The sequence below is a fragment of the Gambusia affinis genome, linkage group LG16 (assembly GCF_019740435.1).
Source record: "Gambusia affinis linkage group LG16, SWU_Gaff_1.0, whole genome shotgun sequence".
NCBI lineage: Eukaryota > Metazoa > Chordata > Actinopteri > Cyprinodontiformes > Poeciliidae > Gambusia > Gambusia affinis.
The window spans coordinates 6,153,259-6,424,836 of record NC_057883.1 but is presented as its reverse complement, the minus strand read 5'-3'; the positions used below and the strand labels follow the sequence as shown (position 1 = coordinate 6,424,836).

Here is a 271,578-nt window from a genome sequence, read left to right as displayed (position 1 = left end):
ATAGATAGATAGATCGATCGATCGATCGATCGATCGATCGATCCTCTGAGCATTTGGGGCTTAGAATGTAAAGTCTTGTCGCCCCCTAGTGGTAGATCGGTCAGCCTTCGCGTTTGAAAGCAGAAGGAATGAAGTTTTAATGAAGTCTTAATTTTGCCTGGGGAATGTTTTATTGGTATTTTTACAGTGACTTACAAAACAGGACTGTTTACAAAAATTAAAGAACTGTAGACTGACTTGAGCATACCGGTTCTTTTTCTGAAATACTGTGAATTTTATGCCATATTTAATGGGGCAAATACCTTGGGTTCAAGATCTTTTGTTTGGAAAATTTCAGACTGGCTTTTGTGTTCTGTTTTTTTATTTTATTTTCTTTTTTAACTGATCAGTTGTAATTGTAATCAACATTGTTAGTTTAATTTATTAAGTAACTCACATGTCTTTTCTTACCATGCAGCTCTTATTATAAGCAGAATATTTTATTTTCTCTCTAAAGTTTTTGAGTTGCATACATTTTTTTCCAGATAATATATGGGTTGATTTTTTTAAAAACTCAAACTCAAACTTTGCATATGCATTTTTTGTACACTAGATGGCACCATCTACCAACGTTGTGTTATCCTCCAGTCTGCCGACATGTCCTGAATTAAATCTCTCGGCTCTCTATCAACACCGGGGACAATGTAACCAACATACGGAGACATATTCACAATAAATGTGCCTTTCAAACTTAAAATGCTGTGGTGTTTAGATTATTTAGTTAATTCATATTTAGCTTTTAGCTCCCATCTACAGTTTATTTTCCCACACCAAGTGGCACTCATGAGTGGAAAATCCAAGGCTTATAGTTCTATGTCTGCTTTCTGCAGATAAGGAGTGCTGAATTTCTTCTATAGGCCATATGGAAATGGGTCACTCGAGGCACATTATCTGTCAAAAAAGAGGAACAGCGAGGCCACGAACATATATTCGCAGTTAATAAGGGCTTCTTTTTTCTTTTCTTTTTTTTGTTTTTACAAGTGAGGTTGCCTTTACATTTTCGTGCAACCATGCATATGTGAACAGAGTTCCCAGAGAAACTCTGGGGCAGACAAAATAAGGCGTATCAATAATGTACAAGTAAAAGGATCCTCGCCGAGAGTGAGTCTACTTCAGACTGTCATATTTTCACACAACAAAACAAGAAGAGTTGCTTTTGTGTACGATGTAAGAAAAAGGGCTGGGACTAGTAGTTTTGCTTGACTCCGGAATGCGGGTCTGTAGTATCTGCTCCCATCTACAGAATACCTGAAGTTAGCAGATATGGCATGGTTGTCACAGGATATAAATTTACAAGGTTTCTGGATTAGGCACAGTCCATACAATTTTTGCCACAATGCTAGGTTAATGGTAACCTGCTTCATTTGTACAAAGCCAGTTTTGAAGTTTTTGGGGTTATTGTCTAGTTGGAAGACCTCGCTGTGTCCAAATGTAAACTGTTAGGCTATTAGTTTGAGTTGATTTTGAAGGTAGTTGTCCAAGAACAGTATGGACAACTGAAGCTGAAGCTCTCACTGCATAAAGTTTTCACAGCGCCACACCTTTTCCACAGCCCTATTCCAAATTGTATTAAATTGATATCTTTTCTCAAAGTTCAACACACATTAGACAATGAGGAAATTGTTGGGTTTTTTTTCTTTAAGCGTTTTGCAAGTTTATAAGGAAATAGGAAACCAAAAAATTACATTTCCAATTCCAAATAACTCAATATCTGTCCTTACATACCATGGAGCATTAGCCAAAGCTAGTCTGCTTGGGCTTCTGTGTCTTTGGTTGCTCACCTAAGTCAATGTTAAGCAAGCTTAATTGTTGCTTATATGGAAATCAGATTTTGTCTTTTCCTTGCCTTTTGATATTCTCTTTAATGTCTTTTTTTTGTTGCTGTCATTTGTCTTCTGCTTCTACTTAAACTACAGAAACTACCTTTGTGTATCAATCTTCAACCCTAATGACTGAAAGTCCTTACACAGGAATCCTGGGTCCAAGTCCCGGCACCTCGGTCATTTCCCTTCCCTCTTTGGCCTACTGCCTGTCTACCTACATATGAATCGAAAATATTAGTAAAAATAAAACAGTTTTTTTATTTTTTTTTAAGAAGAACTGCATTTGGGGAAAGCATGGTGTGGAAAACTAGCCAGCAGGATGGCAACGTAGTTATTTTTGTTGCACGGACATAGAAAAATAAATGGCTGTGCAATAAACAATTCAATAACATCTTTCTTTCTTACTTATATGTCCAAGCACTGAATCCACTTGCTTTTCATTTTTGATTGCACTGCATTGCATCAGGAAGAAATTACTAAAGAGGGAAGTCTTTCACCCCAATGTTTTCTACTTTTGAAATCCCCGCAGAATAAGGGCACCAACAAAGGAAGCATGATCATAATGAACCAGCTGACCATGACTTCAACCCGAGTTTTACCCCCTTTTGTTCAACCGGACAAAAACACAGTCAAGACATTGTGCAAAAGTGCATCACTTGAGTTCAAAGTAAATTGTAGGTGAAGGAATGAGCACAGTGCGATGAGGCAGTGGCTCTCAAAGTGGGGTAAAACAGAGGCTCCTAAGAGGGATACTAGAGGAAAGTGTTAAAGAGATTGAGGCTGTCTTAATGTCTTTACTGACTCAAAAGTAAACCACTACTTGGTGTGTGTGGGTACATCCGTGCACCCAAGCTTCTGGGATGATTCTGATTTGGCTAACTGACCATGATTCTTGGTAGAACTGGTAGAACTTATTTGAATTGGTTGTTGCCATTAGCCTGTTTTCTTTTTTTCCCCATTCTAAACCCAGTTGGGATTATTGTCCTGTTAAAGCAGCATTATTATGTAAAATGAACTCTTTTGAGCTTCACATCATATTATAGTGTTATTCCCTCATCAAAAACATACCTGGAGTGTTGCTTTGATTCTTTCATGCATGTTTGAGAAATCCTTTAATCTCCCGTGGCAACCATTCACATGCATAAAACACCTGGGTGGAACTAGGAGGATGACTCATCTTTGGAGCCGCAGTTTCCAATCTTATCTTTGACCTTACAAAGCATCCGTCCACCGCAACTCCCCGACTCAGCTCCTTCAGACTAGCCAGCAGCAATTAGCAAACACCTGGTGGAACTGCTGAGCTCATTATGCAAGCGACTTCACAGTGCAACTTTGGTGAAAACATTGTTAAAGGGCTAATAGAGGAGCCATGTTCCTGAAGAGCGAGAATTTCTTAAAGAAACAGAGACTCAATTTTAGTGAGTAAAATTACAAAGTCAAATTTCTTCTAAGTCATGTTTGGCAGCATTTTTCTAATAACTGAAGGTAACATAGTTACTTGATTGTGTTATAAAATGACACTTTGTGCCTGAAAAATACATAATACTGCCCCTCTAATTATCAATAGTAAAATAGTAAGATAATGTGAATTTATTTTCTATTTTTCTGGCTATATGCTGTTTCCAGTAAGAAAGACATGGTCTTTCTTGGATATTTCATAACATTTCCAGCCAAAATAAGGTTGAGCTTATTGCAGTACTTTGCCTCCAGCTGTTAAAGATCTCTCAGTGGTCTAAGCTCTAATCAACCAATAATTATGTGCAAGACTTGCCTGATGGATGTGTAAGTCTCATGTTGAAAAAGCGGCATTTTAATGAAGAAGGCTCATAGTATATTGCACCTCTGCTCTCTCTTGTGGTGTTTATGAGGTTTGAGAGATTATTAGTTTCACAGCTTCTGGCCTCTTGTTTTTAGTAGGTCAACCACTCAGCGCCTCTTGCTTGTCCAGCGAAGAGTCATAGACTTTGTGTGTCACGCTGATCTGTTTAATATCCTGAAGGTATCATTAAATGAGCTCCGCAGCAGAGGTGTTTATTAGGCAGCCCACACACACAATGCCACACGCCATCATAGCGAGGCAGAAACAGGAGTATGGATTGCATGCCTGGGTATGTGAGGCGGTATGACCTTCGGCGGGAGAACTCAGGGTGGCTGTGGGTTCGTGACTCGGTGTGAAAAACAGGGTTTCGTGTGAACAGCGGCAGGTTAAGTTTGGCTCTTTTGCTGATCCCTCACACAGCGACGGCTGGCCCTGACACTTCCTATGAGCCTGGCTTTATTTGATCCTGTCCCAGTGGCACTCTTCATTGGACGAGACGGTGTCGCGTCACATCATTTGTCTGACAAGCAGGCAAGCAGGGCACCTGCCTCATCAATATTTATACCACCCCATGGGAAAGGGAAAGGCAAGGGGAAAGGCAAAGGGAAGGGGTTGGGGGGGCAATTTAAAACATTGTGTATGCATCAGTTGGACAAAGCCAAGGCTGTGTGTGGGTCTTTCCTGTGCTTAAATATTTGAACACATTTTTGTGAGCAGCAGACTAAATACTGTAGCAGTGCTTTTACAGTTCACATGCTAGCATAGCTCCATGTAAGTTTTATTGTGGGGCCAAAGCATCCACTAGTTAGCATATAGCATCACTGCATAAAAGTGGTCAAATGTGAAATACCACGAATGAAAAGTAAAATTAATTATTCAGCTTGGTAGATGTTTTTTTTATACAGTTAAAGCAAAGAAAGGGGCAAGACAACATAGTGTAACTGTTTTTTTTTTTGTTTTTTTTTTGGTTGATGCAGTGGTCAGATGCTGCCAGCAGGGGGAGTGTTGATCAGATCAGCATACGCTGTCATGTCGTCATACGCTTAGCACGAACTGACGGCTATATCTATCAGACAACTATACACTGTCATCATTACCATGTGATTTTATTTAATCGGCAACATAGAATCATGACGTAGATCGTCATACACTTTGCTATTAACAGCTGTATGACATCCTGACTTAGCGGTTAAGTAGGTTAATGAGTTTTACATGGGCGCGTGCTGCTGCAGCTAGACCCTGCTTTAAATACACTTTGAAACAACGACAATGCATGTATATCTATCTAGTTATCATTGAAAACAATTTATTGACTTATTTTCGTCACAACTTGTCGCGTGAGCTGAACTGACAGCTCCACCAACGATTGGACTTCTTAATGCGCATGCGCAAGCATGGTACGCACTGCATGTATGCTATTCTGACAGGGTATGATAATCTGATAGAACACCGGCTCTTACATTAAAATATTCATTCTTCAGGTATGAGTATATATAAACATACCTGTGGGTTGTAAATTAGTTTATTAACTTTAAGAAAGCTTTTGAGTTTTTTTCTGACGCTCCGAATGTTATCAAACTATAGCTCCATTGTTAGCGCTGTTGTTAGCTACCATGCTGCTGTTTCAAGTTTGATATTATTGTGTTTGTAAGCTAACTTACATAATGATATACGCTGGAGCAGAAGCACAGTGTCCGACTCTTTTATTAAAATATCCCCTTTCTTCAGAGCATTTACTATCACACATTTCGCATATGTGGAAATAATATGTGAAAATGTTAACCTCGTGGCTTTCTACCATCAAGCGTTCCAAATCCACACTTGATTTTCACAAGTAAAATTTATGTTTTTTTTTAAATGATCAATTTCCACTGGTGCACTTTCTAGTTTTTTTTTTCTTTTTCTAATTTAACCTTTTCATTTCATCATTGTCTGTTTCACCTGGTTTTGATTCTATTTTCTCCTGATTTTGTTCAACCACTTGAGCTGGCAATATGTTGATCAGCAAAGCTTCTTTTACTCTACTGCTTACTCGAGGCAGTGTAGTGTAGCATGTGTTAAAAGATTGTTATTCAATGAGGCCTTGGTCTGAATATTTGAAATGAAAAATTGCGGATCCATCTCTGATGTAAAATGTCAAACTTTAAAAGAGAGGTAAATATTGGCTCTACCACCAGGTGCAGAAAACCCTGCACTTTTACTTGACAGCTGAAGTGAACTTTTCTAAAGGTCAGAAGTCTATTCTCAGATAAATACGCAGCCATCCAAAAACATTCGGACCTATTTAAAAATTTTCTGAGCTGCAGTGAATTTTATTGAGGTTTGGTTTGAGACACACACACACACACAAAGTGGTGCATAACTATGAAGAAAAAGACTCATGGTTTTCTCATGTATTTTTTAAATAAATATGAAAATCACCCACACAGCATGAAGCAACTTTATTTACTAATTAGGTGACTTCTCAAGGCAGTTAGTTTTATTTAAGGGTGTCAAGGTGAATTGGGGTCGAATATAACAGACATGTTTTTTATATTTTTATTTGTTAAACCTTTGAAACCATGTATCCTCACTCAAAAAATCTGAGGATACCACAGGATCAGTAAAATGAATTCACAACAGTCTGTTGAGTTTTTCTGTGCACCATGTCTCCCAATAAGTCAACAAACATTTTCTTTTATGGTTAATGAGCTGGTAGATATTTAATCAGGTATTTATTTGTTTTGTTTTTACAGAAAGTTAATTGGTGGGCAATTTGAAAAATGCTGTTCTAAAATAAAAAATAAATACTGAAGTAAACAGTATACAAAATCTATATTTTACTGAGGACCATTTCTTGAGTAATCTTATGTTTGGTTTAAAAGAAAAAAAAAACAAACATGGAGGTAATGAAATCTTCAATAAAACAATTATGAGCGATGTTAGCCTCAACTCGGAGAGCTACACATGTTCATCATGAAACAGACAACAAAAAGCATAAAAAGTTTTAATTCACCCCATTTTGACAAGTATAATTCAAATGATTGCCAACAGTAAATACAGTGTAATGATCTGAAAATAGCTTGGTTACTAATGGTAACAGAAGCACTTCTCTTATTATATAGCACAGATAGACTTTCAGAATCTAAATATTTAAGAAACTGAGAAAAACCAGAAAGTCTTACAGCTATAGTCTTCTGTCTACTGTAATACTGTAACACATATAGATACAATCTGAATACCAAAATATGATACACAATTCATACATTCACAAAACAAATATACATAAAATAACTTATAGTCATACCTAGCTCTGACATAAGACGTATTATTATAAAAGATACAAATTTTTCACTTGATTTACATGTATTTCAAGACCATAGAAATGTGTCGAACGTATAAAAGACAAAGTTTTAATGAAAATGTGGCACTTGAAGTTGTCCTCTGCTACATTCATGATACAGTCTTGTGGGACATATAAATAAATATACATTTTTCAAAAGAAATAAATAAATTAAAAAGTTCACTTAAGCAATAGTTTGACCTTTCGAGTTAATTGTACATGACGAAATATGCCTTTGTGCACGCTAAAGGAAGAATAACATCCACTAGCTAGCTTAGCATCTTTTAGCTCAGCATAAAACTAGACGGACCTTGCTCAAAGGTTACAAAAAATCCACATACTTTTTCTAATGTTTTCTAATTAAAACATCCAAGTGTTAAAAATGTTAGTTTGTGCCTAGTCATATTTAGATCAAACAAATTTAATATCAGACAGTCATGGACAGAGCAAAACCAAAAAGGAGTTTAATTTTCTTTATTAAAGATAAAAGTCCATCTAAACACACCTGGCCTGATGTGAAAAAAAGAAGGATTCCTCACATCATGAAGTAGCTAGTATTAACCACATTTCCAGCATCAGATTCTTTAGCAAAATACAAGGATTACTGCCAAACCGTTAGACTCAAGAAATCACCATAGAACTTGATTGAAGTACGCTGAAAGACTTCAGTATTCTAAACACTGATGGCGTAATCTTAAAACTTCAAGAACAGGTGGGAAATCAACGTCAATGACACCTAGCAGTTTGGAAAAGGCTACAAAGCAATTTATAAGACATTGGGAGCCCAGACAAAGAAAATGAAAGGCATTATCCACAAATGGACAAAACGGGACATTATTGAATCTCCCCAGGACTGGGTTCAAGAACAGACAGGTCACAAAAGAGCCAAGAAGAAGAAGTTGAGATCAGTTTTGATGGGACAGAGCCTAAGCAAAATCGGCATCCAGGGCAGAGTTCTAAGACCAGAACCAATATGACCACATGGCCCTGTCTCATGTTTCCCAAACAACCTCCCAGTGATCCCCAAGAAGACATATGGGAAATTATTCTGTCGACTGTTGAGACAGCAGTGGAGCTTTGCGGAAAGTGTCCCATTACATCCGGAGCAAAGCTGACATGTCATTACAGAAAAACGACATGATACCAGCAGTGAAACACGGTGGTGGCAGTGTAACGCTCTGGGCCTGCTCTGCTGGTTCAAGACCTGGTTTTAGGATTTCTCAGCACTGTACATTCATTTTCAACATTCACAACTGACAACAACAACAACCAACCTTTCTTGCAGCTGTCATAGCTGTTGTGTTCTGCTGAGACATTGTGTGTTTTTGCCCTTTTCTATCAACCAAAGTAGACATTTGTGGACACTATGACACAAATGTCAGGCAATATGTTTTCCCATCTTTTAAATATAGCCTACTGTAAGGAAATGTGGTTTTATGACTTCATTATTTAATATCTTCCCACAACAGGTCAGCCACAGTTGTTGGATTAATCAGGGACAAAATCTGACATAATTCAATGGAATCATCTGGTCCAAATAGTGATCAGAAATGATATACATAAAACTAGAATAGAATTTAGAATCTTTAGAAAATAATGTTATTAAATTATACGTGACCATTTTATAACTATTCATCATAAAAATAATTAGGAAAAAAAACTGAACTGATACGCAACAACTGGAGTAAGGGAATAAAATAACAATATCTGGGTGCAAAATGAAAGTATGAGTTGTTGAAACTAAACCACTGTTAATAATTAAAGGGAGATTTTATAAACAAATCCCTGCTCACAAGTGAGAGAAAGTGCATTTTGGTAATGAAGTCAGAAAAGCTTGAGGAAAATGTTTTGTAGGAACAAAAGTTCTGAAATGGGAGTTGATTGGAGCCACAAACTGCGGCCATTTTGGTGAAGAAACTTTTATACTTCTGGTTTTATGCTAAGCTAGTGTAGAACTTGTGTAGCCTGGCTGCACTGTTCTTCAGCTTAAACTTCTACGAGCAGCTTTTTCTTCACCTCATCTAATTCTACAATAACATAAACGAGACAATCTAAAACCCAACAGCTGCTTATATCCTCCTCTTATCTGATGAGAGACAGCAGTTACAATGTGTAAACACAAGACACATTTTCCTTAGCACACTGTCAAAATGAATAGTCTTATACTGAAACTATAGTTAGATTGGTTAAAAATCTGTTTTCAAATAAATAAATGTACATGTATGCACTGGCAATCTTATTCAATTGTCAAGTAAAGGCAGAATCTACTTAAATGTAAAATATTACGTCAGAAATATACAGCGTGTTTGCAAGATCTTTCACTACTGCATACGGCGTATTTAATTCTTATAAAATTTAGGAACTTAAGTAAAAGCTATCGAGTGAAAACGACCACAGAGTGACTTTTACCTTGTATATTATCACATACAGCGCATGTTGATGTAAACTTGAACATGTAGCAGAACTCTTAAAACTGCAGTATGTAACTTTCCTAAAAAATATTTTTGACATATTTGTTGAAACTGACACTATGTCGTGACAGTATTGTTTGAGAAATAACCCGTGGGGGAAAAAAAGGATCAAGCTCCTCTGCGTTCTCCCAGTGCTATCTAGAAACAACCCATCAGAGCCAGGAAGAGGGTCTTAACGTTGTCAATCACCCCTTTGTGTAGCGCTGCTCATTCTCCCATTGATCTCCCCCTTCTTGCTTTCTGCTATGCTACACCGACCACAGTCTGTCCTGAATGCTCAAGCTAGTTAGTATGGCGACTGATGACTGCGATAAACGGTTCTTCTGTAAAGGTGAGTTGTTTCTCCACCATTAGCACATTTAGCAGCGTGTACACAACGATGAATGACAGCGTTAAGACCCTCCTCCTGGCTCTGATTAGTTGTTTTTGATTGGGAGTGGTGCATTTCTTCAGACGACAATAGTAGCTCATGGAGGAGTCGGAGGAGATCGATTTTTTCACAAATTGTCTCAAACCATTATGGTCCAAACATGGTGACAGTTTTAACAAATATGTAAAAAGATAATTTTTTTAATTAAAGTTACATACTGCATCTTTAACGTTTAGGGCATCAAATCACAGAGTCGAAGCACTCTGCTTGTAGTCTCCAAGAATGACAGAGGCATACGTCACATTTGGAAGTGTGCACAAGACGGACTCAGACACTGGAGAGTTGGGAAATGGGCTTACTGGGGTACCAGAGCAATCGCGGAAAGGGGACGGAGGCATTAGGGCGACGGAGTCCTCCATTGCTAATTTGACCTCAATCATGTCCTCCTCGTCCTCGTCTTCGTCGTGAGCCTGGGTGTTGTTATACATGTAGCCCTGTAGGAGGCCGAACTGCTCGCTCTCCATTTCTTCCTCCTCCTCGAAAGGGGAGACGGGCTCCTCATCAAATGGGTCAAGATGGACAGGCAGGATGGGTTCCTGCTGGATGAGGTGAGCCTGGTGATACACCGGCATGCCTGAAACAGCCGGAGGCAGGCACACATCGTCAACGAGCTCATGGGTGTCACTCCTGAATTTGTTCAGAACAATCTCCTCCTGCAGGCGGTCCGTGACGCAGTGTTGAGGGATAACGCTATTTTGCTGGAGACGCTCCAGGGAATAGAGCTCCACGTCCCCGGCCGCCTCTTTTGTCATGTCACAGGCTGGCATCTGTCCGTGGGCCATCATTGGGGGAGTGGCGGGGGAGCTGTAAGTGAGCGGGTCGTTTTCGTCCTCCTCAGCCACATTGTACAACGTCTTAGTGCTGAGGTCTGAGAACTCCCCGGCAGTGTTTTGGTAGGTATTAGTTAAGGGTTTGATGACAGCCATCTGATTGGAACCTGCTTCCTGTCTCTTCACATGCACTGACAGTCTGTGCCACATATGATCCCCTTTGGGAGGATGTCTTGCACCTGGTTCAGACCATGACACAGACTTTCCATTAGAACTATGAACAAAATAAAGATGGCTGTTACTGCGCAGGAACCCGCAAAGGTGTAGAAGAAAAGACAGGTTCAAGTTCATGTCAGAAAATCATGCTAGTTTGAAACTAACTGTGTTTTTTATATATATGTTCTAGTTTATTTTCAGCCTATAGGTGGTATTTCAGGGTATCTTCAGGTTTAATAGAGAGTTTAAATTAGCACACAAAAGTCTCATATTTTTAGTCTGAAGCTTACATGCATTCAAGATTGGCATGAATGTCAAGTAATGTTCAGTAATACACTTCAATCTTTCTTTTTCCTGAGTAGACTACCCATAAAATAAGCAATTTCAGTATTTTTAAAAACAAAACTTCACTGCACTTGATTGATTGTGAATTTTTCCCTAATTGACAGAGGCTCGATTTTAACTACACACTTGTAACACTATTTGGTTAAATGTCTCCTGGTAAGTTGCACCTTAACAACTTAAACAAGCTTCCAGATCAATTCTAGTAGAATATTTGACCACTTGTCTTGGAAGAAATTGCAGAATTCACTTAAATGTGTTGGTACAACGGTCAAGCATGGTGACGGCAGCATCATGTAATGGATCTGTTTTGCTGCCAGTGACAGTGATGCATTGCAAATAGAAGTGGGAATAATGAAGGTTTATCAGTACCGCCAAATTAGTAGCTAAAATTTGTAAAGGAGTGGGTGTTCACACAACACAAACAGGCCAAACACACAACTATAAATTGGCCAGTTATTGTATATATTTGAGCCAGTATGGAAGTCAAGAATACATACACGTTGTGCTACCAATTCTAGTAAAGACAAACAAAAAAAGTCAATCGTGAAAAAAGTTTGCCATTGAATGAATGACTAAAAGTTTTAAATGAACAGACATTTATGCCAGTGGTTAATGCATGCAAACTTCTGACCCGAGATGTATTTTCTGGTCTGGTCTTTAGTTCAATGAGTCCTGTAGAAACCCTTTTTATTATTATTTTTTTAATCCCTCAGCACATAGGGATGCTTGTTTTAAATTCGCCAACAGATCAAAGGATGACACGTCTGTGTGAATTAAGTGATGGCCTATATTTGCCACACTTTACAACAGGTGCCTCTCTGGCAGTAAATACAGCTAGATGTCAAGCTCCCTCAGAGAGGGAGTTCCAGTAAAACGAGCATCCCTGAGGTGCCTCGGGAGCAGGACTCAGACTCAATTAATGAACTCACCTGCCGTTCCCGGCGTTCTTCTTCCTCTTGAACATGTTGAGGAGGCTGTTGCTTCGGCAGGCGATCTTGCCGTCGCCGACGTGCATGCGCACGGCGTCGGACGTGGTGAACGCGCTGCGTACGTTCCGCTCTGGCTTCGCGATAATGATGTACATCTTTGGCGTGAACATGCACCCCAAAGCCACGGTCACGCTGAGGCTCACGGAGAACGACGTGGTGATGATCTTGTAGTTGCTGCCGAAGTAGATTGGCACAAAGGCGAGCCAGATGATGCACGTGGTGTACATGGTGAAGGCGATGTACTTGGCTTCGTTGAAATTGGCGGGAACATTGCGGGTCTTGAAGGCATAGTAGGTGCAGCTCATGATGAGCAAACCATTGTAGCCCAGTGGCGCCACAACGCCGAGGTTGCTGGTGTTGCAGATCAGAAACACTTCTCTGATGCTGGGATAGGATTTGATCGGTTCGGGAGGCTCCATGATGATAAGCGTAACTTCCAACGTCAACTGAAGACTGATAAGTATCGAGGCGATGACCACCTGAGCCCACGCGCTCATAAACCTTGGCTTCCTGGTGCAGATCTTCTTCTTGCTGCCCGCCAGGATGCGAGCGATGCGATTGGTTTTGGTCACGAGTGCAGAGTAGCACATGGCGGCCGAGAGTCCGACGAGAAGTCTCTGAAGGTAGCAGGACACCACTGTGGGTCGGGCTATGAGGGTGAAAGGGCACAGGTATCCAAGGAAGATCCCAGCCAGGATAATGTAGCAGAGCTCGCGGCTGGATGACTTCACCACAGGCGTGTCACGGTACAGGACGAAGATGAAAGCAACGAATGACGTAACCAGGATGCCCACGCAGGAGAAGACAACCTGGATGATGGATTCTGGATTGCTCCACTCCAGGTAGTGCAGGGGAATTGGTTCGCAACCTGCCGGGAGAATAAAAGCTATTTTTCATCGTGTCACAGAATCACAAACCTCACAGTGGTTGGTCGAGTTGACCAGCAACATTGTGGGGATTTTATGTGACAGACCAACATGACATTTTATTGATCAGTAATGGATTATGATGTGTTGTTGCACGGTTACTGTTTATTTTTGAGGTTATACCGGAAGAAATCTTGGAACGCTTTTTGGGAGGGAGGGGGCTGTTGTCAGAGGACGAGAGAGTTGGCTGGTATTTCTTTGAGAACCGCCCTGTTATGTTTGACCTAAATAAACCAGTGTTAGTCGCAAAACCTCTCTCTGGTGCTCGGGGATAATAACGGAATATTACAATATTTGTTTTTTCAAATGAAATGAATTAATTTAAAGGAAATAGAGCTTTCTAAGAAGGCATCAGAGGTTTGCTAAAGAACATTACCATCACAAAGACCAAAGAAGACAGCAGATAGGTCAGGAAAAAGGAACGTTTAGGCAAAAATCACAGCAAAGTTATGCAAGAAAGCACAATTCCAAACTTTGAACATCTCAAAGGATGCTGTTTAATCCTTTATTGAAAAAGGAAAAGCCAGAATGAAAACCTTTTAAGAAACTAACCCTAATTTGAGAGGCCAGCAAAAAAAAAAGCATTTATGAGAGGAGCAACAAGAAGTCCATGATAACTTAGAGGGAGTTGCACAGATCGACAGCTCAAGTGGGAGAAACTGTTCACATCTGGCCATTGTGGAAGAAGAGTGGCCTACCTATAAGGCTTGCTACATAATCTATAGGGCCAAGATGAAATGTGTGTAAAAATGGTGCTCAAACCAGGCCAAAATCAAACTTTTTAGCCAACATGCAAAATAGTATGTGTGGTGGAAAACTAAGACTACGCTTAGTTTACAGAACGGTGGTGGCTTTATGATGTAGGAATGATTTTTATTCAGCAGAAACAAGATGGAAGTCCTATTAGAGACTGCAAAAGACTAAAGATTAGGGAGAAGTATGTTGATGGACAACAGCATTAACATACAGCAAGAGCCCGAATAGCAATCAAATTATATTAATGAGCTAGACTGGATTTAGGTCAAACCTAAATCCAACTTAGAATCGGTAGCAAGACCTTAAAGTTGCTTGAGCTATCTTGCAAAGAATAATGGGTCATTTCAGCCTCTTGATATACAAAAGTTTTGACTTTTGCACATCAAAAGAGCTAAAGGCAAATGCACAACAAACTTAGTTCTCTTTGTAAGAAATTTCTTTTTTTACAGCATTTAAGCACTTAAAACAACTACTTCGTGTGGTCAAATCATAAAATCCCTATCAATACATGGATAGGGATTATATCCATATATATAATGGATCTTAGCCATTATATATAGACCTGACAAAATATGATTATATTAGATTGGCCATCAACTCAAAGGTGAATAAATAATTTTGAAATAAAAAGCCCTTCAGACTTCAGGCTACTTTACATGACTGCATGTACAAGAAATGATGACCATCTTAGCCGGAGAAAATACAGTAATTTCTAAAGTAGGTTTTTAGCTCAACTATAAATAAACGCCTTTCAACTGAGCCATGGCCAGGCTGGGCTGCAGCCAGGCTAGAGGGGGCCGAAGAAGCAGGACAAAGTATGTAGCTGCACATTTCAGACATCAGTTTGAAATGTGCAGCTACATACTGCACATGTAGCTGCACATGTCACCTATATTTTTTTCCATTCGTAGAGTACAAGGGGAATGTGGAATTTTTATATTTTCTAACACTTTTGAACTACACATAGACAGTGAAGGGGTGATCCGTTTCTGTTGGTGTCATCAACACTGTTATGCTGTTGCTAATAAAAATGCAGAAGCTTGCGTGTGATTAATGTGTTAAGAAGATGCCTTTTGTTTGGAAAGGCGTATAAGGCCTTGCTAAAGTGGGCCAGAAGAGTGGTAAGTGGAATAGGGCTGCTGTCGGTTGAAATGGTGAAGATGATGAATGTGCTCTCAGGTGTCATGGGAAGGCAATGAAAATAGGACAGAACAGGTTTGGGATGCAGAAAACTCTTAGCAGGACAAACTGTACAGGGTGCAGTAGTTCTGGCAGGAGAAGTAAGAGCTTGGGGGAACTTTTTGGTTTTGTAAGTCAAGCGATTGTCGCTGCTTGGAAGCATAATGCCAAAGGAATAGATACTCTGGAAACTAAAGTAACCCCAGTTTAAGTCAGCATGAACGCAAACAAACCAAACATAATAACCCTTTTCTAATCAGACAAAACATTTTGTTCAGGTGTAGCAGTTGGGTCCTCCATAAAAAGAAGAAAAATCTGATTGTTCTTGCGCATCTTAATCAATTTTTCTTTGTCTGAGGGTGACAGCTTGGGTCAGATGGTGGACAATCATATCAAACACATCAAATCTGGTTGTGGAGTGTTACCCAGGAAAACATTAAGCTCTGGAATTGCCCAGACTAAAACTAGGTTGTAAATGTGACTATACTTAAAATTTACCAATTACTACAAAGATGAGTGGTTGAATATCCAACTAGAATTACTTCAGAACCTTGATGAGATATATTTCTCTGAAACATGCATGATTCCTCCAGATATTGGTGGTGTATGTATTTATTTGAGCTAATATGCTGTATGTTGATTCTATGTAGAGAGGAAATGCACAGTGAATTTAAAACTGTGCTCCCAATTTGCAATTGAAGATCATTGAGTAATTGGCCCTTCACAAGAAAGAAAAAAAAGACTGAGTGGTTGAAATCAAATGTAACAAAATGTGTATGACATTCATGCAGATAATCAATGTATCAAACCGTCTGACTGGAACTCCACACAGTCTTACTTATTCATTATCTGGTGATTTGGTACAATTCTGATGATAGACTTTTAGATCCTCTATCGTCTCGTCTTCAAAACTGACATAACTTTACAGCAGCTGTGAAAACGAGGAGGGGACGAACAAACGTACCCTCCAGTTCTTCGTCAGGCCACCAGCCCAGCTCACAGGCCTTGCATGTGAACTCATCCTGCACATACTCATTGTCCTTGCAGGCAGTGCATATCCAGCAGCAGCTCACCTCCCCCTTTCTTATCACCTATCCACAGGAAACAAAAAAATTAAACTGCTTATCTAAAAATACCATTGTGTGACTCTCTGCTGCCCAGAACAAAAGGAAAGCCAGTAAATATTTAATATTTCTTTAAAACATAGAAGGTTTAAAGAAAGAAAAGTTATAAGTAACAAATTGGTAGTGGAACAATTATTTTTGAAATTTTTTACTAAAAAATAACTTACTACAGTTGTGAGTAAGAACTGAATTATTTATAGAAAACAAAAAATGTCTCAACTGGAATTGCAATGCTTGTAACAATAATTTGTTTTGTTGATTAATAAGATGTTTATGAAGATCTACATTAATTGTTAGGCTGCTAGCTAACTACCTCACTGGATAGTTAGCTAGCAACTGTAACTATTTAGATAGTTAGCTAACTATCAAGTTAGCTATCTAGCTAGTTAGCTAGCTGTCTAGCTAACTATTAAGGTAGCTGGTTAGCTAGTTAGCAAGCTATCAACAAACACTGTACAGTTAAATAGACAATTAAAGAGTATGAATAAAGTCTCTTATCACTTGTGGGATATAGACTTTCTCAGATTAAAGATGTCAGCCACCAGTGAAGTCTAATCACAGCGTGTAAAAGATTAGTCCTGAACCTTGATTTCTCCTTTGGAGCAGGGCTCGCTGCAGACGGAGCGGACCATGTCACTGCTGTTGATCTGGATCATTTCGTCGTCGAGGCTCAGCATGCCCTCGTGCCACGAGCCAATGTTGATGTAGTCATAAACACCAGGCTCCACACGCTGGAAGTTCATAATCTCATACCTGAGTGAGGATGGGCGGGAGAAAAATGACAACAAGGTAATCTAAATAATTTGTAGGTAAAAAAAGACTCCTTAACAGACTCCTTTTCAAGTCAGTTTTTCCCATGTTTTGTTGTTCAAATTAGTGATATTTCTTTCTCTTTTTTTTTACCTTAAAGGTGATTACTTTCCTTCCCAATAGATTTCTTGTTCATAAGTACCTGACTTCATCAAGCAATTTTTTTAATATAAGGACAAATACAATACGAGTAAATACAACAAGCAATTTTAAATTCATAATTTATTGAGGGACAAAAAGATATTCAGAACAACCGTGGCACATCTATTTCAAAAACAATTAACCACTTCCTGAATCCAATAACTTGACTTTCCAGCCTTGACGGCAAGTGTCAGTAAAAACTGGTAGTAAGTCTTTTACATTGCTTTGGATGAATGTTAGCCCACTCCTCTTTATAGATTTGTTTTCATTGAGCCACATTGGAGGGTTTTCAAGCATGGACAGTTTTTTTTTTTTTTTTTTTAAGACAATGCCTATGAGATTTCGATTGTATATTAACCACAATTGTGGCAAAAGACCATGCTTTCAACCATACATATAAAGTAGCTTACCTTCCAGGAGAGTCTCCATTCTCATCAAACCATATGTCCTCCCCGGACACTCCTGTGAAGGACGTCTTGAGTAGAAACTCCAGCAAATGGCTTCCATCGATGGGTTTCATGTCATCACACAGTCCCACATGGCCGGGACAGAGGTCAGAATGCATGTCATGCAGACCGTGTGCCATGGCGTAGATGGCATTGATGACAAAGCCCATCTTGCTGTCTTGAACATAGTTGTCTTCAAGACTTTCGTAACCTGCCCATAAAGGAGACAACAGTAAGGAGTCTCCTACAAGACAAGTGTATTCATTTTTTAAAAGGGAAAAGCCGTACAGTGCCTGGTTAATGCAAGCAGTAGCATGTTTTATGTCATCTCTCAGGGTCGGATGTACCCAACAGGTTGCCTGGCAGGATGCAAGGTATTACAAAGGAGTGATAGGGTGCACACAGATGCAGAAAATGTCTCTGACTTCAAGCTGCTGGAAACGCGCTCGTTTTTTTGTTTTGTTTTTTTTTTGTCCTCTGTGGGAGACTGCTTTTAAGGAACTGGAAGTCTCAGAAAATGGCTTCAAAGAAACCTTGTTACCATGGCAAAACTATTCATTCTTGGAGTCATGAGTCAGGATTCAATTAGAAATGGTCCGACTCTCTTAAAAACCTGCACCACATCGACTCTGTATTCTGCTTGACCACGGTTAATAGCCCGAAGTCACACGGGTTTTTCTTTTATTTAGCTTCCTAATTTCATGTCTCACTGCAGGGATTAACAAATACTTAAAAAATGGGTAACATCAGAGTATGTGATTTTTCAAACACACCCTATCAGTTCAATGTAATGCAAGCTGGAGAAAGCGGTTTTTTTAATTAAGCATTTCACATTGTACTTAAACCTCTCTTGCGGCAATCTTTTTGTGTTAATTGCTGTGTTCAATATTTTGCATCTTCTCGCTGAAAATCCCTGAAGTCTGATTTTTTTTGTTTGGTTTTGTTTTGTTTCTTGCAATGCAAGCTAAAGCAACTAATAATGATGCATTACACTGCAGTCTTAACCTTCACTATCAGTACAAGATAGCATTATCCTGTACATGCACATGCCTTGGAAAAGTGTCTGTACTCCTTAAACCCTTACTTATGTAACACTTGCTGTGTTTTACTGAGACTTTACCTGACACGATAAAATATAAGAAGAGCACAGCTGTGAAGTGGAAGGGAGACCGTGTGCCATGGCGTAGATGGCATTGATGACAAAGCCCATCTTGCTGCCTTGAACATAGTTGTCTTCAAGACTTTTGTAACCATTTAAATGAAAAAATGGTTTTAAAATATTTTTGCAAATAAAAATCTAAACAGTTCAACACACACACTCGTTGTTTCGAGAACACCATCAGGAAAAGCTACATACGTCTGCTCTCGGCTTCCACACATGGCTGCTAATTGTGGTGCGTAATATAAATTATGTCAAAACCAACAAAAATATTGGGGGGTTTTTATCTGTTTTTTAAAAAAAAACAACCCTTTTTATTATTGAACTGCTATATCTTAACAGTATTTAAATGTAGTTTTGAATGTGTATGTGATTTTAGTGGCACACCAAAATCAGCCAAAAGATGGATGGGTTCAGGCGTTCATGTTGCAGACCTAAGCACCAGTGTGAAGGCTGGCAAGGTTTATCCTAAAGCAAGAATTATTAGTGTTTCGCCTAAGTATGACTGAATTTCTTTCCAGTCTTTCTGTCCAGTCCTCCTTTGTGCGAGAGTGATTGCACTGTCCTTCACCTTGAACTATGCTGTTAAAGAAACAGCTTTCTCTGGGCTTTGTGTAAACAAAGAAAAATCTGTAAGGGTTGTTTTATGTTTGTGATATGGCTTCCTACAAGCACTCCCAAAAAAAGAAAGAAAATGTTTTCTATTGCTTGCTTGCATATCCAGTGCATATTCCAATCCTGTGTGAGCAAAATGATGATGATGATGATGATGATGGAGAAGCTGGTATCTGAGTGTAGGAGTTTCTGTTGTTGCTAAAGTTCAACAGCTATTTCACTCTTTCTTAACAATATATGTGATCATCTGTAGTCTAAAATATGAAAAACCAGAGAATGATCAGGGTTAATCTCTATTAACTGAACTTCTGTGATTCATGAGGCATCATATTTGTAAATGTACAAAAGAAAAAAAGAAGAAGATTATTTTAGATTGAGACTAGCATCAACGCATCAATTTCATAGATTCCTTAAAACACATTTTTGGATTTGTTAAAATAAAAAACAGGGGGTGGAAATAAAATGTTGGCTGATTTCCAGGAGAACAGTTCATTAAACATATCTCACAATTGGACTTAAATTTTCCAAAGACAAATATGACTTTATTGTTTTCTGCTGCTGGTTTTCTTCTCCCTCGTCTCCTGTTATATGGCACCTCGATTACTTTGTTGAGAAATCATGCAATACTTTCTGGGGGGGAATAACAGATTTCACCCGCTCTAAGCAGCAGCAGGTGACGGTATTTCTTTATTAGCATCTCCTCCTAGATCAGGGGTGTCAAACTGCAGTCCTCGAGGGCCGCTGTCCTGCAACTTTTAGATGTGCCTCCGCTGCACCACACCTGAATAGTATAATTAGGTCATTAGCAAGGCTTTGGAGAACTGGTCTACACAAGGAGGAGGTAATTAAGCCATTTCATTCCAGTGTTTTGTACCTGTGGCACATCTAAAAACTGCAGGACAGCGGCCCTTGAGGACTGGAGCTTGACACCCCTGTCCTAGATGATGCGCATGTTGCAATAACGATTTCAAAACAACTGCTGGGAAAGCTGCCTGTGCAAACAAACACATGAACAGTAACTACAGTCGGGTTAGCAGCTGGGTGAGCATCCGAAGGGAGCGACTGGTGATGACCTACTTTAGCAGCTCCTTGTCTTTGACGCTCGCTGCACTCATCAGTCATGATGCGGCGATGCTATGATGTCTGCATGCAAGCAGAGGGGCCTACTGCTGCACGTCGGGATTATTCGGCTGCATGACAGCGGGACTTTGTCTGCGTACTATATGAATAGAACAGCAAGGTTTGTGTGCTCACATGCAAATTCAGCAAGATTCAGCCAGTTATTGGGCTGTTTTATGCGACTGCCTTAAAGCATGGAGGGAGGGCGAGAGAGCACAAACGAAACCAATTATTGGGCTCTCGGAACACCAAACCAAACATCCCAATAGCTTCATATAGAAGAGGTCCACTGAGATTAATTGCATCATTAATGTGTTTCAATTTTAATGTCAGTCAACCTCTAGGTATATTTGTGAGGTGAGCAGCGTTATGTTTCCATTCAGAAAAAAATTAAATAAAATAAAATTAAAAAAAATCACTCACCATCTTGGAGTTCTAAACCAAAATAAATTAATAAATAAGAAATAAAAACAATAAAAATGACTAAACAGCAAATGGGAACTACTTTCCACATTAAAGACAAAAATAAGTATTTTTTTAATGCAATTTTTAATGCGTTGTTTTTTTCTTAAATTAAAACATGACAGCTCATGGGAGCAAACAAAAGCTTCAGGTTTGTGCATCAGACCAAAGATATTAGAAGGAAAAAAAAATATGTATGAATGCTGCAAAAAACTTTTTTTTTTTTTAACAAAAAGTGCAACATAAATCCACAAAAGTAGAGCCAGAGGTGTCAACTGAAAAGAAAAATAGGTGTTGCATGCACCAATTTATATTTACGTTTATCAGTTTCTTTAAGTGTCGTTTATATCAAGAGAGAGAATCTTTTTCTTTTTTCTTCAACAAAACCCTCATATTGTTTGATTCAAAACGTAAATATATATACAAGCTTTTTGTTGGAAAAAAAACAACCTTATGAATAAATAAAAAGAGCTGTGTCATAAAAAAAACATTTAGAAACATGCTTGTCGAGCATCATTTCAAGAAAACAAGAAAAGAAAAGCTAATACATTAGCAGTGTTCCTTTAATAATGAAAAGCACTTCATTTACCTAGATCATCATCCTCTGTGAAAGCCAAGTAACACACAAATGAACAATATGAAAAAATGAACAGGATTCACTGGTGGAGAATTTTGCCCTCAGGCAGTCTAATTCATATTTAAAGAGGTTGTTCCACTTCATGGGGCCTTTTGGCTCCTGCTTGCCGGCATTGGACACGTCACAATATTTCAAAGTTACAAACAGACACTTTCTCTGCTAAAAAATAAACATGCTACCTGAGCAGTTGCGGGCATAGTTCAGGTTCTCCTGCGGGTGTCCGGGAAGGCGGCACTGAAAGCGATGCTGCCAGAACTCCGGGAACCACGGGTTGCGCGTATTCGTGCTGAGCTTGAGCTTCAGGAAGTAATTGTCGAACGAGGAGACCTCTTCGGAGTGTAGCTTCACGGTGATGCCGCCAACAGCCTCGTGCTCGTATCCCTCCACCACCTCCACACGGTCCGCCCAGCCGTCACTGCAGGAAACGGCACAATTAACCAGATTAACTAATCTGAAGAAACGTTTCTGCCGCCGCCATGTTTTACCGTTGGGATTGGAAGGTCCGTAATGAGAGCGATAGCGTTTTGAAGGCACGTGCATACATGCTAGGTGGTGCTAGCAGCGGCGGTAGTGGGCGACATTCCTGGGCGCCATTTTGTCAATGAGATACTTAAATACTTTAGAAATTAAAAAGTAATTAATTTAGGTGTTCACTTTGCAAATGCTGGTTAACACCAAAACTTTAGCAATTTTCTTTTTCAGTATTAAATTTTTTTTACTCACATAAGACAAAATATTGGAAATATATTGGGGCAACACCCAGTCTTGTTAGAATGTACTTTATTAAATGACACACAATGTAAAGTTGTTCCATTAAAACACAGACTATTCCCTCGCTGACTACAACCCTAAAATGAGTGTGGGGGGAAAAAAAGGAAAACCTACAAAAAAAAATAAATGAAAGCCAGTGATAAATTCAGAGTTCTCTCAAATATTATCCTGTGTTTCCACAACTCCATTTTCCAGATTCCGAAGGGTGTGCGGTTCTCGCTGTACTTGCCGAGAAAAGACAAGAAAAGCCTCAGAGTTCACTGACACAGTCACAAGTCCAGTGAGAATTCACAGATTAGGAGCGTAGCGGTGCAGTCTGCCCCCAAGAGATTCAAACTCTCACCCAGCTCACACACTCCGAGTTTCAAGAGGGAAATCTGTGTCTGCACTGGTTATGATCTCTATTTACTGCATGTGTCGCTTATTATGGTTAACAATCTGTCTGCAAAGAACTCACCTTCATCTTCTGCAATAAATTAAAAACATGTTAAAGAAAAGGCATGTAAATGGAATATAGAGATGGAGCACAATCTGCATGAAAGTCCTTTAGATGGAAGTGTTGGCGTCTCTTCAGGTTTTCTTAATGGTAACTTTTATGTGCCTTGCATTAGGTTTGATTAGTTTCTTCTGTAATGGAGGGAACAGCAGCTCCAGTTAATGAGAAACCTAATTTTCCATGGGACAGTAATTGGGAGAACCCCGACTGGCACCTTGGCTGACTCTGCCACCGTGTGCGTTATTAGTTTTGCTCCCTAGCAGTGGTTACATAAGCCTAATCCAGGGGTCACCAACCTTTTTGAGACTGGGAGCTACGTCACGGGTACAGAATAACACGAAAGGCTACTTGTTTGATACAGACATACATTTTCTTGGCTCAGACTTTACAATAAGAGTATATATACATATATATATGATACATGCTGCCTGATCATATTAATGTTAGGGTCTACTCACAATAGTTATCAGTAATAATTTACCATGGCAGATATGGTTAATTACTATTATGTGATCAGAAATTCTTAGTTCAGAGTTTTAAATTTGATTCCTTTTATGAGCTTTTCTGTGTGATTCTAAATTGCCCCCAATTGACTGAGAGTTTGGATTATTGCAGCAGCTGTACACACTGTGAGAGTTTCCTTTAAATAAAATAAAGAAAAGTTACTGTATTTTTTATTATCCAATCCTCTTTACTATTAACAAAATTGTGGAGAGAAGAAAAAGTTCTTTTGTGCCAAAACATCTTGTGTGTAGCGTACATGAGTGTGAGTCTTATTGGTCAGTTTGCTTTTTCTGTAAGCCAAAAATGAAGAGTGGAGTTTGAACCTCCCATAGTTCTAAGATCCCACCTGAGCTTTTTACAGTGCGCGGTTCTGGCGGGTCGCCGGTTTATTAGCTTTTTTTTGTGGTTTCGCAAACTTAAAAGCTGACGGGTCACCTGTTGGCTGACACCAGCAGATGTCGGAAAAAAAAAGTCAGACAGATTGGAAGGTACAAAACTATCACTGCACCTGACCTGTAATAGCACAACCACCTCTCCAACGCGCATCATGTATGCGTCGCACAAAAGCCTCACAAACCTAAACCACTAATGCAGCGCACCTTTTTTTCAATTTTTTCTTTATTTTTACACAAACGATGCTAAATTATAAAGACATGGAAGCGAAGACTACCCATGGGATCCAAACCCCTCTTAGAACTACCGGAGGTTCAAACTCCTGTCGTTCATTTTCAGCTTACAGAAAAAGCGCCAACCCGCCAAATAAACAAAAGCAAACTGACCAATAAGATTTAATCTTTGGTGTGACCTTTGACCCCCACAGACTCAGACGTGCGCTATGTACAAGATGTTTTGACACATAAGATCTTTTTTCTCTCCACAATTTTGTTAATTGTAAAGAGGGTTCGATAATAAACATTTCAGAAATTATTATTTTCTTTTTTTACTTCAAGGAAAATCTTAAGGTAGGCAGAGTGGGAGCAGCCGTACAGCTGCAGGCGCTGCTGCCCTCCGATAAAATCCTGCAGGCGTCTGCGCAGTTCTGAACTTTAATCATAGAAAAGAGTTTTAGGCATAAAGCAATTTATTTTAAACATTTTTTGTAATTTACTTTAAAAAAAAAAATCTAAATATAAACAAATGTTATTAATTCAATGTAAAAACATCAAATTAAATAATTTCTTTGGCAGTGCTCCCTAATGACTATGGCTATTTTTAGAACTTGCTCCATGGGCGACTGATAAGGTTCCCTCGGGCGACTGGGTGCCCACGGGCACCGTGTTGGTGACCCCTGGGCTAATCTCTATGTTTTTCGTAGGAATAAGCAATAAGACCCTCAGCACTTGCTGGGAACAACCAACACAGATTTTTCAGTTTCTTCCTTGACAAAACTGAGGAAGCAGCAACCCATAGCGTAAGGTAAATATGCATGCTAGCCAGGCTTCTGCTAAATACCGTGCCTATCCTGAATGTTTTCACTTTTTGTCACAGTACAACCACAAACTTGATGTGTTTTGTTGGGATTTCATGTGATGGAACAACACAAAGTAGCATGTAACTAAAAAGTAGAGGGAAAGTCTGAATGGTTTACACATTTTTCACTGATAATCTGCAACTTTCAGCTGTTTGGGGGTTACACCTCTAACAGGTTTTCACGTCTAGACACTGAAATGGCCTTGGTCAGATTAGCAAGAGAGTTTCTATGCACAAATATTTCAGTATCAAATTGTGACAGACTTTTGATTGGATTTAGGTTTGATTCTATGTCATTCTAAAGGATGATTTCATCTAAACCAAAGCTTTAGCATTGCTAAAAGCTTTCCTATTGTCCCAAGTCTTTTGTTGCCTCTTACAAGTCTTCTAGTTGCCTTGAAAAAATATAAATCTTATATTATGTGCTTGATCTATCGCATAAATCCAAATTAAATAGATAGCAGGGAGTGGTTGTAGTGCGCTACAATGTGAAAAAGTTTGAGGTGCCGTAATCAGTAGTAAATCTGGGTCATAGCATGCCGTTTCCGACTTAAAACGTAATCTTTGGACAAATTGCTGTTTATCCGCAGGACAAAAATAGCCCACCTCAAACCCGCATTTGGGTTGTGGGAGCCAGTTGCACTTTTGGCTTGGCTGACACTTCAAGAATGAGCTGACAAAGGCTGTGTGCTACGACGGTCCAACAGTACCTGGCCATCTGCTTCACAGCATCACGCCACCCCCAGGTCGACACCCCCAGTGCCAAAAACCTACAGCTCTGATGTCCATACGAGTTCATACACTTGCACATCATTTAGCTTCACATGGCAAAACTGAAACTATTCACCTAAAGATGATTTTAAACTAATTCTGCATGAGAGGAGGAAATTATTTTAAGGTAGATTTGAAGCCTAAATGAGTACATAGTTCATCGAATGGGGGCATCGCTTCTGAGATGATTAAAAGAGTCATTTGTTGATTGGGAGGTGTGAGAACAGCCGTCTCTGTCTTCCTCCACACAGCAGAACAGAAGATGGATGGCCGATGACCAGCACCTCCAGGCCGCTCAGTTGGCCCGCTGCACAGGCGCCTGCGTGTGTTCATTTACTGCAATGCTCTAAAAAACATTTTCCATTTTAGAAGTCTCCTTGACCCAGAAAGCACTCTGTCACGCACACGCAGGCTGCTTTTCTGCACCCTTCCCACCAGCCATGGAAGGCACGAAGCATGAGAGAAAGCGCTTTTTACTTGATCATGTGGGTTTCAGAAACATTCTGGTGACATTTTAATGCCCGAATAAGAGAAACACACCACCGGTGAAACATCTATAACGAATGAAAGAGATTTAACTTTAATTACGGCCTCAATTCTGCTGCTATCTGGACCAGCGACGAACCACGACTCCACAATGGGATCATTTCTGCCGTATTAGCTTTGATGTTCCTTACTGCACACTCCCCAGATTATGCTGGAGGTGCTGTCCCATATTAGCCCATCCTGCCGGAGATCTGACAGGGAGCGGGAAAGCTTGCAGCGTGGATGCATTATTCATCAGCGAGCTTGATTCAAAGCGCCTTCTGCCTTCAGAGGAACTTTTAGGGAAGATTGAGAACATTTGAGTTTCCTGTGAATTTTGTGTAATAACTGATTCAGGCTGAGAACATCTACACGCCAAAATATAGTTTCTAAACAAGTGACAAGGATGAGTGATATTCTTTTTTTTTTTCTTAAGTTATGAGGAAAGCCATTTGATGAACAGAAATTAACATTTAATCTTAATAAAAGTTGCAAAGGTTTTGTGTGATACTTTAAAGTATTAAATTAGGGTTTATGTAATAGAGAAACATGACTACTTGAGAAGTGTTATCAGTTGTTTCTAGTTTATTATTATTTATGTATTTTTTAATAATATAGGTTTCATGCTTTTCACGCTTTTTCAAGGTAAGTTTTTAAACTTTGCCAGTTTAAACCACACTTTGGAGATAAAAAAATAATGTAAAAGATCTTTAAAAGACCATTTCAATTGACTATTATACTATTTTATTTATTGTCATTAAGAATATTTTGTGATAGTATCCTTCTTTCTACTGCAGGGACACGGGTAACTAAAATATAACACAATTATACATTTTGAAATCCCAAGTTTAAAATAGCTGGTCAGGCATGCCAACCATCCACTGAGCTTCAGTTAAACTGTAAATAATAATTGACAACATTTCAGTCTCAAGGTGTGCATTGATAAAAAAAAAAATTCTAATTAACACCCTGCTGTAATCACATAGGAAGGTGATGCAACAAAGTACTGATTTGGGGCTTTGAATTCCAACCAAAATACAACCCCCCCCAAAAAAGTTTTTTTAAATGCTGAGGTTTGTGGTGACAAAAATGTGAAAAAGCAGGAAATGCGTTCAGATGGCGCTGTAATTGAAATGGAACTGGAAGATGTAAATCTATCTGCAAAAAACGGTCAATAATTGTCACATAAATACCACAAAATAAAAAAAGAATTACATCTTAATATGGCATCGGCTGTTTTTTATAAAGATATCAAAAGTTTATGGATAATTAACGATAATAACAGAATTACCTGCGTATTTTATACGGAACAAAAACATGCTTTGACAGAGACCTGAAGTGCAGTTTATAGTCCTACTTGGTACCATCAATAAGGAGCTAATCTGAGTTTTACAGCCTATTTTTACAGAACAGCTGAGGATAAAAGCAACTTTAGCTTGTTCGCTTCTGCCCTAAAGAAAAAAAAAAAAAAAAAAACAACACATGAAGCTGGAAGCCCCTTGGGAAGACATTCCCTAACGAACCTGCCAATTAGGAGGAACTCTCCCGCCACTCCGAGGCGCCTCATAGCCATGAGCAGCCCGCGGACTGTCATGCCTTCACAGAAGCAGACAACAACTCTGGCTTTGGGAAGACGCTCCCGCAGCTTCCTGAGCAGCCGGTCGAAGTGCTTCTCGCCGGCGTTGCTGTAGATCTTGTCAGAATGAGCGATGCAGAGCCCTTCCTGCGAGGCGAGCTCTTTGAACGCTTCCATCCCGCTCTCGCCGTAGTTACCTGAGGAAGACGAGAGAAGCCGTCAGCCGAGGCTCATTCGCAGGGGAACAGATGCGATCAGTAGGCTGTCATTCGTAACTTTTCTTGACGGCGTGGTTTTTCAGATTCACTGAAGTGTCACTGAACATGAATTTCTTGTCTTGTTTTTTGTTTTTGTTTTTTGGCACAGAAGAGAACATGGGTTGTAAAGAATCCAGAGGATGCTGTAACAGAAGTTAAAGACTTGCATCTTGTTTTCACTTGCCTGCTCCGCTCTTAAAAACCAATCAGTTGTGGCAAAACACATCAAATAGCGCTTCATGCTTACTGCAGGTTTTGATCTGTTTGCCAAACAGATTTTAATCACCTCAAAGAAAGTCTATTGTGTTTTAACAGGAATATCATCTCCTCTTTCTACATTTATCATATGTTTGTCATGAAAAAAATGAAGCAGGTCTAAAATTTTACTTCAAATCATGTTAGGGATTTTGAGATTCTTGCAATTGCCATACAGCGTTTTTACATATTTTGTGACTTTTAAATTTGCAAATTTCAATGTGCCTTATTTGGGATGTATTTAGCTCCATCTATTTTAGAAATACCTCTGTCCTGCTTCTCTGTTCCTGTTGAAGAAATAAATCCCCTCATGATAATGCCTGAACCACCATTTCTAACCATGACAGTGCTCTCACGGTAGACATAAAAGTTTGGTCTCATCTGACCGAAGTATCTTCTTCCACATGCTTTCCAGGTCACTCGCATGTCTTGAGAAAACGTTTAGATTTGACTTCTTATGGCTTTCGCTCAACAGTGTCTTTCTTAGTCATTCGATTTGTGACAAGAAGTTCACTTCAGATTCCTCCACCTGAGTCGTGGATCCTTATTGCTCCTCCAGACTTACAGAACCTCCTGACTATTGATTAGAGATGTGAATCTTTCAGTACCAACCAATTCCAATTCGTTTCGGAAACAATCGGTCTGCAGATTTTGTATAAATACGTGACTGGCAAGAGGAAAAGGCAGTGGGGGGGATTACATTTCTGTGTCAAATTCCATCAGTTTATATTTAAATAAAATAGGTTTGTGCATAAGCTTAAATAAAAAAATATTACAGAATAGTTAAAAATATATACAGAGGGCGAGACAGCCTTTTACAGTCTAACGCAATATGCAGTGTAGTTGCAAAGACGTAAAATTTAAATGCATCTTAAAATCGATTTAGCATTTTTATTCAATTCAGAATTAGAAATTGCAGTTCTCTATAGAACTGATTTTTTTTCTGCACCTCTACTTCTCATCCCCTTGCTGACTTACAGGAATGCCTGTATGATTAGGAGAAAAACACAACAACTTTGTGTTGGTTTGTCACATAAAATGCCAACAAATCACACTGAGGTTTTGGTTTTAACATGACAAAATGTTCAATAGGGGTATAAATACTTTAAAAAGTATTACAAGACACAGCTTCAACTCAATATGTATATTTGTTCCTGTATAGGTGAGTACATTGTAACCTTTAATTTAATTGCTTGATTACAGTAATGCGAAAGTTGGAAAATGTGTTTCACGTATATGTTATTTTTGTGTCATTCAAATGTAGCACTTGGTATTGTGAACAGAAATGTTACAAATGCAAATTACACTTCTTAATAAAGAATTTAACGGCTTTTATAAAGAAACCCAGAATCAATTAGGGAAAGAGGCCTGATTTGACCTTCATAGACCTCAGATGATCAGTACTCCGGATAAGCCAGGAAACTCACAAAACTGAATGCCTAATGAGCCACAGATCATAATCGTGGCTAGAATAGCTATTTGTCCAAAAGCTGGATGCTTTGCCTAATTGAGTGACACGACACATTGTGGGACGACCAACAGTTTCACCTTTTGAAAAATGTACCAATACTTGGATGCACTGTTTGCATTGTGTCTCATTCAGTTTCCTGTGCCAGGAACAGGTGAGAGGGGGAGTAGGCCTCGAACAGTGCATCAGTCAATCCCAGGGGTCACAACAACACCTGCAGCGACTTGCCAAAGTATCCATACCTCATAAACATTTGAGCATTTTGTTACAATTTTACAACAAGCTGCCATTTACATCATTTAAACTTGATGTGACGGGCCAACACAAAACACTGAGTAAATATGAAGTGCCAGAAACGTTTTACAGATTTAACTAATAAAATGTGTGCATTTGCTTTCTGTTCCCTTTATTCTTTAAGCACTGAAAATAGAGAATCAAGGAATCCATAGTAACATTAGAGCTTCTCAGAAGAAGTAAAAAAAGTGAACATTTGGAATCACCCTTGATCAAAACCAGACTTTTCAGCATGTCTCCAAAATGCTGCGTGTGTTGGAAACAGACTGTAAGTCACCCTGAACACACCATCAGCATGGTGGAACATGGTAGCAGCTGCAATATACCGTGGGAATTATTCATCAGAAGGAACAGGGAAGCTGGTCAAAGTTCATGGACAAAGTTCACTGTCTAGCAGGTTCCCAAAACATATAACCGTAATTACACTGTTCGTGTGTCAGAATGGCCAAATCAAAGAACAATAGTAACAACAATGGAAGATTATTCTACAAAGTAATAGTCCAGGTGGACTGAACATGAAATCTGTCCAAAAAACTTTACTTGCACTTCCGCATTAAATGTTAATTATCACATGAAAGCCCAATAAGACACAATATGTTTTTTGTTTTGTTCATCAGAGTATCAAGAGAAAACCCAGCTGGTTTGATTCTTGACCCAGTGGATCAGATTTTTTTTGTCCAAAAGATTGCATTACCAAATATTTAAGTAAGTTTACAGTCACTCCAAAACTACAAAAAACAAGAAGGAAAGCATTCATTGAAATCATAAAAGGAATTTAAAATATATGATCAACATATTAACTAACTGGTTCTATTACCAGGGACAAGCTAATCGTAAGCAATAATGGAAAAGGAAAGTGTCTGTGCTGCCCTTTGTCTTTCTTCCTTTAAAATAAGTTACTGAAGAAACGTCACAAGCAACCTTAAAACAACAAAGCCGTCTTCTACAAAGCCACCATACTGTACACGTATGCTAGTGATTTTATGAATCATCAAGAAACAACTATAGTGACGGATCCCGCTCGGCTTGTTCTGAGAGACAGTTATGAAACTCTCTGTGATCCTCTCGTCTTAGACTTTCTTTAGAAAGTCTAAGACTTCTCTGGTTTCTTGAAGACAATATGTTCTTTCGATGAAAGTAGAAGAAGTTGATTTATTAAAGAGGCATTGTTTGAATTCCACAAATAAACTTTATGCCATGTGGGGGTCGTCTCTGCTACTCAGAGATTTTGTTCATGTCAAGACAGACATACACATTGTACTGTTTAGCTCATTATTGGTTAACGATTTTGAAAATCATGCATCATTTCCCTTGCATGTCCCACTTCTTTGCTACTTTGTTAATCATTTTTGGATGTAACGTGACAAAATGCCATTAGGTTCCAATAAAAATATCACTTAACATCTAGAAAGAAGGATGATGTCTTACCCTCTGTGTGTACTGCTGACACATAGGTCCAATTGTACTGTTTGACAATGTCCAACAGGGCTCTGGCTTGTAGTGTGTCCGAGGGTACAACTCTGAGGAAGTACTTGAACAACGTCTTATCACTGAGGTCAATGCTTGTTGCAGAATAGGCAATCTGTGGGATGTTGAACAGCTGCAGAAGGTTCTGGACTTGAATTGCAACTGAGCTTGAGCCAGGACCGATGACTCCTGCGATGGGCTTCTTGGTAGGAGGCGGCTGGCTAGAGGGTGACCCTTCAATGCACCACTTGGAGCCCTCCGTATCGTCTCGGATGGAGATGAGAGAGTCCCGTATGAACTCAATGCTCTGCTCCAGGGCCACAGAGGAATGCCAGCAGGAGTCCCTGATTTCACAGCCAAGGGTGATGTTGGGTAGCAGGTTGGGGTCCGAGTTTATTCGATCCAGGGTGTGGAACATGGCCTCCACTCTCTGGATGCCATACTGCTCACGGACTTCTCCGCATTTCCTGTCAGCAACCTTCTCTGCTGACGGCTGGTGGTGTACGGAAAACAGGGCGCCTATTATTACATCCCCATCCATTCGTGCCACCAGGCGGGAGGCAGAGCTTGGGACAACTGACCTCTCATACTTGCCTTTGGACAAGACAAATGCCTCAAAGAGTAAAATGGGCATGTACAAAATGCTTATTACAGTCAGGTAAATCATGCTTGTTATTGTACAACAAGTGATGGGTGTACAATCATCTCCTTTCGGCCATAGTAGAGGTCCATTAATCCCGTACGGATTGAATGGGAACTTCACAGGACCGTCTTCAGTGCTTTTAACCTGCAATTGATACAAAGACACTTACGCTACTTTTTATACAATGTCTGTTGGAGACATTGGAGTGGTCAAGATGACATTAAGTTTCCTGCCACAGGGAAATCTTTTCAATTTCAGCACCTTGGACAGCTGCCTCTGCTGTGTGAGGAAATCAGTTGTTCTAATCCCTTTTCAACTTTTACCGAAAAGCATCACATTCAAAGGCAATATCTAATTGCGACATCTGCTATCAACAGGACAATAGTTGACTGCACTACACTACAGCTTGCATTCACATGCATATTGATCTGAGATAGCTGCATATTTAAGCTGTGTTAGGAAGCCTATTGTCGTGTAGCAAAGTGAGATTATTTACCTGCGACAGGCAGCTCCGGGTATGCGGGCTCTGTGTCTCCTGTGATGCAGCCAGACTGAACCCCAGCTTCTCCTTACCAAGTGGGACTGACTCCCTCTCTCTCTCTCTATTTTCTATCTGCACTGATGCCCCCTTCTTCTCCTCTTCCTCACTGCATCTTAAAAGCGGGTCATAGTCGCTGCAGTGTCCCTGATTTGAGTGCAGAGTTTGTAAACGTGGGGCGGGACAGTGACGCATTTACAAATCAGATTTTGGGGGCGAAGTATATTGGGACTGACGTGGAAAGAAAATGTATCCGGGGAACAGAAATGTCAACTTTTAAGGCTAACAGGACAGCGCAAACACATTACGATATAGGAAGACACGCCAAATAATAATTAACTCTATAGGAACTAATCAAACTTCATGTACAGAAAACGCTCCTGTTTCGTTTGGTCACTGACAGATGTGATGCACGTGCAGTTTACCGCTGCAGCTGAAAAAAGGGGCTGCTCTCTTGTGACACCATGTGGTAATTATGCGGTATGACAACCTTTATTTCAAATACAAGTTTAAAATCAGTTTAAATCATTATCCCAATTAATAATATAAGTATTAATAATATATAATATGTGCAATATGATCTAAACAAGTTCAGTTTCACTTCATCCGAACAGAATCCAAATTTACGGACAAGAATATTTGCCTGAGCGTATAACATTCGAACCTGACGGTAAATGTCCTCATCATCAGACAGACAATCTGTCAACACATGACCAAGATATTTCACTTCAATTGAGACTTTTAATAAAGTCCCCGACAGTTTGAAATTTGGAAATAGTCTATTTTTGTCCTCCTTAGTGCGACAGATCAAGATGGTGCTTTTTGAAGGATTGAACTTAACATCATGTAGCTCACCATATGCTGAACAGACATTAAGCAGCTCCTGAAGACCAGCTGAACTAGTCCTAATGAATAAGTCAACGGTTATACGAATTATATGATGAAACATAAATATTTATTTGACAATATAATAATGTACATACTTGTACCTTTGTACCCACAATACACATAGGTATCAGAACCAGAAAAAAAAAAAAAAAAGGTTTTTAATTGAATAACATGAAAAAATTATATTTGAGATTTTGGTATTTTTTATGACTATCTTCAAAACGCATGTATTTGCTAAATTTTACCTAAACTGTATGAAAGTAAACATCTAGTTTTTTGTTTGTTTGTTTGTTTTTTTATTATTTATTTTCAGTATGACTTTAACGCAGACTCTGGAAATTCTACGTCCTCAGACGGAAACAAAACAACAACAACAACAACAACAACAACAACAACAACAACAACAACAACAACAATAATAATAATAATAATAATAATAATAATAATAATAATAATAATAATAATAATAATAATAATAAAGACTTCACTGCAATTGATCAGAAAATATATTGTGAGGGGCTTTATTTTCCAAAAACTGTTTTTTCTCCCTCCAACGTCACTTCCTGTATTGAAAAATGGCGGACATGAACGTCTCTGTGGATAATTGAACTGTGTTTTTGATGCTTTTTCTGCTGGTTAAGAGGAGCTTCTACATCATGAAGCGACTTTTGTTACAGTCGTAGTCAGCGGAGCAGCTTGGGGAAGGCTAAGAAAGTAAATGTTGTTTTTAATATAATTTGCTGGTATATGTCAAACGATAAATCCACAACGTTAGGTGAAAGTGATCTCTTTGTAGCGTTGCTTATATTAGCGGCAAGGATTCCGTATTTCAAATCCTGAAAAGGTGCCCCGTGCAGGTGGATAAACAAGCTAGTTGCTGGTTAGCAGTAGGTTTTAACCTAAAATTAGAAGCGGTGTTAATTTACGTCTGTGTTTCACCTGATGCAATGGAGCCGAGCTCATTACATAGGTTTTGTAATGATACAATTGTTCTTAACTTTTTTTTTCTTTTTTTTTTAACAAATGCTCTTAACTGACAACTTAAAGTAGTAAAATGACGAGCGCACCATAGTTAAAAGTGTTGCTATTAACCCTTTAGAAAAGCTTCTACTAGACGCAGCAAAATACAAAAGTTGCACTTGCATAAAGCATAAGAGACATCGTTGTGCAACGTCTTTTAATCGTGTTCAAGGAAATCTAAAATATGAAGAAACATTTACAGATTAAGACTCAATTCCAGCTTCTTGACTCTCACTTTCTAGCTCGTTTTTAATTTAGGTAATATTCCACTGAGAAATGGGACACTAGTTTTTAATCTTTTATTCTAATTTGATGTATGCTCCTTTTATACCTATAAATAAACAGAATAAATGTTTGTATTGCCCCATAATGACACTTTATCTTGCTTTGTTTAATTATGTGGCTCCTATTTTTGATGTGGTACAATGTAATAAGTAATTTCTTGTTAATTTTGGTTTCTGTTAAGGTTTTTACAATGAGCAGTCGAAGGAAGAGGGCCCCTCCTGTGAGGGTGGATGAAGAATCAAAGAGGAGACTGGAATGGAACATGCTGGAGGACCGGAAGAACGAAGCCGTCCAGGAAGAAGACCAGACTCCGTCCTCCTCTTCCTGTCTGTCAGGTACCGCCTGCACCTCCTTTCTCTCCGCCATAGAAGACATCACCGAGGAGGACGCCTGCGCTCGTTCGGTTCAGTTGCCAGATGAACTTCCCAGCACGTCCCTGGACAGCAGCGGCGCCGCCTCCGCCTCTCTGGCGCTCTCCGTGGTGCCGGCATTAAAGCTGGGCCATGTCTGGAAGGCTCTTATCGGGGAGTTCAGCATCAGGCCGGCTTGGCTGCCGTCTGACTACGAGCAGAGATCTTTTCTGGCGTACCGGACGGGCAAGCAGCTCTACCTCAGTTACAGCAGCTGTGATGAGAGCCCGGGGCCGCAGTGGAGCCCTGAGGAGGACGGCTGTGCCGTGGAGTGCAGCCTCGGCAGGATCCCATTCGAGGACCTCGACTGGCTGCAGAAGAGGAGGGTGGTGCAACTCTGCCACCAGACCAAGGAGCAGGAAGTTAAGGTGCAAGTTAGGATATCGTTTAAGCTTTTCCACATTTTGTCACGTCACAACAGCGAACTTTGTTTGGATTATATTTGAGAGATAAACACAAATTGGAGCATAACTGTGAAGTTCAAAACTTGCGCTCTATAACTTATTGCAACAGGCTTATGTGCACCTACATACAATTAATTAATTAATTGCATAATAAATTAAAATAAGCTTCATCATTTCCATTTTGATAATGAATATTTTTTTGACAGTCAGTTCTTTTCACAGAGACTTCATGATCCATTTTATTTACGGTTTGGGATGGTTGTGCTTTTTATTTCCATGCTATGTATTGATTTTGGTTGTTGTGTTTTTGTTTTGCAATATTTAAACATCTTCAGGTTCCAGTCTTAAATGTTCTTTACAAAATGAAATGACACCATTTTGCCATTGTCTATATATTACTGGAAAATGGTCTCAAAACAACAATGTTATTATTTATCACGATAACTACTGGGACAATTTATCGTCCAGAAAAATGTGTTATTGTGACAGGCCTACTTATTGTAAACATAATGATACAATGGCAGAGGATTTGTGGTTGTAATATTAGGAAGACATACGTTTGCAATTAACCACAGGCATATTCCCAAAATTAGATAACAAACACCGATGGGGCTCGTCTGTCAAATTAAGCGCAATTTTGAAAATAACAACCTTTAAGCAATCACTAAGCATACATTTAATTAATCCCGTATTTCTGCTTTAAATGTGTGTGTTTTGAATGGTTTGATCTCATATTCTAGTCTTAAATGTTGTGTTTCTTTGAGCTGTGAGCAGAAAATCATTATAATTATCAGAAATGGAGGCTTGAAGTTCTCCGTCCGTGTGAAATTTATTTGTATGATGTGTTTCACTTACTGAATTTAGTTACTGAAATTGAAAAAAAAAAACAACGAAATTTTTAATTTATTGAACATGACTGTATGGGTTATAGTCCGTACACAGTAATGTAAATAAGCCGATATAATTAGTGATTAAGTACAAATTTGTCTCTTGGATGTGTTTGAGCTAATTTAGGACATAATAATATTGTTTCCCTCATGCTACATGAAAGCTGAGTGTTCTCTTTGTGCGACAGGTAGGAATTTACCTGCTGGAAACGGGGCTGGGGAAGCCAGAGTTCCTCAGCGAGGGAAACGCTCGGCTAAAGAAAGCGACTCAGATAATGCAGAAGCTGATGGAATATTTCTACGATTTCATCATTCCTGGTACGTGTTTGGGCCCAGTTTGTAACATTAGCCACTAAATAAACCCTATGCTCCTTCAGAGCCGTCTCTTAACCGTTTCTTCTTCTCTTTATTATGATGCAGAAGTGGTAGAGAACGAGGAGGAGGAGTGCGACACTGATCTGGAGAGGCAGAACGTGGAGGAACTCTACGATTACGTGAGGCACCAGCACCAGAAGGAGAACCAGGATGTAACATACGACGTCCAGCACAAGGTTCTGATTCCCGTCCTCAGGCCCTATCAGAGCCAGGCCGTCAACTGGATGCTGAGGAGAGAGAAGTATAACATTAGTACACCTAAAGGTACGTATGATGGTGATGATGGTGAAAGGTATGCATGTCCATTTCAGGGAAACTTGGGAATTCAAACAGTGTTTCTAGACCTCGAGTGTTTGTAGAAAAACCAGAGATGATGCTAGCGTTATATAGAGAAGATTGTGATGCATTTTCTGCTTTTGTCTGTAGAACACTCCCTGCATTTCCTGTGGCGAGAGGTTGTGACTTTATGTGGCAAGAAGTTGTTCTATAATCCCTTTACTGGCTGGTAAGAAGAACCACTTTTTCTGAAACACGTGTAATCAATAATAAGAACAATAACAAATCTATTTATATTCCTCGTCTTAGGTTGTATTCTAGGGCTTTCCCTTTGAGCATTTTTTTTTTTTGTCATAGTGCTACGGCTGTTACTTTATTAGGAAAAACAAGCCAGCAGACAATGAAAATCCGCTGAAGTTGCTCTGCCATTTTTCCAGCCTTAACCAGAAAAACTGGAGACTTCCCTTAGAAATAAAATAAAGTGCGTGCACTAGTTTTTGGATAAATGTAACACCACCCACCAGTAGGTGGCGCTATAGCTCAACACAAATCTTTTAGTTTGGATATCTTATGGCGCTAGAGGAGGGTTTTACTCCTCGATGGAGCCGTCTTGGGTTTCACTTTCAAATCTGTTCCCACAAAATAAAAATAGAACATTGAATGCATAAAATCGTTGGTTCCCAAAAAGACTTTTGTCACATCTTTGCAAGGAAATTTCAAAATGCTCCAAGCCTGACTGGTCCAGAAATGTGCATATCTTGCCAAGAAACAAAGCCGAATACTGTAGGTAGGACAATTTTGGAAAAATCAACAAGATGGGTGTTTTTACAGCTCCTACCTAATTCGACTTTGAATTCAGGCCAAATCAAAAAAGGAATTATTGAAATAAAAGCCAGTTGTTTTAAAGATATTGCATCAGTGCGTTCAGTTTTATTTGTTTTGGGGGGTTTTTTCCCATCCTGAAGCACATGTTTAGTTTTATCTCTGTTTCCTGTTATTTTAGCTTAATTCGAGAATTCCCGCTGGCCGGAATCGAGTGGCCTGGTGGGATCCTGGCCGATGAGATGGGGCTCGGGAAAACGGTGGAGGTTTTGGCACTTATTCTCTTCCATACTCGTCAGAATCTGGAGCAGGAAGCCCTCACGTTGCCTGTGGTGTGAATTCCTTGCACAGTATCATCTTTTTGAACTCGACGTTTGAAAACTGCAACATTTTTATAGCTTGTTGCCTTCTGCTCACTGCAGGGAACATCTGTGAATTACTTTGTTCCTCCTCGTCCGTTGGAAGTGAAAGCTACACGCTGCAAGCCTGAAGCTCAGCCAAAAATAAAAACGTCCCACCCAGGTGCGACACCCACATCTGTCCCTTGACACATCTGTATGTTCAAAGTTGATTTTGCATTTATTTGAAAGAGTTTTTTGTTTTGTTTTTTTCTGCAGCTGTACGTGTGATGTTGCTAAATGCAATAAAGGAGATGCGGACCGGCAAAGGAGCCTCGGTCAACGCTGTGTTCACCTACATCCGGGCTACTTACGGCTACGACCTCCTGAAGAACCGCAATCACATCAAGAAGACGCTCGCGAAGCTGATAAACGAAGGATGTGTCGACCGCGTAAAGGGCCGGGGTCTGGCGGGTTCTTTCAAGTTGGGGAAGAACTACAAAGAAACAAAGAAAATCTTGTCCGCAGCGTCCAAATTGGTAAGAATACGCAACTGCCGTGTCAAAATTTGGTGCTGTGATTAATCAGCCACTTTGATTTTTCTTCTTGACCGACTTTTGTCTTTGTTAGATCTTCAGACCAGCAGAGAGCACGCCAAGGAAGACGTTTCAGAGGCGCGCGAAGGAGAAAGCGGAGGCGGCTCTCCAGAACTCCCTCTCAGACGATCAAACAGATCTGAGCCCCGCATTGGACCGGCGTGACACAGAGGGGAAAGAACAAAAGCAATGGGAGGAAAATGCGAACAAGAGAGCAGACCTGGAAGATGGTGTGACGTCGATGGGTTCCACCGCGGTATCTTTACAGCTTTCTCGGGGTAAACTTGAATCGGCCACACAGGAGATTCCCAGAGCAGACAGAGGAGAAGAAGCCTCTGGGACAGATTCGCAGGATGAGACGGAAACTCCCACCAGAGCGTCCGTAGTCCCGTTCAACACCGCCGATTACCGCTTCGAGTGCATCTGTGGAGAGCTGGGCATCATCGACTACAAGCCGCGTGTGCAGTGTATGAACTGTCAGCTGTGGCAGCACGCAGAATGTGTGAACTATAAGGAGGAGAGCCTCACAACAACGCCCTTCTACTGCCCTCACTGCCTGGTGGCTATGAAACCAGTGTCCACTGGTGCCACGCTCATCATTTCTCCCAGCTCCATCTGCCACCAATGGGTGGAGGAGATCAACCGCCACATCAGATCCTCCTCCCTGCGCGTGCTGGTGACAGACATTTATCTAAAATTTTTTCAAAGCAGTTAAATAGATTTGCAATCAATTACCTAATCAATTGATTGGTGATTAATTGATTAGTCGTCAGTTATTCTGATGATTAATTGATTAATCGGATAAAAATACGGGCACATTCTACATTTCATGCATTTCTAATGGAAATACATTAAAAGATGGATAGAAACATTCAATAATTTTTTTAAATTAAGAAAATATTTTATTTATTTTATTTTTTTGCCTAAATTGCATTAAAAAAAGCATTTTTTTAGTGAATTTGAACCTGGTGAAGTTAAACTACGACACCTGAGGAGTTTTGGGTAAAACAGACAACGGCATTTTTGGACTTAAATACAAAATTGATAAATATTTTGTACAGTTTTGATATGTACATTTGCTTTTTCTTTCAGCAAATGACAATTTTTTGAGTCTATACACTCCAGTTAATCAATTATGAAATTATTTAAAGATTATTTCAATAATTGATTCATTGCGATTCGATTAATTGTTTCAGCTCTATTTAGTTTTAAAGCCCTCTATGTCTTTCTATGTGTTGGGGATAGTTGTCATTCTATCTTATTAAACTCCCCCTTACATCTGTTTTCTCACATTTTATTTAATTTTTTTACAACTCCCGTTCTCCTCTAAAATAACTCTGTGTGTGTGTCCGTCTCTCAGGTGTATCAGGGCGTGAAGAAACACGGGTTTATCCAGCCTCGGATGCTCGCCGAGCAGGACGTGGTCATCACCACCTACGACGTTCTTCGCTCTGAGCTCAACTACGTCGACATCCCCCACAGCAACAGCAAGGACGGCCGACGCTTCCGCAACCAGAAGCGCTACATGGCGGTCCCCAGCCCTCTGGTGGCCGTGGAGTGGTGGCGCATCTGTCTGGACGAGGCCCAGATGGTCGAGTGTCCCACTGCCAAGGTGAGTCGAGGTCGCAATCTCTTGAGCTCGTTTTGTGTTTTGTTATTCACAATCGTGTCGATGTATGTGTGCTACTTTTCTGGCCGCCAGGCTGCAGAAATGGCTCTGCGCCTCGCCTCCGTCAACCGTTGGTGCGTCAGCGGCACTCCCGTCCAACGAGGCCTTGAAGGTAAAGTTGCAGATGGAAAACCGTCAATCTGAGTCCGTTAAATCTGTCCGCTCCCTGCTGAACTCGTCACGTTTTGTAGATCTGTACGGCCTGACGCTGTTTCTTGGAGTGGATCCATACTGGGTGAAATACTGGTGGGAGCAGCTGCTTTATCGCCCCTATCGCCGTGGAAACACAGAACCTCTGTACAATGTGATTGCTCAGATATTGTGGCGGTCGGCTAAAAAGGACGTCATCGATCAGGTAGGACTTTTAGGAGCTCCACGCCGACTTTTCAGACAACTTCACAGCAGCTAAATGGATCATTTATTCTTCCCTCTTCAGATTCAGATCCCCCCTCAGACAGAGGAGGTGCACTGGCTTCACTTTTCTCCTGTTGAGGGCCATTTCTACCATCGCCAGCACGAGGTCTGCTCCCAGGACGCTCTGGTCAAACTCAGGAAAATCTCTGACTGGAGCCTGAAACTGGGCAGCCTGGACCGGCGCACCGTCAACACCATTCTGTACCCGCTGCTGAGGCTGCGCCAGGCCTGCTGCCATCCGCAGGCCGTGAGGGGGGAGTTCCTGCCTCTGCAGAAAAGGTTTTCTATTAGCACCTGCTAATCACTAAGTAGAGTAAACCAGAAAGCTAATAGGACGCATTAGTGTTTATTTTAAGCTCACCAAGTCTGAGTAAGCGAGATTTAAGCGTATTTCTCGTCTTTCAGCACCATGACAATGGAGGAGCTCCTCAAGTCCTTGCAGAAGAAATGTCGAGTGGAGTGCGAAGAAGCTCACAGACAGCTGGTGTGCGCACTCAACGGCTTGGCTGGAATTCACATCATCCGAGGTATAAAACGCCCGCCCGCTTTGCTCCCGTTTCCCATGGGAAGAAGTTCAAAACAAAGCACGAGGCGTGATCTCATCTTTGCTGCTTTTTGTACTGATATGTGAGGTTATTCCTATAGTTTCATCTCATCACGAGTCACGCAGGACAACTGATTCTTTTGTCACCTGCAGGCGAGTTTGTAGAGGCTGCAGAGATGTATAGAGAAGTTCTGCGCTCATCAGAGGAGCACAAAGGCCGGCTGAAAACTGATTCGTTACAGGTGTGTGGGATCAATGTTGTTTATTTATCTTCTTCCTCAACACTACATTGACGTTTGTAGTTGTAGGTTGGCAAACGTGGAAAAAGTTCAAGGGTTATAAATGTAGGAAGTCGTGCCCTTCTCCAGTTTTGCCCAAATATAAGAGTTTGATATTATTCTTTCACCATTAATGGAAACCAGCGACTTCATGCCACTCACAACCTAATGGAGCTGCTCAATGCAAAGCATCGTGGGATTCCTCCAACACTCAGAGACGACCGACTCGGTGAAGAGGTACGCAGCGCAGATTTGTTACAGAACCAAGTGCAATGTTTTAGATATAAACGTCGTTGGAGGTCTGTTCCTGATTTGTTTCCTTTTAAAATATTTGTTCGTCTGCAGGCTGAGCAGCTGCGGCAGCATTACATGACCAAGTACGACTCGGAGGTGGGCGACGCCCATCAGGCCCTGCAGCCAGTGCTGCAGAACATCAAAGAGCTGAAGCGCAAAGTGAGAAATGGCACATGTTCTTTCAAAAACATTCAATGAGCAATGTTTGTTGTTGTCAAATTTATTATTTTTACACTACAGAAATAGATGAACTGCTCAAGAATCCAATGCTGTGATTAAAATAATTACCTCACTATTTTCTGAGATAATACTAAAAGCTTATTCAGATAATCTTCCAATCACAGATTTATCTCTTAATCTCCAGGTGAACTTAAACTCCCCCTGGTGGTTGGAAGTCATCCAGATGTCAACCCGCTGTTCCACCGATGAAGATCTGGTGTCCCGTGTGAAGAATGAGCTAACTTCCAGCTACAAGCAGCAGGCCAACAAACTCTCCATGGCAGACAAGTAAAACGCCTCTCCTTCGCTTCTTTCGTTAGCATTCACGCTAATAACAACACACTAAAAACATGCTGGGTTCCCTGCAGGTTCCGTGACGCTTGCGGTCTGCAGTTCCTTCTCACCACACAAATGCAAGATCTAATGAAGTCACAAAAGACTGTCCGGGACGCAGTGAAGAGTCTTGAAGGCCCGGCTTCTAAGGAAGTGATTGAAGAGGCCACAGTTTGCCATCTTAGGCCAATGCGACTGCCACTCAATAAGTAAGTTACCGGTACCAGTACTCGAGACCATCATCGCGTTATTCATGAAACTCTACAATATGTACAATATGTAGTTCTATGAACACACCCTTTTAAAGTTTTAATAAACAACATGCATTTTACATATTTGTAAAAACTGTGACTGTGTCATGACAGCAGAGCATGAGAGAAGATAATATGTGGAGAAAAAAATTATCTCCTCCATGTGGTTCTACTGCCTTTTTGAGAAATGCACCGCTTGGCCAGAAACAACCGATCAGGAGAGTCAGTTATGCTTGGATATGTGCTGCTCACACCTTCCACCCTTGCTCTCTGCTAGCCTAGAGGTAGCTCTCCTCACAGCTAACTCCTCTCAAAATGCTAAGACACGAAAAGACCACCAATGAAGGCGGATATGCGATTTTGTATAAGAACGTGCCATTAGCACAATTAGCAGCAGGTACACGAGCTTGATTGACAGTGTCAAGACCCTCCTCCTGGCTCTGATTGGTTGTTTTTGACCAAGCTGTGTATTTCTGCAGATGGCAGTGGGACCGCAGGGGAGCTCGATATATGTCTTGTTTGTTTTTCACAGATCATCTTATACTTTCAGGACATATTGACTGTTTTAACAAATATATTTTTTTAAAAACGTTGTTTATAAAAGTTACATAAATCAGCTTTAAAGTCATGAACTATAACTCATCTCTTTCTATGTCGCAGCTGCGTGTTTTGTAAAGCTGACGAGCTCTTCACTGATTATGAATCCAAGTTGTTTGCTCACACGTAAGTAAGCAGGCGTCCTAGAGTTTTCCAACTCGTATTGAAATTGAACACCTGAAGTGATGGAAACAAAATCCGTCATCAGAGTGAAAGGCCAGACGGCCATCTTCGAAGAGATGATCGAGGACGAGGAAGGCCTGGTGGACGACCGCCTCCCCACCACCAGTCGCGGTCTGTGGGCGGCGAGTGAGACGGAGCGCACTCTGAAAGCCATCCTGTCGTTCGCCAAAGCTAAGCGCATGGATCTGGAGCTGGTGGAGGAGGGCAACGTGTTCATGGAGCTGTTTGAGAACTGGAAGAAGGAGTATAAGGTAAGCAGGCTTCTCTTGTATTATTTGTCTGTCACTTGTATTTCTACACCTACCAGAATGTTATACAGTTGCACTTATGCAAGTTAGAAAGAAGATTCCTTTGGTTTTATTCCAGGTGTTGCACGAGTACTGGATGGTGCTGCGCAATCACGTGTCGGCCATTGACGAGTTGGGCATGGCGACTGAACGGCTGCGTGTTCGTCTGCCTGACGAGCCGAAGCCCAAACTGCTGCACATTATAGAACCGCATGAAGTAAGTAAACGGTAGTGATATAATCCGTAACTAATCAGATGTAGGACTGTACGATATGACTGAGAAACATATCACAATATAATAGTTTCATATCAGTCAATATCGATAATTATTGATTAGTTTTTTGTTTTAAATATTTGGAATACTGCCAATCTAGTCCCATGACCTTTCCTATTTTATCCACAGTTTTTTACTCTGTCACTATTTTATTTTTAAACAGTTATGATAACAAATATTGCTGGACGATAAATTGCCTCAGAAGTGATTGCAGTAAACAATAATGGTGTCTTACACAATTTTTAAGTTATATAATGATATGGATGTATGTGGGTATTTTTATTTAACTAGGAAAAATAACTAATTGAGCTGAAACATTTCTTGAGGCACGAAGACGAAACCTGAAACTGCTGCTGCTCATGTTACTCCACAGGCTGTTGCTAGGTAACCAAAGAGCGAGCGAGTTAGTTGATGCGACTCACCTTGGTTAGCTAGTCTTGAGAGGTTGAGCAGATAAAGTCTTTTCTCTGCCTAAATCACCCAGAATTCTGTGCGGTTTTGAATTCAGTGAAATTATTAAATATTCTATCAGACATATTATCTATTGATATTGATCACGTGTCGCATAGTTTTTGATTTATTGTCCCTAATGTAGGGCTGGACAATAAATGTTTGTCTAGTTTCAACCCTTGTGCTCACTGACTTTAACTACAAAACATTTTCACTGACAGAAAAGCAACAACAGCGACAGACTATTTTTTTTTTTTTGCCCTCTGCTCTCCATTGTTTTGCTGTCAGGTGGAGCAGAACAGGGTCAAGCTCCTGAACGACCAAGCCGTGGCCAAGTCTCAACTCCAAAAGAAGCTTGGACAGTTTCTGTATCTAACCAATCTGGAAAAGGTACGTTCATAATCGCTAGCAGCATTTCGTGGTATCGTTTGGAATAATTAGGAAATATTTAATGTAGTCTGACTCCATGTTGCTTGAATTTTGTATCGAAGTCACAGGACAAGTCATCTGGAGAGCTGAACCCAGAGCCGTGCCCCATCTGTGCTCGTCCTCTGGGGCAGGAAGTGAGTGTTGATGGTAGATTTAAAGATGGCAGGTTTTTATATTGAAAGAACAGGCCTCAACTTTTAAGCAATATTCCCATAAATGTCAACTTAAAACAATTTTTTTGGATTCTTATTGCTAGGCTTGTCACAATAAGCAATAGATTATGATAAATTTGAATGATAAATTAAGATGAGTTCAATAATTTCCATTTGTATGAGTTAGCGTTTTTCTCTTTTAATACCAAAAATTGGACAAAAGTCTTCAGTCTGGTGCTTCGGCCTCAACCGGCCGTAGTTTTATTTACAGAGACTTCATGATTCATTTTATTTGCTGTTTCTTTTCTTTATTTTGAATATTTAAAATGTCTTGCATTTCCCGTGTTAAATGTTCATAAGAATTTAAAGTTTATTGATCTTTCACAATGCGTTCTGGCATTATCATACTATGACCATTATATCACATGAAAATGGTCTCAAAACAACACAATTATCATTTATCGCAATAACTTCTGGGATAATTTATTGTCCGGTAAACTGTGTTCTTGTGCCAGGCCTACTTATTGCTTTTGTTTTTGAATTTTTTTATAACACCTAACATTTGACATTTAATCAAATTTACCATAATGTCACTGCTATTATGCTGCTCTCGGGGAGCATCACGTCAAAAATCACCTCAATCATGTTTCAAACTGTGAACTACTTACTTTCCGCCGTTATTTCCTCCTTATAGTGGGCCGTGTTGACTTGCGGCCACTGCTTCTGTAACGAGTGCATTGCCATCATTGTGGAGCAGTACAGCGTGGGCTCAAGGCGGCGAGCCATCAAGTGTGCCATTTGTAGACAGACCACTTCCCACTCGGAAATCTCCTACGTGTTCACTACCCAGTCGTCCAGCCACGACCAGGACATACCAGTGAAGGTTGATCGACAATTGCATTTTAAACATGTTAGGTTTTGGACTTTTTGCTAACAGTTGTAATCGTTTTGTGCAGGGAAGCCACTCTACCAAAGTGGAGGCGGTTGTGAGAACGCTAAAGCAGATCCAGATGAACGATCCCGGAGCCAAATGTCTCGTCTTTTCAACGGTAAATGAAGCGTTTCTGTTACGGAGGACTGTGGTTTGTCGCGATGTTGAGCTTGGATGTGATCTGGATTGTTTCCTTGTGTCCTGTGAACAGTGGCAGAGTGTCCTGGACATCATCGCCAAGGCCTTGTTGGACAACGCCCTGGAGTTTTCACAAATCAATGGAATTCATAAGTTCCAGGTTTGACTTTAAACATTTCACAGGAATCATGGCAAACCATCTACATCTCTTTGTGATTAGTTTGACTTTTTTTTTTTTCTTGTGTGTTTTCAGGAGAATCTTAGTTCTTTCAAATACGATGAAAAGATCAATATTCTCCTCCTCCCACTCCACACTGGCTCCAATGGGCTGAATATCATCGAAGCAACACACGTGTTGCTGGTGGAACCAATCCTCAACCCAGCTCACGAACTCCAGGCTATAGGGAGGGTGCACCGGATTGGCCAAACAAAGTAAGCGACAGGAAGCCGCACATCAAGAAAGAAATCTAACTTGAGTTCCTTCAAGTAAAGGTGCAATGAGGGGCAATTTTTACATTTTCTTATACAAGCTCAAATTATCACTTTATGACAATTGCAATTGACAACCTTACATCAAGCACACATACAGAACTTTCCAGTGATGTCTTCTGCATATTTAACTTTAAGCTTTTAGTTTAACCTTCATCAGTACTCTGCAAAAATACGCTTCCCCTGTAAATGTTTTTACGATCTGTGTTGCTACGACCGCAAACGTCAGTGTATTTTATAGGGGTTTTTATCTGATGTGTCAGACGAAAGGAGTACATCGTTGTGGACGACTTTGGGTGAATGAAGCGTGTTTAATTCTCTCTTTGGCCTATCATAAACAGCCCAGATAAAACACATGGAAGTTTGTGGTTGGCACATGACAAAATGTGGGAAAATGTAACATTCGTGTTCTCTGTCCAAAAGGCCGACATTTGTACACAGATTCCTGATCAAATCCACTATTGAGGAGCGAATGCAAGCGATGCTGAAGACGGCAGAAAAGAGGTGGTTTTAGCTTCAAAACGTCATTATTGGTATATGTACTACTAATTTAAATACTAACAGAAAGCGTTTTGCTTTAATTGTAGTCACACCAGCACAGCCATGAAGCATTCGGAGGCTGCCGTTCTGACGGTCGCTGACCTGGCCGACCTGTTTACGGAGGACACTGAACCTCTGGAGTGAATCCGAACTGACTCTGTACCCAGTGGTTATGGAAGTACCAGGATTTTGCACATTCCTTTTTATATGTATATATTTATGTATATGTAAGCAACTTACGAAATGCATTTCCAAGAATATATTGTTGTTTTTTTTAATCAAACCACTGGCAACATGCAACGTGTTTGCAAAAAAAACATATTTAACGCCACATTTTAAATGTAAGTCAGTTCTCGTTCTAACAGACTCCGCTGTTTATATTCACTCTTGGTTGTAACGTTTGACTGGACTGTACAGCATCATGCGCTACTCTGAATCTCACTGTACGGCCACAATAAAAGCTCATTCAGGTGAAGCTACCACAAGCGCTAAATAAAAGTGTGTCAGTGAAACAATGTTGGGCTTTTATTTACTTCATTAAAGAAAGAATAAACAGGAAACCACTCGTCTATACTCTTACAAATGTCTGCTAAAACAATGAGAGGGAGACGAACCAAATTGTAAAGCATGTCTCATTTACAAAATAAAAAAGCACACAAGATTTGTTGTGTTTGAAATAGAAATAACTTATAAAATCTAACAAAGGTGAAGAGCATTTCTGCCTCACTTCATCTTTTTTTTTTTTCTTCTTAATTCCCATTTTCTGAACAGGCTTAATGTTCAAAATGATTTAATACATATTGGTGTTCAGTAGCGGGATTTTACAGCTTGTCTAACCACACACATGCAAACTGGTCAGTGAATTGCCCCTTGACCTATAATGAGTCTCTTTTGTCCTTACCAACTGGGATTCCCGCACCAGTAAAATGTTTTAAAGTGTCCAAACAAAAGACGGACAGAACAAAGTGTAGCCCTTTCGCCACATGCTCCCCGTGGTAAGGAACACTTGTAAGGTGTTTACTAAGACGACATGGCCGTAGTAGGCGGTGTCATCCGCGTTACCTTGGACTCGCCTCGGTCAACCCTATTCACGTGTGGAATCTCATTGTTGTCTGAAGCGTCATTCAAAGTGGTGTTTTAAAGCCAGAGACGGGGATGGTGGGGCGGGAGGTGGTCCCAGTTCATTTAGAGCTGGGTTTTATGGGTTGGACAAGGAGAGAGGCGCTACATCTTCTGGTGACAGTGAGATTTAGGCAAAGATTCAATCGGCAGCAGAGTGGCAGAGCAGAGGGAAGCTAGAGGGAGAGGATTTGGAAGATGGTGTCTAGCGGTGTGGTTTTTACCTGGTTGCTCTTCGCTCTGACGGCGGCGGTGTCAGCAGTTCACCTGGAGCCCATGGAGGAGGGTCAGTGCACACTTTACAAACCGCAATTGTGATTCAGTATCAAAAATCAGGCAGGATGCTCTTTTACTGTTTGTTTTCTTCACTTCTAAGTTGTAGTTACTTGTACAATGTCAATACGAGTAATGTACCTATTACATGTTGAAGGAAAATCTGAGTCAATTGGAAGAGTAGTCATCCTACAATCAGAAAGTTGTGGGTTTGATTCCATTTTTGTCTTGTTACATATTGTGAGTTAACCCCAAGTTGCCATTATGGAGCTTTTTAGTTTGTTGACAACTTTTAAAGACAAATTCACAGTTCTGTAAAAGGAAAGTTGTTTTTCTTTGCCTAGTCATCTAAAACAAAAACAAAACAAAATAGAAGAGGCTTGATCTCACTAAATATAAAATCAATTGAAACCAACTTTCCCTTATGTCACATTTTTGAACAGCTTAACTTCACTTCTTACACCCAGTCAAGAACTCACTCAAGTACCTGTCTGACAATATGAAGTAGGTGTGATCTAAATTCAACGGATGGGAAACAAAGTCGCTGATGTTTATTGATCTGAAAAGGTTGACGAAGCCGTTTCTAGGGGTTGGCTTTCACTGGACTGACGAGACAAAGTGCAACCTTTTGAAGGGTGTTTCAGACGAATATCACACTGATAATGAAACATTGTGGTGGCAATGTGACAATCTGGACCTGCTTTGCTGATTGAAGGATATATTCTGCTCTCCTATAGCGAGAATCCCTAATGAGAATGTTTGGTCCTCTGTGACCTTCAAGTCAAACAAATTTCTGTTATGTACTAGGATAAAGATTCAAAGCACATCAGGTCCACTTCTGACTGAATGCCTCAAATTGAACTTAAAGGACTGCTCAGGGTCAGGACTTCAATCTTGTTGAAATACCGTGGCGTGACCTTGCTTTCTCTAAAGGGATTATTTTTTTGTCCCCTTGTTTGAAAACCCCCTTCCCCACCATTTTTCAAACACCAGAGCTCAATGAAACAGTGTTTTGTACCAATGACCACATGGACGTCATTATTCCAAGTGCTTTCTTCCTCAACAAGGTGCCTCCAGTTGATGTAAGGAAAACCGCCCCAACATTTTCTCTTCAAGTGCGACCATAGCAAAAAACGTGAACTTGTCTTTCAGGTCGATGATTTGCACCTAAATGATCCAGAATGCAGAGGAGAGGAAATCGGGGACAACTTCGTTTTTAGCATCAGGACGAATCTCTCAGACTGCGGGACCATAATGGTAGGACACTAAAGCTGAACCTAAATGCTAGAGAAGTTTTCTTGTTTTTGTGCATTTTGAAGCACTCATCTAATTAATCAAACATTGCACGTGAGCTCAGACATTTAGAACAGGTCCTTACAAATGAGAGGGGATTTAACTTTAACTGCTATGGAGACAAACAGCACTTGGTATCAGCATAATGGGCGACATAAAACTGCCACTGTAATAAATTTTCTATTTTACGATGGCTACCTTTGTTCTGGCCTTAGTTCCCAGCCAATTAGTGTCATTTTGGCACCAACTCGTGTTACTAACGTCTTTTTTAACAAAGGTGACTTTTGAGTTGTAGAAAAATAAATCAAGGAAAAAGAAATAGGGAGTGGCTGTTTTTCATCAGGAATTATGGGTAATAGTGATGGGTCCGGCAACATCGACGCGTCGGCTCATGTGTGAAGCCCATAACAAATATAAACTTTGAAGTTTATGACTGTAATGTGGCAACATGTGAAAAGGTTCAAAGAGTATGAATAATTTTGCAAGTGCCTGTGTTTTGTGGTAGATTATTATGTGTAATATTGTGGGATACCTGTTTTCCTCAGCACACTTTACGCCTGAGGAAAACGTCTCAACTAATTACTCCTGTTAACTCTCTGTTTCTGGATCTCTTTATAGGTCTTCGATGACACACACATCATGTTCATCAACACCATACACAATAACTATTCAGACATCATCACAAGAAACTACATAAACATCACGTTCGTGTGCCGCTACCCCATAAACTACATGGTCCAACAACCCAACAGCCAAAACGTGATCCGAGTGGACGTCCGGTAGGTGGCTTGTGTTTCCTTCTTTTTATTTATTCCCCTGACATCTGATTTAACAATAAAACTCGTGTTTGCTTGAGCTTCTCAGAAGCATCACCCTGAACACTGAGGACGGGAATTTCTCAGTGTCAATGCTGCTGTACAAAGACGAAGCCTTTGAGGACACGTGGACAACTGTGCCATCCCTGACCCTGGATGAAAACATCTTTGCCAAAGTTTTTATGGTATCTCTGCAGATAAAGATTGTAGAAAACCCTACAATAAAAGCGTTTCTTTATGCACCCTATAAGCACATTTCTTTAGTGGGGGACGGGGTACGAGGCTGAATGAAGACCTATATTTATCCTCAAATCTCCATAACTTACCGTTAGAGAATTACAGCAAGGAGTGACATTTTGGAGACATCCAATCTGTATGAAAACCTTTAGAGGCTATCTCCATGTCAACTGGTTGTTCCTGTCCTTCTGTCAGAAATAAAAAATGGACTTCGCTTTCGTCATCTTGAAATTCAACTGAAACCCCGCGTTTCAAACACTCCTCCGTTTTGCATTAAACAAAGGATAATTATGCGTAAATGTGCCGCTTTACATCTGTGCTGCTGTGGGTCTGTCTCTCCTCCAAAGACCCTTGGAACACACTGAACAATATCAAAAAGTGAACAAAGACGGCAAATATTCCCTCTTTACTTGCTCCAAACTTGTGAAATGTAATACAGAAACAGTATGGGCTGCTCTGTTGGGGTTTATACATTGAGTAAATGTAGTGTGACAATGAATATGACCGGCAATGTCTGAATTGTACTTTTACTCAATGGTACTAAGTTTTATAACCCAACGACACCAGGACAACTTCTACTATTGGGAAAACTAGTTCTTTAGAAGTCAGAAAAGCAATTTGAGAGATGGCAACGATTACCTCCGTTAATAGTTTGCTTAACAGATCCCTCATTGGGAAGGGATGTCCTGGACCATTTTAGAAAACTGAGATGAAACTGTTTCAAATATACTTAGTGTTAACAGCTATTTTTGGATTAGTTGTACGCTGCCTTAGTTGCCCAATGTTAAGAAATACGGCCCTGTGGGTTGATGTCCCAAGTTATCCTGGAAATCTAACACTTCAGGCGTGACTAGACGGTCATGTGGGAGCTTCTGCACATCTTCTCCTGGCTGTCACAACCCCTCGGATCAGCTGTTGTTTACACACTGTGAATCAGCAATTCATAGCACGTCGTGAAAGTGGTTTTGGCTTGCATTCAGAATGACTTGACTGCTGCTTGACATTCAGATTTTTATTTTTATTTTTTTTTCTTTTAAAGATACCGGCTCACTTGATGCTCCGTTTGGAGAGATGCTGGGCCACACCCACCAGCGATCCATACGGCAACATTCAGTACACCTTCATCAGAGACAGGTGTGTCACTGTGGTAACGCCCAAGACCTTTTCAACAGGTTCATTTTGACTGCCTGTCTTTCTATTTGCAAGAGAGAGCTTGTTTGTGGTGCGCTCTATTTCAGTGTTATTGCTCCACGTTTGCGACGAGCTCTAAGCGCGGAGCGCTGTTGAAATCTGAAATAAGAGAATTTGTTGCCTAGGGAGTGGGTCAGACAACAAATCTCAGAGCCAGGTCATGTGACTCCGGTCTTAGAGGCCACATGCATTTCAGTTCAACAGCTGTGCATGCCCTTGACAACCAGGGCAGTGCTTGGTACTGTTAGTGACAGCAGGACTGTAAAATGCACAATGATTTCACAAGGCCAGGGAAAGGAGGAAAACACTGCTAGCTTAGATGAGCTTAAAGGAGTAGTTCAGAATTTTTAGGGTGAGTTTCTGTGAAATGGTTATAGCAGCTAATAACTTCTCATAAGTAGCTAACTCTCTTGGCATCTTCACTTACTCTAAGTCTAAGTTCGCATTAGCTGGACCTGGAAGCTGAAGCTAACAGCTAGCCTGAGAGACGCAAGGCTAAAGCAGAGGTTTTTTTTGTGTGTTTTAAAACAACTTTAAGTTGTAAAATCTCATAGTTGATGTGAATGCCAGTTTCTGAGTCTGTAAACCGCTGTCATATTAAGAAGCTGAAAATTATTTATGTTGGAAATGTAAATTACATTGGTAGAGGCAGGCCGTCACCAAATCCTTTCCTAGGTTAATATATCCTGAAAAAAGAACATTAAAAGTGTTTAAGATAGAAAAGGAAAGATGTGCAAATAAACATTTTTAAAAAATAACTCACATAAACGACTTTATTTTTCCTCACTGATTCCTCATTTAATTATTTCAGTACTTGTTTCACATAGGAAGATCACTGGTGATGCATCGCCTCCTACTCCTATTTACCTTCTAAATAATCATAAACCTCTGTATAAATAATCTCCCAAATATCCCAGTAATCTCATAAAACAGGAACGCTTTTAAGAATTAGCTTCAGCCTCAGTGATGAGCTAATCTGGATACATACAGAATGAAGACACCAAGAGAGTCAGGAAAGACATCAAACATGCTTTTAAAGAGCTGCACTCATACATTTTGAGCCATCAAGTTTAGGTTCAAAGATGTTTCTAAACGGACAGCTCACTGCTATCTCATTGTTTTTCACCTTCCTAGTTGTCCAGTGTTGGCCAACAAACAGACTCTCAGTGTCCTGAAGAACGGCGAAGGTCCAGAGGCCATGTTCAGGATACAGATGTTTAAGTTTGTCGGCAGCTCTTACGCTTACATCTTCCTGCACTGCAATGTCCAGATCTGCCACAGCAGCCTGAGTGTGTGTAAGCCTGTGAGTGAGACCACCTTACACACACACACACACACACACGCACACGCACACGCACACACACACACACACACACACACACACACAGCTCAAAGTGATAGCCAGACACCAGTTCAGACAAGCAGTCAGCAAACCTTGACTTATTTTTACTGGTATGAACTGAGACTTACACAGTCCTTATTTCAACTGAATTACAAGTCTACATCGTTACAACCAGACATTTACTCCCCCCTCCTAAGTTTTTAAGATTAAATCTAAAGTAAACTTTTCCATTTTCCTACAACCTGTAAAATATCATTTTATGCAACATTTCAAGTAATCCTTTCCAAGTTGCGTTTTAGTTCACGTTAGTACAGGACTTGTTTCCCTTTGATAGGGTTGATGTGCCCATTCGACTGTGATTGTCTGCCTCTGCGTTTGCTACACAGAACTGTACCACCGAAGACGGACAGATGAGGACGCGGAGAGACGCCCCACTGTCCCACACCGTGTCCTATGGCCCAATCAGACGACTGCTCACCGCCAGTGAAAAACCCAATCTAAGTGCGTCACTTTCCAATCCCTGCAACTTGCACAAGTTAAAAAAGTTTATTTAAAGGACAATTCAACCTTTCTCTGTAGATCCCAGCAGTTTCCCTCCGGTGGAGACTCTTGTCCTGGGAGGTTTGCTGGTCGTCTTGCTGCTCATCACTGGGGTGTTCGGGAGGCTGTGGCTTCGCTCCAGGCGTTTCTACCCACCACAGGAGGCACAGCTCACCCTATCTAACATTCACCACATCTCAGAGGTGGCTTCATGAAGTGAAGCTTTTATAGCACTGACAAATGGACATAAACCTCACATATACAGATGTGATTGCAACAACGCTTTCTTGTTCATATTTTATTATTCTTATTATTATTTTAAAGAAATGACTAAGTCATCAATCATTTTTTTAACATCTCTTTCAGAGTGTTATATTGCAGATTTAATAATAAAACAACTAATGTGGGCTTTATTTTAAAACTTTAAGTAATAACTATATCATTGCTTTCTTTTTTTCTAAAATTGTCTAAAGTTACATCACAGTTATTTCAGATGTATGTTGTAAAATTGCACTTAGGGTATTTCCCTACGCTATTTCAGTACCTTAGCCATAGAGCTGTGTCCAATGTATGGCAAGCCATTTATTATATTGAAGTACAAATCAATTTTTTGTTCTTTTTTTTCCTAACATAAGCATGAACATTTTAGCTTTCTAGAGTTCAGTTTGTCTGGTGCACAATCTTAAATTCTGATATCTCAGTTGACATTCTTTATAGTGATTACTAAGGGTAAAATCAGATTTTTGTCTATATTTTTGACCACATTACTTATCAAAGTGGAGTCAATATTATCTGTCAGCATGTAATTTCATCTGGTGTGTATGTTTTGGCTATTATAATGGTATTTGGGATGTAAAGGTTAGCTTTAAGCTTTGATAGATCTAGAGTAGGGATCTTCAAATCCAGAACTTGAGGGCCAGTGTCCTGCAACTTTTACAAGTTTATTTGCTTTTAAACACACAATTTTTCACTCTATAAACACCCCAACCAGCACCAGTGGTGGCACCAGTTTGAGAAACATGAAGCAAAGCCATATTTTTTAACCTTGGAAATATTAAGGTCACAAAGGAGTGGGGATCTTTTCAGGAACCTTTCATTAGAAGTTAGGCAGATGAATGTTGAACCGTTGTGAAGAGACAGTCGACAAATAAAGATTTCTTATTAGGCTGTATATAGCTAAGTTGAAATCTATTATTTAGCAGATAATGCTAATTTTTTTGTATCTTCATTTTCAGCTTGGACAAGCAAGAATGTTAATTTGACTCAGATTGTTTTATTTAGCTAAGAAGAAAAAAAAAAAGCGTGGTGTGATTTTATATGGCAACGACCTGCCATACATCGCCCATAAACCTAAATGTGACAGGTCACTTTACGTGATGAGGTAGCGCTGCGACGTTCCATACCAGGATCAACACTCGGACAGAACCAAAGGACCCACATCAACTAAACCAGCTGCGGACAATTCACAAGATTTGAAGTTGTTAACTACTTTAAGTTGTTTGTATGTAGGTATACTTTCCGGCTCTTTGAAATTAAGGAACCAAATTTAAAATTTACAATATTAGCATAAATAAGACTTCAGGGACTTCAGTAACCCAGGTAGGTTGTTTCCAGAAGCTACCGGCGAGCTAACAACTGAGAGTATAGAGTTGTACACGCTAATGCTAACAGGCTATTTGTGTTGTTCTTTTGTTAGCTTGAAAAGTTTTTTTTTCTGTCTGTTCGGCTGTTACTTGTTTAGTGATAAAAACTGGTTTATCTAAATCTTATTATTTTAGTGAAGTCACAGGAGGAAGAAATATAAGTAGGCAGAAGGAATTACACTGGCTGCTGCGTTGTTTACGTTTAGCTGAATGCTAACCTGCCAGCTGTTCTTGCGCAACTCTGCTGTCAGCTGCGGCGAAGATTTCAACAATAATTATTAGGCTTTAAACTTTTCATTTTAGACCAGCAGCGTTGCTGCGGGTGTTTAAATTGTTGTCTGGAGATACAACGCAGTTCACATCCATAACCCGTCCTGATAAGCAGTAAACTCATAAGCCATCAACTGGCTGTGTTGGTTAGGGAAAAGTCTGTGCAAGTTTTCTGGATACCAGAGATCTTGAACAAAAGCTTAGTTTTAGCTCTGAAAGTAACATTTCAGGTTTCACAAAACCTAAAAAAATCCTGTTGTGAAATGTTCCTCATCAGACAAAATATTTAATTATTTACTAGTGTAGTTATTATTATTATTAGTAGTAGTAGTAGGAGGAGGAGGAGGACTAGTTTGTTGGTCTTGTGTGTGAAGTGGAAGTGAAATATTTTTATAATTCTTAATGAAAAATTATTTGAAAAGTGTAAAATGCATTTGTATCGAGTGGTGAAATGTGAAGCAAATTATGACGCAAAATATGCAATCAGAGCTACAATACAGATCACAAAATCTGTGTTTTAGAGTGGCTCAGTTAAAATCTGGTGTTTTAAATTCCTTTAAAAAAATACCTGAGCTTGTTTAGTATAAAGAGGATTAGGCAAAATATTTAGTTGCTCGATGTGCAAAAGGTCTTTCTGAGAAAGGTTAATTGGTATTGCATATTTTCTATGCATGTGGGTAATGGCTGTAGTTATAAAGCAACCTTTTTCATGATTGATGTTGATTACACTTTTTGCCTTTGTTGTTCAGTTTCTCTATTTCAGGGTACAGTATGTTCCTTTTTGAGATTTTCTAACCTAAATCAAAACTAATTTTATTTGTATAGCACATTTCAGCAGCAAGGCATTTCGAAGTGCCTTACATCAAATCAAACACAAAAACACAATGCAACATAGAATCAACAATAAAAACAGAACATCAAGTCAGATTCCGTCAATAAATTTGCAACTGATTCCTTTTCAAATACAACTCTAAACAAGTGGGTTTTTAGTTGAGATTTAAAGGAACAACCTACAACATGGCAGGTTCTGTTTAAGTGATTAAAAATAATTATAAGAAGAAGAATATTACGGGTCTGGCAGTAATCAGGTATGGATATAACCAGTAAGCTGTAAATCTGCTGAATCAAAGCTGCTATGATTTAACATGGGGGGGAATTGCTTTTTATTTTTTAATTCACTCTGTTTATCTTCATCTAATTTTTATGTATATTTTCTATAACCTACAACATTTAAGTGGGACAGAAATAACAAACAGAATTCATCTGTAATGGTGCAAACAATGTTTCACATCACTGTATGAACACCAGACTTTTCAAGTTTCTATTTGAAAAAAAAGAAGAAAAAATACAGTCATACTCACTAAACTAGCATAAGCATTCCAGTGAACCTGGTTTTGTCAAATTAAAAATATATTAAACTTTTAATTAGGCCCACATTTCTATGTTAAAATGTCTTTTTTTATTGGTCTGATATAATGTTCTAATTTTAAAAGTCATGTTTTCAGCAGCTCTGTGCTGAAAATCATTAAAGGCTCAAAAACATCAGTCTGTCTGTAATTAATCTTCAGTAATGTGTTTCACTCAGTGAATTGAGTTACTAAAGTAAATAAAGTTTTCAATAATATTGAATACATCTGTATGACGGTGCATAATTTTTCGAACTTCAACGAATGAATATTTTAGTAATTGATTAATCTATTGTTTATTCTGGCGATTAATCAGATAAAATAAATTGCCACATTCTGTAGATTTTTATTAAACTACTTAAGCATTTTCAATGCAATACTAGAAATTCATTTAAAAGGTTGAAATAAATTTAAAAAAAAATTTAAATAAGGAAATAAACATTTTATTTCCTATGATAATTGTAGTATAAAAAGTATAAGTAGTATAAAATAGTATAAAAATAAACGTTTTATTTCCTTAAATGCAATAGTTTATTGTATTGAATTGGGTGAATATAAACAAGAATCCACTTGAGGAGTTGTGGGTAAAACATATTTACAAACAACGGTGTTTTTATCTTAGAAGCAAAACATATACATATAATTTCCAGTTTTGGCTTAATTACAGCTTTGAATATGTTGTTTTTTGTCAGCAAATGGCCTTTTTCTGAGTCTGTATTCTCCAGATAATGATTAATTGATGACTAAATTAGCTGAATATTTCAAAAATTGATTAATCTAATTAATCATTTCAGTCCTAATAGTTTTTCCTCCACTTAATCAATACGTGTAAAAATCCTAGCACATTTGAGTTTGTTGTCTTGTGACACAATGTGAAAAAGTTTAAGAATAAACATTAAAGGTTTTTTTAATACTTTGTCTTTGTGTACAGGGTTCAGCTTTTGAACACACTCACCCGCTGCAGGCAGGAACACCTTTAAAATGGAGAACCTGCATCCGCACTGCCTTAAATGCATCAACAGAAGGTGCATGGCCAAACCAGAGCCGGGTGTCTCCTGCGATCTGGTTGGCTGTCGTCTCGTCTGCGGGGCCGTTTTTCACTCCTGCAAGCTGGACGAACATCGTCTCCTGTGTCCCTACGAAAGACAGCCTTGCCTAAACAGCGGCTTTGGCTGCCCCTTCACTGTCAAGAGAATCAAGATGGCGCAGCATCTGGAGACATGCCCTGCCAGCATAGTTTGTTGCACAATGGAGTGGAACCGGTGGCCTGTGAGCTACACCGATCACAAGTCCTACGAGAACCTGAGCAAAGACTTTGACGAGGTGGAGCAGCTGGACATGGCCTTAGCTCTTCAGGATCAGAGGATGCTATTGGAGTCGCTGAAAGTTACGACCAATGTGTCAAAGAACGGAGAAAAGGGAGCAGGCTATGGTGATGAAATGGCGTCTGTGTTGGGCAGTGAAACGGTAGAAATGGAGGAAGAACCTTACAACAACTTGTACAGAACTTCAGGGGAGGCAACCAGGAGCTTAGCTGCTGCGCTGGACATCCTCACTAATTCCAACAGCATTGGCAAAATCATCGAAAATATAAATGGAGATAAGAATGGATTGATCCATAACGGAGAAAATGGGGAAAGCGGTCTCCTTGCTGAAGGCGGGAGGAACGTAGAAATGCTTGATAGTGACAGTGATCCAGAGTGTGAGCTGGGGGCTGTGGGTGGAGTCGATTGCGCCGTAGAAACAGATAGAGATGACGATGCTGCTAACTGGTCTGAAGAAAGGAACTTTGTGGAATTGCATTTTGAGGGAAAAGATGTCGTCATCGACGAACCAAATCAAAATGGTGACCTCGTCTGGCCTCGCATCCCTCAGGACTACATACCCCTCGTAGCACCAGAGCTGCCCGCGCCCCAGCTGGTCCCGCTCACGCCGCCATTCCTGGTGTCGGATCAAGTGAGAAGGAGCCTCTGCAGGTATCGGTGTTGGAAGCAGAACTTAGAAGTGCTCAGCATGTTTACATATAACGTCCCCCAGGCCCTAATCAACCCTTACTTGTTTCGAGCAAAAATGGAGGACAAAGCGGTGGACACGTCTGACCTGGAGGTAGAGGAGGACCCGATGGGGCTCCACGGCATTGACCTCATCACTGCAGCGTTGCTGTTTTGCCTCGGGGATTCCCCGGGAGGCCGGGGGATCTCCGACAGCAGGTTTGTCGACGGCTACCACATTGACTTTGGCACTCAGACATTCTCCTTCCCTTCCGCCATCCTCGCCACGAACACCATGGTGGGTGACATCGCCTCGGCCTCAGCCTGCGACCACGCCAGTCCGCAGCTCTCCAACCCCAGCCCCTTCCACACGCTGCGGCTGGAACTGGTGCTCGAATGCGTCGCGCGGTACCAAACTAAACAGCGCTCCATGTTCACGTTCGTGTGCGGGCAGCTCTTCCGACGCGACGAGTTTTCGTCTCACTTCAAGAACGTCCACGGGGACATCCACGCCGGACTGAACGGCTGGATGGAGCAGCGTTGCCCCTTGGCGTACTACGGCTGCACTTACTCCCAGAGGCGCTTCTGTCCATCCGTGCAGGGCTTTCGGATCATCCACGACAGACACCTGGGGTCCTTTGGGGTGCAGCCCGGATTGCCTTTGAAAACCGGAGACGGCCACTCAAGAAAGCCCCCCCACATCGACGCTCAGTACGATCAGTTTAGCAGTCTTCCTTTTGAGGTGTTGCAGCACATAGCGAGCTTTCTCGACAGTTTCAGTCTGTGCCAGCTGTCCAGAGTGTCTCGCACCATGAGGAACGTGTGCGCCAGTCTGCTTCAGAAGCGTGGCATGGTCGTCCTGCTGTGGGAGAAGAAGCGGCGTGACGACGGGTCTCCCTCGTGGCAGATAACGCACAAGGTTAGAACATTCAGGTGCTATGTTGTATGGTCATTCATTTGTCAAAGTCATAATTGGAGCAAATGTGAGTTTTTCTCACCATGGTTGAAGTCACATGCTGTTCTCGTGTTCTGCCAGGTGTGGCGCTTCAGCACGGCCTTCGGTACGGTGAACGAGTGGAAGTTCGCCGACATCGCCAGCATGGCTGACCACCTGAAGAAGTGCAAGTTCAACACGATCGCCCGCCGGGAGGAAGCCATCCCTCTGCCGTGCATGTGCTTCACCAGGGAGCTCACGAAAGAGGGAAGATGCTTACGATCGGTCCTCAAACCAGTAGCATGAACACTGACATTTTTTTGACACCTTTTTAAAAAAAAAAAATTTTTTTAGCTGACCAAGAGAACTTTGATCTACTTGTATTTTCTTCAGCGTTTACAGACATTTACTTTCTTCACGCTTTGAAACTGCAACTCCAGTTGGAACGGTGTCAATTTCAGGTTATTCTTTGTTTCACTTTAATTTACGATGTCAGCAAGGTGTTGGGGTTCAGCTGAGGTCGCATTGAAATTCAAACGATTTTCTCTATAGCAACTCAAATGGTTCCACTAAAACTTATATCAGCCCGGTTTTAAATTGGAATGAGGTTTTTACTGAAATATAACGTTGCAATAATCAATATCTATTATGATTTACCTAAACTTTCCCCACTACTTTCTTTCTATTTCATCATCAGAAGGATCTTGATCAGGGAAAGGCGACGAATAGTGAAAGTTCACCTTGGCAAAATATACAAGATTATTCCTATTTTTGGATCAAAACAAATACCTACAACCTATATACATGTTTTGCTAAACCCTACTTTTCTATATAATGAATATTTTTTTTAATTTAATGACTTAAAATCGAATACTACTTAATGTCTGACAGATTTATTCTTAGTGAGACGTTATCACTAAGCCAGTTTAAACTTTTTTTCACAGCTTTATTAGAAAATATTGATACTGACCAAACACCTGAGCAGGAGTCGGTTGTTTCTGTTTTCAGCTCACCAGCGTTGGCGTGTCGACTTCGGCGTGCGTTTTGTCTTCATTTCTACTTTTCATTTCTGAGTACTTATGACAAAACACTATTCTCCAGTCTGTTTGGCCAAACTTTACCAGCAGATTTTTTTATTTTTGATTTTTTTTTCATGAGTTCTTTGCTCCAAAAATCTAAATGGAGCAATGAGATGAATATGAATGTACTTGGTGAAAACATAAGTGACATAGAACCCTGCTGGTCAGGTTTTAGGAAGCGTAACAGACGATTTTGAACATCGCTACTTCTTTTCATCTTTCATTTTGATGTGTTGAATGTGTTTGCCATTACCTGCCAGGTGGGTAAAAATGGATGGCGTCTCAGGGTTTTAGGATGCGTTTGTCGTGATGTCGGTTGTGAGACAACAATCACAGCGCGCAGTATGACGAGCACAGTTTGTAGTGCATCAATAGAGAAATCTAAGATTTTATGAGTGGGTTTTTTTGTTGTTGTTGTTGTTTTCTCATTGTGGAGTTTATTTCATTAGCATAAACATGTCTTGAAACACCGTGTGTTTTGTTTCTATTTGAAAGAAAATGCTTGAATCTTTTTTTAATAAAAGGTAGCGGAAAATGTCAGCTACTTTAGGTTTTAGCTGCCAGTTTTCAGTTTTGTTTTTCTTTCCCCCCTCTTTATGTATATATATATATTTTAGAAGTTGCTGTAAACTCATAGCTTTATTTTTTATCCACTTGTGCTATCCTACTTTTTTTTGGTACTTAATTCTTTTTCCTTTTTTTTATAAAAAAAGAAGCCTGCCACAGTTGGGTGTAGATGTGAATTATTGATTTGCACATGAATGCATGTACTGTAAACTCCTAAAGGTGACCGGTTTGTTTTTGCTTGACATTTTACTGTCACTCTGCATGCGGGTTTGAAACATGTATTGATCAGTTCAGTTGCAGATTGATTTTTTTTTTTCCCCCACAAATATTTTTAGGCATCTGGGTTACTTTTTTCATTTTCTTTTAACTTGAACCACCAGGTACTTAAGCTATACTTCATCACATGTGCCCAGTGTTCAAATTTAAACAGACGTATGTATACTAAAGGAACTGGTCATTCATCGGTCCATAAGTTCATGATCCCAGGAAGAGGGACTAGAGAAGAAAATTTATCTGCTGATTATTTTCTAAATAACCATTTTTGTGTCTGCAGTGTGTTGACAGTATTTTAAGTTTATGTTCACTCCAGTTTTTTTCTTCTTGCACCAAAGTGTCAGTTTGTTTGTAGGTAATAAAGAAATCTGCCAGTTTTATGCATTTATTTGTATTTATTTATGTTCATACAGGTTTAACACAATTTTTACCTGAAAACTGCCATGTTTACACAGAGCTTTTTTATTATTATTTTAAATTTCCTGGTCTAAAGTAAGATGGATCAATCAGTTCATATATTGTTTGTTTTTCTTTGCATTAGCAAATAAGCACTCAGTGTTTGCTGTTCACACTAAAAAAATTTTTCTAGAAATGTATAGTAATAGTTTATGAATAGTTTAAAATATGACATTTCTTTTCTTGTTCTTTTTTTGCTAAAAGGGTTTAATTTTTTTTAAAATGGATTCCATGTTAAGAAGTTAGTTTCTCGGAACCTTATTCATAATCTTTGTAACAGAACCACAAACTTCTGTTATTTAATTTGACAGAGAGACCGACCTGTAGGAGCACATTTCAACGACTATTTCATCTCGTATATTTTATATAGTTTATTTTTACCGTGCCGTGGGACTTTTCTGTCAAGTCAAACGTTTGCGTTGCATACAGGTATTTTCATGACCTTCTGTGACTTGAGGCTACTGCTAACTAACTGCTAGCATACCGTTGCTAGCTAGCTAGCGTTGTGCGTCTAGATAAAAGCGTTATTTCATAGCCACTTGCTGGACGACAGTGTTTTTGCCACTGGTTTGCTTTTGTTGCCAACCCTTACGATGCTGTGCAAGAAAGCTTGGGACTACAACTATATAAAATATAGAATGTTTCTGTCATGTACAAAAACGTTCATTAAATTTTGTTCATGATGGCCTTAAAATGTATTTGAGATGGTGAAACCTGCAGAACCCCTGCATACAGCTAGATGGCACCAAATTCACACAACTTATTTCTAACTGAAGATGTTTAATGAGTCCTGGGGTCTTGTAGTTTTGATACCGTTTTGTCTGTGTGTTCAGGCCGGACAGCATTATAAAAATAGTTAGGTTAAAATTGACAAGTGATTTAATGATGTTCCAAGATTACTAATATAAAATTTGTCCTTAACTTTCAAGCCTATATGAGAAGCCCTTATTCATCTTATGTAAACATTTTAAAGGAATTTCTTGAGTTTCCCACCGTCCTACATGTACAGGCAATAAGCCCACACATAACTCTCAAACAGCCGCACTTCCCATCAAACCTGTAACCCACAAGGGTTTAGCCCATCGAATCTAATCTCCTACACCTAAACCTTCTCTGCCATGCTGATGTCTGCAGCCAACAACAACAAAACAAACACGAGCTGTCATGTGTTTGTAAAGTCTTGGTGCAACGCCAATAACAGTGCTGGTCATTCTGCCTGTAAGCCCCCACTCCACCCCAGCCCCTACACGCAGACATGTAAACCACAGCGATGCTGCTGATGGAGGAAGTGCAATCATTGCAGACTCATTTCAACACTGAGCGGCGACGTTGCAGTTTGAAAACGTCCACGACAACCACGGCCATCTGACTCACCTTCACGTTACCAGCTGACAATTGGCACCTCCTGTGGGAGATGGGGTGTCGCACATTTTCACAAGGCCAGAAGGCCTGCTGCACGAACGGAGAGCCTTCTGATCCGCTCTACATTCTATTGTTGTCGTTGCTCAGCCTTAGCAAACACGTACACATTGATTCAGGTCATGAGAAAAGCTGATGTATTACGTGACTGGCTTCTGTTGCGTACTGTTGACTTATGATAACTCCGTTTCATCTGAAACTGCAGGAGCTCTCAGTCGAGTGAGGCAACAATAGGCCTGCAGGTGAATTAGGTTGGCCAGGCTATAGTTTCGTAAAGCATGTAAACAAATCTTCCCTTAATTAGAGGCCTTAATGTATTTCTAAAGACCTGTTGAACAACAAGCAGCTGCAGCAGGAACCAGGACCACTTTTATTTCCAGTTTCATGGTCGTGCCGTCAAAACCACTCAAAGGCATTTAATCTCACTTTAAAAAATAAAATCACATTTAAATATTTTACACTGCAAAAATGATAAAGCTGAGAGTCTAAACACAAAGTTCAAAGTATTGTATTTCGGATTTGTGTCTTTAACGCAGGTCAGAGAGCGCTGCTTAAAATATAATCAAAGTAACAATCAGGAAATGTAACATCCAAATTACACTGTCTAAGTTTTGCATACAAATGTGTGGTTTGAAGTGACTCTTCCTTCTTCTTAACACTGTAAAAAAACAAACAAGCTGTGATGTCAAAGTACTGATGTTGGACATCGCGGCTGCAGTGCAACACTTTAAATTAAATAAACACAGACACAAGATTCTACAGGATCCTGGGGCAGCAGCTGATTCAGGGCCCCGTAATCTTAAAGCTCACTTAAAACTAGACACAAATTTGAAGACTTTGCTTATGCCTGGGGTCAGCTCTGTAGATACAAATAAAGGAATTGTTTTGCTAAAGAAGTCTCATTTGCAGCAAGGGAAGCAGCAGCAGAAAAGCTTCTTGCACGGATTGTTTTTCTGGTATTTCACAGCCTTCTTGATCTGAACCGTAGCCTGGGCGACGTAGTCCTGAGTCGCGCTAACGTTGGCCTCTATGCTGTCCAGCATGGTGCCCTGCTCCTCCACCAGCAGCGCCAGCTGAAAGAAGAGTTCGTGGATGTCCCTGATGCGGCTCTCCAGCTCCAGCAGCTCCTTGTGCCTGTTCTCTATCTCGTTCAGAGCCGACCTAGCAGTCCTGCCCTCCTGGAGGAGATTATCCGTGAAGATGTTGCACTTCCCCGTCTCGATCATCTCGTCTATCTGCTCCCTGCTCACCTCCTTGCCCATGATCTCCGCTTGCCTCTGGATGCGGTTTTTGCAGTTCTCCCTCTGGGTCATTTCAGCATCGTTGAACTCGGATATGGCTTCGTGGAAGGCGCTGGTCAGGGACACGTACTGCGAGCGCACCATGCGAGCCACGGCCGACGTGGGGCCGTGCTCTTCTTCCAGCTCTTTGCTCAGCTTCCCCATCTTCTCCAGCCGGGCGTAGATGGCCTCCCCCCGTGCCTTGATGTCCCTACCGAGCGCGTTGGTGTCCCGCTTTATGCTGCTAAACCTCCTCACCGACGTGAGGAAGCGCGTGTTCTGCTTCCCCAAACGCTTCACGTCCAACTTGAGGAGCAGCATCTCCTTCCTCATCGCCTGGGCGTCTTTGTAGATGCTGTCCATCACGTCTTCGCCCTGGAAGAGGACGGCGTGCTGCTCCAGCAGCTCCTCGTCCTCGTTGCTGTGGATACCATTAGGGCCACTCTCCTCTGCGGAGGCAGAGGGGAAACTCTGCAGCTCGCACAGTCGGTCTTTCATTTTACCTGCGGGGGGGGGAGCAAGAAGCTTAGCCAACCTGTTTAGGGAAATAACATTTTGCATTGTAAAACCGAAGCTACTGTAATACCAGAGGTCTGTTGAGCGAATGTCTACCAGAAGAGGGACAACAGAAGTTGTTTTTTCTTCTTCTCTTGTGAATTATCTGATCTGCATCAAAGCCTTCCTAAACACAAACTGGGCCACAGTTGTTAAATGTAGGTCACTAAAGTGGCATGCAGTCACCGTTTCTATAGCTGCAGGCAGCAGAACTTCCCTCTCAAAACAGTAGACAGGTTCGGCTTTCATTTTTGGGCAGGTAGAGTAAATGTAAGGTACCGATAGCCTTTGCTCCCTCTTAGCAACAGTTTCAGCCAGCTGCCTTTGTAGTTTCATAACATAGTTATGAAAGAGCTTGAAAACAGGAAGAGTGAAGATAAATTTGTGTGTAAGATCAACGAGAAAAGAGAACTTGTGAAGGAGGCGGAAAAGTTAATTGAAAACCTCAAGAAGATTCTGGTAAACTAAATAGAGTCGTTTGACTTGAGGAAGAAATTCACTTCTGGTGGCACCAAGTTACAGTCAACCAGCTGAAGATCGAAAAGACGAAAACAACCAACCAACCAATCAATCAATCAAGTTTATTTGTACAGCACATTTCAGACACACAGCCGTTCAAAGTGCTTTACATCGCATTCTATAAAGGTCACACTCTAAAAACAAATTTTGGAGGTTGTTAACTATTAGACATTAAATCTATTTACATTTCAACTAATTACTGTAAATGTACCTTCCAATAAAAGCTGCATTCTAACAACACTTTTTTTTTTAGTTACAAAAACATTTTTATTAAGAATGAACTGAGGATCTTGACTGAGCTAACCACAAGCTAGCTATTACTGTTTGTCTCCAGCAGTGAACAGAAATGCTGATATAAAAAAAATTTAGGATTGTACCTCCCACCCTCTAGGTAGCTTAGCGGTAGCGCTAGTGCTAAAGTCCAACCTATATAGAAGGAATCTGGATGCTAGTCTGTTAAATGTAAGATATTGAAGGTATTTCTACTTTAATTAAGTGCATAAATATGCACTTAATTACGGTTCTTTGCAAGTTGCAAGAAATGATATATATTTTTAGGAACATTAGCCACTTCATTGGAATGTAACTGAAGTTAGTTACAACAGTTAGCCACATTTATTGAGCACACAAGAGAAGGGTGAGGTTTGTATTTTTGTATGAACTGTACTATAAATAAATTTCATTAAGAGTTTTTCAAGATTTGTCTTGACTTTAACTTCATGTCTTTAGCTAATTAAACCTATTTGCATAGTTAAATCATGGCTAAACATTTCAATATGAGTGGAACCCATAAATCAATTTTCTTTAAAAATCAAATATTCCTTAACTTTTCACCTTGTGACCCACAAAAGTAGGTATCAGAAACATAGCTGTTGGTTGAGTGTACGAGTTCTTCAGTTTACTCAGTAGCCTGTAATAAAGGTGCCAGCATCACTAGTTGACCTCAGCCTTGGAGACCATTGCTACAGCTGCATTAGTTTTCACATCCTGCATCATTTCATTGGTTTAAACAGAACCTTGTAATTTGTCGACATATCGAGTATTTCTACGCCTATAATCTCACAAGAAATCTTAAGATAAACTGACCTATATTTTTCAAATACTTCTGTGAAACTTTGAGGCTATTCTGAACAAACTCTATTTTTAGAAAACTATATATTAAAAAAAAACTTCAGATGTTCTTATTCAGGTTTTCTAGGAAGGAAACCCGTGAGTTACTTCCTCAGATGTGATGATGCGCAGATATTCTTAGCCGCTCGTCTCTGACTAAGTTAGGCTTGTACAGTAAATCCGCTATTAACATGTATTACTGATAAATAAGCGATTAAAACTTGTATTTTACAGTCAAAAAGTTACAACTCGAAACCAGAACACGTTTTTTGTTTTGTTTTGTTGTTTTTTTAGTCAGAGTGATGGAGAAAAACTGACAGAGACAACCTGACTCACCCCATCGCTCAGTGAACGTATAGATAGTAAATAATAGAAGTACATTACAGAAAATACAGTTTAAAAGATTGCACATACCTTGAAGCGTTACCCTGCAAGCGGTCCTACGAAATTAAACTCACAGAAGCGCAAGGAGCGAGCAGTGAAAGACTCATTTCCTCTTTTTGACTGATGTGAATTTCAACATGCAGCGTGTTAAGTGAACCGAGTGAGGAGGTCTGATAAACACTGCAGCGCCGTGAGCCAACGCGGAAGATCACGCCTTAAGCGCTTCATCTGAAACTCCTCATCACCGCCGCTGGGTGCAGGAAGAAGATCCAGCAATCATTTGGGAGGTGCAGCACCACACACTGTGACATGCTGCGGTTATTTACAGAAAGACATTAAACAAACGTCAAAAAGTCTTTTTTCTTTTTAAAAATCCATTTAATCGATACCCGCTTGTCTTGTCAGGCCCTGGACAGGTCACCAGCCAATCACAGGGCAACACAGAGATACATACTTACATAAAAGGGTCATTTAGAGCAACCTGTTATTAACGTGGGAGTCAAGTAGTTGAACTCTGGGATGAACCTGGCGTCAACCCAGTCATGCACAGGCTACACCTGTGCAACTAGGATTTATAATAAACGTTCAAAATATGAGCTTGAAATGAATGATTTGTTACATTTTAAACTTTTATAGCTTCCCCCGTCCCCATCCCCATAATTAATGAAAATACTTAACCACAATAGACATACACTTAGAATATGTGTATGAGTGCCAAATGGTTTGTCAATTAAATGGATAAAGGGACAAACTGGCATTAAAATGGCGTGGAAAGGAGGCACAGATTGGCAAATACCATCATAACATGTTTACTATGTGAAAGATACAAAACATCAGTCTCTTCTTGTCACTTCAACCTTTCATCCTCGTTTTAGTTTCAGTTGTTTGCACCAGTCTGACACGGAGTCATGTTTCACACCAACAAGGCATCAGTGGGAGACGTTTTCTGCAAATTGAGGCATAAAAGTGATTATCTCTAATCTGTTGCTAGGAGGAAATGTGCTGCCGTGACTCCAATAAATAATCAGGAAGTCACTCAGAGTTATTTTGGTTCTGGTAGAGCTCGTAATCGCTCATATTTCATAAGAGTCAACTGGCCCAAACGGGGATCAGAGGCAAGATTAACATAACATAAGTATTCATAAGATTAAATACACATCTGAAATAAAATTGACGCATTTGTTTCACATTAGTCTGAATTTTATGCATCATTTTATGTATGTATTTGTACATGAAAGGTATTTAATCTGTACATAATAAGGTATTTAAATGTAATGCTAAACAGGGTTAAGCAGAAACAGAAATGACAGGAATTAAAGCAGATTTCTTGTATCGTTTTTTTTTTTATTGACCTTCAGTCAGTGTTTTTCATTGCATCATACTTCATATCTTTGCATAAAAATATTAGTGTCAAAGCCATGGAAATTGAAAGCAGCACAAAATTAATGTTAGCTCAATTAGAACAAAGTGTTCCACATAAAAACAAGTAGAAATATTTCCTCCACAGATTCTGAGAATTTACAGAAAGCTCTTCTTTGTCTTTCAGTCATAAACACGTCTTTACATTCAAAGGCTTATATTCCTTCAGTATTTATTAATTTTGCCTTTTTGATTTTGTCCCATTCATACCGAGCTGTGCTTATTGAGGCAGGTTTACAAATGCAACAGTGGTCACTACTATTTAACAATACTTGGATGATTGGAGTTACAACATTTAATTTTCATTTGGGATAAACTAAGTATTTTTTTAATGTAATTGAGTTGATTTGAATACTATTATCAGCTTCAAACAGGACCTTCATAAGGTCTTTAGCTTCTTTTTTCTCCAGAGGTTTACAGTATATTCAAATTTTTTTAGCAAAACATCTTCATCTCTTTGACTTGTCAACCATCTGGTTCCTGAGTAACAACTGCACATTCCCTTGCTTCATATATGTGTTTAAATAGATAAATATTGTAGCACAAAATTTGATTCACTTTAAACATGAGAAGCTTACAAAGCATAGACAGTGGCAACTACAAAATAGTTTCAACAGCATGAATTTTGAAGAGGTTGGTAAAACGTCTCTTATTATTTATAAGAGACGTTTTGCGTTGTGGGTACAGATTTTCAGTATAGTTTATTGGTGTCTGACACAGCAGTTTGCTCTTATACCTCCTGTCTTGTAGGTTTTTGGATATGCTGCTTATCTTTTCCGGTGGTGTAAAATAAGCACCGTCATAACCAGATCCGTTATTTCCTTGTCACAAATCAAGACGTTTTGTTGTAACACGGAAAACAGCCACAAAACATCTTCTTGAAGGGGTTGTTTTTATCCGATGCGAGGGCTCTGTCCAGCTGGAACGTGCCCTCCTGGACGGTCACCTCGGCGTTCTGGACGTTCCTCTCGATGTTCTCCACCCCGACCCCCTGCTCCTCCACCAGCACGGCCACGTCCAAGAAGAGCTCCTGGATCCCCTGGATCCTCCTCTCCAGCTCCTGCAGCTCCCGCTGTCTGCTCTCGATACTCACCAGGGCCGAGCGGGCGGTCTGGCCCCCCACCTGGATGCTGAACAAGCGCGGCTCCTCTCCCTCCATCATCTCCTCGAGCTCCGTCTCGCTGACCTCCCTCCCCACCACCTCCATTTGCCGCTGGATGTGGCGCTTGCAGGCCTCGCTGTGGCTCATCTCGGCCTCGTTGTAGCTGAACATGACCTCCCGCAGCGCGGTGCTCAGGTAGCGGTACTGGGTTCGAGCGACGCGGGCCGCGGGGTCAGAGGAGCCCCGCTGGTCCTCCAGCTGACCCCGGAGGTCGTTCATCCCGTGCAGCTGCTGCAACACAGATTCCCCTCTGCGCTTGATGTCCATCCCGATTGCGTTGGAGTCTCGCTTTGTGACATCGGGAAATGAAGTCCTGTTTAACGTCTGGAAGTTCACTTCCTTTAGCTCGCCAATGTCGTTCTGGATCTGCTGGATCTCCAGACGGATCCGCTGGGCCTGCTGCAGGATCCCATCCAGATCCGGGTTGGAGTCTTCGTGTTCTGAGCGGCCGTTCAGGTCCACTGCGCTGAAACCTTCAGGATCAGTCTGGGCCTCCTGCAGGTGTCCCAGTCGGTCTCTCATGTCTAAAAAGAACAACAGGAAGGAGGTTAGATCCATTCATTTGTTTAACAGTGACACATTAAGCACAACTGTGCTTCCTACAGAGGCTAAGAAAACCTTCCATACCCCGCCTAAACACTTCCATATCTGCCATGTTACAACCACAAACTTGAACGTGTTTCATTGAGATACTATGTGAAATAAAAGAAAATCTATACATTTCACAAAACAATATACAAATCTGAAAAGAGTGCCTTGAATTTGGGTTCAGTCCTCCCTCACTCAACACCTCTCCAATCTGTCCATTGTCTTCTCTATAATAGTTAAGGTTGGTGTCCTGTAACTTTAGGTGTGGTCCTGGTGCATAATGGCTGAATCGAAGGATGAATCATCTCCTCAACATGTCATCAAGTTCTACAGGACTTCATCCATCTACCCACCACCTCTGTCCCTGTCAAAGAAATGCTCCTGGTTCTGCTCTACTCTTCATTACCAGGACCAAACATGGAGAAGCTGTATTCAGTGTTTATGCTCCTTAAATCTGGAACAAACTTACACAAAACTGCAAAGCAGTCAAAATACCAAGTTTCTTTGAGTCCATGCTAAAAACCTACCTTTTTACAGCTGCCTCTGATTGGTAGTAACTGGAACGATGATCAATATATTTGATGTATATTTGCTTGATGATTTTGGTGACAATAAACTTTCCATTTGACAAAGGTCAGATGGAAAGTTCAATGCTTGTTTTATACTTGGTGACTGTATTGCGTCTTAAGCAGTTTGAATGTTGCTGAAATGTTCAATACAAACAAACCTGACCTGACCTGACCTAACATGATACTGCCACCACCGTGTTTCACTGTGGGAATGGCGTGTAAGATTAAATATGAAACAATGACAGTTACATCTTGGTTTCATTTGACCTTCTTTTAAATATTTTCTCTGTCCCCCAAACTGCTTTATAAAATACTTCGGTTAAGACTTCTTATGAGTTTTATTTATCTATTTTATTGAAAGTCTGCCAAAATGACTAAATGTGTAGAGTGTTTAACCATTACGTCTCCTGTTGCCTGTTGACTGATAGCTCCTTCTCTGGATAATTTTATTTTAGGGTGTCAGATTAAAGGCATACCGAGCTTCTCAGATTTTATTTAAAAATTATAACATGAAAAAAAATTGTGGTTGGATTGTGACAAACTCTGAAAATGTCAAAATATTATCTCTTTTATTTGGTGTGTAACTTCGGCCCTGCAAGATCAACTAAAACCCTCTTTTAGCCGATAAATGAGGCTAAAACTCAGTGTGAAACTGCTAACAAAACAGAAAGTAGGTTCTTAAGGCACTTTTCTCTGTTTTTGACGGAGGCCATGCTGATAGGAGTGGTACGTGTGAGCTGAATAATTTACACGCTACAACTTTAAGTCAGTTCTGTGGGGGCAAAAAATGAAATTCAACAGGGAGTTGAAGAGAGCAGTTCTGAAAGTAAAACTTTGCTGTCAGAAAGTTACACTTTTGAAATGCATGTTTCTTCATTTTCAACCCCAAGTTCTCTAAAAGACTCTCAAGTATGTGAGCGTAATCTTTAACCAGAACATACAAGATATTTACCAACAACAACAAAACAAAGACTAAAAATAAAATACTGCCTGCCCTTACGGGATATTTGAGAGGAAGTTAAAGTACAAACATAAACTTTTCACAGTTTTAGTTTTAGGGTAGATGTTCTAGAGAAATTATAAATAAAGGCAAAAGCATTGAAGTGGACTAAACAGATTGCAGATCAACTTAGTGAACCTTCTACATCTGCTGCTGCTGGTTGTAGAAGTTTAAAACAATCCTATATTCACAAATCCTCCAACGTTTCCACAGTCTATCACATTACCATCAGCAACGCTAATACATTTCCTGGAAATGTTTTAAAGTGATACACCAGCACAACACAACGTACAACTATAGAAGAAGAAAAATTATTTTTACAAATAGGAACCTGAAAAGTGTGGAGTGCTTTTGTACACAGACACAGTTAATGACTCCGTATTGTTTAACAGCGACCATTTTGCCATCAGACAGACCGGCTTTTCTGTCGGTACTGAAAAACTGCATCCCCACACCATGATGCTGCCACCACCACGTTTCACTGAAGGGACAGTGGGATCAGCGTTAGTTTCCTTCCGCACAAAGTTTTGTATGGAGGCCCAAAAGAAAACCTCAATTTTAAACTGTTTTTCTTAATTTCTCTCTCCCTGAGTGGGTTATGGGAAATTGCAAACATGACTTCCTGTGGCGTTTTAACAAACATGTGTGGCTTTTTTCTTCCTACTCTTAACCAAAAAGGCTGCACTCAATAATAAACGAACATAAATAACAGACAACTGGATTTTTTTATCCCTTCACGTTGGTTGAAAGAAGCATCCATTGGCTGTTTTTGAGCTGAACGTGTGAAGGCTTCCGGGGTGCGGCCTCACTAAGACGTGACCTTTCTCCCATCGCCTTTTTAAAGCCGACATTCTCTGCGTCTCCAGCAATCAGGTCATCTCAGATGGAGATCCAGCGGGACACTTCTCAAAACTCACCAAACACGTTCCAGCAAAGAAAAAAAACGACAGATTAAGAATAACCGAGCTTGTCTGATATAACCGCTCAAACTTTGAATTGAATTATTTATAGTGGAACTCAAGTGAAGTCTGTTTTGTTGTCTTTACAGAACAAAAAAGCAAGTTTTTCTTATTTTATTCCTCAGAAGGACTCCAGTACTCCTGATCTGAGGCCTTTAAAATCATTTATACATTAGAAGAAATCACTATGACAGAATTTTTTCATCCCTTACTTGCACCGGTGTGATTTTTCTGTAGAGGCCTCGCAGCTCGTTTCTTTGCGACCCCCTAATTAATCCTGATCATGTAGAGACAGGTGAAAGGTCCGGCGAGCGCGGCGATGGCTCAGGCAGCTCGAGATGACTTCAGGTAAATGTTAACCCTCATCACTCGCGCACCTTAGAAACCAAACTTTCTGCATTCCTGCGGCATCACATGGAAACGGAGTACAAAGCGGAGACCGGCCTCTCGAGGATTTTATCAGAAGGAGAAGCTGGTGTTGATCGCCCGCATTCCTCTGATCGGCTGAAAGTGCGTGAACTTTAACAGAAAATCAATTTCTGTTCAGTTTTCCTCGGAGGTTAAAACAGAACCGGTTCCTGGACTCTAGAAACAAAAATCTTAGAAAGTATTTTTGGTGTAGTTTCTATGACAAACCTGTCTGCAAGCAATAGGAGATTGCTTTAAGAAAGCCACCCCTTAATATTGATGAAAAACTACTAGCTACAAGTGAAGTAGTCTGCCAGGGGAACAAGATATTGGCCTCATATTATAAGTTAAAAATGTCAGCGATGTTGGTAAGGTTTTCTGTTTCATGCAGTGTAGGAATAGAAAACAGGAAGTGTTTTAGATATGCTATCTCCACAAAGGGTGTGACTTACATGTTCAGACGTGATAAGACATAAGAGAGATTTGTTCTTCTAACATTGAGGTTTCTGTGGAAAAGGCTTCTGGTTTAATAAAACAAAACCCTGTCCAGGAGAGCTGCGCAAAAACAAAAAGCTGAAAACTAGAGCAAGGTTTTAGTGGGTGTGTGGGATGCAGTGTGATACAGATATTTCCAAAGAAAAACCTTTATTTTTTTATTTATTTATTTATTTTTGGATCCGCATGATTAGCAATTTCCACAGCCCTCTGTGATTCTGAGTCACGCTCGGCTTGCGTAGCAAAGGGGACTTTTGTTGCGGAGTCACTCGGCAGCTGCTGCTCACACACACTACAGTTGTTGTTCCTATAAAGAGACGAGCAGCATGAATGAAAACCGCCGCCGCCGCTGCCTGAGGATTCCCCTAGAAACCACAGCAAAAGCAGCGAGTCTTTCTGTAGTGTCTCCCACTCACCTGGTCCTGAGAGAGCGCCTCCAAAAAGTATCCACCTGACTATCTACCTCCCACCCCCCTCCTCCTCCCTTATTAATTGAAATCTGAAAAGTGCGTCTTTTAGGGGGGAGGAGGCGCAGCAGGCATTGTGTTCCTTGGAGGCGGGCTCACCCTTTCATACTTTGAAAACCTCTGTTCTAGAGAAAACAGGCTATAACCACTAGATGGTGACAAAAGCCATTTGTTTTGCCTCTAAGGAGGCAATAGAGAGACGTTCAGATTTTATTATAGCTGACTATTTTTACTGTTTTATTTCCTAAATTTTTCAGATTGAAACCACACAAATTGGTAGCTATAGTTCAGAGCTTCTAGAAACAAATAAACATTTTGTATACAATAAATCAAAGAAACTTAATTTAACTCAATAAGTTGTATTTTTAAACTGATGTCAAGTGTATTATTTCTAATCGTGCATTTTAAATACACCTTACACCCACATGTCATGTCCAAAGGAGGCATGTATTATAATTTTCTACCAAGCAAGTGAAGTTAGATTTATGCCTGATAGATTTTAACTCAGGTCAGCAAACATTACAAGCGAAAAAGTCTAAATTGTGTTTCCAGCCCTCAGTCAGCTGGTTCAGATTTTTTTCCTAAATCAATAAACGTCTTTAGGCTTTGCTGATCGCCAGTCATGATGTTCGCATGTGAACAGCCAAACTAAAAGATAAAACACCCCCCCCACTGACACACACACGCACGCGCACGCCCACACACACACACGCACACACGCACTCCTGCGGCCTCGTTCTCTTTCATTAGACGTTTACATTGGACAAACTCTGGGAAACGGCTTTCTGCAAGCAAACCAAAAATACATCCTGAACTGAAGGATGGAAATCTCCAGGATTCAAAGCCAAGTAAAAGTGAAATCTAATTGTGACCTGTGCTGCCCATTAGTCTTCTGAGACCAGGTTTCCATTACCTCCTGCCAGACTGATCTCCTGCTGGAGGAAAGTGAGTTTGATCTTCTTTTCACACAGAAGATGCGATTGCTTAATCCGAGATCTGGAACAGGGGTCAGACAAGGAACCTTGCTGGCGTCTCAAAATCTAACTTTGCATATTTACACAACTTGCGACTTTGCAAATAATATTTAATGTAATTTCGTTGCCCTTTTTCCTCACCGGCTTTTACAGCGCAGCCAAGATAATCTCAAAAACTCCGGCTGACAGTCACGGTTTCTGATCTAATTTCACGTCCACCTCAGGAAAAAATCGCGACAGGGCCTTGGAGGGGACTCGGCCAACCGGATCGGAACCGCACTCTCCCGGGTTGGATCGGGCACCTCCGAAGACGACCAGGTAACACGGGAGCGCATGCACGCACGTGCACGCTCACGCGGTGGGAGCAGCTCGGACCCCCCGCGTTTTAATTGGATTACGTCTCATCAGGCCTCAGCGGTCAGGCCGCCGCTCTGAATGGAGAAAACATCAGCCGTTTCCAGTTAACCGGAGTTGTGACTCTAATTATTCAACTTATTAACTCCGTCCTGAGGTTCACATAACAGCATCAGCGTCTTGGAGCATCTGATCAAATTAACATGAATGCCTGTCATGGGTTTGGAGATGCTCCCTTCTGATTTCCCAAGCTCGCACTTTGCTGCGCTTTGGAGATATTTCTATATACAGTCAGTCTTGTTTTAGAGGCGGCCTGTTTTACTTTTTGGTACATCTGCTTGACAAACTGCATCCTGGTATCATTTAAGTGAATTTTAACAATAACGGTGTTATTGTTAAAATGCAAAAACAAAACAAAACTGTCTTAATGTGATAATTTAAACATATCTAGCAACAAAGTCACATAAAACCAAGTAGTTAAATTTCTAGGAACTCCATTGCTTTCAATCAAATTAACTCCTCATAAATAAATAGCAGAAATACCAAGAATCAAATCTAATCTGATTAACAGAAGACAGGCATATATAATAGAATATTCCTAAACTAATCTGGTTGTATCCAATCCTTTTTTGATGGCGATGGTAAAACATTTAAAAAGCATGGGGGCTGTGGTGTTGTGTAGACATTAAGTTTATGGAAAAGTTGAGTGTCCTTGGTCGTCATCTCAGTTATGTAAGTTTGGCCCCACAAAAGCATAAACTGCTCGTTTCATTCATTTTTTATTTTTTAAATTTTTTTTTGGCCCAAGAGAACAAAAGATAAATAAAATCCTTTTTAAAAACAACAGAAAGAGATTCAAGGAAGTAATGGAACATACAAAAGCCTGGATGATTGTAAGGATGTCAGGGTTGGTTATAAAAGAGTCTTTCACCAGAGACAAACACATAAATGAAGTTAAATATTTATTACCCAGTACTTTGTTCGGTATAAATTTGATTAGAATCGTTTCTTGGTTTAGACTTGAGTATTTTAGGACCTTTTTCCCTAAATTATTGAATGTAGAAAGTTACACAATAAGTTAGGAGAGATGAGTTTTGCATACGTCCGATTTAAATGCTGGCATAAATATTCAAACCCACCGTTTGTGTGTGTGTGTTTTTTTTGTGTGTGTGTTTGTTGCTGTTTTGCTTTTTTTTTTAATGTTAAACTGAAATGTTTGTATATCTTGTTTGGATTTGCTGTCAGAGTTGAAATCAGCGCTTATTCATGTGTAGGAACAATCCAGTCAGTTCTGAGCCAGAACCGAGTGACCCACCAATCGGACTCAGTTTGAGCTATTTTGCAGAAGAACGGACAAAAAAAAATTTAAAAAATCTACAAAAATCTGTTTCTATATATGCAAAAGTGGTTATAAAAACAGTCCAAATCACTTGCTGGAGCAAAATAACTTTCTAGTAAATATTGTCTCACATAATATGCATACTGTACTTTTCGAAATCTACAGTTTTAAGCATTTTTTAAAAAAAACACAACATTTCCAAATTAATGGTTTTTGTTGGTTTATCAAGTGTAATCCCATGAAATTTGTGGTTGAAGCCTAATAAATGTTTTTGAAAAAAAAGTTCAAGAGGTGTGAATTTTGCAAGGCGCGCACACACCCACACACACACACACACCCACACACACACACATCTTGCTTTATAACTGATTTATTAACCCATCAGTCCACAGAACCTCAGTGTCTGCCTGATAAGTCTCACCAGAGGAAGACCAAAGTCTTTTTCTGCCAGCCTGTCTGCAACCTGATTAATCTTTAAAGGATATACGGAAAACATGTAGCTTATTGCTTGGCTCGCAGATTAGATCAGGCAGTAAATTGCAGCGTAAAACTGCATCAAATTGCATCAATCTAACCTAGAGGCCACCTGTTTGGTTTTTAATGTTTGTGTATGTAATCACTGAAAGCAAACTTTGTAGATTCCAGAAGAACTTCAATTGAATAATTCTAATTTTAAAAAACAACATTCGGTAACAGAGAACAAATGCGTTTGAAACCTTGCTGAAGTAAATCAGAGGGTCAGGCTCTTCCATCAAAGTTCCAGAAACACGTCGGCCTGTTTTGGTTTTGCTCGTTCTGCATCTCGCCCGCATGCTCCATCACAAACTCTGAATCGCATTATTTCTCGTTGGCTGAACAGTTTGGCCAGTCAGTTGATTTCCATTTGTCTGAGAAATTTGTTCCAATCTTGAACATCTTTGACATTTTCCATCTTCTAAAATGATTCTGCTGACATTACAGTTTCATAACTTAGCCAGTCAATAAGTCAGAACATGCTTGTTAGTCAGATTAACAGTACATTTTGAAAACCTTCAACAGGGGATCACTCATACTTTTCATTTTGTATTAAATATGTATTTTTATTATTGGTTTGATCTAATAATCTAATGTGACATCCATGTCTTGTTTTCATTAACTGTAAGTAGGAAATCATCATAACTAACACAAACGAAGGCTTTAAAACTCCACTTTGTGTATAATTAATCGACACAACATGTTTCATTTTGCAAATTGAGTTACTGAAATAAATGAACTTTTCAATGATATTCTAAGTTATGAGATCTGACATTGGACTCCCTATTACAAGCTGAATTATTTCGGTATGAAAATAACACATGACACCTCCTGATGTCCTGTGCATGAAGCTTCTAATGCTCTCTGAAATCCAATCAACCAAGTCGCCCGAAGAGTCACAACTGGACAAGAGCAGTGAAAATCAATCGTGTTCGTTCCATAATAATCGCAGCGACTTCCCGGATGGAGCAACATCCTCTCGTTCCTCCTATACAGAGCTTGAAGTCGTGCGCTGAGCCGACATGACATGTGCTTTGGGTCTTTGATAAGTGTAGAAAACTATATTATAAAGACTGTAAAAACTTTACAGTACAAAGTGTACCAGGTCACGGCCAAGTCAGCGTCCATAGTGATCAGAGGCACCGTAACATTTTGAAAAATGAAATACAAGTACGGTTTGTTCAGCTCTTTGGGGGAAAGTCTTGAACCAAACGTTAAAGTGTAAAAAAAGAAAAAAAAAACAATAACTAATATTAATATTACAGTGGTGGATGGACGGTTTTACTATGTGTGAGTGAGTGAACAAAGCAGGATCCGTAAAAGTTTAGTGTGGTCAGAATCCTTATTCAACACAACTCAGTTGGGACGACATCTTCTCATCCCACATCAGTGTCTAACCTCATAAATGTGCTTTTAGGAAGAGAGGTCAAATATTCTCATAATGACGGCCCTAAACACATGTTAAAGCTGGACAGGTTGGGCTAACATCCTCATAAACTGTATTCATTTAGAACCGAATGTCACTCAAGGTCACATATGTGTGATGGTCGCATAGTTTAGGCCGTGTAGTTTGCGTGTATACAACTTTTTATTCCTTTTTTTTAAAGGTAAGCGCTTTGGGAGTGCTGTAATTTTTCTTCTCTAGGACAAAGCAAGTTTCGGTGTGTAGCTGGAATAATTGTCCTGTTGCAACAAGTTTTCCCATTTGACCCAAACTGACTCATTAGATGAACTGAAATGGGTCAGAAAGTTCAACAACAACCACCACCACCACGGTTCAGCCCAGAATAGCCTGAAAACTGCTGGGACATCAGGATCTCTGTCCAAACTGAGCTGTCTGCTCATATGATCAAAACGCTCAAACTCAACTGGAAATGTGCCGTGTAGCACTTAAACCAGCCAAAACAGAAAAGACTTAAAAAAATTCTTAGGAAGAATACAGAGGATTCTTCAGTTTCTCTTTGAATCGACGGCTGCGTGCTTCAAATTTAATTCATTTTTCACATCATAGTTCCCCAACAAACACACCACTCCATTCCCCTCATGACGGATCACTTTGACCTTTCAGTCAGACACGTTGACCTGTTGAGACCATGGGCCTGGTGCGCTTTCACACCATGCAGCTGGCGTTGCAGAACCAAAGAGGTTTCATCCGGTTACACTTGTGTTCACTGTATTATTTCTCTGTGGCCGTCGTGGATCAGGGGTGTAACATCGGTGGGTTGGCTTCAACCCCCCTATTATACGTAAATAAGAGAACAAAAGTCTGATCAGAAGAGGCTTTGGTTCTCCAACAGTCTCGAGGATAAACATCGTGGAATCGGCTACGGTTCAGGACGGGAGGTGGGTGTGTTTTTGGTGTGAAACATTTGCGTGCAGAACAAAAGCAGAAGACCTTGTGAAGACGCTGAATGACGCACCTAAGAGAGTCTTTTTGTGCAGCGGATGTAAATATCTGGTTTCAACTGTGTCTTTGAGAAGGAGGCGGCTAAAATAAAATCAACTTGCCAGGTTTTTGCAGTGCTTAAGGTTCACCATGACATATTTCATAAACAGGTTTTAGTCTGGGAGAAAAAAAAAGAAGAAAGTATGAAATAGCAACATGAAAAGAAGAATGTTGTTTTGTGCTGATTTACTTTAAGTTCACGCTGTTTCACATTAATTCTCAAAACTGATACATTCTCACAACACTTACCCAGTATTTTTTTGCAGAGTTTAAGACTTAATTTGATCCAATTAAGAGTGAATAGGTATACATTTCTAAACCAATTACACAGCACAAAATGATCTCGGAATAACTTCTGATTTATTACGGGCTCTGAAATAAGTTGGTGCATGTTTGCTGTTTGCCTTCTGGAAGCGATCTGTGGGGAATGCACAATGGCTTCGTTTCATGCTTCCAGCTCGGACATCTCCTCAGTCATCTGAGTCTAGGAGCTTGTTTGATGCATTCGGAGGCGTGCCGAGCCGAGCCGAACAGAGCCGAGCCGGGTCAGGCTTGGCTCCTTATATCTTCATGTGATCTCGAAGGGAGGTGTTTTAACTCGGTGAGGAGGAGAGGGGGGGGAAATAGTTTGTCAAGATCCATCCCAGCAGCAGTTAGGAGCCGACCTTCTCCTCCACGGAGTTGCCGGCTCGTTGGGATATTTTCTCGTCCGTTGCGCGGCTCCCTCCGTCCGGAAAGTGACGAGCTGCAGATCCGATTATGGGAGACGCTCAGTCTGCGCCACGGGAGGCCAAAAGCGATGCAGCAGCAGCGGAGGAGGAGGAAGAGGAGGAGAGCGGGGAAGTGAAGGATGTGGAAACCGGACAGGACATCGACGACAAGGTATAGCGTCATGCTTTCTCCCCGCATCGATAAGTTCTGCTGGGTACATGCGTTCGTGTTAGGACCTAGACGCAGGGAATTCACCTGTTATGAACTGCGCGGAGTTTCTTTCTTTTCACGCAGAATGGGGCTGGTGTGTGTAAAAAGCAGAGGAAGATGCTGAGGCCGGGGGGTTTTCTGCTGGCAGGACAGCACAGATGCTGCTGCAGAAAAGAAGGGAGGGAACAAAAAGCTCTTTCAAATTGAGAGAATTAGTTGCACTGTAACACTGAGGTGTGTAGAATTTTATTTTTTTTTGCCGGATTGCCAAAAACGAGCCCACTTTTGCTCGAGTTTCAGAGGACGGACTTTCATCTGCATTGCTTTTCGTTATGATGCGGTAGTTTTGGATTTCCTGACTGGGGTGGGTCGGTGGGACAAAACTCTTAGAAGAACAAAAGTAAAAGCCCGAGGGAGGGATAAAATTCCCTCTCTGCTGCACTCAGCAGAAAGCAACATCGATTATTTACGTGCACCATCATTACCTGGTCAAGATGGGCAGGAAGTCCAACATGATGCACTGCTGCTCTGAGAGAGTGAGGTGAGGCATGGACACCCGACACGTGATCGCGTCATGTATAGCAAAAGTCTGAATGTCAACAAGAACAGTCAATCCACAAGCCTGGTTTATATAAAGCAGTAGAAATGCCATCAGAACCCAACGGAGCTCACTTTTGGAGTCTACAGTCACACAGGGAACAAGTGGAAGATGGAGGTCTGGCCAGAGAGGAGACTAAAAATGATCCTTTTTAGCCCAGATGCTAACAGCCCTGTGGCTGGCGGACCTCCATCACCTCTAGACCACCTGGAACACCACATCTCAACCATAAGATGTGGCTCTGATAGTAAGAACGGCCTAGTCAAAGGGTTTACACACTTTAAACCAAAGAGCTATTTTTTCCCTCAGTCCAGCACCACAAAACCTGCTTAGAGCCATTAAGATTACACCAATTTAAAAAAAAAAGATAACTTTAAATTTGTAATAAATATTTACAACAGCAAATTTGTTGTGATTTTGAAAGAACCGTTACCTTATTTCTATTTTTAAATTTTAAAATTAAGAAATAAACTTTTTTAAAAGAGGACGAATACCTGGGATTGATGGAATGTTAATATTTGTGGATTAAAAAAAAGAAAAAAAAAGATGGCACATAATTTCCAACCTAATGACATGAAAAAAAACATCTACAAAATATTACAGGTGCTTTTCGTGTCGTTCTGATGTGGAAAATTAATGCATAAAAAAAAAACTATAAAACATGTAAAACTTGTATTTGTTATCGTATTTAAGAATGATTGGTTCTTTATCAGTTTAATCAAAGTTATTAGGAGTAACTAAAATAATTTCCAAAGGAAAACTTGTAGATCCAGAGACACATTTTGCAAATCCCTGGCCTAGTCAAAGTAAGGACAATTGGGAATCTGTGGCAGAGCTTGGAAACTTATTTACAGATGCTCTCTATTGTACCTGACTATAGTGGAGGACTACATCTAAAAAAGGGAAAAAAAACATGCTAATCTAAGTGTTCTGCACGACGCCTTCAACTTTATTTACTTTTACAACTTTTATAAATAAGATGCAACAATGATTGGAAAAGATGTCCGTCATTTCTCTTGGTAAAAGCATTAATCAAACCATTAGTTGGTCATGGCAGCTCATACTGAGTCCAGTTTCTCCTGCTGAAAGGAAGTTGTTCCTTTCCAACATCAGCAAAAGCTTATTCAGGAGGAATTGCTGCAACGCCAGTGACACAATGTAATCAATGACTTTTTAACAATCAGCCTTATTAAAGTCATTTAACTGCACTATATCATAACTAGGATCAAATTGGTATCTGTATGTATCATTGGATCAATCCTGGCACAGGTGTCAAACTCCAGTCCTCGAGGGTCATTGTCCTGCGGGTTTTAGATGTGCCACAGGTACCAAACACTGGAATGAAATGTCTTAATCACCTCCTCCTTGTGTAGATCAGTTCTCCAGAACCTTAATGACCTCATTATTCTATTCAGGTGGTGCAGCAGAGGAACATCTAAAAGCTGCAGGACAATGGAGTTTGACAGCCCTGAATCCTGGAATATACTTCTGTATATACATTTGGTCTTTTCATGTGCTGTGAATTGGCGCTGAAATTTCATAGCCTAAAACATTGTTAATGAAATTTTTTTTTTTTTTTTGCTTTGTTTTCTGAACTGTCCAAAACATACATTGAGAGACAAACAAGCTCCAAATTAATGAAAGCAAAAGAAAATCTGCCGAACCGTCAACCACAGGTCAGGTGCTCGCTTGTTGTTGACGTTGAGTGTCTGTCGCCATGGAAAAGAAAGCTCTAATCACGTTGTGGCATTTGATCTTTTGGCATCTTGTAATTCTCTCAGCGGTTTTGCCCTGCATTTCCTTAATCGTCCTCGAGGATTACTTGGAAGACCTGTTTTGACATCAGCAAACAGTGAGAAACATCGGCTCTGGAAGATTGGCCAAATATGTTAGGACGTCTACATCTATCAACTCGCTGACAGCGAAGTTTATCCTGATTTATTAAGGGAATGACCTCACTCTAGTTCAGGGGTCTCAAACTCGCGGCCCGCGGGCCAACTGCGGCCCTCGGGACGATAGTTTGTGGCCCCCACCTTAATATGAAAGTTTAATGTTAGTGTGGCCCGCGAGTTTGATATGATTGGCACTTTTCAGTGTTGTGTGCGGAGCTGAACTAACTTACCAATCACAGTGCTTCAAATGGAGCTCATTGACCCGCAGTGCCACTCTGAACTCAAAGCCAAGTTCAGGGAGGTGAGTGGAAAAGCAGACAAGCTTGGGCAATTTTTGAGAGAATTGCCACCCAGCTTCCCTGAGTTTTCCCGAATGTTCAAGCGGACCATGTGTCTTTTTGGGAGCACATACTTGTGCGAAAAGCTCTTCTCTACCTTGAACTTCAATAAGTCCAAGTACAGGTCCAGACTTACTGACGAGCATCTTCAAGCTCTACTTAGGGTCTCAAATGCCTCCTCCCTTAAGCCAAATGTGGCTCGGCTATGCGAGAGGAAGCGCTGCCAGACCTCTAGCAGTAAGAAGTAGGCAGAAGAAACAGTTTATAAACTGTTATATTCATAACAGTTTATGTTCAATGTTCCATTCATGTTCAGAAAGTTAAAGGTTAAAGAACTGTTAATACAGCCATTTGAATCTGAATTAGAATAATTACATTTATCTAGTCTTCTATAGCTGCTGTGTTATTATTATTTTTATTTTATTTATTTATTACTGATTTTTTTTTCTTATGAATTGTTAATTTATTTATTTTTTTATCTTATTTTGTTTAAAAAATAAAAATAAAGACATTTGATAACATTGGAATGTTTTTGTAAGAGCTTTTCTTGTGGAAAACCCGATGCGGCCCAGCCTCACCCAGACTCTACCTCCATCGGCCCCCAGGGAAATTGAGTTTGAGACCCCTGCTCTAGTTGGACATGTGTTGCTCATTCTCTAAACCCTGCTCAGACCTGCTGCACTAATCTGTCTCAGGGTCTTGAGATTTAGGCTTTTAGGATTGTTAACAGAAAGGTCACAGTCGCCACCATCCAACACTAACCGGATTGTATCGATTGTTCAGAAAACACGACTTAAGACGAAAGAAATACCTGGGATTCACAAAGGGAAAGTTATTGTTTTCACCCTATGATCAAAATGTTTGTGACGTAAATGGAGAATAATTGAAGCTGACTGCGGATTGACTGTTTGCTGAATTTTATGTTAAAACTGCCTCCACCATGATGCAGATGAGACCGCTTGTTGACTTGCACAAAGAAGGTCCTGGGTTTGAATCCCAGCCTGGAGTTCACCCGTACCATCTTCCTCCAAGTCCAAAACCGTTGCTGTTAGGTTAACCGGTTACTCCAGGGTGAGTGTGTGAATGGTTGTTTTGCCCTGTGATGCCTCTTGCCCAATAACAGCTGGAGATGGACAACAGTACTCCAACAACCCTCTAGGGAAAAGTGCGAATGGACAGTTGGTGGATTTTATAATCTACTACTAATCATATAATTTTGTGCTTTGCTTCAGGTTCTCAGAAACAACGGACAGATCTCTGATATCAACAGAAAAGCAGAGCTGAATGGTCACTGTGAGGATGAGATTGGCATTGAAGGTGAGGAATCCTAATTTAAATACACATCAGGCCGCATATTTACATACACCGACTTCAAATCAGACTAAGTCTTTTGAATTTTTGGGTCACTCAGGATTACATAAACTATTTCTGTTTGCTAAATGTCAGAATAACAATTATTTTTTTCCTCCCATTTTCTCTAGATTCAGGTATTTACATAGAGTTTCTTAATACGTGGCAGAACAGTTTGTTGTAATTGTTGCCCAATTCTCCCGTCTCCTGGTGTGTCTGAGTCATCTTGCCTGTATACACCTTTCAAGGATCTGCTTAAAGAAATCTTTAGGGGATCACTCCAAATCACAGACTTTCTACTTTTCACGTCACTTTGTAAATATTTTCGTGGTATGATTAGGGTCATTGTCCATTACGATTTTTTAAACTTACTTACTGAGTCTTGAGTGGTTGCATCAATGTTTCCACATAATGTTATTTTCTTTAAAATACAATATATTTTGAAAAGCATACCAACCCTTCTAAAGCAAAACACCCCCACGACATTATTCTTGATATTTTGGCTGATTTCATTTCATTTTTAATTAGATAAGATTTATTTGTCTTTGTCATCAACAGATTACAACGAGATTGAGATTTGCTTGACTCGAGTTAAAGTGCAGGTTATGTATATATACATAATATACAATATACATATAGATACATAAAAAGATAAAGAAATAAATAGTACAAAATGATAAATAAATAGACATCTGAAGTTCTTATGCCTTTGAATTTAGCGCCATGATTGTATGGTATGCAAGAAATAAGTGTTTGAAGTGTGAAAACACACAATGAGATTTACCTCCAATTCACCTACAGAAAGTAGCTGATCATCACATGTGCTTACAGTTAACAGGTTACAATTAGAGACAAATATATGAATTTAGGAGACATTTCCTCTGGTCTCTTGAAATTATGATTGAAGTGTTTAGTCATAATGACCACCGTTACATTTGGAAGAAAAAGAGGTGATAAATACACCATCCCAACCACGAGGTACGAGCAGGAGCGCTGCCAGGAATCTTGGGCCCCATGACAAAAAGTTTTAATTGGGGCGTGCTGTGGTGGCGCAGGGGGTCAGCACGCCCCACGTTTGGAGGCCTTAGTCCTCGACACGGACGTCGCGGGTTCGACTCCCGGTCCCGACGACCTTTGCCGCATGTCTTCCCCCCTCTCCTCGCCCGCTTTCCTGTCTGCCTACTGTCACAAAAATACGAGCCACTAGCGCCACAAAAACTCTTCGGAGAAAAAAATGGAAAAAAGAAAATGTTAATCCCTCTCTCTTATCTCTCTATACTTTGAAAACCTAACTTTATTATTTTTCATAGCAGCACAGTAACCGCCGCCGTCGTTCTTGTCTTGTACTGTCTGTTGCTGAACACCGTCACCGTCAAGCGCTCCAAGCAGGAACGGACCATTTCATGCAGATCCAGGGGGGTTCAGGGCAAATATGTGCTTTTGGTCTGGGAGGGGTAACATTTGATTTTTACTGCTAAAACAATTTTAGAAAACACAATATAATTAATTTTGTAATTGACAGGGACCCATTTTTTTAAAATTTCTATGAACAAGAAAAACAACCAAACACCCCCCCAAAAAAAAACCAATTATGGAGGGCCCCCTGTTGGTCAGGGGCCCTAGAAATTGGCATAACTTTTTCCCCCCTATACAGCGCCCCTAGGTAAACGGGTGGACCTCACAAAAATGATGACAATATGAGGACAGGATATGGTGGAAATATCAAAGCAACATCTTCAGACATTAGCCACGTAATCAAAGCTTGGGCACAAATTAGTTTTCCAAATGGACAATGATTAAACATACTGCCAAATTAGTAACAAAAGACAACAAAGTCAATGTTTTGGAGTGGTCAAGTGCTAAGATACCATCATCCAAATAGCTTCACTTACATTATTTAAAGAAAGTCTGTTATTTTTCTAACATGTAGCAAATAAATATAATTTTACAAAAAGGAAAGTGTGATTTAACATTAGTTAGTGAAGAAAATTTATGGAGTTTCAAAAATATTCAAAATCTGAAATTTGTCTCAGCAGAAAACTGACTGGTGTATAATTTTCTTCTATCCTGGTTCAGCTGCCATTTGTCCAGACATAAGAGTTTCAGAGCCACCAAAAGAAGAAGAGACACCTTTAGAAAATGAGGACATTAATCTGGAGAAAGTGACTGAAGAAACTGGAGATGAACAGGTTGGACACGATGATCTGATCGAAATGGATGCCAAGCAGAATGACATCAATGAAAGTTTCAGGAAGTTTTTCAGCAACATTGGCCTGAAACTGACAGTAAAGAGAGGCTCCACTGACAGAAGTCCAGTGCCAGTAGACGTGACGGAGGAGGAGCCGCACAAACCAGAAGATGTTAAGGCTGAACAGCCAACGAATGAAATAACTGAGGAGGCTCAAGAAAGCACAGATCTCAACACGGCAGAGGAGGCTGTGGATTCAACAGTGTGCCAGACGCTGACAGATGTTACACCTAATGATTTTCAGGAAAAAGAAGACGAGAAAACAACAGGAACCAAAGAGGAAAATACATCCCATGATGAGGGAACATCTTCACCTCTCAGCGAGGATGTTACATCGCAAGAGGACCCACGTCCAGCATCCCCAACTGGGCTTGACGAAAATGCAAGTCCATTTAAAAAGTTTTTTACAACTGGAATCTTTTCCGGTCTGCGAAAGAAAAAGAAGCTTGAAGATGATGAAGTAGGACAGAAAGAAGAGGAAAAGGCGATCCAGGAGCCATGTGAACACCACCATGAGGAAGACGTTGCTCCAAGTGAGAAAGAGCTGCATGAAGAGAAAACTGAAGAGGAAAAGCCAATCACCAAATCAGCTACAGCACCATCTATTGTCGTAAATGAAATCACCAACTCTCAGGAAATTGTTCAAGAAAGTCCCCTGAAAAGGCTTTTGTCAGGCTCTAGTTTCAAGAAACGCGGCAAAAAGCAAAAGGGCAGAAAATCCAGTGACACAAAGCTCTCCGACTCTGGAGAACATGTTTCAGATCAGCTTCTGTCGTCAGCAGAGTCTGCAGACAGCAAGAAAGAGGAAACTCCTGCAGAGGTGGTGAGTGGGGAGGATGGGGCTTGGTTTTCATTCAAAAAGCTTGTAACTCCCCAACGGAGGAAGAAGTCATCTGTGGACCATGAAGAGGGGCCAATTCCAGGTTCCAAAGATGGACCGAAATCAGCTGAAGCAGAGCAAATATCAGATCACAGCACAGAGGAAGGGAAAAGGAGAAAAGATTCGTCTGTGTCATGGGAAGCTGTGTTGTGTGGATCTGGAAGAAGAAGAAGCCGGAAAACATCAGACTCTGAGGATGATATGCCTCAAAATAGTGAAGGTACTAAGCAAAATGGTGGCTCTAAAGAACCACTGATTGGAACGTCCAACGAGATGCAGGAGATTCTGGCGTCATCCCCAAAACAGACAGGAAGTCCTCCTGAGGAAGACGAAAGCTCAACATGGAGGTCGTTTAAAAAACTTGTCACTCCCAAAAAGAAAGTGAAGGAGGAAGAGGAAAGCACCATCGAAGCTGGCCTAGATGATTCTGCCTTTTCCATAAAGAAACTCCTGTCAGGAAGAAAAACAAGAAAGTCTGTTGATGTTTCTGCTGAGGAGGTCAGTAAAGAGGTGGCAAGTATCGATGATGAGGACTCCGAGACACCTGCTGTGGTTCCACTGTCTGAATTTGATTTACCTGAAACAGAACCAATGGCAGAAAAAGAAAGTAATATAGCAAAAGATGCAGATGGTAAGCCTCAAATGGAAACCATTGAGGTCAAAGAGGAAGTCCAGATACAGGACACTGCGCCCACTGAGCCAAAAGACATCCCAAGTCATGAAGGAGCTTTAGAAAAAGAGGCTTCATCAGCCGCAACTACAAATGAAGAACCAGACGAGCTCACAGACTCAAGCAATCATCAACAGCTCAGTGATATCCCAGAGGAAGGGATCATAACAGAGACCACCCCAGCCTCAGTGGCGGAGGAGGCAGCAAAAGATGAAACAATAGCAGAGGACCTGCTGGAGATCACATCTGAAGCCATAACCGCTCCGGAGCCAGCAGACGTTACCTTGGGAGATGACACGGAGATGGTGTCCGCAGTTTCCCAGTTATCAGAGTCTTCAAAAACATCTGGTAACACAACACCTGTCCCAGCAGAGTACACCATCATGAACACAGAGTCCCTCCTGCAGCAGGTGTCTGAGACTATCACCGCAAGCCCGAAGGCAGTTCCAGTGTGTTTGGAGGAACAGAGTCCTGAAAGAGCTGTTTGTTCAGTATCACATCAAATACTTGAATCGTCTGTATTAGACCAGCCCAAATTGCTGGAAGTACACAGAGGATCAGAAGCAACAAGCATAAAGACAGGCCTCAATGCTGAAGGAATTGATGTAGTGAATGAAGTCGCAGCAACAATCTTAGCTGAGAGCATCTCTCACCTTAGTGAGGCCATTTCTACAGAAATGGCTCCAGAAGTTCCTAAAGAGGAGCTTGACACTGCTGAGCCAGCTACAGATGACGTCTGTGAGGTAAATGTTTCAGAATTACAAAACGACATAAAAGATTTGGAAATTACACCAGAGAGGCAGCATGTAGTTGAAGGTGCAGGGGATGTAGTAGAAGCAGTGTCAATAGAGAGTTTACCTGAAGGAGAAGAAGTTACAGCGACTGAAGAACTTATTACTGGTCAAATTGAAAATAACAGAACAAAAACAGACTCCAAAGAAGAATTAGTGGTAACATCAGTAGATGACAAAGAGGAAGTAGGTGAGAAGGAGGAAGATCAAACTGTGACAGAAGAGGACACTGAAACCACAAAGCAAGCTCAAAATGAGGTTAAACCTCCTGATGCAGTGGATGAGCTGGAAGAACAGGCAAGACAAGAAAAAGCTGAGGTGGCCAAAGAAGAGTATGATATTCACTCACCTGAAGAAAGGTCCCCAGAGACAATTCAATTAACCGAAACACCCTCACAGGATCTTAGTGAAGAAACCAAAGACAACAAAGAACCTCCAGTAGTGAAAGTTAAAACTGAACAAAGTGCTGTAACAGAAGTTGTAAAAGCTTCTGCAACAGAGTTGGTAGAGGATCTGGTCCAAACACTCAACACAGATGTATCAGTTTCAGAAAATATTTTCATAGCTGAAATAGACACCGATGAGTCGAAACCAGTAGAGTCACTACCTAAAGTGACAGAAGAGACAGAAAAGAAAGAGCCACAAAATGATCAGTCTGAGGTTACAGTAGAATTAGAAAGTGTTCAAGCACCAATGTTAGAGTCACAGGAAGATGCAGCAAAATCCCTTAATAAGGAAGCACCAGTGGCAGATGATATGGCAACTGAAAGAGATGCAGAAGAATCCAAGCAGGTAGAGTCTCTGATTGATGTAACTGAGGAGGTGGAGAGGAACGAGACAGAAACGGCAGCTGCACAAACTGATAGCCCCAAAGCTACAGAAGTATTAGAAAGTGCACAAGCTCCAACAACAGAGTCTGAGGAAGAAGCTGTCCAGTCCCTTCAAAAAGAAGTGTCATCATTGCCAGACCTTTCGCCAGCTGAAGAAGAAGAACCCAAACAAGTAGAGTCTCTCACTAAAGTCACTGATGAGCAAGAAGACAAAGAGGTCAAAATGGATGTAACTCAAACTGACAATGCTGAACTCAAAGAAGAATTGAAATCTGTAGAAACACGAACAGTAACATCTGAAGAGGATCTAGTTCAGACCCTTAATAAAGAGGCTGAAGCAGACATACAGGATGAAAAACAAGAGGAAAGTGATAAACCAGAAGACAAGGAGCCACAAACAGATGCAGCTCAAATCAAAGACAAATTGATATGTCCAGAAGCACCAATATTGACTTCAAAAGAAGATACAGTTCAGTCCATTAATCAGTCAGTGCTGTTGTCAGAAAACATTTCATCCACTGTAACAAATACAGAAGAACTTGAATTGGTAAAGTCTCTCTCTGAAGAAAATGAAGAACAAGCTGACAAAGAGAGACAAAAAACAATTCCTACACTGGAGTCTTCTGATGCTACACAAGTTTCTGATGTTAAAGGAGCCACTGACGTTGCACAAGAACCCACAGACAATGTTCAAGAAGACATACAGGCGTCAGAAGAAAGCAGAGTGGAGGTTCTAGAAAAAGATGCAATGCCTACTGATACCATACCAAAAGCAGAAACAGTTGAAGAAAAGCCAAAAGAGGAACCTGAATGTTTGATTCAAGGAACCATTCAAGTGGAGGATGCTCCTGAAACAGAGAATGCTCAGGAACCAGAAGCTGCTGCAGTTCCACCAGATGCAGTAGCAATTAGCTCTGTACCATCTGATGTGGAAGTGATACATGACACTTCAGCATTGGAAACCATCACAAAAGAACTAATTATTACAGAGTCAAAAGAACCTCCATCTGTGGAACTAGAAGGTTCGCCTCCTAGTCCACAAGATATTGCCTCAGATTTAGAGACGTGCAAATCAATAACTGCACCAAGTGATGAAGAAAGTAAAACTCAGGAACCTGAAACGCAAACATTACTTCAAGATGTTCCACAGCCAGAAGACATTGCTCCGGAAAAACCAGAGGGGAAAGATGTACTGCAGCTGGATCAGGAAATTGATACGAAACCATGCGATGCTAAGGTTGAGCGTGAAGAAAATGTTCTTGAGAATGTGGAGGAGTTACCAGCACTGACAGCAGTTAACGTATCCTCAATTAATGAGGAGGCAAGGACTGCCAAAGTCCTAGAAAGAACAACATGTCCTGAGGAAACCAAGCCAGTTTGTATAGACCTGGTTGAAGTTTCAGAAGAACCTAAAAGTGAAGTGAATCTCTGTGAGCAGCAGGAGATGGTAGAGGGGGATAAAATGGGCCTACTTTCAGCTGCTGAGATAAAGGTGGCTGCAACTGATTACACCGTCATATCACAGGAAGTTATGAGTAATTTAAAAGACGTTCCAAGTGAGAGACCTAAGGTTGTGGTTCAAGAGGTTTTGATGAGTAAAATGGCCAGTGAGATAGAAATAAATGATACAGTAGAGACTGCAACCCCTTTAGTGCTAGATGACATTAATCAGGCAGCAGAGCCGAGCATTGCTGTTGTGACAATGCGTGTGCCGCCTGTGGAGATCGAGGTGAATCACAAAGTCCAGGTGCACCTGATGGATGTGGATATCAGATCAGCGCAGAACGCCGTTGACACTGTGATCCAAGTAGGCATTACAGAAGATAAGGAAGTCATTGATGTGTGCCACGAAAGCATTCAGAAAGTAGACAACCTCTCAGCCACTGCAGGAGTTGAAGAAGAAACTACTATTGAAGAAATCCAGGTGACAGTTCAAGACGTTATGCAGCATGTGACGAGTAACTTACTGGAAACGCCATCCAAGATGGCCACTCAACATGTAGAACAAGTCATTGATGAGTCAGAAAGTATGATAGAAATATGTGAGACACACCAAAAGGAATCAGTTGAGACGGAAGATGAGAAGGTGATCAATGACGGCTCTGAGATGGCCGTCAAAAGACAAGAGGAGGATGCCACTGTCATCACTGAGAACTCTGGAATACCGGCTGAGCAAGAAGGCCTTGAAGAATCCGAGGTACCTTTAATTATTCCACAAGGCCCAGACATCTCCATCGAGGATCACAAAGAGGATTTGAAGGAAGCAAAACCTGACAAGCCAGAAGTATGCACCGCAGCAAGAGATGCAAGAACAGAGGAATTAGCTGGAAAGGGTCCAAATGAAACCACCATGGAACCTCTGGCAAGTACGCAAAGACAGCTCGCTACACCTGGCAATGCTGGATTAGCAGTCCCTCAAAACACTGGAGTAATCTCATCAGTAGGCAACCTGGAGTCCCCTTCTAGCCTGTCTCTAGAGTTCAAACTGAACATACAGTTTGCTCAAGCCAAAGCCTCAACATGGCCCTCTGCTGCACCTATAGAGAGAATTGAACCCGTGAAGCAGGTGGATGTTTCTGAAGCTGGAGTTCAGGCAGAGGAGTCAGCAGAGTCTGTACGTCAAAGAGATGAAAGCAAGAAACAGACGGAGCTGAATGAGGTTGCAGTGCAGGCAACCAGTATCACAGAACCAGAAGTGGACTCACATTTAATCCAAAGGGCTGTGATTGGAAGTCAGCCAGTGCTACTGGATGTGGGCATCCAAGCAGTGGAAACAATAGAGCCGTTGGAACAAATCCAATCTACTGAAAGAGTCATCGCAGAGGTTCAGACAGTGGAGGTTTGCCAACCAGCAAGACAAGAGAAGAGAGCAGTGCTCCTGAGAAAGCCTCTGCTCTCCGAGGTGAAAAAGGGTTGGGCTTTCAGACAATCAGAGGACGAAAACGATCAAGATGTTTGGCTGGACGCAGAGGAGGACATCTATCCACAGCAGGACATGCAAACATCCACAGAAAAGGTGGATGAACGTGTCAAGCAGCAGAGTGAAAGTGAAGAAAAGGATGAAACAGAGCCTGAGCTGAAGTTTGAGATGGCATACAGCCTGGAGGCTGAGGACACAGAAAGTCAACGAGACGCGCTGAGAAAAGAAACGAGTGAAATGGAAAGTGAAGGGGAGGATTTCACTGTTGCACTCGAGGACCTGGGAACCAGTGTCTCTGCAGTGGAATGAAGCTAACACATCCCGACTCTGGGGTTAATGACAGGTAAATCTTAGTGCATTTTCAGAATCACTGTTCACTTAAGGAATCAATTATCTGTCACAAATGACTAACAGGTGCTTTCTCTCATCTTTTCCAAGGTTGGACAATCATAACAAAGGACGAACGCTCCGAAAAGCCATTGCAGTGTTTCCTGTGACATCAAGTTAATCCAGTAATATTCCCATATTTAGTGGTGAAACCATTCTTGATTTTGAACATTAATTATGACGGAGGTGTGGTTAGAGAAGTTTGGACAGTTGCCCTTCTCAGGGTGACTGCAGTGATTTCAGGTGTGAACGCATCAACCTCTCACTAAAACATGGCTGTTCTAAAGTGTGCGACTTAAGACTACTAATCATGTCCAAATCTCCCACTTTTAACATTATATTAATTTTTATTTTTATTTTTTGAAAAGTAAGTGATTTTAACAATATCTGAGAGAATTCGGAAGCAGTATTTACGTTTGTACTCCGACACTGCACACACCTTTTTTATAGACTAATGTATGTAGATACTTCGCAGCCTGTCCTATTTATGACCACATATATATTTCATCATTCAGTCTTATGTTATTTCACCTGCAGAGACTTGCGAAAGGGTTCATACTCCCTGAACATTTTCACATTTTGTTAAGCAACAACCACAAACTCAAATGCATTTTGTAAGGAAAATTACCCGTTTTTTTCTACGAATACTCTTAAAAGTGTGGAAGTCATTTGTATTCATCTCCTCTGAAACAAAACTTTGTACACTGAGCTTTTCTTACAATCACAGCTGCAACGAGTTTTGGCGTCTACCAGCTTCTAGAAACCAAATTTCTTTGCTCGTTCTTTACACAAAAGTTCAAACTCTTGACAGATTGGTTACATAGTATCTGTTCCAAGTGTGTCACAGCTGATTTAGGTCCAGATTTCTACTTGATTATCCAAACACAACAAAAATCTTTTGATCTAAACCATTCCATTGCAGCTTTGGTTTCATTTTTAGAGTTAAAACCTCCTTATAGAAACTTGCACAAGTGCCATATCTACCCTTTACATTTTCAGATGACGAGTTAAACAAAGCTCTGTGACATGTTCAGATTGTGAAATGTTTTTTTTTGTTTTTTTTTAAATAACCCTGTGCTAAACTCCACAACCGTAACAGAATGCGTTACATTTTATTTTAAGCTAGCTGAGTAAAGGGGCTGGATATAAAAGCACACCACACATTTGAGACGTATTTGTAAACAAAGTAGAAAACCATGATGTTTGCTCCACCCTACAGTTACGCGCTATTTTACATCGAGGAGATTAATACACAGCAATGTATTAATCATATTAATACAGCGCTGTGTGCGGCTGTAATGTGACAGAAATGTGGGAGTGAATACATGCTTGAATGTGGGTCCTTTACGGTTTTACGAAATGTATTACAGACCTAAACATATTTCAGATATGCTATTATATTTTATCTTGTACATAATGTCTGTTTTAAAGCTTACACAGGCTCTACAATGCATATTTGCAGTCAAAGAGAGATACCACTCAGTCAATTTCAAGGAGACAGGGAGCATGCCATATCACAGTAGAAAGGTTTCTTTATGTACACAAATACTGATTTTTGAGCCTTAATGATAATATACTTCTTGTTCCATCTTTCTGCCCAAAAGGATTATCTGGATACAATCAGCTGGAGGGAAAAAAACAACAACAAAACACACTGTTGTTTTCTTCTTTTCTTCCTTTCATTCCATGTATTCTGATTTCAAAGAATTTGTCAAAAGAGGCAAGATGTAAAACACAACCCTGAGATGCCTTTATTCATGTATCAGCAAGATTTTATTATTAAAACATTTGTTTTATTTGAATAAAATAATACCTGCACATCTCCTAAATCTCCTGTGTTATTGAAACGTCTTATTCAGCTGTCAGTTTAACAGATTATTTTACATTCAAGCAGTGCTCTACATATAAAAACCTGCAGAACAGCACTTACGCTTTTTGTTGAGTCGCCAAATAGGAGCAGATACATTCGTATAAGAGTTTATTCTTCTTTCTTCTAACACGAATGAGTCACGGGAGTAACGTTTTCAGTAAAGGTGAGTGTGATCTCATAATTCTCTTAAAATTTAAACACAAATTTAGTCAAATGCTCAACAAGTTTGAACAAAAATCTGAACAGACATTTAGCTGGGCTCGGCTCCAAGCCACCCTGAAAGGATATGAGAAAGTAAACAGTGGATGAATGGACATATTTATAAGTAAATTGTGCGTTTGAGAAGTGTCCCTTTGTTGAAAGAGTAACAAACCTAAAACTAATCGGGTCCCCTTCACATTTTACGGCAGCGTCAGTGATTCGTTGTGAAATACCAGTGTTTGAATACCTGAGCACAGCCCAGCATTCTTCCCCTGAAGTCTCTAATGTCATTCATAGATTCGCGCTTTCTGTGGTCAGCAGGTTAGAAGATCATTTTTGCGAGTTCAAACATCACCTTCAAGGAGAACAAGGCACAGATTAATCATACAGCAGTGCTTTTGTAAAACCTTTTTTTGTATTTTGTGACATAAAGCCTCTATTTAATTGAGATTTTATTTGGTAGACCGACACGCCGCAGTGCAGAAATGCGAAGTAGAGAGAAAAGCAAACAGCTTTCAAACAGCCTTTACAGCTGGAAGTGTTTGGGGGTTTTTTTTCCCCCCGCTAGTTTTGCACATCGAAAGACAGGGATTTGTACTCGAAATATTTGCACATTAGTCCAACTGAGGTTAAATTACACACAAGTGGACTCCGTGTAACAATTAGGTTACTTCAGAAGCAACTTGTTGCACTGGATTTTACTTAGGAGTCCCAGAATAGAGGGGATAAAAGACAAATCCCCTTTTTTCTCACTCCTTTGTGTTGGTATTTCAACATAAAATCCCAAAAATCTAGAATTTGTCGTTTTGACAAAATGAACAAATCCTTTTTTACTGTAAGTGACGGGGTGAAGTAAACCCACTTTACCTCAATGGTAATGAGGATGACTATCATCCACTCCAACCTTAAGCTGTGCTTTTCACTCAAGTGGCTCCTCATCAGGTCTGTTAGCTGCGTGCAATGCTCCAGCTTCTCGTTCACAACCTACAAATGACAGCAACGCAGAAAGAAGGGGGCTAAATGTCTCGCCACGGCTCTTATTCATGACTCATCCGCGCTCTGCAGCTGTATTTACGTTGACTCTGCGGTTGATGCTCAGGAACTGGCACGTCTTGTCATAGAGCTTTTCTAAGTTTTCTCGGTCCCAGTAGAAATCGGGAGTGAGGAGAAGGTCGGACCTCAGGTTGATGCAATGTCTGTCGGAAGAGCAGGAGGCAGAGAGCAAAAATGATTAATGGTCACGCCAGAGGCGGGGCGACGTTAAACGTGACCGCACAGACGGGCACTGCCTCAGTCCTGATGTGGTAAAAATAGCAAAGAAAGTGAAGAGGCTGGCGCCACATTTAGACATTTAGCCAGGCTAAATGTCTAAATGTGATTGGAAACCTTCGGCTTTCTCTTAAGTCGTTAAAATGAAATAGAAAACGAGTGAGCCGCCGTTTGGAGAAAAATCAATTTACCTCAACGTAAATAGCTCTCCAATCTTCTGCATAACCTCAGCAGAAGACAGTTTGATTCTTCTGCCAGACTTCAGCATCTAAGCAAAACAAATGACATCACATTTAGATTTTCAAATAGCTGGCATTACGTGTAATAAAATTTGCAAAAAGTGTCTCTTCCATCTTGTCCGTTGTACCTCTGGGATTGACTGAATTGACTCTACAAAGTTGTCCAAAGCCACCTCCCATATCGCCAGCTTTACTGAAAAACAAAAAAAAAAAAAAGAACTGGGAGTAAAAAGTGTGTAAAACCAAAACCCAAAGCAAGTCAGTAGCTTTGGGTTCACCTGACAGTTTGTGTTGAGCTGTCAGGTGAACTCAACACAAACGCTCACCTGACAGACAGAGAGCGTTTGAAAATGCAAATTTCTCCAGGACAGCCTCTTGTTGATCCATGTCGTAACTAAGAATGAAGTTGCCTCTCTCCAGCTTTGTGTTTCCTCTGAGGAAAAGATTTGAACGTTTTAATGAGCAGCACGCATTCAGGAACACCAACAAATCCCATCTGACGGTTGAAGCACGTCGTACTCTCCAACCGTGTAGTTGATCTCCTCATTTTCCCAGTGAACTAAAGCCACTTCGTAAGGCTGGATCTCATGATGCTCCAGTAACCTCAAAACCTTTTTCATCTGCACAAAATGAGAACAAACTCCGCTGTCAGTAGGTGACAGGATTTAGAAATCGGTTCCGTTTGGAAGCGTCAACGGTAATGTTTACCTCTTTCTCCTCGACATTCCAGAAAACAACAGAGCCTTCCCTGAAATTCAGATTTGAAACGTCAAAACAAAGATTCCCAAAACACCAAGGCTCACACTGAGAATCTGAACAGGATAGAAAACCTATTTCCACAAGAGTTTCTTCTTTTCCAGTTGATTCAAACTATAATTTAATTTTACACAGGTTATGTTTTAGACCAAGCTATACAATCTTGATGAAATGTATCGGCTTTTAATTGCTTATTCTAACATTTCTCTTTCCAGGGCAAAATGACGATACAACAAACAATTATTGATTTTACAGCTTGAGCGGAATTCCTCTCAAACTTATACCCAAATGCTCAACACAAACATGAATATGTGGCTAAATGTCTCTGAGTTTGTTGCCGGGAATGTTTTTGTAGCCACCAGCAAGATCCCAGTTGAATCCTAGCTAGAAATTTGACCAATTAAATCTCATTCAATCTGCCTTTTTTTTGTGCTTTTGAGTAACGCTCACACATTCTCAACAAAGAAACTTTCGCTACGTCTAAACACTAAATGTCAGACTGCTCTATCCTTCCTAAACCAGCGGTGATGTGTGTTTAGGTGTCCAAGTTTCGACCAACTAGTTGTGCATTTGAAATGAAGTAAAAAAAAAAAAAAAAAGTAAAGTAATCCTCCTCCGTCATTACTCCAACCATTTAGTACAATGCACCTGTGACAATGGCAGCTAAATAGCCCCTCAGCATGACACTGCCACCGCCATGCTTGACAGTTTGTGTGTCCTTTGAATTAAAAGCCTTACCTCAGATCCCCTAAACATACTTCTAGTCAATGTGGCTAAATAGCTCAGTCTTTATCTCTTCTGCCCCAGGAGGCATTTAGTCTCTCTCCCTTCTCTGCCTGATATTTCTATTATCAATATTACATAATGTAGAACTAATAAAGGCCACTGTCACCACAAAATCTAAATAAAAAGTCATAATAATGCTTGGAGGTTGTTATGTAGAATGTGTGTAGGTGAGATGTGACCTGCTACGGTCTACATTTATCTAAACATTAACAGGGCTGTATGTACATATTAGGGCCCATATTTATATGTTAGTGTATTTAAAGATCAGAAAAATACAATTAATTTAAATTTGTGAATCCAACTCTTTACCTTGAAACTGAGTAAACTTCTTTATTGTATCATCATTTCAACCTCAGTGTGGTTCTCACGAATCACGAAAGTCCACAATTAAAACGATATTCAACAAGACGATGAATGTGTTTAATATTTTCAGTGACGCCGTCACTGTCTGATATTCTAATAAAAAATATATACAATAAAGTATAGAAAGATGTAAAAAAAAAAAAAAAAAAAAAAAAGCTTGTCGTTTCTACCTGAAGAAAAAAATGAGAGCATCGTCGTCTACTTTAGCAGCGTTTTCGGTGCTTATCACCAGGACATTTGATGCATCTGAAATAAAAACAGGACAGTGAGAAGAACACAAAGCAGCGTTCCTCAGAGTCAATCCCCCTGCTGAGCTGAGCTGTGATATAATAGCTGCTTGGCTCATACCTCTTGGTAAATCTATTTCTTGAAAGCCGTGGTTTACCAAGTCATGGCTAAGTGTTGGCAAATGATACTGGTCTGCTGTTGCAAAGGCTATGCATTGCATCATATCCTGCAGACAAAATAACACCTGAATTAATGACTGAACTGGGCAGCAACAGATGGGAAAAACAAACAACCACTAACTTCATCACCTCATCCTCTTTCTTTGAAGGCTGGTTGGAGCGAGAAGGCTGTTTAGTTCTTGGTCCTTTAGGAGGTCGTTTTCCTTTGGGAGGCACTATTACCGGGTTTAAGGTTGACTTTAGCACTGACTTTACAATATTAGATGAATAAAAACGAGCCTGGTCGCATCTGCAGTTCATAGGTATCCCAGGGAGAGTTACAAGAGGAACACTATAATAATTATTAAATCCAGCTATAGCAGGATGAACATGTGTTTTATGCATGCACTGCTGGTTAAATGTGTTTAAATAAAGGGTTCTTGTGAATGTAGATGACCAGGAGTGAATCCTTGGGGTAGATTCGTTGTTGCTGGGCTTCAAACATTGGGTAAGAGTGGTTGAAGAAACAATACAGACTGGTCTGCCCCCAGCAAGCTGCCGAGCTCCCAGTCTCGACCACAATGTCCGAAGAAGCATCTTTCTGATCCAAAGGGGGGAACAGAAATAAATAAAAAATACAGAAAGTAGGAACAAGAATAAGTAAACCTGATTGGCTCAGATTATAAATAAAAATTTAAATAAGCTCACAGTAAAAACTACGACAGTTCAGAGCAGGTAATAACCTCTGAAAACGTGCTAACAACATGCTAAAAGCCATCGTGCAACATTAGCCTTTAGCTTACCGGGGACGGAAAACGCAGCGTCTCGAAACAAGCCAGAGATAATGTGGATAAACAGCGGTACGTGGTAACGGAGTGTTAAAAGAAAACCATAAACTTTCTCAAATTGTTTGACAGCAAATGTGACTGACCCAGGAGGCGTGTTTCTCCTCGCACAAACTGATGTTGTTCCCCCACTTCCTGTGTAGAGTGACGTATTCAGGTGGGTGTTGTAGGTCCAGAGTCTTGACTTGCAGGCAAACCTCACAGCCTCAAGTTTATGTTAAAACTACATGTATTATTCTAACATGGTCCTACAATGTTGAGAAGTAATGACCATATATGTGCCATATTTGTTCATACAAAAATAATAATTAATACGTCATATGTCAAAATGTTCTTTACCACCAGTTGCGATTCTACACGGCATTTTAAGGTTGCATTTTAAACATCACGGTGCATGCAAGTCAACTCGTGCAAAATTTATGTTCCTCCAACTTTTATTATATTTATGAATGTTTACATGGTTCCATGAAAAAATATGTTCTCATTAATGCAAAGCGTTTGTTTGTGATAAGAAACGAGATAATCTTTAACGATGAAGGGACAAAAATGAAATGGGAAACAACAACAACAACAACAACAACAACAACAACAACAACAACAACAACAACAACAACAACAACAACAATAATAATAATAATAATAATAATAATAATAATAATAATAATAATAATAATAATAATAATAATAATAATAATAATAATAATAATAATAATAATAGAAAAATATTTTAGTTGTTATTGAAAGTTGCATTTCTAAAATGATTTAAACTTTTCGAGATTGAACACTGACCGGGCCACTTCAAAACAGCGATATTACTTCTAGTGTGGAGAAATGTGCTGGTTATATTAGAAGATTTGTCATTTTTGATTTCACTTCATTATTTGTCAAACAGAAACTCAATCTCAAGAACATCCTTTCTACGTTTGGTTTTGTTAAATCTTTTTTTATAAAATTTTTTATTACGGTCATCTGGTAACAATCAAAACATCTGCGATAGAATACGGGGTAAAGTCACTCTGGTTGTACTTGAGGTTACCACTTGTTATGTCAAAACACTGTATAGAAGCGCAACGACACCAGCAGAGTCGCGGTGAAAGCTGAAACACGATAAATTATGAAAAGTTATGATGTTATGTGACAAAAAGGATGCGTATTCTTAACTTAGAAGGATTTGTGTTTATATTTAGCATTATTCTGGTGAGGTTATGCGCTGCATATTATTTATTTGTATTAGCAAGAGCCTCATAGAAATAGAGAGTGAATGTTTCTCCGGGACTCTTGAAATGTTTGGTTTAGGCATTTAACATAAAAGCGCCCCCTCTGGTTGAACTGTGTATATACTGTTTTGACGTTGCCATAAACTTCATACAACAGAAACAACTTTCTTCTGCACCCTCACGTCTTCTGCTAAACTTATGACATGAAATCTTTAAAAATTCCGATGAGGTATGTTGATTGATTGATTGATTGATTGATTGATTGATTGATTGATTGATTGATTGATTGATTGATTGATTGATTGATTGATTGATTGATGGATGGATGGATGGATGGATAGATAGATAGATAGATAGATAGATAGATAGATAGATAGATAGATAGATAGATAGATAGATAGATAGATAGATAGATAGATAGATAGATAGATAGATAGATAGATAGATAGATAGATAGATAGATAGATAGATAGATAGATAGATAGATACATTTTATTACACTCAGAGTCCAGATTACATAAAAAAGAAAACAAAGACAATAAAAGAATAAAAAGTACAAAAAATAAAAAATACAAATACATGACTCTTAGCCTTACAGAAGGCAATCAAACCAATGTCTCCAGAGTACAGATGAGTATTTTACTGCACTATATTTAACATTTGTCAACAGTAGTATAATTCTATTATTAGACTTGTTTAAGCGACAAATAAATCTATACATAAGTTTTCTCAAAAGAGCCATCAAAGTGGTGACTCGAGAAGATACAAACAGTTCACTGGCACTGGACCATCTGGGTTTATTTAACAAAAGTCTCAGTGCATCATTACAAGCCACCTTCAATCTTTGAAGACTGGCTTTTTAAAAATTGCACCACAAATGTGCAGTATACAGTGATGTACAATATGATCTAAACAAGTTCAGTTTCACTTCATAATTTTCTTTATTGGGAACTTTCTGACTCAAATAAAAGAAAAATGTACGGAGTATTTGTGAAATGTGTCATTTGCCCCTGTTACCCGTCTAACAGGGAGGAGAGACTGAGGATGAGGGTTGCTGTTTTGGCGGAGAATGTCAAATCTTGTGAGCTGGAGTGTAAAGCCAGCAGACAGTGCAGAGGCTGATGGCAGAGCTGGATCAGGAGAAGAAGACAGCCAGCAGTGCAGCAGCACTTGATTAACTCAAAGAGGTAGAATTACTGAGCATTCTCAATGTGTTTTAGAGTTACACTCACTCTCAAAGTTGCCTCTTTTTGTCTGGACTTGGCTCTGTTTTCTCCCCTATTAACCAAATAAAACATTTGCTGGTTACAAATGGATTAAAACTGAAAACATCATCCGAAGTTTGCGTCCATTTTAAATGTTAACATGCAACGCTAGCTCTTTCAGGAGTTGGAAGGCCTGGCGGTGGGAAGGAGGGGCGTGGAGACAGAGAAACGGACCTTAAGCGAAAGCCTTGACGCCAGCAGGAGAGTGATAGAAGCGGTCAGACGAGAGTCCTGCTGTCTGGAGAAACGGGTGGAGGAGTGTAGGTCCAAGGCCCAGGCGGCTGAATTGAAACTTCAGCGGTTCCTGGAAAAGGTGGCTGGTCTACTGCAGGAGAAGACTGAGCATGAGTTCCTGCCCACAGAGAGAGACGTCTTACATCACCTAGACAGCTTCTGTAATAAGGTGACTAATTACAACAAATGAGTCTCTTGATTTAATTTTCTTTCAGGCTACAGAGGAAAAAACAAAGACATCACAAATTAGCTGCTACACTACTTGAGTGACTTTTGAAGATTTTTTTATAGCGCCTTGCAAAATTCTTCATTTTCCTTTGATCTTTTCACATTATCGCTTTACAGCCTCACATATTTATATTTTTTATTTCTTTTTTTTGATAGACCAACTCAAAGTAGTGTACATATGAAAAGTGGAAGGAAAATTAATACTTTTTTTATAAGTAAAAATCAGAAATGTGCGGCGTGCTTTTTGCATTTGGTCCACTTCCCTCTGAAACCCCTAAAATATGGTACAAACAGATCACTTATTTTTTAATCGAGCGACTAGTGAATTTTATTCTCAGTACAATTCAATTGTTCTGTGAAGAATAGAAATACACTAATGATAAAGCAACACATCCAGAATGGTTTATTTTAATTTCTCTTCATTATAATACACTCACTTTTGTTGGTCTGTCACATAAAATGAAGTTTATGTTTGCAATGTGACAACAGAGAAGTTCACGGGTTATGAATAATCTAGAAATTAGCTGACGTATCTGTTATATCCATCATTAAATCGCAAGCTATTGTAATTTGAATTAGTGACGTCGTGAACACAACCAAATACAGAAAAGCACAAGCATACTTTATTCAGTATTTGAATTGTTGTTACTGTTTTTCATTTAAAAAAAATAATAAAAAAATTCTAAGATGTGTCAAGAAATCCCTCCACCGCCTACACCTTGAGCAATTTCTAACCATTAATGTTGATTTCCTCGGCTTTGCAGACCGTATGACAGGTGGAGAGGAGATTGCGTCACACCTCTGAGGAGCTGAAAAAGCTGACGGCGCTCCAGCTCGGCACGCTCAGCTTGTTGCTCAGCTTGCCGAGCAACAAGTCCAGGACCTGAGGAGGCAACTGCAGAGTCTGGAGACGGAGCGGCTGGAGGCAGAGCTGCATCGGGACGAACTACGACGCAGCAACAGACAAGTGAGAGAAGCCACTGACGCAGGCGAGTGACAAACTGAGGAAAACCAACCAATCGTGCAAGTGTTTGGACCACAATTTCTCCGCAGTATGAGGAGTTTGTGGAGCGGCTGTCTGAGACGATGAAGGTCGACGGTATTGACCCCGACCTGGGCGTCGACATGAGGCTGAAACTCGTCCGGTCACGCGCAGAGCAGCTTGACAGGTGGCTGCTCTGGTGGAGAGCAAAACGCAGACATACGGCTTAAAGCAGAAAGTAAAACTACAGGATGTGACTTCTTCAGATACTCTCTCTGATGCTCTGATGCTCCTCTGATCTGGAACAAACGTCCAGAAAACTGCAAGATAGTGGAAACAGAGTTCCTTTAAATCAATAACTGATAATAACTGAGACATTTATCAAGATATTTGATGAGATGATTTTGATGATGACAGAATCTAATGTTTAGTGCTTGTTTCATAATAATTGACTATTTAATGTGTTTATGGTGTAAAGCACTTTTTACTACGTTGTTGGTGGAAGGTGCTGCACAAACAACTTGACTCTTTTGCTTCCTCTCTGAACAAAAGTAAAAATCTGCTCATTCCTTGCAGGTAAAGTCCCAAACGGACCAACTGGACAGAAAAGAACTCCACGTCCAGCTTTTGAGGAAGAAGGTGTTAGAGCTGGAGGAGAAGAGGAGGAGTTGATCTGTGCTGTCTGCAGAACAAAGCGACGCTCTTCTGGAGGCCCGGAAGTTAAAAAAAAAAAAAAAAAAAAAAAAAAAAAAAAAAAAAAAATGGCTGGAGCGAATCCAGGGAGAATTGAGGGCGACCAAGCTGTCCAACACTGAGCTCAAGGCCCAGCTCACCCACACCAACGAGCTCAAGGTAGAGGGGAGAATGGTTGGGATTTGAAGCCACTCTAGAGGCTCTTTCACCTCGTAACACCTTGTAAAGTGATCATGTTTTAAAATCATTTTGAATCAAGTATATAAACAGTCTTGATCTTGACACGATTTGAGGACCTATTCAAGTGCCAGAGTTACTTATCTAATCTGAAGAAAGGTCGGCATCGTTTGGCTGAGCACAAACATCCACATTTGGGTCTCCGCTGTGCTCAACACGTTAAGCTGAACGTCATGGAGCAGAAGCTGAAGATGGACCTGCTGCTGGACGGGAAGGCGAAGGCGGAGAAGAAGCTGAGCGCGGTCAGCTCGGACCTGCAGGGCCAGGAGAAGAAGACGAGAGGAGCGAGAGCAGCTCGACGTCCTCAGAGTCGGCCTGGATCAGCTGTCTGACCGACAGAGGGAGGTGAGTGACGTCCAGATGTAACATTTCCCCCACGCAGCAGAGCCAATGGATTCATCTCTTTGTTGTTTAGTCGTTTTCTCGACTCGGTGGAGGAAAGTCACAAGGTTAGAGCAGAAAGCTTGAGGGAAACCAAGGCTTATGGGCTGATTTTTTTATTATTGTTTCTACTTTATTTCGGCTCGTTTCTGTTGCAGAGAAATGTGTAAAGATTGCTGGTGCAGCTCGTTTTCGAACTGTGCCATTGACATTGTGTTGGTTTATCACACAGAATCACAACACACTACGGTTTAGAAAAGTGACAAAACTATAAAAACATCAAGTGTGAGTTTTGCAAGGCTCTTATTAATTTAGAGTAAAGCCTGCGTTCACAGTAAACCGGCCGTTTTCTTCTCTCGCTGTAGCTGCTGGATTTCCAGTCGAAGGTTTCTCAGACGCTGGGCCCGAACTCGACATCTTTATCTCTTTCAAATGATGAACTTATCCAACTGCTTGAGGAGCTTCTTCACAGCAATCATCATCACACCACAACCTGGCATTGCTCCACTCACCACAGTCTTCCTCTGCTCCCTGACCTTCCTGAAGGTCGTTCCACCTCGGATGATTCTGTCTCAGGTTCTCCATTTGCTGCCATTTAAAGGTCTTTATGTACAGAAAATGCCACCCAAGATACTGACAAATACGTTATTTAGCAACCAGGGCTTTAAAGTTATTTTCATAAAAAAAAAAAAATGAACAAAAGACAAATCAGATTAAAGACAAGATTCTGAGGGAGGATTTGGCATTCATTATTGTTGGTAGTTGCATATACATCTTTTTTCATAGTAATCTTCTGACTATGTACACATGTTAAATAACTCTGGACTTTTATATATTTTATACTCAACCAACAGTCATACAAAATATACATTAGTTCTATGTGTCATAGTTCCGATCTTTAAGATACCAGATGTTTTGAAAAAAATACAAAGCAGGATGTAAAAAGGTCATGATGTTAAATGTTAAACCCTTGATTTGCATCCGTTCATGAAACACTTGGCTTGACAGACGGACATGAATGGATGTAGTTCAAGTTAAAAACGTACAGTTTAGCACAAACACAGTCATAGATGTAAGTAAATAAAAGTAAATATTAAAACCACATGCCCAAAATACAGGTAAAAAAAAAAAAGAATAAACGCAATGAAACTGTTTCATGTTCCTTTTTGTTGCCCAAGGCTAATCTTTCAGCTTTAGACTTTGGTGCTTTCCACCAACAGTGTTCTCCAGAAAAATACACGATGAAGGACCCGTAAATCCATTCACCAGAACCCCACCGTGACCTAAACCAAAATACACCTCGAAATGACGCAGCATTTCTTAAAAGTAGTGCTATTCTTGATTTTCTGCGCTACACACACACAAAAAAAGAGAGATTTTTCTGCGCTCGATTCTCATCCCCGTCCCACGGAAGCCAAATTACGGAGAGTTCTCGTTGCCGACCTACACGGGAGGCGGTCCTTTAGTGTAGCTGAGCATCGGGTAGAAGGAATGAGCAAAGTTGTTGGACTGAGTGCAGTAGTCCTCCTCGGCCAGCGGCAGCAGGAAGGCGAGGACCACCAGCAGGAGCAGGAGGAGCTGGAGAGGCAGCGCGAACCAGAGGACGCGGCGCCAGAACGAGGACCTGCGAGCCGTCGCCACGTCCAGATCAGAACGGCAGGAAGCGGATCCAGCGGCGCTGCGAGACCTGCTCACACACATTCACGACCAGGCAGAGGCTGAGCGTCAGGAAACCGCTGCCAGTAAACACACAACATCCCTGGTACAACTACACTACTGCTAACACAACAATACTGTACGATCTATGTAGCTCAAACTGAATGAACCACATTTTTAAACTTGCAAATTGAAATAATAAAAATTCCTAATTTAATATCCCTCTCTCCATGTGTGAAATCTGTTTTCAATCCAAATAAGATCTCATTTCAGCAGCCTGGCTGCTGGATGTCGATGCTTTAATAGTCGCACGACGGCGTGTTTGAGAGTTACTGCAAACTCGGCTGAAAGTGACGATGTTTCCTCCTGTGATGCACATGCTGACTGAAACTTGGTGGATAAACAGGGGAACAAAGACAGTCACAAAACAGTATTCAAGCAGAGACAAATACATTTAACGTTTGCTTGCATTCCTTTGCTGAAGGTGTTAAGAGTAAAAAGACAAAACAAAAAAACAAGCATGCTGCAGGAATCAGCTGAGCCGACTCTGAAAGGTTTCATCCTGGAGAAAAGTGCAAAGCATGCCATGGCAAGAGCAGCGCAGCATCTTGAAACAGATTTTGGTTTTAACGACATTGTGGTTTTTAACTAACTTCTGTAAGAGAAATAGGTGAAAACAAATACACCACTTCACTTCATTGAATGTGGCTTAGAGTAAAGTGCAAAAGAATTCATGCAACTTTAACTTTTTCACATTTTGTCATATTAAAACAGTCAATGCATTTAATTTGGATGCTATGAGACAGACCGACTCAACTTAGGGTAGTGCAGAATAAAATGTAAGAATAGTTTTCTGTCTTTTTTTTTTTAAATTAAAGATCTGAGAACTGGTCAGGAATAAAACTGGAGAAGTTGAGGTTACTGTAAAACAATAAACCCCACTGACCTCTGTTGAGCTGCCATGGAATGGTTTAAATAAAAGCATATGCATCACATGTTAGAATGGCCCAGTCAAAGTCTAGACCAAAATTAAATGGAGAATTTCCAAATTTTAACTTTAAACGTAGTTCAAAATAGTCGCAGCTCTGATTCCAGTGAGAGTTGGTTCTACAAAATATATAATTATGTGAGCTAAATACAAGAGCATGCTTCACATTTTACACATATTTTTGTTGTTGCTAAAACAAGTTAAAATCATGACTTTTTTTTCTTCCACTTAACAATTACAAACGAGCTTGTGTTGGTATTTCACATAACCAGGAGAATACAAATATGTTTATGACTAAAAAGTGACAAAATGTGAAATATGTAGCTGAAGGTGCATGAATGCTTCTGCAAGGCGCTGTTATTTTATACGTTAAAGACATGGACAAAAAACAAACTGGACCCATGTAGCAAAATACATCATTGTTGAGCGAATCCAAATGTTCCTGGTAAACAACTGAGGATGAAATTATTTAATCTTTCAGGGTCATTATGGAGTTATCTTATTAGGCTGATTCCTAAGAGCTCTGCAGAAGTTTAAACTGGTATAAAAAACTAAGTTGTAAGTTAGGACAAGGAAAAAAATATAACTTAAGGGAAACATCAGTAATATTTATACTCTCATTAGTACTTAATTCTTTGTCCAATCAATTTTACAAGGAGTCTTCAATGAATTAATCACACAGACATCTTTGAAAAAAAAAAAACATTCTATGTAACAAGAGCTTGTTGCTTTGTGATATTTTTCACACTGCTACAGTTCTTGGAGATTTGTAAACATCGTCTGTATAGTTTAATGATGTTACATTCCTCTTTACTACTTCTGAAGGAGGGGAGGATAATCCATACACCACGAGAACCAAAGAGTCTATCGTCAACAAATTATCTCTATTATGTAACGCTACTTTTAGCTAAATCCAGAGTTTGTTTTCTGGAAATGACGTTTGTCAAAGAAATGTACAATAAATTAATCCAGAATCATTTTGTATTAACTTAAACCCATCAAGAGCTTAACAGGACTTGCTCAGCCAATGGTTATGGTGCGTTCACATCAAAAACGCATCCAATGCTTCAAGTTCAACGAGTGTGCACCTTGAATGCAGACGCTTGACATTTTGCTCTACACGGAGAGTTTCGCGGTCTGGTTTACATACAAAGTCTATGTGGAGGCGCGTCAGACGTGTCAAAATCGCTCCAGTCGTTTTTCGTTGCCGGCCTCTTAATGAGTCAAACGCTCAAAACTCTCCACACTGTTTAAATTGCGCCGCACTAGACGCGTAAAACGCGGCGCAGCTGGCCTAGACGCGCCTCCACATAGACTATGAATGTAAACCAGACGCTCCTGACGCTCTAAACGTTTGGTGTGAACGCACCATTGAGGCTTGAGGATCACACTGTATGATACTTGAGTAAAAATACTACTTTTGTTTTACTGCAGTGTTTACACGGGGGTCCTAACTCGCCACTGAATCCGCATTCATAAAAAGCGATGAAAAAAAATCGCTTTCATGAAAGTCTGAACAACACACATTTTTTTTTTTCGAAAGAGTACCGGACCACTTGGATATTTTTTACTTATCCGATTCATATGCGGCCTAACGTCCAGGTCGCATTCATCCGACCTGAACGTCACTGACTCTCGACAAACATCACGATTCTGGGTCCTGATATGCGCAAGCAGGAAGGAAAACAACAACCAAATGAGGATTAAGTTATGTTAAGTTATATGGAGAACAACTTCAAAATCGGAAGATATGCCTCACCGTTAGCATCCACGTTTACTTCTGTAAATAAATAAACATGGATGAGCACTTCTTCTTTTTATGGCGATTGGCAAAACTCTTAGAACGCTGACGTTATTGCGCCCTCTAACGCGCATGCGTGACACTTTCGGGTCGTTTTTCCGTTCACACTGTGTAACAGGTCGCATATACTATTTGGAAGTGTAAACGACCACAGCAAAAATAATAATAATAATAATAATCTGATATAACAAAAAATGGGAATTGGGTCACTTCAGGCTACTGTGGAAACAAAAATCCCCACTATGCTTCCTAAAAATTAGCATGTTTTCAAGGGACAATACAATCAGTGAACACATAAACAATCGTATTAAAGGTCAACATGAAGTTTTCTTATGTTGTTACCAAAACGTCCCCCCTTAACGCCTCACAAATGGACGCCTGAGAGGCAAGACGCACAGATGACAGACTGAGGAACAGAGATGGAAAGTCAGTGAGGTAGAAGCAGCAGTGAAGAACCAGCACACACACACACGAGGTCAGAGTGAAAGCTCTAGAAAGAAAGGGAAGCCGCAGCTTTTGCATTGTTCATTGCAGACATTTATTGGCTCGACACTTTCAAAGAAAAAGGGGGAGTTTGCTGGCTTGTTAGCAAGAAGTGTTGTTAGCTGTACATTAGATAAGCAGCCGAGGACACAAGAAGAAGAAGAAGCCTATTCCTCGTAAAACCCTTTCCTGGGTGGATGTTTGGCCTGCAGCTCACCTCATCGTCTAACCTACACAGAGCACCCAGACTGGCAGAAGATGATGGAATTCACTATCATGAGCCGGCACTAGGGTTAACAAGTGAAATAGGGACTAATGCAGAAAGGGTGTGTACATTAGAGAGCCCGGACTAGCCTCCCAGTGCATCATGGGTGGAGTTCCATTATCTTCTAGGTGTGCTAGAAGCAACAAAAAGGTACCTGTGGTGTGGACTGCTCACAGACGGTCCAGGCTGTGACAGACTACATTTGCCCCGTTGCTGTTTGCAATGAACAGGGGAGGGGAGGGTGAAAGAAAGAAAGTATGTTTCAGTCCTCGCAAATCAAGACAAAGCTACTGATGAAAAGACAACCCAAAATGAAAGAAGAGCAGCAAAAACAAGAACAAAAATCAGACATGAGTATGAGATTTCGTGACTCGTAACAACAAGGAATCTGGCTTTTTCAAAGTGTGCTTTTGGTTACTTTGAACGGCTTCCGCCTGTGAGGAAGCGACTGCAGATCCGAAGCTACACATCAGGCAATGTGATGCATGACTCTCTTTTGGTAACAGTGACATTAATAAGAAACAATAAAAGCAGTGGCGCCCTTATTTGGACTGACTTGACAGTATTCTGATATTATTGTTGTGCCTTGCAAAAGCACCCTTACCCCTAAGACGTTTCTACATCCTGTCACCTCACAACCTCAAGTTTCAATGTTTCATTAGGATCTTGTGCGACAGAACAACACAAACTGGTGCATGTTTGTAAAAGGGAAAGACAGTGTCGATTACAGAACATCCTCCTGGAAAAACATTTCCTTATGTAGGAAATGGAAGCTGATCAGTAGTGATGGAGGGATGAATGGAGCAACGCTGGAGAAAAACACATCTGGAGCTGGGAACTAAACATATCACCAGGAAATAACCCAGTTTGAAACCTATGTCAACTCTCAAAAATTACAGATTGGACACCAGGCATTCAACCTGCCTGAGCTTAAACTATGTTGTAAAGAAAAACTGTTAAAAAAAAATTCAGACTAGATGTGCAACAATGGTTGGTCCCACAAAGTATTGACTACAAATGCACACCTCACTCCTCAGATTTTTATTTGTGCACAGTTTTCTTCCCGGTCGTAAGTGTGAACCACATTCTGTTGACCTATCACATAACATCTAAACAAAATATATTGAATTTTTTGGTTGTAACAAAACAAAATGTGAAAAAGTTCAAGGGACGAATCCTTTTGCAAGGCATTTCTAAGACAATCGTGGTATTGTTTTTGTCAAATTCAAAAAGAATCTCATTGGTAGATTTAACAACTCCATCACAGCCAGTATGGCTGAGATTAACCATGTAGAAATTAAAATAAATGTTCAGAGAAGGAGTTAGAGGAAAATTCTAGGGAAAACATTTTAGTTTGGAAATGAAGGAAAAGTAAAAGAGAAGAAGGGAAAAAAGGTGCAAAGGTTTTGAAACAAAGAACAAAAAAAAAATAACATCTAGAAGTGAAAATAAAACGTCCCATTTTCCCAAGGAAGATACATGCAGGAATATTAGATGGTTTGAAAGAGGTTTGGGACTTAAATGGTATAAAAGGGTATGTCGGTGTGTAAACATTTAAAGGAGAGACACTGGAAACACGGGGGGTGAACTGGGTCATCGACGGGGCTGTCGGGGCGTTTGGCATTGTGTTACAGACGAGTTATCAAACTCCTGTTTCTACTGGGACTCTGTAAACAGCAAGAGGTGAACATTACCGATCGCGACCGACTCGGAGTGCTCCTTCCTGATACCGGACTGAGGGAACCAGACGTGTCCAACTCATCAGCAGACGACCAAGAAGACAAATCCTGAAGATATACAAACAAACAAAAAACATCCGCAAATACAAAAAACAAGAAGCACAAAGACGGCGAGTATTTCAACATGTTAGGCCTTCTGCGTACCAGAGCTGAGCATCTGGCAAAAAAAATCTGATTTGATTGAATTCATCTGAGTTTAATAACGGTCTTCATGTGACCTTTTAATAAAATAATTACAAAGAGCAAAAACTGTTTTGATAGAGGTACAAAATGTGAACTTGAGTTTAAACTCTCCTGCAGCAAATAAACCTGAAACGTGTTGGAAAATTTAACATGTCATATCTTAAATCAGGGCTGTACAGATTCAAACGGGACACGTAGAAATATTTATAGACGTGGAACATTTCACCACTTTATAGCTACAAACGCTGACCTTTTATCTGACAGACCCACGAAAAGTAAAACACGACTGAAGTGGAAGTTTCTGAATAAAAATCTGGTATGCATATGTATTCAGACCCCATTACACTGACACCCCTAAACAAAGAAAAAGAAAAAAATGACCCTGAACACACCATCTGTTGTAGCACAAGCTCATACATGGTGGTGGCAGGATCATGCTGTGGGGATGCTTGTCTCCAGCAAGAAGAGGGAATACAAGAATTTAGAAAAACATGTTTACATGTCAAAAATGATGTCCAAAACTAATTGAGAATATGGCAAAAAAATGTTTTAACGCAGTCTGAGCTTTAGCACTTTTGAAAGGAAGAATGAGCAAAAACGCATATGCTACATACAGGATGTTTACTTGTGGACAATGTATCACCCATTCAGCATTTTCCTTGAACCACAAATTTATGCACTAGTTGATAATGATCTAATGGATAAAATGCCAATAAACCCCCCCTGAAATCTCCAGTTGTGAAATAAAATGTGAATAATTTTGCAGGTAACTGAATGAGTTGATCTACCTGCTGGCTGCTTGTGATGTCCAGAGTCCTGGAGAGCTCTCTGAGGTCTCGGGTCACTTCCTTCAGCAGCAGCTTGAGGCGGTTCCCGATGACATGAACCTTCTCTTTGGCCTCCAGGCAGTCGCTGCCCTGAGAGTTGACCAGCAACTGGAGGGACATGTCCTGCAGTGACGCCACTTTCAGCTGCGAGTCCAATAACTCCTGGCGGATTTGCTGTCGGGTGTATGACGTAAACCGAATTAAAATATGCAAATGTAATCCCAGGGTAACATGTTTAAACAATAATTTTTTACTGTTTTGTACCGTGAGTGTCTTGTGATGTTCGTGAAGGGTATCGCTGTCCTGGATCGGGTCAATTGGGACAATCTCATTCCTTCGGCGATCAATATTTTCCAACCAGAGGAGCAGACCGTGACTCATTTCATGAAAGTCCTGTGGGACACAAAAGGTTAGTACGGAACTGCTGGTTAAATTAGTAAATAAATAGGACAACATGCACTTACTTGACACTGCATGAGAGCTTCCTGTAGCGAGGTCCTCCATTCGTCCAAAGAGCTGCCCAGTTTGTCCCAGCTGTTGTTCACGTCCTTCAGTTTGGCCTGCAGCTCTCTGGACTCCTCCGTGTCCGACTGCAGAAACTCGGCACTGCACAGGTTGATGGAAAGTACGATGGCCTTGCGCTTGTCATACGCCTTCTGCAGCTCCTGGAGTCAAACATCAACATCATAGAGCAGGAGAAAATCAGGCAACATGGTCACCAAGTAATAAAACACAAAGATTTTGAGTGTATAAAATAATTAAACCGAGCAAATAATGTCAGAAAAAAAAGAAAGAATTTGATTTAATTACCTTGAGTTTTTTGATGCGGAGCTCAATGATCTGGATGTCTGTGCTGACGTCCAGTTTTCGCTGCTGCTCCAGCTCTTCCTCCGTTTCCCCCAGCCACGTCCAGATGTTATTCAGGTCAGAGTTCAGCTGCTGCCACTGTTGCTGGTTCTGCTTGGAGCGCATCTCTTTACTGAGATCCTGAGCCTGCAGGAGCTCCCAGCGCTCAATCACACCTGGATGGAAGGGGGCAACAGGAAAGAACAGGAAAGATTTGATGAAGGTCAATATAAGCTAATAATGTCACACGAAGCATTTATATTGAGTGTGTGCTGCATTTTCACGCAGATGGGAGAAAGAAGCACAGCAGCTTGGCTCATATTTTATGATACTGACAAAGAAACAAAAATATCTAAACCAAGAACAACTAAACTGTGAAGCGGGGCTGCACAGTGGCGCAGTTGGTAGAACTGTTGCCTTGCAGCAAGAAGGTCCTGGGTTCGATTCCCGGTCCGGGGTCTTTCTGCATGGAGTTTGCATGTTCTCCCTGTGCATGGTGGGTTCTCTCCGGGTTCTCCGGCTTCCTCCCACAGTCCAAAAACATGACTGTCAGGTTCATTGGTCTCTCTAAATTCTCCCTAGGTGTGAGTGTGTGAATGGTTGTTTGTCCTGTCTGTCTCTGTGTTGCCCTGCGACAGACTGGCGACCTGTCCAGGGTGAACCCGCCTCTCGCCCGGAACGCAGCTGGAGATTGGAACCAGCAACCCTCCCAACCCCATTAGGGAAAAAGGGTGTTCAGATAATGGATGGATGGATGGATGGATGGATAAACTGTGAAGCATGATGTTGCTGAAAACATGCGGCTGTCTCGGTTTTACTGTTATATTACCTGAAGTCTGGGACTCTGAGCTACTTGGGTCTGCCAGTCCAGACACAGCATCCTCTTCCTCTTTCAGCTCGGAGCCCATCCTCTTCACCGTGTCGATGCTGCCACGACACTCACCCAGCAGTCGCATCTACGGAGTAAACACAGACTCGCTTGAAGAAAACTACCAGATTATTACAACAGGCACTTATTACCATGATACCATTATTCACCTTGATAGAATTAAAAGAACAACCTATATAAATACTAATCAGTATGTTTCTGAGTGTGCTGAAAGGATGCAGAGACAGCTTGTTGTAATCAGACGGCTGCTCAGCAGAAGGACATCCTATTCTTCATGTTTATGATAAGACAGTTTACAGTGTAATGGTGCTGATTAGCCTTATTCAGTCATACTGTTTGTCGTAAATGTTCTAGTTTACTTTATGAAACTGTGAATCACGTTGCAGCTGCATATGTTTTGATAAGAGCTGAAATGTGCATCTAACTACGGAACGAATGAAATAAAAAGAGAGGGTGCGGCAGGATGTACTTTCAGAGATTGTAACTGAGTACGTCTCTGTTCGTTCTCCTCGCGAGTAAAAAGAAACTAACCGTCTCTTGTGTCTATATTTTGATGTTCTAGGTGCATAAACCTGACATGCCTTTAAACGTAAAGACTGCCTTAAGGTGAAAATAACATTTTAACCTGGTAAAAATGACTTTATAGACACCTTGACGAAGTATTCACACCTCTTTGACTCTTCCAAGTTTGTCAAGTTACAAACACAAACCTTTACAAAAGTAGTTGGAATTTTATTTAATAGATCAACTCTAAAATGCAAATATTTATTAAGTGGAAGGAAAATAATGCAAGTTTTTTTTCTCATAGAAATATGCAACATGAACCCCTCTGAGATTTTATAGGACTAACTTTTACTACACTGCACAACATTTGAAATTTGCTTTCACAAGTGTTCCCATTCTTCTCAAAGTAAGAATAGAAAGTATATGTACACATAAGTGGCTCACTGATGTAATTTGGAGTCTATGGCTTTTTACTGACCTGCAATAACTTTATTTCATTCTATTCACTTTGTTGATATAGTAAATGAAACACACGGAAGATTTCAGCTGTGACCTGACATGCGGAAAACATACTTTAGAAGTATGGATACTTTTGCAAATCAAGGAAACAATCAGATGCAACATTGAGGATGTAGTTGTGAGAGAGACATACGTAGCCCATGTATGATGCGTCTGTTTCTGTGCTTAAAGGAGTGCGGCTGCGACTGCTGTCCAACTGCTGCAGGTGGGAACGGCTGGCATCAAGAGGATGCATATGAGAATCTGCTGAGGCAGCCTCTCCTGTTGACACAACAAGAACTGATCACCGTCAAGTAAAGACGCCAAGTAACCATGCAAAGTGACTATCTGAAATGTACAGTGATTTACAGTCCAAGAGAAGGTGGACCTGTTTAGACAGAGAAAAACTAGACAAAACGTAAAAAAAAGATGAGAAACGAGGAGTGCAGATTGGTTTTCCGGACAGCCAAGTTAGCGGAGTCTTAGGGTCAGCTGGGATCAGGAGGAGGATCCTCAATTTATGAGAATGACCATTTAAGAGCGAAAACAAATCTGCAATCCTTTAAAAAGAATAAAGAAGTTGCTCACTGTGACAAAATAAACAAACAAACAAAAAAAAAACATGCCTTTCTGAAACATAAAAAGAACCCAAACAGGTTAGCTACCCAGCAACACTGCAAGTCAAATGAAAGAGCAAGTTAGAAAGAAGATTTAGGCTGAACTCCATTTCTGTTCTTTTGAGTGAGAACCCAAAACCGGGAGCAGGAAGTGACAGAGGAAATGGAATTCACCCTACAGTGTTAGAAAGAGCTACTATTAGTGACGGTGTGTAAGTGAAATCAACACAAATCAACCAAGCCGGTGAGAGGGCTACTGGGCTATTTGGAGTAGTTATTTCTGGGCCCAAACAAATGCATTATGCGTTTGCCTACCAGTGGAGGACCTCAGAGTTTGCTCTGTTAGTTTAACAAAGGCCTCAGGGCTCTCTGGAATCACTACATCTGGAAGAAACATTGTACAGTACAAACATTTAGCACTGGGCTTCACACTATGTTACCAAATTAATAGGTGAACCAGGAATTCGTCTGTATTTACATCATCGTATGAAGATGGAGTTTGCTGGAATATCCAATTGAAAGAAGGATCTTATGAGAAAAAACTTTTATTTAGAGATGCACCAAGAAATCAGCGTGTCAATCAACAATGTAATCTATGCTCCGCCAGGTGGCGCTAACCACGACAATCTTTGCTTTGTATGTTGTTACTGAGTGAAGAAAATTTGTTTCAGGTGTTTAAAATGAACCAGAGAGATAAAAGGAGCTATTTGAAAGAAAACTGTATTTTCTACAATGTGTCGGGAAACGTCTGTGGCTCATTCAGGATGCAAAAGAGAGAGAGAGCAAAACTTTCAGCAGAGAACAGGAAGGCTGTTGCTCTCTGAGCTTTCTGTCTCTGTCTGCTCTCAAACAATTAGATGTGGGAATGCTAGGCAGTTTTTTTTTTTTTTTTTTTTAGTTGTGCTAAATCCCAGAGCATTTCCACAAATAGACAGCTCTTTTAGCTGCACTAGCTAAGCTAATCTCTAGCTAAAGGTGCTTTAAAACACTAATAATGATTCTACTTCTTAAAAACTTAACTGATAAGTGCTAAAAAATATTTCAGCGCTATTTAATAGTTATTAAAGAAAAATCATAACTAGCTAAAACAAAGTAAATTTGGAAATCATCCCTGTGCATCTCTACTTCAGACTTCAAAATATTTTGAAAGGTCACTTTCTATTTCCTAAACCATATAACATTTTATAACTTGAAACATACGACTAGGTCCACATTTGTAGCTTTCTGAATCTACAGGTTGCTAAATGGAAAACCTTCACAGCACGTTTTGAAATGTTAAAGCTCTTGCCTGTAATTTAAATTTATGTTCAAATTATTTCATTCGTCTGTTACTAACCTGACAGGCCAGAGGCGGGGCGCTGCAGGAAGTCTCCCTCCTCGCTCTGCTGCTCTCTCAGGGCTCTGCTGGCACTCTCAAGGCCGCGGCTCAGGTCATAGTCATGGTCCCACTCCAGGGGGATGGAGTCCACGCTCGCGGGCGTGTCCCTGCCGGATCGTTCGGCCCGAAGCTGGGCGGCCAGGGAGGCCGAGCGCCCGGAGGAGGGCAGAGGTGAAAGGAAGCCGTCCCCCAAACGTTCATTCCACGGTAAGCTGGACAAATCTCCAGGTTCGTCCAACTCAAGCTCACGGTCCGAAAACGATACTTCAGTATCATCGTCTGCAAGCTAAAAAAACCCCCACAGAATTTCGGTTTGGTAAAGAACAACAAATTTCGGTTTATTAAAAGCAAACCTTTATTTTGAGCTCTTACTGGAAGACGAATGAGCTTTTTGTAGTAGCGCTCCACTCGCCCAAACACTTCCTGACAGTAACGCTGAAGCTCCTCCAGTTCTTCCTCTATGACCGCAGCATCCAGAGGCTCACTTTTCTCTATCAGTGCCTCCCCCTGGTGGAAGATGTGCTCAATCTTGGCTGTTGTCAGAGAAATCTCCTGCTGGAACGACTGGTGGGGGACAAATGATAGGTTTAGTCAAAATCACTTCTATTCAAGATTTAAATGAGGGGTGTCTCAACTGTTCAAAACGCCTACCTACTTGCATTTTTAAGAGGTACCTGCTCTAGTTACTTCTAATCTGCATTACCATACTATCCTATACCTCCGTCATAACGTACAATTCTGCATTATTCTCAAATAATTGGGATAAACTTACCCTGAGTTGTTTGATCTTGGCTTGGATGTCGCACTCTGAGAAATGCTCAATGTTCGTCAGCTGAAGGTCCATCTCTGTCAGCCAAACTAAGATGCCGTCTCTGGCCGTCTCAAACTCCTCTCTCTGATTTATAAAGTGCTGCATTAATTAAAAAAAAAAAAGAAGTTACACCACTTTTATAGTATTGTACAAAATAAAAATATTTACTCGTGCAGTATCCGGTGTGCCTTTATGTTTGATCAACTTGATAAAAATAAGTGAAGCTAATAATTCTAAAAATATAATTTTATGAAGAGGAAAAGCGTATCGTGCCTTGAGCCTGCGAAGGATGGATGCCACCCTTTTCTGCAGGTTGTCCCATCGCTGATTGGCATCGTGAGCCATTTCCCTCAGCCGACACGAGGCGTCTGTGCGGTTTTCTCTGGCCAGGCGGCGATATTGCTTGTTGATTAATTCGAGCTGGGTCAGGCTTTCATGAACTTGCCTCTGGAAGGCCTGCAGCAGCACAAACATTCAGCCATATTCAGTAAATTAGAAAATGCGCCTGAATGCGTCTCAATTGTTTTCTTGCAAAACAGCTCAAGCACATTAGCACTTGCTGCCTAATTTAATATTAAAATATTCCATAGAAAGGTATTGCAGCACACAGGAATGTTGATGTACCTCAAATTTCTTCAGCTCCTCCTTGGCTACTGTGTACAGCACACCAGATGAGTTGGGCAATGCTGCAGTTTTCTCTGAAGAGGCCAGCCACTCCTCAAAACGTGCAAAGTCTTCCAGAAATTTCTGCCATAAACGCCACGTCTCCTCAATCCTAAAAGAGGATTGTTCCAGAAAAAAAAGGAACAACAATTCTGATTAAGGAGAGGAACTTGTTAGAGGTATCTGTTTCTATTTATGTGATAATATGACTGATTACTTTAATCTCCTCTCCATGGACAAGGCACAGATGCTCCTCCAGCGGCGATCAAGGCTTCGTGTCGCCTGCTGGATTGAGTCACACTCCGCGTCAGTGGCACAAGCGTCACAGTCGTGCAGAAGTACCTCACATAAATTCAGCACTGAAGCCACTCCGGTGCTGTGCTTCTCTATGTCACGCTGCAGCTCCTGGTGGTTAAAAAAAATATGCACACATTTATACTTGTATTAAAAAACTGACAGGGAGCAGCGAAGAAATAACTAAGAAAAAGATACAATTATTTGCAAAATTTTTGTTACAAGGTCTTATTTGATTTCGTAGTTATTTGGTTTCATTTAAAATAATTTAGTTTTATATTTTTATTCAAAAGTAAAATTTGATGCTTGCTTCTCACTTGTTTAACAGACAAATTAGATAAACAGGTAGATGTAAGCAAAACTATAAACTACAGCTGCTCTGTGCAATATTTCTTATTATTGATCACTTAAAAACACACACCTGCTGCAGATCGAGCTTCCTCTGGATCTCGTGGAAGTCGCAGGAGTCGTAGGCGATGGGTTTAGAAAGCTCCGCCTCGATGTGGGCGAGCCAAGAGCGCAGGCTGTTCATGTTCTTATCCAGCTGCTGCACGGCGACCAATGTTTCCTTCAGCTTCTTCACTCTGTTGACATTAGTTTCCAGTAGAATTACAAACTAAATATTCCTGCAGAGAATGAAGGTAAAAAACACTTTCATCTGTAAATGCTAATGTCTCTTTACCGAGCTCCAATGAGATCCAAGAGATGTTGCCAGCGGTCGCTGACTTTGTTGAGTTTTTGTTCAATTTCAGTTGCTTTGGTCTGATGACTGGCCTTGGCCAGCCGCTCTCCAAGCCGATGCAAATGCTTCTTATTCTCCTCTGCAACCGTGATCTCCTCCTGGTAATCCTGCAATGCAATTCAAAACAATCAGGCAATTGAAAAAAAAAAAAAATAACACTTTAAACACAGGTTTTACGACTGGGACAGTTCTGGTGTATGACTTAAAAATAAACAAAAAAACCTCCATAAAAGCCTTGCAAAAATTAAGTCATGCACAAAAGTAAAAATGCTGAGAAATGTAATAAAATAGCTAGACATGAGAAAAAGCTTCATATTCACAAGACTGCTGTAGTTCCAAAATAAAGTATTAAAAAAACCAATCTGATCTAAACATTTTAATAAATGGCACATCTCCATACCTTGTGGAGCTTCTCGATCATCTCCTCAATGCTGATGTCTCCATTTTGGGCCACCTTACTCTCCATGTTGGTCAGCCACTCGCACAGCTCCTTGTACTTCTCGGTGAAAACGGTCCACTCATTCAGCTTCTCGCTCACCTGCTGCCTGCGCAGGGAAAGCTGCAGAAGCACAGCACCGCATGTGAAGTCGACCTACACAACTTAGCTTAGCCCATGAAAGCAACAAACCAATGCATGTCGTGCTAAGACATGCAAACAAAACACGAAAAGCCAAAAGAAAAGGAAGCCGCGTTACAGAAATCGTTGAAACATGACTGCCATTTGCGTTTCACAACGTGTGTGTGCCTCTGAGCTTCCTGTGAGAGCATTTTTATCTACGAAGCACAGGAAGCAACTCAAAGCAGAAAATCTTGAGGTTTCAGTAACGCTCTAACTTTGCAATGGTGCAGCCAGAGACAGAAACATGAACAAAGATTTGGATAAAGAAAATGCCATCGGTTTGAAACCCATGTTCAAAAATAAATTAAAAAATTATAAACTAAACAAATAACCACTATATAAATACTCTAGTCTATTCCCTATATTATGAATGGTAGCAAGATGTAATGGTGACTGTGGATCAACATTAATCTTAGTTACCTGTACATTTATTTTTATCTTTTATTAAAGTTCTGACATTAGCAACACCTTGTGGTTTCCTGAGGGACTACACACTCAGCAATACAAATGTTACAATAATTTAGAACATTACTCAATCGTCCTAGTAATATGCAATGTATTAGTGACCAACACAAAGTACTGCAAAATTATAACAAAGTAAAATTACACATGGTTTCCAAACTCCTTAACAAATAAGAATCTGAAAAGTGCGTCAGAGTCGGTTCTTTGTAAAACCATCTTCTACTATAATTACATCTGCTGATTTTTCAGGGTCTCTACCAACTTTGAACGAGATTCAGATTCTTTACCCGTTCTTCTTTGTGAAACACCTCAAGCTCAGTCAGACTGAACAGAGTTTCTTTCTCACAGGACTGCGGTTTAATTAGCTCCATCTTCTTATCAGCTCTGACCAACTACAATCGACTCATATTTTATTCAGACACTTAAGATTTGAAGCAGATCAAAATGCAGAACAGGTCAGTAAAAGAAGGTATCAAATTATACATAAAACAACACAGATAGTACAACAAGGGGGCATGTGTGAATTAAAATAAACCCAATTTAAACCAAAAGAGATTTTATCTCTCGTCACTGAGATAAAAAAAAAGAAATAGTAATTATTTCCTTGCTCAACAAGTTAATTTGTTTAATAATAATAGTAGTAGTAGTAGTAGTAGTACTACTAGTACTACTACTACTACTACTAGTACTCTAGTCACTGAGAGAGTACTACTACTAGTAGTACTACTACTACTACTACTAGCAATAGTAGTAGTAGTAGTAGTAGAAAAAAACAATAGAGGGCCCAAAATGGATCCTTGAGGGACACCAGAACTGAGTGGAGAACTTGCTGAGGAGAATTCATATAATTGAACTGAGAGGCTCTGACTAGACAGTTAGGATTTATCCCAAGAAATATCTTCTATCTGTCTCTTATGTCCCCTACATGGCCTGAGGTAAACTGCAAACAGAGGTGTTTGTGCCTTTTTTTTCCTTTTTTTTTTTAACAATAATTCTCTTCTTCTTGACACTTCTCTATAAAGGGGAGATGTGTGGAGACCAGGATATATTGTTCTTTCTACGGATTCTCCCAATAACAGTATGAATCTCTCCACGTCCTCTAAAGTCACCATACAGGCAGAATCTCAGGTTCATTTTTTTTTCCTTTTCAATAATGGATTTAATACCGCTAAGCTTGGCTGAAATCAAATGAATGCCTAGCGTACAAGACTTTTTCTTAAAAACACAATACAAAACAAAAGAAGCATATAGTTTTCTAGATTTTCTATACAAGCATGCACTAGCATAATGAACCCCATTGATGTTTGTGGTTATAACACAAATATCTTTGAAAAAGGCAAAGGGTTCTGAAAACTCTTGTAAAAATAATGTAAAATGTAAGTTAAGGGTTAGTTTATGTTAAAAAAAAGACGGTTGTTCAGGTCATCAGTTAGAAAGATGCAGCTATAAAATGACTCAAACATCGAGAGGACTGTACCTGGTGGCAGATTTCATCCCACTGTCGATGCAGAAGTTCAATTCGCTCCTGCAGAACAGAAAGATCCTCTGCGCTGATGTAACAAGATAAAGACTCTCTCAGCAGAGTCAGATGAGCCAAATCTCCAGTCCAGCCTTCAAATGTGTTCTCCAAATCCTGTTAATAAGGGATTGTGGATTTACCATCAGAGAATCCATTCGTAATCAACCAGTTTCTTCAAAGTAGTTTTACTGAACGACTAAAAACAGCCCTGCGGATACCTTGCAGCGAATCTGCTCCGCTTGGAGATCTTCGTGGTGCTCAGGAAGAGGTTGAGACAGCTGCCGCTTGAAGGCTCGGAGTTTTTCAAGTGATCCTCCAATCCCCCTCTCACACCTTTCCCAGTCCTGCACATGAACACAGATACACAGGTAAACTGTAGGAATAAAGGCCAAAAGGTCCTTTTGAGCTGTATTTATTTGTTTGTTTTTATTTTCAGATGGTGACATTTACATTTCTGATGGTAAATTCAATGAGCACAGAATTGTTTGTATGAGTTAAGTTAAAAACAAAACAAAAACAACAAAAACAGTTCATTCCACCGTATATAACACTCTTACTTATGACTATACCTGGGATTTATTTGTAATAGAAGAAATGAAGCACATAAAAACAAATAAACCTCCAAAGAGATGAAGGGTAGCATTACATGGGACTGTTGATAAACTTTACAATAGATTGAATCAGTAAATCTTGATTAAAAAAAATAAAAAAAAGCTAACCAGAATCAAGTGGTATCCTTTCTGACATGTACAGTTTGATATATTTTCCCCATTTATTCCAGTGATTAAAAAATAATTTACCTTTAAAGTGGGAATGTTATTTTTTCCATATCTGCTACTATCTTTGCCATTTCTTGGACTTTTTTTTGTTGCATAAAATCCAAACTAAATGCAGAGGATGTAGCATTTGTAAAACTCCATCCGTCCATTAAACTGTATGTATTCTGTCCGCGTTACCTTCAGAAGCGAGCTCAGCTCTTTCTTTTGTTCCTCTAGGCGCGCGCTGGCTTGTTTCCACCTGTCCTGGATCTCCGTCAGCTCCGTCTGCAGGGTCACCTCGGCTCGACTGTCTGCAGACAGGACCAGCTGTCTGCCAGCCTCTATCGTCAAGATGTAGCTGCCCTGCTGACGCTGCAGCACCTTTTCCTTCAGCTGAAGAAGGAAGAGTGAATCTCATCAGGCGACAGAAACCCCCAGCATCCTGCCCTACCAACAATTTCACATATTTTGTTCAGTATTAAATGCAAAGCTTTAAAAAAAAAAAAAAAAAAGAATGAACCATATCTTTTGGAGTTTTTCATGTTACAACCATAAATGTTTTTCATTCAGCTTTTGCATGACGGATCAACACAAAGTAGAGAATAATTGTGGAGTGGAAGAAAGATTTTTTTTCACAAATATAACTTTGGAAACAGCGGCATTTGTTTAGACACTGTGATATTACAAAAATAAAATCTAATTTGACTTGTGAAGTCATGCAATTATTACTTATTAGAGTCCATGGCGTAATAATAATAATAAAAAGGATAAAAATATGTTCTATGAAGGTTTTAGAGGTTTGCGGTGAACAAACTCTATCATGACGACCAAAAAACAAAGCAAGATCTCAAAAATATGGATTATTATTATTATTATTTTGTACCTGGACAGCATCAAGCATGGAGCGAGCTTGTTGTAGAGGGATCGTGTTTCCTGACTGAAGCACCTCTGCAGGATGGGAGACCTCCAGAAGCCATTTGCGCAGCTTCTCCACCATTTCTCTGTAGCGTTGCCACTGACGAATGAGACCGTCAATGATGCCCCGCCTCTGCTGAGCGCGGCGCACCACGCCTTGCCACTGGTTACTCAGGAGAGTCAGCTTCATGTTGAACTCGTCTCTGCCAGCACAATCCATTAAAGTGAATTTCTGGCTCACGATAAAGTTTGGACTTAATAGTTCAGACGTGACAAATAAACCATGCAGATAAAAAAACGTCGTAGGATCTTTCACCTGTCGTCTACTTGACCTTGCTCCAACATCCTCTGTCCATCGCTGATGATCGAGTGGAGGATCTGCTGGCGGCTGAACATTTCAGCTTGGAATAGCTGCAATAAAAATGTGGTCACCAGCATGAAAGAAACGGCAATATTTAGTGTCAGGATGCTTCATGTGGGACGGACTCAAACCTCATGGGCTTTTTGCTGATCTATTAAGCTCTGGTAGTTTCCAGAAATCTCCACAGCCAGGTTGTCTTCTGTTTGTAGCAGGAAGTCCATCCATGTCTCACATTTTTCAAGGAAGGTCTGCTGCTGCAGCAGGAATGACTGAAGCTTGCTGCAAGGAAGCAAAAATAATTTAAAATATGGCGTGCCACGACATCCCAAATCTAACCCTTTTTGAAATCTCCTTTAATAACCATGCCCTGTATTCTCTGGATTATTAATAACAGTTTTGGGGATGCACATGTCACACCTGAATCTCTCTGTGGTCTGGGCTGAAGCTGTCGACCAGCTTCTGTTGAGGTTCTGCATGCGCTTGATCTCCAAATCGTTGAGAGGGAGCCGATACCCAAGCTCATTCAGATGCTCCAATTCAGGCGTCATGCTGCTAAATTTCAGCATGAGCCTCTGGAAAAAGAAGCAGAAACAAAGGTATGGGTTCTTCACGTTTTGTTCACAGGCAGTTCTATCCAGCTGACCCGTGAAAAGAAAGCAACCAGAAACCTTGAGCTCCTCCATGCGGTCCTGGATGACGGGCAGGTCGGTGCAGCCGTTGGGATCTTGAGCTCTCAAGGCGTCCTCAGCTTCAACCAACGAGGAGCCCAAAGACTCCAGCTGGTTATTAAAAGTTTCATAGTCCTGAACTCCCGTCTGACAGAGGAGACACGCATAGATGTGACGTTCATGAGCACTTGCACAATTAATATCTATGCAGAAATCTGTCATGAATATTATTTTTTTCTTTTTCACCTGCAAGGCGGTGAGCTGTCTGTTCAGGGCCTGCTCCACGCCCGCCAGGCGCTGGCTGAGGGAGAGGTGGTCCGACTGGACAGCGGATGCTGCTGAGGTGTCCACCTGCTGCTTCAGCTGCTCTCCCAGCTCCTGGAGAACCTGAAGGGAGGCCTGCACCGGAGCCTGTGATCGCAGCAACTCCTGGCGAACAGAACCACACAGATAAAATGAAAAACTCAGAAACACCAATACTTTATTGGAGTTTTACGCAACAGAGCAACATTATTTGGTGATTAACTGGAGAAATTTCTGGACACACAAGAGTAGGGCTGGAAGATGAGGCTTAAAAAAACACCTCTGGTTTTTTTAATACCAAATTTGATTTACGATTTTAAACATTTTCTTTCTTTTCCCACTTGTTTTCCTAAAGAAATACAAATAAAAAAAAATGTCTTAAAAGACTGGCTTTTATTTCAATAATTCTTTATGTGAGTTGACCTGAATTCATAGTCAAAATAAATCGAATTTGTTGTTCTTGGGCAGGTTAACACCACTCAAACACAAGAAGAGCATTCGTGGGACAAAAAAATAAATCAATCAAAATTTTTCAGAAAGTAAATCTTCAAAAACAGAAAATTGATGAATCGACAAAACTGATGGAACTACGTATGAGTCATACACTTCACAAATCTAACCTTAGAGGAACAAATAAAGTTATTCCTGGAAGAAAGACATAACACATTGAACTTTTTTGACCTGTAGAACAAAATGTGTGCCAGAAAACTAACACTGCACACCGTGAAACTCGGAAACCTCTTCTCAAAGCCGACAGTAAAACTAGCCTGAAGGGTCACGACCAGCTGGTAAAAGTCGTCTGGAGCTAAAACCCATCGTCACCCCGATCCGACTCACGCTGCATTCTCGGATCCAGTTGGAAACTTCCTCATCAGCGATGTCCTTTCTGCAGGTGCTCTTCAGGAGCTGGTCTGCTTTCTCCTCTTGGAGTTGAATGCTGCTGCAGCTTTGCTCGTGGAGTTCTTTGTAGCGCTGCCACAGCTGAAGCAGGGCTTTGCTGCTCTTCAGACGCTCTGCTATCTCCTCCAGTAGGCCGGTCCATCTGAGTGTGTAGAATGAAAGACTAAAATTAAACGTACTCAAAGACAAAGTTCATTATATGTGGGCTTTGCAGAAAAGAAAAAGAATAAAACAAGTATTTATTTTGTGAAAAATCACCTTGCATTGACGTCCTTGAGGGAATTGTTGAGGGAATCTGACACTGAAGGATGACACTCCCTCAGAAGTTGGTGGGTCACAGCTCCAAACTTTCTCAGACTGCTTTCCTGTTTCTCCAGTTCTTCTTGCAGATCCTTTACAGTACAAAACACAAATGTATGCTGAATGCTAAACACATCCTAATGCTAAGTTATGTGATCGGAAATCCAAACTTTATGTTAGCGGACCTGCAAACTTTGCACTTGCAGCTGAACAGCTTCCAGAGAACCGGTGAGGAGGCGGAAACGGGACACAGAGTATCGTCCTTCCATCAGATAGCCATTGATTTCCTCTGAAGCCCGCTTGTACAGACTCCACTGATCCAGCACTGAAGTCAGGCTAATCTTCAGTTGTCCTATCTGTTAAAGATGAAATGTGAAAACACAGAGAGACATTCTGTGAACTGGAAGGTCAGCCCCAAAGAGAAATAGGCAACAAACAGGATATAGAACTTGTAGGAATGAAACCCAACAACTCAGATAAATATGTAGGCTGAAGCAAAAATCTAAGTACCAAGTGGTCCAGATTGGCCCAGGTGTGATTGACGCTTTGGAGGGTCTCCATGACGATAGCACAAGCCTCATCTGTCTTGTTCTGAACAAGAGCACAGCCCTGCTCCTCTACTCTCTCCAGTTCTTTCTCTTTTTCTTTCAACAGCTCTTCCATTTCCTAAAAGATATCCAAAGTTTTCCCATCAAAAAACTAAAGCCACATACATGAAAGATGGTAAAGATGTGATCTGGAGTAACATATCAGACACACCTGACAGTCTTTGAGGGCATTTTGCACCGACGTCAGGTCTTCTATTCTGTGTTTCCTCTTTAGCCGTTCTTCTTGAGACGTCATCCAGGACTTGAGGATCTGAACGCTGGACTCGTACTCCAGCCACATCTTTAAAAGGCTCTCCAGGAACTGGATCTTAATTTATTAAAATGTAACATAAAATATTTAGACTTTATGGTACACAGTTAAACAACACGAATGAGATATGTTGTAATAATCTCATTAAATCATGGGCTCACCCTCTCGTTGATGCAGCCTTGTAGGATCTGCCAGCGTCGGTTCATGGCTCCCAGACGCTCAGCGAAGTCGGTTTTGTCGCTGCGCTTGCTCTCCGCGTCCTGACCGCTGATCTGTAGAACTGACTGGTTGACAAAGTCCACAGTCAGCTGCTTGCAGCTTAAATCCACTCTGAATCCCTAAAACGGTGGAAAACGGGGGATTCAACCAAAGGATTCAATCACAGATTTTTAATATGACGAATTGTGAGCCAAATTAAAAAAAAAACAAAACTTGAATGTGTATTTGTTAAAAAAGGCAAAGAAGAGTCATTTTGAATACAGTTTTTACATCATACACTACATCCCTTAAAGTCAAATTAAAATTAATGCTGGGATTCAATGACACTAAAAAAGTTCCACCTTATATTTTTGCAAGTAGTCTTGAATCACATTTGATCCAACAGCGCTCTTGAGGTTTTCTTCATCCTCCTCAATCACACTCTCCATCAGTGAAATCCAGTTACAAAGTTCAGAAATGGCATGGCGGGAAGCCAACTTCTCCATTTGGATCTAAACAAAAAAAAAAAGAAAAAAAAAGAGAAGAAAAGAAAAAGGGGATGAATGCATAAAAACAGTTTTAAAATGGAGGACGAGAATGCATGCGTCGCAGGTTTTGGGTCAACAGTCACATATCAAAAGTGTGTGAAGGAGTGGGACGAGGTAATCCTATTTGCCCTGAAGTAGCTAAGCCTGTTCAGCGTGGCTGCATGTGACTTTACCTGATGCAGTTTCTCTTGAACCACAGGGATGCGCGTGAGCAGCTCGGCCCACTGGCTGTCGACGCGAGCCAAGTCGGAGCGCAGAGCCACCGTGTCGACTTTCTTTAGCCGCAGCAGCTGGTTTCCCTCTGAGACGACTGAGCTCTTCAGACTCGACTTCCCTTCCACCTCTTTTGAAAACTCCTGGAGAGAGAAAGTCGTGAGTTGAGTGTTTTTCAGTGAAGAAATTACTGGGAAGAGATATGAGAACATGTTAATTATATATTTCCTTCGATACTTGAGTGATATACCTTTGTCTAAATGGAGAGATGCAGATAAAAGATTAATGAATATATTACTTGTTGCAAATAAGAAAACTAACACTAACAAATGTTAGAAAGTGGAGTCCCCTACTACTGATGACTACATAAACAAAATAGATGAAATATATGTCATGGAAAAGTTGTCTTTCTCACTGCGGATGCAAACGAGCATTTGGACTAAATGGACCAAATCCTTCAAGTCCCATGAGTCAAAGTTCCTTTACGAATGCTGTTCAAGACTCAAAGTTTTGTCTTGTGATTGATGCTGCGCTTCCTTCGACTGTTGTGTGTTGACGTGTGTTTGATTTCCTACACTGAAAATCTATTAAAAAAAGGAAAAAGATCTTGATGTTGTGTTGGACTGGAACTCTGCATCGGCTAAAGTCTATTATTAAAACTCTCCGAATCGTATCAGGGACAAAAGGTTTTGATTAGGAAGTCTCTAATGTATTCAGATACACTGAGAAAAAGCAACAAAAAAAAAACTGTGTGGGTGTGTGTGTGTTTGTGTGTGAGTGTGTGTGCGTGTGTGTGTGTGTGTGTGTGTGTGTGTGGCCTCACAAGAAAAGCAGCCAGATGGTCCCTGACGGTCTCCAGCTCCTGTGGGACCAACATGGCCTGCGTATACCAGAACTCCAGACGCTCCAGAGCAGATTGTAGCCACTCACTAATCTCCACGCACTCCTTTTGATACCTACAGAAGCACCATTAAAAACGATGCATACAAATATATACAAGTTTTGTAAGTTAGTTAAAAGTAGTTTAGGTATTTCTGACCTGGTCCAGTGTTTTAGGATTGCCTCCAGGCGTTCGAGCTCCTTGTTGACTTTGGCTGTATTGCTCAGCCAGTGTTCCCCTAGCAACGCCAGCTGATTCTCCAGTGCGGGACAGCAGACCGACTGTAACAGACGCCGACCATCGTCCAGCACCTGGTGGAGCTTGTGCTGGTGCTCTGTCAGTCTCCCCTTTAAATCCTGCAAAGAGTGGAGCACACAAAACTTATCTTTCTGTTTCTGTTGGACTGGAACCTGAAAAGAGCCAAGCAAAAACAAATTGACATGATGATTCTAAAGTATCTTGTGACTTTCGCTTTGCAAGCCTTCGAGAAGTGTGCTAGAAAATACTTCTGCAAGAAATGACATCTATAGGGGTAATTTCTATGAGAAACTACTACAGTAACAACATCTAATCAATCGGATCATTGCAAAAACACAAGATCTTACCAAGTGTTTTTGGTCTAGTTTCTAGTGCAAAATAACTTACAAGTAACTTTTGAGGATGAAAAAGTATTAGTTCCAACAGCAGATAATTCCCCTTAGAAGAGGACATTTCTCCCACGCTATCAGTGAAATAACCTGCCAGTGGAGCTTGTACTTTTTCATTCATATTAAGGGATTATTGACTTAAAACAAGCTCCTATATCTTGCTGAAAAGTTACTTTTGTCTTAATTCAAGTGTGCTCAGATATTTGCATTAGAAACTAGACAAACAATACTTGGTAAGATAAAAAAATTTTTTGCAGTGTTCTGGCTAAACTATTAAATATGAACACATCTCGCCCTAAAGCTATTCTGCTATCACGTCGCACCTGATACAAAGAGATTCTGTCCATTAATCTCTCTTCAGTTTCTTCCACCAGGCCGACAGAGGGAATACTTCCTTCCACTGCCTCCAGCTGCCGGTTTAGATTCTGGTAGTCCTGAACTAAACGGCACCAAGTCTGAGAGGGCGAAAAAAAGTGAACAATTCAATCATGACGACATTAACAAATAGCAGAATGTGAAGAGTAATATTTCTTTGTTCATGCATATATTGGTTTAAAGTTTGTACAGAGTACATTCTAGATTTTCCTCACCTCCAGGATACTTTCCAGTTCAACTCCTTTGCTGTGTGCTTCTTTCAGGACACTCCGAGCCTCTGCAAGCGTTTCCTCCAGGTTTTGGTTTTCTTTGGGAAGCATAAGGCAACTGATCTTTCTAAAATATGTCTCTGTTAGAATCATGTGGGACTCCAAACTCTGGAAAAACTCCTAGGAAAAATGACAATGAATGCAATTATTGGGTCGATAATAAACATTCACAAAGCCCACTATTCTAAGCAGTAACAATGCATTAGTATTCACACATTTTGCTATGTTATAACATAAACTATACTATATTTTACTTTGATGCATTTTACTATGAGAAGGAAAATACTTTAGTTACTGCGTTCAGAAAATTTTAAAACACAGACACAGAATTTTCTCCCCAATCCATCCACTGAAGTCCAACATAAATTTAATGTACATAATGCATTTCATTCTTATTGTCAAATTCTTGTGCACAAAGTATTGAATTATTTTCTACATTTTCACTTCCACGACTGGAAATGACAAAATTCAAGGGTTACAAACTGAAATTACCTTATGCTTATCAAGATGATTTTGAACCTCTTCCACGGAGCTCGCCACAATTCTCTGGTCAGCCGCCATCTTGTCTTTAGCCGTGTCAACCAGGTCAGTCAAATCCTGCAGCGCACGCTCATATTGCTCCTTCAGAGCGATGTTGTGGTTCAGCCCGCTGCGTCTCGACCCCACCGTCATCAATAGCTCCTCGTACGAATCCTACATGCAGAAAACATGTGATGGTTTTATTTGCCAAAGAGAATAATTACGTTTTTGTGACATGAAGCAGCTTTATCTAAAAGATATTATTGATTACCTGGAGTTTAAGCAATTTGTTTGCTGAAATCTGATCGGGCTGCAGTGCTGCTCCTCTGGTTTTCAGCTCTATGATTCTCTGCTCAAAGTCCTTTAAGGTTTCCTCTGCACTCGCAATGACCTGGTAGAAGTGAATGGCATTCATGAATGATTAAAAACTAAAACTATCATTGATCTCGGATTGTGCTTCTCACTCACATTGAGAATCAGTCTTGTTAAGATTGTACTTTCATTACCTCCATTTGTTTTGAAGCCGGTCTATCCATTGCTCCAGCGAGGGCTTGAAGGATCTGGCATTTAGTCTCAATTAAAGCAGTTTGGAGAAGCTGCAGTTCAGTCTGTTTCACACAAATAATCTGATTGTAAGATGTGCAATAACAATGCTACAATTCAGTACAATAAAGTTTAAAAATGTGGAAAGAATAAAGTAAAGGCTGAACCTGGTAGGCGGTGAGGTTGTGTGCTCTGGTCCTCAAGTGGTCAAGCCGCTGACCCAGAGCTCCACCAAGAGTTCCCAATCTCTCCTTGAGGCAGTCCAGGTTGTCCTCCAGCAGCATGCGGTCTTCATGTTTCAACCCTGAAGACCCGGCCAGCAGAGCCTGGCTGAGCTTCACCTCTTCTGTCACGTGTTTCACATCTTTTTCCAGGATCTGAAAAGAAGATGGAAAAAGAAATAGCTGGATTTGTTCAAATAACATTCAGCTTTAAAATTACCTGAGAAATTTAGCGCATGTAAATACATAAGATCTGAGCTCTCAGGCACATTTAACTTCTCTTTTCAATCAGTCTTTGTGGTGATTTGAAATCTGGTCAAGTCTAAACTCTCATCCTGAACATGATGTTTCAAGACCTTCAAGACGAGACCTTCCTATGCTGTTGCGATCATAAGTGGAGGATGTCTGTCATTACATGTCAACATGTTCTGTAAAGTGAAGGCTCTTACTTTTCTAACATAGGTTCTCAGAAAATGTTTGCGCTCTAAACAGTGAGTCGTGTGCTGGATGTGAAACTTCAAGCTTGTTAAATTACATGTGAAAAACCTTGAGTGAGTGAGGCTGTTTCCAGTGGCGGCCCCAAAGAGGGATGTAGGGGGGCCGTGACCACGCCTGAAGAAAATGCCGGCCCCTCTAGAGAATTATGTTCAATTAATAAAAAAGAGATACAGAGTCATCTTCTTCAATCAAGCTAAACGCAAAGCCAGATAAATAAATAAATGTTTTTTAAAAAAAATTTAAAATAGGAAAATATGTAACCACTTCTTTTGTTGTTCTTGTTTGGGCCACCATTTTGAAAATGTTTCTGAAGATAATTTTTAAGTCATCAGAGGCAGTTTGTTTTACGTTCCTCGCTTTTTTTCTGCTGTTTAAACACGATGAAAAAAAAAAAAAGTAGAAAAAAAGCCAACTCGACACAGGAGCCATCAAGACGGTCTGGCTCACTGAACCAGGAAGATCTGATCAACCTGCCAGATTTGGTTGCATTGATCCTTTTCTACATTGGTCTCACTTTAAATCCGCGCAGGGAGCAGCCAGTTCACTACTTGCCTTGTTAGTAAATTGATTTGAAAGCAAAGTGAGGATTTCTGATATTTTTGAAATACAACAATACCAATACAACAAAATTAAGATTTTTTTTTTAGAGCCATACAACCACAAGTTACAAAGAAAAATTACCTTAAAAAGACAAAAATTGGTAACTGATCTAAAATGACTAATGTAAAATCTGTCATTTTTATACCTCTTGATTCTGTAACTGGGTCTCTGCATTTTCAGCCAGGAGCACAGAGCCGGAGAAGACGTTGTTCTCCACTCCATCCAGCCAGGAAGACGTGGTTGACACGGCCGTGAAGAGCTGCTGCTCCATCTGAACCACCTGGGTTTCACCTCTACCTCCAGCCTACGTAGAAAAATGCATATCGAACCACATTATTTCAGCAATACTTCCCAACAGCATAAAGTAGGATGAATAAAACAGTGTCAGGAAGGTGATAACCTGAGTGGTCATTCCTTCAACTGTCTGTCTGAAGCTGTCATAAAGAGTTTTCAGAGAGGAGTTATCCGGCTCGGCGTCTCCCTTAAACAGCGGCCCAGCTGATGTCACGCGAGTAGCTCTAGAAAACACCTGAAGAAGAAAAGAACAGACAGAACGGTAAAAAAAACAAACAAAAAAATAACACACCACACATTATGATGTCTTTCTGTCACATCCATATGTGGAGAAAAAAGTATGTGGTACCGGCTGCTTTTGGTCCTGCTCCAGAGTTTTTTGTAGAAGCTGCAGTTTAGTTTTGAGCTCCAGTCTGAGGCTGTCCCATCTCTGCCTCATCTGCTCTCGTCTGCTCTCAGACAAAGCTGCAGGCGAGAACGGTTGTGTTGTGCTGCAAAAACAAAACACATCTGTGATTAGTGCTCAGTTTATTAAAGCTCAATCAGATCTGAGTTGCATCGGTAACGTACCTGGCACTGCTGGGCGACGCTTGCTGGATGAGAATTTCCTCTCCTCTGCTCGCCACTGACTGCAGCAGCTTCTTCTGCTCTGCAAGCTGCTCCTCCAGTTCCTTCAAAAAAACACACACTGGTTACATCCTGATGGAACAAAACATACTTCAGTCAACAAGACACGACTTAGGATTTATCCCGATCATTTGCCATTCTGGTACAACACAGTGTTCATACCTCTCTTTAATTTATTTACAATTTGCATCTTGTCCTGCGACAGACCCACACAAAGTGCTGTTTAATAGCAAATTAAAAGAAAAAGGCTCCGAGGTCTTTAAATGTTTTTGCAAAAATTGAATCCAAAATTTCTCATCTAAAACAAATCTGGAAATATTTGTCAATGGGTGAACGTGGCCGGTGTGACTGGAAAAGCACCGTACAAATTCACTCCACTCAAACCACTGTCACCTTCTGTCTCTGCAGACTGTCTTCATGCTGTTGCGTCCGTGTGGTCCGGGCTTGGACCAGCCAGTCCTGCACGCTGGGACTCGACGAGAGACTGGAGTCCGATTCGCTGTCTTCAGGCTCTTGCAGAGAACCCTACAGAGGCAGCAGTATTTAAGATTGTAAATCAGGCTAACATCCAACACTATCAAAACACAGAAACACCTAAAACCAGGGGTTTCCAAACTTTTCCATTACACATGCATTAGCTTCTGACTGGGGACTCAATATCAGGAATTCAACATACAACATCGCTCAGAGCACAAAGCATAGAATTAGACTGAATAGATCTCCCCAAGGGCTGCACAGTGGAGCAGTTGGTAGAGCTGTTGCCTTGCAGCAAGCAGGTCCTGGGTTCGATTCCCGGCCCGGGGTCTTTCTGCATGGAGTTTGCATGTTCTCCCTGTGCATGGTGGGTTCTCTCCGGGTTCTCCAGTTTCCTCCCACAGTCCAAAAACATGACTGTCAGGTTAATTGGTCTCTCTAAATTCTCCCTAGGTGTGAGTGTGTGTGTGAATGGTTGTGTGTCTCTGTGTCTCTGCGACAGACTGGCGACCTGTCCAGGATGTACCCCGCCTCTCGCCCGGAACGTAGCTGGAGATAGGAACCAGCAACCCTCCCGACCCCATTAGGGACGAAGGGTGTAAGAAAATGGATGGATGGATGGATGGATAGATCTCCCCATATGGATTGGGCCCATTCTCACTGATGCCCGATCTACAATTATTTCCAATATTGGGACTGAAACAATTATTATTATCGGCTCAGTGCGTCTCTAGTTAAGGGCCCTGCAATGTCCTTCGTTCTGTTGCCCACGGTGAAAGAAACGCTCACCTGGATGCTCAGCTGTTTGTCTTGTAGCATCCTCTGCAGCTCCAGTAAGCCGCCCTTTAACATGCGCAACCTCGCAGCCAGCTGCTCGGCGTCCGCCCTGGTGTCCGACCGGCCTTCCCGCAGCAGGTTCTCGCTGCGCACCGACAGCTCGGTGAGGGCCAGCACTTTTTCTTCGATCTCCAGCAGCATGCTCTGCAGAAGCAGCAGCAGAGAGGCCAGCTCATACATGATCTCTCCACTTTTTTTTTTTGATCTCCTCAACTCTACGCAGCAGAGCCTCTAAGCAGGGCAGCTTTCCCCGGCCGCAGGGCAGAGGACGCTCCCCTCCTCGGCCCACCTTTCCGCCCTGGTCTCCTGTGCGGCATATTAGCACTAATCCTTCACGCTCCGCGCTCTGCGGCGCACATCCACTCAGACGAATTCAATAACAGTTCTCTTGCGGTAAAAAACATTCTAAATCCCCAGTGTTCATCGATGCCCATTGGTAAAAGAAGCTCTAATTTATGAGCACGCATAAGTATTGGCTCTCCTTTGAAGTGTTGCAGCAGGTTCTCCCTCCGTCCCAGCCTCCTGTCTGCTCCTCACTGTTCTTCCATTCAACCCCACTTGGATATTCAAGCAGCTTTGTCGCTAGCACAAATAGCAGGCCGTATTAACAGCAATGACTCCTCCCTGCGGCTTTACCACGCCTCTGTTCCACAGAGACCTGACCGTAATCTTCTTAAGGCTCATGCTGCAGTCTTTTAGCAAACCAGGTATCTGAATGTCACTCTAACTTCATTAGCACTGTTGTTTACTCTCTGCGAAGCCCCCGTCCTCTGAAAGGCAACATGTAGTGCGCAGAATCATATTGGAAAGGTGAATGTTAATGTGTCTTGCACATGCAGTTTTACTCCTTTAAGTATGTGCTAAATCAACAGTTACTGACATGGCACGAGGAGATACGATTTTTAAGATTCAGTTAAAATCTAATTCTGAAGTATCCTTTGAATGAACCTTCTTAAGTTTATCGTTTGCAGAACCACGTTTGGCTGCAAAAATAGCAGCGTGTTTTTGGGGGGTATTCTCCACTGAAGGTTTTTCCAGTGGAGAAAGAGATGCTTGGTGGAGAAGAGATTGCTCTTTATTTAGCTCCATCAATATACCTCCAGCTTTCCTTTTACTGCAGAAGAAAAGCCTCCATGCATGTTCGTGAGGACTGGATTTTTATGCGATTTTGCCTCACAAAGATCAATTTTTGTTTCATCTGACCAAAACAAGGCAATTTTCCCATATTATTAGTTAAAATGTCTTGTTCCACCGACAGATTATTTCAGCTATAGTTAGTACTTTCTCATCATCTTAATAAAAAGGTCATATATCTTTCTTAAAAGTTACTCATAATTTAGTTTTGTCTTTTTTATGGAATACTAAAATATTTGCACTACAAAATAAACCAAAAATACTTGGTAAGATTTTGAGTTTTTGCAGTGTGCTGAGTTTGTTAAGATCAATTCTGCTTATATCTAGAAGCCCTTTGTAGTTGAAAATTCATTTAATTGTTATTAATGTGCATTTCATTTTTAAGGCAAGTCTCAAGTGCCTACCTGGCATTCTGTGAGCTGGTGGTTTTCGTCGGCCTCCTCTGCAGGGCTCGTGTCGAGGATGCACATTACAGCGCCGCGCGTTCCAGTCAGCCACTGATCCAGTTCGTCTATGTCAGTGAGATAGGACTGCAAAGCTTCTTCCTGACGCTGACCCTCCAGACGGTCTGTGGCGCGCTCCTGCAACAAGACCGATCAAACTGAATCTGCTACAAAAAAAAAAAAGGTGATTCAAATCTGTTGCACATATTGTGCGCACAGCTTTTATTCAAGCTGGGTTTCTTTGAGCATTTCTGACTTCTAAATTGTTCGTTTTAGTGATGGCAGCAAAATATTACGACTTCCCTCATGCACGCCTGCATGGAGACAAACGTACCTCCAGTAGTTGTTGTTTCCCTGAAGCTTTCATATGGATGGTGGCCATCCTCTCAGCCAGCACAGCGAGTGAAGACTGCATGGCAAGCTGGTCGGCCAAATCCGAGTCCACAGCATCGGCAGCGATGTCCTCCGTGAAGCCCGCCTGCAGCCTGTCGATTTCTCCCTGGACACTGTGAATCTCCTGGATGAGATCCTGAACACAACAGAAAGATTAGGAAAAGATTTTCTTTAGGTCTGTTTTCTTTAAAACGTCTCCTGCGATTTAGTTTTATGGAATGGATATGCTGTATTGTTCCAAATATGCCGTCAAACACCCAAAAAATGTCACAAAAATGAAAAGTAAAGCTTGTTTTAAAAAAAATACATGAGAAGAGAGCCGCGTTTTTCACAGCATGAAAAAGTAATCTCGTAGGAACAACAAGGATACAAAGACTGAAATGACATTCAGGTGAGGAATCACTTCCCCACAGCCTCTGGGCAAGGCACATGAACCACATGTCGTCTACCAACACGTCTATCAGTGTATTAATGTTTGTGCGTTTGTCAGTGCAAACATGTGAATGCGTCTCAAGTGCTTTGAAGGGTTAGTAGTACTAGAAAAATGTTGCATAAAATGAGTCAATTTACCATTTTAATAGCAGCAAGTGACGGCTAATTTATGCTGAAGTCAGAATTCAAGGTAAAATAACAAATAAAATGAGAGGAAAACAGGAGGGTCTGAAATAAGGAGTGAAAACTAGGAGGTGTGAGTATTGACTGAAGGCAGGGATTGATGGAGGACAGGCTTAAAAGGGGAGGAAAGTGAGGGAATGCCTTAAAATATTATAATCCAAACACTTAAAATAATGTTAATGTAAAACAGAAATTCGATCTGAACCACAGGAATATTAACATCAGTTAAAATTTGATTTTATGTCTGTGATTCAGGGTTACTTCCACCAAATGCTCATTGCTTCACTGTAACATTACAGGTTAAAAAGCTCCACAAAGACATTCGTGATGGCAGAAGAGTATTTACAACACTCACCTCATGGGCCTTCATGCTGCTGTCTGGGCTTTTGTCCGCCTCCAGTGGCTCACTGAGCTTGGACTCCAGTGTTTCCATTTTAGAGGAGATTGACTGCAGCGAACCTTGGTAATGCTGCTGCTTTTCCAAAGCCTCGTACAAGGATCTCTGCTTCTCACTTATCTGTGTGTGTCAGTGAGTATTAACACACAGACGGTCAATTTGGGAAGCCATTAACCTCAGTAGTAATAAAACTGTTAATAAACCAGACTTCCAAGAAGCTTACATTATGATTAACTATCTTACTAAGATAAATTTTAATATGATGAAATCTAGTGGCTAGAAAAAAAAAATTTGCTACACACCCCAACATATTAATTCAAGGCTGTCATATTCTAAAACGCTAGGATTTAATGAACCCATGTTGCAGATTAAATAAAAGACCAAGTTAATTAGAAGTGCAACAATTTGTACTTTTCCCATACCACATTCTTTAAAGTCTCCCATGAGCGCTGTAGGTCGTCTAAGTTTGCCACAGACTCGAATGTTGGGTCGTATAATTCCTGAACTGGAGCTCTGGTGAGGATTCCCCGTCCAAGCTGCAGAAAACAAACAGACCGCACATACACATTACTACCCATGATAAGTGAAATCAGTGTCAGTGGCCGAGTTCTGTTTTTGTTTTTTTTATTTACTGCAGTTATTGCGCGAAAGCAGTGCTCAACATTTGTACTACACACAGAGTTGAGCAGAAAGGTATTTCAGTTATTTGGTGTTAGGAAACCTGGCAGAATTAAGAGCAGAGGAGGGTAGAAACCTTGGTGAGAGGGCCTTCAGCGTGAGAGACAGGAGAAGGAGAACGGCACAAAGGAGAGGAGGAGACCTCGCTGTTGGTGCCCTCCTCCCCAGACTCCTCAGTGACGGGGGACAACAGAGTGTGACAGCGGCCAGCCGTCATCTGACAGATCATGCGAGAAACAACAGAAGACGCGTGAGGCTTTTAGGAGAATATTAATCGGGATGCTTAGTTTTTTTTTAATTATTAAAACAGCAGAAGAACTTCACAGGCTGATGAGTTGAGAGCCAAATAAAAAACTTGGAATCAGAAAGAATCAACATTGCATTACATAACCTAATTTCTTCAGTTTGGAAATTGGATAATATTCTCTTACAACTACAGATTGTCCTGAAGATTTCCTGGACTTTTCTTCATCCAGGTCCTCCAGCCCCTCAGGCAGTCCTTCCACGTCACTCACAGTCAGCAGCATGGTGGCGTGCTTGGCCTTCACTGCCAGCATCTTGCATTTGGAGTTCAGTGAAGCTATTTGCTCCTGGTAGCCTTTGATCTGCTGAGCGAGTTCCTAAACAAACAAAAAAGTACAAATTGAGAAAATGTGCAAGCATTTTCTAATTTATTTGCATTCAGGGTTTTTCAATTATTCCCCAGCATGTGAATTATAGAAAGAATGAGGAGGTTTCACCTCATGGTGCAGAATCTGGGCCTGCAGCTCCTGAATGTTACTGGTGGGGATCGGTCGGTCCTGAATGACCCGATGTGCTTCCTCTATCAGCCCCTGCAGATCTCTCACCTCCTGTTCATATTGCTCATACTGAACCACCGCCTCCTGGACAGCAACCATACAGAATTTGTATTTGTAATAACAGCTCTACATTGAACGCTTAAATATACATTGCTACATTAGCAGATTCATTTTCTCGTTTATGTGTGCTAAAACAAACTCATGCTGGCAGAACGGTACTGTAGCACCTGTAGTATGTTGCACTGCTGTATTGCCACGTGCTGCAGCTGACTAGCTTCTTGCTGCAGACGAAGAGCTGTGCGACAAATAGCCAGGTTGGGCATCACCTCCTCTGGGACCTGCAGGGCGCTCTGGCACAGCTGCACCGCCTGCACCTGCTGCTTGAAGCTCTCCATGTCGGCCAGCAGCCGCTGCAAACCCAGAAAAAGTTTTATGATGCCAGCAGAGAGAACATGGTGAATTAAAAAGCGACTGACGAAGGCACCTGTCTCTGAGTGAGTTGCTCTTTGAGGCTCTGCCGGGCTAACTCCGGTGACGTCAGCGTGGCTTGAACCTGCTCCAGAGCAACATGCAGGGCCTTGACTTCGAACTCCAGAGCTTCCATGCTCTAAAATAACACATGTATGGATTAATCTGGAATTTTTACTACCAAACAAAAACCCCAAAACACCATTTTCACTGCACCTTGTGTCCGTCTTGGAGGCTTTGCAATCGAGTCTTGATGCTTTGTTGCAGCTCATCGGTGTGTCTGCTGAGTTCACACACCTCCTGGCTCATGGACTCAACCTGCAGCACCTCAGACAGAAGGTCTACTTTCTCCGCCATAGACTCCAGGTCGCTGTGGAGCTCTCGGGACTCACGGAAAACAGCCTGGGTGACAAAATTATTAGTCCATCCTTCCTGCTTTATAAAAGTATGTGCAAACTCCTACAGGATATCCATCTAATAATGCAAAAACAATACTCAGTCGATGAAACGTCACAAATTGCTCCGCTCACCTGATACATCCGTATCTGCTCCTGCAGGTGAACAGAGGAGTTCCAGATGATGTTTGCTCTCACCAGGCTCTTGGCTTTCTCTGACCACCTCACTATGAAGTCCAGCATCTCATTATACTCGTCTAAATAGCAGACAGCCTAAACAGTCAACAACAGATATTTTTTAATAACCTTGCGTGTCTCAGTGCATATTAGCATAAGGATTTACAAAGGTATTCATGAGCCTTGATTCTTTCGTGTTATGAGGTTACAACCACAAACTTACTGGGTTTTTAGGTGATAGACCAACATAAAGTAGTCTGTATTTGTGAAGTGGAAGAAAAATGACTCACAGTTTTCCACATTTTTAAATAAAAATTTTTTTAAATTACCCTTTTTTTTTATTTAAAATGATTGGATCCAAAATAAAGCCTGCTCTATATATCATACAACCTCAACACAATGCACTAATGTTTGTTTGTAGTAACCTTTACGAGGCACAGTGCGGCGGTTGGAGAGCACTGTCTTTTTTAAGTTAGGAGAACGATAAAAAACCCAAACCTTTTTGAGCCAATTGTTCCTACAGTCTGCTAATCGAGTTGTATGATGATGCATCTCTGACAGCTTGTTTATAGCATCACTCAGCTGCTTGGCCAGGAGGGGGTTTCTGCGGCCGAACTCTTGCACAGCAGTATCCAGTTCTGCCAATGTGCGGCCGCAGGAGTCCAAATCTTCAAAAAGACTCTGAGGACAAAATTCAATCTTTTATTGTTAAGGGCAAGGCGAATCATATTTCAGAGTAATGCATGTTAACTTGACCAACAAGCAGAGAAAGCGTGAACAAAACCTACCTTGACCTCTTCTCTGGCATGGTCGACATCAGGAGATTTCTCCTTAAACTTATTTGAGATCGTCTTCAGTTTGTCTGACATGCCGTGAATTCTGGAGCTGAAGTCATCCTTTATTTCTCTAGTTCTCTGATATTCTCTCTCTTTACATAGAACCTGGATCATCGGACGAAACGACATAAAAATAAGGTTAGAAAACCAGAACAACTTTCTGAGCTGAGTATTTCTTATCAGGTTTGATTTACCTGATCTTCAATCGCCCCGAGTGCAAGTGAGACCTCAGCTAGTTGCATGGAGATTTCAGACGGGAGGATGGTGTAAAGGTCCAGGTACTTGCTCTGCTGTTGTTCGGCTAACTTATCCACATTCTGCCGATAATTAATTACTTCCCCATGTACAATCTACACAGAATAAAAGAACAATTTAAAAGAAAAAACAGCAGCACATATACATAAATGTTAGCAGCTTCCACTTTCTATACTTTGATTCAAGGAACATATTATCTGATGCAAACATCAGTTAAATTAAAATAAACTTCAATATGTTTGTATAATACAAATATCCTGATAAAGAAATTAACCAAGGTATTGACTGGTGACCAAACCTGGACAATATTCAACTTGATCAACCCTGAAATTAAAAAATCCAATCTGTTCCAATTAACATACACACCAAAGAGCCACAGGGTTGGGGTAACAGTAACACTCTTTTGGGCTTCCAGTCTTTGACTTATAGGGAACTTTGAAAACTCAGGGTGAAAATAAGATGATACATTCTCTAAGCAATATACAAGAGGACAGATGTTTACAGTTACTGATGCTACTGCGCCAATTGCTAATACAAAATGTTAAAGAAAACTTGTGCAATGACGTATAATGAAAACTATAAAAAAAATTTAACCTGTTTTTAAGCAACTCTTTTCATACAAGCAGTATGACTTAATTAAAATACAGTCATGGCTGGAAGAATAAAAAATGTTTGGCTCTTAAGCAGAAAGTAGATTTGTCTGTAATTTATATCAGCAGGCCAAAGCTGTACAGACAATGAGGGATTAGAAATCAATCAGAAAACTCTTATAGGTGCATCTCCAGAACAAAAATAAAAAAATCCCCCAAAAGACTCACCTCAAGTTCCTGCAACAGAGAATCGATGTCTGGGGTGGGATTGAGAAGAAGCTCTCTGGTCTCCTGGATCCAGGCTTTCACCACTCCAAGCTCCTTCTCCACTTCCTCCCTTTCCCTGAGCTCCTGAGCTGCCTGGGCCCGCTTGGTTCTCGACTGAGTCAAAAGGCTGCAGGCAAATGTCAAAATAAATATTCAACACCATCTTTTACCAAATGCATGTACTTATTGTACCATTTGTAAGACAAAAAAACTCAGATTCATTCAACACTAACTCTGGCCAGACTTGTTACCTTTCCATTTGGTCTTGGACTGCCCTGATTTCTCTTAAGCTAGGCAGCTCGTCTTGATCTGCTGTTGGTGAAGGCACCTCCACGTCGTGCAGCAGACTGAGCGCGTACTGGCGCAGCAGCATGAGGGACGAGAGTTCCCGCTCCAGGTCTTGGCTCAGCAAGTCATGCTGATCCAGCAGGGACTGCAGAGTGGCTTTGGACGCCTTCTCCACAGCGCTGTCAGGGAAACGGCTCTGGAGCTCCTCACAAACCGCTCGTACTTTCACCATCTATACCAAAACAGACATTTTGTATCACAAAGTTTTGTTTTTGGTTAAATTTTCAAGATCGTTTGCCTTTGAGCTGTGATATTACCTTTTCTCTGAATGTTTTCCACTCCTGGGCCGTGTCCTCAAGAACTCTTTCCTGTCCCCTCGCTACGCTGCGCAGGCGCGTCCAGCGCTGCCACACGGTGGTCATGGAGCGACTGATGGTGGCCTTGCTGGCGTCACTCCCCACCAGCTCCAGCTGAGCAGCTTGTTCTTCTAAACCACTCAGCTTCTCTTGAAACCCGTTCACAAGTGACACCAGGGACTAAAAAACAAACAGAGATTTATTAACACATTCAGTGTCCTTATCAGTATTTGTCAGTATCCATAAATCCATAGATTTATGGATTTTCTTTACCTTATGTCAAGTTGCAACAACAAACTTCAATGTGTCTTAATTAGGATTTTATCAGCACAAATAATTATTGTTTTAAGTGAGCTAAATACAAATGCACACTACAGTTTTCAGATTTGTATTTCTGAAAATCATTCTCTTTCGAACCACAACAACTTTATGTTGAGTTTTTAAATATTGCTGTAAAAATGTGAATCAGTTCAAAGGGTCATTAATATATTTGCAAGGCAACACGATGCATACCCTGTGACTACAGAGCTTGTCTTCAGCCTCCTGGTTTGTGGCCGCCTTGGCTGTAGAAAATTCTGTGAGTTTCTTTTCGGCTTCGTTCATTAACTCAATGACAGTCTGTCTCGCTTCCTGGAATGATTTCCACTGGGCCACACAGCTGAGAAAAGAATACTTAATTAGATTCCAATGATCTTACAGATTAAAATTAAAGTCATCATAAGTCATCATTAGGGAAACGTGTGGATCCACATTAGCAGACCAGGTTTTTGGACTGTTCAGGTCCCAAAACCTGGACAGTCCCAAAACTATCCTGGTCAGATGCACATGCTGTATAAAGGTGACGAACACAATTATACAGATATTAAAGATAAACTTCCAGATAATCTATGTGAGGAAACCAGTCATTACAACTAAAGAAACTAAATAGATGTCTGCAGCAGATTTCCTTTAAATTAAGGCTAAAGCCCCACTTGTTTGGAGTTGCCTTCAGTAAGAGGAACATTGATCAACAAATTTTTGTTGCTTGATGATTCTGATGATGACATTTGACAAAATCTCATGTTTATTACTTGTTTCATAATTGGTGACTGCAATATTTTTATGATGTAAGAAACTTCAAACTGCCTTGTTTCTGAAAATGAGCTACACGAATGTAACTTATACTTTTGCTAGCTAATGAATACAATCATCATTGCCTTAAAAATCCTACCTGTGCAGAACATCTCGGTGACACTGGAGCTGATCTCGAACCTCTACTCCTCTCTGCTTGGCCGACTCCACGCTCACTCTTAGCTGCTCTTTCGCTGTGGGGTTCACCACGTTCTCCAGCTGAGGGAGGAGCGTCTGCAGTTCCTCCAGATGTATGAGGAACTCCTGCTCCGTTGACATGATGTCCACCTGCTGCCGCAGACACTCCTCGTAGTTCTCGACGTCCACTCCCAAGCTGGCTTGTTGAAGGAAAGAGACGGCATCCTCCAGCCATTCGCAGGCCGACTGCATCCTGAAGTGATACTTCTGACACAGAACCAAGGCTTCCTCCAAAGTAATCTTCACATAAAACCAAAGAGAAAAGACAAACAGATTAGTGTTGATCTAATAACTGTTTCAGTAAAAGCCAGTCACACTATTCTGCTTTTTATTTCAATGGTGTAAAGACTTGACAGGACTTCAAAGTTCACAATATCTCTTCATTTCCTCACACTATCACACATTCAAGACATTATATTGTCAGCACAGCTAGATTTACTTTTTTCTCCACTGTTTGTTCAAGGAGAGCATCAATAAATAGAAATAAATTTGAAAACACAGTTCAGGATTTTTCTCAGTGTACTATAAGCCTGGTGGGCCAGCAGGCTTTACTTGTGCCCCCACCAGCCTTAGCATTGTTAATTTATTAGTTTTTGAAGAATTTATACTTGGTGTCTTAAGACACCAGTCACAAATGGGAATGTTTTTCAAGAGCATTATTTGTGTTTGTGGGAATATAATTGCTGTGACACACAGTCACAGTCATACAGTCACCTAAAAAAGAAATAATAAATAGTTCTTATCACAATAATAGCACAAAATATCGTGACAAATCTTGAAGTCCATATTGCTCGCCCCTAAACAGTGTGGCAGCAGCGTATCAAGCTGAGAATTAAGAGTTTGTGGTTAAGTCAAAGTTATCCCACCTGTTTGGCACTCAGGGCTTTTTGGACGTCTGCTTGTAATTTTGCCATTTCTTCGAGGCTCATGTCAACATGAGCAGGGACCAGCTCATTGGCACTAATGTACTCCTGCTTCTCCTGGCTACTGAGAGCGGCCACTATTCTGAGTCGGGACTGCACCTCCTCCTGTAAGATCTGCTGTTTTCTGATCTCCTCTTGCACTTTCTCCACTCTGACATCAACAATGACAGCACAGCTGAGCTCGTCCCGGATCTGCTGCAGCCAGTCCAGCGTCCTCTTCATCTCCGTCTCAAAGTCTTTGCTTTGGATGAACCTGTTCTCGCATTCCTCGATCAGGTCGCCCACTGCGGCCTGTAGCGATCGCAGCTCATCCTGCCACAAAATGACCTGCTCTTTGGATGCGTCGTGAGCTGCTTGATCCACACGGGGCGCTAGAGAGTCCATCTGCTCCATTAGCCTCGACAAGTGGGAGTTGGCGCTCTGGAGGCTTCCCGCCAGGGCATGGTAGTTTTTCAGCCTCTCTTCTGCAGACTGAGTCTCCGCGTTCACTTTCACCAGCTGCTCTTTTGTGGCCTTCAACTGAGAGTCCACCTGCATAGCCATCGCCTTGTGGTCCTCGAAAGACTCTAGAGTTTCATCAAGATGCTCGACTTTCTGTTCAACCAGCCTCTTTAGGCCGTTATACAAGCTCACAAGCTGAGTCATTTCTTCCGGCCGCCAAGGTTGCCCCGTACTACGAAAGCCCTCTTTCTTCTGATTCAGCTCGCTCACAGCCAGACCAAGGTTGCCGAGATCCGACAGAATTGCTTTGTAATCACTCTGCAAAATGACAACCTCCTCCGTTTGAGGGCCGACGGGTTGAGTCCCCAGGTTGTTGAACTGGTCCTCCAGTTCTTTCAGGGCTTTGTGGGTGACGTCTATGAAGGACGTGTACTCGTTCCTGGTGAGGATGGCCTGCTGGATTTTCTCCTGTTTCTCTTTGGCCAGAGCCAATATGCTGTTGTACTGCTGAGGGAGGGTGTTGAGTTTTTCATCCAAATAGCAGTGGTCTACTTCGTTCAGAGTGGGCAGTATCTCTTGGCCCGCTCTCTGCACAATCAGGAGAAGGTTCTCATACTCGACGGCCTGCTCGATTATCTGCTGGTACTTTGATCGCTGCGCTCGCAGTTCAGCGTCTCCCACCATTAGGTTTATTTCAGGGAATGTGACAATGTCGGCTTGCTTCAACCACTGGCAGATTTTCTCTAAGTCGGTCTTGAAATACTTTCTTGAGACGAGAACCTTTTCGAGCTCTTGTAGCTTCTGGCCGCATCTGTGCAAAGTTCTGTCGAAGATATTTTGTAACTCCTGCAACTTTGTGAGAATCTCATTCCTTTCCTCGTCGCTGGCTTCCCTCATCAGGTCTCTCCCCTGAGACCACAGGGAGGTCAGCTCGCTCTGATAGGCTTTCAGGCTGCTTTGGATGTTCCTGCACGTTCTCACCTGCTTAGCCAGGTCGTCGGGTAACAAAGCAATGTATTCTTCTGCCTGGGCCTTCTTCTCGTTCTGCTGCACCCAGGATATGGACTGATTGACGGCCATTAGGAACTGCGTTCTCTCCGTAAAGGCCTTGCTGAGGTGTTTTCTCCGCTGCACCACTTTGACGCTCAGAGACTCCACCTCCGACTGCGTGTCGGAAATCAGCTGTTGCAGGCGCTGGCGCTCGCTGAGGCCCAGCCGCGGCAGCACCCTGTCGGCGTCAGCCATGGCCTGAGCCAGGAGCAGCTGCTTTGCCTCCAGCTCGCTGCAGATGCTGAGGTGGTCGAACAGGAAACTCTGGGCCAGTTCGGGCGGTGGGCTCATTTTCATGGCTTCCGACAGGGCAGGCTGCTGCTCCTCCGCCCAGTCCCGAGCCTCTCTCAGACGAGCCTCCACTTGGCCCATGTCCTCGAGGGTCACCATGGAGTCCTGGATCTTTCTTTCGATCAGATGTTGCATCTGAGACCACCGTTGTTCGAAGTGACTGATTTGCTCTTTCACTAGCTCCTTGTCGTCCAAGTTTAAATGTTGGATGACTTTCTGTTTCTGCTCTTTAAGGTCCTCCAGGGCTCCTTTTTGTTGCTCCAGAGTCACAGCGAGTTTTCTTAGTGCCTCCAAATGTTGAGACGAACTTTCAGCGTCGGTTCTGTGCCAATAAAAAAAACGAACAATTCATTACATATTTGTTAAACATTTGTTCACACGGAAGCAACAAACTGTTGTTTATGTTTTTTTCTTTTGAGGTTTCACCCTTAACTCTAACAGACCGAACGTATTGGTGATGATTTGCCGACGACGTACCGTAATTTCGACACATTTTGCGCCATCTGCAAAATTCCAACGGTTTCTGAAAGGGGAGATGTTGCACTTTACGGCCAAAATTGGGTTATTACGGTAATTTCACCCCTGCGACAGCAGGGAGTCAAATTAATCTGAGGAGCGCTTTTCTAGATGGTAGATTGCGAAAATAACTTGCTAGATATTGAAAGTTCCAGTTGTTATGGAGAAACGGGCAAATATACATTTACTCACAGGACATTTAAAGAGCTGCGATCAATTAAAATAAGCAAAAATGTCCAGGTGGAGATTTGAAACTTACAGTTAGCAATGCTAACTGCGCTAATCACTAACAAAAGTGATAGAAATTGCTAAAAACTGTCACCATGAAATATTCCTGAATTTAAAGTACTAGTCCTATTTTATAGGTCCGTACTGTGTTATTACACTGAAGCACCCACATTATAGATTATGCTATTTTGCTTCTGTTTAAGAATAATATATATATGACGTATTTTATGATAGCTTCTATAACACCATGATAAAAAGACCCATCATGAAAGTAAATGTAGAAAATTAAGGATGAAAGCCAAAAAAACTGCATCTATAATTTAACACATTTGGTTACATCACTAATTAATTTTACTGATTAGAGGTTTGCCTTATGTTCAAACCCACCTTGCCAGATTGTCCCACTCTTTGGACACCTGCTCAAACAGCTCCTCCACTGCAGTGATGCAGTCATGGTAATCTTTGGATCTCTGCAGATCCTCCTCTCTTTGGGCCTGGAGCTTGTTTGCCTGGTGGCAGAGCTCAAGCCAAGAGTGGCTAAGTTGATCAAGCTCTGCGTGTTCTGCAGTGTCCTGGCCACCAATCAGTCTGCTCACAGTCTCCGTCATTTTAGTGAGGGTGCTCTGTTTGGACTGCAGCTGCTGGCAGCACTCCTGACACACGGGCAATAGAACTAGTGATGAAATGTCTCTTCTCACATCAAAGGCTAGTTCACAGAAAAAAGGTGCAAAGTCAATGTGATGATTCTGGTGATGCTTGTACCCACCTGGGCTTGTAACAACATGTTTTGAGCAATCTTAGTCTCCAGCTCTGCTGGTCTTCTAGAGAGGCTGAGAAGCTGCTGCTCCATGTCCTGGAACAAGCCTGTCAGATCTTGTTTCTGTTCTTTGATCTCCCTCCAGCTTTCTGAAAGCTCTTGTGCGGTAGACATCCTTTCTTCTATCTGCACACATAGAAACCACAGCTTTAGTACTTATAACCCGCTATCCTCTTGTAATTTGCACACAACCACGGAGACAGGTGCCAGATTCACGCCACGTTTCTCTGAGTAGCTATACTGACTTCGTCTTGTGCATTTAGTCAAGCCCAAAATTTCAGATTTAGATTTTAATCTGTCTGACATGTTTCTTTTGAGTAAAAGTAGTATTAATGTTTTGAAATGACAGAGAACTTGTGGAGGGAGTTAAGAATTAGGGTGATGGTTCCTCCAACCTCTGAGGCTCATTATAACAGAGAGATGTTGACATACCAGTGGAAGCATGGAAAAAACTGATAAGAAGATGGCTTAGACTGCTCTAATAAAATTATAAGCTTTTTCACTGATTAACACGAAGGAAAAACATCACTTTTAAAATGCCATCTTTGCTCAAAGAGGGATGTCCTCATTTTTTAATGACACTCCTTGTTGATTTATTTCATCTATTGTGTGATTACTGTCACTTCCTGTCAGAAACAAAGTTCTTAAAAGTAACTTAAAATGTTAATTTACTGAGGTATAAAGTATTTATTATTTATATCAACAATCCTGAGTTCAAGTAAAGTTATGCATGGAATAAAGCAAGAAAAACACTGACCATGAGCTTGATCTGCTGGACCTCAGCAGCTGCAACTCTCACAGCATCATGAGACAAGTCGCACACAGAACACACCAGGTCCAGATATGTGCTGGCTTGCTCCTGAAGAGCCCTGTAGTGCTTCACCTGTGTGAGTAACATTAGGTAATAGAAATAAATTTGAAAACTAAATGAAGTAAGTGATCACAATTTGAAATTTCAAAGCCTGTGTGACGTTAAGCACCTGCTTCAGAGCTTCCTGGAGTCCGGTTGGCCCCTGATCGTTGAGCTGAAGCTCTTCTTGCACAGTCAAGAACCAGGTTTGGCATTGCTGCAAAGTATCCTGATGACTGACATATTTTTGCAACTCCCGGTCCAAACTCTGGTACACCTATTAAAAGAGAATGATCAGAACCTAGCGAACTAAATATAGTTAAAAGAAAATAGTTTGTACCAGCTTTTTCTACTGCATAGATGAAGACTTGTGGTTATCTGTGACTCACACGCTGGGCAGTGCTGCAGATGGCAGAGTAGCTGTCTCTTGTTCCCTGTAGGTGGGCCTGGACTTGCTGACTAATCTTAGCTTGAACTTGAGCTTGTTCTGTGCAGCCGGCTATAAGACCTTCTCCTTTCTGCTTCAAGCTGGTGAGGCGCTCCTCAAAACTGGCTATTTCCTCCATCATGGCCTAAAAACATTCACGCAAACAGAAGAGAAGGTGAGCAATTCCATGCATCAGTCCAATTAGCAACAGAATAAAATGTAAAAACTGATTGTGGTGTAAAACGAGGAGAAGCGGCATTCAGCATCTATGCACCAAAAATCTGGAACAAACTTCCAGAAAACTGTAAAACAGCTGAAACACTGACTTCCTTTAAATCTCAACTAAAAACCCACTTGTTTAGAGTTGTATTTGAAACATAATCAATTGCAAATTTATTGACGGAATCTGACTTGATGTTCTGTTTTTATTGTTGATTCTATGTTGCTTTGTGTTTTTGTGTTTGATTTGATGTGAAGCACTTTGAAATGCCTTGCTGCTGAAATGTGCTATACAAATAAAGTTTGATTTGATTTGATTTTAAACACTACGGAGATGCTCACCTTGTGTCGGGCGAGTTGCTGAGTTGCCATCTCCATGTTTCCAGTTTGCATCGAGTCTGAGGTCACAAGCCTGCTGGACATCTGTAACAACCATTTCTCAACTTCCTGCAGCTCGCTGTTGTAATCTTCGTGCTCTTTTACCCACTCCACAAGGCTCTGCACATGTTTCTACAACAAGCACAAATAAGAATTCCTTAGTAAGTTGTAGATGCACATTTTTGAATCTATTGTGGATTTCCTCTAATCCACATTTTATCTAACCTCACTGGTGTTTGAAAAAAAAAAGTTCCTCAGTAAGTTGTAGAGAAACCACACTTGGATATTTGACCAGAACGACATGAGGAATATTTGGTTGTTCCAATTTAAGTTTGATCCAGTTCACTAAATGAAAATGACGCTTTAACACATACAAACTGGCTTTAAATGGGATATACAACGAGCATCTGTGTTGTGGACTTCACCTTCAACCTTTGGAAAATGTATTTAATGTACCCATATCAACTGAAAAGCTGTTTGTGGCAGAAAACCAAACAATAAAAATGAGCTCTACCAATTCTGATAACAAGAGTACTCAATTGTAAAGCCAGATTTATGCTGGTAACTTGTTGATAGCAACAACAAAAAAAAAAACGTGGATTCAGGAACATTAAACCAAGTATCAATAAGATCATTTGTATATTCTTTAGTCTGTAAAATGTATAATTATGAACGAGTGAAGATTAGAGACAATCAACTCAAGTTTGTGCAACCAGTTGTTGTTTCAAAAATGAACTGAACTTGTTTATCATGTGCATACCTTGGCTGCCAAACAAAGGCCTTGATAATCAGCCTGTAACTTTTTCATGTTTTCACTGATGGTCGGGTCGTTAAACGAATTGAGGAGAGCCTCTCCTTTCTCAATGACACACTTCACAGCTGGTTCATGGGATTCTACCGTCTGCTGAATAGTCTGAAGAAATGAGAAGAAAGTGAAACATTGAATCAATTTTTTGCAAAAAAATAAAATAAAATTTACAATTTAACTGAAGATAAACTTGCCTTATATTTTGCCAATTGAGCTTTTTTCTGGTAGAGTTCAGCTTTTGGTTCTAAACTTGACGCTAAAAAGTTCTTTGTCTCTTTCACCCACTGGGCTTGGGTTTTGTATTTATCCATGAAGTCTTTGGAGAGTGAAATGTATTTCTCCAGGGAGCTGTGCTCTGTGCGTAGAGAAGTCGTCAACTCCTCAAGCTGAAAGAGTTGAGTGTCCACTTCCTCCCTTAGCTGATCTGCCTCAGGCTCTTCCAAGAAAGCCATGGCCTGCTCCGTCTTCTCCCTCATCGCCTTCAGGTAAGTGTGACCCTGCTCCATGTCACCCTGAAGAGTCTGAAGTGACATAAAATGTTGTCAAAACACGCTAAACAACATTTGTGCATAGTATAGAGTGATACTAAGAAGTCTAGTTTAGGTAAACAAATAGAAGGTGCACACTGCGTTGAAAACTTTACCTCGAGTTTCTTCATCTTTCTCTCTAAAGCAAAGCGGTCAACTACATCAACACTAATAGCTACGGTGCTGAAGTTATTCTGAGCTGAGCTGAGCCACTCTGAGAATGTGGTGAAGACACACTGTGCTTCTTCAATCGAAGACACCTCCTCCTGGAGCTGTTTGATCGTCTCCTGTATTGTAAATGACGAAACAGGAAAGTCAGCGGTGGTTAAAATAGGTGATGCCTAACCGAAAAAATGTAACTTACAGAAACTATGTTTACAGTGTGTCATAAGCCTCACTTAGCATCATTTATTTATTTTAGTTTTTTCTTGATTCTTGCCTTTTTTAAGACTTTACAGTTGGTGTTTAGGTATTAAGATTGCAGTCTTCCAATAATGCATAGCTATCAAGTGATATTTTTAAATTTTTTGTCAACTTTAAACATTTTTTAACTCAAAAACTTGTTGCCTGGCTGGATGACTGCCCCAGTGCCCAAAGCACCGAGTTTAGCAAGTTTTCTGGGGGAAACCCTGTGTAAGCACAATGCCTGATGAATGATTTTTAATTCGTTGTTATGCATTTTATTTAGGGGTGATGGAGTAATGAGGGCTACATGCAAATGAAAGACAAACTTTTAAGATTTTTAATTTCTGAAAACGTTCCATGATGCATTATCTTTCCGATTTTCACTGGCTGTTGGTATTTTTCAAGTCAAATACTCTTAAATGTGGTGATCTGATGAGAAACACACAACCTGCTGGCTGGAAACACAGATATTGTGTTTGAAAACATTTTCAAACAGAGACACACACTGGATACAGAGGCTGCAATATGATCCATCAACATGACAAGATGATCAGATCAGGACAGTGTTGACTTTGAGGTAGTGGTGGTTTCGTCACACTATAAATAGTATGAAATCTTTGTTGATTGTATATCCCGTCATACCTTTTTGTTTATTTCATTCGTTCATTTTCCAGTCTTGTTTGAAATAAACCAACTAATTTTATTTGTGTTATTTGTGTATGAATTATCCACTGCTCTCTACTTAATATTCCAATAAAATACAACAATATTTTGTGGCGTAAAGTAACAAAATTTTAACGTGACATAGAAACATTTGTTTATTTTTGTATTTTTCAATAGAACAAAGCCAACAAGTGCAGAGAATGTGGATAAAAAAAACAACAGATTAGATCAATTTTAGAGTTATTTTGTAATTAGCTACTATTACCAGTAAGTGCAGGAGCAGGGCATGGAAGCGGATTGTGATCTGGGTTGCTCTGGTACTGATCCGACTGCTAATGTGGGTTTCATCCAGAACCTGCTGAGCCAAAAGAGTAAGGCCCTCCATTTCCTCTTGATAAACAAGGACTTCTTCCTGCCAGCTCTAAAAAAAGAGGGAATATAATTACTGTTTTAAAATTTTTACAACTCAGGATAAACCAGTTTGTTATTCAGCAAATGTAAAACTGGAGAGTCCCAATCAGACCAAACTCACTGTACCATAAGAAAAGCACTCCATGCTGGATTAAATATAAGAATGGAGCATTACAAGTTCCCATCCGTTTACCGACCTTCACCATCTGTAGCTGTGCGCTCTTCGTGGCTCGATCGGACCGCCGATTGGAGCGCAGCTGCGCTTTGGTTTCCATGCCTTTCAGCCAGCTGTCGAGACGCTGGAACTTCTGCTCCATCTGTCGAAGTTTGGCCAGGGCGCTGTTCAGCTGCGTGCGGGTGTCGGCCAGCTGCGCCTGATAGAGCCTCCAGTCCTGCTGGAGCGTCTCCAGTGCCCGGTCCTCTATCTGAGGCAGACCCCAGGGGACGACCAGTTCCCGGCTCAGCAACAAGGTGTTCAGCAGAGCCTGACCTTCTGTGCAGTGTAGCTGCAGTTCCTGGAATCAAACGGTGCCCGTTGATCAGTCTATTCATTTTCCTTTTTTTTTATCAATTAAATGCAGTTTCTTGCTACATGAATGAGTGTTCGTTGTCATGCATCAAGCTTACTGACGCAGCAGAAAAGTATCAGTAGCGTTTGGTTTCAAACCTGCAGCTTTTGGAGGGTATCCTCCAACACGTCCACATCTCCCTCCAGCTGGATGTAGCAACTGAGCTTCTCTTCTTCTTCCTTCAGCCACTCCTCAAAGGAACGAAGGTCCCATTGATACTCCTGGTGAGCTTTCACCAGCTCTTCTGCCTTGCCAACAGCCCTCTGAGGAAAACAACAGTAATTTACCGAACTAATTATCAGATGTTAAAATTCTTTGTCTCACTTTTTCTTTTGTATTCCTGTTAATCTGGAATACAAATGACTATTTAATAGTAGCATCTTTTTTCTTTCTACTGTAAAAATGGTATTTATTTAGTTTTGTGTGGGTGTCTCTGCTGTATGGGGATTAAAATCAGTTTGTTTGTGGGTTAAAATCAGTTAAAATGTTATGGCTATAGGGTTTACTCTTTGTATGATTACTGTGTTCTGGAATGAGTTTCTCTTGTTTGAGCAAACAAAATATAAAATTAACAGCCAACCTTGTTAATTAAAAAGAAGATTCAGTCATTTTAACTATTACCAAAGATCTCGTTTTAAAGATTATTTTGTGAATCCATTTTGAAAATGGTGTAGCAAGCATTGTGAATCACATTGTTGATAGTGAAATATTTCCACAAAAAGCTTAAATAAAGGTAAGATTTTTATATTACTATTATTACCATGGCATTGTCTTTGACGGTGTTGTATCGCTCCTGAAGTTCTTGGAGCTCCAGCTGAGCGACATAGTTTTCAGTGATTCTGGCGCTTTTGGCAGTAATGGTTTCCAGCAGGCTGTTGTGGCTGAGTATGTCCTCATAAAGCAACTGAGCAGAAAGGAAAAAATACATGATCAGATTCCAAATTGTACAAGCTAAATGTCAATAATATTACTTTTAAAGAATTGTCTAAATGACAGACAGAATAAAGCACCTTTGTTTTGCTTAGATTTGCAGTTTTGTCTCTCATCTCTGGGCACTGCTTATCGGTGACATTGAGACTTTCCTCTACGCCCTCAATCCAAGACAGAAACTGACAGACGTCCTCTTGGTAACTCGTCCACTGAGACAGCGACCCTTCCAATTGACTGTGGATTATAGACATTAAAAATAATGCGAGGCATAGGTGATTCTAAAATCATTTACAACAGCAAAATTACACTATAAATGGTCTCAATTAGTGGTAAATGTTTTCATATTTTATGACTACATGATCCTAAACTTTGTTTCTGCCTTGTCTTTAGAGATTTTTTTCAGTTGAGATGTCGTGTGAATGACAAAAAAACTAGAACATTACTGAAGGAATTTAAATGCCAACATGTGCCAGTCTGTTGGGACCTGGCGTTCTGATGCTAAAGATTAGCATCAATGCTAAAGTAAGCCACAATGTACTGAATAGCATGTGGAGAGTCACAAGCATGTTGAGTAACATGGACTTATTGCATTCAATAAATTTTAAATGAGTGTATAAGCTAAAAGTAGCCAACATGCTCATGTAGCCTAAATGCTGTCAGTGGCATGTGGGGTACAACTAGCATTCAGTGTGCTAAACATGGCTATTATTTTTTGTCATTGGTGGTAAATATATTATAAAACAGACTTTCAACTCAAAGTAAAAATCTGATTAATACTTCATGGCAGATTGTTACAAAAAAAAAAAAAAACGCTCATCTCTCAACACCAAATTAATTATAGTTAATAAAATATAAGCTCTTTTGAAATATTGCTCATCTGTCATTTTGAGTTGGTAAATTTTGCAAAAGTAAAAGTCAGAAGTTTACTTTGTGGTACTTGGTCGGCATTTCAATGCTCCCCTATGCATTGCGATGGGAGGCCCCAATTATCAAATAGTTGTAAAAAAAATAAAAAAAAACAACCAAAAAGCAAAAACCTTTTGCAAAGAATGGCAGCAGAGAGGAGGGCATCCCATGAGTCTTTCAGCTCCTGTATTTGTTTTTGGATTAGTGGCACGCCTTCAGCGGAGGTGTTTCTCTGCACCGACTCTCCTCTTGTGATCAACATCTTCAGCTGGATCTCCTTCTCCTGGCGAGCCGTCAGCAGAGCCTGAAGCAACAGGCAACCGTTTAAATTCATCACAACACAGAATTTCAAAAACATCGGGGAATTTGAAATGGTTAATAATTTTCTATACCTCCAGCTTGATCATTCTGCTGTCAAGAACATTTTTGTCAGCTGTTGGAGCGCTGTAAGTCTGCAGCATGTGGCTGGTGTCAGCCGCCCAGTTCTGCAGCTCCTCCAACCCCTGGGAGAAAAGCTGGTGCTCGGTGACGATCCGATCGATACGAGAAGCCTTCTCCTGCACATCCAGAACCATCAAACCATCACACATCCAAAAAATGACCAGAATAGGTTGTACACATGAGTTCAACAAAAGTTAGGAAATGTAATTTGCATAATCAAAATAATTACATCTGTGTTTGACAGTGAAAATGTTGCACCTTTACAGTTTTAGGGTGTTTTCCCACCTGATAGTTTGGTGGACTTGGTTGGATTGGGGACCAAATTGAAACATTTGTTACATTTTCAGCTGGCGCCGTTTGTTTTCAAAAACAAACCAAGCCAATTGAAAAAACCTTTTCTGCCCCCTCACCTGTGGTGGCGCTGCACCAGGAACTCCTCAAGGAAATGACACAAAAAAACCTCCAAAGAAAACACGAGCACAACTTCCTTCTTCACAAAATCTAAACAAACATGCAGTGGCATCAGGTTTTAGTGGTTTAAGGGTTTCTCTTTGGTCAGTGGTAAACAAAACCACAAGCAATTTCTCCCTGTAACGCTGGATTCTCAATTTGTTTTGGCTGTATCTACCCAAAATGCACTGCTCTACAGCCAGTATAGACTGCAGAGCAGTGCATCTGCATCAGAGTTTGATTGCGCATTCTCACCACTTTGAATGAATCTGATTTGATTAAAGTGGACTAAACAGAGTTGAATGTACCCTAAAACCTGTAAAAATACACATAACTCAGGTGTCACTCCAGGCTAGGACCTCTGTATCATCTCCAGCTATACCTCTAGAAAAGTCCCAGTGCACAGACGGTCTCACAGGCATTACTTTACCTTAGTAAGGTTGGTTAAAGCTAGGCACTGAGCAGAGAGCTGCGACACACGGTGCACAAAGCCCTTCCCGGCCGAGTGTTCATCCCACAACAGCTGGGCCTTCTCTTTCAGCCTGTTCAGCTGAACTTCGTGAGAAGCTAAGTCTTCAAGCACAGACTGAAAGAGCACAAGCAGGTTATCACAGAGGCATGCAAGCTGACACTCAGATTTATAAGACAGGTAAAGTGAGGCAAAGAGCAGGTTGTTAAGAGATGAGAACCTGGCAAAGAGCAAATGAGGAGCTTAGCAAGTGTTACGAGTCCAGCTCTAAAGAGGAGGTTGTAAACAGGAAATATATTCCTAAGGCCTTCTTTAGCAATATTTTATTCATGTAGACACTTTTGAGCAGACATATAGTTAGCAAAGAGAAGCAGGACGTGCTGGCAGTTAGCAGAGGTGCATGGAAATGCATTCTAAACAAACGCATCGAGAACTGAACGAGATGCACCAAGAGCTGGACGGGCATTTTTATGTTTGACTGGCTCTGATTGGTGATCAGTCAGTCTGAATCTAAAAATGTAATTTATTTCCGATCAATGAATACGCCATTCCCAAGCTCCAACAGGCTATGCTAACAGCAATCTTCAGTGTGGAAGTTGTTACTGAGGCAAAATGACTCAGTTATACGTTTTGAAGTCAGAGCGATGTTTATAAATGAAGTCAGATCAAGTGCAGAAGAGTTAACTTTGAAAAAGTTAACTCCTTTCCACTAATGCACTTCAGTTGTTTATTTAACACGGTGGTTCAAAACAGGGAGTCTGACTTTGGCAAAAACCAGGAAGCTCAGCATGTTAAAGCAAAGTTATTGATTTTATTTTTGAAAGAGTCTCAATCTATCTGTCACGACACATGCTGCATCAGCAAATATCAATCTTTCAGAAATCCTATGGTCAAGGGAATGCTTATAAATAATTGCTTGCATCAGAAAAGCTACTTAAAAGATCATGTTTTTGACTGACCAATCTAACACAAAACATAAAATGAGGGATTTTTCAGCTCAAATATTGAGTTGGAAAAATTATGATGTGCATTTCAAGTGTGCAAAAAAACGTTAGTGAGCAATAACCTGTTTTTTAAATGAAAAAATGGGACATGATGTAATTCTTAGTAAGGTTTTAATTATACAGGTACCTCTGACTCATAACCTGGGTAATTTTCAGTGTTTTCAGTAATGCATAAAGGGCTCCTAGAGAATTTAAAAAAAAAATTGTTGTACTATAAGCATTTTGCTGTCAAAACAAATACAATACAATTAATACAGACTAGTAAATAAAAAATGATTTTGTTGTTATTTTTAGCTTTTAACAAGACATTTGGTTATTGGTGTTGATTTACAAAACGTTTGATTGGAAACTGACCACGAGGTTCTCCAACCAGTGCATCTCTACTAAACACTATTTTTATCAGAGCTTTAATGATGAGAGTCCTGCACATGAAATGAGTTGTGACGGTCATGCTCCCGCATTTACTGGTTACATGACGGCTTTCAGTCGCCGTTTCAAGTCTGGCTGATTTTGGACTGCGGTACCTGCAGCTTGTGAAGCTCCATCTTTTTCGCAGTCAGATCATGAAGTCGTGTGCTGCTCTCCTGCACAGCCAGCTCTGTTGCATTCAGGCATTCCTGAAGAGGCTCTGCACTCGCCTCAAAATCCTTCATCTGTGAAATGAGGTTCTGGAACAGCAAGAACAGAGACCTGCTGGTAAACTAGGAAACTAAAAGCTTTGGAGAATAATAGCAGGGATCGTTTCCAGTGGTTGAGGAGAGGCATTTAAATGCTTACTTGCAAACTCGTCTCTCTGTTATGCAGATTGGATATGATGTGTTTCCAGTCTTCTCTGGCAGTGTTCATTTTACCCCGGACTGCATCGGTTTTGTCTTTAGCTGCGATGCTACAGACAAGCTCTCCATTTACAGTCACAGCATTCAGCTTTGACTGTCCTTGTTCTTTGTCATTAAGAAACTCCTGAAAGGAAAAGGCAAGATGGAAGGTCCTAACTTAAATGCAAAACAGCAGCAGGTCACTAAAAGCACAAAATCATGTTAAATATTTAAGCTTTCCTGTGGAACAGGGTGTCTGTGATTATGAAGTTAGCTTTGTTTATTATACCTGAATCTTCTGGAAACTAGACGAGGCTTCACTGAGGTTTTGAGGTGCATCAAAGCATTTGGCGGTGTTGATCTTGGCGTTAACCAACCATTGTTGAAATTCTCTGAAAGCTGAGCGGAAGCCTTGATCCAGCGCCTTTTCTTTGCTCTGACACTCTCTGGTGGCTCGAAGACTCAAACTGGGAAAAGTCAGTAACAGATTTACTTTCATAGAATACTTTGTAAATACTTAAAATATACATATCTTCTCACTCCATTATCTGTGTTTTTCTTCAGATGTACAGTGTATTGCCTATATAATAAAACATCACCTTAAAAATAAAGTTTTCAGATTGATTTGAATTTACTTGACTAAAACAAAGGGGTAATTCGTTTATCTGTTAACTACTTGTTTTTCAAGTCTTTGCCACAGACTCACAATTGGATTTAGGTCTGGAATTTGACTAGGACCCTCTAAAACAAATCCAATGCAGCTGTTTGTATTCTTTTATTCTTATTTTTTTTCCTTCCAGGGGGTCTTTTTGTGGGCTCTAGTGTCCCTTATATGACAGTAGGCTGACAGGAAGGGGAGAGAGAAAGAAAGGGGAAGACATGCGGCAAACGTCGGCCGGGTCGGGAATCGAACCCGCGACGGCCGCGTCGAGGACTAAAGGCCTCCAAATGTGGGTTGCTCTATCCCCTACGCCGCCGCAGCACGCCCTGCTGTTTGTATTCTGACTGAATAGTTTTTTTTTCATCTGCTGGCAGGTTTTCTTTTAGGTTTGAAAAGTATTCAGCTTCACCCATCATCTTCAGGATGGTATATAAGGCTAAATGAGGTTTCTAATGGCTTAAAAACAAAAACAACCTTCATCTGGAACTGTTTCCATGACGCTCAGATTTTAGTTTGTAAGCCTACAGATTACTGATTATGAAAATCTGTATCCTGTTGCAGTTAAACTGCTGCAGCTGTTTTTGTTTTTTTTGTTTTTTTTAATTATTTTGAGGGTAACAATTACTCGTTAGCTTTACTGGCATTTTTTTCCTGACCTGTTATAGTCCTTAATAAGGGCAGACACTCTCTCAGACTGAGTGGCCATTTCCCTGGAGAATCGGCACAGATCATTGAGCTGAGTCTTCAGACGATCAGACATGGCCTCAGCCTTGACCAGGTCGTCCAACGTGTCCTGTACGTAACACAAACGAGCAGTGAGGACAGACACCAGCAGTAAACCTTTGAACACATACATAATGCATAATGTAAAGTTCAGGGTTCGTACACCTTTCTCAGGATAAAATTCAAGCACTTTTCAAACATTTTTTAAGTAAATTTTCAAACTTTCCCAGCACTGCACTTTGGAGATAAAAGCAATAAAAATAAATAAACTAAAAAAAAGATAGTGTCAATTATATATGATACCATCATATGATGCTGTTATAATAATGTCTTATGATGATATTCTACACAATGTTATGTTTTGAAATGTCGCTCTCACACACTCTGGTCTGAGAACAAAACAATAACTAAACTAATTCCCCCAATTTCAACAACATGTTTGTGTATAAAGTACAATCCAACCTTTATTCCAATTACACAAGTTAACATAAACTTAATGGTAAAAATAATAATTCCATTGTAACAATCCAAACAAGTCATGTTGAGGTAAATGACCTTCCTGCTCAACTAAAATACTTAAAGATAAAAGAAAAAAACTAAAAATGTTCTCATTAAGTTTTTTGGCATTCAGCAAATAGAAATAATTTTAACCTACAACAAGAAACGTTTAGTTATATTTAACTTCGGACGGTGAGAAAAAAAAATCAAAAAGTCTTTTTGTTAGGTGTATGAAATTTAGGCTTTTAATCAAACATTAGATTGCACTTTATTACAAAACTGTGCAGTTTGAATATCAAGAACCTTCAAGGACTTTCCGAACTTTGAAAAACAACTTCAGAGAAATTCAAGCATTTCTAAGGATTTCAAACCCTGGAAGCTATTTTCTCACACAGGTGGGCCTACCTTCGCCATTTGCCAGCCTTTAACTGCTTCCTCTCCCTCATTTTTCTTCTCCGCCTGGCAAAGTCGAAGTCGGCAGCCCTGCAGCTGACGGCTGAAGTCCTGCAGGTCCTGCTCCAGCTGCGCTGACAGACTGCTGAACTCCTGCTCAGAGCTCGATATCTGTGAGAGCGACGTCTCCAGACTGGCACGTGTCTGCAGAGCCACGCGTTCCCACTGCTCCCAGGATGACAGGAGCGCCGCTTCCTCTCGCTCCATCGCCTCGTAGCCCCCCGAGCCCGTGTAATCCCTCGCTACTGCCCCATATCTCTGAACGCGGTTCAGTCTCTCCCTGCCTCTCTGCTTCGAGTCAAGAAGCTCCTGTAAAAAAAAAGAAGAAAAAGTTAAAGTTAAAAATTTTATATAGTAAACAACCGATTTCACTGGAGCTCCATTCAGATTACTTACATTTAATTTGCTGTGAACTGAGAGAAAATAATCTCTCCCAAGGAAGCCAATTTATTCCCATCAGTATTCCAGTTTGAACTTTCCTTACCTGTACTTTGGACAGCTTTCTTCTAATATTGCTGGAGTCTCCCGACAGGTCAGACCAACGCTGAAGTTCCTCTTTGGCTGAAACCAGCCAGTCATTGAAGTCTCTGACAGCGTCCAGGTACTGCTCATGCTCAGACACGATTTTTTGCATGGACTGGACTTTTCCCTTTGTGGAACAAACTGTGTGTTAATATCACACGTCGGATGAGAGCGAGACAATGTCTACGTTACGTCACAGGCTCTTCTGGGGGTGTTTTAGAAATAACAAAAGATACTGCAGTGTAAAGACAAAAAAACCCCAAAAAACTCATTATGTCTAATTTTGAATAATTTAAACGCTATTGTGGAGAATATTTCCTTTTTTTGCCAACTGCTTTTTAAAAAAAAGTCTTGATAAAAGTGGTGGGTGTCTGTCATTTCAATATTTTGACTGGATGTTGTTACACATGTGAGTAAAAATATTTCAAAATTACTGAAATCGTGCAGCAAAGCCTGGAATTTATGGTGTTAATAAGATTTACCAACATTGTCCATTAATTTGAAATAGTCTGATTTTTTGTATCCACAACTTCACTATATTTTTATGGGTCATATCGTCAAAGTGGGCTTCTCTCACAGCTGGAACACCTGAGGTCATGTTGTGTTTGTTGTTTAGATTCTTGTGTATAAAGCTGAGTTTCTCTAAAAAACTTTTAGATTAATTTCTAAACAGTCCAGCACTACAACTAAAATACTGCTACCTTCTAGACTTTCTGCTCGAAACGTTAAACGTGACTAAACTTGTCGTCGCAATGAAGACTCACACGTTTAGTTTCTTCATGTACCCGCCCCCCAATAAACATCTACAATTTACCGTCTGTTTCCCATTGATCTGCGTTACCTTGACGACGGCTGATATATCAGCGAACTGCGTGTGGAGTTCTGCCCTCGACTCTGGCCCAAAAGTCTGGTCGCCGGTTTTCTCATGCAGCTCCACTGCTTTCTCACTTAGGTGCGACAGAGCTGCTGCGTGAGTGTCCACGTCAGCTTGGACGGCCCTCAGTCGCTCCAGCAAGGCGCTCTTCTCTTTGAGGCCTGGCTGCTGAGGTTGAGTCATCCCAACCTCCTGCTCAACGGACTCCATCCACTGCTGCAGCTGGCTCTTTCTCTCCTGAAAGGCGCTCCACTGGGCCACGGTCCACTCCAGTCGACTATGAGGAATTAAATGTGAATTAAATTGACCTGTTAATTTTTTGTTTTCATGTTATTTTGTGAGCATTTTAGACAGTAGACCAACACAAAATGAAAGAAAAATTTTCACACCATTTTTGCTGCCAATTCTTTGCTGCAGTAAGTCTTTGGGTGAAGGTGTCTTCCAGCTTTGAATGATAACTCAAGCTTTTAAGACACGCTGCATAAATTCACCTTAACTAGGCCGATTTAATGCAGAAATATGCTCTTATCAGACCCTATTCTGTTGTAGCTCTGGTAGCATTTTTAAGGTTATTGTGATGAATCTCAATTTTTTCCCAAATGTTTTGTAGCCTCTACCAGGTTTATTTCTACAGTTGCTGTGTATCGACTGTCATTTATGATCCAATCAATTCATTAGACACCAGATAATCTTGTGTCACACTAATGACAAACCTGAGGCCTTCAGAGAAAGACTGCATATGTAGAGAGAGATTAAGTTGCACTAACAGGAAGCCTCTTAACTTGCTAGGCGACTTCAGAAGACAATTGGTTAAACAAAATTTTACAGCAGGAATCAGAGTAAAGAGGGCTGATTATAAATGCATGCTACACTTCAAATTTTTCATTGTAAAAGCATTCAATTAAATTTTTCCCTACACTTCGCAAATATACAATATTCATTGTGGTCTGTCATATAATCACAGCCACACACATTAAAGTTTGTGGTTTTAAAGTAGAAAGGACATTGTGAATTATATTAACCGTCTTCTCTAAAAGCTCTCTCAGAGTTATAAAAGGATGTATAAATGTTTCATACCTGTGGCAACTCATAGCCGTCATTAGCATATTAGCCCATGCATCCTTTAGGTTCTGGAGCTGTGAAGATATTGTCTCCTGCTCTTCAATCCTGCTGTGTTTTAAAACCTGTTCTCCTTTTCCTACGGTCATGTTGAGCTTCACTTCACCCTCACCCTTCATGAGCAGGATATCCTTTAGAAAAATAATTTAAAAAACAAACTATGACCCCACTGTGCCACCGTTTAAATGGTATTAAATATAATAAGTAAGCAGTAAAACAGCTTTGCTTACTGACCTGGATGAGACCTAGTCTTTTTTCCAGAGTTTCTTTGTTGCCAACGGTGCTGTTGAGTGAAGCCAGACGCTCCTGCACGCCGTTAAGCCACATCCAGGTGGTCTGCAGAGTCTCTTCAAACGCTTGTTGTTCTTGTAAAGTGAGCTGGCAACTGCGCAGCCTCTCCCTCACACACCTCAACAGGGCCTGGTGCTGGGACTGCAGATGAGCCGAGACTCTTGTCTCGCTGCCGTCTCCTCGTCCGCCTTCGTTCAGAGCTTGTCCTTCCTGACAGAGACGCTCAAACGAATCCCTGCGTCACATTTGTAAATTATTGGCGGGAGAGTCATTAGGAACCACGAAGAATGCATTTATTGGAAGGTAAAAATATTAATTTCTTTAGCACCTTTCTTTGAGCACTTCCTGTTGGTATTCCTCCACCTGCTCAATCAAAGCCCTTTCAGAGCCACGCTGTTTGGCCTCCAGTAGATCAGTAGTCATTCGGCTTTCCATGTGCTCCAACCACCACCTGAGTTTCTTGAGGCGACCCTCAAACCTAGCAGGGTTTTGACAAGGTCTTGCTTAAAAACGGCGCATTCACAAGTAGTGCTATACAACTAGCTTACGTCAGTCTGTTACCCTTTCATGAGGGACGCGCTGTCCTCAAGGATCTGCTGGTTCTGCTTGCACTGCTCCACAAAGCTGTCCCAGTCATGCTGGATGGATGACAGGTGCTGCTGGACCTGCCCAGCGCTGGCTTTGGGAAGATGAAGAAGAAGTTTCTCTCCTTCCTCACAGACTTGCTTGAGTCTTATCTCGCCTTCCTCCACACGATCCATCGCGCCCTAAGACACAAACCACAATGTTTGTTTATTTTTTCCAAAGTGTGTTTAATTTTACATTAGAGGAGTAAAGATACACTCCATTACCTTAAGTTTTTGCAGCTTACGTTCCACTATTTGAGTGTCTCCTGATCGATCAGAGCATTCTTTCACAATCTCCCTTTGCTCTGAAAGCCAGTGATGAAACTCCTGGACAAGTTCTGCAGATGTAAATACAAATATTTACCATGTACACTACACCAGCACCAAAAATACACCTCATGGCTTCTCTTTCAGCATACAAACATTCTGTGACTATATTAGTTAGCATGTAGCTTATCCTGATCTAGATTAATCTACATCTGTTTGGAAAGAAAACAGCAGTTCCAGCAGTCCACCTTCCATCTAAGATAGAAGAATATATTGTTTACATTTCTCAATATTTGAAATTAAATCACAAACCAAAACTCTTTGAATATTTTTTTTCCGTCGAACTAAATTTAAGCTTCATTTTGTAATAAGGCAACAAAAAAAAAAGAAGAAAATTCTCCAGAACACATCCACATTATCCTTCCCAGTGAACCTGACACAGCTTTGTCCCTTACACTAAGAATTCCATTAGAAATGTTTTGCCACCATCTAGTGGTCGGAGTTTGAACTGTCTGTGACTTCTTAGACTGGAAGCACTGGCCATAAGGCACATGGATGCTGGTTAATAAACTCATTAAATATTCTGTGTCTAAAGCAGATAATGCAGTAAAAAAAAACTGTTTATTGGTGCCTCCTTCAACTGATATATCAACAAAGGGAACGCAAACTTAGTAATTTTACATTTGTTTAGTTTTCACTGCATTGGGCAGGAATATAACGCAAATAAGTAAATATGAACGTTAGTGAAATATTTATTTATTTATATACATATAAATATATAATTTTGATGCAATCATAGAAATTGGACATCTATATTTCAAGTATGTAACATAACTGATAAAAATATGATTTTATGTAAATTTTTGGCTATATTGTTCTGACAGTGAAGCGTTTAAGCAAAGGGATTTTTCCCCCCCTTTAAAAGGAAGCATTTTAGATTAAGAAAAGCTACATAAATTATTAAGTCGTACGCCTCACCATTGAACTGTTGCTGAAGACAGTTTTGCAGTGAGTTCAGTGTCCTGGCAGAAAGCTGGTTCACAGACTCGTACGTCTTGATGAGGTCGGTGAGAGACGATCCCAAGCCGGCCAGCTCCTCAGACGGATATTTTCTGCACAGGTTGTTGAGGCTCTCTCTGGTCGAATCGATGCTCCCCTGCTGATTTTGAAGCTCTTTCTGAAGGTCCTGCCAGAGATGTTCAGAAATGCAGTTTAGGATTTTGGCTTAAAACATCAGTATCTCGGTCTGTCCAGCAGACGGTTCTCAGTTTACAGTTTTCTTAATCTTTGACGCTTATTTAGGTTGCACCTTTACTCTGCAGATGTCCTCAGGATCTGATCCGCTTGGAGAGGAAACCAAAGAGTCCTCCATGCTTTTTAGCCATGCAGACATCTGTGAGATGTAGTCTTCTAGCTGTTTACGCTGCGAAGTGAAGTCAGTGAGGTTTCCTCTGACCTGCTTATGTAGCATCTGAACGGTGCTGATCTTCTTCTGTAGGTCAGTCTCCAACACCTGTGTGTTTGTGTTGTAAACAGGTGTGGGTCTTTAATTGTATTTATTACAAAGAAGTCAGACGATTCGAGTGGTAGGACTGGCTATTTTCAGGTTTGATGAGGGGTTTAGGAACAGTGGAAGGAAATACAAAAGTTGGCTTCCTATTCAGGCTGACCTTGAGCGGTGCTTGTCATTTTGATGCTTCACCATTTTTGTAGGTTTGGCTATTTCATATTGCGCTTTTATAGGTATGAAAATTAGTCAGGAAAAAAAATTTATTCAGAGAACAATGATAGTGTCACAGCAAAGTTGCTCTGTTTAATTCTTTCAGACTTTTATCTTCGGTCACGAATCAGGCTGGATTTGGAAATGTTCAGCTTTTTAGAAGTATCATACAGTGATGTTTATGCTTAGTAATGTGAAATGGATGAATTATGCTAATTAGTAATTTGATGCAAAATATCAACTACATAATTGCTGTTGTTTCAAAATAATAATATAATCACACCCACACACAAAATGTGACATTGTTTCCTAATAGAAATAATTCATGACTTTCTGTTCACTGCAGAAAAGCTAGGAAGAAATATTTTTCTGTTAGTTATAGTTATTACAGAACATTTATTAAAATTGTTCTGATGTGTTAAAGATTTACAAAAATGGGATTTGGTCATAAAACTGATCAGTGCATGTTTTCTTATGTATTTTTTAGATGAGAACGCAATAAGTATTTGTTGATCAGTGAAAACAAATGAAGTCCTATTTGTACAACAATCAAGGAGAAAAAACCAGAAGTTTTTATTGTCATTAAATACCTGCAATTTAGCTGGAGTGTCTTCACTGTGATAGCACTTGGTCAGCTCAGACACTTTGTTTTGGAGAAGTTCAAGTTTCTGCTCCTTCTCTCCAATTTCTCCCTGTTGATAAAAAAAACAAACTATACAGTCTCTTCAAGGTGTATTTGAGTAATCGTATGCATAAATAACTGATCCTTATTTAACAGAGCTAAACAAGTAATTCCTTATATCTTCTAAGAACTCTTAAAAACTTACCTGCAGCCCAGAGAGTCTTGCTGACACTTTCTGACTGTTGCTGAAATTGTTCAGGATCTCACTGAGTTCAATCCCACAGCTGCTTGTCCAACTCTCGATGTCCTCGTTCAGGCTGCGCACGTCGCCCCACAGGTCCACGCTGTGATGGAGGCGATCGATGTTGTCCTCTATTTTCTCAGACATCTGGGGAAGAATTAAAAGGGGTTAAATGAAGCACTCAAGATGGCTGCCTGTTTCTTAGATTGAAAATATTTGGTTTATATCAAGACACAATGATATATAATGACAGTAGTTTAAATACTCTGTATGAACAACACAGAAAGTTTCCTCTGATTTACCTTAGAAAAAAAACATATCCACAAAAACAACTAAAAGATGAAAGTGATGCTATTTCCTTAATGACTTGCCTCCAAACCCAATTTACTAATACCTAACATTTTCACATGTGGTATCGATAATAAGATATCTTAAAGATATACTTACATCCAGCCAGTGATCAACAGTTTTCTCCATATCTTTCTTTATCATATCACTGTCACACTCCGGGATCTTCTTCAGTTCAGTCACAAGATGTTTTCCTTTGACTGAAAACTGGTCCAGCTCTGGTTGCTTACCACCCATCTCTGCCTTCAGTGATTCATGCTATGGATAAAGCATACAAAGCAAAATGGTTTAACAGAGAAACAATACAAGAAATGTTTCATCACGAGCTACTAAAAACAGTTCTTTAGTCAAACCTTGGTTAGTGATCTCTTGGTTTCCTCATAATCCTTCAGAACAGAGCTTATGTCCACCAGAGGTTCTGCACTCTCAATAATGCTCCTGATGCTGGTTTTCAGGGTTTGATAATCTCTTGTTAGCTCAGCAAGAACATTACACTGCTCTTGTCTGAAAAAGATGACAGGCTTCAGATCACCATCTGCAAAACGTGGTTAAAATCATCCAAACGTTTCCTCTGCGTTACCTCTCGGTTATGAGCCTCCTCGTCTCCTCCCATGTCGTCTCCAGCAGACTAATTTCCCTCAAAACCTCCCCGGCCAGCTCTGCGTCTCTCTGGGCCAGCTGGCTGCCCTTATCCCTCAGCCACTGCTCCTCATGCTGGTGTGACTGAAGCTCATCCTCTAGCTGGTTAAAGAAGCGAAGTCTGACAGACAAGAGGGACGACATGTCGTTACCGCGTCTGTTTTCACGCTCTAACGCTACACCAGCTTATAACAGCAGCAGTTATATGCAAGGCATTTGCAGTGGTTCATAAAAACTATTTATATCTCTTGGACTTTTATACATTTTGCCATGAAGTTTGTCACAACCACAAACTTCAATTTATTTTATTGGGATTTTATGTGATAAACCAATATAATTTAGTGTACAAGTGTGAAGAGGATGGAAAGTATATATAAAAATCTGGTGACACTATTTGATGGGGTTATAACTGTTATAAACATGAGGTAACACCTGTCATGAATATGAATGACTCTTCATGAATGATTACGACTGTTTACTGAATTATTATTCAGTAAATAATGACACTTTTAATTCAAAGTTGCTCTAAACGATGCATTAGAAGTTCATTAAAAGTTTAAACTTTGTGTTACCACCAATAATTACACTTTTAAGGTAAAGGTCCATTAAAATTTGCATTAAAAGTCAATTAAAAGTGTAAACTTTGCACTAAAAATGTCATTATTCAAAGTGTCATTATTAAGAGACGTTCATGAGGACTTCTTCATGTTCATAACGGGTGTCATGTCATGTTTATGGCTGTCTCAAATCAGTCTTATCCGCACCCCTTCTAATGAAGTGTTACCAAAAATCTTCTTAGTAATAAAAGTAAAATTCAGCCCCTTTAAATTTGACACACTAAATAAAACAGTGTAACCAGAAAGAGTTCATGTTACACTTTTAGGGTTGTGGGGTTTAATTTAAAATTAAAAACTGAGTCAGTTTTCTTCTCCTTCACAATAATTCACTACTTTTCTGTGGATGAGTACTTTTACGAGACACTGGCAGAATCTAATGGGACTTTCTTTGCACCATACCGTTGCTGCAGACCATGCAAGCTGGGCTCTTTGAAGGTCTGGTGGTCAGCTTTTTCCTCAATGTCTTCCACAGCCTTGAGCAGCTGCTCTTTTCGCTGCCGGAACGAAGTCCACAGCACACCCAGCGCCTCGGCTTCGCTTTGCTTTGTACCGAGCAAGTTCCTCACCGTGTCCAACTCAGCGCCGAGCGAATCAGCCAGCACGCGGCATGACTTACGAGAACCCTCTTCGACTCCGATGTGGAGATGACCTTTACAGAGGCTGCTGTCCAGATCGACAGCAGAGGACTCCAGCTCACTTATGTCAGGAATAATAGCGGCGAGCTCCTGCTGCAGCTCCTCTACCCTTCCACGGTCCCAGCTCCCGGCGCTCTCCACCGTCTGTCTGAGGCCACGCAGCACTCCCGCCACCTCGCCGTGGGTCTGCAAGAAGGCCTCCAGCTTTTCCAGGCACTCCAGCTGCAGCTCGGCCAAATGCAGAGCCTCATGGTAGGACTGGAGGCAGCTTTCGACTCTGTTACGGAGCAGCTGCGCGTCAGCAGGCTCACAGACCTTGCAGAGTTTCTCAGTCTGCTCCTCCAAGCTTTGCTTCACACTGGAGTTCTTTTGCAGGACCAATTTTGTCTCCTGTTAAAGCAAAGAGAACCAGGTTAAATAAACTCTGCTCTGAATCAAAACATCATCTTCCAGTTGAGTCTGAGGGCTTTTTAACTTAATTAGACTGAACCAGTCAAGTGGAAACTGACTGTTTTTCTAAGCATTGAATGCTGCAGGTTTCACTAATGACAGCACTAACTCATGTTGATTGTGTTACCAAGTTAAGAAGACTTAAAGTTATACAGTAGGAAGGGTTAGTGGACGTACAGCAAAGTTACTTTGCTTTCTCTGGTTTTCCCAGAGTCAATAATGCTAACTGCACTAACCAGGTAATTAATAATATAAAGTCCTAAAGCTGGTTTAGAATGTTATCTCTGCAATCATCTTGTATTTATTTAAAAGTATTAGCAAAACCTTTGTCACAGCTTCTTCTCTCTGCTCTGAACATAGACAAATGATAGCTGATGGCAGGAACGGCAGATAAAATGGTTTTGGTGGCGTTGTCAAACTTTTCAAGATTATAGTCCTTGTAAATAAATCGAAATCGGCGTGTCAGAGTTTTAAAATCATAAGTCAAAAATCAGACACATCTCCGTTTTAAAAAACGGTCTGGAACTCACCTTTACTTGTGTGGCAGATCCCTGCAGATTGCCGATGTTGATCTGAGAAGCTGTGTGTAGATTTGAGAGTACGGTCTCACTCCACTCAGAGAAGTTAAGAAGAGCCTGGTCAAACTGCTCCACCAGCGACACGTGGCTCTGAAGCTCTGTGATTCTGGGACAGAGAGACGCTTGCTTAATATTTCAATGTGTTGGTGTTTAGCAGTTTTAGCATTCCCTTTAGCATACTCTAATATATTTTCCTCTTTTAGCTGCAGTTAGGTCTCCCAACACATCGGCGCAAATCAATAACCATAAATCTATCTTCAACAGAAACCTCGATCCATTACCGGATGTTTGTTCTACCAGTGAAGTTTTTTACCTCTGAGGGATGACTTCCTGTTGGTCAAGCAGTCTTTGCTGCAGCGTCCCTAGCTCATCTTTTAGCTTCGTAACATTATCTTCAGGTGCCGTGGGATATAACGACGTTCCCAGAGAGGCCAAGTCTTCATGGGTCTTTTTAAGGGACTCTACCTCAACCTGCAGAGCCTGAAAGAAAAAGTCAACGTGTCTACGTAACAACATTGTCCTCATTTTAGGTTTAAATCATAGTCATGTTGTTTAGATGTACATTAATGGTTTATTGTACCTGCAAGTCTTGCATCTCGGTGCGTAGTTTGGCTTTGTCAGCAGACAGACAGTGACTTTCTGGTTTGGATGCAGATTCACTTCTCTCCAGGCAGGACACAAAGTTTGACAGCTGCTTCTCAAACCTGATTAGGAACAGGAACACTTCTGTCTTAAACTGCGAGATTAAAATCTCAGTTTACACTGTTATTGTGTTGTTTTCAGATTAAGCCTTAAGAAGGGATAACTCTAGACAGTGAAGGATTACAGTACGTCTACAATCTGCCAAAGCAGAGAAAACAACAATGTCTGTCTGGCAGATCGTCTATGTTTCATTTTCCTTTTTATTTGCTTTATAACTTTCTGACTCAGCTTTTATGTAGGAATTTGAGTGTCTTCTGAATGAGGGCTTAACACTAATGCACATCACACTATTGAGATTTTTAATAACGCTTCTCTAGTAGACAAGATTCCAATAAAACATGCTGAAGTTTGCAGTTTGTTGCAAACATGTGGATACATTTGCAAGACATTAAGTGTTTAATGTTAGTTGAAAACTTGCAAAAAGGGAAACAAAATATATTCAAAAACAGTTGATCTGTTTTAAAAACCTTCAAATTAAATTTTTTTAATGAAACTATGATAAAATATAAAAACTGTAAAAAAAAAAACCCAAAGTGGTATAGATTCAATCATTTCTTCTTTTTTTTTTTCCTCCCCTCCATGGGGTCTTTTGTGGGCTCTAGTGTCCCTTAAACAACAGTAGGCTGACAGGAAAGTGGGAGAGAGATTGGGGGAAAGACATGCGGCAAATGTCGTCGGGTCCGGGAATCGAATCCGCAAACCCGGACTCAAGGCCTCCAAACGTGGGTCGCGCTATCCCCTAGGCCACCGCAGCACGCCCAGATTCAATCATTTCCTAATATATTTCTGCATCTTCATATGTATTAATATAATGACTATATAGGTTAAGTTTATATTTACAAACTCGTACTTTTGCCACGTAGACAGTAGGTTTTCCAAAGTGCTCTGCTTGTCCTTTGCTTCCTCCAGGGCCTGTTCATAGCTGGTGTTCAGCTCCGCCACAGCCCGCACCGCACACTCCTTGTCACTGACTCGTCTGGCACTAGCTGACAGCGACAGTAAGTTGCCCTTCAGCTGCTCCAGGCACTGACAGACATCCTAGGTAACAACACAAGACATTTGCAGTTCCCGTGACACATGAAAGAACAACTAGCAGTCCATTATTTTAAAAAAATAAACCTGTGTTTATTAACAAAGAAGAAAGCAGATCTTCATACCATGTGGCTCAGAAGGGCTTTGTAAGTCTCAGATGATGAAGTGCAGGATTTAACAGGACTCTCCAGTTTTGCATGAAGTTCACAAAGAGACGCTTGTACCTTTAAGAGAAGCAAGATCGAAACGAATATGTACGCTAATGCCAAATGCAAACGTTATCCTGTAAGAATATGGATAAATGTACCAACCTCGTTCAGGTTCAGTCTGAACTTTTGCTGGTGAGAGGAGCTTTCCTCCAGCTGCCCATCAAGTGTCTGAACGCTCTCCTTCAGCTCCTCCCAGTACCTGCCGATTTGGGTCAGACGGGCTTTAACGCGAGCCGCCTCGCCCGAAGACACAAACTGGGCCAGCGCCTGGGAGTCTGTCTCCAGCTGCGAAAGGAACTCGGCTCGGTCTTGAAGTTCTGCTCCAACACCCTGAGAGGCAAAAACGTAGCAAAGTCAAAGATTAGCTTAAGCACAGTCCTGTATGAACAAATGCTACTTAATTTCTTGCTAGCTTAAACCTAGCAATGTTTTTGTCTTGCTAAATATTTATACCATTCTAGCTGTAACTTATGGCAGTTTCCATCCATCTTTACATGAATTAAGATTACTCAATCTTAATTTACAAGAAAAGCAAGCCCAGTTTTAAATGGAGGACGAGAATTTCTTTTTAAGTCTCAACTGACTAGGGAACGTTTTGTATTTGCTGTGTCAAATCCTGAAAATGATTTCTGACCTACTAGCCAGATTTGAGAGTAGTGATAAAATTTTGGATTAGGACTTTATACTTTTCCTTCCACGTCATACTTATGCACCACTCTGTGTTGGTTTATTACATAAGATTTGCTAAAAAGTCACTGCAGTTTGTGGTTGTAACAAGGCAACATGTGCACATGTTCAACAGCTGTGACGACTTTTTGGCGAAAATCCCAGAAACCGCAGCGGGTTCCTCCCCTCCTCTGGGTTTAAGACGAATAATGATGTGCAGCACAGACAGTCTACCAGTACATGACTAATGTGGGCTTTAAGCCTCATTGATTTCTGACATAGAGTGCCGTTTCTGTGGCTCAAAAGAACTGTAGCTTAATGTTTAACCATATTTTACCTTAAGTGCTTTGATCTGCTCCTCAAGAGACAAATTAGATGATTTTATTACATCTAGCTGTCTCTCCTTTTCAGATATCCACGAAGAAAACGATTCAAATCCAGTTCCAAATCGATCCCACTGACTTTTCATCTCTTCCAGGTTCTTGACCCTAGGAGAAAAAAGAGAGAGCATGTGTAATGAGATTGTCCCAGTTAAAACATTATTATAACGCTTTATTAATAGAAGAAGTCTATAAACGTACTCTTTCTTCAGGCCGGTGTCTACTTTGTCCACCTGCTCACTGAGTGAACGAGCTTGTTGCAGAAGCAGAGATTTGTTTTTTGGACCAAGTTGTATTTCTGCTGCTCTCTTCAACAAGGTGTTCATGTGTAAGACCTCCGCTTCACACTGCTTCAGCATCACCTGTTCACAACACGGCACAATTTGCATCGCTTCCAGAGAATCCTCCAAAATTTCCCTGGTACTGTAAGGAAAAGGTCTCAGCAGACTGTTTTAGCGTTCTTCTAAATGTACTCACGTTTGCTTGGTCCAGCTCAACGGCAAGGCTTTCTGGGCTGCTGAAGTTAAGATCTCTGTCGATTGTGGAGCGGGCTTTGTTGACAAACTCATTCACTGCTTCCTGCTGACTGTCAAACTCCTGCCAAGCAGCCAGAGTAACCTGAAAAACACCAAATTAAAAAAAAACCATTGTGAATGACAAAACTAAAAATATTAATTTTTAAATGATCAGTGAAAAGTAGTTCCCATTTGCCATCAGTTAATGGCTCTAAAATCCAAGTAATAGGTGTGTGCTATTTGTGTTATCTGAGAGTTGTGACTCTTAATCCTCGGCTTCCTGGTCGTAATCTGGTGTTACACTTTGGCTTCAGCATCTAAAAGCTCGTAGAATCTTGTTAAATATATCTTGACTTGGTTGTTTTTTTTTTCTAATTTCAGGAATCGAAAAAGGGAGACAGAAATCAGTCAAAACTAAATCTGAAAGAAGTGTCAGTTAAAAAAGACAAACAATTGATTTGTTTTGTTTGTGTTTCATCGAGATAGATCACTGAATGCTATCTATAGCTTTCTAAATTATCAATGAAAAACCTTTTCTTTTTCAACTGGTAATTGGACAATTTATTTTCAGGGATGAGCTCCAAGTCCTTTAGGTTGGAAAGCCTCCCTGTAGTCATCGTAATCTTCATCTCTCTCCAAGTATTCAGATTCAACTCTGAACCCTGGCTGCGCCGCTCCAAAATGCTTATATTACATCCAGTCAAAAGGAGAAGGTTGGTAAAATCAGAGGGAGTAACTTCAGACCTAAATCTACCTGCAGTGTGGAATAAAGTTGTTGGAGATAAAATTCTGTCTTTGTGTGAGGCTGCATTTTATTTTATTTATCTTTTTTTTTTTTACAGATTAAGCTAAAGAAATGAAAACAAACTGTGTTTTTGCAGCTTGAAGCTGCCAAAGCACATATTATCCCTAAAAGAAGTGGGTAAAAGAGGGGATAAAGAAATTTGTTATTTATTAACTAAAGTTGAAAGAATGTGGTGGGACTGTAACTTTGACAAAACAGAAAAATGACACATTTCTGATTTTCAAAAGTGATTTATAACAACAGTGCTCACCTCAAGGTTTTGCTCCTGTGAGTCCATACTCTGCTCCATTTTGCTCACGGTGTTTTCTAAGCTCTGCAGGTCCTGCTGCAGAGTCTCTCCCAGCCCCTCTTCAGACTGGAGCTGCTGGCCTCTGGTGATCAGCTGCTGGACATCCTTCCTTTTCAGCTTTAGGCGCTTTAACTGTTGCTGCGGGTAGCCGAGTACATTCACAATATTGAGTGGATTTCATTAAACAGGAACACAATAAGTGAATAAAAAAGAAAAAGATCAAATCTGCCATGCAACACCTGGTGAACAAGCAGAAGTTGTTGGGCTTCTCTGGAAGTAGAACAATCCAGTATTTTGGTCGCCTCGGCCTGCGCTTCTTTCTGCCCTTGAACCAGGTCATCCAAGGTCGTCTGTACTTCCTCTCTGAACTGCACACAATCCCCCACTGCAAGCACCATCTTCTCAGCCTTGCAAAGAAATAAGAGGAAAATAAAAATGGTGCCTTACCCACTGTTTACAAAATTAGTCGAGAAGACATTGATGGAAAACATAAGAGTCAGATATTACTGCTAAGTATTGCATTTATGGTACTAGTTGTGATTCTCATCCATTTTTCCTCACTCATTGTTTTCTATCACCACAATCCCCCCCGATTCCTCTGCACTCAGTGTGTTTGTATTCTTTGATATGTCAGTGTGTGCTGCTTTTCTTCCTTTCAGCTCAGGTTAGTTCAGGACTTTTTTCACTCATACCACAAAAAACTTCAGCCATTCATGCCAAGACCTCTTTACTTGAGTTTACACAAGTTATTTAAAGTAGTAATCTTAAATTCTCCGTTTGTTATTATGACACTGATGTATTACGATTGACCTCTAACAGAATTATATGTAGCGTCAATTTTTTATTTTATAGTATAGATCACATGTTACATTCAAATTTCATTTTGGGCCACTATTTTAATGAATCTAGTAATTGGGTATATTCAACTACTTTTGCAAAACTAAAACTTAGGACTTATCTGAAATTTCAAGCACCACAATTCTTTCATGATATTAATGTTCAAATTTTGCCATTTTGCTCTTCAGGTCTTCAACCTTTGCTTCATATTATGCTCTACCCTTTAAAAAATACAAAAATAAAAATCATCAAATCATCTATGGATGTACTAAGCTAATAATTTATTTAAAAAAAATTTAAATTACACTTAAACATTTTAAACATTAAATATAAAGACATGTTAAAAAAATCTGTCAGTTTAATGCTTGGAACCGAGAATGTAATAGTCCACCAACTATTCACATGTAAACATCCCTTTGCCTGCACAGTATAGTGCAAACTGCTATATCAATTGTGATTCAATATATTGTGCAGCTCTAATTATATTCTCCACATAGTCCTCTAGAAATGAGTTCACTGCCTTCAACAGCGGAGAGGAAATTGGACCTAAACGTCTCAGAGGTCTTCTAAAAAACACACGAGTGACTTACCTCAAAGAGAGAGGCAAGAAGACCTTTAAAATCAGCGGAGAGCTTGCTCAGAGTGCTCCCCTGCCTTTGGGCATCACTGTCAGCACAGATTTCAATTAATACAGCCATACGGGCTTTCAGCCAAGCAAGGTTCCCCTCCTGCAGATCTGCATCATTTCTCAGCTCCTGCAAACAAGAGCAAAAGTTGATGAAACTAACGCAGGCAGAAAGTGTCTTCCTCATAGTCTCATCTCCTCAGGAGTGACACTGAGAAGTGGGCATTATCCTGCAAACGATAAACCGTAAAAGGAGCATGGCAAAGGCTGTGACTCACCGCTATGGTCGTTTTCACCTGATTGTATTTTCTGGGGTCGCTGGCTCGGTTTCTCAGCAGCCTCAGCTGGCTTTCTTTGGATATGAGCCAACATGAGAGTTCAGCGTACCTGTTTAGCAACATGAAAGGAAATAAAGAAACCAATCAGAAAAGGGGGGGGGGGGGAAATAAAAGCTATACATGCATTTTGGCTAATAAAAAAAAAAAAAAACTATTATGAAGAAGCTATGTCTGACATATTTTGAAAGTTCAAATGCATTTCTCACAAAGAAATATATACATATGTTTGTTTTTTGGTTTTTAAATATATCACAATTAGGTTTAGAAGTGAGTATCAGGATGTGATGTAACAGATAAATTATTTTCAGTAACACGGTTTTACTGTTTGTGCAGATATCGTCACACTAAGAATACTGCAGAATGCAGCTGTGTCTGTAAAAAGCAGTGGAAGAATATGAATCACTTGGGGTACGTAAGAAACGCACCGTCAGTCATGCAGTTGAAACACTTCTAGTTTATAGATTTTCATCAAGAGGAAGAGAAAAACTTCAACCTTCTTTTCTTGCTAAACTGGTCTGACAAACTAAATACTTTGTTGAAAATACTGCACCTTGCATCGTATTCTTTCCATTTATCCTGGTGCTGCATTAACTTCTGATGAGTATTCCCAATTTCCTCCTGAACCTCAGCGAAGTCCCGTCTTGCTGTTTGCAGAATCTGGTGAGCTGGGTCAGCCTCCGGTAGCTTTTGGCAGAGCTCCTCCATCAACTGCAGCCGTTTCTCGCAGATGGCCTGAGGGCCCTTCTCCCTAAAAAACGCCTTTAAAAAGGGCATATTTCACAGCAGAACACATCAGTACAACACAGTGACCCAGGAAGAGCTTCAGTTCTTTTGATTGAGGAATATCTGTCAAATTTTCACCTTCCATTTTGTCACATTGAAACCACAAACTTCAGTTTTATACAGTTAGGGCCAGAAATATTTGGACAGTGACATAAGGTTTGTTATTTTAGCTGTTTACAAAAACATGTTCAGATATACAATCATATATATAATATGGGCTGAAAGTGCACACTCCCAGCTGCAATATGAGAGTTTCCACATCCAAATCGGAGAAAGGGTTTAGGAATCATAGCTCTGTAATGCATAGCCTCCTCTTTTTCAAGGGACCAAAAGTAATTGGATAATGGACTCTAAGGGCTGCAATTAACTTAGAAGGCGTCTCCCTCGTTAACCTGTAATCAATTAAGTAGTTAAAAGGTCTAGGGTTGATTCCAGGTGTGTGGTCTTGCATTTGGAAGCTGTTGCTGTGACCAGACAACATGCGGTCAAAGGAACTCTCAATTGGGGTGAAGCAGAACATCCTGAGGCTGAAAAAAAAGAAAAAATTCATCAGAGAGATAGCAGACATGCTTGGAGTAGCAAATTCAACAGTCGGGTACATCCTGAGAAAAAAAGAATTCACTGGTGAGCTTGGGAACTCAAAAAGGCCTGGGCGTCCACGGAAGACAACGGTGGTGGATGATCGCCGCATACTTTCTTTGGTGAAGAAGAACCCGTTCACAACATCAACTGAAGTCCAGAACACTCTCAGGGAAGTAGGTGTATCTGTCTCTAAGTCAACAGTAAAGAGAAGACTCCATGAAAGTAAATACAAAGGGTTCACATCTAGATGCAAACCATTCATCAATTCCAAAAATAGACAGGCCAGAGTTAAATTTGCCGAAAAACACCTCAAGAAGCCAGCCCAGTACTGGAAAAGTATTCTATGGACAGATGAGACAAAGATCAACCTGTACCAGAATGATGGGAAGAAAAAAGTTTGGAGAAGAAAGGGAACGGCACATGATCCAAGGCACACCACATCCTCTGTAAAACATGGTGGAGGCAACGTGATGGCATGGGCATGCATGGCTTTCAATGGCACTGGGTCACTTGTGTTTATTGATGACATAACAGCAGACAAGAGTAGCCGGATGAATTCTGAAGTGTACCGGGATATACTTTCAGCCCAGATTCAGCCAAATGCTGCAAAGTTGATCGGACGGCGCTTCACAGTACAGATGGACAATGACCCCAAGCATACAGCCAAAGCTACCCAGGAGTTCATGAGTGCAAAAAAGTGGAACATTCTGCAATGGCCAAGTCAATCACCAGATCTTAACCCAATTGAGCATGCATTTCACTTGCTCAAATCCAGACTTCATACGGAAAGACCCACAAACAAGCATGACCTGAAGGCTGCGGCTGTAAAGGCCTGGCAAAGCATTAAGAAGGAGGAAACCCAGTGTTTGGTGATGTCCATGGGTTCCAGACTTAAGGCAGTGATTGCCTCCAAAGGATTCGCAACAAAATATTGAAAAGAATATATTTTGTTTGGGTTATGTTTATTTGTCCAATTACTTTTGAGCTCCTAAAATGTGGAGTTTTTGTAAAGAAATGTGTACAATTCCTACATTTTCTGTCAGATATTTTTGTTCAGGAGTGTGGTCTTTAAATTAAACGTTACAACCTGCACTTGAATTCTGTTGTAGAGGTTTCATTTCAAATCCAATGCGGTGGCCTGCAGAGCCCAACTCGCGAAAATTGTGTTACTGTCCAAATATTTCTGGCCCTAACTGTATCATGTTATTCAATTGTGGCCCAGTTGTGAAGTATGAGGAAAATAGGATGCATCATTCTCAGCATTTTTTACAAACAAGTCCAAATGTTTTGGCTAAATGCAAACCATGATATGCCAAGAAAAACCCAAGAAGGAGCCATCTTGACATCTGAAAGTTGTGGGTTCGTTTCTAGCTTCCTCCTGCCACATCAACCCCAAGCTGACTTCCAATCTGCAGATCGGTGTATGAATGTCTGCATGTTTGTAAGTTCAGTCGGATGAACATGGCTCTGATGAAAAGCGCTTTGAGTGGTTCTTATTACTAGAAAAAAAACAGAAATTCAGCCCATTTACCATTTAACCATTTTAGTCTTTGGATGTGCAAAGCTGGAGGAGATTGAGCATAAAGAGTTGCAGCTGTAACTGCAATAAAAGATGGCTTTGTAAAGTACCAACCAGGGTGGCCTGAATAAAAAACGTCTTTCTCCTTTCATTTTAAAAAAGCAAGCAATAAAGTGAAGGTGTTGGTCTGTCACGTTAAGGTCTCAATGAAAACTTTGACGTTTGTAGGTTAAGTGGCAAGAATACTTCTGCAGGGCACTGTAATCTTTTCCCCGCTGAAATAAGCACCATGTGTTGGTTAGGCAGCAGTGTTGTGTTCACCCTGTGCTCCTTGATGAGCCTCTCACTCCCCATGTTAGCCAGGTGCCGGTTCTCCCGGGTCAGCTCTGCTTGGCACTCCTGCAGCGACGCCATCAGCTTGCTCCTCTCACCCTCCACCTTCAGGTGCAGGAGGTGAAACGGGGCGTCTGTCTGTATATCCTGAGGTAAGAGGACGACATTCATGAAGTCGGCTCTCTTATTTATAGAAGAAAAAGGTTTCAAGTCACTTTCTCACAGCTAAGGTGTTAGGGAAATACAACTAAACTCTACAATTATGTTTGAATACGTATTATGATAGAACTATTACAGAAAAGTGAATATATTTAAGTATTTAGAATATCTTTGTGAAGTAAAATTGCATCTGTAAAATACCAATATTTATTATTGCAAATTATGTAGTAATTTGTATATATTTAATGGATTAATTTAAACCAACCTTCCAGTGTTTGTGCAGCTTTCGAACTGTTTCCTGCAGCGCCTGCTGCTCCTGCTCGGGTAAAATATCTGTCAGCTCATCACAAGCCTTAAGGAATGAATTTAAAATCCGCTGGTCGAGCTGTCCGAAGAACTCCTGCAAACAACGCCGAGATTTTTTTTTTTTCAGGGTTCACATCCCATCTGAGAGGCAGCAGGTCTATTAAACATGTATGTGCATCAACCTGGTTGCTGGGTCACAAAACACACGTTTCCTTTTTAGTTCATTCCTATAATTTGTTTTGTAAACATGCTGAACGTTGCAGTGAACTTGTAACTTTACACCCATTAATTTCATTATGTTGTAGTTGTTGAAAATGCACAATAGGATTTGATGATTTGCATACAGTCTGGTCCTGAAAGGTGACAGGTCAAATTAAGATTTCCCTTCTGAATGCATCTCATTGAGTGAATCTTATGTAAGCATATAATTAATATGTTTCTCTTTGGCCTGTTTAACCCAGGAGTCTGCAACTCTTTGGAGCTTCCATTGTGTCTCTTAACTTTGATTAAAAAAAATAATAAAGAACTAACTAATGTTTTTAAACATAAGGTAGATATAATAAATGCAGTTTTAACAGTTTTAATGGAATAACTTCTTTTAAATATGGACTAAAACTGAACCTGTATGCTAAAAAAAATGGAAAGCACACAGAATAATGTTTTAGTAGTGCTGTAGTGACTGATGATGCATCCATGTCGGTTCCTCCCTGGATTATCTTTGCTTTAAAATTTGCAAAAGAGAAAATTGGAATCATTAAAATTTGTATTAGTGCCTCAAATTTATTCAAAACTAGAGATCAAAGGTCAGCCACACATTTCTGATTGGTGCACTTATTGTAATTATGACATTAAATTAAAAAAAAATAATAATACTGAACCAATTAATTTGATTAAAAACACTTCATTCTGTAAAAATAGCCTTACAGTGTGTTTCTTCAGCAGCTCCTCTGGGTTGCCTCTTTCCGTCAGACAGCTCTGTGCCATTTTCAGAACCTTTTCCAGCTCGACTCGTGATTCGTCAAACCTCTTCATCAGGCTGCTGTTTGCCTCCACGTGCTTTCGCCACTCTGTAGATTCCCTAATCATGTTCTACAGGCGATCAAACAAGTCATTACTTCCCTGCCAAGGCACCTCTTTAGACATTAAATAAAACTGTCTTCGATTATGAAGGTTACCTGTGAGGAGGTCTGCAGGTCTGCCACTCGTTTCTGCAGCAGACTCATGTCCATGTGCTGGAGCGTTTTACTGGTGCTCATCACTTTTTGGATGGTTTGGTGGTTTCTTTCTATTACTGTCAGGCACTTCTTACAGCTGTGTGTGAAGGTCGCCAGCTCCTATTTAAATGAATATCGACATATTGTTGCTTTAACACTCAGCTAAAACCAGACAGTTAAGAAGTTTTATTTAACATTTCAATCCCTCTGCATGACATTTATCAACGGTGAACTGTAACGGTTACCTGGCATTTCTGCTTAAAATCTACTGGTCCCTCGGAGTCGGTGGTGCTGGTGATGCGACTAGCCTTCTCCAGAGCTTGATAGAAGCCTGTGATGTTCCTCTCCATTTCTTCCAGTGGAGGTAAGAGAGACTGAGAGTCCCTAAGCAGAGGCAGACATCTCTCCCTAACCTGATCGGAGAAAAAGCATGTGGAAAAAACGTAAACACGACCTGTTATTTAGAGGAAACATCATTTCAGATGCATAGTTCCTTATGAAAGTATCCACACTCCTTGAATTTAACAACCACAAAACTGTATAATTTATTGAGAATTTATGTGACAAGCCGTAAAGAAGAGCAAGAGGCCCGTGGTAACTCTGGAGGAGCTGGAGAGAAACAGTTCAGGTGGGAAAAACTCCTAAAAGGACAATTAGCAATGCACTCCACATGTCTGGCTTTTATGGAAGAGAAGGAGGAAGAAAGCCATTGTTGAGAGGTTTTGGCTAACATGACATGTGGAAGAAAACTAACACAACATCCCACCTCCATCTGATGGAGCTTGAGTAATTCTGCAGAGGAACAGGCAAATATTTCAGTCCTAGAAAACTGGCACTGAAAACATTTATTTCTCCCTTTACTTCACAATTATGCACTACTTTGTGTTTGTTTGTTAAATCAAACTTCAATGACATACATCAAAGTTTGTGTTTTTAATGAAAAGGTCCAAGGCACACTATTTATTAGCACAAAACAATGACTTATGTCCACAAAGCAGAAGAAGGCACAAAAACAGTAACGTGTGAAAGTTGTTGGACCCGAATAACTAAAAGATCCCTGCAGATTATATTGGCTCTGGGATTACAAGATCCTAATTTAACAATCTTTTATCAGTTCTTTGCAAAACAGCACATGCTGACACACACTCACCTTGCCGAGCTGCTCTTTGATCGAAGCCATCACAGCCATCATTTGAGAAATCTCCTCCTGTGGAGTGTCTTTGGTCAACAGCTGAGCTGTGCGGCTTGCTGCCTTGGAGGCCGCTTCCATTGCTGGCACTTTGTGCTTGATTTCCTGTCCCAAATTAAAAAAGAAAAAAAGAGTCAAATAACAACATACAGAAAAGAAAGAGACAGCACAGGTCTAAACTCAGAGTGAAGGTGATGGTCAAACCTCAACATCTTGAGCGAAGGCTCTGACGTTGAGGAAAGACACTTGAATAGGAGCGGTCATCTTCTCATTGGTGGCATCCATGAACATCTTTAAGGTATTAATCCCGTCTTGATAGTCTTGCCTAAGTTTATCCACTTCATCCGCTCTTGCATACTGAAAATGACAGAGGGAAGGCACAAGTATGTCATGCTTTCTGTATGACTTCATAAATCTGTGTCTGCTTGGTGACATCGAACGATTCCTGTTAGCAAATCCTCACATTAAAGTGCACAGAGCTTACATGTTTGACTTTGACAAATAGCTCTCTCCATCTCCCGTTCAGTAGAAGAAGCTGCTGCTTTAGATCTCGAGAGACGGTTTCGTCGCACGTTTCAATGAGGAAATTTCCAGCATCGTTCATGTCCATGTGCTGCTGGATCCAGCGAGAAAGGTTTCTGAAAAAATCCTGACACAGAAAAGAAGGACTAAAAGAGGGCCTGACGACACGAGACAATCTATTTTAATAGGAGAACACAAATCTGAAAGCAGAATAAATTTATTTAAATGTACCATTCCCTGTTGTTGCCACTCAAGTCTCTGAATGTACTTACACGCTTGGCGCTCTCCGACTTGTTGAGCATTTGCTCAGCGTCCTCCAGCCAGGCCTGCAGGGATGCCACGGTGCTGCTGTACTTCTCCCAGTTACAGATCACCTCTTCCAGCATGCTGCGAACACTTCGGACCTCCAGCGCCAAGTTCTTCCACTGAGCTGTCGTTTCAGTCAGGAATTTGCTCACGCCCTCCGCTTCGTCGACTGGAAATGGAAGCGGTTTACTTTAGTTTAGATTATAAGGTGCCTATTTACTGTTGCTAACTTGCAAAAGTATTAGTACTAGTGCTCACTAGTACTTCCTGAACATTTTCACATTTTGTGTTAATACAACCGCAAACTTCAATATATTTTACGGGGATTTCATGTGATAGACCAACACACGGTGTAGTTGTAAGACAGAATGAAAACGATTAAAAAAAAACAACTTTTTGGTTTGTTTTTTTTAACAAATAAAAGATTTTTAAAAATGCACCCTGCATTTGTGTTTATCCCCCCTCAATACTTTACAACAGGGGTGTCAAAGTCAAATGGACGGAGGGCCAAATAAAAAATTTAGCTACAAGCCGAGGGCCGGACTGATCGAATGTTCATTGAGATTTTTTAAATGACGAGGTGGGGGGGGTGCGCGCGTTGTGAGGATCGAACAGAAGTGCGCGCGTTGTGAGGATCGAGCGGGTGGGGGGTGTGTAGCGTTGAGAGGATCGAGCAGAAGTGCGTTGTGAGGATCGAACAGGGGGGTTGGGGGTGCATCTCGCATTTTTCAGACGGGGTGCCGGCTTGCTGCGGGCCGGTTCTAATATCATCCCAGGGGCCGTAGAAAATCTTCTCGCGGGCCGGATGTGGCCCGCGGGCCTTGACTCTGACATATGTGCTTTACAAGATCACCTCTTGCTACAGCTGTAGTCTTTGGTGGTGTGTCTGTAGCAGCTTTTTTCATCCAGAGAATGAAATTTCTGCATGTTCTTCTATGCAAAACAGCTGAAGCTCAATATGTTTGAATGGAGAGTGTCTGTAAACGTAGATATTCAAGTCTTTCAGAAGATTCTCAATAAAATGTCCTCCCGACATGATGCTGCCACCACCATGTCTCCCTGTGGAGACGACGTGTTCAGGTTGTTGTGCTGCATCAGTTTTCCACCGCACAGGGAGTTTTACATGTAGGACATGAAGACCATTCATTTTATGCTTTGGATATTATTATATAAGCTTGTCTTGCTTTAAACTTCTCCAGAACTTTCTCCATGACCTTTATGCTCCGTTTCTGGGTCTTCATGATGCCTGTAAGGAACCTCACAAGTTTCTTACATGCATGTATTTCCATAAACAGAGAGCTTATGGAAATACATGCATGCTAACACAATTAGGTGACTTTGTAGGCAGTTGTTTGCACTGGATTTTATTTTCATTTAAGAGGACTGAATCTGAATTCTAGTCGCTTTTTCAGGATTTTCAAGGCTAAAAAAAAAAACTATTAAAAACCACGTATCATTTTCCTTCAGTTTCACAATTACACATTGGTTTGTGTTGGTCTGTCACATAAAATCACAACAAAAAACACTGAGGTTCAAGGTTGTGATGCGAGTTCAGGTGGTATGAATACTTTGGCGAGGCACTGTAAATACTGCAAATGATTTTGCTTGCTGGTCCTTTTGTACGTTGCAGTGTGTTAGGACTGTTAAACATGCTAAAATACCACTCCAACTACAGTTACTCCTTCATGCATAATAAACCATGACCTTTTATTTTTTGGAAGCAAAAGATGGTTGAAGCCAAAAACAGACCGAGAGTTAAAGAAAGGAATGGAAACAGGCATGTTTTATTTCGCAAACATCATTTCTGGACTTACCTTTGTTACAGGTTTTAGTCCCTGTAACATAAAATCGATAGACCAAACAAATGCTCAGTTTATAAATCCCAATATATCATAATATCCAGTAAGATAAATGAATTAGAATCTCACTTGAACTGTCAGACTTCACATAAACCTCTGCAGCTTGTTTCAGGGCTGTGAAGATGATCTCATACTGGTCAAAAAACCTGTGGCCTTCAACAAAACTCTACAACAGAAACAGGAAAACGATTCGTTACATATACTTATTCGCTCTAACAGCACACATCCGATGTAAATAATTCCAACTTACAAGGTAGCTCTGTAGCAGGAGTTCGACTGACTCCCGTCGGCCATATTTTATAATCCAGGACTTGAGCTTAGCCTCCGCCAACACCAGAAATGCCATCAGTCTGTACTTTATTTCCCAGAATTCCAGCTTTATCAAGTGAGAGTGTGATGAAGTTGACACAAAGTTGAACCTAGATATTAAAGGAACATCAAAGACCGTGTCATTTGCTGTGACAACTACATGACTACAGAGAAAAAGAAGCAGCGCCACACCTTTCTGCCATGTCCTGGAGCTGCTCGGGTGGCACCGGCACCCCATTGACTGATCTGTCCTTGTGGATCTGCATGAAAGTCTGCCTGTGGGATTCCAGGCTTTTCAATACTTCCTGCAACACAAAAAAAACACAATCATAGCCTCACTAACGTTTGTCTAATTAAAAATGCCAACATCGATGGGCACGCAGACACTTCACCTTGTGCTGCTCCAGTTTCCTGTGCAGAACGTTGGCAGTTTCTTCATGAACATGTTGGAGGGGGATGTCCTCTCTCAGAGCCATCTCCGCTCTGTGAAGCCAGGCTCCGATCACTCCCAGCGGCCCGGGCAGAGACTTGTCCAGATGAATGTGCCAGTCCAACAGCTGCAATTGACACCCAGTGGAAAAAAAAAAAAAAAAAGATCAGACAGTGGAAGAAGCTGTTCTAAACACAGAGCTCCTGTATGTTCACAAGCATCCGCGCTGCAACAGCAGATTATTCCACTCTAAACAAGCTGCTGATGCCCAAAGAAGTGGAGTATCTAGTGAACGAAACACTCTCTGTTCCCACATTCCCACCCCCCAATAAACACAAAATCATTCAGCCCCTCGGCACGACACTGAACTTCACTGAAAGTGAGGAAACAAAGAGATTTCTTTTAATTGAAGAAAATAATAAATACTACAGGGGGGACATATTTAAAGGGAACATATCCTGCAAAATCCACTTTTGAAACGTAAATGTTTTTTCTTTTTGGGTTATATTTTTCAGTCTGTTCGTGTTTTCTCTATTTTCTAAAGCGTTTTTCTTGCATTTGCTGTGGAACTGCTGAAAAAGTCATGACTTCAGACTAATCAGGTTTGTGAATCTGTCACGTTTTTTTTCCTCAGAGCAGTTTTGTAGTCCAGTTGTAGTTATACCAAAATTGCAAGTAAACAAGTCAGAATGTTCAATTCTAGCCTGAACCAACCCACAGGATTCCTTACATGTTTTTTATTTTAAAAAATAGTAATAATGAATGAGCCATTGTATTAAATTAATGGGAATTCACATGAATGAGCAGGAACATATGGGAATAAATATGGATTCAAGCTAAACTATTGATGTTTGGGCCTTAAAGGAAAATGTAAGTAAAGTTGGAGAAAACATATTTAACCAAAATCTGACAAGATTTTCAACAATTCATCATCAATTAAAAAACAAAAATGTAATTAGTCAGCATAACTCTACCACTCTATATCCTATAAATCCTGCTAGGAAGAATGCAGCATAATTACCCGGGCAGACAAGCGGTCCCAGGCCTGTTTGACCAGAGCTTGGTCCACTGACAGCTTGCCTTCCTTGTGAACAGGCTGGAGCAGCTGATCCGTTTGCTTTTTCTTCATCTCGTACTGCACGTGAAAGTTTTTGAATGCCTGCAAAACACAGAGACACAATTACTGCAACAATGTTTTCTTGTTCAAAACACGGAAGCGTTTTTTCACCTTCCTAATCAAACTCACCTGGTATTTGTCAGTGAGGCTTCCTTCTGTAGCCTGGGCACGCAGCAAATCTCTCTCCAGCTGATCCAAAAACACCTTCAGCTCTCTAAGCATCTTCCTCTCTTCCCTCTGTCACATTCAAATGATTAGCTGCTTAGTTTAAGCTCAAACTGAATCCGAAACCAGTTTTTTTCCTTAATTAACATGCCACTGGCACACTTAAATGACGTTTTAAGACAGAAATGTAACGGTAAGGTTAAAAGGTCTGCATTAAAATTAACAGCTCTGCACACAGAAGCAAGAACTGCATTAAGAGAAACAGTTAATTTTAGAAACAGAAGTAGAAAAAGCAGAGATAGATACAAGTATGATATTAAAGCATACGTTATAGTAGAAAAATCAAGCATTTATTTGAACATACCTCAAGCATTTGCTCTATATCTTGAGGAACAAACTTTCCAGGAAAGCATCAAAGCAAGCATCAGAGAGAAATGCAAACACATCAAAAAGGCATAAGAACAGCAAGGAAACAGAAGGAGAGTGAATGGAAAAATGAGATGAACATGCCGAACAGAAAGCATGCAGTACTCTGACCTGAACCCTCACCTGAAGTACTGACACTGACAATGCAAAAGTTGGAATAGAGCCAAGAAGCAGCTTGATGTACAAAAGAAAAGTGGATGGTGAAAAAAAAAAACAAATAAGTCTGTGATGATACAAAGTAAAGCATAAAAACTCAGCTGTGTTCATGCATCGATTTCCATTAGAGGCACACAGAGAAATCAAATGGTGACCAGAATCTGGAAGTCTGAACATATTCCAGCAAGCTTGCTTTAGGAAAGGTCAGAGATGCTACATCTGCTACACATTTCTGATCCGTGCATTTCTAATGCCTGTGATAATAGATCAAAGCTGTATTCTACCAAATGACAATTTGAATTTTTACACAACTTAAAGAACTAAGCAGCAAATAAAGCAGATTTTAGTGCATAGCCTCTCCAGAGGGTCTTTTTCTTTGTCCATACATATTCAAATAACACAGGAGTTTTAGGTTTATTGACTGGAGGAGACATGGAGTAAATATTACTTCATGTCCTGACATAAAAAAATGTGCTTTCTACTGCATGACCTGGATTGAGAAAATGGTAAACTTGAACAAAGTACCTCATCCTGCTGTCCGTCACCCTCAGAGTGTTGGGGGTTTGGGTAATGCTTGAGAAACTGAGCCACATAAGTCATGATGGACTTTTCGTCTGGCTTGTCGACATCCACATCTACAGAGCAACACAAACATGATCTTAATCGCTGCTTTAATAAATCTTGAACAGCTGAAGAAAAGCAAAGCCTTCAATAAAACTGAAGTGCAGAAGCAGGGACAATACGGCAACAAAGGTTTTACATCTGGCACCAACTGAACAAAAGACATTCCCTCAAGAGATTAAATCTGTTGAGGCTGTCAGCTAATTATACATGTCTACTTTTATCCACACTGATGGCCTGACACTACAAATCAGAGCCAAGCTCCTGTAGCCACATCCATCCTTATGCAGCTCTGTGTGTTTTAAAGCATCTTCAGTCGTGTCTGTAAGTGAAGCGAGGACTGCAGAGTCACTGCAGGCTGCTTTACTTCCCTCCACTCACAGTCTGCGCGATGGCAAAACGGAATTTTAATCCTCTGAAAGGTGACATTGGCCTTCTCAGTATCAAGAACGCTAATGTAAATCCGTTTGACAGAATTTCATATTATGTGTACTTCTGTCATATCTAAAAAATTTTTTTTTAAAAGCTGTTGACCAGTGTTACCTGTTTAGAATAGTTAGCAACGCTAAAAACGTTTGAGGCAAAAGCAGAAACGAAGAACAGAAACAAAGAGACCTTCAGGGTCCAGCAGGCGAGGAATGCCTAGCTCGTTCTCTGCAAGAGCAAAAGCTTCCTCTAAATTCTCCCTGTTGTTCCGCCGCCGCACCACTTCCATATCCACCAGATTGGGCCTGATGGCGTGAACTACCGCTTGAAAAGCGACGCCGCTACGCCAGCTGGGCCCAAAGTCCTTCACCTCGATTCCAAAATCCCTGAAAAACACAACGGTGAGCCGCTCCGGTTTGCAGGAGGACTGGATTAACATTTCTACTTTAAACTGGAAACCTCAAAAGTGTGACATACTTGGCGGCTGTGCACTGCACCCATCTGAGCAGAGCCTTCTTAGCATTGCCCTGAAATTTGTTAGTGACCTTCCTCTTCATGGGAGGGCTTCCTGTTTCACAGCTGGCTGTACTGTCCACAGACGAGTTGCTGTTGGATAACGCCTGTAGAGCTGGCAGGTTGCTGGTTAACTCCTCAATCTGGTTGAGAAAGAAACAAAACAAAAACAAAATAAAAGAATATAAGGGGGGACAAAATGTCAGTAACAAATATGCCTGACTGCTGATATCAGCTTCAGGTAAAGTTAGCTGTGTGAAAACGTCTTAGAGCCAATGAGTCTCAAGTTGTGGTACAAGTACATGCCTGTTGTATGTTGCCAAAGATGTTCAATGTTACTTAATGTAAGTCATCAAATGGAGCGGCAGCTATTTGTTACTATTTTAACAGCTTGAATGGTTTTTATAAATATATTCTGGCACAACCGGCCCTTTGAGAAGATTTGTGATTTGAAAAATGAAAATGAGTTTGAGAGCCTTGGTGTAGTGCCGATGAAAAATGATTTCTTTTTCTTAAAAGTTGGGTTGTCTTAAAATGCATGTCAGTATGGTGGTAGTTGGAAAAACTAGCACTCGCTACTTGGCGCAAAAGGTTTGAAGACCGGCACACATTGTGAAATTAACTGTAAAACTGAAAAGAACTTGAGCATCTCATGCTGTGGATGCTCCATATTATAAGAGCTTGACAGTAAATCCTGTCATACTTTAAGATTGCAACCATTTAGACATTTCTGATAGATTCTTTTAATTAGTCTTTTTTGGGTCAACTTGATATGGAATTACCTGAAAGTAGAGGATGATGGTCCATATCAAACCGAGGACGATGGATGGCCTCCCATCGGCAATGTCCGTGGCATGGATGTTGACAAGTTTAATCTAAAACCAAATCAAGAAAAAAATGTCAACACCATCATTTCTTTTTAGAGAGAGAAACCCAAAGTGTCTCACACATAATTTTCCTTGGTTTTCATTCAGACCAAAAACAGCAATGAAAGTCATCAAAGTCAAGCCTTTGATGCAGATAAGTAGAGTCATTGGAAGAGGCAGAAGCATGAGTGAGAAGACAACCAGATAAAAACAGATAAGTTGACAGAAAAGCAGATGCACTACTGTGATTGCAAACACTGCTCTGCAGAGCTGCGGCAACTTGCTGGATTTTAGTTTCTACAGTCGAGCAGCTAAACTGCAGCACAGAGCACACATCGGTCGGGTTCTACTCAAAATGCATAAAAATGCAGACTATCAGGAATACTGGCAGCTCCCTCCCAAGTTTGGCAAAATAGACATCATGCACTTCATGACAGCATTGCGTGTGACAGCACAAGGTGTTCAACAGCAACTGACCGGTGATCCTCGGTACACAGACTGAAAGCAAACGTGATGAGAAGAGAGATCACAACAATATAAGTTTCAGTCCTCAGGGAACCCGTCGGAAAGTAGGGCAGGAGATTTAGCCACGGGTTATGTAACGAAGAAATCCTGTCATGCCTCTGTGAACAAAGTGAATGTTTTACAGAAAGAGACACTAAATGCTCACTAACAAATATGCAACTAAACGTCATGTTTTCCAGTGAGCCTCTCAATCATTCATCTAAACGTGTACATGTTTTCATTTGTAGTGAGATATGGAGTTGTGTGCTGTTTTAACACATCAACAACAGCAGAGTAGAGAAAAAATCTAACCAAGGCATTGACAGTGAAACTGCTGCTTTTATCATCCTCTCTACTTGTCCAACTTTCTGTAACTATTTTATACGTTTCTGGGGGAAAAAGACCGAAAGAGCTATTTTCCATTTAAGTGAAATGTTAAAAGTGGAAGAATAAAATATTTAACAAGGAACCTTTATGTTCTATTATATCTTGAGACTGCAATTCATTAAACCTGCAAGACAGTGAGAGGTGGTGAGTCAACAGATAATAGGAAGGCTGAATGAAGTAAACCCTTTGGAGCGTTCAACTTCTACCTATTAATAAACATGATGGATGTGGGAGCATGTCAAGGTTTTCTGAAATCTAAGTATATTTTCAAGGAAATGGATCCAGAGGCTACTGTCTACGTAATGTTAGCCACTAACTGCTAACAAATTCTGATTGGTGCATCTTTAGTTAGCCATGACCACACAGGATACAGACATTAGTGTTTTGCTCTGGATATGAAGGATTAGTAGAAGCATTCTGCCTAAATGTTTAAGTGTTTCTGCACTTAAAATGTTTATACGTTTTGCTTCAGTATAATGCTATGACCAGAGTTATTTTTGCTTTTTTTCCCCACATTTTACTGTTGCCTTAGCTAAATCAATAAAAACCTGACAAAGAAAAATAGGCATAATACTACAAATTACTTTAATTTAAATGTGTTTCAACTTTCAGATAATTCACACTGGAATTATATGAGGTGAATTATCTGAAAGTTAATTCAGATAATTAACTTTATCTGGATCTTTAATTATCAAAATTATTAATAAAGTAAATTATGTTAGGGTTAGGGTTACAGTTTTTGACCCCAACATATTGTGGGTCAAATGTGTTGAAGTCCTGAGTCAATACTTGTTTAAAAACCATAATGACTTTTAGACTGAATAGGTGTTGGATAAACCACAAACACAAATGAATAAAAATTATGATGTTGTGAATTTATTAGATGTGCCAGAAATACTCTAATTAGTCTTCAGTTAAAAAGATAAGTAAATGCAAAGACGGTAAGATTTAGTTGTATAAATCTTACAACTAAAGATTTATACAATGAATACAGTCATTTTGACTGTATTCATTTTGAATACAGTCAAAATGAATGACCACACTTTCATTTTGTTAGTTAAAAATAACAATAAATAAATAAATAAAAATATGTTTCAAGAGCTTAATTAGGCTGTTTTTATTTCTCATTCACAGTTCAGTTTCCTTCTTTTGTGGTTAAAGGTTTTTACTGTCTTTCAGAAACACACATAAAACATGAAGCACCATAATTTCACGCTAACCTTTCTGCCTTCGAGGAATTTGAGTGCAGTGCCGATGTTGGAAACCCAGTGGATCCTTTTCAGCTGGCGGCCTTGCTCAGAGGGCTGAAGACAAAGAGGACAGAAATGTGAAATTAATAAGCAAGCCAAGGAAGCTTTGTTGTTCAGTTCAGTGTGTTTTGATCATAAGATTCAAATACACATAGAGACACTTTAATTTAGCTTTTTTCAAAATTACGTCTGAGACATAATAACTTAAGTGGAGCCAGCTAATTTTGGATTTTATTTAATAGGCATAAAATGCTTATGGGATCGGTCTGGGGATTTTAGCAAATCTATTTTTACATAAAATAACTTGTGAGAATGAATCATTGTGAGGAACGAATAGCTGAGAATCACAGTTAACTTTCTTTCAAAATTAGATTTAGTTTTGCAGAAAGTGAGTTAGTTCCAGGAGACCTTCATGTTGCAACACCTACATATAACACATCCAGGTTTTGGCAGAACCTTTGCCAGCTGTGAGAAGGGAAGATTTTTATCGTGGGTTGGTATGTCAAGCCACAACTGTCCCGTTTTCCAAAAAGACAGGCGTAGTGTTTCTAACTTCTGTTCACAGAAACCCAGTTTTGGAGAATCAAACAACAATGGAAAAAAATAGAAGTATGAAAAACCCCAAAGACGTTTTATCATTTTACAGAAAACAAGGAGGTTTGGATATATGAAAAAAAATTGTGTCAAACTATTAGCGTGCCCTTGAGTGTTTGAGGATGTGTGTTTCTTCAGTCAGACAGATGAACAGTAAGATCAAAAAACATGTGGTAAGTGCTTCTGACAGCAGAGAAGATCAGAAAAAATATTATTCAAAGTGATTCCAAAATAGATAACTTTGTTCTTCAAGACAGACCATGAACTGAATTGTTGTATACATTTAGGTTTAGTAAGAGCCATCATAAGTAAAAGTTTCAGATGCTTAGAAAAATCTGTTGATGACCAGAAAGGCCATGCAATGACTTTGATTTGCACACACAACTTTCATTATAACTAGGTTTGGCGGCCTATCCCAATAAAAAAGTTAATATTTTCAAGAAGTGGTCAAATTCTGATTAAATTCCACACAACACAAATAAACTCTTGTTTACCAGTCGTTGGCCAGACAGGACCTCCAGCAGCGCCAAGAGCTTCACCCCATCCTTAATGTCCTCAAACAGGTCGTTTACCTCTAGTGGTGGTTTATGCTGGCAGAGAAAAAAGAAAGCAAAACATGACAGTTTATAACTGTTAAGAGCTGAAAAGAAATGCTTGTATGCTATAGAGTCCCCACTGTGATAAAAAAAAAAACAACAACACAACATTAGTATTCTAGTCCATTACCAGGGATGAGGAGGAAACAAATGCTGTTGGTGAGAAACAGACTTGTTAGCAGCAACCACTGAGCCTCCCTGCAGCTGAAAAGATGGTGCTTTTTCCACAGCAGTGGCGCGATGCCCAGTCCTCATTTAACCCCAACAGGACATAGTCTCCTGATATCATCTTATTTACACATTTACAGCGTCACACAGCCTCAAAGAGATTAATTGACACTATAATCTATTGTTTCAGGCAAAATACATGCTTAATGTCCAAAGCCAAAGTTTAATTAAGAACCAAAAGTGCTGGTGGGAATACTTTTTTTGGCACATTATCCAGGTCACTTCCCAACTCAGCATACTGCGTGGTGGAATTGCAATTGGCCGCCTATTTGGGGCAAAGCAGTCTGAAGTCCTTCACAACAAATCGTCTTTTTCTCGAGACAATCACATTCTGAAGTAAGATCTGCACACACAGCGCCCTGCTAAAGTATTTACAGAGACGGCGCTGCAGAGGTCAAACCACGTAGCTGATTGTTATTATGTGTTCCCACTACATACAGTCACTTTGCAAAACTATTCATTTCCTTTAGGATTTTAAAAAAGAACAAAATATGGAAAAGGGCAACAATTTGTATTTACTGGAATACCACTTTAAACGATAATCAGCCAATGATGTGTGAGAAGTAAACTGTCTGCAAGGGAAACAGCATCCTGACTGTACCAGCTATACAGACGGAAAGTATTTCAGGGTGTGAGTGAGAATTATTTCAGGATCTGCTGATGCCTGTAGTGCAGCAGATCTACTCTTGTTAGCCAGATCTAAACTTTCCGTATCTGTAACGACCTGAAGGTCTGGTCTAATGTCTCCTCCCTGACTCTTTGCTCTTTCTACTGTGCAAAAGATGCAACATAGGCAGAGATGGGTTGGGTAGAAAAAACTAAGGTCAAGTAAGACCTCAAGTTTTCACTCAAGTAAAAACAAAAAGTAACTTTCTAAAAAAATTACTCAAGAATAAAAAAGTATGTGGTAGAAAGGCTGCTAACGTACTGAGAAATTGATCATAACACCTGATTTTATATTTTGAAACGTCATCAAACTGGAAAAATATAAAGTTGTGTGCAAATTCTGGTGTTTTAAGGTCTAAAATCGAAATGTTTATCACATATAAATACAGAACAACGCATTTGGGCAGAAGAAACACTTTTTCAAATCTTTTCTTTTTTCAATATTAAACTTCACGTAAAACTAACTAATAATAAACATCATGCTGCCACTACCATGTTTCACATGAGAACGACATTTTCTGTGCAGCGTGTTTTCTGCTGAGGACTAAATACAACAGTCCATCGCAATTTTCAGAACCATGCGGTTTCCTTTGATTTCAAATCATTTTTTTTTGGTTCACCACACAAAAAAAAAAAAAGCTTGCAGTTGTAATGTAGGAAAGAATGAATAAGTTCAGAATCCATGAATACTTTAGCGATGCACCATATTTGCACAAAAGCAGTCAGCTGAAAATAATCCCCACCCTGGAAACTTAATTTTCTCTCCCAACTTTGGAAAAACTCTCCAGGAAAAATGCTTGGTTGTATAAAATCAGAGGAAGTGAACACAAAGGCTGAAAGGAAAATGTGACGGCCGCAGGAAGTGACAAATCAGATAATGTAGGTTTTGCTACAAAAACAGCATTTAACACCTGTAAACAGAAACTTCACTTTTATCTGAAACTATTAACATGAATTCATTATTAACTGTAACACTGCTCATTAATAGGCTTTTATTACATTATCCTTATTAGTATGCGCAGTTGGGCATGAATAATGAATAATGAACTAGCAGAGTGTCCCAGTGCTGGCTGGCCCACCACATAACTCGGATTCTTCTAAAGTTGTGAAACCAAGCTTAAACTATTGTGGGCTGATCAGGCCCAACAAACAGCCTCAGTAAACCAAATCTCTCTGCCAGATCTCCAACCTAGCAGACAATGATTTTAAACGACTAAACTCACCAGGAGGTGAGGATGCAGCTTTATGCTTGTGTAGCACAAAGCTGCATCCAGTCGAATTCAGACTTTATTCCTTTCGAGACGAAATGTGTTCTAATACAACATGTGAGCATGTGCTATTGTTGTGAACCGAGTGCCTGTTAATTTAGAAGCATGAAACTCAGAAGCAGACGACTGCCTACAGGGAACTGTCCTCACCCTCTTGTTCTCCATCTGCACACCACGTTATTGTCCCTGCCAATGCTCGCCACAGACACACACACACACACACACGCCCACACACACACACACGCAGGCACACACAATAAGCATGAATACCAAAACAGTACAGCAAATACCTACCCACACACACACAGCAGGAGAGCTCCAATGCAGATACATACAGCACACACCACTCTGAGTTATTCCACTAAATACCCCACATGTCCACACAAACACACTCCACTAAATCTATGCAGGCTCTTGTCACTTTAAATCCCCCTTGTGAGAATCTTGAAAACTGAACAAATGGTCTTTGTGTCGTCATGCCAAAATCCTTCAGTAGTTCTTGTCACAGAGAAGGAATATTGTCCTGGGTAAATGTTCCCTCCTCACTAAACTTTGCTTACCAACATATTGGCTTCCATTAAACCTGATTTGATTTAAAGTGTTAAGGAATTAGGGGCAAACAATGCTGCCATTTGCACTTAAGTGAATAATCAGAGGCATTGTACTTAGTGTTAAAGTCATTTTTGCTTCAGACAATTATTATTATTATAGGTCAAAGACCAAAAATACCACTTATGAAAGAGAATTATAAGTATGACGATACGTCACATTAAACATCGTCCTGCTTTCTAATCAGGATGGGGTGAAGTAGGCACCAAGTAATATTACTGTGTAAGTTGACTTTTGTTGAATTCCTGAAATGCACACCGTTTTCAACTTCAGATAAGTAACAGCTGCAATAGTGTGTGTGCAACGGGAAGCAGTTCACACTTACCTTTGCTAAATGGGAATTGATCCATTTTGTGAAGGTTCTCTTCTGCACCGCTTCTTGCTCATCTGTAACAAACATGAGGAAGAAGATTTAAAATAACAAACATGAAGTTCAAATACTTATTCCAACGCGACTGACTAAGGATGACTTTCGAATGTGTCACTGAAGCAAAAAAGTTCAACTAAAGAGACTAATAAATCAAACTACACTGTCAGTTTTTGCAAAAAAAATAAAAAGTAAACATAATTTACTATCCAGATAAATCATTCTTATCTTGGTCAACATTTTCCATATAATGACAAATAAGACATGATATGATATTAAACTTATATTTTTCACTATGCCCTCAAGAGGTCCTGATAACAAGCTGATGATTACATTTACATGTTTTGAAGCAGAGACTCATCTAAAAGACCCTGGCCAGAGAAGACAGGAGTTTGATGCCGCTGATCTTAACTACCTCGCAGTTCCGGTTGTGTTGTCAAGGTGATAAATCACTACTCCAGTCTCACGTTTTCCGCAGCCTTTAGCAAGGTTTCTTTCAGGACTATCTGGTATCTAGTTCAATACATCTTTTTATTGACTTTGTCTAACTTAACTTGTCCATGCTGGGGAAATGAAGCATGATTCTGCCACCGCCATGTTTTAGCATGACGTGCTCAGAGGGGTGTGCAGTCTCTGTTCTCCGCTAGGAGGGCTGAATAAATGCAAAGCACACTTGAAAGATTTCAGTTGATTCAATAATGTTGAAACCATGCTACATTTTATTTTCACTTCACCCATTATGCACAACTTCTGTTTATCACAAACTCCCAATGAAATATAGTGACGTTTGTGTTTTAGGACAAAAACATTTGGAAACTTTTCAGGAGTGTGAATACATTGTATGGATACCCAAAACATACGATACAAAAGGTAAATGCAACACCTGTACAACAGCTGCTGTCACGTGTAATCTTTTAAAAATAGTTAATATTATTTTTATTTAAATTTTCCTGTTCAAGTCTGACTTCTCTTAGGGCTCCAGCTGCATTCGAGTAATACAGCGCCACACATGGTACAAGTATAACTAGCGATGTTTAAAATTATGATTTACAAAAACTTGTCAGTGACGGTACAACAGATGCTGCTGACAAGTGCTCTAAAACGTAGCCCTGAGAAAAATTTCCTTCAAACCCTCCACCCTCTGTGCTCAGAACCAACATGTGATTGTTCAGACCACCTCCAGCCTGTCTGTGGTCTTTTAATACATTCAATCACAACGCCTCATGCATTATGCATCATTTGTAACAAAGAAGCACATTTCTGTGCTTTTGTGGTGCTGTTGCTGCGTTGAGGACTGTGTCGTGCATGCCGGCTGGCTAGTGCTGCACTGCTTGGAGTGGCCATTTTTAAACATCCACCCCAGAAACATATAGACAGCGATCACGTGTTTAAGGAAGCGATGCGAACACTACACAGGGAGCAAAGACATCACTGACCTCCAGGCTAATGCTTCATCACTGATGCACTGGGGATGCCCAGCGAAGCAAATCACACACATACTGACACGCACATACTTACACACACACACACACACACACACAAGTGCAGAAAATAAAAATAAAAAAAGACAGCACACACATAATATTGCGTTTCAGCATAAAGTTCATACACCTACAAACCATTAGCATATTTAATGTCCTTATTTGCTCATAAGATCAAACGTCCGGCTTGTTGCCGGGCTACTTACCACGCAGATACTGAAAAAATCCTGTCACCAGATTTAAAGAAGTCTTTCTGACAGAAACATCCTTATAGTGAGCCATTCTACACCCCACTCTCCGGCTCTCGTCCTTTGCGTCTCATGAGTTCCACGGTGTATATACGTGTGTCGGCGGGAAACATAAGGTCCACAGTGGACAAAACGTGACAGAAAAAAAAAAAAACACAGCTGTCCTTTCACCACCTTTCTATCCAGCAGGAAGCAAAACAGATCTGGCTGCCTGGTTTCCCCGGTGAAAGCGAGAGAGCTGCTGGAGGCTGTGATGAAAATGTCCCCTCCTCCCTCAGCCTCTCACACACTGTCAGACATGCACACAAACACACAAACACACACACACACACAGATGGCAAAGCAGAAACTCTAATAGGTTGGGTGATCTACAATCCCATCCTTCCTTCTTCCTGTGTTGTTCCCATCCAGAGAAGCCATGGCTGTGTGGATGTGCACAGCCCTAGCTCCACTGCCTCGCTGTATCATCCTACCATCTGAGGCTGGAGAGGGCTCAGCTAGGAGGCTGGCTCAACCAATCAGTGCGTGAGGAGGGTGTGATGTCACAGCCACGGCTGCATTATCCCGATTTTAAGCTTAGTTTGTGTGTGTGTGTGGGTGCTTCTGTGTGTGTGTGTGTTAGCCATATTTGCCTAAAAGACATATCTAATCCTCTTTGACTGAAACATTTACTGATGTAGCAGCATTGTTTTAAAATCAACAATGACCTAACTTGCTCTTAATTAGTTCAAGTTAAATGAAGTCTCGAGAGTCCTACACACTTGGGAGACAGAACAAAGGCTACTGCATGAGGCAGGTCCTGGTGCAAGTCATTTTAATAATTAATCCTGAGGCTGCTGAATGACATGTACCACCTGCTCTGCCCCGCTCCGAGCCCACGCCATTGTGACGAGGAAACAGGACACACCCACACAGGGATTCCCTTTGCAAAGCGTCATGTGAAAGCTCAAAAGCACATCCATTGTTTTTGCAACAGCAAGCAGAACCGTCTCAGCTCTGAACAGTACCGCTCTACTGCTCTGAATAGAACACATGCACAGTAATGAATGAACTAAATAATAGCTTAGTATTTTGTGCAGAAAATGCCTATTACTTCAGGTCCCAGTGCACAATCAAAGGCTGTTCTTGCATGTTATAAATAAGCCTGAGGTTCTATTAATACTGGTTTATACAAGTCCAGTCCCAGAAAAGCTACTTCCTTTTTCATATGCAGGAAGCTGTTAGTAGCTATGAGAAAATCTTACTGGACAGTTTTTATTTCTGCTCCTGTGCACCACAAATCTGGAGCACACTTCAAAACAGACTGAGTTCCTTTAAATCTATACTGAAAACCCAGCTGTTTAGACTTGCTTGTGAAATATAATCATAAAACATTAATCAATAATCTGATGTGTAATCACGGCTGACTGTGTGCTCTGTGACTTTGCCGTTTTGTGTTTTTATGATGTAAAGCACTTTGAAAGGTGCTATACAAATAAAATTTGATTGATTTGATTGATTGATTCGTGTAGAGTTCAGACGTTCAAAATAACTCTAATTAAATCATTTACAAAAGTTTATCTTTTGTGCCACTTAATGTTAAGATTTTTTTTCTTGCATTTCTTCTCTATTAAAACCTAAATATCCAGGGAAAATAAAATACGATCAACTATTACAGAATAACTCATGGGGTAAGTGAGAAATGTTGGATCCTGTTATTTGGGGAGAACGAGGGGAGCACACATATATTATTTTTGTATTTTCCAAACCAACAGGCCCTGCAGGACCATAATAGTTGTCTTCAACAGGGGGAGCAGGCTGCACGAAAAACGTAATTATTTCCTGCACCTTGTTTCACCTGCAACACAGCAGCTCTTTGCTGTGACTTGTGAGATTTTTCTGTGAGAGCAAACACAAGTTGTGCACTCCATAAATTTGGCCTGTTGGAAGAAAGACAAGAATGAAGCCATTGTTGAAATAATCCGTATAAAAATGCAGTTCGTCACTTAGGGGACAACAAAGGTGCAGAAGAAGATGTTCTGACCAGAGCAACTACCACAACTCACGTTTCAAACTACAGTCACACAACCAGGATTTTCTTTTAAATTAGATAAACTTCAAATTAGGAGTACTTCAAAATGTAAACACGCAAGCAAGATGGCAAATGTGACAGAGCAATTCATCTCAAATCGTGCTAAAGTGTTACCCCAGAAAACACAAAACAGAGGAATTATAGCTGAATAAAAAGCTAATTTGAAAGCAATAACAGAAAAACATTCATCTAGATTTCAGCTGCAAAACGGGCCCATATTGATCCAAAGGCCTGGACTTTAGTTTAGTTAAATAGTTCACTCTGAGGGAAAATGAAAAACTCGTTCAGGTTGAAATGTTCCTTTATGTGGAGCAGCTCCTACGTAATTATATTTTTGGGAACTAATTTGAGTTTGACTTTATTGAGTGTAGTGTAAGAAAATAATAAACAAAAGTTATATGCAAAGAAAATACATTCATATCAAAGGCAAGCAAAAGAAGAACAGTGATGAATATTTACACATTCAAAAGAGTTCAAGGGTAGAAGTTTAAACTTATTTTAACACCCACCCCTCTTACATTAGTAGGATCATCTAATAAGTAACGTCATGACATTATTCCTTAGATAGTATTTTCTATTTCTATGACTGGTAAAATGTATACCATCAATAATTTATGCAGCCGTAATTTAATGAATAAATAGATGATAAGGATCAATTTGAAGTGATCAAACTGAGCAACAAACATCACATCCAACCACCAGAAGCCAATGTGTTGGTACTTACGGTGATCTTAGGTAGATGATACCTTTATCAATACTGTGCAGTAGGTGCATGGTTTCATCGACCTGAGATGGTCACCTGGGAGTCTTATAAAAGCCCACTCATTATGTTATTCCCCTCAGTGAAGAACAGCTTTAGTTCAGCTCTGACAGGCCATGAACAACCGAGCAGGATAAGAAACGACTCAACAGCTGAACGCCCGGTCCTTTCTGAAAAACCCGACACACAGGATCTATAACCAGCTATTGAAAGAAGAGATTATGTATGGAGTGGATCATTTAATTTGTAAAATAATTTGTATTTCAAATCGATTTTGGTCTCATCTGAACAAAACACCTTATTCCACATGGCTTGTGGGGTCATTCTACATATGATTTATTGAACAGGACACATTTTCATATTGTTTAATAATCTAACCCAGCTTCAAACCGCTCCACAACTTTATCCTGTGTTTTATGATCTTCATGATGCAATTTGTTCATTAACATTTGAACTGCGAAGCTACTTATATGGTTAGTAGGTTGATTCCTATAAAATGCATCCGCTGGATCTGTTTTTGTTTCCTGTTTGTGCGTGAATATGTGCACATCTGTATATGTGTGCTACGTTTCACTTAGCATCTGAGACCTTTAGAGAACAGCTGTGTTTATCTTGCAATTATATTACACACTAGTGGACTCTGTTTACTATTTAGGTTACGTCTGAATACAACTGACTGTTCTAGGTTTATTTCAGGGAGTCAAGAGTTAAGGCGGAGGAATATAAATTAATGGCAGGTTTTTATAGATTTTGATGTAATAAAACAAAGAAAACCCTGAAAAACACAGATGATTTTATTTCCACCCTACATGTGTGCACTGTTTTCTCTTTAGCATACTTTTGTTATGTATATATTACGTGTCACATAATTCTTTTAAATCGAAGAAAGTGCACTAAAACCGCTATAAGCAGCTCTAAAATCTGATTCCTGGAGGAGCCTGGGGGTAATTAAATATGTCAAATCATTTGCTAACCGTTTCCACATTTCCTGTCTGACACGTTTGTGAAACCCACAAGAACCTATTGCAAAAGACAAGCCTGGCAGCAGCCATGCTTCTGGTGTACCAAAGCAGAGCAACTACCTGCCAGTCCATCACCATATGCTCCTAATAGCAAACAGGACGAGCGTGAAACCAGCAAAAACATGAGTTATTGCTTTAAAGGAAGAGGCATATCCGCAACTTTGTGAAGCCTCTGCACAAATCTACATAAACACAAAACGTGGGCTACTAATTAAAGTGATTCACACCATTATAGACATCATTCATGCGCTGTTGCTGAAGCCAAAGCGGGTCCGCAGTAAACCTCTGTAGGATGCTTTTAATGACAGGAAACTGTGTTTGATTACCAGAGAAAAGCCCTGCTGCTTGCCATCAACAGTCCACTTAAAGCTGCTGCCACAAAAAACTCAATTCCACCTACTGACTGGAAGCACAGTTATGCAAACTTACACCGTGTCATTTCCACTCCTTGTCTAAAAAAGGTCATTCAGATATATATTAAAAAAAGGATGTTTATTAATCACCTTGGTGATGAGCACACAGGAAGTACTACCTCTCTCTACAGCAGAAACCGGGTAAAACTGGCACAACCACAGGAAAATGTTTCAAGCAGCAGTTTGGGTATCACACCATCACGCCTCACACGCAGATATTTCCAGGTATCCTACATACTCAAAAGTACCCATACACTTAAGCATAAGGGCTCATATTTTCAGGCTCCCCATTATTTTTGCTTGCCAAGGGCACAAATGGTATCGGGTTTAGCTCAGTGCTTTATCAGTGAATTCTGTGAATGTAAAACCACAGAGCACATCATCGCTATTCAACTTAAACAGGAAATTCTTAAAGCGCTAGTGACTAAATGATACAAAAATACCTAAAATTAGGTTGATCTCAGCAAATCATGCGTCGATGAGATCGAGAGTTTCAGCAGAACTGGATTAAAACTGTTTTGTTAAGTTAGATCTCACTTTTCAAACGCGAAACAATAAACAATGCAGCTTGACTGTATGCAGTTTAGTCACAGGATGTTACAGGAATGCTCTAATTGTTTCAAATAAGATTAGCTGGTGGAAAAAATAAAAAGAGATGTTCACGCTGAATCAAATTATACAAATATGCAACCCTATAATATGCTCTGTGGCCCGACGTGTTCAAGGACAGTACTTTCTTTTAATTTTATTTCAGTAATAATGAGCTAAAAGACAATCTAGCACAAAGGAGTTTGAGTTTGTCCATCAGGTGGTGTGTATGTGTGCATGTGTGCGAGAGCCTCCTGCCTTGCAAATGTTGGCGAACTTCAGTCGGGCACAGAGCCAAGCCTTGAATCAGCACAATATTACTGTGCAGTAGTGCAGGAGGAAAGGAGGTCTGGTTCGCATGCCGGCAAAGCCAAAGAGTGTCACTTACCCTGCAGCTTCTGCATCACATTGGCTATGTCCACAGACGACCGACCATAGTGCCTTGGAGACGCCATGTCGACTCGTTGCAGTTGTATCACAAGGTGGGTCACTGATGCCGAGAGCAAGAGATACTTCACAGCTGTCCCGAGTGGGACATCCCTCCGCCCCTCCTTCCTGCTCTCTCTGTCTGCCTCTCTGTCTAATTTCCCTGCAGGAGCAGGTCCAATTGAATCTCAGGTTTCATGCAGGTACAAGCAGGTTTATTGTCCAATAGAGGCGCTTCTTCCATGCAAGTACTGTAAAAGATTTTTAAAAAAAGACTTTAAAGAGTTTCTGCACCTGCTAGAGTATATTTTAATCATTGTAAAGCACTGCAGTTTAGTTTAAAGATAGAGGGTTTTTTTCCTAAACTAATCAAGGTATTTGTTTGCATGACCTTTAAGTTATTAGTCTAAGAGTAGGCATGGTCCAGAAATCCTCAAAGTATAAGTCTGGGTAAACCGAAATGGTTTTATTACATCACATGTGCCACATGTTTTGTTTCACGACAGAAAAGCAACAATTATTTTGCCTGCTGATGAATTAGTCATGTTCAATAAATTAAAATGTGCCTCACAACAACTCTTGTCAGATTATAACAACTTTTGAGCACCTATAATTGGTCTGATGTACTAATATAATTTTAAATTATCAAATTAAATTATGACCTGCTGATTTTAAAGTTATAATAATATTAATATTATATACCAACTCTTCCAATGTACATATTTATAAAAAAAATGGGACAGAACAATAAAATAAAATCTACAATATATTTAAAAAAGATAACTAATAATAGCTCTGTCTAGACTCCAAACAAGGTAGCAATTAATCTACATCTGTGCTTTTTGTAAAAATATACACAATTGTCTAATTGGCTGATTTATGCTGTGGACAGAGAAAAGCCATAGTTTAAGCTTTACCCAAAAAGGGAGTCCTAATATAACAGACTTGTGATCAGCTAATTTGCTCAAATGGACATGTGGACATGCACTGCATTGCGAGAAGAAACTAACAGGAAGTCACACATATGGCTAAATTTAGGCATACAGCTGCAAAATGCACAAAAGTGAATTATTCGCTATACATTAATAGGGAAGTAGCAAATTATACACCACAGCCTACTGTTACGAAGAGGGGGTACAAGTTGCAGTTTAATTATGGCTGACATATTGAGATAGTTTAAGGAAAACCAAAAACCGTGAAAAATTTTGAATTATGCCCATTAAAAGGTCTGTAAACTATCCTGGCACTAGCTTTAACTTAAACCACTATGTGACATGTTGTTATATAATGTTAAGTTATGCTGTACCACAGTAACATTTAGCTAGCAAAGTTAGACACCTGCTGAGGTGGATGTACGATGGAGGCGGCGTTCACTAAAGCCCGTTAAGAACTGGAGGAAGTTGCTAAAAAAAAAAAAAAAAACACCAGATAAACAGTGATAATTACCATGAAAGCGCTCACAAATAAATTCAGACGCCCGACAAAACACTGACACCAACGTATTAAGATAACAAGTACAGTAATGTATGAGACGGACACGAAGTTGCACGTTGTCTTACCGCCTGTCGCAGCGCAGAGCATGGTGAACTCCCCTGAGGAAGTAAGTACCAGTGCTTGTCTGTGTTGCCCGGTTGCCCATGGTAACCCTGAAAATGAAACTGGGTGGCGTGCTTCGGCTCGGCAGCGGTCTACAAGCTGGAAACCACAAGAAACTGGGCGGCATGATGCTGACAGAGGGAGGGAGGAGTCAGATATGTGAGGTATTACAGCACAGCGGCTTTACACCCAAGATTTACGAGGGCATCTCAGGGCAAATTATAATGTCGGCAAAAAATAATAATAAGAATATATATTTTTTAAAGAAATTCAATTCGGAAACTGGAACTCATTTAGATTCTTTGCACACAATGTGAGATTTAAAAAAAAATGTTTTGTTCAGTTAATTTTTACTAATATTGCTTATGTCTGATGGAAAACTTAAGTCCAGTGTTTTTTTTAAAAAAAGGTCAGGTAAATATTAGCTCAAGCTGTGGCCAACAAAGTTGAAGGAAAACTGACTGCCCAGGCAAGATCATTACTATAGAAGCTGGCTCTTTACAGACTGTTTATACAAGTATATAGAGGGAAAGTTGGGTGAAAGGAAAAATATGTTAGAAAAAGATAAACAAGCAACAAAAACGGCCAAATACCACAAAATAGTGAGGGTATACCAAGTGAGATTTGAATGAGTTTAGTAAACTGCCTACATCACATCCACTTCTCCAGACTGTCGATCTGTATCATATGTTAAATATTAACTCATAAACCCCAAAGTTTATTTCTTGTTTATTCCATCTTTGACAACATTTATGGAATTGAAAAAAAGAGACATCAGGACAATTAAAAATAACTTCACCACAGAGGTTGTTTAAATATAGCTAAAGTGATTTGTCCTGAAAATATTAAAGAAGACTGAAAATATTAACGAAGATGAGCCCATTTGGAAATTGTGTGGTAAATTGTTTGATTTCCCTCATTTTAATTAAATAACACACACAAACTCATCTGTCTCTTTCTACAACATGAGTCAATAGAAATTCAATATCTTTCACTAATTTTAAGGAGCCCATAAAGGTCATTTCAGGTCCTTCACCGACAGTTGCAGTTTCATTGTAAAGACTTGACTGCCACCTGCTGGACAACTCCTGTAACATGCCTGTATCAACATCAAGATTTCACGGTTCAGTCCCGAGCCCGAGGGAAAATGTGTAGACATTGTGACATAGACCTTTCTTCAGACTTACTGAAGGAAAAAAATATAACAATGATTCAAATTAAATTCTTCACAGAAAAGAAGCTGCAGAGGTTTTAGCAGCAACTACTCAACTGTAGAAGTTTTGCAATGTTCTCAGTCTTGGAGCAAAAGTGGGAACACTGCAACAATGGAAGGAAATCCCCACAGAGACCTGAGCTTGATACTCCAAAGACACTGGATTGGTTTGGCAGAGTTTTATGGTTCTCCTTGTACTGATTGTTGTCAGGAAACTTGAATAATTTGAATTATTTCCAAGGTGTTGTACATGAGCAAGAGAGTTGTGTTTTTGGTTGGATATTGTGTATTTTTGGATTAACCAACATTTCTTTTCATGGACCATGTGCATCCTGTGTTGTGTGATCATCATAGCAGAAAACATGTAGCATGCTCTACTTTTATGAACGCAATACTAACAGGAGTTTTGTTATGAGGTGTTGATCGTAAGGAAATGATGCAAAAGGAAGTAACACGGCTTCCCAGTGTTATGTCCCACGCAGATAAGCAGCGCGTTTACTAAATTTAAAGCCGGAGGGGAAGGAAGCATGACAGCAAGGTTTCCGCCACACCAAAAACTGTTGGGATTGAAAAGCCTGTCTTGGGGGGAAAAAAAGCTCAGTTTCTGTACGTGTGTGAGTCCGTGTGGAGCTCAAAAACTAGCTAATGGTGGGAAAATGGCGCTAAATGAAACAAATGCATTTTTGGAAATATTAAAATCATTTAATGTTGGTAAGTGGAGCTTAACTTTTTGGTTGCAAAGATCTCTTTAAAGGACTTTTGTTGTTGTTGTTGCAGAAGCTACTTATATGCAAAGACCATAGACAGAAATGTATGTAAAATGTGTATGGAGCAATTGTCGTTTCACAAAATTAAATGCAAATTCGGAAAAGAACGATAATCTGTTAAAGTTAGTCTAAACAATGACAAGCACTGCAGCAGGTTTCTTTTGTGTATTGAAATTTCTTAATCTGCTTTAGTTACAGTGAATATTTTCCTTATTGTCTTCAGGTTCATTTCAAAAGGTTTTTATTCACATCAGTTACAACGTAAAGAATTTGTTTGAAGAATACATTTTTCTTTTTAAATTACATTTTGATCTTTGAATGCGTTTCCCTGTGCCATTCAGTTTCTTTCTTTTATAAATGCAACAAAAATCAACCAGTTATCATTTGCAGTACGTCCGTATTTCAAAAAGAACATAAAACCTAATAATAATAGCATCCAGAGATTTGCTTCAGCTTCGTCTGCCTGTTCTTCAGCAGGGTAGAACTGCAGCACATAGCCTGTGAACCCACACACCGTGCATGATGTAAGATCTTATGTAAAAGTGGCCATTTACAGCAGCATGTGCAACAATAAGTCAATACACCACAGAACAAAAAAAAAATGGGTTGGCATAGACCATTCTGGTAACACTTGTCTTCCTGTTGTTCATTGTGGCCGAGGGTTTAAAGTGTTGTTGAAATCACCATCTGGGGAAATAATTTCCCTCATTTGCAGAGCAACACAATGCATCTGTCCACCCACTCCACCAAACATTTCCATTCTTTGCCTCCCTCGAATGACTCTGCGTGCTGCTTTGTCTTCATCCAGGTGACATGATCCTCGCCTTCTGTTTATCTATTCTCGTGGGCCTGCTGCTGGGAGCTTTGATCTACATCCTGTTGACCTGGGCATCAAGACGCCGGGCTACAGCCAGGATCACAAGGCGCTCCAAAAAGAAGCCTGGCAGTTCGAGACGTGACCCCACGGGCAGCCAGTTTGGCCTTTACCGAAGCACATTCCTGAGTGTTTACAGGCAGCCCTCTCTAGAGCCGGTGGGCCCCTTGGGGAGTAAACCCGGCGCAGAGACGTCCACCTTTCGGCCGCTGCCCAAAAAGAGCAGGCCCAGCCTGGACATGGGAGACGATACACGGGTAACCATGTCAGAGGACACAGTGGCCATGGACTCTTCTGATTCAGCCTCCCTCGTGCCAAGCAAGAGGAATTCCTTCTGGCTGGGCGGCAACGGGCTGAAAGGATTCCTTCCCTCACACACTCCACCTCCTGCATATGACAGTGTAATCCATGCCTTCGAGGAGACTTGCACTTAAAGCCGTCGGTATGACAACGAGAACTGAATCTGCTTTTTTTGTTAAGCATCTACAGACTGTTAAAACGGACTACAGTCGCAATGCTTTTGCAATAACTGCACATTTAGTTTGATTTTTCTTTTACGAAAAAGCGCTACAGTGGCTCTCGAAAGTCACCTCGGTTAAAATGTCAGCTTTTAATTATGAAAAAAAAATGAGACCCTGATAAATCATTTAAAAACATTTTTCAATGTGAAATGAGACATTTATTGTGTACAATTCAATAAAAAAAAATAAAATAAAAAAAACTGGTAGAAGAAAAAAAATCCCAAAAGGTGCAAAAGCTAGGTTGCGTTAGTGTTCATCACGTACTTTGTTGAACCTATTTTTGATTAAATTTCAGCTTTTAGCCTCCACTGGGAAATTTTAGCCTAACCAGGAAAAGGTAGATTGTTGTCACATGTTGAACAACGAGCAAGTGTTCCAACAGTGAAAAATGTTCATTTTCTTTTGTATTAAACTCAATACAAAAAAACAGGCGGTTTTTGCAAATTCACTACAATCCCATATTTTTTACCTAGTTATTAATGACTTTTGGTGCGTTCACACCAAACGCGTTTTGAGCGTCAGGCGCGCCTGGTTTTCGTTCAAAGTCTATGTGCAGCGTTGGACGCGCTCTACGCATCAAACGCTCAAAACGCTCCAAAAGGTTCAAATCGGCCCTCGACGCGCCTCCACATAGACTTTGAATGACAACCATGTGCCTGACGCTCAAAACGCGCTTGCTGTGAACGCACCACTATTGTGGCTTTATAGAAAAAAAATGTGGGAAAACAACGTTACTGTTTTCCCTTATAGATAAGAGCTAAGGTCTTTATCAGCTTAATCAGATTTACTATAAATAATGGTAGTTATACATCATTAAAAAATTTAATTAAATGTGCTTGAAACAAATCTGATTTATTTGCCTATGAACATTTTGAAACTTGTTTTGTTTAGTTTTTCTTTTTCTTGTCCCAGATTTCTTGGTTTTTAGTTGAATTGAGCAGAATGAATGACACGTTATGTGAAAAGTTTAATAGCTGACTTATGTTATATTTAACATCATTTTTCACATCACAACATGTTAGAATTTTATTGTCTCCAAATAACTGTTCTAATTTTTACCTCTGCAATCCTGAAAAACTCAATTTCTTTTATCGAACTAAAAAAATAACACACTAACATTTTGTGGAAGAATTAATGCACAAAATATTAACGATGATTAAAAAAAAATCATATTTGCATGCAAATTTTTCAATCTATATAACTTCTATATAGAGATAAGTAGTTGAAGAACGGTTTATAAATGTTGCAGGTCCGTTGGGACAGTGAAACTCTAAAAGTAAGGAATATTTCTTCCAGAGATGGACTGGAACGTCTGGGTCCTAACCCTTCTGGTGGGAAGTAAACTCCATGAGCCACAGTAAACCATGGAAGTCAATTCAGTTTTTAAAGTGTTTGGCAGAATAAATGCATAAAATACACCCTTTTTTGTGAGCTTTAGGCGTTTAGATGTCATTCTAGGCAAGTCAAGAAATATTATCATGTTGCTGTCGAAAGCTGTAACTTCAACCTACCTCCACTGACGGTCCCTTTCCTTTAAAGTATTTCCACATAGCTTTTGCAAATCGTTTGCATCACTTCCTGAAATATCGTAGCACCTAAATCTCATCAAACACACATGTTTGATTGTTGGGGGGGATTTTATCACACCAAACAACCCAGAAGTTATGCTCACTCTCATTCAAACATGGCATCCTTCCACAAGAGGCCCCCAGTGTTTGTAGGAGAATGATGTGACATCAACACCCATCTGTAATTTGTTGGTGGGTGGAGTCAGAAGTAACTGATATATTGTTAGAAAGATGGATAAATACTATTAATGATCTGATTGTTAGATTTTTATTCGATGTATGTCCTTTTTACACAGCATTCGTTTAATAGTCTTACTAGAATAAAAAACAAACAAACAGGCTGGTCTTCAGCCTTCTGATGGTGAAGATGTTATGTTGTGTATTGTATTTCCTTATCTTACAGCAGACAGTCACTTTATTTAGTATTTCATGAGCGTGGTCTCCATTTGTTTTGCAGTACAGTTATAAATAAACTGTGTTTAGACCATGAGCAGTTCCAATGTTTTTGATGAAATAAAAATATGAATCTTAACAATGGCTCTATCTGTTGTTTTCAATATAAAACCATGGTGGCCAAAATGGTTTAGGATTTTTTTCTTTTTTTTTTTTTGAGGAAATATCAATATTTGCATAACAAAGCTTTATGATTGTCTGTTTTGTGTGTCACTGAGATGGACTGGGGTCATGTACAGTGTTTACCCTGACCAATGATCATTGGAGATAAGCAATGGACGGATCATTCATCCCTTGTTTAGCTACCCAATTAAAGCTATTTTACTTCTTTGATAAAATAACCTTAATGTTATAGATTTTGACAATGTAGGCCACTGTGCAACATCCCTGAATCCAAACTAGAATATATAGAAATACACAGTCAAATCTACCCTGAACCTTTTATATTGGCCATTAGCAAAAGCCTCAAGTCAGGCTGGATCTAAATAAATATATGATCACTTTCCTAAAATAATGGCCTAAGTCATTTTTGCCAAAAGGGTTTTTGTTTTTCTTGTTTTGATTTATTTATTTTATTTTTATTTTATTTTTTTGTGGGGGGGGGGGGGGCTAAAGCCTCTCTTGGCAAAAAAGAGGTGGAGATTTTTATTTTATCTAAACTTAAAAAAAAGTTTAGATAAGCTTTGGGAAGCTTCTCAAAAAGCTTCCCAAAGATTTTGGGAAGTTTTGGGAACTGCCTTTGGCATTTATGTATTTTTATTTATAGACCAACCCAAAGCAACACCAGGTAGTGTGACTATATTTGGTATAGGTCACCAAATAGTGACTTATTTTGAAAGTTCACTGGAAGTGACATAAGATTTATTTATTTTGTTACTATTCGAGCCTTGCATTAATTTAGCTTAAAATTTAAATGTACAGTTGAATGACAATAAAGTGACTCTGTGTCTATGTATGTCTATGTCTAGGCAACAGTCACCAACAGTACACTATGTATGAAATGTTATATTAGTCTAACTTTCATTGCTCTGCTTTATGCTGTTAATTTCATTTTGTGCTGTTATAAAAAAAAATACTGTTAAAACCGCCTAATATATCCCAATATATAATAATATTTTATTTTTCCATAAAAGCAAAAACTCTACAATTAGGTAATAAATGTCAAAGTTATATGGTTTAAATCTCGTTACACGGTCTATTTTTTAAATTGTTTTATCTATTTTATTTTACTTTTTAAAATGATAAAATATTATTAATTTTCAGTCTTACATCTTTAGCGTATCTTCACTGATTTCTTGGAAACAAATAGTAACATTACAAACCTAACGACGCTCACGGTAACTGCCATGACAAGGAAAGAAAAATGCAGATTGTACAATTCTGCCAGAAATCACAGCTGCAAACTGCACGGCAGGTACGTTACAGAGAGTGGGTGCGCCGTACGAGGGTTGCCATCGAGGACGGAAACCCCCGTTTGCGTGAAGCAGGAAACACTTGGAAGCGTTTGAACGATTTGTTAACCTCTGGGGGATGGAAGATTATATAAAATGAAAATCGGAGTTGGTACATTTAGCTGTTCCTGCAGCCGTGAACGTTTGCGTTTGGGGCACGGGTTGAATCCGCGCTGGAAATACCCCCTGCAGCATTTCCACGCTACCTGCCTCATGGCAACCCCTCTTAAAGGCACAAGCACAAAATGCGCCAAACGAGAAGCGCCTGGCAACACTACGGCACTGTCTATCATTTTAGGACTAACATATAGATATTCTTCTCTTGGTGACAGGTACGTAACGCTTTTAATTAATTAAAACGTAAACGTATTTAATATAATATGTGTAATTTTTAAGACCCTACATTCGTCTCGATATGAGGTCTGACTCACTCAGACAGCTGGGTGATGCGGGTACATATGAGACGCCTATGAATAAGAAAGCGTCAGATGTAACCTGTCATTTTGTGAGATTTCTAAAAGAGCTGCTTTGTCTTTGACTCATAATTCACTCCAAGTCGTTGAATATATGGAGGCTTTAGTCAAACATAATTCGTTGCTATTTTAACAGCTCATTGACGTTCACGTCACAGTTCAGTTGCTCTAAAGATTGAAGGGTTTATGAAATATTTGCGACGTTTGAGTAAACATCTGTGTGTGATTTCTGCTCTGCCGGTAACAATAAGGCGCGGACATCATCAGTACCCATGGAGACTAGCTCTCCAATGCAGTGTTGGCGTTGCATAGAGACTGAGAAACACTAAATATGAACGGCGATGCTCTGAATGACACCGCTGTTTTTCAGCTAAAAAAAACCTCTCCTTCCTTTACTTGTTGAATTGCTGCGTTTTTCTTTATTTTTTCCCCACTGACGTCTTTTTTTATTATTATTAGGCTATTTCTTCCTCCACTGCAACAGGATTGCACAAGTCTCCGGGATGGGTGATTGGCATCGGAGGAGGCACGCATCTTCAAATAGCAAATTCCAAAGCGCAGATTTGAATGAGTGGCTGGATGAATGCATGAATGCATGAATGAAAGAAGACAGAGCTGGATACCCTCTGGCTGTATGATGCATTTTACCTCCCTATTATAGGTCCCCTTTTAAGCACCAACAGGAAAACAGCCATTACCCTTCAGTGCTTCATCTGGATGAAAATATGGACACCTTCAGAGGACGCATTTTGATTCAACATGCCCAGGAACTATGAGGTATTTCAAGCCGCTGTTAAATTGTCAATACTGAATTGGGTTTAGCCAATTTTCCCCCCGACATTACGTAACATAATGTCAGCCAGCATACATCAAATATGTGCAGAAAACGACTCCAACTTAAACTGGGGACCTGAAATTTGTAACATGTCGAATGATTATCTTTTCTAAAAGTGTGGTAGAAGAGAATTGTTCTTGTTGATATTCCCCCTTTTTTGACATAAAAGAAAGGACATGAATATCTTAGCTCTGGTTCGCATTCCCAGAATTTCACGTATTTTATCTCTATGCTTTAATTTCATTTTGTGAATGATGATAAATAGAGCTGTAGTGATGATGTAACCTACAGACAAATCCTTGAGCCGCTCCATGAGCAGTGAATAATAGGGCCTACAGCAAGAACATTATGAGCAGCCGTAAGTGGCACATTTAGTGATTCACTCATACTTGTAAAAATCCGTGCTGCCAGTCAAAATTAAATTGCACAGAATAAAACAAAGCAAAACACTTTAAGTCACCTGGTTTTAGGCAGTTATTTGTCTGCCTATGTTGTTTGTTGCTGGTTTGGGCCGCTGCAGTGTGTTAAAAAAAATTTTCATGGCCTCTTTGACCAATATAAAGTAGCCCTCTATTGTAAGGTGAAAGGGAAATTATATATTCTACTAGCAGCGATCTGAAAAGTGCGGCATGTCATTGTGTTCAGAGTCTATTTCCTGTAATATCCTTGAGTAAAGTTCAGTTCGGGTCTGTCTACGGGAAGTTTGAGTCTCTGAAACTGTGGAAAGACTTGAAAATTGCTGTTCATGGATCGATGCTCTTCGTCCAGTCTGAGCTAGAGCTACTTTGGGAAGAAGAAGCTCCAAACATTTCAGTCTCCAGATGTGCAAAGCTATAGCCCAAAATTTCTGCAGCTGTATCTGTAGGAAAAGTAGTAGAAAGCATTAGCTCAGAGGATCTGAATACAAATGCATACCACGCTAATAAAAACACGGAAAACTATTTATGATCATTATCGTCTACCTCAAAATTCTACACTAATGTGTGTTGATCTATTACCTAAAGCCTGAATAAAACACATCACAGGTAGAGGTTGTTACATTCCTAAAATAATGAAATGTTTGAGGTATGAAAAGATGTTCAGGACACAGTATGTAGGGGTGAAATGTTTTCTGGGTTTGTTTCATTCGTACACCTCCACATCTCACATCACATATGAATTCCACATTCCACCGCAAGGGTCCACAGAAATTTTAAAGTCTGTAGGTTTATGATAGATTTACTTTAGTACACACTGGCTCTAAAATAAGGCGTTTAGATTATATGTCACAATGTTCTTTGAATTTAAAAACAAGCATCTGCTCAATATGAGTGGCAACAATCAATGATCCGTTTCACCCACTTTAACCTGAGATTGTTCAGTCACTTTTTGCTTCGTTGGTCAATAAATCATTTTCAAACCCAACTTTTCCATGTTTCACTGCAGTCCCACTTCCCGCTGACCATAGAAATAACAATGCACATACCAAAAATACCCCAAGCTTCCCTGAAAAGGCATTTTTGAGTAAAAACGTAGAGCCACGCACCAACACAAACCGAAAATGTACTCAAGATTTAATACAAGTCGCCACATTGTGTTGTTGGAGCTCCAACGTGTCGCTTTCTCTTGTCTCACTCAGCAGCCTGGCCAGTCAGTAGGGATGTTGGCCGCCGTGGAACATGGTCCCATCCTGTGCAGCGACTCCAACATCCTCTGCCTCTCGTGGAAGGGCCGGGTCCCCAAGAGCGAGAAGGACAAGCCGGTGTGCCGGAGACGCTACTACGAGGAGGGCTGGCTCGCCACGGGGAACGGGAGAGGAGTCGTCGGGGTGACGTTCACTTCGAGTCACTGCAGGAGGGACAGAAGTACACCGCAGAGAATCAATTTTAACTTGCGAGGACACAACAGTGAGGTATTTTAGTGATATTTTGTCATACTCAATGTGTAATTTGCAATAATTAAGAACATAAGTGTCTTTATGGCCGCTGTCAATGGTTCGGGGATATGTACACTCTTCGAATACTTTTTTAGGCTCACTGTGATAGTCTTGGTTTGGACCCTCTTATACCTTAAGAGTGACATATTATGCCTCCCTGTACAGGGTATGATAGTACTATACGGCATGCAAAACATGTTCATTACATTTTTTACACAAAACCATTCTTAGATAAAGAGATTTTAGTCTGGTTAGTTTGGCCTATTTTGACCTTCTTTCAGAATGAGCTTCTTTTAGGGCCTCTTGTCACTTTAAATCCAAACAAGCTGCTGTTGTCCCTTCAACGCAACGTTTACGCTTATGCCTATAGCAAACAGGTGTGCAGTTACACTTTTGTTTTCTTTGAAAAGCTTTACCCATTCTCAAGCCAGTTTTATTAGGTTTATCGTATAATTACCCTGCGTGTGACTCAACTAGCTCAACTAGACTCTAAGCCCATTCTGTAAGATGCACCAAAACCACAGGCAATTAAACAAACCCTTAGCATATTGCTACCATGCTAGACTTCTGGTTCAGCGTTCTTAACTTGGAAAGCTCTTGTTGATTCTTTCAAACATGCTGATTGTCATTGCGGCTGAGCTGCTCATTGTTTTTCTACTCTGACTTTAAAACATATCTCAAAAAAAGGCATTTAGCTTGTCCGTGTGGGCAAATCAACAAACATGGTGTTTTGGTGGTTTCCATTGTGGTTCTTGTGCTGTTCTTGAGCATCCTAACCAATTTACTGTGACAAGTTGGGATCAGATGGTGGAAACTTGACACAATCAAAGGGCTCCTCAAATGTGGACTAGTCCTAAAAAAAAAAACCCCGATTTTGATCCGAGAAACCAACCGATTGAAAGGAAGCTATGCCAATTGTGCCAGAAGCTTATTTGCAAAATAATAAACTGTAAAAGTAAGAATCAAATCATTTTCAGCTTTTGCTTAAAGTCGCTTTCTTTGCCACAAAAGGGGCTTATTGCATTCATGAAGTTGTCATTGATTTTATTATTAGTACATATTTCTTTCTAGTGCTATTTTTATCTGCCTGTGTGCTGACTCTCCTTCCAACTGCTTTGGCTCTTAAAAGCCTGTTCTGCCTCAAAGTCTTTTTTTAGACTCGTGTTCATGCAGCACATTACTCCTGAATGTTTCTCTCTGCAGACAGCCACCTGTGCTTTTAGAAAATGGAAGAAAGCTTGCTTTGCTCCTTCGCAGGTTGTCTTGGTGCGCTGGAATGAGCCCTTCCAGAAACTGGCTACCTGTGATATGGAAGGAGGCATCTTTGTATGGATCCAGTATGAGGGAAGGTGGTCTGTGGAGTTAGTGAATGACAGAGGAGCCCAGGTGTGCAATTTCATTGTTGTGTTTCAATAAAAAAATTTTTAACAGCGCAGCATGCATTTGTAACAAATATAGACCCTGTCATCGCTGCAGTTGTTTCACACCAATACCCCTAACAGTATCTCTGATCTCCCTTCAGGTGAGTGATTTTACTTGGTCACACGACGGCACCCAAGCACTCATCGCTTACAGGGATGGCTTTGTGTTAGTTGGCTCGGTCAGCGGGCAGAGACACTGGTCCTCAGAGATCAACCTGGAGAGTCAGATCACCTGTGGCATCTGGACGCCTGATGATCAGCAGGTACAAGACGCTCTGCTGAGTTTCTAGTATCAAAACATCCTTGGTGGTATGCGTAATGTGTTAAAGAAACACTGTCTACATTTAGCAGCGGCTTAGTTATTAGTAACATAGTTATTGTTATTGAACAACTTTCCCTTAGGTGTTGTTTGGAACAGCAGATGGGCAGGTAATAGTGATGGACTGTCATGGACGGATGCTCGCTCACGTGCTGCTGCACGAGTCTGACGGCATCGTCAGCATGTCGTGGAACTGCCCCGACTTCCTGGTCGAGGACAGCACAGAGAGCGACACGGACTCCGATGACAATATCCTGCCTTTAGGTACGACCATTTTCTCCGTCTCTCTGCTCATGGCAAACGCCTAATGAACGAATGGGAAAAATCTTATGCACGTGTACTTTTCTTCCTTCTTCCAAGTCCGAAGAGTCAAGCCTTTGTTGACAGTCACCTTCTTATCAGGAGATATCAGTTTGATGAACAACTATGATGATCTTTCTCCGGCTATTATTCGTTCAGGACTGAAAGGTAAGATCCTCCAGTATGGCAATGCGACAAGGTTCAGTTTTCAGAATTGGTAAACGTAAGACAGCCATTACTCATGGGGTCTTTACTTTAATCATCCAAATTTAGGGGTGCCCAAGTCTGGACTGTTAAGGAAATAAATAAGTCTTACCTAAGGTGAAACACTGAGTCAATCAAGAACGAAACAAAATGCATTTTGATCATTATTTTATTCAGAAATTAAGCAAAGAATATAGCAATGACTCCCCTGGCTAGTCCAGGGAAGTGAAGAAAGGATAAAAATACATCGTTTTAATATCCACCAGCCCTCTTACAAAGATGGGAGAAAAAGGGAGGATCCCACCCGTTTCAGTTTACTTCACAACTCTGGTATTTGCACCTGCAGACTGTGACCCTGGATGGTTCAAACCCAGATCAGAAATACCCTTTATTATGTGTTTCCAGCGAGCTGCCTCCAACATGAAGGGTCCTTTATAGCTAAAATTGATTGCTTGATTGATCGATTGTAATAAAACAAAGTTTTGACATAACAGGACCTTGAAGCTTCAATTCTACAACTGTTAGATGCATCCCTGCTCCAACACATCAGCATGTGTTCAGCTCTTCAGAGTCCTTGTATCGGGCCATTCATTTTATTCAGGTGTGTTGGAGAAGGGAAGTATCTACGAGTTTGCAGGACGCTAGCTCTCAAGAACAGGACTTGGGCTATGCCAGACCAATTCTAGGTCTTGAATTTGTTTATTGAGAAACAATATTGTTGTTGCCACTTCAGGTTCCAGCTCACATGAGTAAAAATTACAACTTTGTTGTCTACAAATTTCTCTCTAATTTAATTTTCCTCACTGTAGATGTGGAAGCCCAGTGGTGCTCTCAGGGAGACCTCTTGGCTGTGGCTGGCATGGAGAAACACGGGCTCCCAGCTGACACAGCCTGTGCATCCATCATGAGGAATGCTCTTGTTAAGTTCTACAATGTACAAGGAGAGCACATATACACTCTGGAAACACCTGCACAGGTTAGTCTCTCCATAAAGCTGCAATATGGAACTTTTATGAAAACCTTTTTTTTTTAATTATTATTATTATTATTATTATTATTATTATTATTATTATTATTATTATTATTATTATTATTATTATTATTATGTGGTGACAGTATAAGACAAATAATCTATGAAAAAAATCAAGCTCCTGTGGCCTCGCCCAGTGCTCCCAGTATTCACTGCAGAAATACACAACACAGTCAGAAACAACCAATCAGAGCCAGAGGGAGGGTTTTAGCGCTGTCAATCACTCTTGTACTCACCAAACCTTTTGCTCTTTGCTAAGCTACAGTTGGTTCACTACAACATAGCCTGTCACGAATGCTAAGGCTAGTTAGCATCGCTACCAATGACGGCGGGTAAACAGTTTTCCTGTAACGGTAAGTAATTTTTCCACCATAAGCAAATTGAGCAGCATCCAGGAGGTTGATTGGCATGGCTTAGATCTCCTGGCTCTAATTATTTTAGGCATAGTTTCTTTAGTTTTTTATTATTATAAAGATTTTACAAGATAGCAGTGTAAAGAGACTAAATATTTATATAGTTTTTTACACAAGATAAGCAGAAAGCTTGAACCTTTCCATATTTTGTCGGATAGCAAATAGAAACTTTAATGTATCCCATTGTGATTTTATTCAAATAGACTCACAGAAAGTGCATAATTGCTAAGTGGAAAGACAACAACACATCTTTTGTTACTTGCAAACATATCGCCATATTTGGTGGAAAACTACCATCAAACATCACCCTGAACACACCAACCCCACAATTAAACATAATGGTGGCATCGTCATGATGTGGAACCCCATTCTTCAGTGGAGACAGGGAACATGGTCAGAGTTGATGGGAACATGCGTGGAGCTAAATACAGGGTAAAGAAATTGTTTATGGATGCACAACAATTCAGACTGGGGTGAAACTTTACTTTTTAGCACATCAATGAACGGAAACCTACAGCCAGACCTACAATGGACCGGTTTAGATCAAAGCACATTCATTGTTTTAGCGTCCCAGTCAAAGTCCGGACCTTAATCAAATCTAGAAGTTGTGGCAAGACTTGTTGTCTGCAGATGCTCACCATCTAATCGGCCCAAACTTCAGCTGTCTTAGACAAAAAAATGAGCGAAAATGTCCATCTTCGCCTGTCCTAAGTTTAAAGAGATATACCCCCAATAATTAAAGTATTAATTCTGGGTTGGGGTCTGAGTACAAACGTCTGCCTCACTTTGCAGATTTTCATTTCCCTTAAAAACTATACACTATTTTATGAAGTTCTATAAAAAATCCAAGTGTTTACATGGTGCAAATTTTTGGTTAAAATGTGGCAAAGTGTTGAAAACACCAATGAATATGAAAATTCTTGCAAGGCTTCACATCTGAGACAGTTAGCTACATAAGTACCGTAGAAGTGCACAGATCTGTGGTTGCTCTGTTTCAGAGGCCCATCACCACCATCTGCTGGGGTCACAGAGACTCTCGCCTGTTCCTTGCATGTGGAGCAGCTCTCTATGTGGTGCGTGTGGAGCACAGAGTGGCCAGCCTCCAGCTCTTGTGCCAGCAGGGTATTGCGAGCGCCCTGCGCGAAGAGAAGGACGTTGGGAAACTGAACATGCCCTCGCTACTCTGCTCTTACGTTACCTCTGCTTTCATACCGACCATCAAGGTATTTCGCTTCGGCGTATTTCCTAAAACCTACTGTTGTGTGGCTGGGTCATGCTGATCCTGCTGGGGAAGTGAGCAGAGGTCATCAGACTCTCACATTTTCATATTGCCCCCTTGAGCAACCAGAAATCTTTCCTTTCTCTGTTCCAGCCTCCAATTCCTGACCCCAACAACATCCGCGACTTTGTCAGCTACCCCACGTCCGGGAACGAGCGGCTGCACTGCACCATGAAGCGAGCAGAGGATAGTCCTGAGGCAGGCGGCCCCTGCTACACGCTGTACCTGGAGTATCTTGGGGGGCTGGTGCCTATTCTCAAGGGAAGGCGCATCAGTAAGCTCAGGCCTGAGTTTGTCATTATGGATCCAAAAACTGAAGGCAAGCCTGGTGAGTTCACAATTGACCCTAATATTATTCAGAAAGTGTGTGTGTAATTTTCAGAGATGCACGGAGAAATCGGAGAGCAAATTTGCCCTTCATCTACCCCAGATGTTGATCAGTCTCAAATGCAAAAAAAAAAACCAAAACAGATTTTTCTAATCATTAATTGCACCAAAACTATAAACCATATTCACTCTGTAAATATGTTGTTGTTATTCAGTTTCTGATGGATCTAAAACAGCTACATACAATATATATTGTTGATCAGGTTTTTTTTATATTATTGTTAAATTATAAAAACTTTGTGCATTCTTTTGATTAAGAAAGTCCAGTCAAGTTTATTTGTACATTTCAGCAAAACCACAGTGGTTTACATCATAAAAACATAACACAGTCACCAATTATGAAACAAAAACCATTATCAAAATCATCAAATACAGCTCTGGAAAAAATTAAGGGACCACTGCACTGAACCCCATTGAAAACCTCATGGCTATTCCACGAAATATTAATTTCTGAACTTGTCTTAGTTCAATTAGTATTGTTGTTTCTAAATGAATCTGAACTTGTTTTATTTGCATTATTTGAGGTCTGGAGGAACTGCATCTTTTTTTGTTTATTTGACCATTTCTCATTTTCTGCAAATAAATATTTTTGTTTAGTAATCAAAAATATTTGATTTTTGAACCAGTGTGAGGACTTTAGAAGTGGGGCGATGTGCTCTGTCTCCCTGGTCTTTGTGAGATCAGGAGCAGCAGCGTACTGCATCTGCTGCGGCTGATGCTGATTGACTTTTCAGGCAGAACTGTGAAGACATTGTTGCAGTAATCAATGCGACTAAAGATAAAGTGAAAGGAAAGGGCAATGTGAGCCAGCTGATTTTTCTCTGAAAATAGCTTATTCAAACAACCGGGACTAGTTTTACACAATACAATGGCATTTCAACAAGATCTTAGCAATTGGCTGCTGGACATTTTATTCATTTTTTGTGTGAAATACTTAAAAAAATGTTCCAATCTGGCTCAGAATGCCTTATTGATGTATCTCGCTATGGATGGTAGGGAAAGATGAGCCATAAGGCAGCATTGGATAGGAGATAAAAACACAGGTGCTCAAACACACTTTCATTGCTTTCCAGAAGGGATCTGAGTGCTGTGTTCTAACCATTTGCCAGGAGGAAGAACAAACGCATTCTCCTCTCTGATGTAACATGATTTGTGGCCTGATTCAGAAATAGCCTGTGCGAGGATCGGGCATTTGGCTCGTTAAATCATTTTTATGCAACAGAAATTTAATGCTGCGTTCGTTTTTTTGTTTGCTCAGAAATCTTCAGTACCGCTTGTGTTTCTTGTTCCAGAGGACGTGTGTGTGAATCCCATGATCTCCTACGCAGACAGCTGTAACTGCTCCGACTCCAGTGACATTGACTTGAGTGACGAGTGGGTGGGGAAGAAGTCGCCAAAGTTATCCCGCGGAAACAGGTTACCGAGTCGGAAATGATGTCGATGAAGCCTTTGCACATTTAGGATTTGTCAATTGATGCTGTTACTTTAACAAGTATAACAATTTTTTATTTATTTTTTTTTTAGGTTAAATATGGATTCAAGAAAATCCCCCAAACTTTCACGCGCCAATCAAGAAGGGCAGCGGTCGCCACGGCTACCAACTAGAAAGCCTCTGGTTCGGTCACCCAGTCTGACACGCCGTGAGTTTACAATGGATGGAAACACAGAGGTACTGACCTTTACCCAATTATTTGTCAAAGCTGTTTGACGTCTTCAAACATAGATTATAAGATATGAGCAGTACCTTGATAATGTAATGTTAATACTCTTTTACTCACATTTTGGTACATTACAACCATTTTTATTTTATTGGGGTTTTATGTGGTCAACCAACAAAAAGTTGTGCATAATTATTAAGATGGGGGGAAATTATATGAGAAAGGATTCCACTTTTTTATGAATAAATCTCCCTGGGTCAATATTTAGCCTATCTTGCAGCTTCAAGTCTTTTCCAGTATGTCTAAGTTTCACTGCAAAATAGCTCAGGGTGAGTCAGTCTGATGAGCATCTTGACATTCAATGTCTTGCCTTTGGATACTTTGGCATGTGGTGTGGAAAGCTGGAGTCAAACATACAACCTTCGTATTACTATTTGATTACTCTCACCACTGAAATTCAGTTGGTGGTATCAGAGTGAAGAGGTGAAATAAGGTGAAAATATCTGGAGATATTCAGTAAATCACATTTAAGGCCAAGCAAACCAGGGAAGTAATCTTCCACTGGTTTTTCATCTTATGCAGGAAACCAACCGATTGCATATCAACAAGTACACCAGTTATAATCCTGAAACTGCAGAATTTTTTTTTTCTTCTTTTTGTTTTCATTATTAATTTTTTTTTTCAAATTGATGTACATAAATTAACACAACAGATCAAATTCCCACCCATTGCTTACAAATGGGCTCATCATAAAACACTTACACAGTCAAGACAACATGATAAATACACCAAAAATTGATCCAAATCTTTCCACAAGCATACAAAAAAAAAGACAGTTACACAAGCTACTAAGCAGTGTAGCAGCGGAACTGTCATTAATAGTCTTTCCTTGGAGGCCCTAGTCCTCGACGCGGATGTCGCGGGTTCGACTCCAATACGAGCCACTAGCCACTATGCACTAATACTAATACTAATTTAGTAATTTTCTACTTTTACTCTTCCACAGCACAATTACCTTGCACAAGTCACATCTAACATTTGGGGAACAAAGTTCAAAATTGTAGGACTCGCCTCTTTCCTCCCAGCCAATCTTGGTGCAGGTAAATCTCACAAAAATGTCCGATGCGGGTATGATTGGTCTATAAAACAGTTTATGATTAATGTTTTTTTCTTCTTCTTTTTTGTGTATTCAGTGATTTATAAGACTAGTTTGCTTCATCTGCAACCGAGGCAAATGACCATCTACCTTCCTGAAGTGCGAAAGATTTCTCATGACTTCATGAGCCTGCCTGTGTTCAACCCCAATGTGTTCAGTGAGGACGAAGATGACCTACCAGGTACCAATGACAGCACAAGTTTCAATTAAAAAACATGGGAAATTATTAATATATGATGATATTTCAATGTCTTTGGGTAAATTTCTGCTCTGTGTCTTCTTAAAGTGATGGGGCCATCTGGAGTAGCCGGAGACAACCCACCTTGTACCGTCAATATTCCCATTGCTCCCATCCACAGCCCAGCTCAAGCCATGTCTCCAACTCAAAGTATTGGACTTGTTCAATCCCTCCTGGCCAATCAGAATATTCAGCTTGACGTACTAACCAATCCGACAGCCACAGCCGCAGCAGCGGCTGCAGCGGCGGCTGCCTCAGTCTCGGTCCCCGTCCCTGATCATGGCCAAGATGCTGTTGCGTCACCATACCCTGTTCCAACTAGATACTCAAATCATAGTCAGGGGATTTTCAGTGGGTTAGACATGGGTGCTCTTCTCCCTGGTACTCTGCCTCCCCCACCACCTCCTCACCATCTACCGCCACAGCCTCACTCGCAGCGGGCTCACTCACAGCAGCCTCGCCAGCAGCCATTGAAACAGTCCCATACGGTGCAAACGCAGCAGCTGCAGCAGCAGCAGCAACAACAGAAGATGCATCATCAACTGCAACAGCAGCAACTACAGCACCATCCGTCCCAGTCACAACAGCAGCAACACCACCATCAGTCCCAGACACAACAACAGCAGCAACACCACCATCAGTCCCAGACACAACAACAGCAGCAACACCACCATCAGTCCCAGACACAACAACAGCAGCAACACCACCATCAGTCCCAGACACAACAGCAGCAGCAGCAACAACAACAGCCACAACATCAACAGCTGCAGCAGCTGCATCACCCACAGAATCTACATCAACAGACCCAACATCATCAACACCAGGCTCAACAGCACCCGCCAATGCAACAGACCCAACAGCAGGCGGCATCTCAGCAGTTCCAACAACAGCAGCAAATCCAACAGCAGCAGCACCAGATGCAGCTGCAGCACGAGCAGATGCAGCAGCAGCAGCAGCAGATGCAACAGCAGCAGCAGCAGATCCGGCAGCAGATCCAGGAGATGAGGCAGCAGCAGCAGCAGTTGCAGCAGCAACATCAGCAGATCCAGCAGCAACATCAGCAGATGCAGAGGCAGCACCAACAAATGCAGCAGCAGCTAAAAATGCAGATGTCACTGCCGCCGCCTCCCACTGGCTATCCAACCATTTCCCTACAACAGATCCATCTTCTTCCTTCAATCCCTCCTCCCACCACTGTGCCTGAGCTGGACAGGGGGGACCACACACACACGCTGAAGCCAACTCTTCCACGGACGTTACCTCCTTCCTTCAGCGACACAGATGGAGCTGTGGAGATTCAGATGAGGAAGGTAAACCCCCCACCTCCGTACCCAGGGACCGTGGTGTCTGCGGCAGCGGCTACAGCAGCTGCTGCTCCTCAAACGTTCATAACAAACTGTGACAGCCCAAGTGTCCTGGCTCCCGATCCCTGCCTCAAGAAAGACGAATTTTTGCTTCACCCAGTCACTTTGCAATACCCAACACCTCTGGGGTATGAACGGATCACCACTTTTGACAGCAGTGGCAATGTAGAGGAGGTGTGTCGCCCACGGAGACGCCTCATTCGCAATCAGAATGCATACTCTGTTCATGGCATTGGAGGTTCGGCAACTCTTAAAGTCACTTCCACTGAAAATAAAAAAATTCAATTACCATACAGCTCAGCCACATTGAGTCGTCTGTCTGTCCCTCGGTATTCTATACCAAGTGGAGACCCTCCTCCATACCCAGATCCAGCCAATCAGGTAACTGCTACTCTTCCTCCGCCTCCTCAGAAAATCGACAGCAGTCTGATTCATGCAACTCTACGTCGTGAGCACAGAGATGTGGGACTCAAAGTGCCACAGATGATGGACAGCTCGAGAACTTTGCCCACCAAGGCGAAAATGAACAGCGCGTTGTCGCTTTCCTACCAGCAGAGGGTGCCCACTGCGTTGTACACGTGCACACAGTGCAGCAGTAACAGCAGTAGCACCAGTGTCAGTGTAACCGGAGGGGGGACTACAAGTAGTGGCATCGCAGGCGGCACGGTGGTAAGGCAAGACTTCCCACCAGGCAAAGGGGCTCATCACAGCACCATCATAGTGCACTCCAAAAGTGCCTCGCCGCTGGCGTCTCAGTCGTCTTACAGCCTACTGGGAGCGGTAGATAACAGCCGGGACAGAACAGTGTATGTAAACTCTGCGTTTACTGAAGACGAGACGCTAAATCAGCAGTGTCACCTTGAGAAATCTGTTCGCCAGTTGAATCTGGGCGATGGCAGTATGACAGTCAAACGCCCTCCGCCTTATCAGTGGGACACCTCCACTGCAGAGGACTTCTGGCTTACTCCAGAGCAGACGATGTTAGCCCCGCCACCAGGAAATCCTAAACCACCCCCTCTCATTATCAGTCAGGCTCAGCACTTGGATGTTTCTCGGCTTCCTTTTGTCCTCACAACGAAGCCTCCAACCAGTCTGAACACAAGCACTCTTACTTTCCCATCAGGATACCAGATATCCCTCTCACCTTTCCCCCCAGGTGTGGGTCACAGTGGACCTCCACTCCAGACCCTACAGAACCCTCCACCACAGTGTCCCCCAAATGAAGTAGTCACCTCGGTATCCTTTGCCCAACAGGATCCTAGTTTGGTCTTACCACCAGGGTACCCTCCAAACTTGGCTAACTTGGCTTGCTGTCCTCTCCCTCCATTGTATCCTGGAGCTAGCTCATGTGCTGGACTTCAGCTTCACCCTGTCAGTTTACATCCTTGGAATCCTTACCCCTGTCCACCACCAATGCAAGATCCTCCAGCTCCTCCCCTGCCGACCAAAACTCATCAGATTTTAGAAAAGCCTCTACTCTCCCCACCTCCTCCCACTGCTCCACCTCCACCACCTCCACTACCACCTCCTCCCCCGCCCACTGAGTTGATTCCATCCAAAAGTGCCACAGAAGACCAAGCAGATTCTGCTAGCAATTTTCCCGAGCCGTCATCCCTTAATGAAAGCCCCGTTCCTCAGGAGTCGGAACGCTACAGCAAGAAGAGCCGCAAAAGGCTCGACAGCAGGGCAGAGGAGGGCAACATGCCCACAGTCTCTGAGAGCAGATCCAGAAAGGAAGGGCGGGCGCTCTCTGACTTCAACACCCTCATATCCAGCCCAAGGCTCGGCAGTAGAGAGAAGAAGAAGCCCAAGGGGCAGAGAGAGCAACTCAGTAAGACTAAGAAAATGAGCAGGACAACGAACGAGTTCCAGGACAGCTCAGAAAGTGAACCAGAGCTGTTTATTAGTGGCGACGAGCTCATGAACCAGAATCAGAGTAGCAAAAAGAGCTGGAAGAACAAGAGGAGCCTGCGTATGGCAAGTGAGCTGGAAGAGATTAAGTGCCGCAAGGCCAACGAAAGAGAGGACCGCAGTTTAGGTATCCAAGGGTTTGTCTATGTCATGGCCAATAAGCAGCCGCTCTGGAACGAGGCTACGCAGGTCTATCAGCTTGACTTTGGCGGTCGGGTCACTCAGGAGTCAGCAAAAAATTTTCAGATAGAGCTGGATGGCAGGCAGGTAATGTGAAAAGCAACGACGTAAGAGTTTTAATGGTGACCGAATAACTTTCTGAAACAATAAGTGCTGTTTTTCTGATGTTCTCTGCTCTTTCAGGTGATGCAGTTTGGGCGAATAGACGGGAACGCTTACATCCTGGATTTCCAGTACCCTTTCTCAGCCGTGCAGGCGTTTGCTGTCGCCTTGGCCAATGTGACTCAAAGACTGAAATGAAGAGTGGTTTTGCCGGTGTTGTTGTTCTGTACTGGTATTAGACTCTGATACTCGGGACTGAGACACACTTATTAGTTTTTTTTCCCTGATTTTTTTTATTTTTTATTTTTTTTATTTGGCTGTTCACATACTTGTGATTCACAGTTAGTATCAAAAGCAAAGTCAGCTTGTCAAGTACTGATGGAAGCAGTTTATCAAGAACTTTGACTTAATGCTGTTGTTCAGAAATATAATTTAGAATAAATATTATAAATAAATATGTCTTTACATAATTGATATTAATTTTGAATTAAACAAATGCAATTTCTGAGGATAGATAGAATTTAGAATACATTGCCTCTAAGCCATACCATAGGATATCTAAAACAAATATTGCACTTTTTAAAATTTATTTAAAAGGAATCCAGTAAAGAAGACTGGTTTTACTATTCGTTGTTTTTAGGATTTTGCTCACTTTGCTGTTTCAAATCTCATTCCAGGCCAGGATTAGGCGAGATTTGTTTAATTTTTTCTGCAATATTCTTTCAATGAGTGAGTCATTGCATCTGAAAGACTTGAGCAAAGTTTGGCATTGTATTTATGTTACTTCTATGAAGTGATGCAATGAGCGTTAAAATCCATCTTTTGGCAAAAATATTACAATTTGATTCAGTGAGGCAGTAATATTTCATCGAGGCTTGCATTTTACATTTGTACATTTAGTTATATTTCGTGTAATTCTATATCCCAAACACTGTTTTTGTTTACAGAAATCCTCCCGTTGCTGGTTGATTAAGTATTTGAGTGCCATATGTAAGCTAAAGTGAAATCTTACTCTTTTTTTTCTTTTCTTTTTTTTGCTGGGTGTTTATGATGCTACTTGAATCCTGCATTTGAATGTGAAGTGCTGTAGTTTCACTATTTGGAAATCAGTGCTGCTTTGAATAGATAGAGCTTTTGTGCAATAATCCTACCTACACAGAACTGATGTTGTAATTGCAAAGGAAAACATAAAGCCGCTTGCCACACTGTGGATTTAGCAAGTGACCTGCGTTTAGATAAGAAGTGCTTATACGTTGCTAACATTTTTTTTTTCTTTTGTTTTTACTTACCAAATATTTTGTGATGTTACATCTGTAGACAAAAAAAAAAGAAAATAATTTTGCTAAAGTGTATTTATAAGTTGTTGCAGTGAGCTGTAGGAGTGAGATTCATGTAAATTTGGTGCTAATGTATAAAAAAGCTAAATTATTATTGAATGTTTGTTTCAAATTACTTTAAGGGGAAAGCCTTGGCGAGCAACAAGAAGTGCAATGATTTCATTTTACAATGCTTTTTCCCCTCTGTGCAACTTTAAAGACAGTGTTCGCCAGTCATCAGCAGTACTGCCTAATGAAGAGTTTGCAGCCAGATTCTATTTCTGTTATTCTGTGACGAAAAGAAAAGAAATGTAGGTTTGTGAAGACCTATGGGCTAGCCAAAATGTAATAAAATCTATTTATCTGCAATGTTATTGCTGCAGTTTTCTTTGTGAAGTCATTTCTCTGTTATTCCAATCTCCTGTTCACGGTACTGGAGGGGGGGGAAAGCGCAACATAAATTAACAGTTGTTTATCATTTTCAACTGTGTTACATTAACATTATAGTTACTGTAATTTCCATTCTATTTTCATTTGTTATTTAATTGTTTTTATCATTTTTTAATAGTCTGTATTTTTTGGTAAAAAATAATTTCACATTTTATTTATTTATTTTTTTAATTCTATTTTTATATTCTGTATGCATTTATTTATATCTTACATTGAAATATTTTTTTCTCCTGTTATGTTCCCTCTTTGCATTTTCTCCCCCGTTTTTTCCTTTGTCCGTTTTTTATTATAATTTTCCTCATGTTATGTATTGTTTTTGCTGTTTTTCCATGTTCTCTATCCGTATACGTCCTCCATAGCCATGACAAATGCATTATTATTAATTATTATTATTATTATTATTATTATTATTATTATTATTATTAGTAGTAGTAGTAGTAGTAGTAGTAGTAGTAGTAGTAGTAGTAGTAGTAGTAGTAGTAGTAGTAGTAGTATTGCGCTAACCGGAAGTGGGCTTTTATTTTGAAAAGGTCGAACCTAAAGTCACTTAGGAAGTTTCTCATTTCGAACCTGTTCGCCTCCGGTCCTGTGAGGGATCTTGTGTTCACTCAGCTTCGAGCTCGGAGTAGCGGCGACTTTTATGTGTGTTTTTAAGGAAACCTGTTCGCCCGTTTGTTTGGTATCACTACCGGAAACCACCTTAAGTCTGAAAATAGCCTTAATGAAAATAAATATAAAAAAATGGACGCGCATGTTGGTTCCCAGCAGGCAGGTGAGTGGACTCTGGTCGTAACTCTGGTAAATATCCATCAAATTCCTCTCGCTGTAAATTAGCTACAGAGAGCCAGCTTTGCGATGATTTTGCTCCTGATGCAAAAGAGCATGAAGCTGTTCAGACTGAAAAAGTTCAAACCTCAGTATTTCTGTTTCTGTTCCCTTTTTTTCCCCCCTGGCAGAAAACTCATTTCCAGCTGAAACAACAGAACAACCTACCCGAATGACAAGAATACAGATTCTCACTTTAATATCTTTGGCATCTGTTAATTTCAGTTCAATGATCTGCTACTCTATATTAGGCCCCTTTTTCCCCAATGAGGTAAGTTCAAAAAGGTCAGAATAATGGGAAATAAATCTCAAATCTTATTTTGTTTTTTTGTTGAATGTTGAATTTCTCCTGAAATGAACCGAAATGAGTCTGCCTGTAATAGTATTGCTTTACATTTATTAACTTCTGAATTTTGGGAAACGGTATTTGTTTATGGTCTGAAATACATAAACAAGAAAAAAACAACAACTCTACATGTAAAAAGTTTGGAAGCAAAATCAAATATATGCAAATATTATGACAGTGTGTTTGGTACACTTAACTTCAATCACTACAAATATTTTTATTTTGCAAAGATAAACTTACAAAAATAAATATTTGGTTTAAAATTAGCAGATATTTACTAGCTTAGACTTTGCTTTCTTCTTGCAAATCTTTTCGGTTAGAGAGATGTTGGTGTCAAACTCCAGTCCTGGAGGGCCGCTGTCCTGCAACATGTTCCTCTGCTGCACCACGCCCGAATAGAATAATTAGGTCATTAAGGCTCTGGAGAACTGATCTACACAAGGAGGAGGTAATTAAGACATTTAATTCCAGTGTTTTGTTCCTGTGGCACATCTAAAACCTGCTGGACTGCGGTCCTCGAGGACTGGAGTTTGACCCCTGTGGAGTAGAGGATGCAGTCGTTTCTCATTGTGATTGACAGAAGAGATGGTTTGAATGTCCTCTGTTTCAACTCCTGTGGGATTTAACTGTCTTTTGTACAAATAAAACTACCACAAAATCTTTAGAAGGGTTATTCCATGTTTTTGCTGAAGCCTATAACTCAGAAATAGCTGTCAGACATGCACTTAATAGTCAGGATATCTTTGAATTTCTTCAGCTGCGGGAAAAATAATTAGATTTTGTTAAAAGTCCCTTTTTTGTGCTAAATGCTCATATAAATATCATGACACCGTGGCGTTTTTATTCAGTTATCGTACGATAATTGGCTTTTACTGGCTGTTGCAAGTAAAAATGTAGGTCAAAATGGAGAAAATAGTGTTATCATTTGCACTTTGCAGATAGATAATTGCACTATTCATTAGTGGTTTAGGTGTTGCTTTGAGTATAACTCGGCATAGATAAGACAACAGTCACAAGGATCCTTTAAAAACGTAACTGTGGTGCTATCAGAAGTTAATAAGTAGTCGTGTGGTGTGATGTCATTCAGCGGGTTGTTGCCTAAAGCAGCTGAATGAGTAATTATGAGTTCCCCAAATTTTGTTTTAAGAACAACAACTAAAATTGGGACGACCCAACTTCAAGGAGCCGTTTGGAGTTGAAAAGTTTGGAAAGTAGTTTTATGTTTTTGTTAAAATAAAACATCTTAGGTTGGAAATCGTGGCCTTGACTCCTTCTAACACACTTTTTATCATAAAACATCTACCTCTAACTCAGTCGGTCTCTTTCTTGTCCTTGAAACTCCACGCCTCCGAAGGCAATTAGCTTGTCCATGCGGACAGCTTCACGTTTCAGTCGAGCCTGTAGGTGTCGATTTCGGAGCGGGTGTGTTAACGTCGAGTTTGCTTCAATGTGGAAACTTACTCTGCTTTGCCAGCATCTACCAGTTTGATGCGCTTGAGCTTCGGTGGCTTGAGCGTTGATCTTGTGGTTCGAGATCAGATTGCTTGAATCTGGACACAATTAGATCCAGCAGGGCAATCGCACTGGAAACACACAACAGAACTGGTTTTAAAATGGTTGCACCACCAACCTGGACACTGTTTAAAAATGTGCAAACTCTGCTAAGAGGCGGGATCGTCTGCATCAGTTTGGTCAAACGTCCGTCCAGAATTAGGTCAGAAATGTGCTACATTTTATGAAGCGGGTAAGTATTTATTTAATTCTGCCTTAATATGCACTAATATTCATTCATGTGGGCAATGACTCGTGTTTTGTTTTGTAAATCTATATTGTGGTTATCCTTTGACGTCCTTTTTTTTTTCTTTTTTTTTTAACATCACCACCTACTGTTACAGCTGTGAGTTTCTTGATCACTTTGCATTAATCTTCCCCTGCAGGCTGTAAAGAAAGGAGCCAGTCAGACTGTGATTGGTCTAATATTTGGGTGCTATGCTGTCTGCAATTTAATAGGTTCCATGGTGATGGGGAGATATGTAAGTATATGACAGTATTTCATCAACACTTACGTAATTTTTCAGCTCCCGCTTCAGCAGGTGTCACTCTTTTGTTTTTTTGTTTGTTTTTTTGTTGTTGTTTTTTTGCAGATTGTCCAGATTGGAGCAAAATTTATGCTAATCGCAGGACTTTTTGTATCGTCGGTGTGCACCATCATGTTTGGGTGAGCAACGTTATGATGTTTGCCGGCCACAGATGTGCTGGCGCAATAAATTAGACTGAAAAATGTATCTACTTCACTCATTTAATTGTAAAAGCGAAACGCTACATTGTGCTTGAAACGTACCGCTGTTTGAATTGAATCACCGAAGCGACTCGATCCGTTCACGCACCAAGTCGTCTCCTCTTTTATTTCACGGCAGATTACTCGACCGGGCCCCGGCGGGGGCCCCCTTCATTAGCCTGTGTTTTATAGTGAGGTCCGTCGACGCCGTGGGCTTCGCTGCTGCCATGACCTCCACTTTTGCCATGACGGCGAAAATCTTCCCAAACAATGTGGCGACTGTTTTGGTGAGAGCAGCCCTCCTTTGTCTGACCGGTATGCAGCTGAGACGTTAAGTTTTGAGAAAACAGGAAAATAGTTTGGGCTGGTATGTGTTGGTTCGGTTGTGTACGTCCCAGTCCCATGAGAAATACTCTGCTGCTCTCATTCACTTGTTCTATGTATCGGCTGGAAATTGTTTATTTTCCCATGTTGTCGTCATATTGAAACCTTTTTTTTTTTTTCCCAAACGTATTTATTTTTTTTGTCTAAATTGTCTTTAGGTACTAAAAAGTTGCTGATTTTTTAAAATTTATTTCTTTCCCCCAAAATCACAAAAAAAAAAAGAAAAAAAAAAGACACAACCAATCGTTTTAGGAAGGTTGACCATATATGGAGTTGTTTTTTGTTTCTTCTTTTTTTGTTTGTCTTTCACCGTTTGTCTCCTTTTAGATATTGTGCTATTTTGGTGCTGAGCTAAAAAAAAAAAAAATAATAATAATTTTGTCATTGCTTCAAACTTCAATGTTTTGTTTTTTTTTATTATTTTTGTTTTTTTTTTATGGGAATCTGTGTGATAGACCAACACAAAATACTGCACTATTGTGAACGACAAGGTGAGAAGGTTCTCAGGTCAGAGAGGAAAAAATAACATGGTGTTGTCTTGAAGAAGTGCTTGAACACGGTTCACTGTTTGGATTTTTAACTGTCAAAAATCTTTCAAAACTTTGCACAATTTCTCCTCCAGATCCCAAATATTCACCACTCTGTGCTGGTCCCGGTGAAACAGACTGCAGGAAGCTTCAGCAGCTCTCTGTATTCTGATTGTTAATCCATACTTTGATTCTTCAGGGAAGCTTGGAGATTTTCACTGGGCTCGGGCTCATTCTGGGGCCCCCAGTGGGAGGCTGGTTCTACCACTCCTTTGGATACGAAGTCCCTTTTTTGCTTCTCGGGTGCCTGCTTCTGATCATGGTTCCTTTCAACATATACGTGTTGCCCTCCATTGGTAGGAGTTTGAATATTCGGCACATTTTTTTATTTATTTTTTTGTCATTTTGATATTTTTTCTGACATTTAGCTACATTTCTTTCTTTTTTGTTGTTTTCAATCAGAGGCTGAACCATCCAAAGACTCATTCTTTAAACTGCTCTTCCATGGAGAAGTGCTGCTGATTTGCTTCGTGATAGGTACACTAAGTGCAGGGCTGGGCTTCATTGATGCCACCTTGTCGCTGTTTGCCATGAAAACGGTACGTTGCTCACTCAATATCAAATCAGTCGAACCTTTTACTGCTTATGCATCATGCTAACGTTTTTATTTTATTCTTTCTCTTTGCTGTTCCTCTCAGTTTAATCTCTCATCTGGCTACGTGGGGCTAATAATGATCGGTTTGTCCTTGCCGTATTGTCTGGCATCCCCTGTGATTGGTTATTTCACAGATAAATATCCCGTGAGTTTTAAAGCAGTCAAACATGATCAAAATCGTGCAGTTAGCTGTAATTTTAACTTTGAACTGTTGCTAACCAGGGCACAAGGATAGGATTCACAGTGACTGGAGGAGTCATCACTGCTGCTTGCTTCTTTCTGCTCGGCCCGGCGCCTTTCTTTCACATCAAGAGGTGACGGTTTGTTCCAGGAACGTATTTTCAATTGCAACCAGCAAGTAAATCCGTCCAAAACACTAGAGCGCTCGTCGTCGTCGATGAATCGGGTGTAGGGAAAAATTTGAGCTTGTTTGTAAGTTTGACATTTAAAGTGTTTGGATGTACTGTGCAGTGGTGTGGCGGGGATCTCCAAAGTGCGGCCAGTCGGCCATTTGTAGCAGCTCAGAGCGAGTTTAAGTGCGATTTCGGTGTTTATTCTGACACTTTACTCAAAAAACTTTTGGTCTATTTAAAGTGGAAAATGCTAAGTCACAGCACAAAGTTTTTGTCTTTTTATTAACAACAGACCTATATCTTGTCCTTGTTTTTGAGAAAACTGAGACTTTTTTTTTTTTTTTTTTTGTCCGAGAAAATGGGAATCAATAGAGTCAAAGATCTTTTATTTTAATTAAGAAAAACAAGTGCAAGATCCCTTTCCTGTTCTGGAGCAATTACAGTTATTTGAAGATTCCCTTTCTGCACAAAATTTATTACTTTGTTTTGTTCAAATATTGGGTTTAGTTTAAGCTGGGTTTTTTGTTTTTTTTTTTTAAATAAATCAGTAAGATTAGTCGATAAGTACTTTCATTTCAACAACTTCAGCTTGTGGCAACAAGGTTGTAACATTACCTGGTTAATGTTACAACCAGGTATTTTATTTAAAAAAAATAAAATGGTTTAAGAATTTAATTTTATTAAAAACCCAACAAAAAACAAAATGACTAGAATAAAAGTTTCAGACAAATGAACAATCCTGCTTTGTAATGTTGCTACAGTCATTTTTAAGAACAGGAGAGTAACACTTTAAGGTATGGCTTCTCTTCTTGATGCTGTGTTTTTGTTTTTGGATGTAAAGTCAGTTGTGGCTGCTGGTCCTCATGCTCGGCCTGATTGGATTTTCTCTGAGCATGACTGCAATCCCCACATTCCCTGAGATCATCACATGTGCACAGTGAGTGTCTCCTCTGTGTTTGTTCCACATGTTGACCTCTTGTTCACACACGCACGACATGTAGTTGTTTCTTTTGTTTTGTTTTTTTCTCTCCTCCATGCTCTTTCATTTGCAGCGAACAAGGGTTTGAAGAGGGACTGAGCACTCTTGGAATGGTGTCCGGTTTGTTTGGTGCGTTTTGGTCCACGGGGTGAGTCCAGAACCTGTTTCCGCTGCTTGCGTTTGGTTGTTCTGGGGTTCAAACGTTAACTTGACGGGGACGTTTTGTTTTCGAAGGATGTTTTACGGCCCTATAGTGGGCGGCCTGATCACGCAGCGCCTGAACTTTGAATGGGCGGCAACAGTCCAGGGAGCCATGGGACTCTTAGCTGTAAGTATTAGCGGTTATCTCAAAAGATTATTAATCAGTGATCATTTTAGTCTACTGTAAATTAAGACTGAAAAAAATGACAAACTATTAATACTGTTAGTAAAGTTCTTCTCTGTTAGGCCTTACTTCTCCTGGCTTACTCTCTCTGTAAGAGAAGTCCACAAAGGTAATCGTGAATCTGAAATTAGTCGTAATTTTCTAAGTCATCGAGCTGGAACTGATGCATTTTCACTCATTTCTGTTTGAATTTTAGGCTGCGAGAAGATAATCAACAATCCGATGAAAACACTCCTCTCCTAAACGGATGAAGCCCTCTGCCAGTCATTAAAGGGAATAGCGGCGATTCTTCTCGACACAAGGGAAAGCTTTTGTTGCGTTCTTCCTGCAACGGAACTGTAATGTTTTCAGCGTTTGTTTGGATCTGGTGCTGCAGCGTACAGACGACCCGGCACACGCGGCCGCTTCCAAGTATTTAATCCTGAACGGAGAGCGGAGCTCTGGCTCACACACGGACACATGCAACGACCAAAGCGTCCGCCTCTTCGGTACCGAGGCCTTTGGGGGCTAGCGGTCGTAGCATTCTGCAGCACATGACTTGGATTTCACGCTGAGCTAAAGCTCATCAGGGTCTATTAACACATTCCTGGGAATATTGAGAAAAAAGAATTAAGAGAATTGTATTTGAAATTTTATTTTACACAGGTCACACCTGTTGTTAATGGACGAATGTAATTTAATGTGCCACAAAAACAGATCTGACAATGTTTTGTTGTGACGTCTTCTACCTAATTATTATCTTGTTTCACTGTTCTGGTTATTTATTACATTTAGTCTGAACAACTCTGGTGGAATCATTCTGCAAATGAGCTTGAGGTTTTATTAGAAAACAATTGCGTTTTGAAAGTGATTACAGAATTGCATATTTTGCCGTAGTGTACGAACGTTGCCCTTTAAAGTCATATCTAAATCTTTACAATGAAGTAACACTTTAAGTTATTCAGTGTGTAAATATATATGTATATATATATAAAGCAGCAAGAAAAATGGCATTTCTAATGTATACAAAAGAAACAAGAATACAAATTAATTCTGAACAATATACACAAATATAGTTAAAAATACAAACAGTAAAAAAAATAAAAGCCAGACTGGTGTTTTTAACGAGTTCATTAATCAGGCTCAAATGCACGGTTGGACTGGCCTGTCGGCCTCTTCGGTAGAGGTCTGGGCGGCGGCCTGGCCTTCCTCGCCGAACCCGACGTTTCCGCCTCTGAGAAACTGGCCTGAGTCGCAGCTACACCCGGCTTTTTCACCTTCCTCCTCCTCCTAGATCTGAAAGGAAACACTCAAGACTTTTACTCCCTCTTGTCGTTCCGCAGTGTAGCCGCCAAAAAAAGAGCAGCGCTTCTACACCCGCGCAGTGTTCAGAAACCAAGCCTGGTGAATTCAGGAGGATTTTAAGCAAAGCACGCCGCTTACTTGGCATCGGTCAGCTCGGGGTCAGTGTCCGAAAAAGTTGGCTCGGAGAGAAACCGAAGTTCCCCAGAAGAATTGACAGCAGCAGACACCTTGAAACGTGAGTTTGGAAAAGTAAAAAAACAAGTAACTAAGAGGGACAGGAAAAGACACCAATCAGTTACCACAAGAAACTCAACAGACGTACCGTCGTCATGCAGTTTTACAAAGCGGAAAACCCATGCAGCTGTCCATATTTATTACATATTATTACAGCTAATAAATGCAAACAAAATTTCTTAAACAACTTTGTATATATCCAGGCTGCAATAAGTTGGCAGGAAGCTGTAAACTGATTGTTGCACCATACGTCAATCCTCTGCTTTAAGCAACTGATTAGGTTTATAGGCAGAAATACACCGCAAGGGCCAAAGTCTGAGTTGACGGTGACAATTTAGGACAGTAGAAAAAACTTAAATTATCGCAGAGTGAGTGAATGAAGGAGAGAAAGAGAAACGCAGTCTGTTCTTAAAATACTCTCAGATTCTTGGGATTGTTGACATTTTGCCGCCAATAATCTTGGTGGGAGACAAAAGCATCAAGTGGGAGTGTGGAGGGGTTAAAATACCATCTAAACATCCGGGAGTTTTTTTTTTATTTTCTCTTTAGGCCTACACTAATACAGTAGGGAAAAGAAAACATCTATAACATATGTGAACAAAATCTCTTCTTTAGTTAAGACAAAATCCCCTATTCAGCTCGTTTTATTAACCTGGCTTCTTACCCGTGTGGGAGTGGGCTTCTCCACGTGCTTTTCCAGTGAAGTTGGGTCTCTCTCTGTAGAGTCCTCACTAAACTCACCTACAGCAGTAACAACAAAAGCTTTTTTCTTTTTAACAAAACCTGCAAACTCCATTACATAATACGTCCAAAAAAAAATGTTGGCCTCTTACTCTGATCGATTACGTAAGAAGCAAGAAAATATCCTTGCAGCCCGTTGACCAGGCGTCCGAACCACCAGGTGTCATTGTCTTTGTACAGCACTTGGATGACGTCGCCGCGCCGGATGGTCAGTTCATCAGATCGATTCGCTTCGTAGTTATAGATGGAAACGACCTAAGGAAGAGATGAAATGGGTTATAGAACAGGAACAGGTGGAGGGATGGGAGTGAGTTTGGTATTTCTGTGAAGACTCACTATTTGTTGAACAGGGGCAGAATCTGGATCATAAAAACCTGAAGAGGTTTGGTCAGGGAGGGACTATGGTAGAGAAAAAAACAACATTACATTAAACCTGTGACTGCATTTCATTCTTTTGCTGACGGCCCTCGACCAAAAGGGAAGTAATAGCCTCAGAAAGTCTTACTGTATGTAGTTTAAGAGACGAGGCTCCTTTTATCCTCTGACTGATGCCTCCTGGAAACACAAGAAAGTGACTTTGGAACGTGACATAACTCAATCACTTGTTTATGCTCCTTTTGCTCAGACTGTTAAGATCAACCAAATCATCTAGAACCGTTAGGTGCACGACTGCAAAGCTGGAAAACCTCATTTCAGCTGTAAATGAGGTTCATACTGGTCAGATTTTTCTCTGATGTTCTGTAATTCATACCAACCGCAGGTATCACTTTGGACATAGTCCAAATCGCACATATGCTAGTGAAGTGTTTCCCAATTCCAGTCCTCGGGGGCCCCCCTGCCTGCATGTTTTAGATGTGCCTCTACACCAGAACAGCTGATTCAAATGATTGCATGACATCTTCTGCAGCCACCAAGTGATGCAGGAGCCTGTTGATCACCCAAAGATTCAATCCAGGTGTGTGGCAGAAGGAAAACACCTAAAACATGCAGGCAGGGGGGCCCCGAGGACTGGAATTGGGAAACACTGTGCTAGTGCATATGTGCGATTTGGAGGTGTGTCGCTCTGTATCCTGACGGGGAATCCAGAGCAAACCGATCTCTATGTGGACAGGTTTTGATCGCAGTCTGGTACTTATTGCTGTGAGGACAGCAGGATATTCAATCCAAATGCTGAGTCACATAGTTTTGGTAACAGATGGACCAGTTGCTGGATGCAATCTTCCGCCATCAGCATTTCAGCAATGCCAGCCTAGAGTTGACATGATTAGGTTGCGACTTTGGCTTGAGGCCAGAAAGGCTGGTCCTCCTACAAATTCTCTTGAGGACCAATCCATGCCGGTGTGCCGGGCAGGTTTTTATTTTTAATTATTATTTTTTTTATATTGTTGCTGCTTGATGCAACAATAAAAGCAGATATCGACATATTGGAGCCATGGAGCCAGGGAAGTTTAGTGCAAGCTCAAAACAGTCAGGGAACTCATTGTTCCCAAGAGGAACAACATGCAGTCATGCTACATTTTGTTACATGCTGCAAGTTCTTGCTGGGGGTTTTTTTTTAAGTTTTTTTTTTAAGTCACAGTAATGCTTGAGTCCTTTGTGAAAGGGGTTTTACTTGTGAGCTAAAGCATAATGCTGCTTTTGATGACAAAACCGGCTGGTGAACTGAACAACACACTCACGGCTCTGCGTGCTCAGGACTGCTTGGGGTATTAACTGGTCCGTCAAAGAACCAGGGAGCTGCAGCTTGGAGTGGGGCGACAGCAGCGACGGAGGAGGTAGAGATGCATTCAATTCCTTCCAGGGGGGGACAGAAAAAGGGCGGTGTTGATTGGCGAAGCACAGAAATGTATTTCACAATAGCATCCATTTGCCTTGATGTACACAAGTACAGCTGACATAAATGTGAATGTCTTAAAAACATCTATGTTGCCGTTTCTCCTCTGAAAAAGTCAAACTTACCTGGATTTATTACACACAGTGAAACATTTCAAGTATTTAATTTGTTGTCATTTTGATGGTTATTAATTGAAGGTAGTTTTCTGAGACACAAAATTTTGGGCTTTCATTATCTGCAGGCCGTCGTCCAAATTAGAAAGAAATGGAAGTTTGAAATATTTCACCGTATTTGTAATGAATATATATAAAACATAATATGAGTTTTACCCTCTGAAATGACATATAGGAAACTTTTTTTACAATATACATTTTTTGAGCTGCACTCGTATGTTTATATGGGAAAATAACTTATTACAGTTAGTTTTTAAAATGCATTTTATTATATATAAAAAAAGAGCTATGATATTTAGGTGCAAAATACAGGAAATAAGATGTATTTTAAGTATCAGTGAGAACAAATCTCCTCACTACAGATATTTAATAAAAGCTAAATCTGATTTATTTTTTCTTTTTAGCATTTAAACCATCTAATGGTAGCAAAAATGTCTTGCCAAAATAAAGGTTGAGGCACACCGATACAAAACTCACTGTGCCAACGTCAGACGTAAAGCTCCTGCCTGCGCGAGTCGTGCCCATTTTGTCTGCAAAAATAGTCAAACAATACATATATCCTGCATGTAAATTTTTTTTAAAATCATATATGATGGTATTAATTCAGGTATTTGCTATATATGAAGTTATTTTCATATTTACAACCTTGACCAACGGCTGCTGTCCTTCGATATGGTTCCTACATACGGCATGAAAGTAGGAGACGTTACTGACACGGTTAATAATCGTGAGCAATGATTCCTATCTAGAATGTCTAAACATTTGGACTCGGATCTCTGCTGGAAAAGACGATTTCTTACAAGAACTGAATCCAGATGGTCTTTCACACACTGCATTTTCAGGTCAAATCGGGCCAACTGGCCAAACTGGTCCATGGTGGAAGGGGTCGGTGTGTCCTGCAGCACCACGGAGTCGGGAGTGTTTTGGACGGGTTTACTGTCTAGAGACGCCGATCTGCTCAATTCCAGGTTGCTGTGCATCTCCAGCTGGGACACTGCAAGACGGGGTCGACACAACGAATGGCGATTATTCATCGGTGTCCTTTTCGGCTCTCTGCACGCTTTGTCACTTTACAACCACAAACATAATACATTTTTATTATTTGATGCGATTAATCAAATACAATGACAACCACTTGTCTGTGGAAATCAGCTGATTAGTAAATAGGGTCCACCTTTGTGTGCTTCAATCACAGCATAAACAGAGACGTTCTGCGAAATCCTCCCGCCCCTAAACGTTCCTCAACTTAAACAAAACCGGTGTCAAACATTTGTGCTGCTCTGTGCAGCAAAAGGTTTTGTTTGCACCACTAATATTTAAAAAATATTATAAGTTTCTCCAGAGGTCATTAAAGGTCAAGCAGCCAGGCCACATTTACAATGTCAAACGTACTTGTCGACCAACTAATCTGCCTGAGCTGGAGCCATTTTGTAACGCGCAAACATTTCAGTTTCTAAATGACTTGGGTTGTGAATTCAGCAGAATGTCCCCGCGGCTCTGACTTAAGAGGGTTGAAAACAAATGCAGCCACGCCTTCCAGATTTTCATTTGGAAAACATTTTAGATTCGGCCACAACGCGTGTCCTTTTTCCTTCCACTTCACAAGTCTTTCATCCAGCGGCCCGCCGTGTTTTTGAGTTAAAAAATGTTTAAAGTTGACAGGAAATTTCAAAACATCACTTGATAATTGTGTGTTTTTGAAAGATTAGGGTTAGAATAACGGAACACCAACTATAAAGTCTGAAAAAAAAATTGTAAAAAGACTTCAATAAATACGCAAAGCTTAGCCTGGTGGTGGCACAAGTAAAAGCCTGGTGGCCCGCCAGGCTTGTAATACACTGAGGGAAACCCTAAGGTGGCAATATGACAAAATGTTTATGGACCGTGTGGAAATAAAATCAAATCCAATTTGCAGATTATTCGTCCATGACACGAACACGAACCTTTTTGGTCGTACAGGTACACGTGCACCGGCTGGCTCTGACCGAACGCACAGAAAGCCACCATGTTCTCATGGGGATGGAAGGAGACGCCGTGGAGAGCACTGCGGTAGCAGAGCTCTGAGTACACTGCAACCTGGTCTCCTGGGAAAGCAGCACACGGATTAGAGGAACAACGCAGATCAGGTGCAATAAGTTTACAGTTTTGCTTTTTCCAGGGATTGTCACCTGTGTCGGTATTCCAGACATATCCTATCCCATCCTCACTACCGGAGAAGATGAAATTCCCACACGGAGTGAAAGTGCTATAAATTCTCTCTCTGTAGTTTGTTGCGCCGGTGTACTTCTTTATAGCCAAGCTTAAATAATAATAATAATTAAAGAAAAGCCAGAAAATGACTAAAAAAGTAAAATAAATATCCTAAATAAGAAATGACTGCACGTCTTTTGTGATCTCAGACGGTCTTCGGTTGCTTACATCCTCAAATCCATCATCCTGAGAGCGCTGTCTTTGGCGTGGATGAGCAGACACCGCCCGTTCGGATGGAGCTGCAGCCTGTTGATGGGGATCCCCCTGAGGTCGCTCTCGTCAATTTTCTGCCCAAGAGCCACACAGAACACAAAACCTTTGCTCCCGTGTGAACAATCGCTTAAACCTCGATTCAACGAATCTACGCCACGCAAGCATCGTCGTTTTACGATAAAATCAGTGTCTGGTACCATCTCTATCGACCACAGCTGGCATGGATGTTGGCGTTGTTTGCTGCCATTTACTGACGTTTTCCACACGTTGATGACGCCTGTGTTGTCGGCAGAGAACATTCTTCTTCCTGTTGACATCGAGCGCCACAAAAAGAGATGATCATAAATGGAATTAAGGTCACTAGCCCCCTCACCTGGTAAAGATGCGCTAAAACATTTAAAACAAATTTACATTTCAAGCGCAGCAAAACAATTTTTCCACTGAACACTGGAGAAAAGTTCCAAATTTATGGAAACAAAAATGTACATGTTTGACTGACATACATATTACGCTTTAACATTTTCTTTGTTTCATTTCCTCTAAAGTTTAAATGTGTGTACTTAATGTCTGTACGATGTGAGCTCTTGAAATTGACGTCAACATTACCGTTTGGTCTTTTAAAGCTACTCTCTGATTGTGAAAGTGTGCATAGTTTCCAAAGGGATGTAAAAAAGATGAATCCATTTTTTTTTTTTTTTTTTTTACTTTTTCTTTTAGAGTCATTCTTTTGGGGGGAAATTCGCTGCAATTATTCCATCAAAAAACTGAAAAACTGCTCCAATGTGCATTTCTTATTGTTTCTATGTTCATGGTTCTTTATTGCTTTTTGAGAAAGTAGTCTGGAAGGTCCAAAGAGCCGCAAGTTGAAAACCAATGCACTAAACTTTAATAACTTTCTGCTTTATTGAGGCGTACATATGACGTGAGCCACATTTAGTTTAGCCTGTAGGTGGCCACATCGCAAAGTCATCAGGGTCGATGACTTCACCCTCACGCTATGCCGCCGCCACTCCCCACGTGCTTTAGCATCTCGCATCAAATGTCCAAGCGACCAAATAAATTATCAATATGGATATACGGCGCTTGAAATACAACACTCCACCAAATTTTGCATCCAAGCAGGACTTAGCAGTTGCTTTATTGCACACGATGATCCTGCGATTATGAATGTAGTTCTGCAATAAGCATTAAGTCTTACAGCAGGATAATCATTAAAAACATGGGGCTAATCTACATACAACCACAACTAAACATAATTAGCTAAAAGATTGGGTTTCTTCACGTTTTTCCAGTGTGAAATTATTCTACTGCAATAAGGGAAAGAGTTCATTTTTCCACATCTTTACCAAGGGAGTCAACGAGCCTCTCTGTTAGAGTTGTTCGTGGGTTCAGAGGTACCTTCGAAATCGAAACACACGGAGTTGACGAAGCTTTTGTGAGCCTCCAACTCCTGCAGCATCTGGCCGTTCACATCGTCCACATCGAGCCTCCAGACTCTTATCAGGCAGTCGTAGCTCCCGGTCACCACCAGGTTCTGGGCGCCGGGATGGTACTGAGCGCAGTATACGAAGGACGGGTGGGGCAGCACCTTCTGAGCGTTTTCCAGAAGCTTTGCCACGTTCCACTCTCTGGGAAAAGAAGAGGATGCAGTGGCCACCGCCCCGCTTTGTTCCCTGTTCGTCGCTTTTAGCGACTTTATTTACATCCGAAACAGCAGACCTACCTGACGGTTCCGTCCGAGGAGGCGGACAGCAGAACTCTATCATCGTTGGACCAGCAGAGATCATACACAATTTTCAGATGACCATTGAAAGCAGCCAGCACTGTCCCAGAAGGAATCTCATACACTGGAAAAAAAAAAAAAAAAGAAATAAAGAAAATGTCTTCTTTTACAGTCTGATGAGACTTGATTTTTAATTTTTTTTTTTTTCCAGAGATCCGCAAAAAAGGCCAAGTTAATTGACTTGAGGAAGCTAAAAGCAGCGGCTGTGTAGAAATGAGGCGCTGCTTACCAACAACAGGGAAAGCATCTCGGTCAGCACAAGCAGCGGCCAGCCTGGTTCCAGCGCGAGAAAACAGGACGGTGAAACAGCCCATCTTACCGCCACGGAAAGCTAAACTGTGCTTGTTGGGAATCCGACAGATCTACCACAGAGAATAATTGACCAGCTTTTAACTTTGATTCTTGAAAGTCAGACAATAAAAAAAATAGAAAAATACTTCCAGTAGCTTTTGGCCAAATACGGAGCCTTACAAAAGCAGTTTTCTCTGTTGTATTACAACCACAACCTTCAATGTAATCTACTATCATACATGTAACAGTGTGGAAGGAGGAAGATAGATGGTTTTCAAACACGACAACTGACCCTGGAATTTCATGAATTATACCCCTGTTATTTAATAAATGAGCCCTTTTGTATATTTTGGATCAAGCACAAATTAGAGATCTGTTTTCTATAAACATCAGAATACCTCATTCCTTTTAGTAAAATAATTCATGCTCAGTTTATTGCTGAGCATGTGCAAGTAAAACAAAAAAAGAAAAAAACAATTAATTTATTTCTATTTATTTTTTTTATGTCACATTTTGTTGCCTGTGGCAAATTTCTGGTCCATTGCGGCAAAAAGTTCGGACATCGCAGCCGGCTGACGTTCTGTTTGCAGTTTGCCACAACCCATGCAGGGGACAAAGCAAATATGCGGAAGGAGATGCTGTGATCAAAACGAGACAAAAATGTAACATTTTTTTCCTGTGTGGTGAAAAAAAAAACAAAAAAAACTTTGTGCATCAACCTCCTCTACGCAACATCTCCACGGTGATGGCAGCATCAGTGCCTTCAATATGCCGTAAATAGTCATTTGTACGAAATGTTTGAAAAAAATAAATAAATCCCAAAACAACAAATACGATTTTCTTCTCCCTTTGAGTTACAAGGCTGCTTTATGCTGGTGTATCTACTGAAACTTAACTAAACGCCATTGAAGAAGGAGGATGTAACCACCATGACCAGATCTGAGCAAATTGGAGTTTTTTAGCAAGACGCTATTAAACAGCGCAGATTTGATATAACGAGTCATGTCAAGGAAGTTCAGGGAGATACTCTTATCGTATCTCCCTGAACGTTAGCATGCGGCTACCTGCCCGGGCAGTCGGTTCCACCTCAGGACGGGCTGCCTGCTAAGACTGGGTCGTGTCTTGCTGGCTTCATTTTGCAGGTCACTATAGGTAGTGCTGCCCCTCTCCTCCTGTAAGGCCATCATAGAGCGCATACCGGGGTCCACCTAACGAACAAAAAAAAAAGAAAAGAAAAGAAAAAAGCTTAGCTCAAATAAGTATCAAACACTCCAACTTCATAAAATATAAAAACAAAGAACCAAACGTTACGGAGGTCTTTTTTTTTTTTTAACCCTTACACACTCTGGAGGTTTAATCCCTTTCACAGTGACATAGAGTGTGGATGCATATTTGGTTCTTGGGTACTTCCTCCACCACTCAAACACCTCTATGGTTTCCGGCTGCCTCTTCGCCCGAGGTGGAGGACAGAAGAGCTGAAGGCGAAGTTTGCTCTCAATATTCAGAATCCCATTTGCACCAACGAGCTGGAGGGTTGGAGGAAAAATCAAAAGACGTCCCCATAAATACCAATGTCAAAACGGCTAATGTCAACTTTTGAGGGCCGAACATTTTACCTTCAGAAATGCCCACGCAATCTTTCGGAAGCCTCGCTCGTGCCTGTCTGCATCAAAGTTGGCTTTCGCCTCCTCCACAGTCATAAAGTCGAGGATCTTGAAATTAAGAAGAAAAACATTAACTGACACAAAATTATATATAAAAAAAAAAAACATTACAGCAGAAAAGGTAAGTTGGGGTAAGAAATGATCTCTTACTTCAAAGAAGAGTATAACTCTGGGGGCTGATTCAGATTGCTGAATAAAGTAACCAAAGCGCTCATTGAATAGGATCTGCTCCTGCCACTCGGGGATGATAGATTTGTTCTTCCTGAAGTCAAATGGCTGCGTAATGATCGGCAGGATGTTGCTGACGTTCTCTTGTTCGTAAAATGAAGAGACGGGCCGTTGACTTGAAGAACGAAGGACAATTATAAATTATTCGAATAAACAGACGCAGGAAAGCGTGAAATAAATTCAACACTGAACGGAACTGAAGTTCAGTTTGCTCTCACCAGTCCTCTTTTCTCAAATACTTCCCGGTGATTTCATCAACAACGTGGATCTTCACCATGGGGTGTGAGATCAGCAAGTCCGTCTTGAGGCGATCGGTTCTGTGGACGAACACTCCCAGCACGAGACCGTCGTCAAACGTCTGCTTTTCTGACTCCTCCGGCTCGGCCTCGCTCTCCTCTTTGACGACTGCAAATCGGAAAAGAGAGAAACAGAAGCTCCGTCAGAGCCAACATATTTTATGTTTGGTTAGCATTAAGTAGCTGCACACAATCAAACCTGACTCACCATGCTTTTTTTTCTTCTTCTTCTTTCCCTTCGATTCTGTTTCGTTTTCAGCGTCAACCTCTCGTTCTACGTCCTCGTCTTGCTCTCTAATAGTGAAAATAACCGATTTCAAAATTATGCCTAAACTGTGATTTTTTTCTTTTTCTTTCAGATGTAAAAAGAAAATTGACATTATAAAAATACACACCCTGCATCTGAGTCAGTGGCGACAGATTTCACTTTCTTCTTTTTCTTTTTCCCCATGTTGTTATTCAGGCTAACGTTTCGCCAAACGCTGTCGTCCTCCTCTTTGATCCTCGTTTTCTTCGTGGTCCTCTCTTCCTCCTGTGCTATCTGCAGCTGGTATTCGTACAGCAGCTCATCTTCTCCATCCTCCACCTGGCTCTCTGTTGTAACCTTTGCGCCGTCTTTGCTTTTTCCTTTCTTGCTCCTCCGTTTTGCTCCCTTTCCACCGCCAGTCTCTTCTTGATCTACAGCAAGTTCAGAGTCCGTATCCCTTTGAATGTCGCTGGTGTTGTCCTTAAGTGCAGGTAGGGGAGGAAGGTCCCTCTTGCTTTTCTTCTTTGCTTTAGATGTTTTGCTGTTGCTGTAACTTGGGCTGTCCTCTTCAGGATTGCGCGTGTTTGGCAGAACTGTCTCATCTTCTTCTGTGTCATTTTCAAGGTTTACTTTTTTTCTCAGATTCTGAAGCTAAGAACACAGAAAGAAAGCAATAACATGACTGTAGTCATAGTTGTCCTTAAATGCAAATTATGTTTCTTGAGCTGTTTTGCCAGAAAGAGGATCAACTACTTATGTGTCTTCTTTTACTAGGTGACATGGTGATCCTAACCACTGGAATGTAAAACAAGATGCAACCAAACACGTACCACAATGGTTTCCTTTGCTTCAGTTGCTTCTGTGTTTTTCTTCTTTGACTTTTTCTTATCCGATTCCGTATATTTCTTGAAAATTTCATTAAATCTTTCCCGGGTCTTTGCTCGCTCTTCACTCGTACCTAGAAATGTTTACATTATCATTAAAAAGGTGTTATTTCCTACTGCTTCTTTGGAATCACTTAAACCTAAATAATAATGTGTAAAAACTAAACTAAAATTCTTTGCATGCATAGCCCCAATTCTAACTTTACCTCAGTTTTATTCTTTTGTTTGTGACACAACATTTAAATGCAAAACATTTGTTTATTTTTCAAAATTAAAACAACTCACCTACTGGCATTCTTCCACACTGTGTAGTTTCTCATTCTTAGTAGAAAAAGAAAAATAATCATAAAAGAAAGTCTTATTTCACAAAAATGCTAAGAATGATGTGTACATTTTTGCGTTTCACTCCAAAGTAGAGACAGGGGAAAGTAGCTTACGTTTTATTCAGTATGTTAAGCTGAAGTACACTAAGCAAAACAAAAAAGTACACCAGGCTAAGGTTAGCTAAATAAGCGGCTAGTTTGACAAGAGCTAACTCGCTAACTCGCACTGTCAAAGTGACACAGAAATGTTTATGGTCTATAAGAAAACGTTTGAGTCTTAAAAAATACTAAGCTCCACATAATTTCATTTAAAAACGGCGTGTGAGTTAGCTACACCAGTAGCGATATGTATATCAGTGCGCACAAGGTACTCCAACTTCACCAACGACGCTGTAATGGTTTCCAAGTCAACAAGCCTGAACGTGAGGGCGGAGTGAGCGAATAAACAAGAAAGGACAGGCCAATGATGTGCAAGGACACAAACGACGTCATTACGTATTGAGCGTAACACTGAAAAGTGGCCGTGTGCATACATTGTTCTTGGTTCCGTCCTGGCGGCTACTGCCACCAGCTTCGGTTCATAAATTCCTTGCCCCCATACTTGAAATACTAAACCTAGTCAGAGCAGCCAAACTACAGTGATAAATTGCTAAATTATATGTTACTTAGTGCAACCGGAACACTGACACTTATCATTTGTGGATAAGTCAGGTTCAAAACCCGTCATTTCAGTAAGGGGTTCATGTTGCGGTGCAGAGAAGGTTCTTTTCAAAAATATTCTTAAAAGTTTTTTGCAATTACTTAGAATTAAAATCAAACTGGTATGAAATTGAGCATAAGAATGTAAAACATAAGTCATTAAACTCTTTAAAAACAGCCTTGCTGAGAATGGAAATCAATGAGAAGGGAAAATATCACATAAGTGGTTGAAGACAATACAATTGATATGCTTTTTATTTTTTTTAAATGTTATTCGGGTTTAATGGGAGATTACAAGAAAATATTCTGCTGTTTGTTTGTGCCATAGGTCTTACTTCTATTGTTTTGAAGTTTGTTTTTTGTTTGTGTGTTTGTTTTCTTGGGGTCGCCATTAGCCATTGCTATAACAATGGCTACTCTTCCTGGGGTCCATAAGTAACACTACTGTTATTTTAGTACAATTAGAATAGAGAATGACATATTTTAAGAAAATGACGGGGAAAACAAAGGTTGAGTAAAACGGGATTAGAATTATGCAAATAAACTTCCCATGGTCAGGTGACCCGCCGAAAGGCGTGTCTTCCAGCAGGTTGCATGATTTGGGCATGATTTTCTTTTAGGATATTTCACCCGATGCTCTAAAGGATGAACTGCCTGAGAGACAACCCAGATATCCTTTGCACTGACAACATCTGAGTACCTACCTTTATAATGAAATGTAGTCACGCATTAGTTGCTGTCCTTAGCCCAGGGAACATTCATCGTCTACAGTTATAAGTATCAACACGATGATGGACGCGTGTCCTATCCGCTCTGCTTCATCTTCTCCAGTCCAGTCGGTAAGGTTGATTCTTCTGCAGGGAAGCCCAAAAAGCAGTCTTTTTGGCGACCGTGTCCTAGAACTTTTAAATGTGGTTCTGTTTCAACAAAACCCAAATGAAGGCCATTAATATGACTTTGTAGAACCTGCGTGCATGCTGAGGATGTGATCCATTTGTCTGTGGTGCATCAGATCGAAGGATTGCGGGACACTGGCAACCGAAGACTCAACTCATGAAAAAACACGTTTGTTTTATTTTTCCTTACATGTATTTGTTTTGCTTGGCAGGTTGTAAACCGGAAAACCCAAATCTTTTATAATAGGGGGGGATTTTAACTGTAGGCTATTTTAACTAGAAAAGATAGGAAAAGTACCGGACAAGATTTTAGAATAGATAAGACATCGCTTTTATTACAGAAAATCGTTAGGGTCCTACCCTTCACCATCTCCCACCACTGTACTCGTATAGGTCTTGGAGGGTCTGCCACTCGCGGTACCGCTCACTGTACTGGCCGACCAGAACCTGGTCCTCCAGCAAGGAGCCGTTTAGACTAAGATCGCTAACGCTGGAAGGCAAGATTTTAATAGTCAAAGCAGTGATTTTACCAGTGTTTTTACTAATCAGTTCTGTTTTTATTCCTCCTAGGAGAGTGATTTTAGAGCTGCAACGGGCTATTTTTTATTTCCTTTGGGGCTCCAAATGGGAACGATTGAGAAGGGACATCATGAAAAGACCAAAGGAAAAAGGAGGAAAAGGAGTCCCAGACCTGTACTTGTTTTTAGGCAGCCACTACACAAGCATTCACCTAAAACAAGCTTTGAACATTTCCACAAATCCAAAAACAAACAAAATGAGCAGATTCTGGCTAGGTTCCTATTTAAGAAAACTCAAACTGATAAAAAGTGATTTTAGAACCCCTGTAGCTTTTAACCTCCCACCGGCATATGCTTTTATACAGAAATTTTTAAGACATTTTAAACTGGAAGGAGAGGAGAGCAGAATTTTAACTAACCATCGTTTTATTATCTCTGTTGTTCAGGACCGGGAACCAGTGACTCCAGTGCGCGGCCTCCTGTATGGAGACGCCGCCACTGTTTGGCGCAACGTGAGCCATCCCGTCCTTCCAAACAGACTCCAGGACCTGTCATGGATGGTGGCTCATGGGATCCTGCCGGCCAGAGCCGTAATGCACTCCCGCGGCATGTCTCCGACGTCCATCTGCCCCCGACCCGGTTGTGGCGCGCCGGAGTCGGTGAGGCACCTGCTGTGGGAGTGCAGCGCTGCTGTGGACCTGTGGGCGAAGGCCGACTCCTTGAAATTCCCACACTTGCCAGCAAGGGAGGTCCTCCACGCACAGCTAGTGCTGTATGGGGTGAGCCACCAGAAAAGGACTAAAAAAGACTTTGAGGAGATGTGGCTCACCCTAGCCACCATAAAAGACGCCATCTGGACCTCCAGAAACTTGCTGGTGAGCAGGCGCAGGCAGATGCCCCCCGTGGCTGTGATCCGGATGGCGGCAGCAAGGAGGGAAACATCGAGAGCTGCAGGTGGCACGCCAAGGACACAGCCACCGAGAAGAATCGCCTGCGCCTCCGTGGATGAAGGAGTCGGCGCACCACGAACAGAGGTCCAAGCAGCGGCGGCCTGGCTCTCCGGGTGAGGCAGGAGGGAAGGAGCTTCAGGGCAGGTTTCCCCTCTGAGCCCCAGCGCTGTTTTGGAAGAACGGGATGGCTCTGAACTTTGTAAGGGGAATCCCGGTCCTGTCCAACTTTTAAAACCCAGAGATTTTGTGTTTTCTATACCGTTGTTCTTAACTTCTTTTAGTTTAAATTGGAGAATTGTATTTTTTTAAATGAAAAAAAAGAATTTCTGTATAACTGAAAAATGCCATGTATTTTAAAATGTTCTAAGTAACAATAAACCTTTTTCGAAAGAAAAAAAAGGAGCCGTTTAGCTTCCACAGACCTCTCCCAGTCGTCGCACCTGTAGGAAGTGAAAGCGTGCAGGACAGAAGGAGGTGATCAGAAAAGAAAACCGGTGACAATCTAGCATCTATTAGGGCGCAATCCCTAATGAAACAATAATCTATACGAGAGGCCTTAGAGCCATCATCACTGATCCAGGTGTGGCCCTCCTCTCCGGGATGCATAGTTCTAAAACAGTCAGTCAATTTAAAATCCCTAACAATTTTCTGCAATAAAAGCGATGTCTTGTCTATTTTAAAGTCCTGTCCGGTCCTTTTCCTATCTCTTCTAGTTAAAACACAGTTAAAATCCCCCCCTATTATTAATGGTTTCCTCCCTAGCATGTGGGGCTGCAGGTCCTCTAAAAAGTCGTACCTGTCATGTTTATCGTTAAAACCATAAATATTCAAGAGGTTAAAATCCTGTCCGTTAAAAGTCAAATTTGCTAAAAGTGCTCTTCCCTCTTTCACCACGGTGCTCCCCTTCACCAAGATGTGCGGATTATTCATTAAAATGGCCACGCCGTCATTTTTATTTTCATTTGAGCCGCTCCATATAGAGGGGCGTGGCCACAACAAATCTGAATGTACGGAACTTAAAAAGGATAAAACACTCTGCGCTCTAACTCGCGACTTCACACTCCTAACATTGATGGTTGAGAAGGTGAGAGTCATGAGTATTGTGGTTAAGAACAAGTACGACATTTTAAAGGATTAAGACAAAAAAACCTAAAGATTAAAACCATGATAAAAAACGGGTGGTCATAAAAATAAAGCGGGTTCAGAGAGTGTCTTGTGAACAGAGCTCCTCCTCCCACCAAATGACGTGGGTTGGGTTTGGGAATATTCCATGAAATTTCCGTGAAAATCCAAACCCGAACCGTCCTGGAACTCTTTAGACTGAACCTGGAAAACAATGACTTTACATTTGATGATAAATGGTTTTTACAAATTAAGGGTACGGCAATGGGCAAAAGATTTTCACCAGCCTATGCAAACATTTACATGGCGAAATGGGAAAGGGAGTGCTTTCAAAAATGCACTAAACTGCCGGATGCCTATTATAGATACTTAGACGACATTTGGGGAATTTGGAACTATAACTATGAGGATCTGATCAACTTCACTGAAATCCTGAATAATTATCATCCATCAATTAGGGTCAAACTGACTTGTGACCCCAATCAGGTGGTTTTCCTGGACACTGTGACATTTAAAGGGGAAAGTTTTCAGGAGAACAGGACACTAGACAGCAAAGTACATTTTAAAAACACAGACTCACACCAACTTTTACACAGGCACAGCTTTCACCCCAGACACACATTTATTGGCATTCTCAAAGCACAATTAATTAGGTTCAACAGAATTTGCTCAAACACTCAGGATAGGGAGATAGCCACACAGACACTTTTTCGGGCACTACGAAAACAGGGATACACAAGAACAATTTTACAAAAGACAAAGAAGGAGGTTTTTGGAATCAGGACCACCCAAAATAAAAATAACCAAAATGAAAATCTACACACTATTCCTCTGATTAGACCGTTCTCAAAATTCACACAAAAAACACACAAAATAATTAAAGAAAATTTTGAACAATTACAGAAGGAGCTACCACAGGCCCAAAATTGGAGGGTCATTTCAGCATTTAAGAAAAACCCGAGTCTTAGGGACATATTGGTGCATACCAATTTCAGTCGCTGCCGTAGACCGGCACAGATACACCATGTACCTTTCATCCGGAGCAGAAACACCAACAGACGTTGGTCCATTCCAAAAAGAATCACCTGGAAGCACAAAAATGTCATTTACATAATCTGGTGCAAAACATGCAAAATACAATATATTGGTGAAACAGGAAATACACTACACAGAAGATTGAGTGCACACAAATCCAACATCAAACACAACAGGAAAGCAGAAACAGCCATCGTCAAACACTTTCAGATACATGGGGTTGAATCCATTAGGGCCAGACCTATCGCACACAATCCAAATTGGACTAAAAGGGAGAGATGGGTACAGGAGCAAATTTGGATCAAAAGATTTGACACTCTTATACCAAGAGGATGGAAAGGATGATGAAATGATGATGAAAGGAGGATGAAGAGACTCTAGATCCCTTCGAGGAAGAGGAGGAGAGCAGCAGGCTCAGACTGTGGGGACAGAAACAGCTCTGGAGGAACCTGCCCACCCCCCCTCATCACACTCACCTCTGGCGCCCCCCTACTCCATCTCCATCTGCCTGCTTCTCGGTTCCACGGCCGGTCATGACCACATCAGCGACCATGACCGACCCTCTACACAGCGGCTGGACACCACCTGAGACAGAGGAGGACGGCCAGAAAACAGCCCCCTCCCCATCGCCGGCAAAGGACCCGCCCAACTTCCTCAGGCAGAAGTCGTCCAGCTCAGCTGTGGCCACCACCTCTACCCAGCAGATGACCCCTTTGCTCACTCCTCATCTTCCTCCTCGCCGACCTGAGGAGAAAGCAGCCCCTCCTTCGCAGGAGGATCTCGACATCCTCCTGGATCTCATCCAGGAAGATGCAAACAAGGAGCGAGCCACGGCTGCAGGTTCTTCTGCTTCCTCTCAGCCCTCCGGCCCTGTACAGCTGGGGCAGAGAGAACCACTGAGGCCCAGGCTGGTTCCACTGCAGCGCAGGCTGCAGTCAAGCATGCAACGACGGCTCACCTTTCACCCCAACGTGAGGACGTCGAAGCCCACTGCAGCCTCCTCCACCGATGACTCCGGAGGTTCATCACCTGGACAGGTAACCCGGGCTACCCATCAGGTGGGTACCCTAAATAAAATGAAGAACTGGTCCCTTGACCTTAAGAACAAATTTGTAATTGTGGGTGACTCCAATGTAGCGAGGCTCCCGGCAAGCAAGAACCCTGACCTGCAGGTCATCAGCTTTCCGGGAGCAAAGTGGCGACATCTCACCCACCTTTTTAATAACCCTAACCCTTATAACAAAAATTTTAAGACGACCTACACAGAAAAAAATTTATTAATCAGAAACAAAAAACTTATCTACGTGGCCCTCCTGGGCCCAGAGCCAGGAGATTCTACCTGCTCCCCAAAATCCATAAAGATCCTGAAAAATGGAGCAAGCCACATGAGATCCGTCCCGGTAGGCCCATAGTCTCTGACTGTGGGAGCGAAACCTACCACACTGCAGAGTTTATCGATTATTATTTATACCCATTATCAATTCGGCACCAAAGTTATATTAAGGACACATATGATTTTGTAGAAAAAATTTAATTAATTTCTCTACCTCAGGACTCTATTCTATTTACTATTGACATTGACAGTTTGTACACAAATATTGATATAGATGAAGGAATTAGTTGTATTAAAAACATTTTTTTGAAATATCCGGATTCGAGGAGGCCAGATCGAGAACTCATTCAATTATTAGAAATCAATTTAAAAAGAAATGACTTTATATTTGATGGCCAATTTTTTCTCCAAACCAAGGGCACTGCGATGGGTAAGAAATTTGCACCGGCCTATGCAAATATTTTTATGGCCGAGTGGGAGGCTGGTGCCCTTAGTACATGCAGTAAAGTCCCTCTGCACTACTATCGGTACCTCGATGACATCTGGGGGGTCTGGACCCATTCGGAAGCAGAATTTCAGGAATTCCTCCAGCACTTAAACACACATAACCCATCTATCACAGTTAAGTCCACTACCAGCGTTAAAGCGGTTGATTTTCTGGACACCACCACATATAAGGGAGAACACTTCAACACAACACACAAATTAGATATTAAACTGTTCTTTAAGCCCGTTGACACACATGCTCTTCTATTCAAAACAAGTTATCATCCCAGGCACACCTATGCCAGCCTAATCAAATCACAACTCCTCAGATTTCATAGAATTTGCTCACAGAAAACAGACTTTGAGGAGGCAACTAGGACTCTGTTTTCTGCTCTTGGTAAGAGAGGATATTCCAGGACCTTCCTGAGAGCGTGCAGGAAGAACTTTCTTGAGTCCAGACCCCCTGATGCATCACCTGTAATTCCTCTGATAACAACATTCTCCTCCTCAGCAGGAGGGTTATCATAAGATAATTGCGGCTTACAAAAGAAACAAAAATCTGAGGGATTTCCTCGTCCGTGCTGAGGTAAGACCCCTGAAAAAACCGGGGGTCAGAGGTCAGAGTGAATTCTTCAAGCAGCTGCACTGGGTACAAAACAGATTTAACAACACAATTTTCAAATTAGACCAATCAGGAAACCCCAAATCAAAAAATTGTGTTTATTTAATAACCTGCAAGATCTGTAAAATCCAATATGTGGGTGAGACGACTAACAGCCTCCTGTTAGTTTCACCCAACATAGATACAACATCCAAAAACAAAAAAAGACCCATGTACCCGTAGTGCAGCACTTTATACGCCATGGCTGGGATGCAGTCTCGGCCCTGGTGCTGGAATGCAACCCAGCCTGGTCCTCAGCCCAGAGGAGAAGGGCTGAGAGGGGCACTGTAAAATTGTAAATACAAATATATGTAATCTTTCAAAGTGTTTGATTTTAAGTGATGCACAGAGTTCCCTTCTCAACAAGGGTTTGACCTTTATCCCCACGCAGCAAAATAATGTAAATAATGTAAAAATGCAGATGAGGTTTGACCTGCAAAAATTTCACAGGAGAATTAAATTGGCCATCCACTATAAGGATGATGTTAATAATGTAAATACTAAACTATTACCTTTCATGCCAGAGTCCGACTGGGCTCCTCCAATCACCGCTTTTCCTCCTGAGGCGGAAGAATTAATTTCCCAAGACCTAAATTATTTAGATAAGAAATTTAAATTTACTAAAACTAAAATTAATTTGAATTTGGATGAAACCCCTCCAGAGAATGAGTAGCAAAAAAATTCTTTTGTTTTGAGTCTGTCTGTATCTATATTTATTTATCTATGGATCTGTAGATAGAAAGACAGCCTCTCCTTGGGCTGCCACCTTATTATACACAGTAAAAAATGTGGTGTTAATATTTCAGTGTTAACATCTATTTTTTATGTTGGAAAGAAGCCTTTGTTGAAAGAGATGTGACAGCTAAAACTTAAGTTAAACGGAGTAATTAATTGTATTAGACATTGACTCTTTTAACCAGTCCCATTTGTTTTGCCACTGCTCTGCCTAACAGGTTACTAACAAACTGTCCTTTAATAACTGTAATCCAGTACTGGTATCTCTCACCATTGTGTGTGGTGGTAGCGAGGAATGTAGCCACCCTACCCTAACCCTAGTTGAAGTTTTTGAGAAACCTCCTTATCCATTATTCCAATAACGATCCGGTCCCGAATCTCCCGAACTAAGTGCTCTCAACACAAGCTCACAAATTAGCTATTACCGTCTCACCGGCCCTCTGGCTCCTTTTGACTGGTTTCCTCTTTTCCAAGTCGGCATGAACAGAAATGGGAAACTCCCTGTAAACAAGCTGGAATGTAGAAGTTCAAGCTTCTTCCAGCAGCCCTCTCAGTAATCGAGTCTTGATTCACGATCAGTCTAAATCGTCAAACCTTATTTCATCATATGGCGTTTGTGTTGAAATTGACCTTTCTTCAGTTGGTAAATATAATAATCTAATAAGGTCTAAGCCATTCATTGGGACTCCAGTGCAAAATCTTCTGGTTTTCCCCCCCAGCCCCACCTTGTTTTCATCTTCAAGTATTTTTGAAAGTATTCCCGCATTCCTCAGAGTCCAGTTATTCTGCAGGGTCCCTATAGCTCATAGAAATCTCAATCAACCCAAACTGAATCGCAGCTGAGTCCCAATCCTCCTGCAAATTGTGTTTATTTAATAACCTGCGGATATCCAATTCATTCTGTCAGACGTCTACTGGTTTGATTTCTCCTCAAAAAAGTCCTTAAATTTCCACATTTCTTTTAACAAGATACGTATCACGTTATAAAGTGATAGCGCTCTAATTTTTTTTCCCTGCGTGATAGCAATATGCTCCCGTAGGAGGGCCCATTTCCGCCTCCTACTCTTCTTTGCAGATAAAACTCACGTGACACAGCGTTCGAGCTTCAGCCTGTCACGTGACACGCTCTGGGATTCACCTTGCTGACGTCAGCCTTCAGTGTGTGTGAGGGGTGGGGGGTTAAAATCCCATTTATAGTTTTCCAGATAATACTGGAACACACACAAACACACCCAAATTGCTAACTCTCAGCTGTAGCTTGTTGGTCCTTGTTATCGCCTTATTTGCTTTGGTGCAGCATAGAAATCCTGAGAAGCAGTAGTTCTGTTGGTTTGAAACTGGAACCTTTGTGAATCCAGACTTCGTGAATCTCGGTTACCTCTCAGCAATCGAGAGGTCCAGCAACCCTCTCAGCAATCGAGAGGTCCCTCCTCAGCGATTGAGAGGTCCAGCAACCCTCTCAGCAATCGAGAGGTCCACGCACTGGACCACATCCCAAATGTGGCCTTCTGAGCTTCTACTGCCTTGCCAGATAAGGCATCTCAAACCATACAGCTGCTGTTTTGGACACTTGTCTTGTGAATATAAAAATAAAACTTCTGGGTAATGCTGACATTAAAAAAAAATAAAGAGTTTCCTCTTTTCCAAGTCGGCATGAACAGAAATGGGAAACTCCCTGTAAACAAGCTGGAATGTAGAAGTTCAAGCTTCTTCCAGCAGCCCTCTCAGTAATCGAGAGTCTGGATTCACAATCGGTCTAAATCGTCAAACCTTAATTCGTGATATGGCGTTTGTGTTGAAATTGACCTTTCTTCAGTTGGTAAATATAATAATCTAATTAGGTCTAAGCCATTCATTGGGACTCCAGTGCAAAATCTTCTGGTTTTCCCCCCCAGCCCCACCTTGTTTTCATCTTCAAGTATTTTTGAAAGTATTCCCGCATTCCTCAGAGTCCAGTTATTCTGCAGGGTCCCTAGCTCATAGAAATCTCAATCAACCCAAACTGAATCGCAGCTGAGTCCCAATCCTCCTGCAATCGCGCTTATAGCTGCGGATATCCAATTCATTCTGTCAGACGTCTACTGGTTTGATTTCTCCTCAAAAAAGTCCTTAAATTTCCACATTTCTTTTAACAAGATACGTATCACGTTATAAAGTGATAGCGCTCTAATTTTTTTTCCCTGCGTGATAGCAATACGCTCCCGTAGGAGGGCCCATTTCCGCCTCCTACTCTTCTTTGCAGATAAAACTCACGTGACACAGCGTTCGAGCTTCAGCCTGTCACGTGACACGCTCTGGGATTCACCTTGCTGACGTCAGCCTTCAGTGTGTGTGAGGGGTGGGGGGTTAAAATCCCATTTATAGTTTTCCAGATAATACTGGAACACACACAAACACACCCAAATTGCTAACTCTCAGCTGTAGCTTGTTGGTCCTTGTTATCGCCTTATTTGCTTTGGTGCAGCATAGAAATCCTGAGAAGCAGTAGTTCTGTTGGTTTGAAACTGGAACCTTTGTGAATCCAGACTTCGTGAATCTCGGTTACCTCTCAGCAATCGAGAGGTCCAGCAACCCTCTCAGCAATCGAGAGGTCCAGTAGCCCTCTCAGCGATTGAGAGGTCCAGCAACCCTCTCAGCAATCGAGAGGTCCACGCACTGGACCACATCCCAAATGTGGCCTTCTGAGCTTCTACTGCCTTGCCAGATAAGGCATCTCAAACCATACAGCTGCTGTTTTGGACACTTGTCTTGTGAATATAAAAATAAAACTTCTGGGTAATGCTGACATTAAAAAAAAATAAAGAGTTTCCTCTTTTCCAAGTCGGCATGAACAGAAATGGGAAACTCCCTGTAAACAAGCTGGAATGTAGAAGTTCAAGCTTCTTCCAGCAGCCCTCTCAGTAATCGAGAGGTCCAGTAGCCCTCTCAGCGATTGAGAGGTCCAGCAACCCTCTCAGCAATCGAGAGGTCCAGTAGCCCTCTCAGCGATTGAGAGGTCCAGCAACCCTCTCAGCGATTGAGAGGTCCACGCACTGGACCACATCCCAAATGTGGCCTTCTGAGCTTCTACTGCCTTGCCAGATAAGGCATCTCAAACCATACAGCTGCTGTTTTGGACACTTGTCTTGTGAATATAAAAATAAAACTTCTGGGTAATGCTGACATTAAAAAAAAATAAAGAGTTTCCTCTTTTCCAAGTCGGCATGAACAGAAATGGGAAACTCCCTGTAAACAAGCTGGAATGTAGAAGTTCAAGCTTCTTCCAGCAGCCCTCTCAGTAATCGAGAGTCTGGATTCACGATCAGTCTAAATCGTCAAACCTTAAGTCGTGATATGGCGTTTGTGTTGAAATTGACCTTTCTTCAGTTGGTAAATATAATAATCTAATTAGGTCTAAGCCATTCATTGGGACTCCAGTGCAAAATCTTCTGGTTTCCCCCCCAGCCCCACCATGTTTTCATCTTCAAGTATTTTTGAAAGTATTCCCGCATTCCTCAGAGTCCAGTTATTCTGCAGGGTCCCTAGCTCATAGAAATCTCAATCAACCCAAACTTCCCTGCGTGATAGCAGTACGCTCCCGTAGGAGGGCCCATTTCCGCCTCCTACTCTTCTTTGCAGATAAAACTCACGTGACACGACTTTCGAGCTTCAGCCTGTCACGTGACACGCTCTGGGATTCACCTTGCTGACGTCAGCCTTCAGTTGTACTAGCCTAGCATATATGAAATATTTATTTGTTATGTATTTATAATATCAATGTTTTTATTTTTATATACTATAAAGTTATTCTTAATTTTTTTGTGATTTTTTTCAAATTTTTTATTAAAAATAAAAAAAAAATAAAAGTAAATGTTTTACATTTTTAACCAATGTTTAATGAAAATATATTTAAATGAAGTTAGTGTACCTAATATGCTACATTTCAACCTCTATAGGTCTTCCTCAGGCCTTTAATGATGTTGTCCCTGCTCTGGCTCAACACGAAATGAGGTAGGGAGGAGAGCTCACCTATTTATAGACTCCTCCCCTCTGAGGTTCCTCCTTCTTCGTTGAACTTCGTATGTATGTTGTATTACTTTATTATTAAGTATATATGAAATTATTTATTTGTCTTAAAATTTTTAATTTGTCTTAAAATTTGATGTTTTGAACTTACTTCGCCCCCTATTTTTACTTTTATACTCCTTCTGGTTAAAAAAATTTAATCCATCTATATATTTTACCCCTTGTACCTGTTTGTTTTGTTTTCATCATTAATCCTTCTTTCCATAAATGCAGTATTTTTCCCTAATGACTCAGTATTTTCTCCAATAATCTCTTTTAACATCTCTTATAATCTTCCTGACTTCTGTTTCTTCTCTCTTATAAATTACTAGATTTTGGAAGCAAATAACATTTTAAGGGTTTTAAAATCCTTATTCCTTAATTTAGTAGTAGCTGCTGAACACTCTGGAGTCCACTGTTAGAAAAAATAATCTAGGTTCATTTACTTATGAGTTTAAGGTAATGTTTTCATATTATTATTTTGTGTGTTTGTTTGACGTCTTTCTTTTGTAGTACATCATTAACTGTTTTTAGGATGTTTGCCTGGAGGCTAGAAACATTTACACATTCCTGTGTCCTCAGCTGATTTGATTTGATCAATCTACTATACATTCTGGTCTTTTTAGCTACTGTGGAATCAGCTTCACAGGAAGCTGATTGTTTTATCAGCTTCCTGTGAAACTGATTGGTAATGGTCAGCCTCGTGTCCTTGTAAGGGCATGTCAACAGAAGGTTCCAGATCATCCTGTAGTTAAGGTCTTTGATCCATTGTGTGAAAAAGCCAACCTCTTTCTTTGTAATCATAATAAAAGGCAGTTGGGGACAGAGAGCCGACGGAGTTGACCACAGACAGTGTTTGACGGCGGTTCTCCGCGTCTGGCTCAACTTCCCTTTTCTGCAGAAAAGCAATTTGTGTTCTTGGTTGATTCCTTGCAGCACCTTTCCTTTTAGGAATGAGTGTTTTTGCTGCGTTATTCCTCAGTTTAATAGTCGCTGAACACCCTGGAGTGCACCAAGTGACTATCTTCTTCTTTTTTAACACCTTTACTTCTAGGAATGACTGTTTTTGCTGATTGAGGAATACAGCAAACGCAGGGCCGTAATGAAAAACCTGGACGCTAGAACGGGGTGTGTTTGTGAGGGGTGGGGGTTTAAAATCCCATTTATAGTTTTCCAGACAATACTGGAACACGCACAAACACACCCAAATTGCTAACTCTCAGCTGTAGCTTGTTGGTCCTTGTTATCGCCTTATTTGCTTTGGTGCAGCATAGAAATCCTGAGAAGCAGTAGTTCTGATGGTTTGAAACTGGAACCTTCGTGAATCCAGACTTCGTGAATCTCGGTTACCTCTCAGCAATCGAGAGGTCCAGCAGCCCTCTCAGCAATCCAGAGGTCCAGCAACCCTCTCAGCGATCGAGAGGTCCTCATTTCATCATATGGCGTTTGTGTGGAAATTGACCTTTCTTCAGTGGGTAAATATAATATTCTAATTAGGTCTAAGCCATTCATTGGGACTCCTGTGCAAAATCTTCTGGTTTTCGCCGCCAGATATTCAAGTATTTTGGAAAGTATTCCTGTATTCCTCAGAGTCCAGTTATCCTGCAGGGTTCCTAGCTCATAGAAATCTCAATCCACCCAAATTGAATCTCAGCTGAGTTCCAATCCTCCTGCAATTGCGCTTTTAGCTGCGGATATCCAATTCATTCTGTCAGACGTCTACTGGTTTGATTTCTCCTCAAAAAAGTCCTTAAATTTCCACTGGTATGTGTGCCACAAACTCTCACTTAGTGAATGAAAATAGCGTGAGTAAAAGCCTTGACGAACCTCTTCTTCCGACCCTTTAGTGGGGGTGGGAGCCGAAGCCTTGCCGAAAGCTTATTATAGCTCGTCTTAACACGTTGGCTATAAAACTGAAGATAAAGTCCGCTCGCCGCGACACGTTAGCTGACCTTTACCCACTGCTTATGCTAGCGATGTACCGCTATGCAGCCACCAAGCCCGCCTTTACGCGTTAGCTTAGCCAACACAAACGTTAGTTACTCTGTTAATTAAAACAAAGTAGCTATAAAAGCCGCCCGCCTTTACGTGATAGCTGCTTCAAATGCTTGTATAACTGAAGAAAAGGCTTCTTTCGAAGCACTTACCCAGCACAGTCCAGGCCAGTCCTGGTACTGCGTTCAGCGGCGTCTTCCTTTACGGAACGCCTACGAACGGTTAAGCAGAGCCAAGCTAGCCTGAACGTGCTGAGGGAGCTTTGCTGTAGTTCTTCACACGGGAAGAAAGCGAGAATGAGATGAGAGGGGTAGGTTGGCCGTGATATTGGATGGTGGGTGGAGCCACGGTCACGGCTCAACCTGTCTGTCACGGACAGACGTGATGTCATTGGAGCTTCCGTAGTTGGGTCACGCTGAGGCCATTCCCATAGTGAAACACCGAACGAAGTTAGAAAAAGAACTTCTTCCAGCAGCCCTCTGAGTAATCGAGAGTCTGGATTCACGATCAGTCTAGATCGCCAAACCTTATTTCATCATATGGCGTTTGTGTGGAAATTGACCTTTCTTCAGTTGGTAAATATAATATTGACATTAGGTCATTGATTGGGACTCCTTTGCAAAATCTTCTGGTTTTCGCCACCAGGCCCATTTTGTCGAAATATTCAAGTATTTTGGAATACTTGAATATCACAAGATAACTGCACTCTGTATTCCTCAGAGTTCAGTTATCCTGCAGGGTCTCTAGGTCATAACTCCAATTCAATTTGGGTTGATTGAAATTTCAGAGTTGCTGCGGATATTTAATTCATTCTGTCAGACGTCTGTCTACTGGTTTGATTTCTCCTCAAAAAAGTCCTTAAGGCCCCGGCATTTCGGGGGCCCCGAAGGATGTTTTATATTTTTGTGAATGGATAGTGTCAGAATTTAATCAATGACTACCATGATTTTGACAGCACCGATGAAAAATGTTCCAATTTGTTCTGGCAAACGTCCATCTTGAATGCTTGCTTGTTATTGGTCCACTTTTGACGCATCTTACGCATTGGGGAGGAGGAGCGTCAAGGGAATATTATTTTACAATGGCGGACAACAGAAAATATGACAGCGGAGCGAAGAAAAGAAGGAAGAGAAAAGAAAAAGAGCATCGCGCCAAAGAGGCGACAAACAAAATGCCTAAACTGACAGGCTTTTTTAAACCTGTTAGCGGAGATGGAGCAGAAACATCATTATCCCCCGCTCCTCAAACCCTTAGCTATGCTAACACCGGCACTAAGATCCCGCCAGAACCTTTAACCGTGACTGAGTCGGTGGCTGGACTGGCGTCTGTGGAGTCAGAGTCGGTGGAAGCGGGATCTTCTTCCGCTGATGGAAAGACGACTGTGGATCCGTACAGTACCGATCCGGCGCATTGGGGGGAAATTGACGAGTCCGTGCGAGCTTACTGGGCTGAGCGAGGACCGGAGAGCTGTCAAAAATATGAATGTTGGCTTTCAAGCATCAGAACGGGTGTACAAGCATCAAAAGCGTCACTTCTCCAAATCTCACTTAAAACGCAAGATGGTGAGGACATCGAAAGACCGTGGCTGCTCTACTCTCCATCCACCGGAGCTGCATTTTGTTTTGCATGCCGCATTTTCAGCAATGCTAATACTCAGTCAAACTTTGAAACTGGTTTCAGTGACTGGAAGCACGCAACTGAACGCAAATGCCTAAACTTTAAAAAAATCCTTCAGAGGGCAGCACTTTGGACTTACCTGGGTCAGGATATTTTCTGAAAACTACAGTATGCCTGATCTCTTTTTTCCAGAAGATATTGTTTATATCCATGTTCTGTCTGACTGGCAGAGAAGCACTTTTTTTGACATTTATTTCCTCCACTATTTACCAAGAACTTTAAAACCAAAGAAAAAGTTTGAGTTTTGATATATTCCACTTGTACTTATATGGACTTGTAAATGCTGGGGATATTTGTATAAATATTGTTTTACTCGCTGTGCTTTGTAAAAGTATATTTGAGCATTGCATTTCTTGCACTCAATCTGTTTTATAGTTTGTGTTGAAGTCCAGGCAACTAACTATTCAGTGATTTTACTTTGTGATGCAAGCATCATATTCTAGTTTTAACCCCAACATGTGGTTTAGTCTTTCTAGAAAAGAGTTCAGAGTTGTTTGTAGTTTGTGACAACTGGCTTATTAAAGTTGTAAGTTGTCAAGACTTACTGTTTGGTCAGGGGATGTTCAGCTTTAAAGCAGCCCGTTTGCACACATCATACAGGTCACTGTCCCCAGGGGAGGCGGTGTCCGCTCCGCTGGGCGGCCTGGACAGTTGAGCCGGGAAGACGTCATCTTCCTCTTCTTCCATGTCTTCCAGGTCAAGGAGGTCAGAGTTTGCATCACCCTCCGTTTCCTCCAAGCCTGTTTCGAGTTCTCTGCTCTCCATGAGACCCTCAAACAGAGGGGGCATGGGCAAGGACTCTTCCTCCATCTTGTCCGCCCAGCTCTTAGAGGCTCGCGGTTGATGGTTTTCACCTGCCGCAACGGCTGAAGGTGATGAGAGGCATTGGTCCTGGCTGTTAGCTACAGCTACTCTAAGCCGAACTTTCCAGGATTTTTTCTGGCATCAACGAGCAGTGCTGGCATTGCTGGCTCCCCGGGACCATGCAGGCGGCTTCGAGTCAGTAAATTTCCTCTTCTTTCCTTTTTTGTTATGGCGGTTGGCAAACAAACTTATAGGTGCATTACCACCACCTTCCAGATTGGAGTATGGATCAGACGTTTAACTATTATAATCTCCACATAATACCCATTCTTCTATTATTACTATTTTTTAATGCTGTATGCCCAAATCTTATTCTAGATATGTCTTCTTCTTTTTTTAATTCTTACATTTTCTTAATTTCCCAGCTTCTTTTTGGTAAAAACCTTGCATTGCCTCCTCTGTCCCACTGTTCTTGCCATTTCTTCTTGATATACATTTTTATAATATTCTTTATCCCATTATTACTCATTTTAATATTTAAATCGACAATATTCTTTTTTGCAACACTCTTAGCAAAACTCTCAGCCAACTCATTTCCTACCACACCAATGTGGGCAGGAATCCAAGCTAGTTTGACATGAAGTTTTCTTCGGTGCAGTCAGGTCCAGTTTAGGATCCCGCTCAGAGTGCGCATGCTATTAATGGTTTTAACCACAATGCAAAGCAGCATAAAAAATTCAACTTATCACTCGCCAGATAACGTTTAAGCGCTTTCACATTCAAAAAATCCGCATTCTCTAATCACCAACAGCCGCCCCAGGGTCCTCGGGCTCACTCTGATGTGTCCCGGACCCGGACCGCCCGTCCTCCCCGGGACCATGCAGGCGGCTTCGAGTCTCTCTTTTTTTCTTCTGTAAACAGGTAGAATACTTTGTAGATGTGCTACTGCCATCGTGTGGATGTTTCATGTCATGGATAACCTGAAAAATCTTCAATTCACTAGATTTACTACCTTGCTTTTTTATAAATAATCTCTCAACTTGATACATTAAAAACATTATCTAATAAATAATAAATAAACAATAATAATAATAATCTTTTTTCATCCACATGTTTGCTGTGTTCCACACATACAGTATGTAGTAAATGGTACAAACATTTTTTGAGCATTCTTTATAAAACTTCCATTATTTTCCAGATTTTTTCTGGAAAATCTCCTGTATAAAACAAGAACTGCATTCACAGTAGTTCTCTAGAAATTATGAAACAACAAATTTGACTTGATGTTCAGAGGACAGGGCTATTTCACAGCTTTGTTGGCATATGGACAAAAACAAATCTGCTCCACCTCTAAACCTCTAACATTTAAACTGGAATTATCCACACACTAAAGATAGATTTATTAAAATAATTTGTGAACACCGATACCATTATTCCATTTTATTTCTATTCTGTTTTTTTTCCCGATTCAACCTGAGTCTAAATTTATCTAGAGGTCAAAAACGGAGAAATATCCCTTGTTTATGAACTAGATAGTTCTGAGCTTGTCAAAACCAAAATATTGAGTAAAATTTTAAAATCAAATTGCTTTATGGCATTTCATTTAAATGTAAATCTAAAATTTGTGTAACCTCTCACTAGGTTTATAATTTGAAAAGGGTAGATGGAAAAAACAAAGTCAAGAAAACACCAGTCTTGGTTGGATATTTTCCCCACTTGTAAAAATCTGGATAAAAGTAAATTCCATACTTTTCCATATTGCTAAGATCCACTTACAAGCATTTTCTTTGGATACTTTTCTAATATTTCCATGTGGTTAGTGACGAGGCAAAAGAAAAGCAGCTAATCATTTCAGAATAAAACCAGTCTCTGGAAAGCAGAGGCGTAGACATCACTGTCAGTTTATTTGGACAACAGGACAGACACAGGTATAGGAATATGTCAAAGTTTCACTGATGTCATGAGACAGCTGGTTATCGCAGATGTTTCAGTTCTTAGTAGAAAGGAAAGAAAAAAATCATAGGCATTTTGATCAGAGAGGACACTTATTGAGCAAAACTACACATTCGCAGATTAAATGATTCAAGGGGTCGGATTTACAACCGTTCAAACACATAGGAGAAGCTCAGGAATCCACAGGATACAACCAGAGGCAAGGCTCGAAACCAAAAGTGAGGTTGATTTTGATAACACAGAAGACAGTTTACTGCATTTCATTTCCACTTAATATAACAAACATTGAGGGTTTTTTATTTATTTTTTGTAAAGAAACAATACGCATGTAAAGACTTCAGATAGAGCAGGAATACAGAGGCCTGTACTACGAAAGTCTCCACTGGGTTTTCAAGTCGTACTAAGTAGGTGGAGTCGGTAACGGTTCGATAAACGTTAAGTTGTGACACGCGAAGGAAATATGCACCGTTCCTCCTTGCTGGCTGTGGCGCTGAAAACCCTAAGTAGAGAACCTGAAGTTGTCTCACTGCTTCATAGTACCGGTTCTGGATGATTGAGATGTTGAGACGTTGGTTCTGTCTCAAAGAGCACAGAGGAAACAGTTTGATGGAAATAGTTTACATTCAGTAGAGAAAGCGGCGATTTACAGTAGCTGTCCACATTTCTGGCATCTGGACAACTTGGAAAGATAGTCTGGTTGTTTTTTTGTTTTTTTTTAAATGTTTTCAGCACATAAAAATTAAGAAGATTGCACATTTCAGAGTTAGCATATGATGCCCTGACTGGATAATCCCCAGTATATTCCAAAAAGGGTTTTTTAATAAGACGTTTAGTGTTGGTAGGTAAAATGACTTTACTCTAATTCTCTCCTGTAGCTTCATCATACAGGCCAACATGAGGCAGGCAGTGTATATCATATCAGTAGACATAAGAATTACCATCAAATCAAAGTCCGTTTCTACTCCTAGTGTCTCGTTATAAGCAGGTAAAAATAGGATTTGAGTAACAAAAATGTCAAAAGAGACAATTATTATAGTGCGACGTGCACTTATCCAATGTTCACTTTGAGTTTTCCAGGAGATGATAGGAATTTAAACGAGGCATTGGTGAGCTAAACCGTATAATATCTTTTTGTCTTGAGATCTACAAGCTTTCACCCTCCCATTTTTCATTTAATAGAAACTGCACTACGGGGGACGACGCTGATGAGACGTGGAGCCCATTTAATCTCCTCTAAGGATGTGACCGATATACCGCGGCGGGACGACGCTTTTAATAAGAATCGGAAAACTTCCCGAGCCACGGATCATTGAGGATTTTCCTCACCGTTGCGTGGAAGTAAGTCACTGCAGGATCTGGAATACATTTCTTATTACTAAAAAGATGTTTTTTGTTGCTATTTGGAGCTGCTTATACTGATTGTGATTTTTTTTATTGT

General features: G+C 40.7%; 15 protein-coding genes and 1 long non-coding RNA gene across 38 annotated transcripts in view; 8 read left to right on the top strand and 8 right to left on the bottom strand.

The window, feature by feature from the left end:
- Positions 1-6,653: 6,653 nt before the first annotated feature.
- grm1b (glutamate receptor, metabotropic 1b) lies at positions 6,654-32,738 on the bottom strand. Of its 2 annotated transcripts, XM_044143415.1 has the most exons (11): positions 32,592-32,738; positions 31,414-32,239; positions 27,659-27,908; positions 21,778-22,013; positions 21,551-21,565; positions 20,923-20,934; positions 17,571-17,817; positions 16,794-16,962; positions 16,050-16,176; positions 12,165-13,092; positions 10,663-10,913 (listed from the first exon to the last, which is right to left on the bottom strand). In XM_044143415.1, exons 2-11 carry the CDS (start codon positions 32,117-32,119, stop codon positions 10,805-10,807), a joined length of 2,799 nt encoding a protein of 932 aa, XP_043999350.1. In that variant the 5' UTR covers positions 32,120-32,239; positions 32,592-32,738; the 3' UTR covers positions 10,663-10,804. The 2 variants fall into 2 exon arrangements, with proteins under 2 accessions (XP_043999349.1, XP_043999350.1); XM_044143414.1 differs by lacking the exon at positions 20,923-20,934 and having other exon boundaries at positions 6,654-10,948.
- Positions 32,739-34,089: 1,351 nt separating this feature from the next.
- shprh (SNF2 histone linker PHD RING helicase) lies at positions 34,090-47,918 on the top strand. Its single transcript, XM_044143496.1, has 30 exons — positions 34,090-34,235; positions 35,008-35,604; positions 36,716-36,845; positions 36,948-37,166; positions 37,329-37,407; positions 38,182-38,332; positions 38,423-38,522; positions 38,618-38,877; positions 38,969-39,610; positions 40,295-40,546; positions 40,637-40,715; positions 40,795-40,958; positions 41,040-41,296; positions 41,423-41,544; positions 41,715-41,803; positions 41,984-42,076; positions 42,185-42,292; positions 42,498-42,640; positions 42,721-42,894; positions 43,597-43,659; positions 43,742-43,967; positions 44,083-44,220; positions 45,016-45,117; positions 45,219-45,290; positions 46,003-46,191; positions 46,265-46,357; positions 46,451-46,537; positions 46,631-46,809; positions 47,290-47,370; positions 47,454-47,918. Exons 2-30 carry the CDS (start codon positions 35,017-35,019, stop codon positions 47,548-47,550), a joined length of 4,977 nt encoding a protein of 1,658 aa, XP_043999431.1. The 5' UTR covers positions 34,090-34,235; positions 35,008-35,016; the 3' UTR covers positions 47,551-47,918.
- An 869-nt stretch (positions 47,919-48,787) lies between these two features.
- si:dkeyp-110a12.4 (pancreatic secretory granule membrane major glycoprotein GP2) lies at positions 48,788-54,491 on the top strand. Its single transcript, XM_044143143.1, has 8 exons — positions 48,788-49,880; positions 49,951-50,055; positions 50,710-50,870; positions 50,956-51,091; positions 52,183-52,277; positions 53,469-53,637; positions 54,063-54,177; positions 54,256-54,491. Exons 1-8 carry the CDS (start codon positions 49,827-49,829, stop codon positions 54,429-54,431), a joined length of 1,011 nt encoding a protein of 336 aa, XP_043999078.1. The 5' UTR covers positions 48,788-49,826; the 3' UTR covers positions 54,432-54,491.
- Positions 54,492-55,554: 1,063 nt separating this feature from the next.
- Positions 55,555-62,756, top strand: fbxo30a (F-box protein 30a). The gene is made up of 3 exons (XM_044142343.1): positions 55,555-55,815; positions 58,467-60,445; positions 60,563-62,756. Exons 2-3 carry the CDS (start codon positions 58,517-58,519, stop codon positions 60,764-60,766), a joined length of 2,133 nt encoding a protein of 710 aa, XP_043998278.1. The 5' UTR covers positions 55,555-55,815; positions 58,467-58,516; the 3' UTR covers positions 60,767-62,756.
- Positions 62,757-64,422: 1,666 nt separating this feature from the next.
- stx11a (syntaxin 11a) lies at positions 64,423-68,249 on the bottom strand. The gene is made up of 2 exons (XM_044142493.1): positions 68,133-68,249; positions 64,423-66,037 (listed from the first exon to the last, which is right to left on the bottom strand). The coding sequence occupies exon 2, from the start codon at positions 66,030-66,032 to the stop codon at positions 65,154-65,156; it is 879 nt and encodes a 292-aa protein (XP_043998428.1). The 5' UTR covers positions 66,033-66,037; positions 68,133-68,249; the 3' UTR covers positions 64,423-65,153.
- A 1,171-nt stretch (positions 68,250-69,420) lies between these two features.
- On the bottom strand, positions 69,421-74,142 carry LOC122846212 (syntaxin-11-like). Its single transcript, XM_044143000.1, has 2 exons — positions 74,012-74,142; positions 69,421-71,207 (listed from the first exon to the last, which is right to left on the bottom strand). The coding sequence occupies exon 2, from the start codon at positions 71,203-71,205 to the stop codon at positions 70,354-70,356; it is 852 nt and encodes a 283-aa protein (XP_043998935.1). The 5' UTR covers positions 71,206-71,207; positions 74,012-74,142; the 3' UTR covers positions 69,421-70,353.
- A 6,914-nt stretch (positions 74,143-81,056) lies between these two features.
- On the top strand, positions 81,057-94,806 carry LOC122846417 (A-kinase anchor protein 12-like). Its single transcript, XM_044143376.1, has 4 exons — positions 81,057-81,677; positions 85,777-85,861; positions 87,971-94,576; positions 94,672-94,806. Exons 1-3 carry the CDS (start codon positions 81,555-81,557, stop codon positions 94,540-94,542), a joined length of 6,780 nt encoding a protein of 2,259 aa, XP_043999311.1. The 5' UTR covers positions 81,057-81,554; the 3' UTR covers positions 94,543-94,576; positions 94,672-94,806.
- Positions 94,807-94,887: 81 nt separating this feature from the next.
- On the bottom strand, positions 94,888-101,503 carry rmnd1 (required for meiotic nuclear division 1 homolog). 6 transcript variants are annotated; one of them, XR_006373235.1, is made up of 13 exons: positions 101,290-101,478; positions 100,641-101,105; positions 100,453-100,558; positions 100,275-100,350; positions 98,908-98,947; positions 98,719-98,819; positions 98,526-98,632; positions 98,328-98,392; positions 98,152-98,228; positions 97,767-97,887; positions 97,559-97,675; positions 96,864-97,046; positions 94,888-96,766 (listed from the first exon to the last, which is right to left on the bottom strand). XR_006373235.1 is itself a non-coding variant. In XM_044143382.1 (12 exons), the coding sequence occupies exons 2-12, from the start codon at positions 101,085-101,087 to the stop codon at positions 97,014-97,016; spliced, it is 1,290 nt and encodes a 429-aa protein (XP_043999317.1). In that variant the 5' UTR covers positions 101,422-101,503; the 3' UTR covers positions 94,888-97,013. The 6 variants fall into 6 exon arrangements, 5 of the variants coding, with proteins under 5 accessions (XP_043999317.1, XP_043999316.1, XP_043999312.1 ...); XM_044143382.1 differs by having other exon boundaries at positions 94,888-97,046; positions 100,641-101,087; positions 101,422-101,503; XM_044143381.1 differs by having other exon boundaries at positions 94,888-97,046; positions 100,641-101,091; positions 101,422-101,499.
- Positions 101,504-103,596: 2,093 nt separating this feature from the next.
- ccdc170 (coiled-coil domain containing 170) lies at positions 103,597-107,185 on the top strand. Its single transcript, XM_044142338.1, is given in 11 exon segments — positions 103,597-103,660; positions 103,663-103,739; positions 103,939-104,220; positions 105,044-105,130; positions 105,133-105,246; positions 105,333-105,447; positions 105,450-105,499; positions 105,838-106,113; positions 106,356-106,465; positions 106,467-106,536; positions 106,938-107,185. Coding segments are annotated over 11 exon segments (1,479 nt in total). The 3' UTR covers positions 107,172-107,185.
- Positions 103,603-104,067, bottom strand: LOC122845848. The gene is made up of 3 exons (XR_006373142.1): positions 103,992-104,067; positions 103,785-103,830; positions 103,603-103,682 (listed from the first exon to the last, which is right to left on the bottom strand). It is a non-coding gene; the product is annotated as an uncharacterized LOC122845848 (long non-coding RNA).
- Positions 107,186-107,301: 116 nt separating the features above from the next.
- Positions 107,302-208,282, bottom strand: syne1b (spectrin repeat containing, nuclear envelope 1b). Of its 10 annotated transcripts, XM_044142328.1 has the most exons (149): positions 208,221-208,282; positions 206,624-206,912; positions 199,611-199,672; positions 196,413-196,508; positions 195,295-195,378; positions 193,661-193,681; positions 193,100-193,192; positions 192,282-192,460; positions 191,994-192,190; positions 191,283-191,392; positions 190,725-190,775; positions 190,540-190,572; positions 190,140-190,247; positions 189,915-190,052; positions 188,856-189,020; positions 188,656-188,768; positions 188,405-188,573; positions 188,224-188,320; positions 188,110-188,130; positions 186,262-186,464; positions 185,952-186,116; positions 185,672-185,824; positions 185,429-185,572; positions 184,524-184,691; positions 184,240-184,398; positions 183,989-184,153; positions 183,024-183,158; positions 182,588-182,746; positions 179,933-180,141; positions 179,323-179,431; positions 179,010-179,174; positions 177,822-177,989; positions 177,544-177,720; positions 176,451-176,591; positions 176,175-176,335; positions 175,931-176,081; positions 175,030-175,257; positions 174,844-174,942; positions 174,537-174,724; positions 173,565-173,688; positions 173,298-173,464; positions 172,937-173,090; positions 171,721-172,346; positions 170,646-170,825; positions 170,419-170,569; positions 170,165-170,323; positions 169,682-169,864; positions 169,445-169,546; positions 168,444-168,647; positions 168,113-168,320; positions 167,093-167,205; positions 166,803-167,008; positions 166,570-166,719; positions 166,185-166,476; positions 165,909-166,081; positions 164,799-165,108; positions 163,920-164,084; positions 163,388-163,744; positions 162,418-162,554; positions 161,390-161,567; positions 161,063-161,245; positions 160,810-160,953; positions 159,243-159,398; positions 158,314-158,478; positions 158,053-158,225; positions 157,096-157,249; positions 156,846-156,989; positions 156,184-156,348; positions 155,714-156,031; positions 155,371-155,526; positions 154,154-154,324; positions 153,705-154,031; positions 153,463-153,615; positions 152,667-152,834; positions 152,068-152,250; positions 151,809-151,955; positions 151,586-151,711; positions 150,778-150,954; positions 150,399-150,664; positions 147,429-149,589; positions 146,465-146,802; positions 145,768-145,912; positions 145,216-145,434; positions 144,862-145,130; positions 144,572-144,737; positions 143,693-143,848; positions 143,451-143,603; positions 143,161-143,343; positions 142,621-142,758; positions 142,307-142,492; positions 142,107-142,229; positions 141,850-142,032; positions 141,563-141,706; positions 141,254-141,442; positions 140,899-141,039; positions 140,567-140,680; positions 140,103-140,264; positions 139,074-139,268; positions 138,701-138,877; positions 137,115-137,306; positions 136,245-136,376; positions 135,795-135,895; positions 135,574-135,715; positions 135,331-135,459; positions 135,076-135,234; positions 133,779-133,988; positions 133,575-133,676; positions 133,340-133,459; positions 133,042-133,242; positions 132,496-132,669; positions 132,229-132,360; positions 131,418-131,614; positions 131,202-131,334; positions 130,339-130,521; positions 129,980-130,129; positions 129,581-129,757; positions 129,321-129,476; positions 129,072-129,227; positions 128,747-128,917; positions 128,520-128,653; positions 128,199-128,403; positions 127,305-127,487; positions 127,059-127,205; positions 126,808-126,962; positions 126,522-126,669; positions 126,346-126,440; positions 125,998-126,232; positions 125,313-125,507; positions 124,575-124,700; positions 124,315-124,470; positions 122,157-122,315; positions 121,697-121,863; positions 121,436-121,598; positions 120,938-121,125; positions 120,682-120,832; positions 120,331-120,513; positions 120,019-120,156; positions 119,619-119,810; positions 119,205-119,532; positions 118,184-118,252; positions 117,406-117,533; positions 116,190-116,316; positions 115,325-115,536; positions 114,979-115,179; positions 114,779-114,907; positions 114,476-114,688; positions 113,460-113,552; positions 111,920-111,978; positions 107,302-108,259 (listed from the first exon to the last, which is right to left on the bottom strand). In XM_044142328.1, exons 2-149 carry the CDS (start codon positions 206,688-206,690, stop codon positions 108,016-108,018), a joined length of 26,448 nt encoding a protein of 8,815 aa, XP_043998263.1. In that variant the 5' UTR covers positions 206,691-206,912; positions 208,221-208,282; the 3' UTR covers positions 107,302-108,015. The 10 variants fall into 10 exon arrangements, with proteins under 10 accessions (XP_043998263.1, XP_043998262.1, XP_043998271.1 ...); XM_044142327.1 differs by lacking the exons at positions 206,624-206,912; positions 208,221-208,282 and adding an exon at positions 201,340-201,779; XM_044142336.1 differs by lacking the exons at positions 111,920-111,978; positions 206,624-206,912; positions 208,221-208,282 and adding an exon at positions 201,340-201,780.
- A 56-nt stretch (positions 208,283-208,338) lies between these two features.
- On the top strand, positions 208,339-212,789 carry myct1b (myc target 1b). 2 transcript variants are annotated; one of them, XM_044143194.1, is made up of 2 exons: positions 208,339-208,421; positions 211,046-212,789. In XM_044143194.1, exon 2 carries the CDS (start codon positions 211,051-211,053, stop codon positions 211,543-211,545), a length of 495 nt encoding a protein of 164 aa, XP_043999129.1. In that variant the 5' UTR covers positions 208,339-208,421; positions 211,046-211,050; the 3' UTR covers positions 211,546-212,789. The 2 variants fall into 2 exon arrangements, with proteins under 2 accessions (XP_043999129.1, XP_043999128.1); XM_044143193.1 differs by lacking the exon at positions 208,339-208,421 and adding an exon at positions 209,915-210,181.
- Positions 212,790-214,871: 2,082 nt separating this feature from the next.
- tulp4b (TUB like protein 4b) lies at positions 214,872-231,991 on the top strand. Of its 2 annotated transcripts, XM_044143191.1 has the most exons (16): positions 214,872-215,436; positions 216,037-216,354; positions 218,031-218,303; positions 219,585-219,713; positions 219,850-220,011; positions 220,151-220,331; positions 220,428-220,535; positions 221,381-221,547; positions 223,013-223,237; positions 223,387-223,621; positions 224,973-225,096; positions 225,205-225,349; positions 226,345-226,438; positions 226,532-226,675; positions 226,781-230,274; positions 230,371-231,991. In XM_044143191.1, exons 2-16 carry the CDS (start codon positions 216,337-216,339, stop codon positions 230,485-230,487), a joined length of 5,616 nt encoding a protein of 1,871 aa, XP_043999126.1. In that variant the 5' UTR covers positions 214,872-215,436; positions 216,037-216,336; the 3' UTR covers positions 230,488-231,991. The 2 variants fall into 2 exon arrangements, with proteins under 2 accessions (XP_043999126.1, XP_043999127.1); XM_044143192.1 differs by lacking the exons at positions 214,872-215,436; positions 216,037-216,354; positions 218,031-218,303 and having other exon boundaries at positions 219,590-219,713; positions 219,920-220,011.
- A 605-nt stretch (positions 231,992-232,596) lies between these two features.
- Positions 232,597-239,570, top strand: slc18b1 (solute carrier family 18 member B1). 4 transcript variants are annotated; one of them, XR_006373217.1, is made up of 14 exons: positions 232,599-232,827; positions 233,012-233,151; positions 235,164-235,259; positions 235,371-235,444; positions 235,644-235,791; positions 236,615-236,771; positions 236,878-237,014; positions 237,114-237,215; positions 237,293-237,384; positions 238,265-238,360; positions 238,476-238,550; positions 238,637-238,730; positions 238,831-238,896; positions 238,984-239,000. XR_006373217.1 is itself a non-coding variant. In XM_044143185.1 (14 exons), the coding sequence occupies exons 1-14, from the start codon at positions 232,797-232,799 to the stop codon at positions 239,036-239,038; spliced, it is 1,344 nt and encodes a 447-aa protein (XP_043999120.1). In that variant the 5' UTR covers positions 232,599-232,796; the 3' UTR covers positions 239,039-239,570. The 4 variants fall into 4 exon arrangements, 3 of the variants coding, with proteins under 3 accessions (XP_043999121.1, XP_043999120.1, XP_043999119.1); XM_044143185.1 differs by having other exon boundaries at positions 238,850-238,896; positions 238,984-239,570; XM_044143184.1 differs by having other exon boundaries at positions 238,836-238,896; positions 238,984-239,570.
- Positions 239,571-239,882: 312 nt separating this feature from the next.
- On the bottom strand, positions 239,883-251,662 carry ahi1 (Abelson helper integration site 1). Of its 3 annotated transcripts, XM_044143179.1 has the most exons (27): positions 251,347-251,655; positions 251,195-251,230; positions 250,856-250,983; positions 250,174-250,676; positions 249,987-250,072; positions 249,701-249,887; positions 249,405-249,597; positions 249,207-249,302; positions 248,931-249,116; positions 248,655-248,798; positions 247,529-247,661; positions 247,240-247,363; positions 246,915-247,144; positions 245,714-245,823; positions 245,472-245,590; positions 245,222-245,352; positions 244,997-245,137; positions 243,854-244,047; positions 243,699-243,732; positions 243,531-243,583; positions 242,726-242,840; positions 241,537-241,601; positions 241,383-241,445; positions 241,139-241,301; positions 240,970-241,046; positions 240,210-240,298; positions 239,883-240,062 (listed from the first exon to the last, which is right to left on the bottom strand). In XM_044143179.1, exons 2-27 carry the CDS (start codon positions 251,202-251,204, stop codon positions 239,900-239,902), a joined length of 3,537 nt encoding a protein of 1,178 aa, XP_043999114.1. In that variant the 5' UTR covers positions 251,205-251,230; positions 251,347-251,655; the 3' UTR covers positions 239,883-239,899. The 3 variants fall into 3 exon arrangements, with proteins under 3 accessions (XP_043999114.1, XP_043999115.1, XP_043999118.1); XM_044143180.1 differs by having other exon boundaries at positions 241,552-241,601; positions 251,195-251,662; XM_044143183.1 differs by lacking the exon at positions 240,210-240,298 and having other exon boundaries at positions 251,195-251,662.
- Positions 251,663-270,072: 18,410 nt separating this feature from the next.
- Positions 270,073-271,578, bottom strand: part of gmfb (glia maturation factor, beta) — an 11,063-nt gene continuing 9,557 nt past the window's right edge. Inside the window, exon 7 of the mRNA XM_044142305.1 lies at positions 270,073-271,578. This exon is cut by the window's right edge and continues 2,930 nt beyond it. The gene's annotated coding sequence lies outside the window, so the exon portion shown is untranslated.

Excerpts from the sequence above, each read along its gene's own strand:
- LOC122846212 (XM_044143000.1), bottom strand. The coding sequence starts at position 71,205 with ATGAGAGACCGACTGGGACACCTGCAGGAGGCCCAGACTGATCCTGAA.
- fbxo30a (XM_044142343.1), top strand. The coding sequence starts at position 58,517 with ATGGAGAACCTGCATCCGCACTGCCTTAAATGCATCAACAGAAGGTGC. Across the intron at positions 60,446-60,562 it reads CGTGGCAGATAACGCACAAG|GTGTGGCGCTTCAGCACGGC; the intron begins GTTAGAACATTC and ends GTGTTCTGCCAG.
- ahi1 (XM_044143179.1), bottom strand. Across the intron at positions 245,353-245,471 it reads AGGATGATGGATTTGAGGAT|CTTGGCTATAAAGAAGTACA; the intron begins GTAAGCAACCGA and ends TTATTATTTAAG. Across the intron at positions 240,299-240,969 it reads AGAAGCCCACTCCCACACGG|GTGTCTGCTGCTGTCAATTC; the intron begins GTAAGAAGCCAG and ends TCACGTTTCAAG.
- shprh (XM_044143496.1), top strand. The coding sequence starts at position 35,017 with ATGAGCAGTCGAAGGAAGAGGGCCCCTCCTGTGAGGGTGGATGAAGAA. Across the intron at positions 37,408-38,181 it reads TATAATCCCTTTACTGGCTG|CTTAATTCGAGAATTCCCGC; the intron begins GTAAGAAGAACC and ends CTGTTATTTTAG. Across the intron at positions 39,611-40,294 it reads CCTCCTCCCTGCGCGTGCTG|GTGTATCAGGGCGTGAAGAA; the intron begins GTGACAGACATT and ends TCCGTCTCTCAG.
- myct1b (XM_044143193.1), top strand. The coding sequence starts at position 209,998 with ATGACAGCAAGGTTTCCGCCACACCAAAAACTGTTGGGATTGAAAAGC. Across the intron at positions 210,182-211,045 it reads ATTAAAATCATTTAATGTTG|GTGACATGATCCTCGCCTTC; the intron begins GTAAGTGGAGCT and ends GTCTTCATCCAG.
- LOC122846417 (XM_044143376.1), top strand. The coding sequence starts at position 81,555 with ATGGGAGACGCTCAGTCTGCGCCACGGGAGGCCAAAAGCGATGCAGCA. Across the intron at positions 81,678-85,776 it reads GACAGGACATCGACGACAAG|GTTCTCAGAAACAACGGACA; the intron begins GTATAGCGTCAT and ends GCTTTGCTTCAG. Across the intron at positions 85,862-87,970 it reads GGATGAGATTGGCATTGAAG|CTGCCATTTGTCCAGACATA; the intron begins GTGAGGAATCCT and ends ATCCTGGTTCAG.
- slc18b1 (XM_044143184.1), top strand. The coding sequence starts at position 232,797 with ATGGACGCGCATGTTGGTTCCCAGCAGGCAG. Across the intron at positions 236,772-236,877 it reads ATACGTGTTGCCCTCCATTG|AGGCTGAACCATCCAAAGAC; the intron begins GTAGGAGTTTGA and ends GTTTTCAATCAG. Across the intron at positions 237,015-237,113 it reads CGCTGTTTGCCATGAAAACG|TTTAATCTCTCATCTGGCTA; the intron begins GTACGTTGCTCA and ends TGTTCCTCTCAG.
- grm1b (XM_044143414.1), bottom strand. The coding sequence starts at position 32,119 with ATGATTTACCTGACTGTAATAAGCATTTTGTACATGCCCATTTTACTC. Across the intron at positions 27,909-31,413 it reads GTCAGCAGTACACACAGAGG|GTAACTACGGCGAGAGCGGG; the intron begins GTAAGACATCAT and ends CGTCTTCCTCAG. Across the intron at positions 10,949-12,164 it reads AAGAACGCCGGGAACGGCAG|TTCTAATGGAAAGTCTGTGT; the intron begins GTGAGTTCATTA and ends TTTTGTTCATAG.
- stx11a (XM_044142493.1), bottom strand. The coding sequence starts at position 66,032 with ATGAAAGACCGACTGTGCGAGCTGCAGAGTTTCCCCTCTGCCTCCGCA.
- rmnd1 (XM_044143382.1), bottom strand. The coding sequence starts at position 101,087 with ATGCTTCTTCGGACATTGTGGTCGAGACTGGGAGCTCGGCAGCTTGCT. Across the intron at positions 100,351-100,452 it reads AGAAATAGATTTACCAAGAG|ATGCATCAAATGTCCTGGTG; the intron begins GTATGAGCCAAG and ends TTTTTATTTCAG. Across the intron at positions 97,888-98,151 it reads GGAGAGCTATTTACGTTGAG|ACATTGCATCAACCTGAGGT; the intron begins GTAAATTGATTT and ends CTCTTCCGACAG.
- syne1b (XM_044142327.1), bottom strand. The coding sequence starts at position 201,415 with ATGGCTCACTATAAGGATGTTTCTGTCAGAAAGACTTCTTTAAATCTG. Across the intron at positions 120,514-120,681 it reads AGGAGCTGAAGAAATTTGAG|GCCTTCCAGAGGCAAGTTCA; the intron begins GTACATCAACAT and ends GTGCTGCTGCAG. Across the intron at positions 115,537-116,189 it reads CTCAGAGTCCCAGACTTCAG|GTGTGATTGAGCGCTGGGAG; the intron begins GTAATATAACAG and ends CCTTCCATCCAG.
- si:dkeyp-110a12.4 (XM_044143143.1), top strand. The coding sequence starts at position 49,827 with ATGGACGTCATTATTCCAAGTGCTTTCTTCCTCAACAAGGTGCCTCCA. Across the intron at positions 49,881-49,950 it reads ACAAGGTGCCTCCAGTTGAT|GTCGATGATTTGCACCTAAA; the intron begins GTAAGGAAAACC and ends CTTGTCTTTCAG. Across the intron at positions 50,871-50,955 it reads GTGATCCGAGTGGACGTCCG|AAGCATCACCCTGAACACTG; the intron begins GTAGGTGGCTTG and ends TGAGCTTCTCAG.
- tulp4b (XM_044143191.1), top strand. Across the intron at positions 220,332-220,427 it reads TGACAATATCCTGCCTTTAG|TCCGAAGAGTCAAGCCTTTG; the intron begins GTACGACCATTT and ends CCTTCTTCCAAG. Across the intron at positions 225,097-225,204 it reads AAGTTATCCCGCGGAAACAG|GTTAAATATGGATTCAAGAA; the intron begins GTTACCGAGTCG and ends TTTTTTTTTTAG.